Below are 288,358 nucleotides of genomic sequence, written 5' to 3'. Positions count from 1 at the left end.
ACATTTCTGAAAGAAAATGTTTATTTTTATTTTTATTTTGAGACACCGTCTTGCTCTGTTGCCTGGGCTAGAGGTCAGTGGTGTGATCTCGGTGCTCATTGCACCCTCTGCCTCCCGAATTCAAGCAATTCTCCTGCCTTAGCCTCCTGAGTAGTTGGGACTACAGGTGTGTGCCACCATGCCTGGCTAAGTTTTATATTTTTAGTAGAGACAGGGTTTCACCATGTTGGCCAGGGTGGTTTCAAACTCCTGACCTCAGTTTATCCACCTGCCTCAGCCTCCCAAGGTGCTGGGATTACAGAAGAGATAGGTATGTGTGAGTGTATGTGTATATATATGTATGTATGTGTATATATATTATATATGTATATATATGTGTATTATATATGTATATATATACACACACACACATACCTTCAAAATGAAAAGAAAAACATAAATCCAATAGACATATTTTCAAATGCTTCTGTGGAAAATGACTTTATTGATTGTTTGGGATATGAAGATTGGACAAAATATCCGGAACTTTGCCTCAGAAAACTTAACCAAAACATTATAATAAAACCTTACATTCAAAATAGATAGAAAATCACCAGGATTTTAAGGAAGTATTTTTTTCAGATTTGAAGATTACTGAAGTCTACTTGTTTCTTGCAAGAATAGATGGATGAGATGGATACAAGGGCTTCTCTCTTTTTCCTAAGAAAAGCACACACAAGAATGGCCCAGCCATAAACATCTGGTGAGTCAGCACTGGACTTTTATGAGAATTCTAGTCTTTTCTTCCTTAGGGCAATGACTCAACTAATTGCCCAAGGGACACATGAAGTACAATATTTTTATGGCAGTATTTTTTATTCTTTTGCAGTGGTCACTAAAGAGAAAATTGTTTCTTGGAAACATAGACTCATAGGGCTATGTTTAAAGGATACAAACTGCTACTGAGTTTTGTTTTCATTCTCATTTTAAAGTCTATATAAACTGAATTTGTTTTCCTCAAGTAAATGTCAAATAATTTTTTTGACATTTGAATATCGCCAATACATTAAGAGTTATAAATTTAAAACTTGGCAATAGTCATAAATACATGCCAAAACCAAAATAGAAAAAGTAAAAGAATATACCTTCAAGAACATAAAGGCATGAACAAACATGTATTAGGATTGTTATAATAAAATTTTCTGTTATTATTTATAAATATTCTTGTGAAAGTACTTAGGAAACGTTTGAGCTATCAGTAATTCAGGAAAAGTAAATTATAGAGTAAAGGTGTTTGCATGTCTTATCCATTATGACCCTTTTTGCTTTTCTTTTCACATGCTACCAAAAATATTAATTACAAAGTGACTTCTATAGGACTTCTAATACCGATTGTGTCTGTATCTAGGTACTATCAAGGAAAAAAAAAAAGAGATGCAATGTAGAGAAAAACCTTCATCTTTTGAAGAAATAGACAAACTAGAATTTAAGCATTCCAAACGCTTAGGTATTGTTTAACCTAGTATTGCTCAAGTCGTGCTCCAAGTTGATGGAGGGGATATGAGCAATGGTAAGGCTGAGGTGATATGCCATGAGTTGGAACTGGAGCATCCTCACTCAAGAACACAGGTGAGGGGGAGGCAGACCAAAGTCATGAACAAGTAGATTGAGACTGAGGACCAAGGTAAAACTCCAGAGATGAGTAAGCAAGAGACTCAGGGGAGGGCAGTGCGAGGGTTGGGACAGCATGCTCTCTGACTTTCATGAGCTTGACATGGATGGGTAATGGATGGGTGAGCTTCAGTGACCAGAGGGAGTGCTGAAAGATGTGACTGTGGGCAAGTCACTGAGCCGCTTGGCCTCTGCAACAAAGAATGAAAAGAGCTCTGTGGTGTTCAGGGGCTACAGCTGCGGGAGACCCCACACAGTCACCTGGAAAACAGATTCCTGCTCTTCCCTCACCTGACCTGCCCTGACCGCACACTGATCACATTTCAAGCTATAGCCCCAAAATGTAACTTTCTTTTCTAGCCTGTTATGCTTTTCTCTCAGTTAGTTCATTTTTTAATTTCCTCTGCCTTTCCCAGTCTCCCTAGAATACTGGTGAATAGTTACCTGTCTAGTTAACTCAGTGTTTCCCACCTCATTCAGTCAGCACAACAATTCAATAAATCATTTCTTTCCCTGCTTTGAAGATGGGAAAAGATGTGGCAACTTGCTCCCTCAAACCATAATCTACAAGGTAGCTGGCACCAGTTATGTTGTTAACTGTGTTGTAAAGGACAAATACATAAAAATCTACCATGATCTTCCCACTCAGAAGTAGCCACCATTGATACCTGGTGTGGAAATACATATATGTGTCTGAAATAGGGATCAAATTGTTTTTGTATTATCTCATCCCAAGAATAACATATTACATGTATTTTTTTTCTCGTTTCAATGAGAGCTCTTTATGGTCATTTTAGAAAGTGCTCATATTTTTCATACTTTTTTGTTTTTGAAAAGATGGGTTCTCACTAGGTTGGCCAGGCTGGTCTCAAACTCCTGGCCTCAAGAATGCCTCCCTCCTTAGTGTCTCAAAGTGCTGAGATTATAAGTGTGCCCAGCCATATTTTTTATTGTTACCGCACTCCCCTACACCCACTAAAGTTTCAAGGTAAGATTATCACCAGCTGCTAGATTCTTTTCTGATCCACTTTAGCACGATGTATTAGTCTGTTCTCACACTGCTAATCAAGACATACCCAAGACTGGGTAATTTATAAAGGAAAGAGATTTAAGGACTCACAGTTCAACATGGCTGGGGAGGCCTCACAATCATGGTGAAAGGCAAAGGAGAGGCAAAGGCATGTCTAATACAGTGGCAGGCAAGAGAGCATGTGTGGGGAAGCTTCCCTTTATGAAATCATCAGATCTTCCGAAGCGTATTCACTACCACAAGAACAATAGGGGGGAACAGCCCCCGTGATTCAATTATCTCCACCTGGCCCCACCCTTGTCACATGGGGATCATTACAAGTCAATGTAAGATTTGTGTGGGGACACAGCCGAACTGCGCCACACAATCTCCACTGTGACCAATTTTGGTCTCAAAGAGGAGATTCCTATGACGTATTCTAAGATAACAAACAGAGGCACTTTTACACATTTAGTTACCTCTGTTGTATCTGTGTGAGCTCACAGATATGCATGGTTTCAGTCTAAGAGGAAGGAGAATATTGAAAAATGATTTAGGTTATCAACACAAAATATCTTTGGAGAAAAGCAAAGGAAACTTCAGGAAGAAATTCAAACTTTCAGCAAATTTTGATTTACACACTCCAATCAAAGGGCAACTTTGTCTCCAGGAATCTATGCTGACTGGTTTTTCCATTCTTAGTTAGGTTTTCCCCTTAATTTGGGTAAGTCTAAGTGCAGCCTTATCAATCCAGGCCTGTTTCTTGGTACTGTCACAAACAGTTGGCTCAGACACACATAATGACACTTGGAAGGAAAGTCTTATATTAACAACGCTGTTGACTTTACAACTTCTGCGTTACCACAGTCATCAGAGTCTAATTCACTCTTCAGGAGCCCTAATCATTCCATAGCTGAACTGGACAGAAAGAAAATAATTTGTTCACTTAACAGAAAGAAAGTCTATACTCCCAAAACAAAATGAGTCAGACAGTGATCTTTGAATTAACAGGCTCTGCTGACGGACTCTTTTCTCTACTTTTCATCAGTCTGGTGACAGTGGACTCCGGACAGAGATAAATGAGAGGTCAAGCTACCCTTAATTTTTTCAGAGGATTATTTCACCCACAGATAAGGCACAAAGAAGGAAGTAATAGTCAAGACCAGCCTGTGAGAAAACAAAAAAAGGGGATAACTAACAAAAGCCCCATTCTCCAGTTCTTGTCCCGGTGAGCACTCGTACTATAGCAAGCAGAGTTTGTTGTTTTTTTCAATGACGGAAGAAAAAAAACCAACAAAGTTAATATGTGGCAAAGGTGATTGTGACTCAAATAGCAGAAGCTTGTGTTGCTTTTTCTAACTTTATAGCTGGGGTTAGAATGCCAAAAGAAAATTTAAAAACACTTTCTGCACCCAGTTTGTTCATAATATAGAAAGCCCAGGACCATACAAAAGAATGTATGTTAAAATATATTTACGGATCGGTTTTTAATGAAGAGAATAGTGATAAACTTCATAGTGTCATTGTGAGGTTTAAGTTTTCATTCTCTGTTTTGAGAAAGGAAAAAACTTTCCAGATGCTAGTATTATTCTTATGATACACTGAGGAAAGGAGAAGGGCTATCATAATAAGTAAAAAGCAAACACAAAGATAAACATAAACACGTTATAGACTTTCTTATTGTTGATGAAATTTGATTTGCATGTTACATCCCTTACTACAGATTGGAGGATTCTGGCTAAAACAGTTGAAACATGTAGTTGAAAAAACTTCTATGCAAAATGAACCTATCTGTCAAACTTTTTCATAAGTTGTCAGTAGAGGCACTCCGGTTCCTTAGTTTTTACACTAATCTTCCAGCCTCTTACATCTATTGGTCCATCAGTACTGCCCTAGGAAAATTCCAGGTTTCTTTACTAATTTGTCTTAGATTTTCTATTGTGGCTGTTCTCAATATTCTTTGCTTCTCAAACCAACTTCTAATAAAACATTTTCAACTAATACATTCTCAGCAAGTATTTGTTGAATGAAGGAATAAAAATTGAAGAAATTTAGGTTTCCATAGTTTCAGCCAAAGTAGTCTAAACTTCTCTCTGTGATTGTAAATATGTTTGCTACCGCCAGTTTGGCTGTAAATTTAGTGCATCACCAATCAAAATAGTACGTGTGTGTGTGTGTGTGTGTGTGTGTGTGTGTGTACATTGATAAGTAAATTCTAAAATTCATATGGAAATAAAAATATACAAGAATGTTCAGGGTAATCTTGAAGAAGACCATCAAAGAGAAGTATTTTCACTACCAGATAGCAAGATCTATTATAAAGATAGAATGATTCGGGAACTGTGCTAAATGGCACTAGAATCTATAAGTGGAGATGGAAAAGAAAATCCAGAAACCAATTTTATCAAATTGGCATGGTCCCTGGTTTATGACAAAGGGGACATGGCAGTAGAACAGGGAAAGGACGACCTTTTCATAATTTTGTGCTGAGTCAACTGAATATTTATATGAAAAATTTGGGCCACTACCTCACATCACATATGAAAGTCAATTCCAAATAGATTACGGATATAAACTTGGGAGGCACACACTCAGTTTCCAGAGAAAAACACCTTCATGACTTTGGAATAAGAAAAACTATCAACATGAGAAACACTGAGTTGCTCTTAAGAGAATGAGAAGCAAACCACATAGTGAGAGAGGTAGTCCCAACACCTGTGCTCAGTGAAGGACTCACCTCTAGGATGTTCAAAGAACACATTTAAATAAGTGAGAAAAAAGGCAGTAACACCATTTTAAAAAATGGTCACAACATGAGTAGACATTTTACAAAGGAGAATATCCAAATGGCTGATAAATATATGAAAAGAAGCTCAACTGTCTTAATAACCAAGGAAATGTAAATAAAACCCACAATGAGATACCATACTTCATACCTACCAGGGTGGCTAAAATGAAAAAGATGAAAGATGCCAAGTATAGGCAAGGATTTCCAAAATCAAGAATTTATATATTGCTAGTAGGTGTGTATGTTACTAAAACAACTCTGGAAAACTGGCTAGAGTTGAACACAAAAACACCCTGTGACTCAATAATTCCACTCCACATAGGCCTAACCAAAGCCATGTGCTAGAATTCCATAAGTGCAATATTTATAATAATTTAAAATGGGAAACACCCGACTAGTGTGTATATTCACACAATAGGATATACTATAAGCAAGGGCTAGTAGACTTTTCCTATAAAGGCAGTTGGTAAATATTTTAGGTTTATGAACCACAAGTCTCTGATGCAATTGCTGAACTCTGCCACTGTAGTATGAAAGCAGCTACAGACAGTATGTACATAACTGGACGTGGCTGCATTCAAATAATGCTTTATTTTAAAAAATAGGCAAGTAAATTATAGTTTTCTGACCTCCTGCTATATGTCAAGGCATAAATAAAATTGTGACATACTTACACAATGAGATACTATACAGTCGTGAGTATAAGTAACCTACATCTACATGTACAATATGAGTGAATCTTATAAACCATGGAGTAAAGAAAATCAGAGGAAAATAATGCATAGTATTTGATTCCATAATAGTACAAAGATGGGTGAAACTAATTTATGGTATTAGAAATGTGGAGGGCAGTTTCCCCTGGAGAGGGAGGTAGGAACTGCATGAAGGCGTGAGGAGGGCTTCACAGTACTGGAATGCTCTATTTCTTGACTTGAGTCCTGTCACACAGGTGTTCGGTTTGTAAAACTTCAGCTAACAGGATGGTAATATACATACATAAAAATGTGGCATGTACATTTTTATTTATGTATATTATACTTCAATTAAAATATTATCTATTGTATACTGTGGGGAATACATTTTAAAAATTGTTGGAGTTTGACTAAAATTCATACGAAGAGCTCCAGATGGAAACACAGGCTCCTAGAAAGAGCTGTTCTCATGACAGAGACTATATTCCTTTTGCAGATGCAAAATTCTTTATAATATATTAATAATCTAACGTCTTAGAATGCAATAGCCTGCAAATATAATAAAAATAACCTAGTGTGTTTTGATGTCTCATTCTTTCTGAAACTGCTCTTTTACTGGTATCTCGGGACAACTTCAGGCATGAGAACAAACCCATTTGAAAAAAATACTTTGGCTTCATAGCTCTCATAGAATTCTAATGAGGAATGGGTTATTTTCTGGCACCGGGTAAGTGATTCTGACATAACCTGGACCTGTAGGATCATATGATTAGAGCATTTAGGGAGAAAATGTATCACACACAGAAAATGATAGTAATAATTGATCAGTAATAAAATAAATGTGCATAGAGAAATTTAGAAGTGTTTTTTATCCATGAATTATTCTTCAGTTTCGCCGTCACTATCTGAGCCTCACTGTTGTATGCCTAGACTACTGCATTCATGTTTTTTTTGTTTTTTTTTTTGTTTTTTTTTTTTTTCATTCTGGTCACTTTGGTGCTGCTTTTTCCTTCTATTTTAAATCCAAACTCACAACATCGCCAGAATGAATCTCCCAAAAAAACCAGATTTGCTAATGTCATTACGCTTTCAAAAGTTCTGAGGTTCCCCATTTTCTCTCAGAATGAAGACCTAACACTAAATTGGCCTTCAGTAGCCACTAATCTTTCTCCAATAGATTTCTGTTATTGTCCACTACCAACCCACAATATATGCGCTCTCTAAACAAGCCACCTTTTGCTACCTTTTGACTTATTCATGAACCTGAATATAATAAACTCATCAGTCCTACTTCTCCTTCCAGGACCAGCTCTGATGCCACCTCATCTGAGAAGCCTTAGAACATCATCCCAGAGGTAGTTGTATGCTCCTTCCTTCCAGTTAGTGCTACATGAACTAACCATATACACAATTATTTAGATATGTCTTAAATCTCCAATTCAATTTTTAGGTTCTTATTTAACATACCTTATTTATCTCTGCAATGCAATACACAACTTTATACATTGTGGGTACTCAGCAAATATTAATAGATGAAAAATTAGCAAATTAAAGGAAACTATATTAAGCAATGAGACTGTTTATATGAAAAAAATTTATACAAACTCTAGAATTGTGATAGTCTATCAGAGAATGCTCAAATGATGCTATTACTAGTTATTGATACTTTTATAGAGGAAGCCAAACGCTGCTACATTCTTTAAATTTTTATCTTGCTTTAGTTTGCTCTGAGAGTGTTGCCTTTAATTTAGTAAATGCATTTTCAATTCACAGGATTTCAAGTTTCTTTTAAATTGATAACCTTGCACTTATGAATTTTAATGAGGTGTATATTTTGGAAATGTAGATAATTTCAATGCATAGTATGATATTAAGGAGCCCAGAAGAGGAGTAGATTAATTCTGCCTGCTAGAAAGATGTGGGTGCTGAACAAAAGAAGTCATGAAACACTTCAGCAAGGCAGAGACACAAGTTAGGTGTTGAGGAATGAAGAAGGGTTTGTCAGAGGAATGAAGCTTAGAAATGCAGTCTAGGCAGAAAAAAGAGAAAGGCTGTTACTCAGAGGAAAGATAAGTAAAATTCTAAATCCCTAACCTGTTCTTCCATGATCTATTCTGTGACAGTCACTTCAGCCTTCTCTTTCTCTCTTTTGCTCCAGCAATATTGATCACTTGCAGTTCCTTATCTGTAATTACATTAAGACTCCTGTTTAGAAAATTAGGGCAGTTAAAAGCACATGCACAAACCGAGGAAAGAAACATCTCAGACAAGGTTTGAGAGGTTCCAGAACCTCTAGCTGAGAAAATTGGTAATTTTTTCTTGCATGAAGGCAGTCTGTAAAAAGGAGAGGTGATTGTTTTATCAAAAGCCCAAGTGAACAACAACAAAAATCCATACAACATACAAAAAAACAACAAAACATGGTAGAACCAAAGAAAAAAAATAATAAAGCTCCAGAAATGACCCAAAAGAAACAAATCTTTGAGCTACCTGACCAAAAACTTAAAGTAACTATTTTAAAGATGTTTAATAAGCTAAAAGAGAACACAGACAAATAAACAAAATAAAACAAAGATGCATAAACAAAACGAGACTATCAACAATGAGATAGAAACTCTAATAAAGAACCAAACAGAAATTCTGGCACTGAATAATACTATAACAAAATTGAAAAATTTACTAGAAAATTCAACAGCAGACTTAAGCAGAAGAAAGAATCAATGAGTGTGGAGGCAGGTCATTTGAAGTCATTAAATCAGAGGAGCAAAAAGAAAAAAGCACGCATACAAGTTAAGAGAGCCTAAGGGATTTATGCAATATCATCAAATAGAAAAATATTTGGATTATGGAAATCCAAGGAAAATATTTAAAAAAGAGGCACTGGGCCTATAGGAATAAACAATGGCCAAAAAGTTCCCAAATTTGAGTAAAGAAATGGATATACAAATTCAAGAACTTCAATGTAATCCAATTATGGTAAATCCAAAGGGACCCACACCAAGATATGTTATATTTAAATTGTTGGAAGTCAGAGATAAAGTGGGACTCTTGAAAGCAGCAAGAGAAAGTGACTCATCACATAAAAGGGAACCTCTACAAAATTATCAGTGGATTTCTTAGCAGAAACCTGGCAGGCCAGACAGCAGTGAGATGATACATTCAAAATGATGGTGGGCCAGGATGATGGGAGGGGTAACTGTCAAACAAGAATACCATGAACAACAAAATTTTTCTTTAAAAATGAAGGCAAAAAAATTAAGACTTTTCCAGATAAATAAAAGTTGAGGTAGGTCATTCCAACTAGACCTGCTTTGCAAGAAATGCTAACGGGAGTCCATGTGTTCAAGCAAAGGGATACTAGAAAGCAACAGAAAGAAAACCATATAAAAATAGGAAGTTTTTGGTAAAGATAAATACATGGACAGATATAGTAATCTGTATTATTGTAATTTTGGTACATAAATCCATATTTAATTTTTGTATAGAATTTAAAAGACAAAAGTGTAAGAGCTATGAATATCTTTTAATAAATGTATAACGTATAAAGATATAATCTGTGCTATTATTAACATAAAAAGTGTGTGGAAGAACAACAGTACACAAAAGGAAATGAGAAAGAAATCAATGCATGGCACTACAAGGAATGATCAGAACACAAAAAGAAGGCAGTAAGAAAGGAAAGGGAAAAAGATCAAAAGACTTTTAGAAAACAATTAACAGAATGGTAATTAGTAAGTTCTTCCCTTTCAGTAATTACATTAAATGTAAATTGATTAACCTCCCAAATGGAAAGGCATAGATTAGCCAAGATTTCTGTTTTTAAAACAACAACAAAATAAAAAATCCAGGATTTAACTATGTGCTATCTACAAGAGGCCTACTTTAGACCTAATAATAAACTGAAAGTCAAGAGATGAAGGAAGATAATCCATATGAATGGTTAACCAACAGACAAAATTGACTGTAAGTCAAAACTGTTACAAGAGACAAATAAAGGTGTTATATAATGACAAAAACATCAATTCACCAAGAAGATATAGCAATAACAAATGTATGTTTACCAAAAATCATAACTTCCAAATATATGAAGCAAACATCAAGAGAAGGAAGACACAGACAGTGAGACGATAATAGTAGAAGATGTGAATGGTCAATGTTCACTAAATAAAGGATAGAAAAATCAAACAGAAGACAAAAGAGTAAGTAGAGGACTTAAATAAAACTATAGACCATGTGGACTTACCAAACACAAAGAGCGCACTCCACCAACAATAGCAGAATATGCATTCTTCTCATGTGTACATGGAAAATCCTTCAGCATAGGCTACACATTGGGCCACAGGGACATTTTAGCAAATTTAAAAATGTGGAAATTAAAGTATTTTTTTTTTATCATGTTAGAATGAAACTAGAAATCAACGTCAGAAGAAAAACTGTAAAATCTACAAGTACATGAAAGTTAAGCAGCAGCATCTTAAATAATCAATGGGTGAAAGAAGGAATCAAAGAGAAATTAGAAAGTTTCTTGAAACAAAAAAAAAAAATAAAAACACAATATAGCAAAACTTAGGTAATGCAGTAAAAGTAGTGTGAAGAGAGAAGTTTCTAGCTATAAATGTTTCTATTAAAAAAGAGAAATATTTAAAATCAACCTGACTTCAAGGAACTAGAAAAACAGCAAATTAAATCTGAATTTTGCAGAAAGAAATAATAAGGATTACAATATAGATGAATGAAATAGAGAATTGAAAAACAAAAATAATGAAATGGAATGTTAATTTTTGAGATGATCAACAAAATTGGCATCCTTAGTTACATTAAGAAAAAAAGAGAGAAGAGTCAAGTATATAATATCAGAAATGAAAGTGAGACATCATTACTGATGACACTGAAACAAACCTCCCAAGAAAGAAAAGGCAGAAACAGATGCCTTCAATGAAAATTTTTTCCCAACATTTAATGAAGAGTCAACACTAATCTTCTTTAAAATCTTTTTAAAAATTGAAGACATTTCCAAAATCATTCTTAAGATCATCTTTACCCTGATACCGATGACAAAGACATTACAAAAAAAATAAAATTACCAATCAATATCTCTTATAAACACTGATGCAAAAATCCTCACCAAAAAACCAGTAAAACAAATTCTATAGCATGTCACTAGGATTTTAAACCATGACCAAGGGGGATTTATTCCTGAAATGCAAGGAAGAGTCAACACATAAAAACTGATCAATGTAATACATCACATTTACAGAATGAATAACAAAAACTACTTAATTATCTCAATTGATACAGAAAAAACATTTGACAAGATTTAGCACCTGTAAAATGTTAAAAACACAAAGGAGGAATAGAAGGAAACTATCTCAATGCGATAAAGTCCATATATGAAAACCCAAAGCTAATATACTTAATGGTAAAAGACTGAAAGATTTTCATTAAGATTAAAGACATGACAAGAATAATATTAGATATAGAACTGAAAACCCTAACCACAATAGTTAGACAAAAAGGAAATAAAAGACATTCAAATTGGAAAAAAAAGAATTAAAATCATTTCTGTTCACAGATTACATAATCTTGGAAAAGGTAGATTTCACACATGCATAAAAAATCTGTCAGAACTATTAAGTAAATTTAGCAAAGTTGCCAGATACAAAATCAACACACAAAAATCATTTGCATTTCATAAGGTAATAATAATCCATAAAAAAGTGAGAAAACAATTACATTTATGACAGCACCAAAAAATAAAATACTTAGGAATAAATATAACCAAGGAGGTGAAAACCTTGTACACTGACAACCACAAAATATTCCTGGAAGAAATAAACACAGACAAATAAATGGCAAGACATTTTATGTTCGTGGATTGAAAGACTTATTGTTAGGATGTCCATATTGCCCAATGTGACCTACAGATTCAACACAATCTATATCAAAATACCAGCAATATTTCTTTTTCAGAAATAGAAAAATGCATCCAAAAAATCATATGAAATTTTAAAAGACCCAGAATAGTCTAAACAATATTGAAAAAGAAAAAAAATTGGAACTGTTATACTTCTTGTTTTCAAAACATACTACAAAATTATAGTAATCAAAACATTGTAGTACTGGTGTAATGAGAGATATATAGTCCATTGGAATAGAATAAAAAGCCAGACAAGGGTTCCATGTTCACTCAATGGGGAAAGGACAGTCTATTCAACAAATAGTGTTGGTGAAACTAGATATTCTCATGTAAAAGTTAGATTTTTACAGCACATACAAAAACTCAAAATGGATTCAGGACCTAAATATAAGACCTAAATTATAAAACTACTAGATGAAATAAAAATGGAAAAACTTCATAAATTTGAATTTGGCAGTGATTTCTTAGTCATTACATCAAAAGTATAGACAGCAAAAACTTGGACTACATCAAACTTAAAAACTTCTGTGCACCAAAGAGCATTGTCAATACAGTACAACATCAACCTACAGAAGGGAAGAAATGTTTGCATATGTTCATTGAGGCACTGCTGACAATAGCAAAGACCTGGAACCAGCCCAAATGCCCATCAATGATAGACTGGACAAAGAAAATGTGGCACATATACACCACGGAATACTATGCAGCCATAAATAAATGATGAGTTTATGTTCTTTGTAGGAACATGGATGAATCTGGAAACCATCATTCTCAGCAAACTGGCACAAGAACAGAAAACCGAACACCACATGTTCTCACTCATAGGTGGGTGTTGAACAATGAGAACACATGGGCACAGGGAGAGGAACATCACACACTGGGGTATGTTGGGACATGGGGATTTAGGGGAGGGACAGCAGGGGATTGGGAGGTTGGGGAGGGATAACACTGGGAGAAATGTCTGATGTAGGTGATGGGGGGATGGAGACAGGAAACCACCATGGCATGTGTGTACCTATGCAACAATCCTGCAAGATCTGCACATGTACCCCAGAACTCAAAGTACAGTTAAAAAAAAGAAAAATGCAAATCAAAATTACAATGAGATATCACTTACCATCAAGATGGCTACTATCAAAAAACAAAAAATAATAAGTGTTGGGGAGAATGTGGAGAAACTGGAACCCTTTTACAATGGTGGTGGGATTGTAAATCATGTAACTGCTATGAAAACCAATGTGACAATTACTCAAAAAATTAAAAATAGAAATACCATATGACTCAGCAGTCCCACTTATGGGGATATTTCCAAAAGTATTAAAAGCAGGATCTCAAAGTTATTTTTGCACTCCCGTGCTCATTGCAGTGTTATTCACAATAGCCAAACATGGAAACAAGCTAACTGTTTATTGGCAGGTGAATGGATAAAGAAAACGTAGTATATGCATACAGTGAAATATTATTATTAGGAAGGGAATCTTGTCACGTGCTACGGATGAACCTTAAAAACATTACAGTGAATTAGACCAGCTATGAAAACAGAAATATTGTATGATTTCACTTGTACGAGGTGTCTAAAGTAGTCAAATCCATAGAAACAGAAAGTAGCATGGTGGTTACCAGGGGCTGGGGAGAGGTGTGAAATGAAAAGTTTTTGTTTAATGGGTAGAGAGTTTCAATGTGCAAGATGAAAAATTTCTGGAGATTTTTTGTACAACAATGAAAATATAGTTAACACTACCAAAATGTCCACTTAAAAATTGTCAAGTTGGTAAATTTTGTTATATGTTTTCTACCACAATCAAGAAACCCACAAAACAGACAAATGAAAAAAATCTGATTGAGAAATAGGTGCAGGGAGATCAGAGCCCAGGCAGCAATGTGCTGCTACGTTGTGCCTCTGCCCTTGTTACTCTTGGTCTCTGTGGTTTTCCATTTTCCCATCTTCTGCTTGGGAGAGTCTAATTACTCTTGGGTACCTGTGCCTGTATCTGTCAAGGACCTAATGAAGAAGGCATGCTTTCCAGAAGGACAAGTAGTTCAAGTTTAGAGTAGAATCTACTCCTTTCCAGGATCTACATCTCTGCTAAGATGAGATCTACATACTCATTGAGCATGTTGTCTCCAAAAGAACCACTGACGGTAATAGTCATAATAATTGTTATTATGTATAAAGTGCACAATGTGTGACAGGTACTAGTCTAAGGTATTAAAGGTAGTAACTTATTTAATGCCTACAAAAACATGTGAGGTTGATGCTATTATTATCCCCATCTTACAGATGGGAAAACTAAGCACATTTTACAATGCATAGGAGACCCTAAAACAGACCTCTAATGAATGATAATAAATTGTGTGAGTGTGTGTATGTGTGTGTGTGTGTCTTATTAGTCTAACGAATTACTCATTTTCATCAAAAAGAAAGAAGTACATTGTTGGGAGCTTGTGCATTCAACAAGTATTTGTTGATCAGATTCTATATGGGGGAGAGAGAGGAGTGGGAGGGTTGGTGAAAGAGAAGGAAATTCTGTGCTCTTAGATATAAAAATTGGTTTAATAAATTGTTCTCCCTTCCACCTGAATGAAGGCAGCCAAAATCTGGTGAAAGGGTCCCATTACTAGGAGGGAACAAGATAACAATGAGGAACAGGCCTGGGCAGAGTGTCATGGTAAGAGTTTCATGTAAATCTGAGGAGACAGTAACTGGAGGAGGAATCCAGTCATTTCAATTAGAAATATTTGGGTCTACTGCAATTACTAAAAAGATACACATATATACCAATTTTCCACCTGGTTTTAATTACTATACTTACACAATGGAATGTCCATAACAGATTTTCACACAAATACAGTAAAAGGAAAGAGGATAAAGAAGACATTGTTCCAAATGACTTTAATCAAACTGGTTAGACTGTGTCTCCTGAAGGGGTAAAGGAGTCCCAGAAATAAGGTAGCAATAGTTAGAAAACAAAGTGATTGTCTTAGATCCTAAATAATCATTTAGTGACTGATTTAGTGTGCAAAATTCTTACTTTGCCCCTGAAGAGCATTTTTGATCTTCATGAAGAAACTCCTTTCAGTAGAAAGTACACTCAGTATACTACAGATAGAATTTCACAGAACAGAAATGCAAAGTGTTAATTAATTTGGAAATCTGTATTGCAATATTAAGTAATAGGAACTTGCTTATTCATAGAGTATATTCAATTAATCTTTTAAGTTTATATATTCACTGTAGATGGCAGAGTGAAAACTTCATAGAGAATTCATCTGATCTAATATATATACATACATACATATATATATATATTATTTATAAACTCTTATTAATACCACATTTTGCCTTTTGATGTAAAGAGCCAGATGTTACCCTTATGGAGTAATTGAAAATTATTAAAATATGCTTATGGCTCACTTCATAAAATAAATACATTTCTCAGTTTAAAAAGAAACTTAAATTGAAACTAGTAAAAGGGCAAGACATGTAGTTAAAACACTTTTTTTAAAAAAAGTGCTGCGGATCCCAAATGTCTCAAATATTGAAATATAACAGAAATTCTTCAAGATGCCAAAGGAATGAACATATAAACAATGTGTAGCCAGTAGAGTAGCACCACCAGAATAATGAGAGTTTTATTTAATCCAGATTTCCAGAAGTAAATGTGATTTAACTATTTTATGAAATTGATGGTACAATTACCAATCATGAGAATATCTAATACTTTTCATGTACTGAAAATGAATATTATTTAAAAAAACCTTTCCTTTTCAAAGAGGATTTCATAAATGGACACTTAGGGCTATATTCTTTCTTAATATGCGTTCTGAAGTACTATTAGCGTAATGGGAATTTTACACAAGCATTAAGGAAAACATATCTCAGTTTGATTTCCAGTTTAGATCCAGGGTAATATTATACCTGGTATCTTTAAATAAAATAGGAAGTTTATGCATGCAGAAGGTGGTAATAAATGATATGCTAAACAGTCATTCTTATGAGATGAGAACTGATCCCTTAGGGTTTTGACTAGGTTAAAATTGAAAGCAAGGAAAGATACATACCAGCAAACAGAAAGCTTAAGGCTAGTTTTGTGAAGTATTCAAATCACAGATTTTTGATTTACATGACAATTTAATGTAGAAAATGAACACATAGATAAAAAATTGTTTTAAATTCTCATCTTTATCAACAAAGTATACATCTTTGGCAATCACATGAATGTTATTGATTTTTTTCTTTTGCCAATGAATACAGAGGTTGCAAAAAGAAGGTGGTAGTCATTTCTTGCACTGCCCTGGTGATGACCTGTATAGTGTCTGAATGAAATAGGGAAAAATAGCCAAGTCCAGTTATTTGAGTTCAGCAGCTTCTAAATGTGCACACTTTGTGTGTGTGTGTGTGTGTGTGTGTGTGTGTGTGTGTGAGACAGCTATTCATTCAAATGACAATCATGATAAATTTATGAGTAAATTATGATTTTTTTCTTGGCATAGATTATTTTCATGAGCCCAGTTCATGAGCTATTAACTTACATTAACTTACACAACTGGGTGCACAAGCCTATAATCCCAGCACTTTGGGAGGCCGAGATGGGTGGATCACGAGTTCAAGAGATCAAGACCAACCTGGCCAATATGGTGAAATTCCATCTCTACTAAAAAATATAAAAATTAGCATGCACCTGTAGTCCCAGCTACTCAGGAGGCTGCGGGAGGAGAATCACTTGAACCAGGAAGGCAGAAGTTGCAGTGAGCCAAGATTACGCCACTGCACTCCCCCTTGCAACAGAGCGAGACTCTGTCTCAAAAAAAAAAAAAAGAAGCACATCTTCATGTAATGCCACATCAGATCATTGATGCCTAAACATTTTAGTCTATCTCTCTTATTTTGATGTTTTCCACACATTATTGTTCATCTTTTCACCTCTTAGGTTATACTTGTTCTACTCTGAGGTTCTTGCATAGTTTATAGCAGCAGAGTTCCCCATGGGGATATGGCCAGAATCTAATGTGTCATGATCATCAGCTATATGACAAAGATGATTTGTTATGAATAACATAGTACTAAGGTTCATGGAAGGCGTTTCTTTTAAAAGATACTCCTTATAATATCATCCATTGCTTCTATTGCATTGGATTTGGAGTTACACAGGTATTCTTGTGGAAATAAGCATTATCTCAGTATATCCATGAGGGCATGTTAGACGTCCTCCTTTAACAGTGCACTTCTGGAAAACATGATTGAAAAATATGATTATAAAAAGCCAAAGGGAAGAGATGTTGGCCAAAGGGTACAAACTTTCAATTATGGAAGAAATAAATTCTGGAGACCCAATGTATATTATGATGACTATAGTTAATAATGCATAGTTTAAATTTACGAAAAGAGTAGATATTAAGTAACTTGATTTTGGTAATCATTTTACCACATATAAATATAGCAAAACATCTTATGTATTCCTAAAATATACACAACTTTCATTTGTCAATTATATCTCCATAATCTCTTTTCCCGGATAAAAGGAAAATGCCAAAGTAACCAGATGAAGTGGTTTGAGATTTGACTAGGCAATCTATCACATTTCATATTATTGTTGTCAATAAAATGGTCACGGATTCTTTGAAATGACAGTTCAGGTGCTCCATGAATACATCATAAGCTTCAAGGGCCTAAATGTCTATCTGCTCCAGTTACTCTAGCAGAAATAAGCTGAGGACCATTGCATGTAGAATAGCAATGCACTGTCTCCTCTTGTGCTACTGAAATATAATGAAAAAATTAAGTAACACCTTGTCTTTATTGAACATGTATCATGCTAAAGACTATGCATATCTATATCTATCTGTCCAGCCTTTCATCTATGTTCAATAGCTCTTTACCTTAGGATTATATTCTCTGCTGTCCAAATGAAATAACTGAGCTTTAGCTGTAAATGATTGAGCAGAGAGTTCGGTCTGACTTTAAAGTCAAAGCTCTTTCTCTAAAATGATGCTGTTTCTCAAGCCTCACTGAGGACCAAACATGAACTGATGGACTAACTGGACTAGATTCAACTGCAATACAGCAAATTGGGCTTGACAACAGGTAGTTCCTGTGGATGTTTTCCAACAGTGTGATGTATTCACATAGATAGACCTAATAATAGGACACTAGTGACTTGGAAATTCCATTGCTAGCTAGAATAAGTGTATATAGTAAGTATATGCATATATATGTTCATTGCAACAATATTCACAATAGCAAAGACATGGAATCAATCTAGAGGTCCCTCAGTGATAGACTGGACAAAGAAAATGTAGTACATATACACCATGGAATACTATGCAGCCATAAAAAGGAATGAGATCATTTTCCTTGCAAGGACATGGATGGAGCTGAAGGCCATTATCCTTAGAAAACTGACATAGGAACAGAAAACCAAATACCACACGTTCTCACTTATAAGTGATATCTAAATGATGAGAACACATGGGGACATAGAGGAGAACAACACACACCAGGGCTTTTCAGTGTGTGGAGGGTGGGAGGAAAGAGAGGATCAGGAAGAATAACTAATGATTACTAGGCTTAATATCTCAGTGGTGAAATATTCTGTACAAAAAACCCCCATGACACAAGTTTACCTATGTAGAAAACCTGCATGTAACCCTGAACTTAAAGTACAAGCTAAAAAAGAGAAGCTACTGGGAATTTAAATGCTGAATATTATGCACTTCCTAAAAAGTAAAAGCTGTCACTGACTCAAATTCTTACTCAATGCTGAATATGGAATCCAGGATGAAAAAGAAGCCAGTATCTGCAAAAATTCTTGCAAGGCGGTTGAGTTGGTTGTCTCCTACCATACCAGGAGATATTAATTAAGGATGGATATTTCAATTTAAACTGAATGCAACTTTTGTGCCATGGCCTAAAGGGAAAAATGGGCTTGAATTACTTAACCATGTTAGGAATTAAACTTATGTTTACAAGTTTTAGAAATAAAGTTTCTTAATTTTTTTCCCAATATGTTAAAGCTTTGGTATTTTAGGATTATTTATTCATACTTTTCCCACAACAGAGGAAAAAAAACACTCAGGTGCACATAGATAGTGTTTACACAGTCTTTCCTAAGAATCTTCTATGACATGATTGTAGCTTTATTGCTCTTGTTACTACAAACAAACTGTTCATTGAGGCCTTGTCCAACAAATGGTATCTCAGTTAAAACATGGTAAATGCAAAGCAAAGAAAGTATTTTATTCTCTCTCTCTCTCTCTCTTTCTCTCTCTCTCTCTCTCTCTCTCTGTCTCTCTTCCTTTTCATATTTTTTAACCTGGGCTAGGAATGTTTTATTCTAACAATTTTACCACACATAGGCCTTTGGTGATTTGGCATCAAGCAAAACTCTACATTTATCGCTTACTCTCCTCTAAGATAAATAACAGAAGTAGATTTTTGAAACTACTCTCTCTATGATTACACACAGGAAAGGAATTATCCTGCTTAGCATTTTCATAAGGCTCCATTAGTTATTTTAATTATCACTAGTGAGGTGTACATTTTTTTCTTTCTAAAGAGCCATGCAATTGAGTTTTAATAAATGTACAAATAGGAAAGTCACGCAAACATTTATTTCTCAATATACACCTATTAAGAGTCTACTCTGGGCCTAGAACTGCTTCAGTTATTAGGGATGAGTCAGTGTGAAGTCAAAGTCTCTGTTCTCATGGAGCTGATAACAAGAAGTTGATAACAAATAAGTCAGCAAATGTACAATTCCAGTTGGTAACAAGGTCTAGAAAGAGAAAGCAGCATCGAGGATAGAGAGGGATAAGGGAGTGAGGGTTCTCAGATCAAGTGACCAGAGAAAGTTTTTCTGAGGAGGAGGCGTAAGATGAGAAACCTGAATTAAGTGAGATAACAATATAAGTGAATACCTAAACAAAGAATTTTCCAGGCTCAGTAACTGGCAAGTTCAAAAGTCTTAAGGCAAGAATTAATTTGGTATTTTCAAGTGCTGCTGAAGCTGAGTAAGTAAAGAGGGAAATGGCAGGAGACTTTACCAGAAAGGCAAACAAGTACTTAAGCAAGTTGGGCCTTGGGGGCCGTGAAATGCACTTTGGACATGATAGGAATCCATTGAGAAGCAGGAGAGAGGTGTCATGAGTGTTATTAAAAGAGTCCTTCTTCATATCAAAGACACTGCAAGAGAAGTAGGAAAGTCAGTTACAATACTATTACCAACAATCCAGTCAAAAGACGATGGTGGTCAGTTTACAGGGTTTGTGGCAGAGGTGATGGGAAGTGGCAGGTCTAGTGTACATTTTGATGGTTACACCAACAATTTTTCTTGTAAGATTGGATGTGAGTTGTGAGAGAAAGAAGCCTGTCAAGGATGATTGCAAGGATTTAGCCTATGCAATTGGGTTGATAGGATGCCATTCAAAAGCTGGGAAATGCTGGAGCAGGGCTCAGAGTCCTAGGGTTCAGGTTTGGGCATGCCATGCTTGAGATACCTGTTACTTACCCAAGTAGAATTGTGAAATAGGCAGCTGAATATATGAATCTGTAGCTAAGAGGAGAGATTTGGCTGGAGGTACTCATTTCAGAACTATAAGCTTATAGATAATATTTAAAGCTACGGGATTGTATAAAATCTCATAAGATATGAGGCCCGAGGACTCAAATATTTTGACATTTGGAGAAAGAGGAGCCAACAATGGACACTGTGAAAGAATGGTCCAAGAGAATGCGGTGTCTCCTGAAGCCAAGTGACAAGAAGGCCCCAAAAAAGAGAGAGATCAACTACAGCAAATAGAGCTGAGAGGTCAAGTAGAAAACAAGACTGAGAACCCAAGGTGGAAGTCTTTTTTAACCTTGTACAGAATTATTTTAGTGAGTAATGCATATTGAGGAAGTGCAATCTGTGAGGATGCACAATGATTTTGAGGTGTTTTCTCTATAAGAAAGCCAGGAATGGAGTGGTAATCGAAAGGAGTTGTAAGATCCAGAAAAGAAGCTTTCATTCTTTCCCTTTCTTTCTTTCTGTTTCACCCCACTCCTTTCCTACTCACCTCCATTCCTTCCTTTCTTCTATTTCTTTCTTTCTTCCCCTCTCTTTCTTTCTCATTTTGACACTTGGGAAATTTTGTCTGTTTGTTAATGGAGTAATACAGTTGAGAGGAACATTTTGATAATGTAGGAGCTGGTGAATATCATTGCAAGAGCAAAGTCCTTGCACAGACAAGAGGATGGGGCCCAGTGCACGGGTTGGGGAAAGGGATTAACCGCAGACTGGAGCATGAACAATGCATTCCTTGGAAGGGGAGGAGGCTACCAAGGAAACCTGGAAGTGGTCATGTAGGTATTCCTTTATGATTACTTTTATTTTCTCACTACAGCCTATGCGTAGCAGAAACTTATTGTCTCACAGTTCTGGAGGCTAGAAGTCTGAAATCAAAGGGTCACAGGGCCATGCTCCTTCTGAAACTTGTAGGGGAATCCTTCCTTGGCTCTCTATCTTCTGGTAGTTTGCCAGCAATCCGTGTGTTTTCTTGGCATGTGGAGTCATTACTTCCATCCTCTGCTATCCCATGGACTCTTTCCTCAGTGTGTCTCCTTCTTCATTTTACAAGACCACTAATCATGTTGGATTAGGGATTTACCCTTCCCAGTATGATCTCATCTTAATGAAATATATCTACAACAATGTAATTAGTTAATGACCATATTTTTAAATAAGGTCATATTCTGAAATACTATGGATTAGATTTCAACATATCCTTTTTAGGTGGAACCCAGTTTAACCCCTAACATGAAAATATGAAATAATTGGCTTAGAGAGGACAGTGAATCCAGTAGAATGCTGAGATTGGACTGTCTGGTGACTGAGGGTTCACTTGAGGATTGCATTTTCAAAGTCCAAGACATCATTTTTAACTTGGTCACTTCAGACCTAGGATATGACAAATATAGGTGTGCTTCCTTTTTTTGTCATTGTATTGATTTAATGTTTATTTTAGGCTAGTTTTAATAACTCCACTTTCCTGCCAGAGGATAAAAATATTACTCCCCCAAATGAAAGCATGGCCTAGCCAAATAGCATGTACCTCTGTCTGCTGAAACTGCCTTTTGATAATAGTGCAAAAAAATAAAATAAAACCTGAAGAAATTGCTTAGTTTAAGTGCACATATTTTTACAATCATGAGGAGAAATTTTTTTGTGTAATACAAATATACAGCTAGTGCTCAACTTACGACCATGATTGGTTCCGACAGATGGGTCATAACACGATTTGGTCGTAAGTTGAGTAGGCTATATGTACAGTACTGTGAAATGATGTTATAAAAATCTTTAAGTCATGTTTTATCATAATTTTCTTTCATTATTGTTATATATCATAATTTTCTTTATTTTATGCCATTTATATCATCTCTATACCATTTTGTTTCTTATTTTTACATTCATCAGGTTTAAGTAAAACACTGCTTTACCAGTACAACTGATTTAATATTTGCAAAACATACAAAATTACAAAATATGGGTGCATACAAAAATACAAAATACAGGTGTAAAAAATACCATAGGAAACATTTTCCCAATTACAAAACATATCAAAATATATAAACATCTACGAAACATTTTATTGGCCGCTGGTGCTTGGCTGTGGATCGTTGATGTCATCATCTGAGGCAGCAGTTGGGGTTACGGGAGTTGTTTTTTTCATAAACGTGGTGAGCTTTGTCTGAATTGTATGTTTCTTTTTTCTCCATAAATTTCACAATACGGACAAAACACATCGTGCGCCATCCTTTCAATCCTTGCAAATTGTTGGATGTTTGGGTCCATTGCTTTGAAATGTATAAGAAGTTTATTCAGTAAAGATAAACTGTCTCATAATCCCTTAGTGGTGAACTTTCTTTCTGGCTCCTCCTCTTCTTTCTCTGCTTCTGTTCTTTCTTCTTCCACCACTCTTTCTTATTCCAGTTTGATTAGCTCTTCATTTGTAAGTTCATCAACATTGAAAATCTGTTCTGCTAGATATCCCTCATCTGTAATTAATTCGTCCAGACTATCAACAAACTTACATGCTCCTTCCTCATCCACACTCGCTGCTTCTCCAGTCACTCGAACACTATGCATTTGGAATCTTTTCTTGAATCTCTGGAACCAGCCAGTGCTTGCTACAAATTCTTGACTGTAATCTTCTCCAGCACGCTCCTTCAGAGTCTGAAATAGACTTCTCGCTTTCATCTGCACAGTAAAAAGACTTAATGGTGTCCGTTTTTGAATTTGATCTTCCATCCAAATATATAGCAATTTCTCCATTTTGTGGACGGGCCTGCTTCGTTGCTTTGTTATAAATGTTGATCGCATGGGTGCAGAACCTTTCACAGCTTCACGAATTCTTTCTTTGTCTTTCAAAATCACCAACACAGTCGAGTGTGATAACTTCGTATCACGTGCGCTCACATTCACTTTCTTTCCTCCTTTGTACTGTTTAATTGCCTTCATTTTCGTGTCGAGATCGATGGCCTTTCTTTCCTTCTTGGCAGGCTGAGGCGTAGACAAAGACAATTTCCTCTTGGTAGACATCTTGGGAGGGGTTTGATGAAAAATATCCAAGACACAAAACATAAATTGCTGTACCGAGTCTGGGATAACAATTGAAATGGTGCACACGGAGATGGTAGTGCTGCCGGAAGCTGGTCCGCACTGTTGTACGCCCAGCTGGGCAACGTTTGTGCTGCCAGATGCGGAGCAGTCGTGGTTAGCGATTGTGGTCGTAAAGTCGAATGGTCGTAAGTTGCATAGGTCGTAAGTCGATCAATACCTGCATAGTTGCAAAGTAAATTACTCTCAGACCAGATAGATGGTCTGTCTTTCTGAACTATTCTGGCTAAAAAGCAAAGAAATCATGCTAGAAACCTCATATAAAATATCTTTCCTCTATGCTTAGATATTTAAAGATAATACTGGCTGAGTGTGGCGAGTCACACCTGTAATCCCAGTACTTTGGTAGGCTAGGGCAGGAGGATTGCTTAAGCAATCCAGGAGTTCCAGATTGGCCTAGGCAACATAGCAAAACTCCTGTCTCTGCACAAATAAAAATAAAAATTAGCCAGTCTTGGTGATGTGCACTTGTTGTCCCAGCTACGTGGGAGGCAAGGAGGGAGTATCCCTTGAGCCCAGGAGTTTGAAGCTGCAGTGAGCTATGGTAGTGTCAACTGCACTTTAGGCTGGGCAACAGAGCAAGACTCTGTCTCAATAAAAATAATAAACAAACTAATTAAATGAAATAAAGACAGTACCTGAAGAAACATTGTTTTCTATGCTGGCTTTGAGGTATAGGGAGAAAATAACACTGTATTTCTGAGAACCAGCCTGCTCATTCTTAACTCAGGAGAGCTGAGAATGACCAGAAGTGGGAAAGAGATGAGAATTAATCCCAATAGTAAACTTCATCTTTACAGATGAAGTGAGGTGGAGAATAACTTGCTCTCAGTTACTGAGTGATCAAGTTGTGGAGGTAGAATTTGGATCCAGTTCTCTGTAATCCCAACGTCTGCGACGCCCCTGTCTCACCACACTGCCCATGCAGGAGAAACCATGTTGGTTTCTCCCTTCAGGCCTTTATGCACTGTAGTAACCTATGTGTGTCTGTCACCTCTACCTGTTGGAATCGAACTGAGCACAAGGCCTTTATGGTGCTTATTCTTGTAGTGCTTATGACATGCCACGTATCAGGGTGAAACTGAGTATAGGTGACAGAATATACATCCTCCCTTCCCTTCAACTAGCTGACTTACACAGGGCCTAAGGAACATCATTTATTCATCCATTCCTCAATCCACAAATATTTATTGAGTTTCCACTATCTGTCAGGAAGTGTGTGCTGAATTCTTCACAATGATGAATATACAGACAATGATCTCTTAACCTTGCCCCAACTGCCAAGACTCCTCCTTCCATAAAAAGAATTTAGACAATGTCAACCATTGACATTCAAGAGGATTTCTGGAATGTATTCATTTTGCATAACTGAAACTTTTTTTGCTTTTTAAAAATGGGGTCTTACTCTGTCACCCAGGCTGGAGTGCACTGGCATGATTATAGCTCACTGCATTCTGGAACTCCTGGGCTAAGTGACCCTGTGGCCTAAGTCTCTTGAAGAGCTGGGACTACAGACGCCCACCACCACACCCAGCTAATTTTTAAAATTTCAGTTTTGTAGAGATGGGGACTTGCTATGTTAACCAAGCTGGTCTTGAAGTCCATAATTGCAACTTTATACCCATCTGACTCCCAGGGAATGGAACCCTGGGCTGCAGCATTGAGAGAGGTGAATCCTAGCCACTAGACCACCAGAGAACATCAGGTAGCTACTTTAGATTGTGTAACTGGGCTGATATCCTAGAGATTCATTCAGAGAAAGGAATTTCTGGGGGAACAATGTACTGGGCGGAAGAGTGTAGTTACAGCGCTCTGCCTGTGGCAAAGGGAAGGAGCCACACACTGCTGGACCGAGCAGGCCAGGGACTGTGATAGGAGATGTCAAATTGGAGAGAAGGGGTTGGCTTCTAGGGCCTTGGAGGCCACCACAAAGAATTGAGAATCCTCTTTTAAATGTGATGGAAGTCACTGGAGCTTTCTAAATGGGATAATGCAGCCATCTGATTGATAGAGAAGGAAGACAGCAACACAGGTGAGCAGTGGCGTCTAAGCTGCGTGCAGTGCGCCGAGGTGCGCTGGTTCTCCTGGAGCCTGTTTTGCAGATCTAAGGGGCAGGAGAACCAAGAATCAGGGCTGGTGTCTGTCTGGAAGTCATTTCTGTGCATGAGCTACCATAGTAGCATGTCCTTAGTTGTAGCTTCAGGCTGGTAAGGGCCTCAGATATTTGGGTTTCACTAAAATAGGATCTGGCATACGTTAAATATTCTGTGGGTGTTTATTGAATTAAAAATACGGACAATGACATTGTGTCTTCCGAGAACAAGAAGCAAATTTTCATGTCGAGGTTATCCCACTTCTGATTCATCCCATTTGGGAACATTTTAGTTGTAATGTCATCAACATTAGCCGTTGGTATGGGAATGCCACTAATGGTCATGCTGAGCAAGAGGCTGAAAGCTAGAGCTGGAATTCTCCTGGCCTTGAGCTTGCAGTGGATTTTCATGAGATCATATCAGTTACACAGTAGAGGATGAGGGCAAATCATGTGCTGTTGATCAGGGAGGTGAAGGTGATGATGGGGATGAATGCTGAGGAATGACAGGCTTTTAGCAGCATGGAAATGAGCACATTTACTTTTCCTTGGAAGGAGGTGGACTGGTGTGGAGCAGAAAGAATGATGAGCTGGAGGTCAGGAGTTTGGTCTCCACCGGCTGTTCCAAACTCTGCTGTGTGGCCTTGGGCAACCCACTTGTTTTTCTAGGCCTCCGGTGCTGTTGGGATGAACTATTTTTTTATCTCCTTAAAATCATCAGCTACATTCTGCTCACACTGGCTGGACATATGAATCAAGAATTTGGTGAATGCTACAATGTCTAATTTATATCATCACTTTTCCCTCTGGACTATCAGACTGCCACATAAAACCATGTCTGTCTGAAGTTTATTTTGTTCTGGACAGTTTACATCTTATTTGAACAAGTCTTTCCAGTCCAACAGCAGAAATTAATCACTAAAATTTTATAATTGCTGCAAAGTGGGGTTAGCTTTGCATCCTCACAATAGGTACTAGGCTAAATGCACTCCAGACAGTCTCTGGTATGCAACCAAAATACTTTCTTAAGATCCAGAGAGGTAAATGGATATCCCAGAGTTTAACTACCAACAAGATGAAAAGGAGTCACCAATCGAACCACATCTTTATAAATTATACAAGACACTTAGATGTCACAATAAAAAGTAAAGGACAATGAACTTCTGAGTGTTTGTAGTATGAATTTATTTCTCCCCACTGATATTGTCTTCATGTCAGAGGAAAGTTTGAGAAATCAGATATTTTCTAAGCTAGTTAAAAGTTTAAAAATGAGTATAGGGAAAACTGTTTCAAGGCTGTGCCAACTCCGATTTGCTATTGTACCTTATCTAGGCTCTCATCAGGGGTTCTAAAAGTTTTTATGTGTAAAGGTAGGATGCTAAGTGTGCCATAGCAAAGGCTTGTAAGCTGTGTCCTACAAAGAAATACTATTAGATCATTCAGGAGAAAAAAAGATACTATATAAAGTGAAATCATACCTATTATTCTACATGCTTTAGTCCAGAGTGCTAAAGTACCTAGGGCAAGAGCTAAAAGAATCATATCCAAATCCTACCACAAAACTAAATCTGAATTGAGAGCTGAAATAAAAGGAAAACAAACTGGCCCAGAGGGTAAAATGTAGACTGTCGTCTCTTTTAGAAAGTTTCTTAAGATTGGCCTAGAAAGGGTAAGGTGAGCATGCAAAGAGAAAGGAGAAGATTTTTCTTTTTTTCTTTTTTTTTAAAATATATAGAATATTTTCATATTTAATATTTAGGGTTTTTTTTCTTTTTTTTATTGTATTTTAGGTTTTGGGGTACATGTGATGAACATGCAAGATTGTTGCATAGGTACACACTTGGCAGTGTGGTTTGCTGCCTTCCGTCCCCTCACCTGTATCTGTCATTTCTCCCCATGCTATCTCTTCCCACCTCCCCACCCTCCCGCCCCTCCCCCATTTCCCCCCAACGGACCCCAGTGTGTAGTGCTCCCCTCCCTGTGTCCACGTGTTCTCATTGTTCAACACCCGCCTATGAGTGAGAATATACGGTGTTTGATTTTCTGCTCTTGTGTCAGTTTGCTGAGAATGATGGTTTCCAGGTTCATCCATGTCCCTACAAAGGACGTGAACTCATCGTTTTTGATGGCTGCATAATATTCCATGGTGTATATGTACCACATTTTCCCTATCCAGTCTATCATCGTTGGGCATTTGGGTTGGTTCCAGGTCTTTGCTATTGTAAACAGTGCTGCAATGAACATTCGTGTGCACGTGTCCTTGTAGTAGAATGATTTATAATCCTTTGGATATATACCCAGTAATGGGATTGCTGGGTCAAATGGGATTTCTATTTTTAGGTCCTTGAGGAATCGCCACACTGTCTTCCACAATGGTTGAATTAATTTACATTCCCACCAACAGTGTAAAAGTGTTCCTATTTCTCCACATCCTCTCCAGCATCTGTTGTTTCCCGATTTTTTAATGATCGCCATTCTAATTGGTGTGAGATGGTATCTCAATGTGGTTTTGATTTGCATTTCTCTGATGACCAGTGATGATGAGCATTTTTTCATGTGTTTGTTGGCCTCCTGTATGTCTTCTTTTGTAAAGTATCTGTTCATATCCTTCGCCCATTTTTGAATAGGCTTGTTTGTTTTTTTCTTGTAGATCTGCTTTAGTTCTTTGTAAATTCTGGATATCAGCCCCTTGTCAGATGGGTAGGCTGCAAAAATTTTTTCCCATTCTGTTGGTTGCCGATTCACGCTACTGACTGTTTCTTTTGCCGTGCAGAAGCTGTGGAGTTTGATTAGGTCCCATTTGTCTATTTTGGCTTTTGTTGCTATTGCTTTTGGCATTTTGGTCATGAAGTCCTTGCCTACACCTATGTCCTGAATGGTTTTGCCTAGATTTTCTTGTAAGGTTTTTATGGTATTAGGTCTGATGTTTAAGTCTTTAATCCATCTGGAGTTAATTTTGGTGTAAGGTGTCAGGAAGGGGTCCTGTTTCTGCTTTCTGCACATGGCTAGCCAGTTTTCCCAACACCATTTATTAAACAGGGAGTCCTTTCCCCATTGCTTGTTTTTGTCAGGTTTGTCGAAGATCAGATGGTTGTGGGTATGTTGTATTTCCTCTGAGGCCTCTGTTCTGTTCCATTGGTCTATATCTCTGTTTTGGTACCAGTACCATGCTGTTTTGATTACCGTAGCCTTGTAGTATACTTTGAAGTCCGGTAGTGTGATGCCTCCTGCTTTGTTCTTTTTGCTTAGAATTGACTTGGCTATGTGGGCTCTCTTTTGGTTCCATATGAAGTTTAAGGTGTTTTTTTTCCAGTTCTGTGAAGAAGGTCATTGGTAGCTTGATGGGAATAGCATTGAATCTGTAAATTACTTTGGGCAGTATGGCCATTTTCATGATGTTGATTCTTCCTAACCATGAACATGGAATGTTTCTCCATCTGTTCGTATCCTCTCTTATTTTGTTGAGCAATGGCTTGTAGTTCTCCTTGAAGAGGTCCTTTACGTTCCTTGTTAGTTGTATTCCTAGATACTTTATTCTCCTTGTAGCAATTGTGAATGGCAGTTCATTCTTGATTTGGCTCTCTTGAAGTCTATTACTGGTGTATAAGAATGCTTGTGATTTTTGCACGTTGATTTTGTATCCTGAGACTTTGCTGAAGTTGTTTATCAGTTTCAGGAGATTTTGGGCTGAGATGATGGGGTCTTCCAGATATACAATCATGTCATCTGCAAATAGAGACAATTTGATTTCCTCCTTTCCAATTTGGATACCCTTTATTTCTTTTTTCTTGCCTGATTGCTCTGGCTAGAACTTCCAGTACTATATGGAATAGGAGTGGTGAGAGAGGGCACCCTTGTCTAGTGCCAGATTTCAAAGGGAATGCTTCCAGTTTTTGCCCATTCAGTATGATATTGGCTGTTGGTTTGTCGTAAATAGCTTTTATTGTTTTGAGATACGCTCCATCAATACCTAGTTTATTGAGGGTTTTTAGCATAAAGCATTGTTGAATTTTGTCAAAAGCCTTCTCTGCATCAATTGGGATAATCATGTGGTTTTTGTCTTTGGTTCTGTTTATGTGGTGAATTATGTTTATGGACTTGCGTATGTTGAACCAGCCTTGCATCCCCGGGATGAATCCTACTTGATCATGGTGGATGAGCTTTTTGATATGCTGTTGCAATCGGTTTGCCAGTATTTTATTGAAGATTTTTGCATCTATGTTCATCATGGATATTGGCCTGAAATTTTCTTTTGTTGTTGAGTTTCTGCCGGGTTTTGGTATCAGGATGATGTTTGTCTCATAAAATGATTTGGGAAGAATTCCCTCTTTTTGGATTGTCTGGAATAGTTTCAGAAGGAATGGTATCAGCTCCTCTTTGTATGTCTGGTAGAATTCAGCTGTGAACCCATCTGGACCTGGGCTTTTTTTGGGTGGTATGCTCTTTATTGCTGCCTCGACTTCAGACCATGTTATTGGTCTATTCAGGGTTTCAGCTTCTTCCAGGTTTAGGCTTGGGAGGATGCAGGTGTCCAGGAATTTATCCATTTCTTCCAGGTTTACTAGTTTATGTGCATAGAGTTGTTTGTAATAATCTCTGATGATGGTTTGGATTTCTGTGGAATCTGTGGTGATATCCCCTTTATCGTTTTTTATTGCATCAATTTGGTTATTCTCTCTTTTCTTTTTTATTAATCTGGCTAGTGGTCTATTTTGTTGATCTTTTCAAAAAACCAGCTCCTGGATTTATTGATTTTTTGAAGAGTTTTTTGTGTCTCTATTTCCTTCAGTTCTGCTCTGATCTTAGTTATTTCCTGTCTTCTGCTAGGTTTTGAGTTTTTTTGATCTTGCTCCTCTAGCTCTTTCAATTTTGATGATAGGGTGTCAATTTTCGATCTCTCCTTTCTTCTCATGTGGGCACTCATTGCTATATATTTTCCTCTAGAGACTGCTTTAAATGTGTCCCAGAGATTCTGGTATGTTGTGTCTTCGTTCTCATTGGTTTCGAAGAACACCTTTATTTCTGCCTTCATTTCATTGTTTATCCAGTCAACATTCAAGAGTAAGTTGTTCAGTTTCCATGAAGCTGTGCGGTTCTGAGTTAGTTTCTGCATTCTGAGTTCTAACTCGATTGCACTGTGGTCTGAGAGACTGTTTGTTATGATTTCTGTTCTTTTGCATTTGCTGAGGAGTGATTTATTGCCAATTATGTGGTCAATTTTAGAGTAGGTGTGATGTGGTGCTGAGAAGAATGTATATCCAATTTGCCAGTCTGTGTCTTTTGATTGGGGCATTTAGTCCATTGACATTTAGGGATAGTATTGTTATGTGTGATTTTGATACTGTCATTTTGATGCTACCTGGCTGTTTTGTTGGTTAGTTGATGCAGATTCTTGATTGTGTTGATGCTCTTTTACCATTTGGTGTGTTTTTGGAGTGGCTGGTACTGGTTGTTCCTTTATATGTGTAGAGCCTCTCTCAGGAGTTCTTGTAGAGCAGGTTTGGTGGTGATGAAATCTCTGAATGCTTGCTTGTTCACAAAGGATTTTATTTTTCCTTCACTTATGAAGCTTAGTTTGGCTGGATAGGAGATTCTGGGTTGAAAGTTCTTTTCTTTAAGGATGTTGAATATTGGCCCCCAATCTCTTCTGGCTTGTAGGATTTCTGCTGAGAGATCTGCTGTGAGTCTAATGGGCTTCCCTTTGTGGGTAACCCGACCTTTCTCTCTGGCTGCCCTTAGCATTTTCTCTTTCATTTCAACCCTGGTGAATCTGACGATTATGTGCCTTGGGGTTGCTCTTCTTGAGGAATATCTTTGTGGTGTTCTCTGTATTTCCTGGATTTGAATATTGGTCTGCCTTGCTAGGTTGGGGAAATTTTCCTGGATAATATCCTGAAGAGTATTTTCCAGCTTGGATTCATTCTCTTTATCACTTTCAGGTACACCTATCAGACGTAGATTAGGTCTTTTCACATAGTCCCACATTTCTTGAAGATTTTGTTCATTCCTTTTTGTGCTTTTTTCTCCGTTCTTGCCTTCTCTTTTTATTTCATTGAGCTGATCTTCGACCTCTGATATCCTTTCTTCTGCTTGGTCAATTCTGCTGTTGAAGCTTGTGCATGCTTCACGAAGTTCTCGTGTTGCGTTTTTCAGCTCCATCAATTCACTTATACTCCTCTCTATGCTGTCCATTCTCGTCAGCAGTTCGTCCAATCTTTTTTCAAGGTTCCTATTTTCTTTGCGTTGGGTTAGAACATGTTCTTTTAGCTCATTGTAGTTTCTTACTACCCACCGTCTGAAGTCTGATTCTGTCATTTCATCACCCTCCTTCTCCATCCGGTCTGATTCCCTTGCTGGTGAGGAGTTGTGGTCCCTTTTAGGAGGAGAGGTGTTCTGGTTTCGGGAGTTTTCATCCTTTTTGCACTGGTTTCTTCCCATTTTTGTGGGTTTATCCACCTGTTGTCTGTCTCTGTCCCAGGGAGTTGGAGCTTTATGAGTTTCCGTTGCACTACTGCCTTTTTTGATTTTTCTTTCAGGTCTGACCCGCCCAGCTAGCAGCACGCCTAGCCACTGCCTGCCTGCAGGGGCTTTGCTGAGCTGCTGTGGGCTCCGCCCAGCTGCCCTGAGCTCTTCCCTGTAGTCCTTTTTATATGGGCGTAGTTAGAACTGTCTGGGCAATGGTGGCCCTGCCTCTGTTATGGTGGACTCTCTCTGTTGTGGCAGGTTGCCTCGGCAACGGCGGGTTGCCTCGGCAACGGCAGCCTGCCTCCGTAGAGGTGGAGAGTCTCAGTAATGGCGGAAGCCCCTCCCCCACGGAGCCGGACCGTCCGGGTTCAGCTGTGCTTGGTTTGAAGGGCTCAACCCAGAGGGTTTCCAATTACTGTTTTTGTTTTCGTTGTTGTTGGGGGTGGAGGGGTGGGACCAACCGAGCAGGATCACCTGGCTCCCTGACTCAGAGTCTTTTCTTTTAAGTTGAAGGACCCCGCGTTCGGGTCGCCTGCTGAAAAGGCGCCGGGATCTCCCATGCTGCGACTCACGGAGTCGGCTCGAACTGTGGCGCCGGCTCCTGGCGGATTTTTTGCCTAGGAATCTCCTGGCCTGGCTCGCTATTTCAGATGAATGGGCAACTCTGCCATCTCAGGGCTCTGCTCGCCAGCTAAGAGGGCTCCCAGACCAGTGGCTTTTGTCCGGAGAACCGCAGCAACAGGGAGTGGTCACAGCAGCCGTGCAGGCGGAATCAGCCCCGCGGGGGCCAAAACAGCCGCACCGGCTGGGACTGCGACGCTGGCGACCCCTCTGCCTGGGTATCTCCTGGTCTGTGGGCAATAAGAGTTCGTCTGGAAATGCGGCGTCCACTCACCCTCTGCACCTTCACTGGGAGCTGAAGTCCTGAGCTGTTCTTAGGCGTCCATCTTCCCAGCATTCCTCTGAGAAGATTTTTCATGTTAAAAACATGCATGCTTCTTAAAATAATAAAAACATTTGAAAGTATACATCATTCATTCTTTCAACAAATAGGTTGAAATTATAATATGCTGGGAACTGTTTCAGTTGCTGGGTCCTGTTCTATGTGTTGGATATACTGAAAGACACATTGCAGACAATGTAGATGGATTGGATACGTCCATGAGATCATAGACTGTCTATCATAGTGCCTGTGGAATGCCTAGCATTTTTTTGAACTGTGGTAGCTCAAGAACATACAAAATGTAATGTGCTTCTTCTATTCCATCCAAGAGACTTATTATTTAGCTGGGGAAGCAGGACACCTTTATATGAACAACGATAGCCTCATCCAGACAATGTATAGTTGAACATAATAATTTGGCACAATTCATAGTTCTCACATTTTGATGGCATTCAAGTCTCATTTTGTGATAGAGTTTGGTAGGAAAGCTTCAGGAAAGAAGCAAAGGTGAACTATTTCTTGAAAAAAGTAGAGAATGTAGGTGATAGGTAAAATAAAGAAGAATATTTATGATTTGATCTTTTTTGGAGGCTATGAGATGTCATTAAGGGAGCACTATTCAGGGAGTGTTTAGAGACCTAGAATGTAGTCACTCTATAAAAATTAACTAACTTTCAAAACTTCTGCCAAAGAAGCTACAGAAGCCATCTTTCTGTGTGTAAATAAAGAAGCAGTGTTATGGAAACATGAAACATTTGCTGGGTTTGAAAACGTGATTATCTGATGGGGCCCTTGGTGTCTTCTTGGACACTCTCACAGTGCTACATCCCCTGCTGTGGGGAACCAGGGACTCTCTTCTCACATGTCAGATTCCCTTTAAGTTTCGTTCTCTTCTCATACCAATTAAGCATTCATTATTTGCTTTCAAATAAATAATTGCCACATTTGCTCTTCTTTTCTCTCAAAAGATTCTCTCCAGTTATTTCTTTGCCCATATTTGTTGCTTTTGTTCAAGTTCATTACAGTGGCAACCTCTAACTTTGAAGACCCTTAAAGTCACAAGGAGAAATGATTTGAGGTTTATCCCCTCTTAAAGAAACATTCTGCTATCATCATAAAGGCAGCATCTCTGATATTAGACATAGTCATTATTTTAAAAGCATTGATGAAGTATGTAAGTAGCGCACTCCAAAGGCTAAGCATCCCAGAGTAAGTTAGGCAAATTCTGCCTTCCAGAAGTACACAACTTCAAATCATCACTGAAATCCTTCAGATGACCATTAGCTCATCTCTGTGATATTGCTGTATAACGTCAACTATTACACATTATCAGAAAAAGCAATATTTTGCAATGTGTTGTCCAGAACTATACATTGTATCTTGGTTTCAACATTCTTCATTGACAGCTGATATTAGAACCACTCAACACATTTCATCAAATGAGTACATTTAAAACCCATTTAAAAATTTTTGGCAAGTTTCTCCCTTTCATGAAATATCTATATCTACAACTTTTCTTTGCCAGATGTATCAGCTTACATTTTTTTGTCCTGATCTCACTTTATCATAGATTTCTAATCTGATCTTTCTTTAGTATCCTTTTATAACATCTCTAACCTCATTAAAATATAACAATCGTAATGAATATAAAAAGGCCTGTTGGTAGATTGCTCATGAATGTGTAATCTATTAAATACTTAATTTAATACTTAATATTAAATTAAGTATGTTTACCATGTAATGGTAAATATAATTAATTTTTCCTTCAGAGGAAAAAGGTGACCCTCCCTTTATGAATGTACTCTTCAGCTTTTTTGAACCAGCAACCTAGCATTCTCTGAGGTTCAAAAATTGGTGTCAATTTTGAGAACTTCAGTCCAGTGTCTCTGGGAATAAGGAAATCCACCTTGAGTATCTAGCAACACTGTTACAAAGCTGAAAATGACAAAATTAGGGATAATATTTAGAGCTGTGTATTGGGTTTGCTGTATATAAGAGAATGTTGGCATCTGTTTATGTGTGTGTATACATATATACCTAAATACATATGCATATATGTACACATGCATATATATTATCAGCCTTCTTACATTAAAATTGAGAAAAGCAAGAGGAGAGTCAGGAGAGATAAGAGGATGTAAAGAAAATAATAAAAAGAAGTAGAGTTTAAGGTGCAGCAATGACAGCTTTTAGAAATGAGAGAATTGAGGACAAGTCAGAATAGTCACAAACAGTGCCAGGGACAAAAAGAAAACACATAATTGCTCTATATATTTGAAAACAAAGATGCCTGGCTCTCAGCCACCCTAGACTCCAGGAGAAGTATAATCTGTTTCTTATCAATGTGTTCTCTGGAGTTATAGCAGGCAGTAAAACAGCATAAAAAGAAAAGTGAAAAAGAACTGGAAAAATAAGGTTAAAAAAGAAGTACTGTAAATAGTAAAATGCTAGTTTCTTTTATTTTAAGGTGGGTGTTGTGCAGCAAAGCACAATAAGATATTATAGACTGTATCATCTTATGGAAGCATTTAGACAATTAGCAGAATATCTATCAGTATCTATTGCCAACCCATATTGAGATAAAAAGTAGAAACAAATCCTACTCCAGATATTGTTCATCAGTAACACATAACAGTTTTGTTTACTTGCAATATTTTACTCTCTTCCTCCACTACTGTTTTGTTTCTTCTTCAGTAACCTTAGTAACTTTAATAAAGTTAAATCTCTGCTTCTTGTGTTATCAACTTTCCTCAGTATCTTTTGACCTTCACTTGGTGAATACTTTATTTTTGCATTGCTTTACTTTCATCTCTTCATTCACCCCCATTTCCATCTCTCAGATTTTTCCAGTTGCACTTTTACTGCACATTGTGAGTACTTTCATATTTAGTTTTGTAACCACGAGAAAATCTTCTATGTGTTTTGTTTATAGGTTAATCTTGAAAAGTGAAAATCAATAGTGGTTACATTATCATGAATATGGGTGTATTTTTCTTTGCCCAGTGAAGTGCTGTTCTAAACCTTAGAAGAGAAAGATAAAAGGATTTAAAAAAGGGGAAAGAAAAGGGAAATCTTGATGGATCAGTGTGATATTAGGTTAATTACCTCATATAATATCAAAACTCAAAAGGGCAATCATTAAAATTCTTCTCAGACTCCATGTCATTCATCTAAGGCTTTTAAAAAGAGCTATATCTATCACTTGCCTACATTAGGGCTCTGGAGTTTTACAGCAGTGATTCTCAAGAAAATGAGGGTGTCTTTAAATCGCTATCATGCTTATTTTAAAAAGCAGAACATTTTAGGTAACTATGTTTGTTTTCCAGAGAATGAATTTTATGCTTCTAATTGTGATAGTATTTAAAAAGACTTGATATGTTGTAGGTCATAAAATCTGTAAAGAATAATACTAAAGCACGTTACTGTGGCTTTTTCTTTCTTTCTTTTTTTTTTTTTTTTTTTTTTTTTTTTTTTTGAGATGGAGTCTCGCTCTTGTTACCCAGGCTGGAGTGCAATGGCAAGATCTCGGCTCACCACAACCTCCGCCTCCTGGGTTCAGGCAATTCTCCTGCCTCAGCCTCCTGAGTAGCTGGGATTACAGGCACGAGCCACCATGCCCAGCTATTTTTTTGTATTTTTAGTAGAGACGGGGTTTCACCATATTGACCAGGATGGTCTCGATCTCTCAACCTTGTGATCCACCCACCTCGGCCTCCCAAAGTGCTGGGATTACAGGCTTGAGCCACCGCGCCCGGCTACTGTGGCTTTTTCAAACAATGGATTTCTGAACATTGTTTTAGGGTTGAAGCAATGGCTGGAGTTTGGCTTTAGACGTGCTTGCATCCAGGCAGGCACCAGAGAACACAGGGAAAAGCCACTGAGTATGAGCAGAAGGGAGGGGAGAGGCCAGCTTTCCTTTCCTGGCCTGGACTTTAGGCTCTACTAAGAGAAAGCCTTGTGATATGGTTTGGCTGTGCCCCACACAAATCTCATCTTGAATTGTAGCTCCAATAATCCCCATGTGTTGTGGTAGAGACCTCATGGGAGGTAATTGAATTACAGGGGTAGGTTTCTCTCCTGCTGTTTTCATGATAGTGAATAAGTCTAATGAGATCCAATGGTTTTACAAAGGGCAATTCCTCTGCACAAGCTCTCTTGCCTGCAACCATGTAAGATGTGTCTTTGCTTCTCCCTTGCCTTCCATCGTGATTCTGAGACCTCCCTAGCCATGTGGAACTATGAGACCCTTAAACCTTTTTTTCTTTGTAGAGTACCCAGTCTCAAGTATTTCTTCATAGCAGTATGAAAATGGACTAATACACCTTGGTAACAGAATAAATTCTTTATCCCTTAAAGTCATTGCACCTTTGCTTTTTTGTTTATAGAGAGTAAACAAGTGCATAGAAATGATGTTTTTCTCTGTTATTCTTTTATCTTGTTGTAGTTTTGGATTAATGTACTCTAATATCCTCTGGTTGCTTGCCTCACTCATACAACTATTTCTGAGGAAATCCGATCACATGCTAACCAAGCAGGCCACAGCTGATCAGTTAAAGAGTGGGTGCCAGTACTCATTGCAATTGGGATCTTGGTGCAAGTCAGATAAATTGTTAACTTATAAAAAAAAAAGATGTTTTGGAGGGAGCAGATAATTGGAAAGCTCATAGGATATACGGAAAGTTTGGAAAGTCATTTCCCCCAAAAAGGAGTGTAGGGGTAGTAGGGAACACTGCTTATGGCATGTCTCAGGGAGAGTCTATTTAAGACACCACTGCTCTGGCTATTGGTCTCTGGGCTACACTGCCACCATTGTAAATTATCTCTAAATGACCCCAGGAATTTATGTCACTTTCTCCTGAATGGAATACCAGGTAGAAACTCCCATTTTTTAGATCTCGATCATGTACTTATTCTTTAAGAAAGAAGAAGGAGAAATTTTTTGTTTCCTATGGCTGCTACTGAAACCACACATAATGGAAAGTGTAAACAAATAGGAAGGAAGTTCAGAAGGAGGGCAGCCAAAATTGGTAAAACTCTCTATGGTACTTGGCCCAAGGGCAGCCTGATGCAAGGCTGCCCTGAAGCCTGTCAGGGAGTCTAGAATAAGTGCTCTGCAATCAGATTATTTTTTCTCTCTCAGAAAATTGAAATGTGAGAGAGTGAGTAGTTTATTTAGGGTCCTATAAGCTGAAAAGCATGCAAAGAGTAGGCATTTAGCCAAAACCACAAGATAGGAGAAAGTATGGCTGAGCAGAAGTCATGAACCTGATAGCATTGCAGAGAGAAGTCAGTTACCAGCGAGACAGAAGGATTCATTTCATCACCATGAGCACCAAACTAGGGGAGGAAGTGTTGGAAATGTTATATTCAGAAAAAGCAGAGATATCTGGTTTCTAGAGCTGTTTGTATCATGAATGACCTTTCCATTCTTTTACAGGCCACCAAAATTGTTATAAGTAAAATTTTTGGTGCCACAAAAGAAGTAGCACTCAAATATAAACTTCCTCACAAGGCACCTTCTATAGAAGGGTGCATCTCACAGATGGAACAGTGGCAAGCACACACCTGGACAAGGGAGAGTGCAGGGTACTTATTTCTGATGGAGGCAGTGCCTACTGCTATGTTGTTCTCTTATTGGCTAAGGTTAGATCACACTGTCTAGACTAGTTCCAATTGGCTATTTTAAAGGGAGCAGGGCTAGGAGCGCGAGTGGCGCGATGGGTAGTTTGGAGGGGAGGACAGTTACAAGCAGGTCAGAGCAGTTAACCAGGGGTCAAAGCAGGTGACTGGAGCAGGTAACTGCAATGAATCAGGACAGAGCAGGGGACCAGGGGAACAGATGTGAACTACTGATTAGAACCGGTAGAAAAGGTTGTTTATTGAAACTGCAAGGAAGTTAAACTTTAAAAATGAGGACAAAGAACTGAACATAATGACATACTAATTCTTTGAAGAGAGACTTGGAGTTCACTCTGTCTAACAAGAAAACGCACAATAATCTGGTTTCTAGAGCTGTTTGTATCACGAATGACCTTTCCATTCTTGGTTTTCTATCTTACATGGATTTTCCTGTATCTTTTTTTTTTTTTCCTTAAAATCGTCTCTTTATTTTAATTAGTTTAAAAATTAAATGTCCTTACCGAATAGACAAGTAGATTTGCTTACAAAAGGTAGACATTTCTATCTAGCATATGTGAAGGCCAAGGGAGATAGGTAGGTTTTACTTGACAGAGTGGAGGCATCTTTGCTAATTTTAATGTAAGACTTCTAGGATTGTTCTAGTAATTCCAATCAGTATAAAGAAAAGGGACAAACAAGTCAAGGACAGGCATATTTTTTAAAAGAAAGTTTCCCAATCAATTCTGCTCACATTTCACGCATGAGGATGTAGTCACACGGCCATATGTATTCACAAGGACATCTGGGAAATTTTATCTTTAACTGGGCAGCCATGTGCCTAGGAGGAAGAGGAGACAGACTGAAGTGGAAGGAGGATTTCTGAGTTAAGTTGAGTATATCTCTGCTCCTAACCAGCCTTACCTTTATTGGAAAGCTGTATTTGATGTATAAACACCCTTGGGGCGAAAACAAGAGTTACTTTATAGGTAGACAAATGCAGACATCACCCTGATGAAAAAAGATTAATATGTCATGTCTTTCTACCCTATTTTCAAAGTCCTACCTAAATGATTCATCTAGAATAGAGTTCTAACCAAAAGATATAGTGCTTCTTGTGATGCCTCACCCTAATCTCCTTGCCGGGACCCATGCACCAGCTTCCAGCTTCTGGGAATATCAGCTGCTGAAGGCTATGTCACTTGCTGGGACAGCTATGCCCCTTACTGGAAATGTCCCTTATTTGCAAGACATTGCTGTGCCCAAGTTTCCATCCTCTGATCCCCACCAGAGGCCTGCCTCTAGCCAGTGACACAAGGCAACTCTGAAGGACCTTCTTAAGTCCAGACTCTCTGTATTGGCTTCCTTTGTAAACCATATTGTGAGTCAGCATTTCCTCATTCCCAGGCCTGCTTTCCTCCCTTAAGAAAAGATGTATCACCTGAGAAATCTTTACATACAAATCCCTGTATTTGAGTGTATTTTTAAGGAGCCCAGACTGACACATAATGTGATATGGAAGATAATTTATGAAAATTTGATTAATAATGAGTGAACTATAAGAACGTTTCAACATGATTATAGTAATAAATTTTTAGATATATTTTAAAACATTGCGTTAGGTTAGAATTCCATTCACAGTCGAGTATTAAGAAACTGTGGGAGGTTGTCCGAATTTATGATTATAAAATTCAAAAGCTTTGTCATAATAAATATAGGAATGTTTACCCTCAATTATCCTAGCAGAAATTCTAGAAGCAGCGTGTCATTCTTTATCCTACATTGTAAAAGAAATTATTGCAAATGGGAGACGTATTAAGCCTAAATTAACAAAGAGGAAGTATATGTGTTTCATTTATATGCAGGAAAAAAGCCCAGAAAATGTTATGACTGCTGCTAAAAAGTCAAGTGACAATGGAAGATCCAAAAATGGAGTTAAAAAAATCACTTGGGAAAAACACTCCTTGGCTTTGAATTCCATAATGTACTTATTGGAATGAGTATTGTCTGACACTAACCAGATGGCCATCTGAAATCTTTCCTTGACACTCTCTCTAGGAAAAGGAACAATTGATGAAGATTTGGTGGAAAACCGCATATATTCAAAATAAATATCTCATATTTGCAATCTACACAAATTTATTTTTCAAATACATATGAAAAATCAGATTTAATCTGAATAATGTGTTACGCAGTGTTATGTATTCCTGTACCATATCTATTATAATAAATGAACTTCAGATCTTACAATGTTTCTTTATCTTTCCTAGAGCTGCCATTACAAAAAAATCTTTCAGCACTTAAAGCAAATTATCCATCTGTTAATCAGATGTTCAATATTATTTACTGTCAACCCAGTAAACAGATGTTTATTATATTTAGCTACCAAATTGTGCCAATCCAGAGAGAAAAATATTCCAAATAATGAATTTAAAATGTGACTAAATATTTGTTAGCTAGTAATTAATGCTAAATTCTAGCAGTCTGAGAATGCTGGAAAAATGAAGAACATTAAAAACCATTATAATTCTCTGATGAGTTTAATTTCTTACTAACATATCTTGGCCATTTCTTTTAAGCAGTTCAGGTAGGTGGTTGTTGCTTTGGGGTTTTTAATATAAGGAATATCCCTTAAAAGTAGAAACAATAGAAATGAAAAGAAATTTAAATGGCTTCTAAAATATTAGTTATGTAATTACCAGTTCTCCAATATGTTGATTCTAAAAATCATACTTTGGTGTGACTAAAATTTAAAGAGTATGTGAGATTGCTGTTTGTTTTATCATATAGGTGATTCCCTTATTTTGATGCTTTGTGATTACAAATTTGTTGCCTTCATGCATGTGGGTATGCTTTTTTTCTTCTTCTTCTTCTTTTTCTTCTTCATGAGCAACTTTTAAATACTCTTTCAACCACTGCACTTTTCACTCTTTCACTATGTTTAGGTCTCAAATTTCTTTGCTCTAAAATAGAGAACTTCCAAGAAAGACCACAGTGGGTCCTGATGCATCTTTGAATTCATGTTCTTTTGCATGTGCAAACATACTAGTCATGAGAAACAGAGTAAGAGTAATTTGATAGACACAGGGTCTATTAATGTTAGCCAAAAATAGAGATATATGATCAAGGCACTTGATTCTTTAAGATCTTGTCTTGGGCCATGCTCTGGGCCCTGCATGAGGTTGCAAATTGTCATAGAAAATAAATTCTGTAGTTTTTTAGTGCCTTGCTTTCTTCATCTCTATCTACTCTTTTACTGACACCTTTGACCCTAAAATTAGTTGTTCTGTATTTCTAGTCTTCGTGTCTGACTTACCACCACATCTTAGAGCTCATTACTTTTCAATTTAACTCTGGCTCAATCTTGAGGCTCAGTTACCCTGCTCTCAGGACAGGTCTGACTGGTCCAGCCTGGAATGTTCAAGTCCCATCACACTCTTGGCACGACCTAGTCAAGTTAAGCATCGACATTATTAAAAGACCTCCTAATGCCAAGGTCAGTGACTGGGGAAATCATAATGAAGACTTCTCAGGGGTACTAAGATTCCTTCCCTTTGTCAACACAGCATCTCTTAGAATAGAAATTGATCTAAGGTTGACAATTGTTTCCTTGACTTATCAATACATTGAAAGTCAGCTGAGAGTGAATATATCAGAAGCTACCATCACTGTAAGTATCTAAACTCAGTGCATTTTAGTTTCTTCATAGATCATGATTTTTAGAGATCTGTATCCAGACTTAGACTGCTATAGACTCAAGGCCACTAGCAAACTTATCTGTTAAGCACAAGTCTCAACTTGGCTCCAATTCATGTAGTTACTTCCTATTGATATTTGTCCCTTGATGGGTAAAGACAAGACTAATGTCCTTGTGTCCCAGTCTGTGCCCCTAAAAATGAGGCAGGAGAGTGTGTTTTCATGGCATTTGATCTCATATAATAATAACCTCAATTTGATTATTTTTTTCCCTCTGTGTTAAATGGATGTCATGATAGTTTGATATGAAGTTCTAACTCTTATTTTGGTATAATTTAAAATGGAAATAAAAAACAACTAAAGATTTTGGACAGATGATTCTAAAAATAAACAGGAAGCATTGTTTTTATATAAGGATTAGAAATTGAGTAAATTAATCTAAGCCACATCAGTGAGTTAGTGAAAGGATTGAGAACAGACTTCACGGTTTGTGACATCTGGTCTAGTTCTTAGACTTCTTGTCTACTGTCTCACTGTGTGTTCTTGGAAAGATCACTGCCCACATATTCATTTTGTGGGAAAATTACATTGAACCCATCTTATAAATGTACTAAGGGAAATCTAAAATCCCCTGAGGGCTGGCCAGTGTCTGTTTTTACTTGGTTACACAAGCACTGCTGCCTCTCACAACTGAACAGGACATTCCTGATGACTTACTATCTGTGCATATTTCAAAAGACCAATTCAAGGCAATTTTTTTTTCTTTCATTAACCCACATAACTTTTATGGACTCTTGTTGGTGGGGTAGATTCTAAGGATCTTGGTAAAGAGACTGTGACAGCTATTCCTGATATAAACTGCTTCAGACTTTTACCCTCTGTCTTTTCAGAAATTTCAAATTCCTCTTCAATTCTGAGTATTTATGTAAGGAAGACCCCATTACTTAAGAGTAGTTTTTAACATGTGGCAATGTGTTCACATGGCTTACCTGGCCCCACTGGTAATTGTCAGTGGCACTTTTGGGAGCAGTCGGAGCAGAGTTGGAGAAGAGAGCCCAGAGAAAAAGTGGCAGCTGTGACTTTCCTATGTTAGAGTGTCAAGTGGTTTTATTTTCTGTCCTTAATTTTATGCTTTGAAACCACTGCTTCTGAGTACTAGCTCTAAGTCCAGTCCAGGTAAAGAAATGGAAATTCTCATTTTGGTGTCATCTCCATGAATGCATCAGAGTGATATGGGGGAAAAAGTTGTTGATGTCATCCACCAGACTCATGATGGTTGCGGAGAGGGACAGGAGAGACACCTTTAATTCCACCTGGTATTCTCAAATGAAACTACTTGCAGAGAAATTGCAAAGTCAATATTTGTCCTATTTCACTGGGTTCTAGATTGAGGTGAGGGGCTGAGGAAGTTGGATTCCAGAGTCCACACTATCAGTCACTAAAACCATCAAAATCCTGATTTGACCAGTACTTACCTCTTTCATTTTATTGGGAAAAAAAAAAAAAAACCAACAACATTGGTCTAAGTTTTTCATTCAGATTCTTATAGATAAGAACCACTTTATTATTAAGTAGAATTTTTAATGATGCTAAAAAACTGGGAAACACACACACATGCTCACTTTTATATTTTCATGTCACAGTAGAATTGTTGATCAGAATATGTTGCCAGGAGCAGAGCTCTGTCTGCTTGGATGCTTTCATCATGGTCAGATAGATGTGTTTCAATGAAGTATCATCAAAAACATGGACCACATCAAAAATGTGAATCATAGAGTCTCCATACCTAATCAGTCTGCTGAAACTAATAATACTGATTACAGCATGCTTATAGTTGCTTTCAAATTCTTCCAAAAATGATATACTGAGAGAAATATATAAGCTATTAAAAATGAGGGGCAAGCAGTGCAAACATGCCACTTTAAATAGGAACACATGGCCAACTGGAAGCCAGGCATAGAAAATAAGCAGTAACACAAGCAATTGAGATTGTGAATGACTTAGAAGCAGGTGTCTTCAGATCTCTAATGAGAACTGTTTTGCTCTATGTCCACCCTGTCTCACCACTCCATCGTTCTTGAGCCATTTCCAGGTTGGGTGGGATTCGGGAGAAGCAACATCGTGGGTTAAAAACTCACTAATATTGACAATACTCCCTGAACAGAATTTACAGATTGATACATGGGGTTATGCCAAAGTCAAATCTAGTTTGTGTGATATTTCATAGACAGAGTAAAAACTGGACTGATTTATGTTTTTGGCTAGGAGATAGTTTTTCATGATAAATTAACTGATTTGCTTTGCTTGCAGAAAGATTAGTAATCTTTTTCATTTTTAAAAAATGATGGGCCTTGATGAGAAATTTAGTCTTTCATTTTTAATAACCATGTTTAAAATACACATGCATTGGGACAAGTAAGAAAAAGATAAGTGCTGAGAATATAATAAACAATTACACTAAACTCTAAGGTTATTTTCACTTAAATAGAAAGTGGTAAACTTCATTTCCTTAGAATATTTTTCATGAACAAGAAGATAACATTGCTTCACAACTGAAGCCTGAGGGAGCGGAGACACATTCTCTCTTGTCACTCCTCAATATAATCACCCACTTCCTTTAGTCACCACGAGGCAAACCAGAGAACATGGTGTCGATAGTATAGAACAGGAAACATCAAGGCGACAAAAACAAAACAAAGGAAGTGGAAAGAAGTACAAGGCAGTTTGGGTCATTGATCATCCCTTTGCATGTATTCTGACTGAATTTGTTGATTGAGAAGATTTTGTTAGAACCAGTAAACTAAGTTACACTCTTGCTAAAACCTAAGAAGATAAACAACATCATGGACTAGCATTCTCATTAACTAATACGTGTTTGCAAACGAATGATATGGACATATATAGCGCACAGTGATTTAAGCAGCAGTGGTAGATGGAGTTACTAGAGACTGAACTTAGACTTAAGGAGTTGTGCCATGTGCAGCTTTCTGCTAGAGGCGTTCACTCACCAGCTACATAGAAGTTGGTCTTCTTGCTTGAATGGAAGCTGAAAGGACTGTAGATACACATTTTTGTATGGTACATTGTTAGAGAGGATGAAGAACTTATAAGCAAAGACAAAAATGAAAGCATTTGTCTAAAGATGCAGACACAAATTCAAATCTTATGGTGATTACAATATGTTTTACTCACAATATTGTAAGTAAATTTACTTCACTTACAATATGTTTTACTCCAATTATTGTGAACAAGTTTACTTCACTTACAATTTACTTCACTTACAATATGTTTTACTCCAATTATTGTGAACAAGTCTGTCTGTCTGAATTTCACTCTGTAAGGAATAGTGGTTAAACACACAGACTTTGAGGTCTAACAGAGGTAAGGTCAAACTTTATCTTTGCCACATATAATTGGTTGAATCTCTAGTGAATTGCTAAACTCTTAAACTTTCTAGTTCCTTATCTGTTAAGTTGAATAATAATCTCTCTGATTGAGAATTAAATGAGATAATGTAGATAAAAAGCTCAACAGAAGGTCTAGAACTTAGAATAATAATCAGTGCTGGAGAAGATGCTAATGCTCTATGGCGCTTCTTTTTTTTTTTTTTTTTTTTTTTTTTTTTTTTTTTTTTTATCACTATGCCCCTCTCCAGTCCCACTCTCCTTCTTTCTCTCCTTGGACTCACCAGGCTCATTCTCATTTTATACTCTGATTCTTATCTTTTGCCCCTCTTATTCTTTGTGTGTATAGACCACCTTTCCTGACCTTTCTGCTCTTTGGAAAGCAAAGCTTAGTTTGGTGTTAGGACATTTACTTTTCCTGTTGCCTGGGAGTTCTTTCCCTGATCTTCATGTGGCTATATTCTTCTCTTTGGCTTGGTCTCATCTTTTATGTCACATCCTTAATTATACTTTTCCTGAACTCTGTAATGACAGTAAGCCTCCCAGCTCTCTAGACACTGACATTGCCTGATGTTATTTTTTTCAAAGCCTGTGTCACTAACTTACATCGATTTTATGCTTATTTCCTGCCTCTCTCTACTGGAATGTAAGTTCCATGGGACCCCTTCTGCATGACCAGCATCTAAAATTGTATATGACATGTAGTACACGTTCAAAAACTTGTCTTGAATAAAGGAATGCATTTATTGATTCTCTACCATGTGCTAGGTACTACCAGGGACTAGGAATATGGTGGTCTAAAAACTGTAGATCTTTCATGTATGTATGGAACTTATAATGCAGTGGAACAGATACAGAATAAATAACTAGATAAATAAATGTCTAATTACAAGCTGTAGGTGAACCTGATTTCCTGAGGAAATTACATTTGAGATATTTGAGACTTAGAATAGAAGAAGTAAGAGCTAACAGGCAAGGGGGGTGGAGATGAGAAGAGTAGTTCCTTACTGTATGTGCTAGCCTTGAAGTAGAGCAGGAGAGTGGAACCATAGTGCCAAGGCCTGGCCCATGGAGTGCTCAGCCTTTTGTGAGTGCCTTTGGAAATGAATCCAGGAATGAGGCTCTAGCGACTGAAATCCAAGCTTAGGAATTCTGGGGATACTTCTTTTCTTTTCCTTCCTTTTAGTTTCTCAGAAAGTTAATTCCTTCTTTTGCTAAGGTGGGGAAGGGGTAAAAAGGAAAGCCTTGAATGAGGTCTTTCCATGTTTTGACATTAGTCCACATTGTTATTAATGAGGAAGGAAATAGAGTACTATCCACAAAACTGGATGAGAACTGACCAAGGATTGAGTCTGGTACACATTAAAACTAATATAAAAAAGAGGAAAGTCCAAATAATTGTAGTTGATATGGTAAAAAATTTAGACATATGCAAATTTTACAGTATTTTTTACATAATAGTTTATAGAAATGTAAAAAAGGAAATATATAAATAATAGTCTCACTTGAAGCATGGAATACAGATATATTGAGATAAGTAAAAGTATTAAAAGCCTCCACTCACACAAGGAACAGTCTAATGCTACTGTATTTGGTTTAAATTTTGATAATTGAAGAACTATGCCTTAAAGATGCCTTTGAAAGATAATGATAAACCTAGTGGTATTAAAAAGAGGCCAGATACTTTTTCAAACACTAGAGAACACTAAGGCTAAGACAGCATATTCTACAGTATTCCTCACAGCAGAAAGTAGAAAAGAAGTAAAAAATCAGGTGATGAGAGTGAGGCTGAAGTATTCAGTTATAGAAAAACACAAATTACTTTAAAACTCTAAGAACAGACACTGAGATTGAGTTAGTAAACAAAATACAGATAAAAAACATGCTCATCCTATGTATCTAACTGAAAGTAATGCAAAATATTAAAAATGAATGGGCAGGTGGCTGGGCCGGGTGGCTCAAGCCTGTAATCCCAGCACTTTGGGAGGCTGAGGCGGGTGGATCACGAGGTCAAGAGATCGAGACCATCCCGGTCAACATGGTGAAACCCCGTCTCTACTAAAAATACAAAAAATTAGCTGGGCATGGTGGCACGTGCCTGTAATCCCAGCTACTCAGGAGGCTGAGGCAGGAGAATTGCCTGGACCCAGGAGGCGGAGGTTGTGGTGAGCCGAGATCGCGCCATTGCACTCCAGCCTGGGTAACAAGAGTGATACTCCATCTCAAAAAAAATAAATAAATAAAAATAAAAAAATAAAAAAAAGAATGGTCAGGTACAGGCAAAAGAAAGAAAGAAAGGAGGGTGAGGGAAGCATGAGTGAAATATAAAACATAGACAAAGCAGAAGTGATAATATATGAAAAAAGAGTCATTTTTAACTAAAAAAATACAGTTTACAAGTGAAGATAAATGCTCATGAGATAGCATGTGCTGACCAAACTAACATCAAATTGCATTAAACAGAAACTAAGACCAAAGAAATCAGTAAAAACAGAGTTGAGAGAAATTTTACTCGGATTTAAAGAAGTAAAGCAGAGTAAAAAAAAGAAGAGTCAGTGACACATAATTATCCATGTAACAAACCTAATGTGTACTCCCTGAACCTAAAAGTAGAAAAAAGTGAAACTGCAAAGCATTACAATTATGCATTTCTTGAATATTGAATAACCAATACAACAATAAAGTGTTGCTTTTCTCATCTACCAGTGATGTGGCTTTGTTTCTCCCTGTGTAAATTGAGGATAATAATACTTACTCATCATCACAATGAAGATTAAGTGAGATGATATTTGTAATTGCATAGTATAGTATAGTACCAGTTAAACTCTTAAAATGCTATTATCATTATTGTTATCAATAAGAAACATTTTGTCTACAAAATACAATGATACAAAATATAAATACAAACACAAACTATTCATTCAAAGTTTGGGTGGATGTTCTTTTTTTTTTTTTTTTTTTTTTTCCTTTTTTTTTTTATTGCATTTTAGGTTTTGGGGTACATGTGATGAACATGCAAGATTGTTGCATAGGTACACACATGGCAGTTTGCTTTGCTGCCTTCCGTCCCCTCACCTGTATCTGTCATTTCTCCCCATGCTATCTCTTCCCACCTTCCCACCCCCCGCCCCTCCCCCATTTCCCCCCAACAGACCCCAGTGTGTAGTGCTCCCCTCCCTGTGTCCATGTGTTCTCATTGTTCAACACCCGCCTACGAGCGAGAATATACGGTGTTTGATTTTCTGCTCTTGTGTCAGTTTGCTGAGAATGATGGTTTCCAGGTTCATCCATGTCCCTATAAAGGACGTGAACTCATCGTTCTTGATGGCTGCATAATATTCCATGGTGTATATGTACCACATTTTCCCTATCCAGTCTATCATCGTTGGGCATTTGGGTTGGTTCCAGGTCTTTGCTATTGTAAACAGTGCTGCAATGAACATTCGTGTGCACGTGTCCTTGTAGTAGAATGATTTATAATCCTTTGGATATATACCCAGTAATGGGATTGCTGGGTCAAATGGGATTTCTATTTTTAGGTCCTTGAGGAATCGCCACACTGTCTTCCACAATGGTTGAATTAATTTACATTCCCACCAACAGTGTAAAAGTGTTCCTATTTCTCCACATCCTCTCCAGCATCTGTTGTTTCCCGATTTTTTAATGATCGCCATTCTAACTGGTGTGAGATGGTATCTCAATGTGGTTTTGATTTGCATTTCTCTGATGACCAGTGATGATGAGCATTTTTTCATATGTTTGTTGGCCTCCTGTATGTCTTCTTTTGTAAAGTATCTGTTCATATCCTTTGCCCATTTTTGAATAGGCTTGTTTGTTTTTTTCTTGTAGATCTGCTTTAGTTCTTTGTAAATTCTGGATATCAGCCCCTTGTCAGATGGGTAGACTGCAAAAATTTTTTCCCATTCTGTTGGTTGCCGATTCACTCTACTGACTGTTTCTTTTGCCGTGCAGAAGCTGTGGAGTTTGATTAGGTCCCATTTGTCTATTTTGGCTTTTGTTGCCATTGCTTTTGGCGTTTTGGTCATGAAGTCCTTGCCTACACCTATGTCCTGAATGGTTTTGCCTAGATTTTCTTCTAAGGTTTTTATGGTATTAGGTCTGATGTTTAAGTCTTTAATCCATCTGGAGTTAATTTTGGTGTAAGGTGTCAGGAAGGGGTCCTGTTTCTGCTTTCTGCACATGGCTAGCCAGTTTTCCCAACACCATTTATTAAACAGGGAGTCCTTTCCCCATTGCTTGTTTTTGTCAGGTTTGTCGAAGATCAGATGGTTGTGGGTGTGTTGTATTTCCTGTGAGGCCTCTGTTCTGTTCCATTGGTCTATATCTCTGTTTTGGTACCAGTACCATGCTGTTTTGATTACTGTAGCCTTGTAGTATAGTTTGAAGTCCGGTAGTGTGATGCCTCCCGCTTTGTTCTTTTTGCTTAGAATTGACTTGGCTATGCGGGCTCTCTTTTGGTTCCATATGAAGTTTAAGGTGTTTTTTTCCAGTTCTGTGAAGAAGGTCATTGGTAGCTTGATGGGAATAGCGTTGAATCTGTAAATTACTTTGGGCAGTATGGCCATTTTCACGATGTTGATTCTTCCTAACCATGAACATGGAATGTTTCTCCATCTGTTTGTATCCTCTCTTATTTCGTTGAGCAATGGCTTGTAGTTCTCCTTGAAGAGGTCCTTTACGTTCCTTGTTAGTTGTATTCCTAGGTACTTTATTCTCTTTGTAGCAATTGTGAATGGCAGTTCGTTCTTGATTTGGCTCTCTTGAAGTCTATTACTGGTGTATAGGAATGCTTGTGATTTTTGCACGTTGATTTTGTATCCTGAGACTTTGCTGAAGTTGTTTATCAGTTTCAGGAGATTTTGGGCTGAGATGATGGGGTCTTCCAGATATACAATCATGTCATCTGCAAATAGAGACAATTTGATTTCCTCCTTTCCAATTTGGATACCCTTTATTTCTTTTTCTTGCCTGATTGCTCTGGCTAGAACTTCCAGTACTATATTGAATAGGAGTGGTGAGAGAGGGCATCCTTGTCTAGTGCCAGATTTCAAAGGGAATGCTTCCAGTTTTTGCCCATTCAGTATGATATTGGCTGTTGGTTTGTCGTAAATAGCTTTTATTGTTTTGAGATACGTTCCGTCAATACCTAGTTTATTGAGGGTTTTTAGCATAAAGGGTTGTTGAATTTTGTCAAAAGCCTTCTCTGCATCAATCGAGATAATCATGTGGTTTTTGTCTTTGGTTCTGTTTATGTGGTGAATTATGTTTATGGACTTGCGTATGTTGAACCAGCCTTGCATCCCCGGGATGAATCCTACTTGATCATGGTGGATGAGCTTTTTGATATGCTGCTGCAATCGGTTTGCCAGTATTTTATTGAAGATTTTTGCATCTATGTTCATCATGGATATTGGCCTGAAATTTTCTTTTCTTGTTGAGTCTCTGCCGGGTTTTGGTATCAGGATGATGTTTGTCTCGTAAAATGATTTGGGAAGGATTCCCTCTTTTTTGGATTGTCTGGAATAGTTTCAGAAGGAATGGTATCAGCTCCTCCTTGTATGTCTGGTAGAATTCAGCTGTGAACCCATCTGGACCTGGGCTTTTTTTGGGTGGTAGGCTCTTTATTGCTGCCTCGACTTCAGACCATGTTATTGGTCTATTCAGGGTTTCGGCTTCTTCCAGGTTTAGGCTTGGGAGGTTGCAGGTGTCCAGGAATTTATCCATTTCTTCCAGGTTTACTAGTTTATGTGCATAGAGTTGTTTGTAATAATCTCTGATGATGGTTTGGATTTCTGTGGAATCTGTGGTGATATCCCCTTTATCGTTTTTTATTGCATCAATTTGGTTATTCTCTCTTTTCTTTTTTATTAATCTGGCTAGTGGTCTGTCTATTTTGTTGATCTTTTCAAAAAACCAGCTCCTGGATTTATTGATTTTTTGAAGAGTTTTTTGTGTCTCTATTTCCTTCAGTTCTGCTCTGATCTTAGTTATTTCCTGTCTTCTGCTAGGTTTTGAGTTTTTTTGATCTTGCTCCTCTAGCTCTTTCAATTTTGATGATAGGGTGTCAATTTTCGATCTCTCCTTTCTTCTCATGTGGGCACTCATTGCTATATATTTTCCTCTAGAGACTGCTTTAAATGTGTCCCAGAGATTCTGGTATGTTGTGTCTTCGTTCTCATTGGTTTCGAAGAACATCTTTATTTCTGCCTTCATTTCATTGTTTATCCAGTCAACATTCAAGAGCAAGTTGTTCAGTTTCCATGAAGCTGTGCGGTTCTGAGTTAGTTTCTGCATTCTGAGTTCTAACTCAATTGCACTGTGGTCTGAGAGACTGTTTGTTATGATTTCTGTTCTTTTGCATTTGCTGAGGAGTGATTTATTGCCAATGATGTGGTCAATTTTAGAGTAGGTGTGATGTGGTGCTGAGAAGAATGTATATTCTGTGGATTTGGGGTGGAGAGTTCTGTAAATGTCTATTAGGTTGGCTTGTTCCAGGTCCGTGTTCAGGTCCTGGATATCCTTGTTGATTTTCTGTCTGGTTGATCTGTCTAATATTGACAATGGGGTGTTAAAGTCTCCCACTATTATTGTGTGGGAGTCTAAGTCTCTTTGTAAGTCATTAAGAACTTGCCTTATGTATCTGGGTGCTCCTGTATTGGGTGCATATATATTTAGGATCGTTAGCTCTTCTTGTTGCAGTGATCCTTTTACCATTATGTAATGTCCTTCTTTGTCTCTTTTGATCTTTGTTGCTTTAAAGTCTATTTTATCAGAGATGAGAATTGCAACTCCTGCCTTTTTTTGCTCTCCATTTGCTTGGTAGGTCTTCCTCCATCCCTTTATTTTGAGCCTTTGTGTATCCTTGCATGTAAGATGGGTTTCCTGGATACAGCACACTGATGGGTTGTGGCTTTTTATCCAATTTGCCAGTCTGTGTCTTTTGATTGGGGCATTTAGTCCATTGACATTTAGGGATAGTATTGTTATGTGTGAATTTGATGCTGTCATTTTGATGCTACCTGGCTGTTTTGTTGGTTAGTTGATGCAGATTCTTGATTGTGTTGCTGCTTTTTACCATTTGGTGTGCTTTTGGAGTGGCTGGTACTGGTTGTTCCTTTATATGTGTAGAGCCTCTTTCAGGAGTTCTTGTAGAGCAGGTTTGGTGGTGATGAAATCTCTGAGTGCTTGCTTGTTCACAAAGGATTTTATTTTTCCTTCACTTATGAAGCTGAGTTTGGCTGGATAGGAGATTCTGGGTTGAAAGTTCTTTTCTTTAAGGATGTTGAATATTGGCCCCCAGTCTCTTCTGGCTTGTAGGGTTTCTGCTGAGAGATCTGCTGTGAGTCTAATGGGCTTCCCTTTGTGGGTAACCCGACCTTTCTCTCTGGCTGCCCTTAGAATTTTCTCTTTCATTTCAACCCTGGTGAATCTGACGATTATGTGCCTTGGGGTTGCTCTTCTTGAGGAATATCTCTGTGGTGTTCTCTGTATTTCCTGGATTTGAATATTGGTCTGCCTTGCTAGGTTGGGGAAGTTTTCCTGGATAATGTCCTGAAGAGTATTTTCCAGCTTGGATTCATTCTCTTCATCACATTCAGGTACACCTATCAGACGTAGATTAGGTCTTTTCACATAGTCCATTTCTTGAAGATTTTGTTCATTCCTTTTTGCGCTTTTTTCTCTGTTCTTGCCTTCTCTTTTTATTTCATTGAGTTGGTCTTCGACCTCTGATATCCTTTCTTCTGCTTGGTCAATTCGGCTGTTGAAGCTTGTGCATGCTTCACGAAGTTCTCGTGTTGCGTTTTTCAGCTCCATCAATTCACTTATTCTCCTCTCTATGCTGTCCATTCTCGTCAGCAGTTCGTCCAATCTTTTTTCAAGGTTCCTATTTTCTTTGCGATGGGTTAGAACATGTTCTTTTAGCTCATTGTAGTTTCTTACTACCCATCTTCTGAAGTCTGATTCTGTCATTTCATCACCCTCCTTCTCCATCCGGTCTGGATCCCTTGCTGGTGAGGAGTTGTGATCACTTTTAGGAGGAGAGGTGTTCTGGTTTCGGGAGTTTTCATCCTTTTTACGCTGGTTTCTACCCATTTTTGTGGGTTTATCCACCTGTTGTCTGTCTCTGTCCCAGGGAGTTGGAGCTTTATGAGTTTCCGTTGCACTACTGCCTTTTTTGATTTTTTTTTTTTCAGGTTGGACCCGCCCTGCTAGCAGCACGCCTAGCCTCTGCCTGCCCGCAGGGGCTTTGCTGAGCTGCTGTGGGCTCCGCCCAGCTGCCCTGAGCTCTTCCCTGTAGTCCTTTTTATATGGGCGTAGTTAGAACTGTCTGGGCAATGGTGGCCCCGCCTCTGTTATGGCGGACTCTCTCTGTTGTGGCAGGTTGCCTCGGCAACGGCAGGTTGCCTCGGCAACGGCAGCCTGCCTCCGTAGTGGTGGAGAGTCTCAGTAATGGCGGAAGCCCCTCCCCCACGGAGCCGGACCGTCCGGGTTCAGCTGTGCTTGGTTTGAAGGGCTCAACCCAGAGGGTTTCCAATTACTGTTTTTGTTTTCATTGTTGTTGGGGGTGGAGGGGTGGGACCAACCGAGCCTGATCACCTGGCTCCCTGACTCAGAGTCTTTTCTTTTAAGTTGAAGGACCCCGCATTCCGGTCGCTTGTTGAAAAGGCGCCGGGATCTCCCGTGCTGCGACTCACGTAGTCGGCTCGAACCGCGGCGCCGGCTCCTGGCGGATTTTTTGCCTAGGAATCTCCTGGCCTGACTCGCTATTTCAGATGAATGGGCTATTCTGCCGTCTCAAGGCTCTGCTCGCCAGCTAAGAGGGCTCCCAGACCAGTGGCTTTTTTACGGAGAACGGCAGCAACAGGGAGTGGTCACAGCAGCCGCGCGGGCGGAATCAGCCCCGCGGGGGCCAAAACAGCTGCACCGGCTGGGACTGCGATGCTGGTGACCCCTCTGCCTGGGTATCTCCTGGTCTGTGGGCAATAAGAGTTCGTCTGGAAATGCGGCATCCACTCACCCTCTGCACTTTCACTGGGAGCTGAAGTCCTGAGCTGTTCTTAGGCGGCCATCTTGAAAGTCCCGGATGTTCTTAAAAATAGGCTCCCATTATATATGACAAAGAAAACCTCTAAAAAAAATTGAACAAATTTCCAATAAAAATAGAAATAAATAATAAAAGTTTATTTAAAGAGGATGTAGGCAGATTTAAATTTAAACCAATCGTTTCTAATATTTAGAACCTGTCTAGATATGATTATTAAATTCTCAGGGATGCATTCAAAGCTGTAATAAAATAAAAATTTTATGATTTAAATCTTTTGTTAGAAAGTAAATATAAATAAGCTAAAGACATAACTAAAACTTTTAAAATGGCAATAAAATTACAGTAAGGAAGCATGAAGAAACAATAAAAATAAAGGCAGGAAAATGATTACAAAACATCAAGAGTTTAATTGATATTTTGGTGGGCAGAATAACACCTCACACAAGATGTCCATCTTCTAACCCTCAAAACTGTGAACATGTTAGCAAAGAAGAATTAAGGTCGCAGAGAGAATTAAAGTTACTAATTAGCTGACTTTAAAATAGAGACATTATTCTGTTTAATCTGGATGAGCCCAGTGAAATCACAAAGGTCCTTAAAAGTGGAAGAGGGAGATGGAAGAGGGGACAGTCAGGGGCAGATGTGACTGCATGTTAGAGTGATGTGATGTGAAAAGTACTCAACTGTTGCTGATTTTGATGGTGGAGGAGCGGGCTGTGAGCCAAGGAATGGGAGTGAACTTTAAAAGCCAAAAAAAGCAAGGAAATGGAACATCACCTAGAGCCCACAGAGAGGAATGAAGACCCATGACACCTTGATTTTAGTATAGTGAGATTCCTGTCACATTTCTTATATACAAGTGCAAAATAATACATTTGCCTTTCTTTCTTTTTGTTTTTGAAAGGCTTTTTAAAAATTGTACTTTAAGCTCTGGGGTACATTTGTTACAGAGGTATGCACATGCCATGCTGGTTGGCTGCATCCATCACCCCGTCATCTAATTAGATATTTCTCCTAATGCTAACCCTCCCCTAGTCCCCCACTCCCTGACAGTCCCCAGTGTGTGATATTCCTCTCCCTGTGTCCATGTGTTCTCATTGTTCAACACCCACTTATAAGTGAGAACATGCAGTGTTTGGTTTTCTGTTCTTGTGTCAATTTGCTGAGAATGATGGTTTCCACTTTTATCCATGTCCCTGTAAAGGACATGAACTCATCGTTTTTTATGGCTGCAGAGTATTCAATGGTGTATATGTGTCACATTTTCTTTATCCAGTCTAACATTGATGGGCATTTTAGTTGGTTCCAAATGTTTGCTATTGTGAATAGTGCTACAATAAACATATATGTATATCTGTCTTTGTAACAGAACAATTTATAATCCTTTGGGTATATAGCCAGTAATGGGATTGCTGGGTCAAATAGTATTTCTCTTCTAGATCTTTGAGGAATCACCACACTGTCTTCCACAATGGTTGAACCAATTTGCACTCCCATCAACAGTGTAAAAGTGTTCCTATTTCTCCACATCTTCTCCAGCATCTGTTGTTTCCTGACTTTTTAATGATTGCCATTTTAACTGGTATGAGATAGTACCTCGTTGTGGTTTTGATTTGCATTTCTCTAATGACCAGTGATGATGAGCTTTTTTTCATATGTTTATTTAAGCCCCCAAACTTGTGATAATTTGTTACAGCAATAATAGAAATATAATACAGATATATTCAGGAACTTATTTATTAAAAAATAACCAGATAAATCCCCCTTCCAGCAATGCTTTGAAAAAGGAAAAAAATAATAAAAATTGAGTAGAAGTTGTTAATGAGATGACAAAATATGCAATTACAGTGCATACAATTCTATGGTAATATGTTTGAAAGTCTTGAGTAGACAGGATATTTAAAAAATATATATAAATTAATAAAGCTAACTCCAGCACAATCCCAAGAAGACCCATAGACCTTCTGAAGAAAGTGGACAGCTCCTGCAGGACCCAGAGACACCCTCCAAACTGTGAGTGCTCTTCAACTGCAGAAGTGGGAAAGGGAGACCCTCCTCTCCCAAACACACACCCCAACTGGAAAAGCTGAAGGTTTGTTTCTGGGAGAAGTTTTTGACTTTACCTAGAGCTGAGTCAATTTGGAGAGCCAAGCGAAAATATGGACAGAGGAAGGAGCAGAAAGGCCCTGGGAACCCTCATAGGGGCCATTGCATGACCATCCCCCCCACCACCTCCACCAAAAAAGGTGCTGGCATCCATGGCTGAGAGACCCATAGACAGTTCACGTCACAGGACTCTGTGCAGACAAGCCCCCGTACCAGCCTGGAGCCAGGTAGACTCACTGGGTGGCTAGACCCGGAAGAGAGACACCAATCACTGCAGTTTGGCTCATGGAAGCCACATCCGTAGGAAAAGGGGGAGAGTACTACCTCAAGGGAACACCCTGTGGGACAAAAGAATCTGAACAACGGCCTTTAGCTCTGGACTTTCCCCAACAGAGCCTACATAAATAAGAAGCAACCAGAAAACCAACCCTGGTAATATGACAAAACAAGGCTCTTCAACATCCCCCAAAAATCATACTAGTTCACTAGCAATGGATCAAAACCAATGAGAAATCCCTGATTTACCTGAGAAAGAATTGAGGAGGTTAGTTATTAAGCTAACCAGGGTGAAACCACAGAGAGATGAAGCCCAATGCAAGGAAATCCAAAATATGATGCTAGAAGTGAAGGGAGAAACATTAAAGAAAACAGATAGCTTAAAGAAAAAACAGTCAAAAATTCAGGAAACTTTGGACACATTTTTAGAAATGAAAAATACTCTGAAGTTCTCAGCAATAGAATTGAACAAGCAGAATAAAGAAATTCAGAATTCGAAGACAAGGTCTTTGAATTAACCCAATCCAACGAAGACAAAGAAAAAAGAATAAGAAAATATGAACAAAGCCTCCAAGAAGTCTGGGATTGTGGTAAATGACCAAACTTAAGAATAATCAGTGTTCCTGAGGAAGAACAGAATTCTAAAAGCTTGGAAACATATTTGGGGGAATAATCAGGGAAAACTTCCCTGGCCTTGCTAGAGACCTAGACATTCCAAATACAAGAAGCACAAAAACACTCAGGTAATTCATCACAAAAAGATGTTCACCTAGGCACATTTTCATCAGTTTATCCAAAGTTAAGAGAAAGGAAAGAATCTTAAGAGCTGTGAGACAAAAGCACCAGGTAACCTGTAAAGGAAAACCTATCAGATTAACAGCAGATTTCTTAGCAGAAACCCTATAAACTAGAAGCGACTGGGGCCTCATCTTCAGCCTCCTCAAACAAAACAATTATTAGCCAAGAATTTTGTATCCAGTGAAACTAAGCATCGTACATGAAGGAAAGATACAGTCTTTATCAGACAAACAAATGCTGAGAGAATTCACCATTACCAAGCTACTACTACTGAAGCAGGAACAGCAAGAAACAAGCCTCTTGAACACCGAACTGATGAAAGAAGTGGCTTTTTATTCAGCTGGGAACTGTGGGGGGCAACATCCTCAATCACTGAGCTCCTCAAGAAGCAGGTTCTCTCCCCTTTTATAGGCTTACAATGCTAAAGGGAAAACTGAGGTGAAATTATGTCATTGTCCATTGGCTGGACATCTGACCTTACAATCTTTTGGCTTTATTGATTTTGCTAGTTCATATGCAGCATGAGTGGGAACAGACAGGGGAGGGGGCTTACAGAGACAAGACAAAGGCCGTAAATTATTGGTTGGCAGAGGTGTTTCCAGGAGGGAGCCTGGGCCATGAAGATGTAGTGGCATGAACCAATGCCAGGCTCCAGCCAGTAGATATAACATTTATTTGCAACTATTTTAAGGCTTGCAGATACCAGAGATGCTGGGAACCAAAAAAGGAGTCATTTTCCCAGCTTTTTAGTATTTTTTTAACCCTTATTTTTTACTCTTCTTCCCATCTGGAGGGGAGGAAGAGGTGGAGGCCAGGAAGCAGGAGGAGGGGAGAAGGTCTCCCCTCTCACTACAAGAACTAAAAGGAGCTCTAAGTCCTGAAACAAATTCTGGAAAAACATCAAAATGGACCTCTTTAAAGCATAAATCACACAGGACCTATGAAACAAAAATACAAGTTAAGAAGAAAAAACAAAAAAGCAGAAAAATCAAAGTACGTACGCAACATTGCAAGATAAATGCAATGGTATTTCACATTCCAGTACTAACATTGAATGTAAATGACCTAAATGCTCATCTTAAAAGATACAGAACCCCAGAATAGGTGAGAACTCACCAACCATCTGCTACCTTCGGGAGACTTCCCTAGCACATAAAGACTCACATAAACTTAAAGTAAAAGGGTAGAAAAAGGCATTTCTAGCAATTGACACCAAAAGTGAGCAGGGGTAGCTATTCTTACATCAGACAAAACAAACTTTAAAGCAACAGCAGTTAAAAGAGGTAAAGAGGGACATAATAAAATGGTAAAAGGCCTTGTCCAATGGGAAAATATCACAATCCTAAACATATATACACCTAACACTGGAGCTACCAAATTTATAAAACAATTACTGATTGACCAAAGAAATGAGATAGACAGCAACACAATAATAGTAGAGGACTTCAGTACTCCACTGACAGTTCTAGACAGGTCATCAAGACAGAAAGTCAACAAAAACAATTGGATTTAAAATATACCTTGGAACAAATGGACTTAACAGATATATGCAGAACATTTTATCCAGCAACTGCACAATACACATTCTGTTCAACAGTGCATGAAACATACTCCAAGATAGACCATAAGACAGGCCATAAAACAAGCCTCAATACATTTAAGAAAATTGAAATTATATCAAGCGCCCTCTCAGACCTCAGTGGAAAAAAAACTGGAAATCAACTCCAAAAGGAAACTTCAAAACCAGGCAAATACGTGGTAATTAAATAACCTGCTCCTGCATGAGCATGGTGTCATAAACAAAATCACTATGTAAATTTAAAAATTCTTCAAGCTGAATGACAATAATGACTCAACCTATCAAAACCTCTGGGATACAGGATACAGCAAAGGTGATGCTAAGAAGAAAGTTCATCGCCCTAAATGCCTACATCAAAAAAACGGAAAGAGCACAAACTGACACTCCAATGTCACACCCCAGGAAACTAGAGAAACAAGAACAAATCAAACACAAACCCAGCAGAAGAAAAGAAATAACCAAGATCAGAATGGAACTAAATGAAATGGAAACAAACACACAAAAAAACATAAAAGATAAATGAAACTAAAAGCTGGTTTTTTTAAGAGATAATTAAAATTGATAGACAATTGGCAAGATTAACCAAGAAAAGAAGACAGAAAATTCAAATATTCTCACTAAGAAAGGAAAGAGGAGATATTACAACTGACACCACTGAAATACAAAAGATCATTCAAGGCAACTATGAACACCTTTATATACATACACTAGAAAACATAGAAGAGGTGAATAAATTCTTTGAAAAATACAACCTTCTAGCTTATTTCAGTAAAATTAGTTACCCTGAACAGATCAGTAACAAGCAGCAAGATTGAAATGGTAATTTTTAAATTACCAACAACAAAAAAAGTGCAGGATCAGATGAATTCACAGCAGAATTCTATAGGACATTCAAAGAATTGGTAGCAATCCTTTTTACACTATTCCACAAGATAGAGAAAGGAGCCCTCTCTAATTCACTCTATGAAGCCAGCATCACCCTAATACCAAAACCAGGAAAAGACATAATCAGAAAAGAAAATTACAGATTGATATCATTGATGAACATAGATGCTAAAATCCTTAACAAAATACTAGCTAACCGAATCCAACAACATGTAAAAAAAAAAATCTACCATGATCAAGTGAGTTCCATATTAGGGATGCAGAGATGGTTAACATATGCAAGTCAATAAATGTGGTACACCACATAAACAGAATTTAAAACAAAAATCACAATCATTTCAACAGATGCAAAAAGAGCACTTGACAAAAACCAGCATCCTTTGTGATGAAAACTTTCAACAAAATCCGCATACAAGGGACACACTTTAATGCAATAAAAGCCATCTATGACAAACCCACAGCCAACATAATATTGAATGGGGAAAAGTTGAAAGCATTTTGCCTGAGAACTGAAAAAAGGCATGGACACCCACTCTCACCTCTTCTCTTCATCATGGTACTGGAAGTTCTAGCCTGAGCAATCAAAGAGAAAGAAAGAATGGGCATCCAAATCGATAAAGAGGAAGTCAAACTATCACTTTGTTGATGATATGATCGCTTACCTTGAAAACCATAAGGACTCCTCCCAAAAGCTCCTAAAACTGATGAAAGAATTCAGGCCAGGCATGGTGGCTCATGCCTGTAATCCCAGCACTTTGGGAGGGCAAGGCAGACAGATCATGAGGTCAAGAGATTGAGACAATCCTGGCCAACATGGTGAAACCTCGTCTCTACTAAAAATACAAAAATTAGCCAGGTGTGGTGGCAGGCACCTGTAGTCCCAGCTACTCAGGAGGCTGAGGCAGGATAATTGCTTGAACCCAGGAGGCAGAAGTTTCAGTGAGCCAATATTGCACCACTGCACTCCAGCCTGGTGACAGAGAGAGACTCTGTCTCAAAAAAAAAAAAAAAAAAAAAAAAAAAAAAAAAAAAAAAAAAATCATCAAAATTTCTGGATACAAGATTAGTAGCTCTTCTATACACCAACAATGACCAAGTGGAGAATCAAATCAAGAACTCAATCCCTTTTACAATAGCTGCATAAATAAATAATAAATAAATAAATAAATAAATAAATAAAATACTTAAGAATATACCTAGCCAATAATCAAAAACTTCTGCAAGGAAAACTACAAAACACTGCTGAAAGAAATCATAGATGACATGAGCAAATGTAAACACATCCCATGCTCATGGTTGAGTAGAATCAATATTGAGAAAATAGCCATACTGCCAAAAGCAATCTAAAAATTCAATGCAATTCCCATCAAAATGCCATCATCATTCTTCACAGAATTAGAAAAACTAATTCTATGATACACATGGAACCAAAAAAGAACCTGCATAGCCAAAGCAAGACTAAGCAAAAAGACAAATATGGAGGCATCACACTACCTGATTTCAAACTATACTATAAGACCATAGTCACCAAAACATCATGGTACTGGTCTGAAAATAGGCACATAGACCAGGGAAATAGGATAGAGAACCCAGAAATCAACCCAAAAACTTACAGCTGACTGATCTTCAACAAAGCAAACAATAACATAAAGTGGAGAAAGGACACCCTTTTCAATAAATGGTGCTGGGATAATTGGCTAGCCATATGTTGGAGAATGAAACTGGATTCTCATCTCTCACCTTATACAAAAATCAACTCAAGATGGATTAAGGACTTAAACCTAGGACCTGATATTATAAAAATTATAGAAGATAACATTGGAAAAACCCTTCTAGACATTGGCTGACGCAATTGGCTTAGGTTACTGGCTTAGGATTTTATGACCAACAACCCAAAAGCAAATGCAATAAAAACAAAGATAAATAGCTGAGATGTAATTGAACTAAAGAGCTTTGGCATGGCAAAAGGAACAATCAGTAGAGTAAACAGACAATCCACAAAGTGGGAGAAAATCTTCACAATCTATACATCTGACAAAGGACTGATATCCAGAATCTACAACAAACTCGAACAAATCAGTAGGAAAAAACCAATCCTATCAAAAAGTGGACTAAAGATATAAACAGAATTCTCAAAAGAAGATATACAAATAGCCAACAAACATATGAAAAAATGCTCAACATCACTAATGATCAGGGAAGTGAAAATCAAAACCACAATGCAATACCACTTTATTCCTTCAAGAATGGCCGTAATCAAACAATCAAAAAACAATAGATGTTGATGTGGATGTGGTGAACAGGAAACTCTTCTACACTGCTGGTGGGAATGTAAACTAGCACAGCCACTATGAAAAACAGTGTGGAGATTCCTTAAAGAACTAAAAGCAGAACTACCATTTGATCCAGCAATCCCACTAGTGGGTATCTACCCAGAGAAAAAGAAGCCATTATACAAAAGAGATACTTGCACATGCATGTTAACAGCAGAACAATTCACAATAGCTAAATCATGGAACCAGCCCAAATACCTATCAATCAATGAGTGGATGAAGAAACTGTCATATATGTATACAATTGAATACTACTCAGCCATAAAAGGAATGAATTAATAGCGTTTGCAATGACCTGGATGAGATTGAAGACTATTATTCTAAGTGAAGTAACTCAGGAGTGGAAAACCAAATATATGTCCTCAATGATATGTGGGATTTGAGCTATGAAGAAACAAAGACATAAGAGTGATGCAATGGATTTTGGGGACTTAGAGGGGGCGATGATTGGTAGGAGGGTGAGGAATAGAAGACGATAAATATGATGCAGTGTATATATGACTCAGGTGATGGGTGCACCAAAATCTTACAAATCACCATGCAATTTATTCATGTAACCAAATACCATCCATACCCCAAAATTTATGGAAAAATAAAAAATAAATGAAATATGAAGGAACAAGGTGACTCAAGAATGGTTAGAAGCCTAAATTTAATGATAAATATAGAGAAAATGTGTTCAAAATAGTTTCATTCAGACAAGCCTCTTGTCAGACTGTTGATGAACTTATTTTTTAAAGGGAAAGATTTCTGTACTATGTAAACATTTCCAGGATTTAGAAAAATAAATAAATCTCCTCCATTAATGTTATAAAGTTAGTAGAACCCTGAGACCAGTACTAGAGAAATTTAATCCAAAAAAGTAAAATATACAACTTTATTTCTAAGTATAACAATAAAAATTATTGAAGTAGAACTTAGAATATTATTCCTAAGAGTTTAAAATATGAGAATATTGGCAATAGAGTATAAGCAAGATGCATAATAGAAGCAAGATAGTTATACATTCTACACCAACACATATTCTAGATAATTAAAGAGCTAATATTATTTCTAACAAATCTACAGTATGTAATGTTATAATGAGGGAAGCATCAGAAATTGAAAGTAAAGAAGGGACCCTTTATTCTTAAATGACACAGAAAAATCTGGCTATTTGTATTTGAAAGATAATGTTTGATACTTATATTTTCACACTGAATTAAAGGGGAGATAAATTAGTTAGATGGTAGAGCTATTTAAAAATGGAAAGGATTGTCGTGTGGTAGGAAGGCTGTTTAGGACCTGGAGGTATTCTTGCAAGGCAGGATCACCGTACCTGTGAGGATGCTGTGCAAATGCCGCTAAAGAATCTGCTCTGATCATTCAAGCAAAAATAATAATATTCTCTTCTCATCACTCTTTCTGAGAGAACTCATTTTCTTTTGAAGTCTTGTACTATTTTGCATGAAATGTAGGGTGTATTCTCATGTTCTTGTTTATAAACAATGCAATAAATTATGCAATCCATTTATACTTGGAGTAGGAAGCAAAATTTGCCCAGAATTAGATAGGGCAGCATAAGCATCCATAACTTGCCTTGTGAGCTCAGAATATAAAGAACCACTCCGGCACCCAGTAATGTATACACAGACTTAAGCCTGAACCCAAGCATATGGACAACAGAAGGAAAAGCTTTTATTGCTGCAGGAGGCTAACAGAAAGGCTTGTAATACCACATCTTGATCATATAAAGTTAAATTAATTGTAATATATTGGTTAACAACCAACCAACCAATTGGTAGAATTGAATCTCTGCTATAACTTAATATAGTTGGTGTTTAATCCCCTAAGGAACAATTTCTCTTTATCTTCAGAAGTTGCTTGGTAGGCACAGTTAAGTTTTACAGCATCAGGAAACCAGTAGTAGCTCGGTAACCTAAAGGCTGTCCTTCTAGGAAAACAGAACTCAGGTGATCTAAAAAGCATCTGAAAGATGACCAAGAGCCATTATGAGAAAACTCCTGGTTTTTATTTTTGTATTTTTTCCACATTTACTTCCACATAAATGATGTTTTCTCCAGTTCTTAATTCTCATTATTTCTAAACTAAAACTTCCTAATATTTGGCTTATTTAATAATTTTCTATTTGTTATTAAACAGAATTAATGATAGAATTTATGTCTTCTTGACTATGAAGAAACAGTAATGTCATCACTTGATGTTTGTAGTTTACTTAATGGTGTACACAGGAAATGTGAGGCTGTTAATGTTTCTAAAAAGTGGGGCATCTATTTTCATCATATACTCTGGGCTGAAAATGATTTTTTTCCTGTGCTGGAAGTGCCTTCCATCAATAGAGTATTTAGAAAGTACTAACATTTCAGGGAAACATTGATCCCATATGGAGAACATGTTTGCCAGGGAAAAAGGTACAAAGCATTAAACTTAAAGAGAAGTAAATTCACTGAACATTGACTGGCACATAATAGATTATCAATAATGTTTCTCAAATAAATGAATAAATGCATTCTCTGTTAAGAAAATGAACAGGCAGATAGAAATGAACTATGAGTATTGAAAGAAAATTGGTGAAGGAAATGCATTGTTTTCAATACATTTTCAAAACCTTTATTTTCAGCAAGTTGGTCTTTTAAGATACTTTGTGACAAGTAACAAGAGTTCTGAAAAGGAATACAGATTTCCAACAGTACCTATGTAGAAGAACAATAATGACTGAAACAAAGTAAAGGACCCAGAGTGGGAGTGAGAGACCAAATGATCAGCAGGAAGTTTTGTCATTCATTTTTTGGTGACAGGGTAGAACCTATTGTATAGTCTATGATTTTTTTTCTTTCAAATACATTATTCATGTACCCATCTGGTCATTTATTTCTTTAGACATTCATTAACTGTTCATTTAACAGAAACTTTTTGCCCACCTTTGTATTCCAGGCAGTGTTTTAGGCAGGGGTAGAAAACACATGAAACAAGTAAAGTTGCTGGTTTCTTAGTGTTTCTGTGTTACTAGGAGGTTTAGGTAATAAATACACAAATATATACAGAACACATCTGATGTTATATGCTATGGATAAAATTACAGCAGGATAGGAGGATAGAGAATGCTGTATTTGAGCATGTGATTATGTTCTGTATAAGAATCAGGAAAGACTTTATGATAGATGACATTTGAGTTGGTGCCTGAAGATAGAGATAGAGTGAGCCATGCAAATTTCTACAGGAGAAAAAGATTATGAATTTTACTGAGCAGAATTTGGAGAGGTGAGGGGCAAATAGAAGTGCATATACAAATGCAGAAATTGTCTGAATGCCCTGCTTACTTTCTCAATAGGGAAGCTTCAAGCCTGGGGCAAGATCTCAGCTCTGCCTGCCATGCCAGCTGCCTGGATATAAACTCAGTGCTGTTGGTGGGTCATGGAAAGCATGAGACTGGCCTTGCTAGCTGCATGGGAGCTGGGTGAGGCCTGTCACTGCTGGCTTTTCCCCACTTCCCTGGCCACCTGTATCACACAGCACAGGCAGCCATAATCCTTCTTAGAACATAGCTCCATTGGCCTGAGAACAACCCTGCTGTCTCCCACAGTGGCCTCTGCAAGACCCACTAAAGAGAGTCTGAGCTGAAACCCACTTAACCCTGTCCCCACCTGATGATTTTTCTCTACCCACCCTGGTAGCTGAAGACAAAAGGCATAATGTCTTGGAGGCTCTCTGGCCTGACCCATAGAGCTGAGAAACTTGAATACTTATCCTGGCCAACTTAGGGCAAGCTTATATTCCCCTTCTACCACTACAGCTGGTGCTCTCTTGAAAGCACCACCTCCTGGCTGGAGGCCAACCAACTCAAGCCATTACAGCAACTCATGACAGAACAACTCTGCTCCAAAGAAGGAGAAAACAACAGCTGTTTTTGCTTTCTGCAACAACCTGGCTAACCAGAGGTCCTGAGTATGTCCACATGACGACTTAACTGCTAGCATAACCAGCATTCAAGAAAAGCAACACTCTAAACAAAACTACAACCAAGGACTCTCACAGAGTCCACTTCACTCCCCTGCCACCTCCACTGCTGGTATCCACAGCTAGGAGACATGAAGATAGATCCCATGACTCTTTGCAGACATTTCCCAGCACCAGCCCAGAGCCTGATAGTCCCACTGGTTAGCTAGACCCAGAAGGGCAATAACAATCTTTGAGTTCCTGCTCTCAGGAAGCCCCATTCTTAGGGGACAGGGGAGAGCACCACATAAAGGGATTACCCTGAGGCACAAAAGAATCTGAACAACAGCCCTTGAGTCCCAGATCTCTCCACTGAAATGGTCTGCCCAAATATGAATGAACCAGAAAAGTAATTCTGGTAATATGGCAAAACAAGCTTCCATAACACCCCCAAAAGATCACACTAGCTCTCCAGCAATAGATACAAACCATGAAGAAATCTCTGAATCACCAGATAAAGAATTCAGAAAGTTGATAATTGTTAATAAGCTACTCAAGAAGGTACCAGAGAAAGGTGAACATCAACTTAAAGAAATTAAAAAAAAATACAGTATATGAATGAAAAAATCTCCACAGAAATAGATGTCATAAAGAAAAAAGAATCACAAGTTCTGGAAATGAAAGACATACTTAGAGAAATACCAAATACATAATGAATAAAAATCCACCAACCAAGTATCTGTCATCGTCAAGAGACACGCCTAACACATAACAACTCACATAAACTTAAGGTAGAAAGGTGAAAAAATATATTCCATACAAATAGAAACCAAAAGCAAGCAGGAGTAGCTATTCCGTCAGACAAAACAGACTATAAAGCAACAACAGTTTAAAAAGACAAGGAGGGACATTATATAATGATAAAAGGATTAGTACTACAGGAAAACATCACAATCCTAAATATATATGCACCTAACACTGGCATTCCACATTTATAAAACAATTACTATCAAGCCTAAGAAATGAGATAGATGGCAACACAATAATAGTGGGGGACTGAAAAACTTGACAGACAGCACTAGACAGGTCATCAATACAGAAAGCTAACAAAGAAACAATGAATTTAAATTACCCTAGAACAAATAGACTTAACAGATATTTATAGAATAGTCTACATAACAACTACAGAATATACATTGAGCAGCACATAGAACTTTCTCTAAGATTGACCAGATTATAATCCATAAAACAAATCTCAATACAACTGAGAAAATCAAAATTATATCAAATATTCTCTCAGGCTACTGTGTAATAAAATTGGAAATTAAATTCAAAAGAAACCTCCAAAACTATACAAATATATGGAGATTAAATAATATGCTCCTGAATGATCTTTGGGTCAACAATAAAATCAAGATGGAAATTTAAAAATTCTTTGAACTGAATGATAATAGTGATACAACCTATCATAACCTCTGGAGTACAGCAAAACAGTGCTAAGGGGAAATTTATAGCATTAAATGCGTATATCAAAAAGCCTGAAAGAGCACAAATAGACAAATTTCACACTTCAAGGAACTGGTTAAACAAGAACAAACCAAACGCAAACCTAGCAGAAGAAAAGAAATGACAAAGATCAGAGCAGAACTAAATGAAATTGAAATAAATAAATGCAAAAGATAAAACAAAAAGCTGATTGTTTGAAAACATAAACAAATATACCATTAGTAAGCTTGATCAAGAAAAGAAGAGAGAAGATCCAATTAAGGTCAATTAGAAATGAAATGGAGATATTACAGTCAATACCACAGAAATACAAAAGATTATTCAAGGATACAATGAACACCTTTATGCACACAAACCAGAAAATCTAGAGGAAATGGATAAATTCCTGGAAAAGTACAATGCTGCTAGATTAAACCAGGAAGAAATAGCAACTCTGACTAGACCAATAAGAAGTAGCCAGACTGAAACAGTAATTAAAAAAAAATGACAACAAAAAAAGTACTGGGCCAGATGGATTCAGAATTAAATTCTATCAGACAGTCAAAGAAGAATTATTACCAATCCTATAGAAAATATTCCATAAGTCAAAGATGGAATCCTCACTAAATCATTCTATAAGGGAAATATCACCCTAATACCAAAATCAGGAAAAGGTATGACAACAATAAAAACCTACAGACCAATATCACTAATAAACATAGATTCAAAAATCTTCAACAAAATACTAGTTAACCAAATCCAACAGTATATCAAAAAGATAATCCACAATGATCAAGTAAGTTTCATACCAGGGATGCAGGGGTGGTTTAACATACACAAGTCAACAAATGTGATAAACCACATAAATAGCATTAAAAACAAAAATCACATAATATCTCAATAGATGAAGGAGAAGCATTTGACAAAATCCAGTGTCACTCTAAAACTAAAACCCTCAGAAAAAAACGGCATAAAAGGTACATACCTTAACATTAAAAAGCCATCTATGACAAATCCATAGCCAATATTATGCTGAATGGGAAAGAGTTGAAAGCATTTTGCCTGAGAACTGGTACAAGACAAAGATGTCCACTTTCACCACTTCTTTCGATATAGTATTGGAAGTCCTAGCCAGAGCAATCAGACAAGAGAAATAAATAAAGGGTGCCAAATCAGTAAAGAAGAAATCAAACTATCCCTGTTCACCAGTGATATAATCATATACCTAAAAAACCCTAAAATCCAAAAAGCTCCTAGATCTGATGAATGAATTCAGTAAAATTTCAGGATACAAAATCAAGTACACAAATCAGTAGCATTGCTGTATACCAACAGTGAGCAAGCTGAGATTCAAATCAAAATCCCTTTTACCATAGCTGCAAACAAACAAACAAACAAAAAACCAAGCAAAACAAACAAACAAAACAATACTTAGGACTATATCTAACTAAGGATGTGAAAGACCTTTACAAGGAAAACTACAAAACACTGCTGAAAGAAATCACAGATAACACAAACAAATGAAAACCCATCACATGCTCATCGATGGGCAGAATCGATATTGTGAAAATGACCATACTGCCAAAAGCAATCTATAAATTCAATGCAATTCTCATGAAAATACCATCATCATTTTTTACATAATTAAAAAAAATTCTAAAATTCATACAGAACCAAAAAATGAGCCTGCATAGCCAAAGGAAGACTAAGCAAAAGAACAAATAGGGAGGCATCACATTACCTGACTTCAAAGGATACTGTAAGTCTGTAGTTACCAAAACAGCATGGTACTGGTATAAAAATAGGCAGGTAGACCAATGGATCAGAATAGAGAACCCAGAAATAAGGCCAAATACTTACAGCCAACTGAAGTTTGACAAAGCAAACCGAAACAAAGTGGGGAAATAACACCCTATTCAACAAATGGTGTTGGGATAATTGGCTAGCCACATGTAGAAGAATGAAACTGGTCCCCATCTGTCACCTTATACAAAAATCAACCCAGGGTGAATCTAAGACTTGAAACCATAAAAATTCTTGAAGATAACATCCGGAAAAAATCTTCTAGACACTGGCTTAGGCAAAGACTTCATGACCAAGAACCCAAAAGCAAATCTAACAAAGATGGAACGTTAATAAAGAGTTTTATAAAAAGCTTTTGTACAGCAAAAGACATAATAAGCAAAGTAAACAGACAACTCACAGAGTGGAAGAAAATATTTGCAAACATATTTGACAAAGGACTAATCTGACAAAGGACTAATATCCAGAATCTACAAAGAACTCAAATCAGCCAAAAAAAAAAAAAAAAAAAAAAAAAAAAAAGCAAAAGGAAATAATCCCATCAAAAAGTGAGCCAAGGACATGAATACACAGTTCTTAAAAGAAGATATGCAAATGGCCACAAACATGAAAAAATGTTCAACATCACTAATTATCAGGGAAATGCAAATCAAAACCACAATGTGATGCCACCTTACTTTTGTAAGAATGGCCATAATTAAAACAATGAAAAAATAATAGATTTGGCATAGATTCTGGTGAAAAGGGAACACTTTTAAGCTGTTGGTGGGAAAGTAAACTACAACCATTATGAAAACAGTATGGAGACTCCTTAGAGAACTAAAAGTAGAACTACCATTTGATCCAGCAACCACACTACTGGGTATCTACTCAGAGGAAAAGAAATCATTATGCGGAAAAGTCACTTGCACATGCATGCTTATAGCAGCACAATTTGCAACTACAAAAATATGGAACCAGCGTAAGTGCCCATCAACCAACAAGTGGATAAAGAAAATATGGTTGAATTCACAGCAACCTGGATGGAGTTGGAGACCATCATTCTAAGTGAAGTAACATAGGAATGGAAAACCAAATGTCATATGTTCTCACTTATAAGTGAAAGCTAAGCTATGAGGATGCAAAGGCATAAGAATGAAATAATGGACTTTGAGGACTTGGGGGAAGGGTTGGAGAAAGGTGAGAAATAAAAGACTACACATTGGGTACAGAGTACACTTCTTGGGTGATGGGTGCACCAAAATCTAGAAATCACCCTAAAGAACCTATCCATGTAACTAAACACTACCTTTCCCCACAAACTATTGAAAATCAAGTATTAACCTTTGGGTGATCAACTATAAAGTAGAGGAAAAATATTTGATCCCTGATTTCTAATACTAATTAATATTTAAAAGCTGAAGAGAAGAAGAAAAGTTATCAGACAAGACTAAAAGCAAGCAGTCAGTGAGAAAAAAGAAGTGTTATTGCAGAAGTCAAATTATGAAAGGTTTCTAAAGAATGGCATAATCAATTAACTGTTGTTGGAAGGGCTAGTAAAATAAACTGAGAACTAACTTTCCCTCATGGGTCTGGGATTCCCCTCTCCTACTTAGAAACACCCTGCCTTCCAGACTGGTGAAGCTGCTTCTACCCTGTTAGGCAGCACCAGGAGTGACAGTGGCATCAGATAAAGCAGATGAGAATAACAAAACTAAGGGCCTGAAAACTGAACTGCTCTTGACATTACAGTCTACAGAGGGAGGCCAGGACCTTGTACTCAACATAAACAGGGTGACTGCCTGCTAAAATACAAGATATAAATAAGATCCAGAGTCTACTAATATAAAACACAGAATGCAAAGAAATCATGTCTCATACAAGAAAATCAACCTGAAGGAGAAAAGGCAATCAACACCAAAAGGTAAGGCTAATACTAAGATGAGTCAGATCTTGGAATTATTTGAAAAGGATTTTAAAGCAGCCACATAAACGTACTTCAGTGATTGATTATAAATTCATTTGAAACAAATGAAAATACATCCAGTCAAAAAATAAAAATTATAAGAGAACCAAATAGAAATTAAGGAACCAAAAAGTATAATGGAAAATTAAATTTGCTGAATGGACTTAATATTAGAGTGGATGTGGCAAAGGATAGAATCAGTGAATTTAAAGACATATCGATGTAATTTATCACAATTCAAACAACGAGAATGCAGACTGTAAAATAAACAAACAAAAACCAGCACCTCCAACACCAGTGGGACAAAATCGAAAGATCCACCATGTGTTGTATTAGAAGCCCATAGGATGGGAGAAAGTGAACCTGAAAGAGTATTCAAGGAAATAATGGCTGAAAACTTGCCAAATTTGGCAAAAGACAATCTTGCAAATTCAAGAAGCTGAGTGATTTCAAATAGTATAAACTCAAAGAAACCTGTGCCAAGACATGTCATAAATAAACTTCTAAAAAAAAATGAGGTCAAAGAAATCTTGAAAGCGGACATAGAGAAACAGTGCATTTCCTATAGAGAATACTAAGTCAAGTGATGGTGAGCCTTCATCTGAAAGCACGGAGGCCAAAAGTGCTCAAAGAAAAGAACTTTCGCCTCTCAATTCTACATTCAGCAAAAGTGTACTTCAAAAATTAAGGCAAAATAAAGACTTTTTCAGATGAAGGAAAACTAAATGTGTTGCTTGCAGATCTACTGTTAAAGGTTGATGAAAGGAAATTATTGAAACAAAAAGGAAATGATAAAGAATTTTGGAGCATCAGGAAAGAAGGAGGAATAAGGAGAAGTATAGCTACCCATAATAGTCTATTCTTTTTCTCATGGGTTTTATAAATCATATTTTGTGAATGAAACAAAAAGTTTAACATCATCTGATACTCAAGAAAATGATATTTAAAATGGCAAAGGTAAAAGAACGTGTTAAAATGTTGATACCAATAGAGGAATTATTTGTCATACATATAACATGTATAACAGTGATACACAGAACAACCACTGTAAAAATTGGAGAAAAAATACACACAAAAAATAGAAAAGCCAAGATAGAATCCTAAGAAATGTTCAAGTAATGTATTATAAGGAGTGAAAGAGAAAGAGGAGAGAAAACAAATAGTTTTTCATAAAGTTAAAATTGGAAGTTTCTTGTAAAATCCAACATGTAATCATCTATAATCCAACAATTGCACTCCTACACATTTTCACATGTTTACATATAATTGTTCATAGCAACATTTTTATCCATAATTACCCCAAACTAGAAGCAGCTCAGATGTTTTTCAACAGATGAATGCTTAAAGAAACTATGTTACACCCATCCCACAGAACACTACTCAGCAAAGAAAAGGAACAGACTATTGATGCATGCAACAACTTGCGGGAATGTCTAGGATAAATTCCATCAATATAGCATTTTGAAATGACAAAATTGTCCAAATGGAGAATGGATTTGTGGTTGAGAGATTAGGATACAGGGGTCAGGTAGTAGCTAGAGAGAGGTGGGTTTGTTTATTAAAGAGCCACATGAGGGATCCTTGCCTTTATACAGTTGCTCGGCATCTTGATAGTAATGGCAGATACATGAGCCTACACATGTGCTAAAATTGTATACAACTACTTAGACATACATGCACAAATGATTACTAGTAAAACTGGAGAAATGTGAATAAGATGGCTGATTGTATCAATGCCAATATACTAGTTGTGATATTATACTACAGCATTGTGCAATATTACCATTGGAAAATACTAGGTAAAGGGTACAGATGATCTCTCTGTATTTTTTTTTACAACTGTATGTGAATTTATGAAAACCTAAAAAGTAAAAAATTAAGAGTGTTTATACCAAGATGTTCTGAGTATCTTAGTCAAGTATGCTTAACAACTCAGTCAAAGAGTCATCTAATTCATTGGCCCCAGTCCAGTGTTTCTGATGAGCTGACAGTTCTTCATCTTTAAATAAATATTTGAGAGTACACATGCATATATTAAGACCACATGAACTTTCATTATTTTATGAGTATCAAAATTTTCTCTCTCTTTCTCTCTCTCTCTCTCTCTCCCTCTCCTCCCCCCCTTAATGATAGCAGAAGTAAAAGAGGGAAAAGAGAGAAATTAGTTTCCGAAGGGTTACTTTGTTGAGATTTGGAGTCCTGTTTATTTATAACTGAACTAAAAAAACAACATAGGGCAGACAAGGGCTGCTATTTAATAAGCACCAGCCTGAGAGAGTTGAGCAAACAATCTCCATTTATTTCAAGTGATCAACCAAACCAAGAATGGAGCAATGAGAGGATAAACATAATACATCAATTGAGTCACTGTCTCCATTTCTTCCAGGGAAAATGCAAAAATACAAAACACACACACTCAGAAGGATACAATGAAATCCCTTCTGAGATGTCTTTCATTTCACTGGGAGACAGGATATGACTTAAATAGATTTTATGGTATTCTCAAGAAATAAAATTACCTTGAATAAGGACATGATATGAATCACAAATAGTATGTTCTGTGAAAATATCATGAAGAAGAATTCCATAGCTGCACATCTTTTGTCTAAAAATAAACATGGCAGCGATTACACACTGCCCTGCATAAAACACTGAGCAATTACAGTTGCATTGGTTTTTCAAAGATTCCAACATATTCAGTATTATCCTTACAACGCCTTTCCCAACGTGAATACACCTCTACATGAAACAATCCATTAGTGCTCTCTTTAAGCCAGACTGCTTGGTAGACGAACTCTTAGAATCATCAGTCTTTCTCAAAAAGGCATGTGTCTACGGAACAGTTTTTCTTTCTTTTCCCTCCTTTTAGTGTCTTCGTCATGTGATAAATTAATTATTCACATGTATATCCACTTCACTTTTATGTAGCGACTAGGCCTATATCAAGTATCTCTCTGTTTATCCTAGTCAGTTTGGTCTGATTTGGCCTAACTTATCTTGTTCCCTTAAAAAAAAATAACCTTTACTGCTCTAACCTGTTTCCCATAAAAACATATAATCCCATATTCCTGAAATCTCATTACTTTTCCAAGAAACATTTTTCTATGTCATTCATTAAATATCACTATTGCTGTATTAGTTTTCTAAGGCTGTTGTGGCAAATAGGGAAAACTGGGAGGCTTGAAGTAACCGAAATTTATTCTCTCGCAGTTCTGGAGTCTAGTGGCTCCAAAGTCAAGGTCTTGGCAGGGCCATGCTCCTCCTGAAGCCTCCTGGGAAAAGTCTTTCCTTGCCTCTTCTGTCTTCTAGCAGTTGTTGGCGGTTCTTGGTGGCAGATGCACGACTTCAGTCTTTGCTTCCATTGTTGTATGGATTATCTCTGTGAATCTGAGTCCAATTTTTCCTCTTCTTACAAAGACGTTAGTCATTAGATTTGAGTCCACCCTAACTCAGTATGTCCGAATTTTAATTTAATTACATCTGTGATGACCCTATTTCCAAATAAAGTAATAGTCACACATACTGGACATACTTAATGTATCGAGTTAGGACTTGAACATAATTTTGGGGGGGACACAGTTCAACCCACAGCAATTGAGAAGATACATCTTAACTCATGCTAGTAGGTTACAATAAGAAAGATATGTGTTAGCTAATAGTGTTCACATATAACTCTAAGATTAACAAAATATTTTCTGATTATAGTTTTCTTAATGTAATTAAAATAACAGAAAATATACACATGATTTTCAGCTTTTTACACTTATGAGGATATGCCAACTTGAATAGAGAAAAATTAAATCATGTTCATAGTTGAGTATAATTTACATAGTGTTTTGAATAATGAAGGATTTGTTTAATTCTGCATGGATGATTCCTGCATATGATGCAAATTTGAAAAGCACAAGAAGAAATTACCTTTTGGCCAGGCGCAGTGGCTCACACTTGTAATCCCAGTACTTTGGGAGGCTGAGATGGGTGGATCACCTGAGGTCAGGAGTTCAAGACCAGCCTGGCCACCATGGTGAAGCCCCGTCTCTGCTAAAAGTACAAAACTTAGCCAGGTATAGTGGTGGATGCCTATAATCCCAGCTATTCAGGAGGCTGAGGCAGGAGAATTGCTTGAACCCAGAAGGTAGAGGTTTCAGTGAGCCAAGATTGCACCATTGCACTTCAGCCTGTACTATAAAAAAAGAAAAGAAAAGAAAAGAAAAAGAAATCACCTTTTATCCTTTTTCTTCCAGCCATTTCCTTCCCTAGAAGCAATTATGGTATCAGTACTTTGTGAATCTTTCCAGAAATATTTTTGCACGTACAAGCTATCTATCCATCTATCTTTTATCTGTCACTATTATCTATTAAAAATCACAACACACAAATGGTTGCATAGTATCCACATTCTTTACCGTTCTCTTTCACTTAATAAACAAAACTCATTTTTTATCCCTTAATCTCCTCTAGAAACTGTCCGGTTTCTTCAGCTTCTTTTTCTTAAAGCACCTCAAGCCAGTCTTCTCTCCTCATTGCTGCCCTCACTCCCTTACCCCACTCCACTGGGATTGCCTTCACCATCCGATAGCGATCCCCTGCTCCACTGTCACTTTCCCTTCTTACCTTATCTTCCTACATGTCACTTCTTCCTATTAATCATGATAATTTGTGTATATTTGTTCATTGGTTCTCTCTCAACTAGACTGTAAGCTCCACAAGTGCAGGGACGCTGATTGTCTTAGTAGTTATTTTACTGCTATCAGCAATTTGATGATGGAAAATAGTATCTTGTAGTTTTAATTTACATTTCTCCTAATATGAGTGAGGGTGATCACCTTTTCATATGTTCAAGAGTTATTTCTGTTTTTGTTTTAACGTGCTATCTGTACGTATTCTTTGTGTATTTTTAATTAGGTCTTGATTTTATTCTCATTGATTTATAGGACTTTTTATTTATCAAGAAAACTCAGACTTTTTTCCCTCTGACCTGCTCTTCACCTCCATACCATAGTCCTTCCCCTCATTCCTCAGCTGGCTTCATTTGGATTTAAATATTCTTTGCTTTTCAAGCTTTCTCCAGTTTCCATGCTTTTGAAATAACCTGTCCTTCTATTACAGAGTTCATAAATCAGGTGCAGGCATCATTGTCCCCATGGCGTCTTCCCTTACCCACCTTCATGCCAAAGTGGATATACCATTTACTCAGCCACTAATGTGGATGCTCAGTTTCCATAAAAAATGTTAATCCCATCTTCTGTAGTGTATATCATTAAACATATGTTTGCCAACAACAACTTGGAGTATTTATAAATCAGATTTATTGCCAGAAAATATAAGTTCACCTCTCTGCCCTTTCTGTAACCACTCATGTAACCTATTTGGCTTTTTTCATCGGAGAGCTTTGATCCAAATTAGCTAATCCCATTTAGCAACTTTTAGAGACTTTCCGGTGATAATATAATTATAACTCTATTAATAGCCATAACCTCTTTAAACTTTATATACGTAAGCAACTTATAGAAGTAGCATATAAGAAAATTGTATAGCATCCAGTGGAGTACCTGCCACATATATTTAAAAAAATGAATAATGATATTCTGATGATAAAAGAATGAATTCTGTATGATGCTTTTCTCTTTTTTTAAACTTTTATTTTTAAGTTCGTGGGTACTTATAAACTTGCAGGATGTGCAGGTTTGTTATAATACATATGTAAACATATGTATGAGGGAATTGTTACACAGATTACTTCATCAGACAGATACTAAATCTAATACTCGCTAGTTATTTTTCCTGATCCTCTCCCTCCTCCCACCTTCCACCCTTCAGTAGGCCAAAGTGTGTGTTGCTCCCCTTTATGTGTCCATGTGTTCTCATTATTTAGCTCCCACTTACAAATGAGAACATGTGGTATTTGGTTTTCTGTTCTGGTGTTAGTTTGCTGAAGGTAATGGATTCCAAGTCCGTTCATGTCCCTGCAAAGGACATGATCTTGTTCCTTTTTGTGGCTGCATAGTAGTCCACAGTGTATGTGTACCTCATTTTCTTTATCCAATCTGTTGTTGATGGGCATTTAGGTTGATTACATGTCTTTGCTATTGTGAATAGTGCTGCAATGAACCTTCACATCCATGTGCTTTTATAGTAGAATAATTTATATTCCTCTGGGTAGATACCTAATGATGGAATTGCTGGGTTGAACATTAGTTCTGCTTTCAGCTCTTTGAGGAATTCCCATACTGCTTTCCATAATGGTTAAACTAATTTACACTCCCATCAACAGTGTATATAAGTATTTCCTCTACAACCTCACCAGCATCTGTTGTTTTTTTTCTTTTTAATAATAGACATTCTGACTGGTGTATGATGGTATCTCATTGTGATAATGATTTACATTTCTCTAATGATCAGTGAAATTGAGCTTTTTTCATAGTTAGCTGCATATATGTCTTTGCTAAGGATGATGACCTCCAGCTCCAGCTTTTCTCAAATTAAGAAGCTCTTAAATACAGAAGGTTGTTGAAACAATAAAATATAGCATAATTTTTCAAAAAATAGTAAAATGATGAAATAGCTACTATACATAGTTCCCAGCTTTAACACAAATGGATAACACGCGAAGTGTTTGTTGTATTAGGTAGTATCTGCAGTTCAGGGTAGATTTAATTCCAGATTTACTATTTCAAATGTAGCAATTATAGATTTTCTTTTACTGTCTTCTCTTTATAATAAGAAATAGATTTATTTAAATTGTGAAATCATATAAACAAATGGAACCCCTTACACATAATGTGCTTGTGAATAAGAAGCATAGGTGAGTATAGTCATGTACAAGTTCAGAAATCTCAGCTTTCTGAAAATTGGAAGGGAAAGCTCACAAATTATAATGTTATTGTAACATTTCTGGTAGAATGTGGCATTTGGAGGGCAAAATTTAATCAAGTACTCTCTATAACTTCAAAAGTTTCACATTTTAACTGACATTTGAATATATTAGACAATGTAAAAAAAGCTTTCCATTTTAAACTCAGTATGTTGGAGTAAACCACCAATATATATAACGTTACACCAAAAACTGACATTACATCAATATAGTAAAAGTCTGGATTGGGTTTTGTTGAAATTTGATAAAGCTTGAAGAGATTACATTAAAAGTAGAAAATAAAATTTCAAGTAAATTAAAAATTTTTAAATGGCTCTATCCCAGTGTCATTTTTAAAAATAATTCAATTAATTCATTATTGAGTACCCATGATGTGTGCCAAGATTGTTTTGGATACTAGAATGAATAAACGGCTGTTAATAGTTCAATATTCTTACTAGTTCTTTGAACTAAGCTTTTCAGGTTTTTATAAGACACTCATTTTCGTGTAGAAAATACCTGAGCACTCATCTAGAATATTTCAGAATGTTCTTGAATGTTCTCCATTCTGCCTACCTATTTTTTTGTGTGTTTTGTTTTGTTTTAGAAACTCAGGTCAATTCTATCTAGCCCCTTCTGTAGAACCTTTTGTGACCCCTTTGGCACAAGGCCTTGCACATAGTAGATGACGAGTAAGTACTTGTTAGTTTAATATCAATGATGGAAACAGCATTCAAAATGTACTAGAAATATGCCTTCAAATGCATTCATTTTTATAAAAGACTAAACATATGAATCTGGTACTATATGGTAAATAGATGTCTGATAGAAGGTGGAAATATGGAAACATGCCCCTAACTAAATAGTTCTACAATTCAATAAATATAGACAAGTAAATGAGCCATTAAGGATAGGCATATTTCAACTTAAAAGTTTACATCATTGCAAGAGTCAATTCTATCTTGAGTCATGTTGGCCGACTTAGCAAATGAAAATACAGGCCACTCTGTTAAATTTGAATCTCAGATAAACAACAGATACATTTTTTTTTGGTAAAACTATGGTGATGTTCATCTGAAATTCAAATTTAACTAGGATTCTTGTATTTTGTCCGGCAACCCTAATCTTGAGGTGTAGTTCTATCCTGATTCATTCCCAAGGCCAACATTGGGTTTTCTGGTGGAGAAGTTAGTGGGCACACTGCCACTTTGTGGCAGCCAAGAGCAATGACATTACTGCTTTTGGGAGAGAAGAGGTTGATAGTTCAGTAATTAGAATTTTATTTCCAGTGTACATAACATATCAGACACCAAGATAAACTCAAGTGGCCTTTAAAGAAAGAAATATGGAAATCACCATGCTTATCAAAGATCACATTAGTTTTGGTTGGCATGATGGCAATATTTATCTCCTTTCTGAAGAATTGATATGCCAACATTTCTAGATAAGGTTTGGAGAAATCAGAGGATGACTTTACCAGTGAATATTGCCAGAAACAATATGTAAACTATTCTCATGTGACCAGCAGTAATTATAAGAAACTGCATATAAGAACGTGATGGCATGAACTGCCAACACCATTCTGCTTTTATTTAGCACTATCAGGCCAACATTTGTTTTTACAAGACCTCTAAGGCAGTCATTTTTACCAGTAAGAAGGCAAAAGGATAAACTAATTTCCTCAAGGGTGCACATCTGATCAATAATAGAGTTGGAGGGATGTAAAAACTTTCTACCTTCCGACCCTTGAAGACTTTCATTAACTCAGAATCACTATTGTTTTCTGAAATGAGCCTCTTTCAAGACCTTTAAAATATTATTTCAGAAATACTAGCCATACATGTGGAAGTAATAATCTTGTGATAATTTAAGGCATCCTTGTAGAAACTTAGAGAAATCCCAAGTTAAAAATTCTCACATATCTTCAGAATCTCCAAAGCAAACAGAACCTTTAACAATTTACCTCTGTTGTCCTTTTATCTTCTTACTGAATCATTTACTTTGTATATATTTTTAAGAATAAATATTCTTGGGATATAGTTATTTTTTAAATCCACACAAGAATATATTTAAAAGTTAATTGACAATAAGCTATCAAACACTTATTTACTAATGCTATAAAAAGTATTTTAATTAATCCTTAATTTTGTGTGGATACATTTAAACACTCAAACCTTTACAGTAAACAGAGGTAGAAAGTAGGGGATCACATATACACCAAGTATTATTTTCATTTGTATTAGAAACTGTAACAGGTGTAATCTATGTCAAAGTATTTGAAGCTATTTTTACCCTGAAAAAGAAAAAATTATGGGCTTACTAATTGTCAAGCAGAGTCAAACATTGGTTGATTTTTCAGAAGCCACAATTGGCTATAATACTTTATTGAGAGTGTTTCAGTTTCATCTTGATGGAAGATTAATCAATGAATCAAAATTTCAGCAATTTGTCTACAGACAGTAGACAATTAGAAAAACATGTATATGTTACATTATTTAGTTTAGCAGTCTGCCAAATATGCCATGTAATTCTGTGATGGAGGAAATAGGGCGAGGTCATGCTGGCCTTAACCACTTGCTGGCAGAACTGCTGACCTTACACAAACCTTTAACAGTGAACTGGATGTTCCAGAAAATAAGTAGTTAGTGTAGGAAAGAGGTAATATGAGGCCAGGTGGGAAATGAGCATGAATAGAATCTGCTACACTCATGCAAATTCTTTTGGTGTATCTGTGTGATTCATAGTACGTGAAAAGATAGTCACAATGAATTCAGACAAAATCGGTACCATGCAGAATGCTTTACTAAAATACAGGTTTGCATCCCAAAATAAATTGGTGGTGATATTGGAAAGTGAGCGTTTCTATTTTATGAGTAGCTGACATAATCTCAGGACTTCTTTTGCTACCTTTGTCCATGGAAATAGAGCAATTTCTAGGGCCTAGGTTTTCTTTATGCATTTGTATGTAAGTACAAATGTATGCTGCGATTATTCTGTTATTGATTTTGCTTACCTGTATTGCTTTTTCGTCACCCCTCTGCAATGCATCTTCTACCTCTTTGGTGCGTCTGAATAGCATCCAGTTCCATTCTAATCACTTTCTTCCCATTCTTAATCCAAATGATGTCATAACATAGTTTATTCATACAGAATTTCTCTGGAAACTCATGCAACAAGCCATGGTAACTATCCTGTTTTTGGCAATGAAAAAAAAATGAATATATGAACAATGTTAATAATTAGCAGATACCCAAGTCATTTTATTTTATGTATTTTTTGAGATGGATCTTGCTCTTTTGCCTAGGCTGGAGTGAAGTGGTATGATTATAGCTTATATGATCCCTGTGAGCTCAATCTCTGGAGGCTGCCTTGACCTCATGGGATCAAGCAATCCTTTTACCTTAGCCTCCTGAAGAGCTGGAGCCACAGTGGGCACCACCATGCCAGGCTAATTTTTGCATTTTTAGTAGAGATGAGGTTTCACCAGGTTGTCCAGGTGGGTCTTAAACTTTCGGGCTAAAATGATCTGGTCACCTTGGCTTCCCAAAGTGCTGGGATTATAGGCATGAGCCACTGTGCCCATGCCCACTCTTAATCTCCAGCACACTTTAAAATCTATACTTCATTTAATAAAGATGTACACCTAAGAAATATTACACATACTTGTCGAAGGGCCAGTGGCACAATGGATAACGTGTCTGACTACGGATCAAAAGAAATATTACACATACTCAAATGAAATTATTTAAATTCAGTTCCATAGAAAGTGGAATCTAATAAAGGAAACTGAAGGTGATAATATTCACTTGAATGTGTATGTATTTTTCTGAATTTAAAAGAAACAAAGTGCTGCAGTTCTTTCAGAATTGTCTAGCAGGTCTTCCGGGTTTTAACCAGAAACCCTCCCCATGTAGGGAGAGACTGAGAAGCAATCAAAATACAAATTCTAAAACTCCCAATTAAAGATTATTTTTATTGCTAGTTCAGTTTTGATAATATGTGAATGATTATTTCCTTGGGAAAAGCTAGCACTTGAAAACAATACCATCATCTGGAAACTTGCCTTTCCTCCATTAAATATGAATTACTAATCATTAATTTGAACAGTCTGTGGAAAGTTAATTTCAGAACTGAAATGATTTTAAAAACCTATAGTAAGGAGATTCATAGTTTCATGCCCTGAAATGCTGGCAATGTTCCTGGACCTTTGCAAAACTTTCAGAATTGTTAATAATGTTTAAAAAGTGGTTCTGGAACAAAAAAGTTTAAATCCTACCCAATAATACAAAACAGACCTTTTCTCTGTTCATCTTGCTTTTCATATTGTTTTATTTGATGCCAATTTTTGTATTATAAAATCTGTTTTACAGCATTAGTCTTTCTCACCTGTTCTTGTGCTTTAAGCCAAATTTTCTTAACTCCAGTTATTGGCACTAGGGTTATCATTGAATGTCGTAAGTGCCTTTACTTTCAAAGGCAGATATGAGAAAGGTAAGAAATTGACAAGTGAGGAAAGGCACTGCAGGAAACTTTCCACTCATTCTTTAAGACACGTTTCAAAGGTTATTACCCATATAAAGTCTTCCCTGACTTCTCCACTCTTCCAGAATACTAGCTCTATTTTCCTCAGAGTGCCTGTAATCCTCCCCAGGTGTCCTTTCCTTACTGCAGTGAGCTCTGAGACTGTGCTGTTCTTATCTGCAACTGTAGTGCCTAGGACATTGATCACAACCCAGCAGGTCTGTCAATCAATGCTTACTGAATACGTTTCAATGTTTGTGGAAAAAAATAAATGAATAAAAAGATCTGCTGCAATGTATTGAGACTCTCCACACACATACTAAAATAAACAACCTAAGTCAATCATTAACTGAACACTGAGTGATCTGGTTAAATATCCAAGTCTAAGTGAATTAGAGAGATTAAAATGAAACAAAAAACTTATAAACTGGTAAATATAATTTTCAAGTTAGCACATAGGCAGATTTTTGTTATTCTCACATAAAGACCCTTTGTAGTCTTTTCTATTTCAAAGGTTTTCTGTTTGAGGAGTATATGGTTATTGGTCAATACTTTCAGTTGCAAGTAACAGAAACAGTCTCAAACAAGCTTAAGGTAAAAGGAGAAATCTATTGTCTCACAGAAGGATGGTGGAAGAGCTAGCCTTGGGCTTTAAACCATTCAGAATTCTCTCTCTCTTTCTGCATTTTCTACTTGGTTTCCTACTCTATTTCTATAGATGGATTTTTTTTTTTTCCTTTTTGTACCCATCAGAAGGAGATCATGAACAAATGGCAGCCTCATTCTCTAATATTTCCATCCCCAGAGATGAAAGATGTTCTTTCTCAAAAGCTCTAAACATAAAATTCTAGGAAGCTCTTGTGCAGTCTAGCTTGAGTTCTGTGTCTCCTCCTGAATCAGTCCGAGAGAGTTTGTTCCACCCTAGGTTGCATGCGCACTTTTGAAATCGGGACAAATTTGCCAATACAAAAAGAAGCAACATATACTGGAGAGATAGAGATGATGATCAATACGAGGAGAGGTGCCATATTTTTCCTTTGTTTGTTTGTAAAGAACCTCTCAATAATTCCAACCTACGCTTCAACATATGCAAATTCATAAATGTGATTCATCACGTAAACAGAACTAAAACCAAAAACCATATGATCATTTCAATAGACACAGAAAAGGCTTTCAATAAAATTCAACAACCCTTCTTATTAAAAACCTTCTGCAAACTAGGCATCAAAGGGGCATCCCTCAAAATAACAAGGGCTATCTAATGCAAACCCACAGCCAAAATCATACTGAACAGGTAAAAGCTAGAAGCATTCCGCTTGAAAATCAGAACAAGACAAGGATGCCCACTCTCACCACTCCTGTTTTACATAGTACTGTAAGTCCTAGCCAGAGTGATCAGGCAAGAGAAAGAAAGAAAAGGCATCCAAGTAGGAAGGAAATCAAACTATCTCTTTTTGCAGCTGATATGATTCTATGCCTCAAAATTTCCATAGCCTCTGCCCAAAGGCTCTTAGATCTGATAAGCAACTTCAGCATAGTTTCAGGATACAAAATCAGTGTACAAAAATCAGTAGCATATCTGTACACTGATGTCTAAGCTGAGAGCTAAATAAAGAACACAATACCATTAGTAATAGCCACACACACAAAAAGAGTACAATATCTAGGAATACAGCTAACCAGGAAGGTGAAAGATCTCTACAATGAAAATTATAAAACACTGCTTAAAGTAATCAGAGATGACACAAATAAAAAAACATTCCATGCTCACGAATAGGAATAATCAATATTGTTAAAATGGCCATACTGCCCAAAGCAATTTACAGGTTCGATGCTATTCCTATTAAACTACCAATGACACTTTCCACAAAGTTAAAAGAAAAAAAAAAGTCTGAAGTTCATGTGGAAGCAAAAAGAGCTCAAATAGCCCAAGCAAAAAGAACAAGGCTGGAGGCATCACACCCCACTTCAAACTATACTACAAGGCTACAGTAACCAAAATATCATGGTACTGATACAAAAACAGACACATAGACCAATGAAACAGGTTCAAGAACCCAGAAATAAAGCCATACACTTTTAAGAATCTGATCTTCAACAAACTCAACAGTAACAAGAGGTACTCCCTATTTAATACATGGTGCTGGGATAATTGGCTTGCCATATGCAGAATATTGAAACTGGACTCTTTCCTTTTACCATATACAAAAATCAACTCAAGATTGATTAAAGACTTAAGTGTAAGATCTAAAATTATAGAAATCCTGGAAGATAACCTAGGAAGTACCATTTGGGGCATTGGAACTGGCAAAGGTTTCATGACAAAAACTCTAAAAACAATTGCAAAAAAAGCCAAAAATTGCAATGGGACCTAATTAAACTAAACAGCTTCCACACAGCAAAAGAAACTATCAATAGATTAAACATACAACCTACAGAATGGGAGAAAATATTTATGAACTATGCATTGAACAAAGGTTAAATTTCCAGAATCTATGAGGAACTTAAATTAACATGCAAAAAAACAAACAACCTCATTAAAAAATGGGCAAAGGACATGAACAGATACTTCTCAAAGGGGACATACATGCATCCAACAAGCATAAGAAAAAATGCTTAACATCACTAATGATTAGAGAAATGCAAAAACCACAATGAGATACCATCTCACATCAGTCAGAATGGCTAATATTAAGAAGTCAAAAAATAACAGATGCTGGTGAGGTGGTAAAGAAAAGGAAATGTTTTTATGCTGCTCCTTGGAATGTAAATTAGTTCAGCCACTGTGAAAAGCAGTTTGGAGATTTCTCAAAGAACTTAAAGCAGAACTACCATTCGACCCAGCATTTTCATTACTGGCTGTATACCCAAAGGAATAAAAATCATCCTACCATAAAAACACATGTACGTGTATGTTCATTGTAGCACTATTCACAATAGCAAAGGCATGGAAACAACCTAGGTGCCAATCAATGGTGGACTACATAAAGAAAATGTGGTACATATACACCATGGAATACTATGCAGCCATAAAAAGAATGAAATCATGTTCTCTGAAGCAACATGAATGGAGCTGCAGGTCATTATCCTACATGAATTAATGTAGGAACAGAAAGCCAAATATCACATGTTCTCACTTATAAGTGGAAGCTAAAGCTTGAGTACACATGGAGACAAAGAAGGAAACAATAGACACCAGGGCCTACTTAAGGGTGGAAGGTGGGAGGAGGGTAAGAACTGAGAAATTATCTGTTGGGTACTATGCTCATTAACTGGGCTACAAAATAATCCATATACCAAACCTGTGGCACACAATTTACCCATGTAACAAATCTGCACATGTACCCCCTACACTTAAATTTGGAAAAATAATTCTTTTTTTTAATTGCATTTTAGGTTTTGGGGTACATGTGAAGAACATGCAAGATTGTTTCATAGGTACACACATGGTAGTGTGATTTGCTGCCTTCCTTCCCGTCAACTGTATCTGTCATTTCTCCCATGCAGTGGGGAGGTGGGGGGAGGGAGGGAAAAAATTCTAACCTAGTTGAAAAGAATTTGTTCAGTTCTCAAATCAAGATGGCTAGTCAGTTCAACAGACTAGTAGAGGACAACCATGGTGGTAGAGATGGTTTCAAATAGAGATTGGTAAAGAAAGTACTCATGGGACAGAGGCATATGGAAAAGTAAAAACCTGAGTCACAAGAGGTAGGAAGCAGGGATTCTTTCCAGTCGAGGGTTCTTGTCCACAGGGCATGGTGATGTTTCCAGGATGCTAAATACCATAATCTCGGATACTAGGGCTGTATTACAGGGAATATGGGCTGCTCAAAATATTGGTCATTAAAGGGCATCAAATAATTCTACACCATATACTCTGAATTTAAACTGGATTGTGACATAATGAAATTTGCAATATATCCTGAATGTGATAGAGAAAGAGGAAAAAGTAAGTTATCAGCAAAAAGGTTCTTAAGGCTTTGCCAAGCTCATTGCTGTCACACTGACAATAAGCAGTAGGACTAAACGTTGAAACTAGATATACATAAAAATAAATATAGTCCATATTTAAGTATTTTGAACCAAATTTTACTGAATTTCAACTTTTCCAAAGTTTGTGTTCTTTAAGAATAACCCAGTTTTCTTTTTTTTTTTCTTTTAAGACTCCAAGCCAGAATGGTATGCTATTTTGCAAAGCTAGCAGAATAGTGTACTAAGACTTTTCTACTTATTTTTAGCCATCTACTAGAATAGTTTCTTCACATTTAAAAAGTCAGCTTTACTGTAGCTATCATACTGTGAAATCTTTTACTAAATCTTTCTACTTAACAGATTTTCTTAGTATTCCATTAGTAAGAATGATAAAATCAGGGCATAATTACATTCATTTGGGATTCTTTGCACACAAGTCTTGACTGGTATATGTATAGTATTTAAAGCTAGCTATTTTCTATGAAAAAATAAATGGTTGTTTTAGGAGAAATAAGAAGTCCTATGTAGCTCTTATATGACCTTGAAGAATCCAGTCGAACATACAATGTATGTTATCAAAACCCAAGCATTAGAATGATTGACCCCTTGTAATACCTCATTTACTTTTTCCTACTTGCAACATTAAAAAAGTAAGCATACATAAGAAATAAACTAAGTCTGCTATCTCTAATATGTATGTTAGTAGGATCTTAAGGAGATAATGCCTTAACTTACATAAAGTTCCCTACTAATAGAAACCCAAGTTCATTTCTAATTGGCATTTTGTGTAAAAAAGACATTGACCTTCAGGTGATTATGTTTCCTTGCAACTCTGGTATCTATGGTTGGATTTACTTCTGTGGACAAGATTTGTTCATTCATTATTTCATTCAGCAAATATTCCCCACACAATTAGTAATTCCATAGGGTACATTATTCAAACCTCAGGGTAACCCAATTCATAGCCTGTAATTTTCTTCTAAGACCTCAAAGCCATTGATTCAGTCATGATATTGATCCATTAACAATGAGTTTTTCATTTGCAAGTGTAAAAAAAATGTCCAGATAGCACGGCTGGACCATGTTTGACCAATTTGTATAACTGAAATGGTAATAATTTAGTTATAAAAAGAAAAAAAGAAAATGTTAAAAGACCTGCAAAGTCATGAAGTGAGTAGCTCACAATACCTGACCTGAAGATAGACTTTCTATATCCAAGATCACTCTTCCTGAAAACAGGCTAAGTCACATCAAACAGAGAAAATAGTAAACCTTTGGGTCCAGTACCATGTCACATTGTTTCTTTCTAATTTGTAAACTCTAAAGGATTCAGATAAAACAGGAGAACAGTTAAACTCATCATTTCTTCATCAACTCAAATTCCAAGGTGAAATAGCCCAAATACAACACTGTTTAAAGGAAATATTTTTGTGAATTCCAACGAAGCTCTTGAAGACTACTGTCTTTGGGTCATTTGCTTTTTCCATTTATTTGAATTTAAACATTTACAGACAATCCTGGCAAAATAGGCTATTTTCTCCTGAATTCTTAACTATGTCATTGATTAATTATCGAGATAGAATTACTTCTGAGGTTAAAACAGATCCTTGAGATTTGGTGGTTCACTGTATTCACTACCTCTAAAATTCTAGTAGTTCATGCTTGTGAAATTTCCTTAATTTGACCTACATTACTTGATATGGAAAATAAACTACACTAATCAAATTAAGCATCTCACTATTTCCTTATTTGGGCAACCTGGAAATCATGTCAGCTTATTTGGGACTCTAGTATTGTGATTGGCAGAAGACCTAAGGAATGTAAACAGAACAAAACAAAGTGGAAAAGCCACATGAAATTAAAAATCAAAACAAATAAAAATACAGGTCATTCTAAAACTTCCCTCCACTAAATTTATTTGATATTCAGGCTTGAATTTTATTTTTTCCACATGTGTGAGAAATATGAAATGTGAAATTGTTACTTTTTCTTAGTGTGCTTATTCTAATGCAAGCCTCGTAGTACTAATGAATAGCAGAATTTCAGGACTGGTGTCCTCTAGTTCACTCATAGTGGCAGTCATTTCTCACCACAAGTCCTTTTTGAGGGAGAATAATATTAACAAGTCATTTAATAAAGCACATTCAATCCCCATACATAAGACAAGTTTGACAATTGTGAGACACTAGAGCAGCGGTCGACCTACTGATATTAAATAACTCCTTAAAATATGAAAGAGATATTATGTATTTTTTCTTACATCACAAATGAAATCTAATCTAACTCCAAGTATTTTAATGTGCCTTATAAAGATCTTTTCCCCAACTAATCTTATCTGTACTCTTCTTGAAATAAATTGAAATCATTTTCAAATATTTACTATGTATCAAATAAATCCCTTGCCATTTCATCTATACCTAAAAGACTGTGGTTTGATCATCTTATTTTTTTTTCTGAACATTCTATAAAACATATTATGTATTTGAATCACCATAAAATACTATTCTTGCAAAGTTGCCAATTTCAAAATGCTCCATTGAATAGTTTATCATTGGTGTTCTCCATTTCCTCTCTTGATCCTCTTTGAGAATCAGCCAGGCAAATGTTAGCTGAATTTATTTGCACTTATTAATGTGTCTTAGCCTGAACATTTCTTACCAAAAGAAAATCACAGGGCCAAAAAGAATAAAACTCAATTTTTGGCTGAGTCTCTAATAGCATGGGGGTAATATTAGATGAAGAATAGAGACTGAGGGAATGTAAACATTAGTTTATTCAGCTCAACTGATTTTCTTCCTATTAAGGTGCATTCTGTTACATCGTTTTCCTCCTACTTACTAAATAGTTAAGCCCTGACATCATAAAGAAAACTGCAATTCACATCACTAAGGCTAATGTTACCCAAAGATAACTTGCTATTTTAAATAATATGGAAACTGCATTGGATGACAGATAAGTATAACAATCCATTTTATTTTTAAATGCTTTTGATGTGTTCCAGACTTTGAATATTCAGACAGAGGAATAATGGAAAAGTTATTTTTTTCCCCTTAAATCAGACCTCCACTCCCCAAACTGCTATTCCTTCACCCTCACCCCTGAACTTTTAGAACAAAATTGATGGATCAAACGCTCCTTTTCTTGCCAAGACAATAGTCCTGGGCTGAGCTTCAGAAGATCTCAGATCACTGACATTCTTTCTAAGAGTACTCCCAGATATATTTCTAAGTAATATTCCTTCTCTTCTTGGGGGAAATTAGAGAAGATTTCTACCTGGTGCTATATCAACTCAAGGATAGAGTCAAATACTGAGAGGCTCTGTCATTTGTCTTTGGGTCTTCTTCTGTAGGCCTTTACACTTAGGCTCCACAGTAGGACCACACTTTTGTCACAAACTGGCAGTGGGAAGCCAGGGCTAGACCTACAACACATACTTTACAGCTTGTCATATCGTCCTTTAAAATATTCAGCATTGTTCCCCCCAAAAATATCTTAGCCAGGATTTGTAAGTACCACCATTGTTCGATACAAATTGTATGCATTTTACTTCTCCAGTAAATCTGTCTACAGGGCAAAAAAGAAGCAATGGTCTACAATAACCATTACTGCCTGTTTAAAGAACTGACATTAACTATTTTAGGGTAGGCATACTAGAAATGTATTATATTGGTTATTCTTCTTAGAATGTTTTGATCTTTCCTTATTCGTGAAGGATATTTTCTCCTGCTGTAGAAGTCTTAGCTGGCAATACTTCTCTTTTTGTACTTGAAAGATGTTGTGCCACTTCCTTTTGGCCTCCATGGTTTTAGATGAGAAATCTGTTGTCATTCAGATGATTGTTCCTTGATAGGTAATCTGTTGTTTCTCTCTGGTTGCTTTCAAGTTTTTTCTTTGTCTTTACATTTTACAAATTTAAGTATGACATATCTTGGCATGAATTTCCCTTACTTTATCTTATTTGAAGTTTGCTACATTTTCTGAAGTGTAAATTTATGGTTTTTTTTTTTTTTTTTTTTTTTTTTTTACTAAATTTGAGAACTTTTCACTTTTCAGTCATTATTTCATGGAATACTTTTTCAGTAACATTTTTTCTTTTCCCTCATGGGCTTTTGCTAATACGCATGCTAGATCTTTTGGTATTGTTTCACAGGTTCTTGATACCATTAATTTTTTCTCAGTCTGTTTTCTCTCTGTTGTTAAGAATGGAAAACTTCTATAGATCTGTTTTCAAATTCACTGATTTGATCTCTCATTTCTATTCTATGATTAAGTCCATCCAATGGGATGTATTAGTATTATAGTTTTTACTTCTATAGTTTCCAATTGGTTCTTTTTGTATAATTGTTGTTTTTCCACTTAGACTTTTTGTTTCTTAAATTTGTGTCAGGGGAATTTTTCATTGCTACATAAAATATTTTTGTAATTACTGCTTTAAAATCCTTGTCACTTAATTACAACATCTGATTCACCTGGGTGCTGGTGTCTGTTTATTGTCTTTTCTCACTCAAGTTGGAATTTCCCTGTGAGTTTCTTACTGTATGATGGACATTTTGGGTATTAGATTATAAAATTACAGATTCTATTTAGTCTTTTTTTTTTTTTTTGAGACAATTGCCCTGTTGATGCATAGTGTGAGTATGAGAGTCAGATGGATATTTATAATTAGCTTCACTGTTTTGTTGCTGGAGAAGTGGGTTAGAAATTTAGCTCACCACTAGTTTCTGATTACACTAGTGGTAAGTGGAGTGCTAACCGATCCTGCCTCCCACCACCTTGTTCTGCCTCATTGATGTCTGATGGAGATGGAGGCTCAGCTTCCCACCATGCCCTGCTGACACCATAGTGGGGGAAAGTGGAGTGGCATGGCATTGTACCCCCTCATTCAGTCTTGTTGTTGCTGGATATGCATAGGTATTCAGCTCTCTCCTGAGTCTGTAGACTCCAGGAATGTTAACTGGTCCTGACTTGCAACATGTTTTCTAGTCTTGATATTGAGTGGGGGTGGAGATTCAGGTGACTGTGTAGAAAGACTGATATCACCCAGTGGAGGAAAGAGTGCATCACGGCTTGTTTTCACAGGGTGGAGGGATAGTGTGGAAGATTACTTCCTTACTCATTCCCACTGAAACCATGGGGGTTGAAGGAGGATTTTCTGTTAATGATTAGATATAGTGGGACCAAAAATGGTTTCTGTTGATAGGCCACCTTTTCCTTACACCTTGGCAAGGGAGAATAGAATATTCTAGAAATCTTTTGTGTTGTTTTGAGTATCTGTTGGTGGTTTGCAGTTGAAGGGTTCTGCAGTGTTCTGTCTAGAATATATAGAAGGCAGTTACAAAAACCGAGGTGACTCATCACTGCATTGTTCCTCAAGTACTGAGGTCCCTAGGCAGTCTGTCTTCTTTCCACTGTTCAATGTCTTTCTGTGCTTGTGTTCTGTAGTATATCTGGAGTTTTTACAATTTTTCAAGAGAGAAACTGGGAGAAGTGAGGTCTACTCCATCTTGGTGGGAATCAAAAGTCCCATTGTAGATTTTTTTTTTTTTTACATATATACATATACAAAAAATTAGTGAAATCAATTCAGTAACAGAAATAAAACTTCATGTATTCTCCACATTTTAATATAGACCTTATTATGTGTAATTATGGAACAAAAAAGATCAAAAATTTTACTAAGGAACTATTTCTGCATTATTTTGTACATGTGTGGGCACACAAATTATTGTTTATACCTGAAAGTCTTCTGCCATCTCCAGCTCAGTGGTTATTCCATAAATATGTTCTTCTTTGTTTTTGTTGTGAATAAACTGAGCCCATACCCAGATAAAAATTTCAATTATTACTATAATTTGCAAATTGTTTTATGCCAAAAACAGTCTTTAGGCACCTCAGGGACCTGGGGCAAAAATAATGGACCCTAGTGTACAATTTATAAGAAGAAGTGAGGCAGAGAAGACAGGATAGACTCTGAAGTTGAGCTGGAATTGTTGGTATTGGTGTGAATTCACGATTTTTAATATATATAGATGAATGGATATAGAAATAGATTCACACGTGAGTAAATACATAAGTGTGTATGTGGATATATATGTGTATGTGAGGAGGGTGTTTCCTGGTTCTATCCTCTATCCTCTGAGAAAGACTGGAAAGCAATGATGCCACAGTAGCAATGAGTAGGCTGGGAAGCCAGATGTTGTTTTCTAAATATTATTTCCCAACAAAAGGAACCAGGGATTTCTGGAGAAACAACTGATCTAAAAATCAGAGCATAAGAAAAATGCATAAGAACCTTGAACATCTTTTTGTGTGAAAAAATAGGAATTGCCTAAAGAATGATTAGGAATGTCAAGAAACCAGCTTAGGGGTGCTTTTATTAGCCAAATCTATAAAAAAATTAGCATTAAAAATATAGTAAGGGTGGACTTTCAAGATGGCCGCCTAAGAACAGCTCAGGACTTCAGCTCCCAGTGAAAGTGCAGAGGGTGAGTGGACGCCGCATTTCCAGACGAACTCTTATTGTCCACAGACCAGGAGATACCCAGGCAGAGGGGTCGCCAGCGTTGCAGTCCCAGCCGGTGCGGCTGTTTTGGCCCCCGAGGGGCTGATTCCGCCCGCGCGGCTGCTGTGACCACTCCCTGTTGCTGCGGTTCTCCGTACAAAAGCCACTGGTCTGGGAGCCCTCTTAGCTGGCGAGCAGAGCCTTGAGACGGCAGAATAGCCCATTCATCTGAAATAGCGAGCCAGGCCAGGAGATTCCTAGGCAAAAAATCCGCCAGGAGCCGGCGCCGCGGTTCGAGCCGACTCCGTGAGTCGCAGCACGGGAGATCCCGGCGCCTTTTCAACAAGCGACCGGAACGCGGGGTCGTTCAACTTAAAAGAAAAGACTCTGAGTCAGGGAGCCAGGTGATCAGGCTCGGTTGGTCCCACCCCTCCACCCCCAACAACAACGAAAACAAAAACAGTAATTGGAAACCCTCTGGGTTGAGCTCTTCAAACCAAGCACAGCTGAACCCGGACGGTCCGGCTCCGTGGGGGAGGGGCTTCCGCCATTACTGAGACTCTCCACCACTACGGAGGCAGGCTGCCGTTGCCGAGGCAACCCGCCGTTGCCGAGGCAACCTGCCACAACAGAGAGAGTCCGCCATAACAGAGGCGGGGCCACCATTGCCCAGACAGTTCTAACTACGCCCATATAAAAAGGACTACAGGGAAGAGCTCAGGGCAGCTGGGCGGAGCCCACAGCAGCTCAGCAAAGCCCCTGTGGGCAGGCAGAGGCTAGGCGTGCTGCTAGCTGGGCGGGTCTGACCTGAAAAAAAAAAAAATCAAAAAAGGCAGTAGTGCAACGGAAACTCATAAAGCTCCAACTCCCTGGGACAGAGACAGACAACAGGTGGATAAACCCACAAAAATGGGTAGAAACCAGCGTAAAAAGGATGAAAACTCCCGAAACCAGAACACCTCTCCTCCTAAAAGTGATCACAACTCCTCACCAGCAAGGGAACCAGACTGGATGGAGAAGGAGGGTGATGAAATGACAGAATCAGACTTCAGAAGATGGGTAGTAAGAAACTACAATGAGCTAAAAGAACATGTTCTAACCCATCGCAAAGAAAATAGGAACCTTGAAAAAAGATTGGATGAACTGCTGACGAGAATGGACAGCATAGAGAGGAGAATAAGTGAATTGATGGAGCTGAAAAACGCAACACGAGAACTTCGTGAAGCATGCACAAGCTTCAACAGCCGAATTGACCAAGCAGAAGAAAGGATATCAGAGGTCGAAGACCAACTCAATGAAATAAAAAGAGAAGGCAAGAACAGAGAAAAAAGCGCAAAAAGGAATGAACAAAATCTTCAAGAAATGTGGGACTATGTGAAAAGACCTAATCTACGTCTGATAGGTGTACCTGAAGCTGATGAAGAGAATGAATCCAAGCTGGAAAATACTCTTCAGGATATTATCCAGGAAAACTTCCCCAACCTAGCAAGGCAGACCAATATTCAAATCCAGGAAATACAGAGAACACCACAGAGATATTCCTCAAGAAGAGCAACCCCAAGGCATATAATCGTGAGATTCACCAGGGTTGAAATGAAAGAGAAAATGCTAAGGGCAGCCAGAGAGAAAGGTCGGGTTACCCACAAAGGGAAGCCCATTAGACTCACAGCAGATCTCTCAGCAGAAACCCTACAAGCCAGAAGAGACTGGGGGCCAATATTCAACATCCTTAAAGAAAAGAACTTTCAACCCAGAATCTCCTATCCAGCCAAACTCAGCTTCATAAGTGAAGGAAAAATAAAATCCTTTGTGAACAAGCAAGCACTCAGAGATTTCATCACCACCAAACCTGCTCTACAAGAACTCCTGAAAGAGGCTCTACACATATAAAGGAACAACCAGTACCAGCCACTCCAAAAGCACACCAAATGGTAAAAAAGCAGCAACACAATCAAGAATCTGCATCAACTAACCAACAAAACAGCCAGGTAGCATCAAAATGACAGCATCAAATTCACACATAACAATACTATCCCTAAATGTCAATGGACTAAATGCCCCAATCAAAAGACACAGACTGGCAAATTGGATAAAAAGCCAAAACCCATCAGTGTGCTGTATCCAGGAAACCCATCTTACATGCAAGGATACACAAAGGCTCAAAATAAAGGGATGGAGGAAGATCTACCAAGCAAATGGAGAGCAAAAAAAGGCAGGAGTTGCAATTCTCATCTCTGATAAAATAGACTTTAAAGCAACAAAGATCAAAAGAGACAAAGAAGGACATTACATAATGGTAAAAGGATCACTGCAACAAGAAGAGCTAACAATCCTAAATATATATGCACCCAATACAGGAGCACCCAGATACATAAGGCAAGTTCTTAATGACTTACAAAGAGACTTAGACTCCCACACAATAATAGTGGGAGACTTTAACACCCCATTGTCAATGTTAGACAGATCAACCAGACAGAAAATCAACAAGGATATCCAGGACCTGAACACAGACCTGGAACGAGCAAACCTAATAGACATTTACAGAACTCTCCACCCCAAATCCACAGAATATACATTCTTCTCAGCACCACATCACACCTACTCTAAAATTGACCACATAATTGGCAATAAATCACTCCTCAGCAAATGCAAAAGAACAGAAATCATAACAAACAGTCTCTCAGACCACAGTGCAATTGAGTTAGAACTCAGAATGCAGAAACTAACTCAGAACCGCACAGCTTCATGGAAACTGAACAACTTGCTCTTGAATGTTGACTGGATAAACAATGAAATGAAGGCAGAAATAAAGATGTTCTTCGAAACCAATGAGAACGAAGACACAACATACCAGAATCTCTGGGACACATTTAAAGCAGTCTCTAGAGGAAAATATATAGCAATGAGTGCCCACATGAGAAGAAAGGAGAGATCGAAAATTGACACCCTATCATCAAAATTGAAAGAGCTAGAGGAGCAAGATCAAAAAAACTCAAAACCTAGCAGAAGACAGGAAATAACTAAGATCAGAGCAGAACTGAAGGAAATAGAGACACAAAAAACTCTTCAAAAAATCAATAAATCCAGGAGCTGGTTTTTTGAAAAGATCAACAAAATAGACAGACCACTAGCCAGATTAATAAAAAAGAAAAGAGAGAATAACCAAATTGATGCAATAAAAAACGATAAAGGGGATATCACCACAGATTCCACAGAAATCCAAACCATCATCAGAGATTATTACAAACAACTCTATGCACATAAACTAGTAAACCTGGAAGAAATGGATAAATTCCTGGACACCTGCAACCTCCCAAGCCTAAACCTGGAAGAAGCCAAAACCCTGAATAGACCAATAACATGGTCTGAAGTTGAGGCAGCAATAAAGAGCCTACCACCCAAAAAAAGCCCAGGTCCAGATGGGTTCACAGCTGAATTCTACCAGACATACAAGGAGGAGCTGATACCATTCCTTCTGAAACTATTCCAGACAATCCAAAAAGAGGGAATCCTTCCCAAATCATTTTACGAGACAAACATCATCCTGATACCAAAACCCGGCAGAGACTCAACAAGAAAAGAAAATTTCAGGCCAATATCCATGATGAACATAGATGCAAAAATCTTCAATAAAATACTGGCAAACCGATTGCAGCAGCATATCAAAAAGCTCATCCACCATGATCAAGTAGGATTCATCCCGGGGATGCAAGGCTGGTTCAACATACACAAGTCCATAAACGTAATTCACCACATAAACAGAACCAAAGACAAAAACCACATGATTATCTCGATTGATGCAGAGAAGGCTTTTGACAAAATTCAACAACCCTTTATGCTAAAAACCCTCAATAAACTAGGTATTGACGGAACGTATCTCAAAACAATAAAAGCTATTTACGACAAACCAACAGCCAATATCATACTGAATGGGCAAAAACTGGAAGCATTCCCTTTGAAATCTGGCACTAGACAAGGGTGCCCTCTCTCACCACTCCTATTCAATATAGTACTGGAAGGTCTAGCCAGAGCAATCAGGCAAGAAAAAGAAATAAAGGGTATCCAAATTGGAAAGGAGGAAATCAAATTGTCTCTATTTGCAGATGACATGATTGTATATCTGGAAGACCCCATCATCTCAGCCCAAAATCTCCTGAAACTGATAAACAACTTCAGCAAAGTCTCAGGATACAAAATCAACGTGCAAAAATCACAAGCATTCCTATACACCAGTAATAGACTTCAAGAGAGCCAAATCAAGAACGAACTGCCATTCACAATTGCTACAAAGAGAATAAAGTACCTAGGAATACAACTAGCAAGGAACGTAAAGGACCTCTTCAAGGAGAACTACAAGCCATTGCTCAACGAAATAAGAGAGGATACAAACAGATGGAGAAACATTCCATGTTCATGGTTAGGAAGAATCAACATCGTGAAAATGGCCATACTGCCCAAAGTAATTTACAGATCAATGCTATTCCCATCAAGCTACCAATGACCTTCTTCACAGAACTGGAAAAAAACACCTTAAACTTCATATGGAACCAAAAGAGAGCTCGCATAGCCAAGTCAATTCTAAGCAAAAAGAACAAAGCGGGAGGCATCACACTACCGGACTTCAAACTATACTACAAGGCTACAGTAATCAAAACAGCATGGTACTGGTACCAAAACAGAGATATAGACCAATGGAACAGAACAGAGGCCTCACAGGAAATACAACATACCCACAACCATCTGATCTTCGACAAACCTGACAAAAACAAGCAATGGGGAAAGGACTCCCTGTTTAATAAATGGTGTTGGGAAAACTGGCTAGCCATGTGCAGAAAGCAGAAACAGGACCCCTTCCTGACACCTTACACCAAAATTAACTCCAGATGGATTAAAGACTTAAACATCAGACCTAATACCATAAAAACCTTACAAGAAAATCTAGGCAAAACTATTCAGGACATAGGTGTAGGCAAGGACTTCATGACCAAAACGCCAAAAGCAATGGCAACAAAAGCCAAAATAGACAAATGGGACCTAATCAAACTCCACAGCTTCTGCACGGCAAAAGAAACAGTCAGTAGAGTGAATCGGCAACCAACAGAATGGGAAAAAATTTTTGCAGTCTACCCATCTGACAAGGGGCTGATATCCAGAATTTACAAAGAACTAAAGCAGATCTACAAGAAAAAAACAAACAAGCCCATTCAAAAATGGGCAAAGGATATGAACAGATACTTTACAAAAGAAGACATACAGGAGGCCAACAAACATATGAAAAAATGCTCATCATCACTGGTCATCAGAGAAATGCAAATCAAAACCACATTGAGATACCATCTCACACCAGTTAGAATGGCGATCATTAAAAAATCGGGAAACAACAGATGCTGGAGAGGATGTGGAGAAATAGGAACACTTTTACACTGTTGGTGGGAATGTAAATTAATTCAACCATTGTGGAAGACAGTGTGGCGATTCCTCAAGGACCTAAAAATAGAAATCCCATTTGACCCAGCAATCCCATTACTGGGTATATATCCAAAGGATTATAAATCATTCTACTACAAGGACACGTGCACACGAATGTTCATTGCAGCACTGTTTACAATAGCAAAGACCTGGAACCAACCCAAATGCCCAACGATGATAGACTGGATAGGGAAAATGTGGTACATATACACCATGGAATATTATGCAGCCATCAAGAACGATGAGTTCACGTCCTTTATAGGGACATGGATGAACCTGGAAACCATCATTCTCAGCAAACTGACACAAGAGCAGAAAATCAAACACCGTATATTCTCGCTCATAGGCGGGTGTTGAACAATGAGAACACATGGACACAGGGAGGGGAGCACTACACACTGGGGTCTGTTGGGGGGAAATGGGGGAGGGGCGGGGGGTGGGGAGGTGGGAAGAGATAGCATGGGGAGAAATGACAGATACAGGTGAGGGGACGGAAGGCAGCAAAGCACACTGCCATGTGTGTACCTATGCAACAATCTTGCATGTTCATCACATGTACCCCAAAACCTAAAATGCAATAAAAAAAAAAAATATAGTAAAGGATTATAACCAGTTGGAAAATAGGCATCTATATGTACATGCTGATCTGAGTGAATGAATGAATAAGTGAAGGAAAAGAGAAATCTCTGAGAGTGGTTTGCCAATTAATAAGAAATAATTGATTTTTAAAATGACTGGTTTTGGCTACCTCACAGTAATAACTGACAAAAATTATCAAAATATACTCAACTCTTGTGAATGTTTGATAGAGAGTAGGATAATTAAATAGTTACAAGGTATCTTTTCATTAAGTGCTTATTAAAATACTTAAAATGCAAAAGCATCATTAATTATTCTTAAATTGTAGAAATCTGGCAGACACTTGGCTAACCAAGTGATAAAACCAACATCACATGCATCCATTGAAATCATATAATGAGAAGAATACAGGATCTTCTGGGGTGCTCCTGCCAAAAAGTACATAATCTGAATCTAGGAAATATCAAGCAAACCCCAAATGAGGAATATTCTACAAAGTAACTGATCTATATGCCTCAAAAATGTTCAGATCATGAAATTCAGGGAAAAAATAAAACGCTGAGGCACTGTTTCAATTTAAGAGGTTAAAAGGATGCGAGAAATAAATGATTGGATTCTGAACCAAAAAGGAAAGCACTTATAAATAATATTATTGATGCAAAGCACACAATCTGAATGAGGTCTATGAATTAAATGGTATTATTTTAATTGGTGTTGATTTCCTCATGTTTATTATTGTATTTTAATTATATAAGAGCATGCATTTGTGTATATACAAGTGTATACTAAAATACTTAGAGGTAATGGGGCATTATATCTATAACTTTTGAATAGTTAAAAATAAAAATGTATGTATATATGTAGGTACACACATATGTATGTATAATGTATGCAAGGAGAGAGAGGAAAAGGGAAGAGAGAAATGGAAGAGGGAAAGAGAGAGAGAGAAATAATGAAAATTTCTTATATCTGGGATATCTGCATGATGAATATGCAGGAAAAAGAAGGTTTTCTCTTTAGGGCAGTGTCTGTTTTAGTTTCCAGTACTGATTTTTCAATTCTAATCCTTTGGTAATTGAACTTGGAAATGAATAAATTTGAATAGTAAGAGATTTTGCATTTGCTAAGGTGATAATATTGCATTAATAATGATTTGACTAAATGCTTACTAAAGGGGATTTAGGTTTGCATTTCTTTTTGCAAGCTAATGGTAGAAATTATTTTAAATTATTATTGTAATTGGCTCTGGGCACAGTGACCCCCATGTGAATTTGGCAGAGTCATACAACTTTCTTTGACTAATGAAATGTGAGTAGAAGTATCATGTTTCATTTTCAGGTGAAATTTTTAAGAACCAGTGTATGCATCATTATTTTTATCTCTCTTATTGAACAAGAGGTATATATCATATTGAAATGAAATTTCTGCCATATTGAAATGAAGTTTCTGTCATCCTGGGACCTTGAGTAAGCTGAATTTAGAGCTTAGCTGACTAATGATTGATATCAAAGTGAATGATAAATTAATGCTGATATTTTAGTGGCTGTTTGTTAAGATTGTGTAACCTAGCTGGTTATAATCACTAGCCTTGACTGATCAAGGCTAGTGCTTAGTGTTTACACAGAGTAGTTCACTGAATATAATCATCCATGAAGTCAGTTTTATTGCCTCCATTTCACACATGAAAAAAGTGAGTCTCAGAGAGATTAAGTAAATTGACTAAGGACACAAAGCTAAGCTGTGGCAGAACTGGAAAAGATACTTTCAAACCAGAATGATATGATAATTTTGTGAAACATGCTGTCCAATGGTTATATGTCCAATGGCATATAACCATTGGAATGACAGTGAGAAATAAATCGAATCCAATCATTAAGCTAATTTGAAGGAGCTTTTCTTATCAGCTCTTGGCATGCTAAGCTTGTGGTAGGGAGCTCCAGGCGCCCAGAAGCGTCAGAGATCTCTAAGTGAAAAATAGCTCATCTTTGAGTTTCTCCTATCTGTGAGACTTTGGACAACTTATTTAATGCTCTCAGTCTCTCTTTCCCATATGCAAAATGTGGTGAAAAAATATTGACTACAATGGACTACTTACTCTAAGATGTAAATTATATTTGCAAAATACTGATGAATTAGTTTTCCGTTTTCTTCCCTCAAGTGAGGGGTACCCCCTCTCTCTCTCTTTTTCTTTCTATATGATAACTGGTTTAGAAACATTCTATGATGCAGACAGTGTGATAATTCACAAACCTTCCGGTTAGTTCAAATTAATAAGAAGATCTTAAAAGTTAAAAAAGAATAATATTCATTAAATTTTGTTGTGAAACTTCATATATAAAAGATTACAGGATAAGAAATATACTGCCTTGTGATATATAGAGTAGAATCACAGGCTTTAAAATTCCAATCATATAATTTCCTAAATTGTCTAGTTTGAAAATTTGGGCTATTCAGATTACCTCTGCCATGCACTCATGAGTAGTTCTCCATTTTCTGGGAGGGTGGTCTTTTCCAGGAACTTTCAGTTACAAATTATTACAGGAAAAATCTATTCTCTGGCCAGTCCTCTGGTTCCCTATTTCCATTTGAGCATGTTTGTCAGTCAATAAATTCCTGCCTTTTGCATGTCTCTCTATATATCTGGTGTTCTTCATTAAACAATGAAATACTCAGACATTTTCCACTTTCTTCATTTCAGCTGAAACTTGTTTGGCAAGGCATGAACATAACTCAGCCTGCTCTTTATGGCTTAATAGGGAAAAGCCATTCCATGCCAATGTGAATTTCCTCACTCTTCTGTTATGCTCACTGACACCAATGGGTGCTTTCTTCTTAAATAAGATGGAAATATTCTGATATTGCCAGACAATTACTTGATAGCACTTGGCTTTTGTTTTTGCATTTACCAATGATCCCACTGGAGACTCCCTAATAGAAGTAATGTTGGCCAGTCTAAAAGAGCCCTTGGAATTCCAATAACATAGGCTGCTTGCTTTTCCTCTGTCTTGTTTATTTTCAGTCTACAGTTTCATTAGGTTAAATTTCCTTTATTTAGACTTCAGCAAGAACAACTGACATAAAGAAAAGTCGATTCTTTAAAACTTAATTTGAAGAGACAGTGAAGTAAATCACTGATATAAAAATATCAGGTCATATACACAGGCTTATTCACCAAATGGCCTTAGGGGAGCACTCCTTAATTCCAGCACTAGGATAAGTATGTGTCCAGAGGTCAAGTAGCATCTTGGAATTCAGAGCTGTGGTGCTCAGATTTTCTGTTTGGCAAACTGTAGTTTCATTGTAAAATTAAGGTTTGGCGGCATGTTTGACATTAGATGGAAATATGTGCTTTTAGTCAACTCGACCCTTGCCCAATACTGTTGAAAGTACTCTGAGTACATGACTTTGAACTTTTTCTGCAAGAACAAGAAGAAAATCAAATCAATGTGGTATGATAACGAGAGCTGTTTTCAAGATTCACTTGGTCCATCATTCGAGACGGCTCAGTATTTGTTCAAAAGTCTTCCGAAACAAGGATTGTTTGCATATTTCTAGGGAAAATAAATGGAGGAGGCAAAGTTTTTTTTACATAATCTAATGTACTTTTGTCACTAGGATACCATCTTGTAATCATTTAATTCTTTCTCTTCCTACTGCTATGGCTTTTATGTAGTCACTTAATATTTAATCATCAGTCTCTACCTGTACTATTATAGTAACATTTTCATAATTCCCCACACTCTCCTGCGTTTAAAATGCTGCAGTTAGTTTACTATTCTCTAAGGAATGACTTCAATGTCATGTACTCATCTGAAACACTTCAATGGTTTACCACTACCATCCCAGGAATAGCTGTACTGCACAGTATTCAAATCCTTCTACAATGTGATCCCAACCTTCATACTGAATCTACCATCTTCCCCTTCAGGTACAAACACATGTATACAGCATGTCCACACATGCCCATGCTTCCTTGCACCATGTCTTTGCTGTTTATGTGTTCTTCAGGACTACTTTTCTCTATCTGTTTGTGCTTAGATTATACACAATTTTACCACTCATGGAAAGCATGCCTCCCACGTGAAGTCTTTCTTTATCCTCACTGTTTTGCAATAAAAAGAACCCTTCGCTCCTATAACATATATCTATTCAAATTAATAAGAATTTTTTCTTATAGATATCTAAAAGATATATTTTGTTAAAACTCTTCTTGTGGCATTTTATTTGTAAGTTTTAGAGTTGTTTATAAAATATAGATATGGACTTCATATAAAACTTAAATGGGCACATATGTTACTGAGGTTCTATATATGATTTAAAAGATTTAGTCTTTCAAATTACTTCTCTATGGAGTGAACATGACTAACTCTTCTTTTCCAATTATATAATTCTATTTTAAGGTGGCCTTTTCTCAATAAATCACGTTAAAATCATTTTTAAAAATTTGCTGATGAGCCCTTCAAAACTATAACAGTATGTGTATCATTTTTCTAGACATTTATTCTTTCAATTTTGTGCCAAAGTTATTTACATAAATGTCTTCTTTACTAGTCTCTTAATTTGTTGAAGTAAGGATGTATATCTGATTCATCTGCAGTTTCCTGAAATTCTGAATACATAATGTTACATATATTGTGAGTAAAATAGTGGATCAATCAATCTTATAAGCCATTGTTCTCACCTTTCTAATTTAATATAAATCTTAGGTAGTTATATTATGCAAGACAAAAACTGCAAAACAAAAAATGTTTTGGATGATTAAAAATGGATAACTCACACTGGTAAATAATTTAGAAAATTCTATTTAGCTTCCACAATTTTAAATATAAGCAGGCAACACATTCCAGATTTCTCCATAAAAGCAGGTATCTAGAAAGAAATCAGACTAATTCAGGAAATAAGTAGTATTCTATTTTTACAAGCCTCATTTTTCAATGAATTCAGTCATACATATATAAGTAATTTTTCTGTGAATTTTGCTATGATGACCATATTACTTTATGGATAAGGTCCTAATATAAACATACAAAATATCTGGAATGGTATTAATATCTTTGATTCCTCTGAGAGTAGAATATCTGTTAGTTTATGTTCCTTCATGTAAAGAGTTTTAAACTCTGTTTTGAGACATTATACAATTGTTATTGAGATTAAAAAGAAGTTATGTGAGCCCAAATTTTGATTGCCAAAGGAAGTGACGAGCAAAATGACATGAATAATTCTTTTTGATGTGCTTCAGTGATCACTTTCATTTTCCCCCTACTTTGACTGCTCCGCCATTGCCATTTACCAAGCAGAGTTGCCTATGTGTTAAAAAGAGAGAGAGAGTGTGATTTGCTGCAACTGTCTTCAAGATTTTGACCACCTTCTACTGGAGGTGCTATAGGATGATATACGGGCCAGAAGGAGCTACCAGTATGTCAGGGAAGCAGTCAGGTTTATTTGAAATCCCCATGTTCTGACTATTTCAGTTTCTAGGTCCTTCAAAGAAAGTACTGCCTAGCATAAATATAAGGCAAAAGATGATGCCAATCACATTTTTCAGTAGGACAGATTGATAAAATAATCAGCAAAACCATTTGCAAAAAGCAGACATAAAGCTCCTGCATATTTTATGAGATCTAGTACTCTTCATCTTTTGGAGGTAGATTGAGATCCAAGATTGCCAAAGTCTTTATTTTATTTACTCTCACCTAAGAATGAAAGAGAAGGGGGTTAGGAAATTATTGTTTTCAACATAAAAGCATGAAATAAACAGCATGGACCAGAAATCACTGAGCTCATATTTCATGGTTTAGTCAAGGAGTGAAATGGAGCAGCAACAGGAAGCCTACTCAAGGGTTTCTCTTGAAGGGTAGGGTGGGGGGCAAACAAAGCTGTCAGGGCCATCTGGAATATTCTGGAATATTGCTTGCTTTTGGTTTATATTAAAAGCTATATAGTGATGCCAATGTTAGTGAAAAGGTAATTGTCCAACATTTCTATGGATCTTCATAGCAACATTTTTAAACTCTTAGGGTATTTATGGTTTTTTGTTTTATTAGTCTCTGGATGTTGTGTGATCAACAATCTTGAATAGCCCAGAAATTCTGGGATATCTCTGGTAGTCAAGATCATAGGAATGAGGCAGAGGTCACTCTGTCAATTCCCACTGACACATGAGGGGACTCTTTTGACCCTCACTAGGCTGGGTTGCAGTGGCCACTCTAACAGTCATCAGCTCTGCCAAGCCAAGTTTCTGAGCTGGGGAGGAGAGATATGGAGGAAGTCCAGGAGAAGAACCGCTTGGGAGCTTCACTTCTTTTCCCCACCTTCTGGCTTTATCTCTGCCTTACCGATGGACTCAGAAGTCCACAATTTTTATTAAAATTCTAGTTGCAAAACTTTGGTTTCTTTACCTTCTGATAATGGACTAAGATTGTCTAAGGTGGAGAAAGGATTGGGGAGAACATGAATGAGAATGTTTTGCAAAAATAACTCTCTCGGTCTGGCACGGTGGCTTGCGCCTGTAATTCCAGCACTTTGGGCGGCTGAGGCAGGCAGATTACCTGAGGTTGGGAGTTCAAGACCAGCCTGACCAACATGGAGAAACCCCATATCCACTAAAAATACAAAATTAGCTGGGCATGGTGGCTCATGCCTGTAATCTCAGATACTTAGGAGACTGGGGCAGGAGAATCACTTGAAAACAGGAGGCGGAGGTTGTGGTGAGCAAAGATTGTGCCATTGCACTCCAACCTGGGCAACAAGAGTGAAACTCTGTCTCAAACAAAACAAAACAAAACAAAACAAAACAAAACAAAACAAAACAAAACAAAACACACCTCCCTCCCTCCCTCCCTTCTCCTAAATGGTTTACCACAAAAGACCTTTAAATAAAGCAGCTGTGGGGCTTTGTTAAGTACACAGCTGGGACAAATGCAATGCCCTTTGTTTTCTTGCCAATGAGATATTCCATATTGCAATGCTGAACAAAGCATATTTTTGATTGAAAAAAATAATGTATTTTCCTAGTTGCACTGTTTAGCTCAGCAGTCATTTATCGTGAATTTCCCAATATATGGCCATCCCATCATATGCTTTTTGCTTTAGCTTGTGGCTGCAGAGTCATCTCTTAGAGCCTCCATTTTTAGAAAATCTTTTAATAAGACCTCAGATTCTAAATACTAACAGCCCTTATTACTAATAATTACATAATTATTAATAATTACATTATTTAATATTCCATTATTATAGTGGAAAGGATTCCTCTAATAGTCAATAAAGGGTTATATGTGGAAGACTACCTGTAACCTATTTGCAGTCATTTATCTTCTTGTAGTATGTATATAATTTGAAAAACATAGTGTTATAGGTATAACCAAAATTACACAGAGTTCTTTAATCATCCTCTCCCAGTTAATGCTAGAGTTTTAAATTTAAAACGAGAAGTAACACTTAAAAGCAAGATGAAAATAGAATGCGTTTATAATCTCCTAAGGCTGTTCTATGATTCCTAAACATTCTGAAGGAAGATGTGCAGGTACAAGGAACCCAGGGCCCCCGTTTTTCCTGCCTCTCTGCTGCCATCACTCTTTGAGTACTTGCTTGCTGGAGGTTATAGCCCAGCTCCCTCCTCCATCCCTTCCAGCCCGCAACCCCTGTACAATATGCAGTATGTCTGGAGTTGAAACATCACCTTAGACCGCTTGCCTCATGCAGAAAACGTTGTTGTACTCTACATCATCAGAGCTCAGAGGAACATGGAAGCACTTATTGGTTCGGATTGCCAGTATATTTTCATGATTCTGTTTTCCCTACCATTGGTCCTTCTCTCCAAAGATCTGTAGAAAAACTGTCCCCTAAAGCCACTCTTATTCCACCACAGGTACAATGGCAAGTTTTGACTGAGTTCCTCTTGATCTCAAGAAAGTTGTTGCTAAGGCTGATTTTTCATGTCCCATCTCTGGTTCTCATATGCTGCTGTCCTTACATAATTCTCTCAAGGCCTTCATATTTAAAAAAATCATTTCTAAAGAAAAATGATTTTTCTTCCTCACTCTCTGCCTCCTCTCTGATTCATTTCTTATTCTCTACTTTCCACACCACAGTTATGGTTGCTCATTTCTATTGTTTATCTGAGATTTTTTCTTGCCCTCAGGCTCACAAACTGCAACCCTAGCATTAATGAACATACGCACACATCCTTTCGGAATAGACATATACAAACATGATATTCTGTTTACAAAAATTTCATGGATGAATTATAATGGAAGTAATTTCAGACTATTTTCTATAGTGCTACATATTTTAGTTTTGCCTTTGAAAGTTTGGCAACCATTAAAAATGTCCAACTTATCTACAGGTAACATATGAGCATATTGAATAAAAATAGTGTAAAACTTGGGTTAATGGTATTATTTCTTTTTTATTTGAAGTTACTCATCTTCTTTCACGTGGCCATTTCTTTGTTACCTATAGAAGACCAGAAATGCACGGTCACACAAAAATGGAAGAAGGCTCAAACTAGTGCTGTCTGTCTTGACAGAGGACCATGACCTGATTCTTATTAAAATGCAGTTGCCAAATGGCAGTTTTGTGTGTGGTGCTCTACGAAGTATAACAGAAACAGACATGAAACTGCGCTATGACCCTGCCCTCTTGTAATGAAATAACCTCTTTAATTAAAACTTGTTGACTGGAGATGAGTGTGGGTCTGTCTTGGTGCAGCTCTAGTTCTGGCTAAGATGAACTAAGCATACTCCTTCTACCTATGCCACTAATTACAAATAGAAACCCCAGGTAGAATACACAGAGCAACTACCTGAGGGCCCTGAAAATAAATAATAACAGATAAGTTGGGGATCAAAATAAACACTAGAAGAATTACCTCTACAGTGGTGAATTTCCTTTTTCATTTATTTATCTTTTACCTTCTGCTTGAGACTCTAGGGCAGCATAAATCTCTGAACTGCACAGTAGTAACCAGCAGAGGAAATTCAAGAGAACCCTACCCTCCTTGTTTTGGCTGTACATCAGAAGGAAGGACCTCTGTGGGACAGAGATGGCAGCGGGTGTGAAGGGAAGCTTTTAAAAATTTTTAATAAAAACTCTCTTGTCTGGCTCCAGGCAAACCCCAGTCATGAACAGAGGCACTCTTATACCATTGTCACCATACAGTCACCTAAAACTTCTGAGAAAAACCCCTTTCCTCTGACCAGAGGACCCCTATGTTCCAAAGAGTGAAGAAAAAAATCCTCATTATTTTTCTCACTCCCTGTTCTCTAGCTTCTCTACTCCCAAGGTAGACCCAGTATGGCAGAAGTCAAAAGCTCAGCTTCTTAGCAGAGAGCCAGGTAAAAGGGTTGAATGGAGGCCTGATAGTGTGAGGAAATCACAGAGGAAATTTTGTAGGGAAAAATCTCAAAACCTCCACAAAATTTTCTTTAAAATAATGAACTGAAAAATAGCCTCAGGCAGGTCCTTCAAAAGGTGTTCCAGAAGAAGGCATTGTTATCCTAGCAGATGACAGCTCCATGTGTGTTATTGCTTCTGGAGACCTTCCAGTGGGACAGGATGTGGAGGTGGAAGACGGTGACACTGATCAACCTGGCCCTGGGTAGGCCTAGGCTAATGGGTGTGTTTGCATCTTAGTTTTTAACAACAATGTTAAAAATGTTTGAAAAATAAAATAATAATAATTTAAAAAAACCCCAGAAAACCACTCATAGAATAAGGATATAAAGAAGGTATTTTTGTGTATGTGTACAATGTGTTTGTGTTTTAAGTTATTACAAGAGTCAAAAGTTAAAAAAAAATAGTTTATAAAGTTAAAAAGTTACAATAAGCTAGGGTTAATTCCTTATTAAAGAAAGAAAAATACTTTATAAATTTAGTGTAGCCTAAGTGTGCAGTGTTTATGGAGACTGCAGTAGTGCACAGTCACGTCCTAGGCCTCCACATGCACTCACCCCGCACTAGCTGACTCACCCAGAGCAACTTCCAGTCCTGCAGGCTCCATTCATGAGAAGTGTCCTATGCAGGTGTACCTTTTAATATTTTGTATGGTATTTTTACTGTTTCTTTTCTATGAATCGATAAATTTAAGTACACAAATATTTACCATTGGTTTACAATTGCCTACAGTATTCAGTACAGTGACAAGGTATGCAGGTTTGTAGCCTAGAAGCAATAGGCTATTTCAGATAATGTGATGTTCACATAATGACAAAATCATCTAATGATGTATTTCTCAGAACATATCCCTGTCATTAAGCAACGCATGACTACATCTATGTAAATAAAATATATATGCACACATTTAATTGTTAATTGTATATTTAAACTACAAGAGATGGCATGACTTTTTTGTAAACCCCTATCCATATCCTTAGCACCTAAAATAAAGTTTGGCATGCTTTATGCTAAACTTTATGCTAACTGCTAAAATCATTTCTGCTGAAAGAATAAAGAAATCAATTAATTTCAAATAATTTTTTAAGTGTTGGTCAATATGAATACCAAAAAGTTAAAAAATATTCCACAGGCTGGGTGCCATGGCTCACGCCCATAATCCCAGCACTTTGGGAGGCCGAAGTGGGCAGATCATGAGGTCAAGGGATTAAGACCATCCCGGCCAACATAGTGAAACCCCACCTCTACTAAAAATACAAAAATCAACTGGGTGTGGTGGCACGCCTGTAGTTTCAGTTACTCAGGAGGCTGAGGCAGGAGAATCGCTTTAACCTGGTAGGTGGAGGTTGCAGTGAGCCAAGATTGCACCACTGCACTCCAGCCTGATGACAGAGTGAGACTCCGTCTCAAAAAAAAGGATTCCACAACAGTGGAATATTATAGGCAAATATTACTGTATCAACATGAACAAATACAGATACATTTCAACAACATGTTAAAAGTAACTTCTCCCTCTCTACATCTTCAATAGTTATAGAAAAAATAGAAAAAAATGTTTCCTTGATGTAACTAAAAATTTGTAGATCTCATACCAAAAACTGAAGTGAGAATACAATGATACTACAAAGACTTCTATTAGCGTAAGGGATAAGACAAGGATACCACATTAAAAAAATTAAACTGCTGGCCAATGGAAATTAAGAGAAGAAATAAGAGTACAAATATTGGAAAGGAATAATCAAAATACTTTATTTGCAGATGGTTTGACTGTAATTAAAAAAAAAAAAAACAGAAACAGAAAGAAATAAGATAATTCAGTAGAGTGGTTTTTTTATCAAACTAAAATACCGAAATTAGGGAGCATTAATTTGTACAAAAATGAAATCAGACTAATGGAAGAAAAGATGTCATACACCAAAGCCTCAGAAATAACAAAGTTGGATTATTTAGTATTAAAAGATTCTACTAAGGGATATAAATGAAGGCTGGAATAAATAAAATGAGCATAAATGCAGATTTTATACAGTTTATTCTCTCAATTCAGTATGAGTCTAATAAAAATACTGTATTTTTAATGCAAACTAAATATTATTTTTAAAAGTTTGAAAATATTAAAAACAAAATATTTAAAAACAATAAATCTGACAAAAGAGTAAACAGAGAAGTTTAAATATATCATGAAATGGTAGTTATTGAAACATGTGGTACTGACACAGGAATAGACAAACATATCAAGCTACAACATTAACTCAATATACAGGTCTGATAGTTTACAAAATAATAAAAGTGGAATTTGAAATCTGCATGATTTGTATTATTCAATATTATTAAATAAATTCAATTTGTATATTCAATAAATGATGTAAGAAAAACTGGCTAGACAAAGGTAAACTCCTTATATCGTCTTTCTTTTTTTTAATTATTTTTTTATTTTTATTGCATTTTAGGTTTGGTGGTACACGTGAAGAACATGCAAGATTGTTGCATAGGTACACACATGGCAGTGTGGTTTGCTGCCTTCCTTCCCCTCACCTGTATCTGTCATTTCTCCCCATTGCTACCTCTTCCCACCTCCCCACCTCCCTTATATCATCTTTCATATCAAAATGAATTCCAAATGAATATAATATTTAAATATAAAAAGTAAAACTGTTAAGGTATTAAATATAACATAGACTTCTTTTTTGTAACAGCTTTATGAGATATAATTCACATACCATACACTTCATTCATTGAAAATGTACAATTTATTTTTAGTATATTCACAGCGTACAACTATCACCACAATCAACTTCACACTTTCATTTTCATCTCTCTAAGAAAAACTCCCACACCCTGTAGCACTCAACCTCCATTTCCCCAACAGCTCTTCTCCCAAGCCCTAGGCAGACTCTTACCTATTTTCTGTTTCTGTAAATTTGTCTACTTTGAATATTTTATATTAATAGCATTACACAATATGGGATCTTTTTTCACTAGCTTTTTTTTCACTTAAGGATAGTGTTTTCAACGTCCATCTTTGTTGTAGCACATGGCAGTACTTTATTTTGTGGCTGAATAATGTTTCATTACATGGATATATCATATTTTATTTACCCATTTATCAGCTGATGGACATTTAAGTTGTCCACTTTTTAGGCTGTTATGAATAATGTTGCCATAAATATTCACATACAAATTTTCATGTGAATGTACATTTTCACTTCCTTTGAGTACATACCTAGGAGTGGAATTGTTGAATTCTTTTAAGGAATCCCTTACCAGTTTTACAAAGTGGCTGCATCATTTTAACTTCCTCCCAACAGTGTATGAAGATTCTGGCTTCTCCACTCCTTTGAATGCTTTTTATTATTTGTGTCTTTGATTATAGCCTCGTGGATTTGCTTTTGACTTTCTTTTTTATAATTTTGCATAACTTTAAAAGGCAGCTTAGTGCAGGGGTTGAGTGCAGGCTCCATGGTAAGACTATCTTGGTTTAAACTGGGATTCTACCACTTGCCAAGATGACCTATGTAACATCTGCATCTCAGTTTACTCACGTGTATAAAAAACACGATTTAATTTTTAGGATTACACGAATTAATATAAGCTCATTGTTTCGGCTAGTAAAGATATGAGAAGACACTTTCAGATTTAAATTGTTTACTACTTACATATATAGTAAAAAGAAGTGTAGCCAAAGGTGCCAGCTCCCTGGCCCTCATCCTATATGCTGAAATGGATGACACCAAAACAAAACGAGCCGGTGAGTGCAGCACAAAGGCGTGGCATACTTCCTCATGGAGAAGCCGATTCTTGGCTACAGCTGAGCAGTTGTGTGGTGTGCAGCTATATCCTGAGGGGGTGAAAAAGAATGGAACGTATCTTCAGATCACCAGATGTAATGAGAAAGCATTTTATGACAGCCTCTCAGGGGAGAAAGAGCAGTGAGCAGAGAGGGCCAGAGAACAGCTCCTCACAAGCCTCTTAGCTTCTTGTGTTCAGGATACAGATTCCTGCAAAGCCTCACATAAGCTGTGGTGCAAGTCTCAGTTCATGTGGCCTGGGTGGGCATGTAGAAGGTCACCTGTGCACTCCTACACATAGGTAAAGTCCCTGGAACAGTTCCTCCTGGCCGATAGTCAAGGTCGGTAACATTAGCTGTTATTACTAAATGGAGAACGTGCTCTAAGAATCACTCTAAACCAAAGCCATCCAGAAAATTATTGATAAAATAGACCACATCAAGTTAAACTTTAGGCATGGGAAAATTACATGTTGATTATGTCAGTAAATATATTCTAAATTGAGAAATGATCTGCAATAAATATGCCAACAGGCATATTCTCCTCGTAAAATTTTTCGAGTTTTAAGGAAAATCATAACAACCCAATTGAAAAAATGAAACAGTTCTTACAGAGAAAAACAAAAACATGGTTCCACTGCCCCAAAAATGTTCAACCCCAATGTTTACAACTTCCCACATTTACCAGTCACTGTTCCATCTCATAGAGTTCTGACTGTTTCTGCTGATTGTGTTGTAATATTTCATTATGTCTGTGTGTGTATGTGTGCAGGGGAGGGGTTATTAGAGATAAAAATGTGTGAATTACTTAAAACACTATTGGTCAAATTTCAGTTAACTTTCAGGGACTATGTGCATATAAAACTTTCATAGCTCCATTATTGCAGTTAAAATCATATAATTTTAATGACATCAAATATGTTTTAAAATATTTTTAATAGATGTATTCTATTTTGTGAAATTACTGCAAATTATTTAACTATTTCTCTTTTGCTAGATGTTTTGATTACTAAGAGTATACTTTATATTTAATAATGTTATTCTAAACATAGTTTGAAAAGTCCTTATTTTTGTGATAAATTATTAGAAGTGAAATTATTGTGATAGATAAGAACATTTTGAAGAACATAATGTTTTATTTACTTTGCTCATGCAAGTGAGTAAAATTAAGAAAAAAATTAGATCTAGACCATATTATGATCCAATAAATAATGAAACATCACTTGCATGCTGACTATAATAATATTTGCTCCAAAGAAAAGAAATTAAATGAAGTTGTCCAAATATGTTGTCTGGCAATATAGTAGAATCCAAACTTCCTTTTGTAAACAATTGGCATGCTATGTCCTGCCAGACCAGAAGTTAAAATGTCCAAAAAATAAGCCAGCATTTATAAAATAAATTACACAACCTTGAAGGCCAGCTGGTTTGAACTCTATGTATGTATTCACCAAGCAAATGTAAAAGAGCAAGTCAGAGTGGAAACTGTTGATGGGCTTCAGCCTCCCTTGTTTTCCTTTTTTCTGCGTATACAGTTTAAAAAGCAGCTGAAGAAAATCATCTAACGTTTTTGACTCTGGCTGTCAAAAAATAGGAAATAGGTAAATTAAGCCTGTAATTTAAGATCTTTCTGAGAAACTGGCATACCTAAGATCCTATTAATTATCGAGAATGATAAGTGGTTGTAATTAATTTCTCAAGTTTCTCACAGTTCCTATGAAACAATTAGCTGAAACTGATATCTGGTAGGAAGATAAGGACTACACTTAGAAAAGTGAAATAGAAATGATGTAAATTCACATTCAAAAACCAAAACTATTTATCAAAATTATTTTACTGCACACATCTATTGGCAGTTGACTTTCAGGTTATGCTGAGAAAAAAAGGGGCTACTTCTTAGTTTTAAGTTTGAGATAAATGTTCAGAAGGGATGAAAGATTCTAAAATACTTTGATCATATATTAAAGAGTTTTGGCTCTATTTTAATCTAGAATATACAATACCCCTAGATCTACATCAAAATAGCTTGAAGTTTCTAACTATATACTCAGAAGATTGGCATATTAAAAAGTTGAAGAAAAAATTGTTAAAGTGGCTATGAGTTTATTACAAAAATATTTGTTTTAGACATTGGATACTTTTTCTTGGTCGTAAAATCCTAGATCTTATCATAGTTGAAATGCTATGATCAAACAGATTAAAAGGCTCTAGTTTTTTATTAATTATAAATATTTAATTCCTATCATCTGAACTATTCCTGCAGTCAGGGCTTCTATTTACCTTTACGAAAAATCAATTAAGACTTGACTTTACCTTAGTCAGAGAAATTTAAGAATTTTATCTTTAAACAGATTAATTTTGGGTTTTAAAAAGCATATTTTATTGACTACAGGTAGGTCTGGTAGAGAGTGGGTATGGGTGTATATATGTGTGTGCACATATTTTGTCATACTGACTTATCTCAATGTAAGGTCCAGAAAAATTATTCAGAAAATAAATAAAATGGATTTTATGAGTAAAATAACTGGGGTTAATAAATCAGTTAATTCAGGTCATCTTCAATATAGTTATTTCATTTAAAATATTAATTTTTCATTAAGTCTCTTATATGCTGAAGAGAGAATTCTTCATACAGTGAGTGGTTCCACTAAATTTAAATTTCCTTCAATTCCAAAATTTCATGACATTACTTTTTTGTCATGAAACGTCTTATATTTGTTTTAATCTATCCTCAGATTTTGGCTCCATTCTCAAAATACCACCATTTTCCATTTGTTAGTAACAAAATCTAAATTTGCATTAGCACTTTAGTTTTTCACCTGTTGGTTTATATATCTTTAAAAAGATTATAGAAATAAATGGCATCATAATAAAGTTGGTACAAAAGTTTGTGAGAATATGAGAAACATTTTCCCACAGATTTCCTATATCTGATTATGTTTCCTAGCTAGATTACATTTGCACAAAAATACTGGAAGACAATATTAATTAAAAGAATGCAATATAAAATATAATAAAAAGGAAAAACAGCAACAAAAGTAATAACAGATAAATTAATTTAAAAAATTTTATTATTATAAGTTATGAGATATATGTGCAGAATATGCAGGTTTGTTACATAGGTATACACGTGCCATGGTGGTTTGCTGCACCTATCAACCCATAATCTACATTAGGTGTTTCTTCTAATGCTATCCCTCTTCTAGCCCTCTACCCCTCAACAGGTCCTGGTGTGTGATGTTCCCTTCCCTGTATCCATGTATTCTCATTGCTGGACTCCCACTTATGAGTGAGGACATGCAGTGTGTGGTTTTCTGTTCCTGTGTTAGTTTGCTGAGAGCTATAGTTTCCAGCTTCATCCATGTCCCTGCAAAGGACAGGAACTCATCCTTTTTTATGGCTGTATAGTATTCCGTGATGTATATGTGCCACATGCTGTTTATCCAGTCTATCATTGATGGACATTAGGGTTGGTTCCAAGTCTTTGCTATTGTAAACAGTGCTGCAGGAAACATAAAAGTGCATATATCTTTATAACAGAATAGAATGATTTATAATTCTTTGGGTATATACCCAGTAATGAGATGGCTGGGTCAAATGGTATTTCTGGTTTAGATCCTTAAGGAATTGCCACACTGTCTTCCACAATGGTTGAACTAATTTTTACTCACACCAACACTGTAAAAGTTTTCCTATTTCTACGCATCCTCTCCAGCAGCTGTTTTCTGACTTTTTAATGAGTGCCATTCTGACTGGCATGATATGGTATCTCACAGTGGTGTTGATTTGCATTTCTCTAGCGACCATTGATGCTGAACTTTTTTTCATATGTTTGTTGCCCACATAAATGTCTTCTTTTGAGAAGTGTCTGCTCGTATCCTTTGCCTACTTTTTGATGGGATTGTTTGCTTTTTTGTTCTTATAAATTTGTTTGAGTTCTTTGTCAGACAGAGAGATTACAAAACTTTTCTCAACAGGGAAATTAATTGTTAAAGCTATCTTACCAAAATTCAAGAAGGGAACTCGAAAAATACACATATTTTGGAATTTAGAGTTCATATACAAAATATAGTATGCTTTTTACTTTCATAGTGGGACTCTAGTTAGTTGAATAAAGGTTTAGGGAGCCAATGGAAATGGAAACACATGTCTATTGAATGTCTGATGGTGGTAGGTGGTGAATTATTCTGGGACTCAGATTAAGTTGCATATCTGCTTGCTTCAGGAACAAAGGACTCCCTGAATAGCTGTAAAGGAGTTTGGGAGTAAATCATAGACCATTAGTACTGAAACTAAAACTCAGTGGGGCTGGCAGGAGTCTGGGAGGAATTCAGTGTTGGATGTAGAGACAAGTGCTTTAACAAAGAAGGATATGCTTCTTCCTGCTATATCACAAACATGAAACACATATACCTATCTAAATACACTAGTGATTATTAGAGGGAATAAATGTGTTTGAGTTACTCATATGTCTTCCTTCAAATTTTGTTCTAGGCAGAATATATTCCAAGTTTCTTAGGAACAACCATGGCTGTTCATAAAAAACTGAGAGTGATGAGAACTCCTCCCAATAGCAGCAGACTCAAAGAAGTGACATCATGGGCTGGAAAAGTGGAGGAGCAGGAGAAGGGACTGGAGAGAATAAGGCTGGGAAAAAAACCATGAGAAACTAAGAGAGAGGAAAAAGATGGGGTTGCTGAATGAGGCAGAATCTAGCTGCAGACTAAGGCCAGCACGCAGGATGGAACAGTGGGGCTCCAGTGACAGAAAAGATAGAAATCGCTCTGCCAGTAAAGACAGCAGCACTAGGGATGCTACTTCGTTAGTTTCTGTACGTGCATGAGGTCAAATCTCTGTGATAAATTGTGCTCACACACACACCAGTCCTCTGTATTCATGGATTCAAGCAACCATAAATTTAAAACATTGAGAAAAAAAAATGGATGATTACATCTGTACTGAACACATATATATCTTTTTCCTTGTCATTATTCCCTAAACAATATAGTATAACAGCTATTTACATAGCATTTACAGTGTATTAGGCATTATAGCTAATGTAGAGATAATAAAGTATACAGGAGGATATGTGTAGGTTATATGCAAACATTACACCCTTTTTATATAAGAGACTTGAGCATCTGAGGATTTTGATATCCAAGGCAGGGTGGTGGTAGTGGTTCTAAAACAGATCCCCCACAGGTACTGAGGAATGACTGAGATATATATATATATATATATATATATATATATATATATATATATAATGATGTAATGATGTACAACAGATATATGATGTACAACATATATGTAATCATATATATATATGATTATACAGCTATAGAATCTCTAAGGGTTCTCTTCTGACTGATGTGCTTCTGGCACACTTTTCTCTAGCCATGTCAAACAGTAGGTCCTCGGTTTATCCATGGGTTGAATATATTTTGCCCTTGCTTAAATCTTTTTCTGTTCTTTGCTAGCTAGTTTTTGTCACATGGTTTAAAAGTCAGCTCAGTTGTATTTCCATAGAGGCTGTCACAGGCTCCTTCATTTAAGTTTGCTTTAGATCAGTCCCTGCAGTCTTCGAGAACACTGTCCGGATACCTCTGCTGAAGTGAACTGTAATGTCTCCTTGGGTTGTATTTCTTCACTAGATTGCTTAAGAACAGGGGCTTGCTCATTCCATTAAATTTTTGGCACAATATCTCACATAATATAAGCACCCAAGAAATGTTTATATAAATTCAATTCAGTTATGTTTAATTTTCTAACTTATACCTAAATGAATCTAAAATATTTATTTATGCTATGAAAACAAAATCAATCCTGTGTTTGTTTTTTTCTCCATACCTTGTAATGATCCATCTGTTTAATTAGTATTATGAAGCACAAAATATTATAATCAGTAAATATTTTATTCACTTATACAGTAAATACTCATTAACAGCCTGCTATATTCCCAAGTTTTGAGAATAAGGTCTGAATTATTTACCCACATGGAACTTATATTCTAGTGAAATACTACCAGGAAGTTCTAGGTTTAATATCTAAAATCTAGTTTACTAGAAATGTACATTCCTCTAAAAATAACTAATTCTTATTTGTTGCAGACCGAATATATACTCTATAACTTGGGGTGAAAACATGGTCTTGCCTCAACTAATTTTCAGTTTAATTCATGGATTCAATGTCTACATTGATGGCAAGAATTCTCATCACTCCCTGTCTTCCTGGAGTTTTCATGAAGCTTAAAGTCTAACACAGTCCCAAAATGGAAGGTAGTCAACTGCCTTCTACATTCAGTTCAGGCTAGTGTTGGGCTTATTAATTAGTCTATTACTGCACCTGCCTTTTGCTGCTGCCACATATTGTCACCTTAAGAAACTCACTGTATTAATTCATTTTCACACTCCTGATAAAGACATACATGAGACTGGGTAATTTATACAGGAAAAAAGGTTTATTGGACTTACAGTTTCACATGGCTAGGGAGGCCTCACAATCATGGTGGAAGGCAATGAAGAGCAAGTCACATCTTACATGGATGGCAGAAGGCAAAGAGAGAGTTTGTACAGGGAAACTCCTCATTTTTAAAACCGTGAGCTCTCATGAGACCCATTCACTATCATGAGAACAGGAGGGGAAAGACCCACCCCCATGATTCAATCATCTCCCTCCAGATCCCTCCCACAACATGTGGGAACTATGGGAGCTAAAATATTAGATTTGTTTGGAGACACAGAGCCAAACCATATCACTCACCCTACACTGTCTGACAATGTCAGTTCTCTAGAGTTCTAAACTCCCATTACAAGATTTTATTCTTTCTCTCTGAAAAATCAGATATAATTCCTCTTTCTCAGAACTACATTCAAACAAAAGTGTTCTATGCTTAGCTTCCTTAAGCCCCAAATCCTGATGTTTAACTCTTTTAAATCCCATGCATACCTCTCCATCCTTGTCCCCAACCCTCCCACTACCAAGAAAATACCCAAGGCAGCAGCTTACTCTGGGAGACAAGAGTAAGCATCTGGTCTCTCACAGACTGAGACTCTATATCCTATTTCCCATCTCAAAAATTCTCATCCTAAGGCCCGAGGATTTAAGTCATCAAAGACACATAATTTAACAAATGTTTATTTCCCGGCCAGTGAGACTTCTAACTACTGGTTCCGTAAAACCTTGTGCCAAGTCTTCTGGAGGAAAGTACCTTTTCTTACTGGAGAGTGACTTACATTCTAAGGATTTCCCTACTTTTCTGCATCCAGGATTTTCCATTGACTTGTTTATGTCTAAATCTATAGGAGTGGATGGGTTGGTAATTTATAAGGCACTCTTTTCTTTCTAGCCATTTTTTGCATTATATTTTTAAATTTCAGTTCTTTTTTCTGTGGATTCTGTTATCGTGCAGTGCACTCTGATGTCCAAAGTTTGATTGCTTTTTTCTGTCCACAGCCTCCCTGCAGAGAGGTTTCAGGCCACCATATCCTCTATAGACCCCATATTGGCCTGAGAGTCATAAAGCACATGATCATATTGGTCACGTCCTTGTCTCCCTCTGATTACACCACACTGAGTCTCCTGGCACCACCAATCAGTCTGGCCTCATGGTCGCACTGACCACAAACAAAACATCACATTTTCTCAAGTTTGGCTTCTGTGACTGATCACACAGTTTGTACTGACCCTACACATCATCTGTAACTATGTTTAGGGGGGTGGGAAAGGACTATGGGAACGACCAACTTCCTGGCACAATGCCACTAGAAAATTATCCCTTTAGGAAACAAACTGAAAAGCTCTCTCTTTGGTATTTTCCTGTTTCTTCACTTAGAAATATTTCTTGCTAGCTGACTTAGGGCAAGAAACAAAAGGCCATATTTGAAATAGTGTTCCTTCAAATCACTGCTTTTCCTGAAGAGAAGCCATTCAGCAGTTCCCAGGCCTCAATGCTCTTTCTCTCTTGTGATGTGTAGGTAGCCCATGTACCTGGCTTTGGTTTACGCTAGTGAGTAAACCTACTCTTTTAGGGAATTTCCTGAAAGGAACTGATATCAATGAAAAGCACTCTGAAATGTTTTTTTTTTTAATAATCACTTCAATTAGGCAATTTAATTGTGCAAATGAACTCAGGAATTGACCAGAGAAGGAATCAGAAATGACTTAGCTTAAACTTAAATTCTACACCCAGGGCCTTATAAGGCCTTGAGAAAGAAGGGCTTAAATAGGTGCTGTGAGGAACAGTGCATTCCAGCCCAGATACTACGCTTTTCTCATGGTCTTCACAACCCACATAACAGAAGATCCTGAGGCCATAGAACCAACAAAAGATAAAACCTTATAAAGGAAAATAAAATCCCTTCTAAGCCCTGACCATAGATTTACAGTTTCAGGTGGGGCAAGCACAGTGAAAAAGCTAACATGCGCTGATCATTTCCTATAGGAAGTTCATCATCTCCAATCTTCATGACAATGTCTCGAAGCTTATTACTGTTTATAATTTTTTTCTAAGATGAGGCATATCAGGCTGAAGAATGTTAAGTGACTTACATAAGGCTACAGTACTTGGCAGAACCAGAATTCAGACTTAGGTATAGGATGACTAACTTGTTAGAGAGCCGGTCTGAGACCTGGCCATACCAAACAAAAAAAGCATAACAAAATAATATATAATAAGGGAGGGGCTGGCAAGATGGCTGAATAGGAAGAGCTGCTGTCTGCACCTTCCAGTGAGATCAATACAGAAGGTGGGTGATTTCTGCGTTTCCAACTGAGGTACCTGACTCATATCATTGGAACTGGTTAAATAGTGGGTGCAGCCCATAGATGGTGAGCAGGAGCAGGGTGGGGAGTCTCCTCACCTGGGAAGTGCAAGGGGTAAGGGAACTCCCTCCCTAGCCAAGGCAAGCCACGAGGGACTGTGCTGTGAGGAACAGTGCATTTCAGCCTAGATACTATGCTTTTCCCACATTCTTCACAACCCACAGGCCAGGGGATTCACTTGGGTGCCTGGGCCCTGAGTTTCAAGCACAAAACTGGGCAGCCATTTGGGCAGACACTGAGCTAGCTGCAGGAGCTTTTTTTTTTTTTTTCCCCTCATACTCCATTGGTGCCTGGAACATGGTGAGACACAACTGTTCACTCTCTTGGAAAGGGAGCTGGAGACAGGGAGCCAAGTGGTCTAGCTGAGTGAATCCCACCCGCACAGAGCCCAGAAAGCTAAGATCCACTGTCTTGAAATTCTTGCTGCCAGCACAGCAGTCTGAAGTTAACCTAGGATGCTAGAGCTTGGTGGGTATAGGGAAGTCCCCATTTCTGAGGCTTGAGTAGGTGATTTTCCCCTCACAGTGTAAACAAAGCCACCTGGAAGTTTGAACTGAGTGGAGCCCACTGCAGCTTGGCAAAGCCATGGTAGCCAAACTGTCTTCTCTAGATTTCTCTGGGGAGAGCATCTCTGAAAGAAAGGCAGCAGACCCAGTCAGGGGCTTATAAATAAAACCCCCATCTCCCTGGGACAGAACACCTGGGGGAAGGGGTGGCTCTGGATGCAGCTTCAGCAGACTTAAACGTTCTTGCTTGCTGGCTCTGAAGAGAGCAGCAGATCTCCCAGCACAGCACTTGAGCTCTGCTAAGGGACAGACTGCCTCCTCAAGTGGGTCCCTGACCCCCATGCCTCCTGACTGGGAGATACCTCCCAGCAGTGTTTGACAGACACTTCACACAGGAGAGATCTGGTTGGCACCAGGTGGGTGCCCCTCTAGGATGAAACTTCCAGGGGAAGGAACAGGCAGTAGTCTTTGCTGTTCTGCAGCCTCTGCTGGTGACACCCAGACAAACAGGATCTGGAGTGGACCTCTGGCAAACTCCAGCAGATCTGCAGCAGAAAGTCCTGACTATTAGAAGGAAAACTAACAAACAGAAAGAAATAGCATGAACATGAACAAAAAGGACATCCATACAAAAACTTCATCCAAAGGTCACCAACATCAAAGACCAAAAGTAGGTAAGTCCATGAAGATGAGGAAAAACCAGCACAAAAATGCTGAAAATTCCCAAAACTAAAACACCTCTTCTCCTCCAAAAGTTGACAACTCCTCACCAGCACGGGAACAAAACTGAATGAGGAATGAGTTTGACAAATTGACGGAAGTAGGCTTCAGAAGTTAATAACAAACTCCGAGTTAAAAGACCATGCTCTACCAATGCAAGGAAACTAAGTATATTTAAAAAAGGTTAGAGGAATTGCTAACTAGAATAGCCCATTTAGAGAAGAACATAAATGACCTGATGGAACTGAAAAACACAGCACAAGAACTTCATGAAGCATACACAAGTATCAATAGCTGAACTGATCAAGCTGAAGAAAGGATATCAGAGATTGGAGATCAACTTAATGAAATAACACATGAAAACAAGATTAGAGAAAAAAATGAAAAGGAATGAATAAAACCTCCAAGAAATATGGGACTATGTGAAAAAAACAAACCTATTGTTGATTGGTTTACCTGAAAGTGATGGGTAGAATGGAACCAAGTTGGAAAACACTCTTCAGGATATTATCCCGAGAATTTCCTCAACCTAGCAAGACAGGACAACATTCAAATTCAGGAAATAGAGAGAACACCACAAGGATACTCTTTGAGAAGCGCAATCCTAAGACATATCATCATCAGATTCACCAGGGTAGAAATGAAGAAAAAAATGTTAAGGGCAGCCAGAGAGAAAGGTTAGGTTACCCAAAAAGGTAAGCCCATGAGATTAATGAGTCCAGTTCTTAGAGACCTATAAAGAGACTTAGACTCCCACATAATAATAGTGGGAGACTTTAACACCCCACTATCAATATTAGACAGATCAACCAGACAGAAAGTTAATATGGATATTCAGGATTTGAATTCAACTCTGGACCAAGTGGACCTAATAGACATCTACAGAACTCTTCACCCCAAATCAACAGAATATATATTCTTCCCAGGACCATATCACACTTATTCTAAAATTGAGGAAGTAAAACACTCCTCAGCAAAAGAACAAAAATCATAACAAACAGTCTCTCAGACCACAGTGCAACCAAATTAGAACTCAGAATTAAGAAATTAACTCAAAGCTGGGATTACAGGTGTGGGCCACCACACCTGGAAAAAAAAAGGAAAAAAAAGAGGAAGAAAAAGGAAAGGAAAAAAAAAAAAAACAGAAAAAAAAAGAAAAAGAGAGAGAAAAAAAGAAACTAACTCAAAACTGTACAACCACATGGAGACTGAACAACTTCTTCCTGAATTACTACTGGGTAAATAATGAAATAAAGGCAGAAATAAATAAGTTCTTTGAAACCAATGGGAACAAACCCACAATGTACCAGAATCTCTGAGACACAGCTAAAGCAGTATTTACAGGGATATTTAGAGCACTAAACTTCCACAGGAGAAAGTGGGAAAGATCTAAAACTGACAACCTAACACCACAATTAAAAAAACTAGAGAAGCAAGAGCAAGCAAATTAAAAAGTTAGCAGAAGACAAGAAATAATTGAGATCAGAGCAGCGCTGAAGGAGATAGAGACACACACACACACACATACAAAAAAAAAAAAACTTCAAAAAAATCAGTGAATCCAGGAGCTGGTTTTTTTAAAAGATCAACAAGATAGACTGCTAGCCAGATTAATAAAAGAGAAAAGAATCAAAAGACACAATAAAAAATGATAAAGGGGAGAGCACCACTGATCCCACAGACATACAAACTACCATCAGAGAATACTATAAACATCTCTTTGCAAATAAACTAGAAAATCTAGAAGAAATAAATACATTCCTGGAAACATACACTCTCCCAAGACTGAATCAAGAAGAAGTCAAATCCCTGAATAGACCAATAACAAGTTCTGAAATTGAGGCAGTAGTTCATAGCTACCAACCAAAAAAATCTGAGGACCAGATGAACTCACAGCTGAATTCTACCAGAGGTACAAAGGGGAGCTGGTGCCATTCCTTCTGAAACTATTCCAAACAATAGGAAAAGAGGGACTCCTCGCTAACTAATTTTATGAGCCCAGCATCATTCTGACACCAAAACCTGGCAGAGGCACAACAACAAAAAAATTCAGGATAACATCCCTGATGAACATCTGTGCAAAAATACTCGAAAAATTTTGGCAAACTGAATCCAGCAGCACATCAAAAAGATTATCCACCACGACCAAGTAGTCTTCATTCCTGGGATGCAAGTCTGGTTCAACATACACAAATCAATAAACAATCCATCACATAAACAGAACCAATGATAAAAACCACATGATTAACTCAAATAGAGGCAGAAAAGGCCTTTCATAAAATTCAACACCCATTTATTCTGAATGTTCTCAGTAAACTAGGTATTGATGGAATTCATCTCAAAATAATAAGAGCTTTTTATGACAAACCCACAGCCAGTATCATATTGAATGGGCAAAAGCTGAAAGCATTCCCCTTGAAAACTGGCACAAGACAAGGATGCCCTCTCTCACCACTCCTATTCAGCATAGTATTGGAAGTTCTGGCCAGAGCAATCAGGCAAGAGAAAGAAACAAATAGTATTCAAATAGGAAGAAACAAAGTCAAATTGTCTCCATTTGCAGATGACATGATTATATGTTTGGAAGACCCCATCATCTCAGCCCAAAATCTCCTTAAGCTCATACACAACTTCAGCGAAGTCTCAGGATACAAAATCAATGTGCAAAAATCACAAGCATTACTATACACCAATCATAGGCAAACAAAGAGCCAAATCATGAGTGAACTCCCATTCACAATTGCTACAAAGAGAATAAAATAAAATACCTAGGAATATAACTTACATGGGATGTGAAGGAACTCTTCAAGGAGAACTATAAACCACTGCTCAAGGATATGAAAGAGGACACAAACAAATGGAAAAACATTTCATGCTCATGGATAGAAAGGATAAATATGAAAATGGCCATAATGTCTAAAGTAATTTATAGATTCAATGCTGTTGCCATCAAGCTACCATTGACTTTCTTCACAGAATTAGAAAACTAAATTTCACATGGAACCAAAAAAGGCTCATATAGGCAAGACAATCCTACGCAAAAAGAACAAAGCTGGAAGCATTAGGCTACCTGACTTCAAATTATACTACAAGGCTATAGTAACCAAAACAGCATGGTACTGGCACCAAAACAGATATATAGATGAAAAACAGAACAGAGCCCTCAGAAATAATGCCACATATCTACAACCATCTTATCTTTGACAAATCTGACAAAAACAAGCAATGGGAAAAGGATCTTCTATTTAATACATGGTGCTGGGAAAACTGGTGAGCCATATGCAGAAAGCTGAAACTGCATCCCTTCCTTATACCTTATACAAAAGTCAACTCAAGATAGATTAAAGACTTAAATGTAAAACCTAAAACTATAAAAACCCTAGAAGAAAACCTAAGCAATATCATTCAGGACATAGACATGGGCAAAGACTTCACGACTAGAACACCCAAAGCAATGACAACAAAAGCCAAAATTGAAAAATGGGATATAATTAAACTAAAGAGCTCTGCACAGCAAAAGAAACTATCATCAGAGTGAAAAGGTGACCTACAGAATGGGAGAAAACTTTTGCTATCTATCTATCTAACAAAGGGCTAATATCCAGAATCTACAAGGAACTTAAACAATTTATAACAAAGTAAAAATCACCCCATCAAAAAGTGGGTGAAGGATATGAGCAGACACTTCTCAAAAGAAGAAATATATGTGGCCAACAAACATATGAAAAAAAGTTCATCATCAATGGTCATTAGAGAAATAGAAATCAACACCACTATGAGATACCATGTTATGCCAATTAGAATGGTGATCATTAAACAGATGCTAGAGAAGATGTGGAGAAATAGGAATGCTTCTATACTGTTAGTGGGTATGTAAATTAGTTCAACCATTGTGAAAGACAGTGGTGATTCCTCAAGGATCTAGAACTAGAAATACCATTTGACTCAGCAATCACATTACTGGGTATATACCCAAAGGATTATAAATCATTCTGCTATAAAGACACATGCGCACAAATGTTTATTGCAGCACTATTCACAATAGCAAAGACTTGAAACAACCCAAATGCCCATCAAATGGTAGACAGGATAAAGAAATGTGAAACATACACACCGTGAAATACTATGCAGCCTTAAAAATGGATGAGTTCATGTCCTTTGCAGGGACATGTATGAAGCTGGAAGCCATCATTCTCAGCAAACTAACACAGGAACAGAAAATCAAACACTGCGTGTTCTCATGCATAAGTCGGAATTGAGCAATGAGAATACATGGTCACAGGAAGGGGAACATCACATACCAGGGCCTGTTGGGGAGTGGGGAACTAGGGGAGAGATAGCACTAGGAGAAATACCTAATGTAGATTATGGGTTGATGGGTGCAGCAAACCACCATAGCATGTGTATACCTATGTAACAAATCTGCACATTCTGCACATGTATCCCAGAACTAAGGTATAATAAAAAAATATATATATAATAAGGAATTATGCCCATATATGTTATTAAAATGGATATTTATTTGAAATTATATATTGTGCCTTATTTTCTATTACATTAGTGCTTTGATTTAAACAAAGCAACAATTATACTAGTTAACAGTGCTAATTAGTATTAATTAGTAGTAGCATTTACTAATAAATAATATGTACAAGAAAAGTAAAATATTTAATAATTTTTTATACTCATAATACAGTAGGATATTTCTATTTCAGTTTCCTCTCTTAATAATGCCTCTCTGAACTGCTTGCAGCCTAGGACACTTTTATTTTCTTTTATGTAGTGGTAAAATTGAATCCAGTAAAAAATAAAATGCACTTTGACTTGCAGCTCTGTTCTTATCAAGCCCTGATTACACTGATTCCTGATGTGCTTCCAGTGTGATGACATCAAGCTAAATGCCTCTCAAAAAAAGTATTAGAGCATGAAATACTTAAGAGCTGACCTAATAGTAGCAGCAAGTATTTAGACTTTCCTAAAATTAGTTTCCAAATCTCCAAAAATGTCCTTCTACTATGTATCTCCATCTTGTTCTGGAATCAGCTTTTGCTAGTCTTTTGCATCTACAAATTCATCACATAGGCTCTCCTTTTCTAAAATAATAATAATAATAATAATTATTATTATTATTATTATTATTGAGACAGTCTTGCTCTGTCGTCCAGTCTGGAGTGTGGTGGCTCAATCTCAGCTCACTGACCTCCACTTGCCACTTTCAAGTGATTCTCCTGCCTCAGCCTCCCAAGTAGCTGGGACTACAGGTGCCCACTACCACACCCTGCTAATTTTTGTGTTTTTAATAGAAACAGGGTTTCAGCATAGTGGCCAAGCTGGTCTCAAACTCCTGACCTTGTGATCCGCCCACCTTGGCCTCCCAAAGTGCTGGGATTACAGGCATGAGCCACCGTGCCTGGCCAAGTGTTCATTATTTTTAAACATTAGGAGCCACACTGAATGTCATCCTATGTCAGACTTCTCTTTCTCAGAGAAAATGGTTTAAAACTATATCAATAATTTGAACTTGTAAATTTGAAGTTGGAGTTTTAGTAAAGAAATTAGAAGAGTTCTATTTACTTTGGTTGCCCTTTGCTGGTGATAGATATTTTGTGTGTATGTTCTGAAGCAGTCTATTTTTCCTCAAAACAAGTAATGATTTGCTGCACGACTTTATCAACCAACAGGCCATATTGAATAACATAGGTGAAGTCTGTTTAAAGCTCCTTATGCTGTCTTCAGATATCAACACACAGTTTTGGAGATACAGCATATGATTTATGTTTCATGAGAGTCTTTTTCTGCATTCTCATTCTCAACGTGTTTCTAAATTAGGGAAGTACATTATTCTTGTCTCATACTTTGAAAATATAATTTTACAGCAGGTTCACATTTTAACATCTCTTTGTCTAGCCACAAGCCTTCCTTTAGGCCCATGTGCAGTGAGGCTACCTCCTTTCATTTCTATTGAGTCAAAATTGTATTGCTTATATGCAGTTTGAAAAATTGACTGAAAACTTTCTTTGCGTAAACTTTAATATCACGGGTAAGCAAATCACAACACTTTTAAAGTGTTGTATTAACACTACAGACCTTACCTGCAATGTTCTGTGCATCTTGCATACAACATTTAATTAGATTAAATTTTGTAATTAATTAAGATTTAATTTTCTTTGGCAAGAAAACTTCATAAACTACATGGAAACTGCCAAAATTTACATTTCAGTATCTGCCAAATCTGCAGATAGATGAGCAAAGTTTAGTTTGTATTTGGATGAACTATAAGTTGTTTTATGTTTTCTGCTACTTCACTAAAATCTTCACAGAAATCAAGAAGATTTGAGAGTCTGTTGTTCAAATCAAAGTAAAATAACAAAAAGAGACATTTTTTCTTGTTGTTGCTGTGATCTAACATATCACTTGGTATACTGCAGAAAACCTGATTGTTGGTAAGCTACAAGACACAATCTGAGCTGTGCTGTAAGGGGCCAATACATCCATTGTTAAAATATTCCCTTCAGTTTGCTCGTTAAGTTCCTATTTATTTATTTATTTATGTTGTGGCAAGGTCTTGCTCTGTCACCCAGGCTAGAGTGCAGTGGCATGAGTATAGCTCACTGCCTGGGCTCGTCATCCTCCGGCTGCAGCTCTTCCAGTAGATAAGATTGCAGGTATGTGCCACCATGCTTAGCTAACTTTTTCTTTTTTTAATTTTTTGTAGAGACGGGGTCTTGCTATGTTTACTAGGCTGGTTTTGATCTCCTGGACTCAAGTGATTCTTTTTTCCTGGCCTCCCAAAGCACTGGGATACAGGCATGAGCCATTGTGCTCAACCTTGCTCATAAGATATTTTAATTGCAATCTCTGAATCAGTAAAAATAACTTTACTCAGTTTCATAGAGCAATCAAGGGAATGCTATGACAATCTCTGTTCATTGTGGTGTTATGCCTAAGCCATTTTTTTCACTTAGTATTGTATCTTTGGGGAATGCAAAAAATGTTAATTTAAAAGTATTTGTCAGTCTCATTGTGAACTTTCAAAATTCAGTCTCCATCTATGCTTTCATATTCCTTTTTCATTATGCTTATGCCCAGATTGTTCTGTGTATTGTTTTTGTCCATTTGATACTATAAACTGTTATGCTGCAGCCCCTATTACTTGCACCTTTAAGTAGGTAGTATGCTTTTCTCCCAAACTTCCACATCTATTGCTGAAATCCAGGGACGGGTTTTTTGGGTAGGCATTGATACTTAAGGCTAAAACTATCTTGAGTAAACCAAAACAGGTACTCATCCTAAGCCTAGACCTGAGTCACATTGTCTTTCACTGTATGATGCTGGTTTTTCTTCTCATAAAATGGGTCCCTTGACTGCTCAACCACAGCTCTTTTTGCTAGTTGACCTTGACAGGTTCTATTGGTTTGCCATGCCTAGGCTTTGGTCTGTCTACTTTCTCTCTCTGTGGACTAGGGCAGAACAGTGTCCCCTAACATATGGAGACAATGAGTTACATGTGAAACCAATGTACCTTTCACATCTGGAGTTACTTGGCTAAAGACAGAGTTGCATTAGTTTAAGTTACAGTTCTTGAGGATACATGAAGACAGTAGAATATTGCTACAGAAAAATAAGATACTACTGATGGGAATTTATACCGACTCTCATCTTTTGCATTCCTAACAAATCTGAAGAAGGAAATTGAGCTATTTCTGAATTAAGAATTTGCAAGATTTCAACTTCAATTTGAACAATGTTAGTTCAGGTTTAAATTCAATTATAGGTCTCGGTTTTGAACTATAAAGTTGTTATTACAGAGCTCACAGGACATCTAGAATATAAATAAAAAATGTTTATTTACAGTTGTTACTACATACAATTTTAAATGACAATACTGATGATAGTTTCCTTAGGGCAACAATAAACTCTCAAGTCAGTTTCTTGACTTGCATGAGTCTGTATTTTTTAAACTAATTCACTTTAATTCTTATCTTGTAGGTGACAATATTGTCTTATGTATAAATGGTTCAAATAATTGCTGATGGAAGTTTTTCCTGGGCTAGACTTAATTTAAACATCTGGCTTCCATTTCCTGCATGCTGTTTGTCTGTAGAAAGATGATTATTACATAATAAAGCAATCCCAGTATGTGGAGAAATGTGCTTTGTGGGTATGTGTATTTACATACATATATGAACACCTCCATATACTCATAGACACTTCTAAAGTAGAGCTGCTTGTTTTTTCTTCACATACACAGTGAAGATCCATTTTAGGCTACAATTTTACTTGAGTTTACTTTTACATTCTTCCTATTCGGTAGTATATACCTAATTTCCTGTAACTAGATTAAAAATAATTTCCTTCACCTTTTGGGAGGGGGTTTATTACCAAACATTTTTCCACCATTCTCTAAACCTACACTTTACATGACATTGAGTTTTACGTATTATGTAACACACTTCAGGTTTCATTAATGTATTGTTCACACTTAAATTTCTTAAAACCCTAACCTGGTTGCTGCTAAGGCTTCCCTACTTTTCATACACTGGCATCTGTTTAAATTTCCCACACTCATGTGGATCAAAATACCCAACATTGTGTTTTCTATTTGAAAAGCACAAGTCTTGGTTGCTTTAATTAGCTGCAAGTATGATTTGCATTCTGCTGTTCTCTGCAAAACTTGTTTCTTCTACGGAAAGATTTAAGACTATTGTTTGCCAGAGGAAGTCCAAATTCCTTAAATTAGCATTTAAGACCCTTTCAGATAATTCCTATTCTACGCTTTCAGTCTTAATTGCTCTTTCTCACATGTATTTTATGTTCTTAGAATCTCCATTCCTGGCTGAGCTAAGTGGCTCACACCTGTAATCCCAACACTTTGGGAGGCCAAGGCAGGCAGACTGAGCTCAGAAATTGGAGACCAGCCTGGGTAATGTGGCAAAACCCTGTCTCTACAAAAAAATACAAAAATTAGCCAGGTGTGGTGGTGTGTGCCACACGCACACTCACAATCTCCAATTCCCTCAAGACACTTTCACTTTCTTGTGCTCCAGCCTTATCGATTTCTTCTTCTTGGAAGTTCTCTTGTTGTCTCCATCACCTGAATCCTACACTCTTTCACGCCCCTCAAATATCAGTCTTTTAATGTCATCTTCCTGTCACTTTGGCAAGGAATTCTGAGTATCTGTTGCAGTTTTTACCTCTCTATGCATTTCTCCATTATGTCCTGAAGAGTGATTAGTGTATCTGGCCATACCTTTTGGAGTGGGAGCCTCTTGAAGATAGACTATGACTCATTCATTTTATCATAGCCCACAGTGCTCAGAAATGTGCTCACTCAAGAAGTTTCTTGAACTAATTCTTTCCAATCCACTTTCTTACTTATTCTGGTTCTTATAAATAATAAATTAGTTTAAACAGCATAGAAATATATCTGTTCTAATCCCTAGAGCTACCATTCAGCTTTAATAGAAGTCACTAAATGACAATCTGTAACTCATTTTTCTAATATTTCTCAGAGTCCTGGGATTTGACTATTTTACAGTGATTTCCACTTTAAGTTGCTCTCTCTCCAGCAACTTGCTCTACTTCTCAATCCCATTCACACTTGAATTCATCTATTCTGATTTGTACCGATTATCTTTGCTTTTAGTCTCTTTTTTTTCTAATCTAACATCCTTTTGGTGGAGGCTACCTGCATCCCACTGCACGTTTAGAAGTGGTTTCTCCCTGGCAGGATTGGGGTATCACCCTCCAAAGGCATTAGCTCATTATCCACTGGAGCCTGGGACTAGTAGATCAGGGAGTGACTTCATTCGATTCATTATGTCTATGGTGACTTTCAGTGCAAATTATGACCAGTTTGCACAGTCCCACATGTTAAATTAATCATTTTCTATCTTAAATACTAACACTTTTTTTTTCCTTTTGCTCTTTCTTCTAGATATTACTACATACTACTTTCACCCTAGTTAAGTTTGATTATCTTTATTTTCCCAAATACAGCCTTGGGTTTAAAGTAAACTTTCTTCATGTATCATTTTTGTGTTTACCTTTAGCAGTCAAATACTGTAGCAGCATATAGACGATATTTCACAGTAGTTAAAACTGTGGACTTTCAAATCAGAGGAACCTGAGTTTGAGTCTTAACTTTTTCTTTCACTTCATCACCTAGATTATTTCCTTGGATAATTTACTTAGGATTTCTAATACTATTTTCTTGTCAACTGAGGACAATAATAAGATCCACCTAGTTCTTATGAAAATAAATGCACCAATGCATATACACTGCTTGGATGTTTCTTGGAACAGATTAAGGGCCCAGTAAATGACAGTCATTGTTAGTGGTGGTTGTTCTAGAGCAGGGGTCCCCAACTCCCAGGCCACAGACTGGTACTAGTTAGCCTGTTAGGAACCGGGCCATACAACAGGAAGTGAGTGGTGGCTGAGCATTACCACCTGAGCTCTGCCACAGGTCAGATCAGCTGTGGCATTAGATTGTCACAGAAGGGCAAACCCTATCATGACCTGCGCATGTGAGGGATCGAGGTTGAGCACTCTTTCTGAGAATCTGATGCCTGATTATCTGAGTTGGAACAGTTTCATCCTGAAACCACCCCCTGACCCTGCATCCATGAAAAATTATCTTCCACAAAACCAGTCCCTGGTACTGCTGCTCTAGAGGACTTCTGAACCTATTAAATGAGATGGTCTAAGGCTCACCAAGACAAACTAACATGCAAATATTCCCTTCAGGTTAACACAAATGCCCACAAGAACAGAGTGAAACAGAGAATATGGCACAGAGGCAATAGCCTACATTCTCTCCTTTGGCTTCTCAACCACTCATTCATGTTCTTTATAGTTCCTAGAATTATAAGAGAAATGTCAGATATAGGTGAAGGGGAGGAAGGCAGCAAATCACACTGCCATGTGTGTACCTATGCAACAATCTTGCATGTTCTTCACATGTACCCCAAAACATAAAATGCAATAAAAAAAGAATAAATCAACCCATCCAAGTCTGAAAAAGATGAAAACTAGGAATCAGAAATAAATTAGCATTCATCTCCACACATTTACTTTGTATTTTTATAATCATTATTGAAAGGAGAATGGGCTAAGTATCTAAAGCCAGGGTTTCCCATTGAGACTACATTTTAAATGAAAGCCAGGCTGCACTATTTACTTTAGCATCAAAATAGTTTTGTCTGAAATTGGTAAAATTTGAATTACTGTAGAGATCATTATTAATCTTCCTTAGCTCTTTAAAATTCACTGAATGAAATTTATTGCATTTGTTTTGAAAGACAATTGCTTTTCTTCACTGTGTCCTTTGGCTGCTTCTTCAGGGATGGCTTTCAAATGGCAGCTTGCAGTATAAAGGATTTTGTTTCACACTCCAAAAGCCATTGATCACTGTCTCTCATGTTTTCAGTATCAGCTTATAATCTCTTAATTGGAACTAATGTGACACTTGCTAGAATCAAATAGATAGCGTAACAACTGCACTGATTTAGAAATACAAGGACTTGGTTTTGATTCCAAGTCTAACTACAGTTTTGGAGACAGCACATATTTTTCACCTTGGATTCTGGGATGAATTTGATTTCAAATATTGACAGTAAATACCCTTGTCTCATTTAGTCAAAATGATCTTTATACTGGTTTTCTTGACTTGCTTGCCTCTGCCTCATACTAAGTGTAGGCATTATTCACAAAGTTGGTATGATTCATTGCTTAGGTTATAGCAAAGGCATCCACATTCCACTCTGGGGCTGTCACCATGAAGCCCACAGAGGAAAAAAAAAATGAAAGACTTCCAGTAATTGGGTATAGAAAGGTGTGGGTCTCAGAACTTCTTTATTCTAAAAGAAGTCATTTTAGTGGAATGAACTCATGTTGGGTGGTGGGAGGGTTGGTGCCTTATTTTTAATTTTAAGGGGATTTACACCACATTCTTCCTTCTTAACAAAACAGTGGCAGTAATAAGGACATTACCTGCCAACATTAACTCATATGAGACAGACTTGAAGAACTCCCTCTATTGTCTACCCTAAAACACTCACTCATTATGCACACTCCAGTTGAGACGAAGAATTTGATTTTGCCGTAAATGTCAGTGAAAGTCTGCTTTGTTTTTCCCCATTACGATTTCACAGGTTACTCCAAACAATGTTTCACAGAAACGTTTAAAGAGGTGGAAGTTTTCCTAATGAGAATATGATCTCTGTGACTTGCTTTTTTATTGTAATGTTCTTATATCCAGGCTTCTATTGACTCACCCTTCAATAGTGAACCTCTGAAGTCAGCATTGGATGTCTGGCTTATATGTAAACGAGAGCCAATTTGTGGCCTGCAGAATATGATTTCAAAGGCCAGGTACTTTCTAAAAATACTATTTTATAAGCTGGAAAAGAGCACTGCAAACCATCATCGGATATACAGTATTTTTCCTGTATTTGAAATATCAATATAGCATTTTGTAGCTAATTAATCCTTCAAATAACAAGGAATTGCTATTGTGTTTTGATTATTTATTTAGGAGTATTTGAAGCTCTAGGAGCAAACATTTCCTTATATAAACGCTGTAAAATCACATAACTTATTCACCCATTCAACAAATATTTATTGTTTTTGCCTGGCTTGTGCTCAGTCATGTTGTCAACCATTTTGTACCATAACCATGTAATAAAAAGGACAAACAAACTGACATAGGAATCTTCTCAGCAACCTCTATTTAGACATTATTTAACTTTTATGAACAGTAGTAGTTTCATCCTTTACAAAATGAGATCTGGGAGTTGTGGCTTAAGGAGTAGAATAAAGAATTTAATTCAGCCTAAATATAATGCTTTGGGAAAGACCCCAAACTTAAATGTTTCAAAATGGTGTCAATTTTATTTTTGCTGATGTTAGAGTCATATGAGGTCAGGAGTGAGGGTTCACACCTGTAACCAGTGTGTTGGTTCCCAGTATTTTGGAAGACCAAGGCAGGAGGATCACTTACTTGAGCCCAGGAGTTTGAGACCAACCTGGACAACATAATGTTACCCTGTCTCAAAACATAAGCAAACAAAAACCCAGAATACAGAATGTCATAAGAGTAAATATAAGTCATGGAATCTGTCTTCCCAGTGCACTCCAATAGGATTTTTGAACACAATCCTCACTTCTTTCTCTTTTCCTGTCCTTGGTGTTGGTCTACCTGCAATATGGTTTCATCTATTCAGCCCAACTAATCCATTGTATTTTTTTTGTGCACCTGTTAATGTTCTAGCTTCTATTTAAAGCCTAACCTGATTCCTTCACTTCTTTTTTTTTTCTTTTTGAAACGAAGTCTCACTGTGTCACCCAGGCTTCAGTGCAATGGTGAAATCTTGCCTCACTGCAACCTCCGCCTCCCAGGTTCAAGTGATTCTCCTACCTCAGCCTCCCAAGTAGCTGGGACTACAGGCATGTGCCACCATGCCTGGCTAATTTTTTTGTATTTTTAGTAGAGACTGGGTTTCACCATGTTAGCCAGGATGGTCTTTGTCTTCTGATTCTGTGATCTGCCCGCCTTGTCCTCCCAAAGTGCTGGGATTACAGCCATGAGACAACGCGCCCGGCCTGATTGCTTCACTTCTTATTTATCTTGCCTGCTTCTCAAATCCTTAGAACATTGGTCAGTACCAATGATATTAGCATTGAGCTTATTCTTTTATTTGTCTTTCCAGGGCTAGAGGTAAATTTCCTGAATTCATGAAGTGAGACCTTAGCCTGGCTAATTTTGTAGTTTTAGTATCTTTATGTCCTTATCCTCTTCATCTCACACTGAACAAATGATTAACGTATCCTAGAAATGATTTAGAGGACACTTAATGATCATCTTCTTTTAACTCTACAATTTTCCCAGTAAGAGGCTGTTGAACACCCCTGGAGACACAGAATTTATGAGTCATGGAGGCAGTCTATCTCATTATTGTAAAGCACTAATTTTTTACAAAGTTCTTCCTATTCAGAGCCAAACTCTCTTGCTTGTTGCACTGAATAATGCATCATTGTCAATGATTTTAAAAATCATTTCTAGGGCAGGAAAACTGAAAGCAGATCATATATATTTACCTGTTTTGAAGCCAAATATTCATTCATTTAACTGGAGACACAGTAGACCAAGATGAGCTCTTTATAGATCAATATGAAATTTGATGCACTTTTAGATTTTCGTAGCACCCAAGTGCTGTTTTGTGTTTGTTTTTCACTGTTATTTTCTTGGAGAGCTCTTTTGAGCAAATAGAAGTGAAGAGCACAAGCAAACTGCAGAAAAAGGAGTCTCCAAAGTAGAAGAGCATGATCTACAAAACCCTTTCAGACACCACAAAGAAGAAAACCATTAAACACAGGGACATAAATCGTGAGAACAATATTTGAATGAAAATGATGCAGTTCTATGGACTTCTTGGGAAAAAGAAAGATGAAGGCCATGAATCAATAAATCTCTCTTTCTCTCTTTTGAATCACTTCCAACATCAATACTAAATAATTATTAGAGCCTTTTATGGCTATAGCTATTTTTCATTCAATCTAAATTTGTTCTTCTAATGTAGTTTGTAAGTTTGCCAGAATAAAAAGGCCAGTGGTGAATATAATAAACATGCTTCTTGGCAAAGCTCAAAGAGATGCTAAAAGCAAATAATGCAGTGACAGATTTTTGGTTTGTTCTGTTTAAATAGTGAAGCAGTGAAATATAGTAAAACACTAAAATATATTGAAACACTGAAATAGTAAAGACAAATTTTGTAGATTTTTGTAGTTGCTGGTTTAATGCAAATTTCCAATTGTACTTCCCAAATAAAAATCCTTAAAGCATGTTCTCACTTTGTTGAGACAAAAAAAAAAAAAAAAAAAAAAAAAAAAAAACCTTGCAAATAACCATAATAACCATTTAGGTACTTAGCACACATGTACTAGGTACAGATACTTTACAAAGTTACAGTTCTTATTTTCTATTGTGAGAAATTTCCTTTTGCAGAATACTAGAGGAAAAGGCAAGAAACTAAATAACTAGAAGGATATAACATAAATGGAAGTTCATAGAGAATGTTGTGAGATATCTTAGAACAAATGGCTAATGCTCACGTGGAAGTGGCACATATAATTAGATATAACAGCAGGGGCATGGAGACCACTGAATTCTGATTTTGAAATATTAGTGTATAACAAATAATCTTATAGCCTTTAGCCAGGAATACAGAATTATATTTCTTTAAGAAAAATAATGATTTTATATCTTTTAGGTGAAAATTCTAACAAGGAGCAAAGAGCAAAGAAAAAACTGAAATGCTGCAGACTCCAATGAGAAAAAAGTGAGTTATAGTTGGTAAGTGGTTTCAGTGTGCTTGTGCTTGAAACTCTATCCCAGTGCTTTTTTCAGCTAAGGCTGCAAATTGAAAATGTGAACAAAGTTGCCTGCTAGACCAGACTGGGCTTGTGGCAGCATCATTCTGTCACTTAATTCTTCTCACTGAGGTAATGGCTATAAAGGGCATTAACAAGGGCATGCATGATGTGGTCACGAGATGGATATCGGTCCAAGTGATTCCTTGCTGGTACTTTCTGTTAAGTCTAGGTTTCTTGTCACTCATTGATCAACTGCACAAAATCTCACATGCTAAATAATTTGCCCATGCATCCAAATCATTGTACCTATACTAATGATCCTTAGTGCACATGATTACCATATGAATGACAATGAAATTCGTGGCGCTGAAACTCAGGGTCTCCACCAGTGATGAGTATCACTATTAATTTCACTTTATATCTTCAGATAGCTGAGCCTTTTAAAATGGAGCTTATTGCACCAAAAATAGTGGGAAATAGAGTAAAACTAAAGAGAAAACCTTAACAACTACATATTTTGAATTATTTATAGTAGGAATATTTTTTCTATTCATGTTCTAAATTATTTTCTAAAGTAAAACATATTGATCATAATTTTTTTTCCAAAAAAGCTACATCAATGTATATTCAACTCATTTCTGGCCACACAAAGGAAAATAAGCAAATAAAATGACTTTTGACTCCCCCAAACTCAAAGATAACCAGTTATCTAAGCTTCCAATATTTTTTCATTAAAGTTGTCTTAACCCTGAAAGTAAATTTGAATATGTACATTCTATATATCTAGACTTCTTCATTAGATCCTGAAGACTAACCAGAAGAAAAAATGCATAATGCATTCTCTTCCAGAAAATGCAGCAACTATACTTCAGTTTTACATATATTATTCAGAAAGTGATATGTAAATAAGACTTTTCTGAAAAAAAAAAAAAAATGCAATCCAAATATTTTGGTACAGTTTGGCTAATGCAATTCTTGTGCTTTTACTTCTCATCACTCACTACCAAAATTCCATTTAAAAGTAAAGATAGAAATTAATTATTAAGAAATTTATTCATAATAGTGGCAGAGTAGGAAAATTATAGTATCAATGGGTCAGAAATACTGAGACATTCCTGGAAGATAGAAGGCAATGAACTTGAAAAGTATGAGATGAGGGGCCGGACGCAGTGAAACCCCGTCTCTACTAAAAAAAATGCAAAAAATTAGCTGGACATGGTGGCACATGCCTGTAATCCCAGCTCCTTGGGAGGCTGAGACAGGAGAATTGCTTGAATCCAGGAGGTGGAGGTTGCGGTGAGCCGAGAATGCGCCATTGCACTCCAGCCTGGGCAGCAAGAGCGAAAACTCCGTCTCAGAAAAGAAAAAAAGAAAAAGAAAAGAAAAGTATGAGATGAGAGCTAGTGGGGAAGAGAGAGGGAGAGGGACCTATTACAGAGGTGAGGTGAGATCAGTGCTTTCAATCAAAGCTCCAGAAAATTGCTGACCTTGGAGTAAACAATTCCACAGAGGTCTCTACAAGAGTAACTAAATATGGGGTAATTGTCAGAAGGTCCAAAAAAAGAGGGCCCACCCTGAAAAGCGGAGAAGTAAAACAGCCAGAGATGCTTCTGCGCAAACTATGAAAACTATGAAAAGGAATAAAGTTGAAATTAGAGCAATGACCCAAGAAGAAACAGAGATAATAGAGAAAAACAAAACAAAACAAAAATAGAAGATAAAGAATGAAAACATCTAATTTACACTTCCAGGAAAAACTGAGGGATTTTACATCCACAAAATACGAACTGACTGCTATGAAAAAGAGTAATCAGTGACTACAAAATATGTATTAGAAATTAAAATATGATGGTCACAATTTAAAAATATAATAAGAAGGCTGAAGGATAATAGGTTATGGTTGAAGACTGAGTTAGAAACAGATGAAAAAGGATATCTCCCAGAAGGTAAAGCAAAATATCATGGGTAAAGTACCAGTGGAAAGTAAGATTAATAAATGCTGGTAATGGGAAAGTCATATCTCTTATCTGCCTACCTAGTAGGGACTTCAGACAAGGCTAGAAAGAGATTAGAGGAAATAAATAATTAAGGCAAGATATAAAATATTGTGTAGATATTATGAAAACTCACACCTTCACATAGAATGCTAAGCAGGCCTCCAGAAATTTCTAAGGTATGAGAATTAAGGGAATACACAAACAGCCAGCCCTTTCTAGGGAATGAGACTGAAGCTCTCATCAGACTTCTTACAGGAAACTCACAATGCAGGGAGAGAAAGAAAACACATCCTGAAGTGCTAAGGGAAACCAATACATATGGATAAAATTACTATTTAATATGTATTGGCATTTAAAAAAATACATATTCACTGTCTGAACAAAAGAAGGAGATGTGATATACAAAAAGGAGAGTAAAAAAAATTAGAGATAGAAAAATAATTTCTGCCATTGTAACTGAAATTTAATATAGTGTAAAAAAAGACTCTCCAAAAGGTAGAAACATTATGAAAATACCCATAAATAAAATCAGTCTGGTGCTAAATATCAGCATGATTTCAATGAAGTATGTCAGGGAAGGTAGGAAATAAGATGCCAAATGTCTTGTTTCAATAAAGAAGAATGTAGATATAGTATAATCCTTGATATGAAAGGATTAACGTATTTGTAAAAAAGTGTGGGTAGAATCTTTAAAAAAGTATATATAGTTTTTAACCCACAAGATTATAAAAGTAAGAAAATAAATTGACCAATTAACTACCATAGAAAAATGAAAAATGTATATAATAACTAGAAAACATGCAGTAAGATGACAAGTCAAACGTAACAGAAAGCACAATAAATTGAATGGGTTAAATATATAAAAAGGCATTAATTTTTAATATGTAATTTAAAAAGTCAACTACATTATTTTTACTAGAGATGCATCACAAAGCACCCATAAAAGAATGAACAAAAATAAACTATATAAATACTAGCAGCAGTTATAACAATAACTGATCAAATACTATTCTAAGTGAAAAAGCATTTAATTGGATTAAGCATCTAAGTCAGTGTTAGAAGATGAAATTTAGCCAAGAGTATAAAACAGCTATGTGTCTTTATGTTCTATTATGGCATTAAAGCAAAAACTGTTAAATATAAGAAAAAATTCATAAAACCACCAATAAAGTGGTTTATATTATAACTCTAATGACCCCTGATTTCCTGATAAATCCAGATGGAATCCCTTCTTTTGACTAAAGAACATGCTTCAATATTTCTTTTAGAGTAAGTTTATGGTAATGAATTTTCTATTTTGGTTTGTCTAAAAATATTTTTATTTTAACTTTATTTATGAAATGCAGTTTCATTGGCTATACATTTCTCAGTCAGAAGTTATTCTCTTTCAGGACTTTGAATATACTGTTACCTTCTGATTTCTATTTGTTTCTATTTTCAGCTGTCTTTGTTCCTCCTTTGAAGAGACTACACTCTTTCTTTGAAGAGATTGCACTATTTTTCTCAGGCGGATTTTAGGGTTTTTCTTTGTCTTTTATTTTTTTGTTTTGTTTGCTTCATTATAATGTGGTATGCTTTCCCCCTGCCATGTTAGAAAAATCCTTATCAGAATATGTAGTCCTTCTTTAATCTGAAATTTTATTGCTTCATGACTAAATATTTCTTCTGTTTCATTCTTGCTCCCCTTCTAAGACTACCACTGCACATATTTTTAGACTTTTTATAATACCCTCTTTGTTTTTTATGCACTTTTATCTACTATCCTTTCTAAATTTTCCATTATAAACTTGTCTGGATTATTTATTTAATAATTTTTTTTTCTGTTTATTCATACTCTTTTTAGCTATATCTAAACAACTGTTAATCAATTTCAGTGAATTCTAAATTCGGTTATTATGTTTTTCAAGTTAAGATAATCATGTGATTCTTTTCAGTAGAGTTTGTATTTTCTGCTGAAATTCTTCTTTCTACATAGAATTGGTAAGTTAAGAGGTATTTCCATTCTCTTATTCTAAATACTCATACATAGTTTTCATTTTAATAATATTTATGCATTATTTATATAAGAATATTATATATAAATGTTTAATGTGTTTAACATTTACATTATCATTATTTACATATTAGAACTTGAATATCTAAATAAATACGTATTCTAGAAATCCTAAGTTTTTTATGAAGAAATAAATACAAGGCAATCCTATTCTCTGACCTCAGTAGTTTCTGGTACTGCCTGCAGTCTTAGTAATTTTAATATACATCTATCCCAAACAGTGAGAAAAATGAATAAAATTCAGCATAAGTATGTATGGATTTAGTCCCTAAAAACCAGTAATTGCATCTCTGAAAAGCGTGTCTGTCTTCAAAATAAAGTTAGTAACAATGGTTCTGTGTGCATCTAAATTTTGATCTGAATTTGAAGTTTGGAATCTAGTGCCCTAAATTTGCTGATGATAACTGTCAGGGTAAATTTCATACTTTTTACATTAATAAAATATTCTTTTGATATAAATCTTGTGTTGTTTAAGTTGGTTGGAGGGCATATTTTCATTTTGTTGGCTAATCTTTATAACACATTGAGATGATTTTTGTCTAATACACAGCAACTCTTTGTTGAGTCCTTACCCTGTACTGAATATTTGATAGATGTTTTGCATACTATAATATTTTTTAAATTTACCATAAAAAGAAAGATACAAAATAGCATTCCTATTTTACAAATGTCAATGAGAAAATCACAGTGGCTAAGTAATTGCTGAAGTTTACCGCAATTAAATTTGGCAGATCAATATTTAAACCTAGCTCTTGTTGAAATTTCCATTGAAATAATTTAGTAGATAAATGTCTTCTAATAGCATACAGACACAGTATTTTTAAAGAAAATGTGGTTATTTTACATGATTTACTCTTTTATATAATTTTTCAAACTGATTACCAAACATTTTTTTAATTCAAATTTATACATAAGAAGGGCTTATAACTTTCTGTCAAGAGACATTTTAAAACATTTTTATATATTAAATTTAAAAAAATAACATATATTTCTAGTGTGAGATTTAAAAAGAAATACCCATTAAATATCCTAGATTTTTTCTATATGTTATTTTAAATTTAAAAAAATTATATTTCAAATTATTCAGGTTTTCCTTTTGCTTTTGATCCTATTTAAATAAATTGTATTCTTCACATTTTTCACATTATTTATATCTTTAAAATTGTTAGCATCATTTTAACTTTGAGCATTTTTACTTAGAAGTATTAAACATTTTAAATTTACTTATTTTTCATTTTGCTTTTTCTTAGTTTTACTCCATAGTCTGATTATTTCAAAAGCATTAAAAATTATATCTATATATTAATTTTGTTATTCTCAAATTATTTTATTGTGAGATATTTCCAATTTTGAAAAATATGTAAGGTATGTAGTTCTCTATATTTTTCTTTTAACTATTTTCATTTTACTTTATGTGTCTTTCCTAAGATGCATGCACTAGACTTTTAAAAAACAAATCCAGATTTCTTTGCTTTTTATGGAGGCATTTCAACAATTTAATGTTGTAACATCAGATGACACTTAATGTAGCAGATGTACTTTCTTTATTATTTCTATTATTTTACCATGTTCTTTGCTAATTTATTTTTTTCTCTCTCTCTTGCTATGATGACTGTGTTTTGTTTGCCTTTACCATTGGTGATGATTTGAATATAAGAAATTTTATTTTTAACTTTCAGATTTTTACCACTACATCTTCAGAAACACACTTGGACTTATCTTTATCTAATTATCAAAGTGAAAATACCTGTGTTTTAAATATGCTCTGCATACTAGAAATCATTTAGCTCAGCTTGCTTTACTTTATTTCACCATATTTCCATTTCCTAAATATGCTCATTGAACAGTGATAAGGAGGAAGACAGTGATAAGAATAACATTTTCCTAAATTTATTTTTTGTGGGTAGTTTATTTTCAAATTATATTGAAACTTTTAGCTATTCGAAAAGCTTTGCTTTTGTTCTCAATTCTAATAATCAGTCATTTCATATTGTCCTTCCCCTCTTTCTGAGTTTTAATTATAATTACTCTTTCAGTTAGCTATAGTATATCTTTGAGTGCTTTTTTAATAAGAAAGGATAAATGTGTTTTACATTTCTAAGTGCTTGCACTGCTAAGATTTTTCCACATGAGTAATAACTTCTCTGAATTCAGGATTCTTGGATTATAAAATGTTTCTCTTCAAATCACTGACAACATCACTTTGTATTCATCTGGCATCTTGGAACTAGACAAGTCTATTTTTTACTCTCTCATAATTATTCTTTGCTAGAGCACTATAGACTTTATCATTTTAGCTCAAAAAACTTCTAACATGTCTCTGATTATTTTATTTAATTGTTTCATTAGAAATAAAGTTGCTTTATATTTAATCTTTGATCTTCTGCAATCATTATTATTATACACATCATTGTTCTTTTCCCTGTATTTGGCAAGAACTTCTCAATTATGTCAGTGAACAAGATTTTTTTTCAGAGTCAATTTAGACTGTATATAACACATTTTAATTCTTCTCCTTTCACTTATAAACCTTGGCATTAAGAAAAATATATTGTCCAAATTCCTCTTATTTTCCACCTGTTTCTACTCATATTCAGTTTGCTACATTTTCTTTTAAGCCTACAGCCTTTTCATCTCTACCTACTAATTTTAGACCCTGCCTTCTTTTTTGATCATTTTTATGCCATGATCTTTTTTCGTATGAATAATATGTTTCTCTATTGTCTTATTTTTAAATTTATTTTCTGTTTACTAGATTATATGAATAACACAAATGAGCGTGCCTCCCCACTACCCCCGCCCTGCAACCTTCTATCAGTCAGTGAATTTCTGTTGTTCTTTCATGTTGCAGAATTCTGGCTTATGTTGTAGAAATTCATACACACACTTATTTAGCTATTTATCTGCAGAAAGAATTGTTTTTTTGTTTTTGTTTTTTTTTTTAATTTTTTAACTAACTTTGAAATAAAGAGACCACCTAAATCAGTCAGGGTCCAGTAAGAACACAGAGATCACACTGGTAACTTCAACAGGGAAAATTTTATATAATGAGTAACTGGGAAATAGTAGGAGCTCACCAATGAGGCTTACTTGCTATCTCACTGCATTGGTGTAAGGTAATGTCTGGCCAGGTATGTGTGCTCAGCTCCAGGGCAAAGGGTGTTGGCTTCTGCATTATCTCACCCTGGTCAGTGGCAACAAGAACTAACAGGGGTCTCAGTTTATACTCATGGGGCTCCAGCTTGTGCTTGGTCTGGTCTACTCCAATTGTGTTCCTCCTCCCTGCTGTTCTGCCTGCCCTGTGGCCATCAAGCTCCAGCAATAGTTGTGCAGAAAACTTTCTCACAGATTGTTTGATCACCTTCCACAATCATGTAAATCCTTGCAACTTGTCTATTTTCCATCTGCCTACCTATCAACTCTCTATCTCTACCTATCATTATCTCCTAGTTCTTCTAATTCTCTAATTGAACACTGACTGATACTGGCACACAATAAAATAAACACAACTAGCCAGATATGTTTGCAGACACATAGATATGTGGATTGCCACTAGCTTCCTTCATTATACTTGGGAACGCTGCAAGAATTCACCTTTCCATTGCTGGAGAATCTACCAGTGCAGTATTAGATAGTTGGTATAACTGTGTGGTTCATTGTAAACTATTCCTCAGCAAACAATGCTTTCTTGTTCTTACCACATCTCACTGGGAGCTAGGTTTTCTAGAATACCATAAACAACCTGTTTCAGTCTACCTCAAGTATTAGTTTTCCATTTAAGTTTAGTTTTAAAATGGATGAAAGACAGAAAGGCACTCATCTGGAGGAGTGGATGGCGACAGTAGGTTTGTTGCTGTCTTGAAAAGTTTATTGAAGTGTATGTGTAGGGAGGCAAATTTTAATATTTCACGATTTTCAGAGGGCTACAAGCAGATACTCAGATGCTTCAATATTTCTGCTAGTTAGTTTTACTGACTGATTTTTATTATTTCAGATCACAAATATTTTTTAATTGTAATTGATAAAATAAATCAGCTTTTTTTTAGAATCTGGTCAAGCATAGCTTGGCTACTATACCTAGATTACTAAAAATTTATGTCCTCTTAATTTAACCAGAAGTTGAAGAAATACAACTGTTTTAAAGAAAATGTGTTCATATACACCATGGAATACAATGCAGCCATAACGAGAATGAAATCATGTCCTTTGCAGCAGCATGGATACAGCTGGAGGCCATTATCCTGAACAACTTAATTCAGGAACAGAAAAGCAGATACCACATCTCACATATAAGTGGAAGCTAAACATTGGGTATACATGGATATAAAGAGAGAAAAAATAGTCAGTGGAGGCTACTAGAGAAAGGGGAGAGGGACAGGGGCAACAGCTGAAAAACTACCTGTTGGGTATGATGCTTACTTCTTGGGTGATGGGATCATTTGTGCCCCAAGCCACAGCATCACACAATATACCCGTGTAACAAACCTGCATATATACCCCCTGAATCTAAAATAAAAGTTTAAATTATTGTTTAAAAAAGGACAGCAATAAACATAGTTTTTAAATGTTAATGTATCCTTTATTTTTATACCTCTTACCATTAACTGATGCCATTGGGTATCTGTACCACTCTGTGGTGGCCCACCACTATTATACGTGGTCACGAGTACAGTATCATTACTGTGTTTATAACTAGTGCCTAAAAGAGTTTCAAATACATAGTCAAGAGATCAATAAGTACTAGTTAACGCAATGAATTAATCGCCAAAATAAAAAAAAGCATGCAGGAGAACTGAATTTTGTAGTTTTACTGATTTGATTTAAAGCAGAGAAGAGATGATAAATTTTAGAAAAATGATTATCTTAGGTGGACTCCTAAAGGATGGTATATGTAACATATATTTGAAAATTCAAGCATTTATAAATGCCTGAAATTTTTACTTTCAGATTTTTAAAAGAAAAGAAATACCATCATTTAGACTTCCTGTCTTATAATTATTTTTTCTTATATGTATATAGTTAAAATTTATCATAGAAAGATGTATAATAAAATATAAATATAAAAATAAAAAGAGTTAAGAGATTCTTGACACTCACAAAAGTCTTATGTTAACATTTTCATATACTACTCCAGAATATTTCCATTAAAAATCTGTACATATACTGGAGAGAAAGCAGAAATGCTGGCTTAATGACTGAAAATAGAATTGCTCCTAGGTAAAGGATACGTTTTCTTTTTTAAAAAATTTTTATTTATGTGTGTGTGTGTGTGTGTGTGTGTGTGTGTGTCTGTGTATACATATATATAATTATACTTTAAGTTCTGGGGTATGTGTGTAGAGCATGCAGGTTTGCTACATAGGTATACATGTGCCATGCTGGTTTTCAGTTGATACTTCGTATCAAGGTGAGAAAATTGTCCTCTATTTTATTTTTTGAGCTTTTAATTAAGAATGTATGCTGAGCCGGGTGCGGTGGCTCACACCTGTAATCCCAGCACTTTGGGAGGCTGAGGCGGGTGGATCACGAGGTCAAGAGATCGAGACCAGCCTGGTCAACATGGTGAAACCCCGTCTCTACTAAAAATACAAAAAAAAAAAAAAAAAAAAAATTAGCTGGGCATGGTGGCGTGTGTCTGTAATCCCAGCTACTCAGGAGGCTGAGGCAGGAGAATTGCCTGAACCTAGGAGGCGGAGGTTGCGGTGAGCCGAGATCGCGCCATTGCACTCCAGCCTGGGTAACAAGAGTGAAACTCCGTCCCCCCACCAAAAAAAAGACAGAAAGAAAGAAAGAAAGAAAAAAGAATGTATGTTGAATTTTAATTTTAGTATTTTTGACTTAGTCGATTATATTTTTATTTGTACATAACACATCTTTATTCTTATTGACAAAAAATAATTGCACATATTTACATGTGGTGCAATGTGGTGTTGCCGTATGTATACATTGTATAATGATCAAATCATGGTAATTAGCATGTCCCTCACTTTAAACATGTACTGTTTGTTTATTTGTTTCTGGGGTAGGGTCTAGCTCTGTTGCCCAGGGTGGGTGCAGCAGCATGATCATAGCTCATTGCAGCCTCAACCTTCCTGGCTCAAGGGATCCTCCCACCTCAGTCTCCTGAGTTAGTTGGGACTACAGATGCATGCCAACAAACCCAAGATGGGGGTTTGCTATTTGGCCCAGACTGATCTTGTCTGCCTTAAGCAAACCCTGAGCCTCTCAAAATGCTAGGATTACAGGTATTAGCTACTGCACCTGGCCTACTTCATTGTTATAAGAACATTCAAAAATCTTTCTTCTAGCTATTTGAAATATACAATGCATTATTGTTAATTATAGTCACCCTGTTGTGCTATAAAGTAATGGAACTTATTCTTCCTATCTAGCTGTAACATTATACCCAATGACCAACCTCTCCCCATCTCACTTTTCCTTGTGTTCTGCCCACTCTCTGACAACTATTCTACTCTGAACTTTTTGAGATCAATGTTTTTAGGTATCACATATGAGTGGGATCATGTGGTATTTGTCTTTCTGTGCCTGGCTCAATTTACTTAACATAATGTCCTTAGGCTTATCCATGTTGTCACAATGACACAATTTCATTCTTTTGTATGGTTAATATTCCATTGCATATATATATCACATTTTCTTTTCTTTACCCATTTATTAACTGGTGGGTTTTTAGTTTGATACCACATCTTGCATATGGTGAATAGTCCCACAATAAACATAAGATCTCTTTTTGATATACTCATTATATTTCTTTTGGATATATACCCGGTAATGGGATTGCTGGGTGATATGGTAGATCTGTTTTCAATTTTTTGAGGAATGTCCTACTGTTTTCCATAATAGCTCTATTAATGTACATTCCCACTAACAATATATAAGGGTTCCCATTTTTCCACATCCTCAAAAGCATTATTATTTTTTCTTTTTGATAATAGTCATTTTAACTGGGGTAAGGTGATATCACATTGTGGTTTTGATTTGCATTTTCCTGATGGTTAGTGATGTTGAGCATTTTTTCATAAGGTTGTTGGCCATTTGTATGTCCTCTTTGAAGGAATGTCTATACAGGTTGTCTACTTTTAAATTGAATTAGTTGTTTTTGCCATTGAGTTCAGTTCTTATAAATTCTGGATGTTAACGCTTTGTAAGGCATATAATATGTAAATATTTTCTCTCATTCTATGGGTTTTTCTTCACTCTGTTGATTTTTTCATTTGCTGTGCAGAACTTTTTTAGCTTGATGTTGTTATATTTGTTTATTTCTGTTTTTGTTGTTCCTTCTTTTGAGGTCTTGTCTAAGAAATCCCTGTCCAGACTGATATCATGTAGTGTTGCCTCACTTTTTTTGTATTAATTTTATAGTTTTGAGTCTTATATCTAAGGCTTTATTTTGAGTAGATTTTTGTATATGTTGAGAGGTTGGGTCATTTCATTCTTTTGCATGTGGATATCCAGTTTTCCCAGCACCATTTATTTTCCCATTGTGTTTTATTGGCAACTTTATTGAAAATCAATTGGTTGTATATGCATGGATTTATTTCTGAGCTTTCTATTTTGTACCATGGATCTGTTTCTGTGTTTTTATGCCAATACCATGCTGTTTTGGTTACTATAGATTTGATTTTGAAATCAGGTAGTGTGATGCCTACAGCTTTGTTCTTCTGGGTCAAGATTGATTTGGCTATTTTGGGTCTTTTGTTATTTCACATAAGTTTTAGGATTGTTCTATTTTATTTCTGTGAAGGATGACATAGGAATATTTGCTAAAGACCGAATTGGATCTGTAGATTGTCTTTAGTAGTATGGACATTTAATGATATTAATTCTTCCAATCCATGAGCATGAAATATTTTTCCATTAATTTGTATTCCTTCAACACATTTAATCAGCTTTACAGTTTTCATTGTAGAGGTAAAATATCTCCTGGTTAGATTTATTCATAGGTATTTATTTGCAGCAACTGTAAATGGAATTACTTTCTTCATTTCTTTCTCAGTTCACTATTGGTGTCTGAAAACACTGCTGATTTTTTAATATTAATCTTTACTGTGTATGTTTATTAGTTCTACCAGTTTTTTGGTGGCGTCTTTAGAGTTTTCTGCGTGTAAGATCATGTCATCTGCAAACAGGAATAATTTGACTTCCTCCTTTCCTATTTGGATGTCTTTTTTTGCTTTCTTTTACTTAATTGTTCTAGAAAGGACTTTCACTACTATGTTAAGAATTTGTGAAAATGGGCATCATTGTCTTGCTCCAAATTTTAGAGTAAAAAGCTTTTAAGAAAAAAGAAAAAAGAGTCTAATATTGCTAACGAGTGTAGATGTAAAAATTCTCAACATAATACTAATAAACAAAAGTCAATAACACGTTAAAAAGATTACTCACCATGATCAATTAAGATTGATCCCAAGGATGCAAAAATGGTTTAATGTATGCAAACCATAAATGTAACACATTAATAGAATAAAGAGTAAAAATCATATGACCATCTCAATAAACCAGAAAAAGCATTTGACAAAATTCTTCATCTCTTCATGATAAAACCTCTCAACAAATTAGGAACAAATCTACCTCAAGGTTTTGGAGCAAAAATATTGTGCAGATAATACTCCCCAATCCCACATAATTTCCCTTATTAACATTTTGCATAGCATAGAATGATACAGTTGTTACAGTCAGTGAGCCAGTATTATTACATTATTATTAAGTAAAGTCTGTAGTTTACATTAAAGTTTGCTTTCTTGGGTGGTACACTTCTATAGGTTTTGATTAATGCATGCCTTATATCCACCACACAACACAGTGTCATCATCCTAAAAGTCTTGTATGTTTCATCTTTTTATTCCTGCTGTCCTCCCTGCCACCTCAACTCAACTTCCAGCAACCACAGATCCTTTTAAGGTCTACATAGTTTTGCTTTTTTCCAGATTGTCATGAAGTTGGAATTATATAATATGTAGCCTTTTCATTTCATACAGGCTTTTTAAACTTAGCAATATGTACATAATATTCCTTTATGTCTTTTCATGGATATATAGTTCATTACTTTTTATATAATGTTTATTATATAGTTCATTAATATTATCTGCAATTATATTCCATTGTATGGATGTACCAGAGTTTATTCACCTAGTGAAAATATTTTGGTTAGTTTTCAGGTTCTGGTGATTAAGAATAAAACTGATATAAACATTCATACACAAGTTTTTGTGTGGACATAAGTTTTCAACTCATCAGGGTAAATACCTAGATATGCAATTGCTGGATTGTGTCATAAGACTATGTTTAGTTTCATATGAACTGCCAAATGATCTCCCAAATTAGCTATACAATTTTGCATTACTGTGGCAATGGATGAGAGTTCCTATTGTTCCACATCCTTAACAGCATTTGCTATTGTCAGTTTTTGGATTTTTATTCATTCTAATGCTTGCATATTGGTATTTCATTGTTGTTTTAATTTGCAATTCCGTAGTGACTTATAATGTTTTGGGTTTATTTTTTATTCACTTACTAGGTTTTTAAGGTGAAATCTCATATTAGTGTTTTGAGGCTTTTCAAACTCTTTTCTAATACATGCCCTTAGTGCTGTAATTTTTCGTCTCAGCACTGCTTTCACTGTGTTCCACACATTTTGACATGTTTTAACTTTCATTCAATTCAAGTATTTTTTTTTCTCTTGGTAATTCCTTTTTGACTCACGAATTATTTAGCAATGTGTTGTCTGGTTGTCGAGTGTTAAGAGATATTTTTGTTTTATTTCTGTTACTGATTTCTTGTTTGATACCATTATGTTTGGAAGACACTCTCTGTATGATATCAAATCTTTTCTGTTTGTGAGGTCCGTCTTATGGCACAGAATATGGCTTATTTTCATATATGTTCCACGGACACTTGAATATAATGTGTATTCTGCTGATGTTCGGTGGAATGTTTTATAAATGCTGATTAGATTCTGTTGGTTGATGATGAGTTCTTATCTCTATGTGGATTTTATGTTGAGTTTTTCTATCAGTTGTTGAGAGAAGTATGAAGTCTTTATCCATTATTGTGGATATGTCTGTGCCTCCTTTTGTTTTTCTCAGTTTTGGCTTCACACATTTTCAATTACATTATTTGGCACATGCTCCATCTACCATTGCTATGTCTTTGTGGTGGACTGACACTTTTGTCATTGTACAGTATTCCACTCTTTGGTAATGTCTTTCTACAAAACCTGCTTTACTGGAATTAATGTAGTCATTCTATTTTTGTCTGATTCATGACTTAATTATATATTTTTCTATCATTCTTTTAATTTTAGCCTGCCTGTATCATTATATTTGAAGAGAGTTTTTAATATTCTATAATTGTCACAGTTTTAAAATCCATTTGCCACTCTCTTAATTAGTGATTTTAGAACATCTGTATTTAATTAGTTATTGATGTGCTAGTATTTAAATCTGCCATTTTATTTAGGCTTTATTTTTTCTTCTTGCTTTTCCTTTTGATATTCATTTTTCCTACCCTGCTGTGGGCTAATTGAACATTTTTTATAATTCTTTTTGTTTGTTTGTTTGTTTTTTTGAAACAGAATCTTGCTCTGTCACCCAGGCTGGACTGCAGTGGTGTGATCTTGGCTCATTCCAACTTTAGCCTCCTAGATTCAAGCAATTCTGCCTCAGTCTCCCGAGTAGCCTGGATCACAGGCATGTGCCAGCATGCCCAGCAAATTTTTGTATTTTTAGTGGAGACAGGTTTCACCATGTTGGCCAGGCTGGTCACTATAATTTCATTTTTTATTTACCTATAGTGTTGTAAATGCATTTTTCATATAACGTTTTTCACTATAGGTATTACGTTATACAGACATATCTCAGAGACATTGCAGGTTGAGTTCTAGACCACCACAATAAAGCAAATATGGTAATGAAGTGAGTTACACACATTTTTGGCTTTCCAGAACATGGAAAAGTTATATTTATATCATACTGTAGTCTGTGAAGTGTGCAATAGCATATGTCTAAAAAATGTATATACCTCAATTAAAAAACACTTTATTGCCAAAAAATTCTGATACAAAGACAGTAAGTGAGCACATGCTGTTGAGAAAACAGCACCAGTAGATGTGTTTAACACAGGGTGGCCATAAACCTTCAATTTTTAAAAAAACACAGTATCTGCAAAGAACCATAAAGTGAAATGCAGTAAAATGGGCATGCCTGAATATACAATTTTTATACGTAAACTTATTACAAGGTGATGATGTAATTTTTTATTCAGTTTAAGTGAAATATAGAATTCTTACACATTTTTATGTCCCTTTACCATCCCATGTTTATATAATAATATTCCTAATAATATCTCTACATAAATTTAGAATAAAATCAATGTTTTGATTTTAATGATCAAACATAATTGAGAAAACCCCAAAGGAGAAGGAAATTCCATTTTATTTATCTTATTTTTTCTGTTTTCTTCCTTTGCTGATGTCTTTCTTTCGTTTCTAAGAAATTTCTGTTTAGAGAATTTTCTTTAGCTATACTTTTTGGATAGGATAACAAATTATCTTAATTTTTCTTCAGCTTAGGAATATTATTATTTCCCTTTCACTGTGGATATAGGAGTGAATATTCTGGGTACAGGATTGTTGATATGGTCTGGCTCTGTCTTCCCACCCAAATCTCATGTTGAACTGTAATCATCACCATCATTTCTAATGGGTTCGCACCATCCCCCTAGTGCTGTCTTGTGACAGAGTTCTAACAAGATCTGATGGTTTAAAAGTGTATGGCACCTTCCCCTTCACTCTGTTTCTCTCCTGTTCTGCCATGTGAAGATGTGTCTGCTTCCCCTTTGCCTTTGGCCATGATTGTAAATTTACTGAGGCCTCCCTTGCCACACCTCCTCTACAGCCTGCAGAACTGTGAGTCAATTAAACCTCTTTTCTTTATAAATTATCCAGTTTCAGGTAGTTCTTTACAGCAATGTGAGAATGGACTAATGCAATTGTCAAACTAGGATTTCATTCATTCATTCTTGGATCTTGGTTGAATAAGATCCAAAGATTGAGAACTCAATCTTAGACAACCAAGATTGACAACTCTTTTCTTTTGACATCTGAAAAATACCGTGTCACTTCCATCTATCCTCTGTGGTTTCTAATAAAAAAATCTTCTCTCATTTTAATTGTGTTTCTCCTACTGGTCAAGTGTCTTTTCTCTGATTGCTTTCAAAATTTTTCTTTGTTTCTAGTTCTCAGATGTTTAATTACAAGGTAACTAATATCTTGGTATGATATCTTTTTGATATCATATGATATTATTTGATAATTCTTGGTATGAATATCTTTCTGATTACACTGTTTAGGGTTCATTCATATTTACTCATATAGGTTTATGTTTCTTATGAAATTGGTAGATTTTAGATGTTACTTTTTGGTGTACATTTTTACATTTTATATATTTATATATTTGTTCAACTTTTATTTTATTTTATTTTATTTTATTTTTTTATATTATTGGTTTTCTTTTTTTTTTATTGCATTTTAGGTTTTGGGGTACATGTGATGAACATGCAAGATTGTTGCATAGGTACACACATGGCAGTGTGCTTTGCTTCCTTCCGTCCCCTCACCTGTATCTGTCATTTCTCCCCATGCTATCTTTTCCCACCTCCCCACCCCCCCGCCCCTCCCCCATTCCCCACAACGGATCCCAGTGTGTAGTACTCCCCTCCCTGTGTCCATGTGTTCTCATTGTTCAACACCCGCCTATGAGCGAGAATATACGGTGTTTGATTTTCTGCTCTTGTGTCAGTTTGCTGAGAATAATGGTTTCCAGGTTCATCCATGTCCCTACAAAGGACGTGACCTCATCGTTTTTGATGGCTGCATAATATTCCATGGTGTATATGTACCACATTTTCCCTATCCAGTCTATCATCGTTGGGCATTTGGGTTGGTTCCAGGTCTTTGCTATTGTAAACAGTGCTGCAATGAACATTCGTGTGCATGTGTCCTTGTAGTAGAACGATTTATAATCCTTTGGATATATACCCAGTAATGGGATTGCTGGGTCAAATGGGATTTCTATTTTTAGGTCCTTGAGGAATCGCCACACTGTCTTCCACAATGGTTGAATTAATTTACATTCCCACCAACAGTGTAAAAGTGTTCCTATTTCTCCACATCCTCTCCAGCATCTGTTGTTTCCCGATTTTTTAATGATCGCCATTCTAACTGGTGTGAGATGGTATCTCAATGTGGTTTTGATTTGCATTTCTCTGATGACCAGTGAAGATGAGCATTTTTTAATATGTTTGTTGGCCTCCCGTATGTCTTCTTTTGTAAAGTATCTGTTCATATCCTTTGCCCATTTTTGAATGGGCTTGTTTGTTTTTTTCTTGTAGATCTGTTTTAGTTCTTTGTAAATTCTGGATATCAGCCCCTTGTCAGATGGGTAGACTGCAAAATTTTTTTCCCATTCTGTTGGTTGCCGATTCACGCTACTGACTGTTTCTTTTGCCGTGCAGAAGCTGTGGAGTTTGATTAGGTCCCATTTGTCTATTTTGCCTTTTGTTGCTATTGCTTTTGGCATTTTGGTCATGAAGTCCTTGCCTACACCTATGTCCTGAATGGTTTTGCCTAGATTTTCTTGTAAGGTTTTTATGGTATTAGGTCTGATGTTTAAGTCTTTAATCCATCTGGAGTTAATTTTGGTGTAAGGTGTCAGGAAGGGGTCCTGTTTCTGCTTTCTGCACATGGCTAGCCAGTTTTCCCAACACCATTTATTAAACAGGGAGTCCTTTCCCCATTGCTTGTTTTTGTCAGGTTTTTCGAAGATCAGATGGTTGTGGGTATGTTGTATTTCCTCTGAGGCCTCTGTTCTGTTCCATTGGTCTATATCTCTGTTTTGGTACCAGTACCATGCTGTTTTGATTACTGTAGCCTTGTAGTATACTTTGAAGTCCGGTAGTGTGATGCCTCCTGCTTTGTTCTTTTTGCTTAGAATTGACTTGGCTATGCGGGCTCTCTTTTGGTTCCATATGAAGATTAAGGTGTTTTTTTCCAGTTCTGTGAAGAAGGTCATTGGTAGCTTGATGGGAATAGCGTTGAATCTGTAAATTACTTTGGGCAATATGGCCATTTTCACGATGTTGATTCTTCCTAACCATGAACATGGAATATTTCTCCATCTGTTTGTATCCTCTCTTATTTCGTTGAGCAATGGCTTGTAGTTCTCCTTGAAGAGGTCCTTTACGTTCCTTGTTAGTTGTATTCCTAGGTACTTTATTCTCTTTGTAGCAATTGTGAATGGCAGTTCATTCTTGATTTGGCTCTCTTGAAGTCTATTACTGGTGTATAGGAATGCTTGTGATTTTTGCACGTTGATTTTGTATCCTGAGACTTTGCTGAAGTTGTTTATCAGTTTCAGGAGATTTTGGGCTGAGATGATGGGGTCTTCCAGATATACAATCATGTCATCTGCAAATAGAGACAATTTGATTTCCTCCTTTCCAATTTGGATACCCTTTATTTCTTTTTCTTGCCTGATTGCTCTGGCTAGACCTTCCAGTACTATATTGAATAGGAGTGGTGAGAGAGGGCATCCTTGTCTAGTGCCAGATTTCAAAGGGAATGCTTCCAGTTTTTGCCCATTCAGTATGATATTGGCTGTTGGTTTGTCGTAAATAGCTTTTATTGTTTTGAGATACGTTCCGTCAATACCTAGTTTATTGAGGGTTTTTAGCATAAAGGGTTGTTGAATTTTGTCAAAAGCCTTCTCTGCATCAATCGAGATAATCATGTGGTTTTTGTCTTTGGTTCTGTTTATGTGGTGGATTACGTTTATGGACTTGCGTATGTTGAACCAGCCTTGCATCCCCGGGATGAATCCTACTTGTTCATGGTGGATGAGCTTTTTGATATGCTGTTGCAATCGGTTTGCCAGTATTTTATTGAAGATTTTTGCATCTATGTTCATCATGGATATTGGCCTGAAATTTTCTTTTCTTGTTGAGTCTCTGCCGGGTTTTGGTATCAGTATGATGTTTGTCTCGTAAAATGATTTGGGAAGGATTCCCTCTTTTTGGATTGTCTGGAATAGTTTCAGAAGGAATGGTATCAGCTCCTCCTTGTATGTCTGGTATAATTCAGCTGTGAACCCATCTGGACCTGGGCTTTTTTTGGGTGGTAGGCTCTTTATTGCTGCCTCGACTTCAGACCATGTTATTGGTCTATTCAGGGTTTCAGCTTCTTCCAGGTTTAGGCTTGGGAGGTTGCAGGTGTCCAGGAATTTATCCATTTCTTCCAGGTTTACTAGTTTATGTGCATAGAGTTGTTTGTAATAATCTCTGATGATGGTTTGGATTTCTGTGGAATCTGTGGTGATATCCCCTTTATCGTTTTTTATTGCATCAATTTGGTTATTCTCTCTTTTCTTTTTTATTAATCTGGCTAGTGGTCTGTCTATTTTGTTGATCTTTTCAAAAAACCAGCTCCTGGATTTATTGATTTTTTGAAGAGTTTTTTGTGTCTCTATTTCCTTCAGTTCTGCTCTGATCTTAGTTATTTCCTGTCTTCTGCTAGGTTTTGAGTTTTTTTGATCTTGCTCCTCTAGCTCTTTCAATTTTGATGATAGGGTGTCAATTTTCGATCTCTCCTTTCTTCTCATGTGGGCACTCATTGCTATATATTTTCCTCTAGAGACTGCTTTAAATGTGTCCCAGAGATTCTGGTATGTTGTGTCTTCGTTCTCATTGGTTTCGAAGAACATCTTTATTTCTGCCTTCATTTCATTGTTTATCCAGTCAACATTCAAGAGCAAGTTGTTCAGTTTCCATGAAGCTGTGCGGTTCTGAGTTAGTTTCTGCATTCTGAGTTCTAACTCAATTGCACTGTGGTCTGAGAGACTGTTTGTTATGATTTCTGTTCTTTTGCATTTGCTGAGGAGTGATTTATTGCCAATGATGTGGTCAATTTTAGAGTAGGTGTGATGTGGTGCTGAGAAGAATGTATATTCTGTGGATTTGGGTTGGAGAGTTCTGTAAATGTCTATTAGGTTTGCTTGTTCCAGGTCTGTATTCAGGTCCTGGATATCCTTGTTGATTTTCTGTCTGGTTGATCTGTCTAATATTGAAAATGGGGTGTTAAAGTCTCCCACTATTATTGTGTGGGAGTCTAAGTCTCTTTGTAAGTCATTAAGAACTTGCCTTATGTATCTGGGTGCTCCTGCATTGGGTGCGTATATATTTAGGATCGTTAGCTCTTCTTGTGGCAGTGATCCTTTTACCATTATGTAATGTCCTTCTTTGTCTCTTTTGATCTTTGTTGCTTTAAAGTCTATTTTATCAGAGATGAGAATTGCAACTCCTGCCTTTTTTTGCTTTCCATTTGCTTGGTAGATCTTCCTCCATCCCTTTATTTTGAGCCCTTGTGTATCCTTGCATGTAAGATGGGTTTCCTGGATACAGCACACTGATGGGTTGTGGCTTTTTATCCAATTTGCCAGTCTGTGTCTTTTGATTGGGGCATTTAGTCCATTGACATTTAGGGATAGTATTGTTATGTGTGATTTTGATGCTGTCATTTTGATGCTACCTGGCTGTTTTGTTGGTTAGTTGATTGAGATTCTTGATTGTGTTGATGCTTTTTTACCATTTGGTGTGTTTTTGGAGTGGCTGGTACTGGTTGTTCCTTTACATGTGTAGAGCCTCTTTCAGGAGTTCTTGTAGAGCAGGTTTGGTGGTGATGAAATCTCTGAGTGCTTGCTTGTTCACAAAGGATTTTATTTTTCCTTCATTTATGAAGCTTAGTTTGGCTGGATAGGAGATTCTGGGTTGAAAGTTCTTTTCTTTGAGGATGTTGAATATTGGCCCCCAATCTCTTCTGGCTTGTAGGGTTTCTGCTGAGAGATCTGCTGTGAGTCTAATGGGCTTCCCTTTGTGGGTAACCCGACCTTTCTCTCCGGCTGCCCTTAGCATTTTCTCTTTCATTTCAACCCTGGTGAATCTCACGATTATGTGCCTTGGGGTTGCTCTTCTTGAGGAATATCTCTGTGGTGTTCTCTGTATTTCCTGGATTTGAATATTGGTCTGCCTTGCTAGGTTAGGGAAGTTTTCCTGGATAATATCCTGAAGAGTATTTTCCAGCTTGGATTCATTCTCTTCATCACATTCAGGTACACCTATCAGACGTAGATTAGGTCTTTTCACATAGTCCCACATTTCTTGAAGATTTTGTTCATTCCTTTTTGTGCTTTTTTCTCTGTTCTTGCCTTCTCTTTTTATTTCCTTGAGTTGATCTTCGACCTCTGATATCCTTTCTTCTGCTTGGTCAATTCGGCTGTTGAAGCTTGTGCATGCTTCACGAAGTTCTCGTGTTGCGTTTTTCAGCTCCATCAATTCATTTATACTCCTCTCTATGCTGTCCATTCTCGTCAGCAGTTCGTCCAATCTTTTTTCAAGGTTCCTATTTTCTTTGCGATGGGTTAGAACATGTTCTTTTAGCTCATTGTAGTTTCTTACTACCCACCTTCTGAAGTCTGATTCTGTCATTTCATCACCCTCCTTCTCCATCCAGTCTGGTTCCCTTGCTGGTGAGGAGTTGTGATCCCTTTTAGGAGGAGAAGTGTTCTGGTTTCGGGAGTTTTCATCCTTTTTGCGCTGAGTTCTTCCCATTTTTGTGGGTTTATCCACCTGTTGTCTGTCTCTGTCCCAGGGAGTTGGAGCTTTATGAGTTTCCCTTGCACTACTGCCTTTTTTGATTTTTCTTTCAGGTCGGACCAGCCCAGCTAGCAGCAGGCCTAGCCACTGCCTGCCTGCAGGGGCTTTGCTGAGCTGCTGTGGGCTCCACCCAGCTGCCCTGAGCTCTTCCCTGTAGTCCTTTTTATATGGGCGTAGTTAGAACTGTCTGGGCAATGGTGGCCCCGCCTCTGTTATGGTGGACTCTCTCTGTTGTGGCAGGTTGCCTCAGCAACGGCAGCCTGCCTCCATAGTGGTGGAGAGTCTCAGTAATGGCTGAAACCCCTCCCCCATGGAGCCGGACCGTCCTGGTTCAGCTGTGCTTGGTTTGAAGGGCTCAACCCAGAGGGTTTCCAATTACTGTTTTTGTTTTCGTTGTTGTTGGGGGTGGAGGGGTGGGACCAACCGAGCCTGATCACCTGGCTCCCTGACTCAGAGTCTTTTCTTTTAAGTTGAAGGACCCCGCGTTCTGGTCGCTTGTTGAAAAGGCGCCGGGATCTCCCGTGCTGCGACTCACGGAGTCGGCTCGAACTGCGGCTACGGCTCCTGGCGGATATTTTGCCTAGGAATCGCCTGGCCTGACTCGCTATTTCAGATGAATGGGCTATTCTGCCATCTCAGGGCTCTGCTCGCCAGCTAAGAGGGCTCCCAGACCATTGGCTTTTGTACGGAGAACTGCAGCAACAGGGAGTGGTCACAGCAGCCGCGCGGGCGGAATCAGCCCCGTGGGGGCCAAAACAGCGGCACCGGCTGGGACTGCGACGCTGGCGACCCCTCTGCCTGGGTATCTCCTGGTCTGTGGGCAATAAGAGTTCGTCTGGAAATGCGGCGTCCACTCACCCTCTGCACTTTCACTGGGAGCTGAAGTCCTGAGCTGTTCTTAGGCGGCCATCTTCCCAGCATTCCTCCAACTTTTATTTTAGATTCAGGGTGTACATATGCAAGTTTGTTACATGGGTCCATTGTGTGTTACTGGGGTTTGGTGTACAAATGATTCCATCATCCAGTTAGTGAGCATGTTACCCAACTGGTAGTTTTATGACCTTCACCCTCCTCTCGCTCTCTCCCTCAAAGCAGGCCTCAGTGTCTGTTGTTCTTATCTTTGTGACCGTGTGTACTTGGAGCACATTTTTAGACCTAACCTATTTCTTTTCTTCCAGGTCTTTGTTAGATATTTTGTTATAGTCTACAGATCTTGGAGGTTCTGTTCATTTCCTTTTCTTTTATCCTCTCTGTTGTTTAAATTATGTGATTTCTCTTCTATCTTACAGCTACCTGATTTGTTCCTCTATCTCCTCTATTCTGATGTTGATATCATCCATTAAACTTTTACTTATTACATTTTTCAATCCTAAAATGTCCAGTGGTTTTTCTTTATATCTTATATTTCTATGCTGAAACGTTCTATTTTTTTAAAAAAATTGTTTCAAGCATATTTTTAATTGGTTGTTGAAGTATTTTTTACTATAGTTGCCCTAAAATCTTTGTCAGACTATTTTAACATCTCTGCCTTCTCAACATGGGCATATAATGAATTTACTTTTTATTCTCTTTGAAATTTTTCTTGTTATTGTATGACAAGCAATATTTGTTTGAAACCTGTTCCTATTTATATTACGTTAAGAGTCTTTGGATCTTATTCAAACTTTATCCTCCAGCTGCTTTGTTAGGCACTGCTTTGAAAGGAAGAAAGCTGGCTCACCATAGTCAAGGGAAGGCAGAAGTCCAGATTCTTCACTTCTCCTCCATTGACACCTGACTCTGGTGAGAGAAGAGGGTCTTAATAACTCCTGGGCATGGATATTTGTGCTGCCTGTTCACATGATCTCTATTGACACTATGGCGGTGGTAGCTTTATGATTAATGAGTGGTAGTGAATGTCCTCGTTCCTCACTAGGATCCTGTGATGCCATTCCACTGAGGAAAAGAAGGGCTGCCTTGTCACTGCTAGCTAGCATGAAAGTCCAAGCTTCCCATATGGTCTCCATTTACACTGCAGTAGGGTCTTGTTGCTGACTAAAGAAAATGCAAGTTTTGCCTCTTTTTTTGGTGTCCTCTGATACCACTCCTGCAGAAGGATTAGGGGCACTATTTACAGCTTCGTGAGGATGGAAGTTTAGACTCCCCACTGGGGCTTTGTTTGCATGAGTGGAAGCGAGGCCACAAGTTTGCTGAGTTTTGTTTTCTGGATATGGTTGGAGTAGAGCAGTTACAGTCTGAAAGTTTTCTGCCTGATAGTCTGATCCTTTTCTGCTGCTTTGCTAGAGACAGAAGCCTTTTATTGGAGGTTTTTCTGTATCCAATGTTGTTTCTAGATTGCTGGTTTTGCATCTCCAAGTCTGAGATATCTGATGGAAAAGAAAACCCAGGAAACCCACCACCACCATGTAGTTCCTTGAGACCAAGGCCCCCAGCTTGTCTACCTTTTCTCCATATTTCAAAGTCTTCCCTTTTTAAATTTCATTTCAGGTGGGAGAAGTTAAAAATATATATAGTGTCCAGAATTTTAGTTGAACTTAGCTCTTGGAAGAGGGAAATTTCTTCATTTTCCCTGATGCAGAAGTCATCGAGACCTGGTATTACAATTTTTATTATTTAACACTTTTATTTTTTTTTCTTCTGAGATGGTACTTAGTTTGAGGGAACTTTTAAACATTAAGGCTATTTATTAGCTCTTGCCCTATGTGAGCAAATGTTTTATGAAAATTTTTATTTGACTATTAGTTTTATTTATGATATTTTTGAGCCACATAAATTTTTAAACTCTCTATGGGAAAATCTCTATCGTAGTTATTCTTTATGAATTTTTCCATTGTTTTGAACTAATATGTTTTATGACCATTTTGTAATTCAATTTATTTTCATGGGTATTTTTTCTTTTTTTTTTTTTCTTTTTTGGCTTATTGGTTTGACTTAACTTTTACATTTAATTCTTTAATCCATGTGGAATATATTTGATTGTATAATGGAGATAAAGCTATAACTCACTATTTCACTTTCTTCCCATAGTTAACAAACCATTCCATTATTATTATTAAATACTCTTGCCTTTTTTTAGAGTCAGAAATTCGCTCCATGTTCTTGGCTTCCATGGTCTGGTACTGTTTTTCTGACAAACTTTTCTGCCTTGGGATTTCTGATGAGGTCACTGCTCCATTCAACTAGAGGCCTGATGCCTTTCTCCAAGACTTGTTTTCTCAACAAAGTGGATCCTATCTCCAGAGGTTCATTTATTTCTAATGCACACAAATCTTGCTTCCTCCTTGGGGCAGCTAACCTCCTGGGGATACAAAAGGCAAGACAACTATTTATTTTTCTTCTTTAAGAATGACATTTAAAAGGACATTGGCCATTATTCTGTTCTGGAGGTGAAGCTATGTATATTGTGTCCCTGGTAGAGAAGACAGAAGATAACATGGTGGGAGGGATATGAATTCTGAAACAGAAGGGAGTCCAGAAGAGTGCTTTTTAATTCATCAAAATGTGAATTCTGAACACTTATTTCATTTTACTTGTCTTTTAACTAAATTTGATATTAAATACAGTAACTGTAAACTTTCGATTACTTCACTGAAGAGTTAATTGTCTTTGGAATAAAACAAATCTGAGATTGAACCTACCTGGTATTTGCCATGTGGAAGTTGCGTGTCCAAAGGGATATATTGGGATCATAATGCTTACTTCTTAGTTTTGTTGCGAGGAATGTTTTTTAATGACCATTTAGATGAATATATCAATCATGGAACTTTGCAACATACTGAGTGTTTAATAATTATTGAGTTGTCTTTTGAGATCTTTACTGAAAAATTAAAATTTGGAATATGTAATAATGTTTAAATCCACATAATTTATTGAGTAATTACTATATGCCAGATAGATTGTGATTTTTTTCAATATTTTTATAACATCTTCATGCATGAAATAGGCAGTACTTTAAATACCATTTTTCAGAAAAGCAAACTAGGGCAAAGAGAGGTGAATTCTCTAACGTATAGTTGTATAGCGTGTACATGGGAGGACTTGCATGCACATCCTAGGCCTGCTAGAAGCCAACTCCAGATCTCATTCTTAAATTCCATGCTACTTGATCTAATCAGAAATGTTGCAGAATTAAAGGCAGTTTTAACAGATCAAATCAGTGCTTCCTCTTCTGATTTAATTTCACTTTTGCAAATATATGTAAAGCATTAATTGTGTCTGCTGCTGATGTTTGTGTTTATCTGTGTTTGTCTGGTGTGCTAATGTACCCATAAGTCATCTATTTAGCTGAAGGACTAAGGAGAATTCTTGGGAAAAAATCAAAACACTGAAAAAAAAAATACAGTCAAGAAAGTATAGACTGAAAATCAGAAGAGAAGGGTATTTTGGAAAGGAATAGGGACTATGCTATTCAAGGATAATGGTTTAAGATTTCATGGCTTGCATCTAAAAATGAAGAAAATGGGATTTGTACCCTTAAATGAGAATACCTGGAGTCAACGTGCTATCATAAAAGAATGGGAGGTAAGCATTGATACTCACAGGAGCTCTAAGGCATTATGCTTTGTACCCTGTATAGCATAGGAAGTTCCCTGGCAGAGGCAGCAGTGACAAGTGGAAGTGATGTTTGCAAAATACTATGATGAGAGGAAGTAAAGCAGAGTGTGAAGACATAGCTGGATGCCACATGAGAGCTGATGGCATCTATCTGTCTATGAACACACATTAAACATCCTACAAAATGGGCTGAGCTCTCCCTTAAGAGGTGGCAAGTGGCAGAAAAATATGATATATATGTTACTTTGGTCAGATTTGAAACTTTTCTTTACAGCAGATAATAGCTGACAATGTTGTCTGTCAGGACCAGAGTTCAGATTACTCATTTGTTTTTTCTAAGAGTAAAATTAGGTCCGGCCAGTATCTACATTTCAACTGAACCACTGTCTTTAATTGAGTGTGTGATTTCTGGCACTTCAAAATTCTTAGAGCCATCTAAATTACTATTAATCTACCTCACATGAATTTATTCCATAAAATTAATTACACACACAAACATGCATATATTTAGCTAGAATTTTCATCTATGAGATACAACTTTGAAAATAATCAGAATGTTTAACTTCTGTAGCTCTCAATGCTGGACTACGCAAATTGCAAGAAAGGGGTTAATTCACTGATTAGCCTGCTGCTTAGATGCGGAAATACGCCATTTGATTCCTACAATTTTTTTTCCAGAAACTACATTTTTTTTTTCTCTTAAAACTGTTAGTTCCTCTCTCTTTGCTTAGTGATAAGTCTAGGAAGCAGGTCAGTTCTTGTTTTCAGAAGAGCTAAAGAAAAGGAGAGGAAGCTGTTTTTAACTTCACATCACAAGCACTTAATGGTTAAATGTGATCTTACTTTATAAGCTCATTTTTAAATAGTGTACTACTGGAGGATGTGGGAAGACATAATATTAATTCAAGAACAAAGATTTAAACAATAAGCTATGGTAAAGGCAAAATGTAAAATCATGTTTTTTTTTTTTTTTTTTTTTCATAACTAGAAAGCATTTTGGGCAGGCAGAATAAGGTGTGGGTTTGCACAGGCTGCAGGACTAGTGGCCTTGGTTCCAATTCAGGCTTCACTCTTCATTATCTGTGAGATTTTATACCAGTTACTTAATCTTTTTACATCTCAAATGTCCTCATCAATAAAATGCAACTTTTGGAATGGGACATCAATTTTGTAGAAAAAATAAAATGAGACTGTGAGGAGGACCTTTGTGGAGCTATGTTGCCTGCCACATAGTAAGTGCTCAGTAAGTATTAACTGTTACTATGTAGTTCAAGCCCTTCCTCCTGCAGACAGAGAGGCCAATCCAGAGGAATAACTGATTTGGAAGAGGTGGGATCACAGTTCTTATTTTTCTATTCTTAGTTTACCTAAGATGGCAGCTGAAGACTATCTGAGCAAATACTTTCCACTCAAGAAAATGAATTCTGTGCTACCAAAAAGGAAGAATTATTTAATCTAAAAAATAACGTGAAACATGACTGATTTTTAGGCATCTGGAAATCTAGAATAGACAAATATTTGAGAAAGATTTTTTTTTGCACATGTGTCTTTCTGCATGACAGTTAAAAAAATGAAATGTGAAATTACACTGTACTTTGATCACATAGATTACACATAAGAGCATAAAGCACACATTCATAAAGAAGAAACCTTTATACCTCCTGAAAATGCTCAATACACTATTATATCTGTCAACATAGTATCCAGTTCTAGATAAACAATTCCACCCAGATTTTCTGGGTAATAGTATTTAACCTAATTGTAATCCAAAAGCAATATATTATTAAGTACTATTTGGAATTTAAACTGAGATAAGGTTCTTTTAATGATCAGGGGAACATAAACTGTTAGACTACTTTTTATTTTTGTTTTTTAATTTGGAAAATAAAGTCAGAGATAGCTCTTCATGCCCAGCAAGCATGTGTTGGTTATTCTTTCTATACACATTATATTCCTTAAAAAAACCAAGCATGCTGCATGAATAGACCTTTCCATGGGGCCTCAATTTTAATTTTCCAGAGTTTGGAGAAGCAACATCCATCAAGTTCCCTGAACTGTGGGGAATAATGCTGTTTTTGTCACACACAGAATCTATTTTGGGCCCAAATGTACCCACTGACTCTAGACTATAGGCTTGCAGACCTTTTAGCACAATGCTCTATTACAAATTGTCCCTTTAGCAAGATGACTTCATTTTAGCAGGCTGTTCTGGTTTCTATATTCTTCCAAGTTTCACAGTTCAATGCAGTCATATGAGGTGATGGCATTTTTAAGGCTCTATATTTTATTGGTCTACAAATGAAGGTAGGTGGCCAGGTGCTATTTCAGGGGTTCATCTGGCAACTTGGTGTTAAATTTGAGTACCTTTAGACTAAGAGAGTTGTGATTTTAATACTGGAAACAGAAAATTGCCATTTGTGGAAATGGCCACTGTAACAGGAAGTGATTTCATAAATCATTAGTTAAATAAGATTATAAGAAGGTCTAAATTTATTGTGAAAGATCATTAATACCTGGGACCTATTATTTCTAAAAAAATGGTTTATTAAAATCCAGGCAACCCCTATTTGCAGTTTAAACCTTCTACTTATTGGATGCTAAGTAAACCTTATACTTTAATTATTTCCAACATTACTTGGACGTTTTCTCATTTCCTATGAAGACAAAATCACATCTGAAAAACATACAAACTGTAAATATCCATGACTGTTCTTTAAGTTTTATCTTTTGTCCAGGAATAAATTTTGCCCCCAAATGGACCATGTCTATGTATGAAAAGAGAGAGTCACTGAAAAGATTATGGTTGTTAGAGATAGGCTAAAGAAGGGTCACCTTGAGTCACAAGACATGAAAGGAATTCCTGGCACAACGAGTAAGAGCTGTATGAACAAGGGAAAACTCTTAACCTTTTCTTATCTTGCGTTTCGCCTTCTGTAGCAGCAACAATAGCATCTGCTTATAGGCTTGTGAGGATTAAATAAGACAGTACATGCAAAGAGCTTAACAAATAAAAACAAGGACAACTAATATTTATCTGCTCTTGTTCCATCCCAAATATTCTGCTAAGTCCTTTGTGAATGTCGTTTATGTTTTGCAAAAGTGATATAAAAAATAGAGATATTAAATGTCCAGGCTGGGCTTGGTGGCTCACGCCTGTAATTCCAGCCCTTTGGGAGGCCGAGGTGGGTTAATAGGTGGAGGCCAGGAGTTTGAGGCCTGACCAACATGTTGAAATTCTGTCTCTACTAAAAACACAAAATTAGCCTAGTGTGGTGGTGCATGCCCGTAGTCCCAGCTATTCAGAGACTGACACAGGAGAATTGCTTGAATCCAGGAGATGGAGGCTGCAGTGAGCTGAGATTGTGCCACTGCATTCCAGTCTGGGCGAGACAGAGAGAGACTCTGTCTCAAAAAAATAAAAAATAAATGTCCAATAAATACATATATTTGGATATATAATTTGAAATGTGTATGACCAACTGTAACCAAAACCTGAATGTCTATACAAAAGAGACTGTCCATACACAACTTGCATTTCGTATATTGTTCTCTGCTTCATCTCAGTGATTTTAGAGTTTTTATGTTAAAGTTAATAATTGAACTTCCTTATCTACTACTTTCATAATCTTCTGCTTTGTTAATTGAATCAGTGAAACACATTCTGTGTGGGGATGCATTTTCAAATGCAGAATTGGACCTACAATTAAAAATTAATAAACTTCCAATAGTTCAAAAATAACATTATTAGTAATGTGATAACCAAATTACTTGTGATTTTCTAACATGCGATATAAATAAAAGAGTAAGAGTGAAACTTTGGTAATCACACAACTTTACTTTGGTAATTTTAAAATGTCACAGAGGCCAAGAACAGTGGCTCACACCTGTAATCCCAGCACTTTGCAAGACCAAAGCAGGACAGTTGCTTGAGCCCGGGAGTTCAAGACCAGCCTGGGCAACACAGCAAGATCCTGTCTCATTAAAAAAAAATTAAGGTCAAAATAAACATTTTGAAATAGAAAATTAAGGGCATTAGGCTCTATAGAGAAGAGAACTAGGGAATCTAAATATTCATAAAACATTGACATTCCCTTAAGGTAGGGTTAATTCAGAAGATATTTATCTGAATCATAGAGTCACAAATTTTGACATTTTCTGGAGTTCTGATCACTCCTCTTCTTTGAAACATTCTTGTAGGCTGAGAGAACCTGGTTTCTTGGTTTTATAAATTATCTATAAATGTATAAACCCAAATGTACATCTCTAGTCCAATCAATCTCTCTCCTAGACTTTATATCCAACATTCTACTCCAGCAGATCCACCAACTTAAAGAAAAAAAAAACATTTTTAGATTTAATAACTATCATTAAGCATCAGAAATCTTATCATTTAAACCTTTTCTAGGTAGCAAAAGAGAAATTTGAGCAGAAACAATTTGTTTTAAAGCCTTCAATTTCAGTCAGTAAAGTCTAGTTTTTTTCTTGCTTGCATCATTAGAAAAGCACAAAATAGAAAATAATCTACCTTGCTGTTATTTCATCAAAAAAGGAAGCTGTCAGCATACAGTATTGGTTGAGGGGTTTTGTCTATATAATATCTATAAGCAAGAAGTAACTGCACATAGTAGTAAATTCAGCTCACAGGTATTCTTTGAACCAAGGGTGGAGATTTTGCTGTAAATATTGAATAATTAAATGAACAAATGCTTAATGCGAGATGGTAGGGCTACAGAGAGGAATAGGTAGTACAGTTTAAAAGATAGCAAAATTATAATGTTATGCAGAATAGTTTTGATTTTGACCCTGGGTTTGAATCCCACGCTGTCTTCTACTCTGGCCCTCTCTCTTCTGTCTACCACCTAGTAATAGAAAAGATAATTTGAGGACTGTGAAGCCCTAGAAGATGGCAGAGCCACTGTACAGCAAGAGCCTGGTACCCTAAGTGAAATAGTCTTCCTGCTGATCCGCATCAGACTGTCAGTTAATGAGAAGGAAACACGCATTATGTTGAATCACTGAGACACTGGGATGAGCTAGGTACTTCTAGCCTATCCTGGCTAATACAACTACCTCAAAGGGTTGGGGTTAAGATTAAATAAAGATAATATTTAAAGCACCAGTCTAGAAGCTCATGTAGTATGAATACTGTATTATTGTTATTATTATTTGAGATGGAGTTTTGCTCTTGTTGCCCAGGCTGGAGTGCAGTAGCAATATCTTGTCTCACTGCAACCTCTGCCTTCCAGGTTCAAGCAATTCTCCTGCCTCAGCCTCCCAAGAAGCTGGGATCACAGGCACCTGCCACCAGCCTGGCTAATTTTTTGTGTTTTTAGTAGAGACGGGGTTTCACCACATTGGCCAGGCTGGTCTCGAACTCCTGACCTCAGGTGATTTGCCCACCTTGGCTTCCCGAAGTGCTGGGATTACAGGCATGAGCCACCATACCTGGCTTAAATATTATATTTTTAAAACTCCCTTTTATCTTTATGTGGCTTAATGAAAACACCTCTTAAGTTGAAGCATCTTGTATAATTTTTATTTGTAAGATTAAATGGCATTATTTACTTTATGTAAACAATGTGCCTAGGCACTGTGCCAAGCATGAATGACTGTGTTTAACACACTAACACAATGCAATGATAATTGGGCTGGACTCAGTGGCTCACACCTGTAATCCCAGCACTTTGGGAGGCTGAGGCAGGAGGATCACTTGAAGCCAGGAGTTTGAGACCAGCCTGGTCAACATGGCAAAATCCCATCTCTACTGAAAAAATATAAAAATTAGCCAGGTGTGGTGGCAAACGCCCATAATCCCAGCTACTCGGGAGGTTGAGGCACTAAAATTGTTTGAATCTAGGAGACAGAGGTTGCACTGAGCTGATATTGCTCTATGACACTCCAGAAAGACTCTGTCTAAAAAAGAGAGAGAGAGAGAGAGAGAGAGAGAGAGAGAGAGAGAGAGAGAGAGAGAATTATAGAATTATATTATCTTCTTATTGATGAAGAAACTGGGGCATATAGGATAAATAACAATAGGTGTGATAGCCATGAAAATAAAGACCATCACAGACAAATCAAGAATGGCTATAGCTTACTAGAAACACATAAATTGCCCCAATTAACTAAAGAAATACTTTGTGGAAAGTATTCAACTAAATTAAATCTTTAGAACTAAAAGTTATAAAATCAGCTTCTCAGATAAAATTATAATAAAAAAGTGAAATATCATTTCATTAATTATCAAACTTTTGGTAAAATTGCAAAATATCATCCCAACCAATGCAAATAAATAGAAATGTATAAAGTTAAATTCTGTACGTTAAGTGATTAGATTATATTCAAACTTTTGGGAGAGTTCTTTTAGTAGAAAGTCCATTTTGAAATCAGCAAAATACATTCTTTAGGGGTCAGTTTAGCTCCTACTAGCTAATATTGTTGTAAAATTTGAGTTCTTTCCCACAAGACGTTTGTTACAGCTATGAGACATTATGATTTAAGGAACTATACTGCTTATAAGACAAGAAATTTCCTTTAACAAGCTCATTTATCAAGTGTCTAGTCGATCCAAATCTACTAATTTTAACTTTCAAAACAAAGTAATAGAAAACAGTAATCTACCGTGAAAGTTTATACTCTACAATATTCTCAAACATAGGATCATTAGCAATGAATCTATAATAGACTTTCAGGTGAATTTCACTTATTTAAAAGAAATATTCTGCATTAATTAATTATGTTGATATTCTTGAAGGATAGTTAAAGAGGCTTTTCCCCCTTTTCTTGCAAATACTCAATGAAAAAGTAAGGTAATAGAAAAGAGCCCATGGGGAAGAGACAGACCACTGCTTAGAATTCTGGAAGCTTCTTAAATAACTCTGATAGAGTTCTGGATAAATGAGAGAATGAGGTTGCTAATCAATGTGCTATTAAAAAAATGAAGCTTTCATGGAAACTGTTCTCTTCTAATTAATTATCTTTACACATTTTTCCTAAATATTTATCTTTTATAAGCCCTGGATCAATGGCTTATAAATAAGGTTTTTATTATGATAAACACTTAAAAAGAGTAAGTTTTCATTTTCATAAATATTAAATATGTCAGTAATAAATATTGAAGAATTGGCAATTGCAAAACACATTTATATGTGACAATCATGGATTCATCCATTATTTATTCATTCATTTATTCAAAAATGTATTATCTTATACATACTGCTATGTGTTGTTTCACTAGATATTGTGAAATAAGGGGTAAAGGAGGTATTGAGAAATAGTCTATTGGTATTCAATGACTGTGAATATAACTGTAGCTCAATTATCTGGCAATATGGAAAATGTATTCAATATCATTTTGTTCCAGGGAAAGAAGGCTACTACCCAGTTTCTTCAGCATCAGTTTCTTGTTTGCACACATTTGCAAGGTTCTATGTACTTCAAAAATTCTTTGCCAGATTGGGAAAATTGTGCATTGTGAAGCATGAAATTTCATCCTTTTAAAAATACAAGTGTGATTTTTTACTGGACTGAAAGTCTCAAATTTAGTTGATTTTTAAAATGAAACAACAATAACAACAAAACTGAGTGTCTGTCTGAACTAAAAAGACAATGATATATATGCATATTTTTTTAAAGTTAAGAAAGAAACAAAGAGTTCCTTTTTTCAAATCTTGAGTTGAACTATATTATTCACATAATACTATTTTTAGCAAGAGTTAAAACTGTATTTTAAAGATTACCAAGTGATACGGAAATGTACTTGGTAAAAGGGAGGAAAACAGAATGTAAATTGTTTTTAACTATATAAAAAGATTATAAAGATAAATGCTTTACAAGACTGGGCAGAGATTCAGCAGAAATCTTTGTATTAGTACTAACTTAATAGATACGTTGTCATCAGTTGACATGCCTGAAAATCATATGCTTAAAAAATAAACTTATCAATAATTAACCCAAGAAATATTTAGGACACCAAGTGTGTCTCATTTATTTTTATATCTAAAGAACTTAGAAGAACAGCAATGCTAATAGGTTGATAGTAATATATATTGAGCAAATGAATGAGCAAATTAATGAGTGAAAGAAATTAAGGACCATTTCTACAACCAAGAGCTTGCAGAAATTTGCATGAGAAAAGATACTATCTTTTTTAAAATAAGAACTACATTTCCCTCCCAAATTAAGAAAGAAACCCACAATCCTATTCTTCATTGATATCTTTGAAAACTATGGTCTTTGGGGGTTATTTATTTATATAGGATCACCTTCCATATGTGCTGCTCTGTGTCACATGGGAAACATTTATCTTCACGTGCTTCTAAATCTCTCTTATATGATTCATACTGGATTTCTGTCCAGCCACCTTTAAAAAAAATAAAAACAAACGTTCCCTGAGGTGCTCAAGTTCATGCAGTTTCAATACACCATATAAACTGTAATAAACCATATGCTGCAGGAGTTTAGAATAAATAGCCCTTTTAAAAAACTGAGCTGCCAACGAAATTGAGATTCCATTTTTAAATGATTTTCTGCAGAGTAAACATTTTTAAAGCTTGATCTTTGTGTAATTTTTCACTGGCATTTTTCAAGCTGCAAAAAAATCTGCACATGTTCTCTTTGTAACGAAGGGTTTAATACTGCACTGTGTCATCAAGTCCCAGAGAGCTAATTTGTTCTAAAGACAACATTACTACATCAATACAACGCAGCTTAACCTTCAACTAACCTTATTCTGTTTGCTTTCCACATCCCAACTGAGGCTCTTAGCCAAAACGTCCCTTCAATTTTGGGTTTATTTCTCTCTAGATGGAAAATATTGCATATAAACTATGCTGCTTTTGTATGTCAGAGAGAGGAAAGGCAATCTTCACACAACCCCAAAATTCTGGACATACACACACACATCCTGCCATACACACATACCTCTTGTTCCCTGTCTTACAAAATATGGAATCACTTTAGGGAGCTAGAATGTTTATAATTTAAGATAGAATTCCACATTAAGGCAAAGTCCCCAAAGAAAAATTATGAAAAAAAACAGAACAAATTCAAATCCCACTGTTTAGTGTTTTGGCTTAAGCCTGTTTATTTCTTCAATTTCTAAGGCCTCTTACTATAATATCCTTGCCCACGTGAGCAAATGATGACAGTTTTAGTGAAACTGTCATGAAAACAACTTAGTTTCATCCATGATTTCTCCCTTAGCTCTCTCCTTGTCTCTCAGACCCAAAAGAAATCAGAAGCACTTTCAGTGTTTCTTCATTTGTTTCAAATTTAATTGATTTGTCTACATTTGAACATGCTACAATTAGATTCTCTTCTGTGCTGAATAGATAACATTATTTTCTTATTTTACAACAGAAAAGTAGTGAAATGTTGGTATCCTGAATTGTTTTGAATGACTTTATTCAGACTTCATGCTAGCTCGACAAGTTGATGGGCTCTCAACTTTTGAAAAAGAAAACAAATACGTTTCTAGTTATAAATTGCAGGGTAGAAAAGAGAAGGTTCCATATTTTATGTTAGTCAGCTAGGTGGTTTGCAGACTATTAAGGCCAAGTCTCACTATCTCAGATAACTGTGTATGTGACCTGAGACCTGCTCTTAGCTGTTAAAAATAATTGGGTTAATAAAGAAAATATGAGCCAAAATCAATTTGATAACTGAAGAAATTACAAAGAACATCTGTTACTCTCAGAGTTAGGGATTTTTCTACAAAATTTATCACAAGTCTAGAAAAGAACTCAAGGGCAATAGAAACATTTTATTAGGGAAAAATTGACTTTTTTAGCATAACACTGTTGTATTATCATCCATCTTAGTTTTAAAGTATTTTCTAAGCCAGTGCATTCTTAAATTGCAAAGTTATGAAATCCTTATTGATGTTTTGCAAATAGAGAAGCAATTGTCAAGTGTCATAAACATCATTTTATCTGATCAGAATGGTCAATAGATGAACTATACAATCCAATTTCTGCTGTCCAAGAATTTAAGATTTCAAATAAGATATTAGATTCAGGACAACTCAGTACAATGCACTACTTACATTATATTGAATCTTAATTCCACGAAAATGTACAATACAGGTACTACCAATACCAACGTATATTTTGAAAAACAAAAAAAAAGACATTTGATACTGTTACTGAGTTGTGTCCTCCCAAAATTTATGCTGAGGTTCTAACCCAGTCCAGTTGTTCTTATAAAAAGGAGAATTTAGACACACACATGCACACAGGGAGATCACCATGAGAAGATGAAGGCAGAGATCAGAAAGCCAAGGAATGCCAAAGATTGCTAGAAAACCACTGAAAACTAGGGATAGGGATGGAACAGATGGTCCCTCACCATCCTCAAAAAAACCAATCATGCTAATACCTTGCCCTTGGACTTCTACCCTCCAGAACTGTTCGACAATAAATCTTCATTGTGTGTGTCGTGGTATCCTTATTTTGTTATGGCAGACTTAGCAAGCTAATACATTCTTTGGATGCTTTTCTGAGTCTTTTTTTTTCTTTCTGATACTCTTTTGACTCCCAGTTCATGAGTGAATTGAAGATTAAACATCTAACTCAACGATTTTATACCTTTATTTTGTATCAGAATCATCCATGAAGAGTTTTCAAAACACAAATACTCAGGCGAAACCTTAGAACCTACTGAATCAGAATCACTGATACAGAGATCCGAAACTGACATTTTTTAAAAGGTCCATAGGTGATACCAATGCACATCTTGTTTTAAGAACCCAGGCCTAATACATGTGTGGGTATCATAGTTCTGGGGCTGATGTGCTTTCCTTATTTTGGAGGAAGGTACCCTGGTTTTGTCAATCATGAGAGCCTCAGGGCAGTGACCTCAGCCTTGGCTACACATTAGATACATCTGGGAAGCTTTTAAAAACCACAATTGCAGACTGTACCCAGATCAAAATAAAAGAGAATCTCTTGGGTGAGATCCAGACATCAGTATTTTTTAAACTTGCATGTGGTTGCAATGTGTATGTAGGGCTGAGAGCCATAGGTTTAAGTTTAAGAAGTAAAAGTTGTGGGCAATGACTAATCAACTAATTATCATTGTCAAGATCAGATAACTCAGTGCAACCCAAATAAATCAACAAACATTCACCTCAAAACATACTGAGCTGATACTTTTCTCCTTTGTCCTCCATTTCTCTCTTTTAATATATCCCCTCCTCCTTTATTTCTCTCCATTTCACTTCCTTTTTCTTTGTCACTCAGTTCTTTATTTTTTTTCTTCCTTTCCATGTCATCAAATCTATTCTCTGGCTCTAACATAGCTTAACTGATAATCCTGTCTTTATCTGAAATTTTGATATTTTATTAATAATGTTTTGAGAGTATGTACATTTTTATTTTTTAAAAAATGGCATTCAAATGTAACATTGAGTACTATGAAAAAAACAAAACAAAACTATTTTCTGACCCTCACTTGGGAATATGAAAATGAAGTTATACATATGTATCATATTTTTGAGTCAAATTATATCATCTCTGATCTTATTTTGGAAATTTGAGCTGCGATATTTTATATTTTTTCAAGACACCCATTTTCTAAATTAAGATGCTTTTTCACATGCCTTCTTAAATATACACACCTCTCACTCCCCGTCCTCACTCCCTATATCCTTAGAATATTTCAGAATACTATTGGATTAAACATCAGGCCTCTGGCATTAAAGAGCTCAGGGGCATCTGGAGGATCACAGTGTTTTTCTAATCCTAGGTTGATTTCCCCAGTGTAATTAACTTGGGTGACTTCCTGGGAGCATGGCAGCAGCTGCTAGAAGGTAGCAGGATAGTACCATACTTTGCCCTCAGAGAAGGCGCTGAGAGGTTAACAACGAGTTGTCTCACCATTGACAAAACTTTGAATGATGCCAAGAGTTAAGAACTGCCAACAAAACTTGTGACTGTGAACAGCAGATAAACTTACTTTGAGTTGAGTTTAATTTCCTGGGATCCTCTTCTAGGAAAATGAGTATCATTTTCTTAGAACTGATGATATCTCACTCTTCTCATTCTAGCATTTTGTAAAGAAACAGGATCTGTTTCACGTAGGTCCAAGCTGAAGTAACTCACTCCAGAGAATGCACTGCAGATGTAAAATGTCAAATCTGTTCACCAAGAAGAAAAATAGTATCAGCCATGTATGTGGCAAACTAGAAGAAAAGGGTCATTTATGTGCCACCCATTTTAAATCTTTCTCTTTCAGTTTTTCCTGTGTTTGGGTCCCCTTTTTTCACTTTTCCCTCTTTTTAATTTTTTATTCCCACATTTGTAATAAAGGATATAACTTTTTTTATAGAAAAGCCGTCTGTTCACTGCATGAATTTGTATGCATAAACAAATCAAAGTTTATTATAAACGCTCTCAAAAGTTAACCATCTAGACATGAGTAGAAGGACGTAGAATTAGAAAACATTGGTCCAGATGATGCCACATAATTAGCTGACCACCTTTTTAAAAACTCACCATGTAATTAGGTTTACCGTCAGTCGACCAGTTGTTTTTGTGTTTTGGGATCGCCTTGGCTGATTTTGCAGAAAAAAAAAAATGCTCATTTTCATGTCCGAAAACACTGTTGTTTTTTCCTTCCTGCTTCAGGTGAGGTAGTTGTCTATTCTTCAGCTTTGTGATTAAAAGGAAAACACAAGTTGCAAGTCTGAAAATCGAAAACAGTCAACAACTCTTGGCAGCACTCCAGTCTTCACATGCATTCTCCTCAGGTGTTTCTGTATCCAAATTCCCCTCTTCTTATAAGGACTCTAGCCAGATTAAATTACAGCCTACCCTAATGACCACATTTTTTTTTTTTTGAGATGGAATTTTGCTCTTATCACACGGGCTGGAGTGCAATGGCACAATCTCAGTTCACTGCAACCTCTGCCTCCCAGGTTCAAGCGATTCTCCTGTCTCAGTCTCCTGAGCAGCTGGGAGTGTGGGCGCCTACCACCACTCCTGGCTAATTTTGTATTTTTAGTAGAGACGAGGTTTTGTCATGTTAGCCAGGCTGGTCTCAAACTCCTGACCTCAGGTGATTCGTCCGCCTTGGCCTCCCAAAGCGCTGGGATTACAAGTGTGAGCCACTGGGCCTGGCCAACCTCATCTTAACTTGAATACATTTATGAAGACTATTTTCAAATTAGGTAATATTCACAGGTACCAGATTAGGGCTGTAGCATATGCTTAGTGGGGAACACAATTCAATCATTAACAGTAGGTTATAGGAACATTTTTTATATGTCCTTATACAACAGTTAAATTTCATTGTTAGATAAACTTATTTTCTGGCAAACAAAACTAAGTACAGATGCATGCAACATATATGTTATATGTGTGCAAACTATTTCTGCCTGTTTAAAAATTACCCAGTGATGTATCAGTTCTAATTTGAATTTCTACTTTTGATGAACACCTTCTTCATTTTTGTTTTGTTTTGTTTTTTAACGTATTTGACACTTATTTTTTAAAATTTCTATCTTTAAATTTTTATTTTGGAAAATTTCAGTATACACGAAAGTATAGAAAGCAAGATAACAAAGGTGCATATATTTATTACTCAATTTAAGTAAGAGCAACACATGTCTCATCTTGCTACTTTTCCAGCCCTTCCCCATTTCCTCCACCCCTTCCTGTTATTTTGAAGTGAGTCCTATGCATTATATCATTTTACCCATAATATTTTAAAATATATCTCTAAATATTTAATATTATTTAGCTGTAGTATTAAATATAGCCATAGCCCCCTTATTCCACCTACAAATCTAACAATCCATTAATATTATTAAATAGTGTTCAAATTTCCCTGATTTTCTTACACATTTTTATCACATTGTTGAAATTTTCATAACATTTAGTTAATATGACATAATTAGTTAATAGTTCTATCATCTCTTTTAACTGTAGGTTTCACTTCCTCTCACATAGATGTCACTGTGCTAGCCATGAATATGCTTGTCTGTGTGAGAGAAGGAGGCTGCCCCAGGAAAACACAGCTGAAGTAAAGCATGTACTTAGTGATATAGTTGACTTACTTTCTGACACGAGCTCATCATGGACTGGTCAATAGTGGTTCCCAAATCTTTTACTCCAGAGACTTACTTTGAGAAGCACTGTCTGGGTGCTGCTTATAGTGTCCCCAGAATATTATTTATTGTAGTCCTTGTGTCCTGTATTTCCTGTATTCTGGTAGTCCATCCAATGCCTTGATCAGATTCAGAATTAATTTTTTGGCAAGATGACTTCCTAGATCATCTTGTTCTAATTCTAATTCTAATCCCTAGGTCATCTTGCCAAAAGGCAGTGAGGGGGGTATGTATGAGATGAGCTTGTACATTTAATCATATTAAGTGATTCAATAGTGAACATTTATTTTCCTTTTTTTTTAAACAGTTTTGCATATTGAGATAACCAAATTTCTTCAAAAGTGACCAGTGAGGGCAGGGAGGGTATGTGTGAGATGAGCTCATAAATTTAATCATATTAAGTGTTTCAATATCTGAACATCTTATGGATGCTCAGATTGTCCTGAAGATGGGACAATTTTTTTTTTTTTTTTTTGTTCCAAAGATGGGACAATCTAAGCATCCATAAGATGCCTCTTCAACTTGATTCCTGAGTCCTTTTGATAGACCCATAAGTAATCTTTAATAATTTGTTGATTTCTGGACCTGAAAATGACCCAGGTTAATCTTGTGTATCTGTTGTGCTGGGCCTGGAATCAGCCAGGTCTCTAAGAAGCCCTTGACCTTGTAAGGCCCCTGTCTTCTGACTGCATTTTTACGGGACTGTGCTAGGATTCAACTGCCCATAAATAAGGTAGTGTTTTCAACCTCTCCCAAATTTTATGAAGGACATTTTTTCTCTTGAAATAAGCATTACTATAGATGTGGCAAAGCACTTACTGTCTTTGAGTTGATCAGATAAAATCCAGATGGTTGGTCATAAGAACCACAGTAAAATTTAATTGTAAAATATAATAAAGAGAACTGAATGACAAAGTTGCTATGCTCCCTATGGCAATAGATTAGATCATCATTTGTCCATACACCACCACTAAAGGAACAGCTGAAAACCTGGGAATTTCAATTTTCTTTAGCTATGACAGTAGGTCCAACTATAAACTCCCATACAGGGAATCAGCTAACAATGTTTCAACAAACTAGAACAGGCCAGTTTTGTTTGCTTGTTTATAATCACAATACTGAGGTAGTTTTGAGAAAACCTTGGTTTCAAATGATATTAGTTCAATAGCCTTTCATTTATTTGTTCTTTTAATGTAATTATTGCATAATTCTTGCATGTATAGGACACTGGAGATTCTGAGATGTATAAGATAAGGAACCTACCCTCAACCTGTTCATTCTACCTGGAGAAATTAAGTGTCAAACAGTATAAGATTTACACAACATGGTTTAGCCAATATGAGGAAAAATTAAGTATATTCTTTTGACTCTTAAAGAAGAGTAATTCAAATGAGCAATAGGCTACAATTTTAATTTTTTTTACCTGGTCATTATAGATTATGGAAAAAAAATCAAATTAATAAAAAGGAGTAAATAATTTACTGGAAGCAGTATAACTTTGGTTCAAGAAGCAAAAATTGGGGTTTTATCTGCTGAAACTGTGAGACCTTTAAATGGAAAGTGCCAGATATCTGGTTGCTACGGCCTCAGGGCCACAGCAAGAAGCAGGCAAGAAAAAAAGCCTATGTCATTCTTTCAAATTCTGACCTCAGACTTGACATGCAGCCAAAGTGTTTTAGTACTTGGCAATGTTATTTTATTGACACATGTCAAATAATTCTAATTTATGGCCATATAATCCTACATCTTGAGGTTCAGCTTTGCAACACACAATGGAATTCAGTACAATGGTAGTGTGAATATTAGAGCCAAGCAAAATGAAAACTCAACTTTTATGTTGAGCTTTATGAGTAACAAACGGAATCATAACGTGTTTAATTGTTTGGTTGTTTTACTAATTCTCTGGCCTCTGAATACACTTATGCCTTTACTGGATTTAGCTTTATTTTCTTACATTAAGTAATCAAGGACACAACTTAATCGATGATGCAAATAAAATGTGTCATATGCAAAAGGTTGAAGTTTACATAAAATAAAGAAATCCATGAAAAAGAATTCTCGATGAGAGTTCAAGTTTTGTGAAACAGAGTATATATGGTATTTTTGATAGATGAATATCTTCTTTTGGAAGAAACCTCAGAAAAGTATTTTCAATTTTATTTAATCATTTCTGCAGGTAATAAATATTATTATTCTTGGCCATTCTGTTTTATTTTCATAAATCAGGCAATTTTCCATTTAAACCACTAATTTTTTATTTACTTGCACTAAAATTGGTTAAAAGTACATATAACGAACTACTACATAACAGTCTAACTTCTGAATAGCAATTAAAAATTTTAAGGTAAAAAGGCAGTGAATAGAATCCAATAGCACACTGAAAAAGAGTACGTCATGACAAGCTGTGTTTATTTCAAGATTGCAAGTATAGGCCAGGTTAGGTGTGGTGACTCAATCTTATAATCCCAGCACTTTGGGAGACGGAGGCAGGAAGATTGCTTGAAGCCAGGAGTTTGAGACCAGCCTGGGCAACATAGGGTAACCCTGTCTGTACAAAAAAAAAAAAAAAAAAAAGATAAAATGAAAACAAACAAAACATTAGCCAGGCATGGTGGTACATGCCTGTAGTTGCAGCTACTGCTACTTGGATGACTTAGGCAGGAGGATCACTAGAGCCCAGGAGTTCAAGGCTGCAGTGAGCTATGACTGTGCCACTGCACTCCAGCCAGAGTGGTAGAATAAGACTCTATCTCTGCAAAAAAAAATTGCAATATTATAAGTATATTAGTTTGATTCACCATGTTAACAGCTCTATGAAGAAAAACTACATATCTACAGATACTGAGAAAGCATTCTAAGATACTCTATTTTTCATATTATAATATTTATACCTCAGTCCCCAAGCTAGCATTCTGACATATGTGGAAACATTAGCTGCATTCCTGCTAAAGACAGGGATAAAACTAGAAACCTACACTCATTACATAGGCAGTGGTAAACAATGTAGACAGAAAAAAGATGGTGTTTAAAATAGTAACCCAAAAGATACACCTTTATGAATACCATTTTAAATATTATCTTATTTTCTACTATACTGTTAAACTATGTGTTTGTGCTTCTATATGTGTGTGCATATATATGTGATATGTATATATCACTATATTTGTGTGTGTATATATATGCATATATTTATATATGTAAATATGTGTGTATATATGTATATATTTATAAATATGTATATATGCATAATAAACATACATATTATATACATACATAAAAATATATACATATATTATAAATATATACATATTATAAATATATATGTATAGATGTATAAATATATACATATACACACATATATGTATATATTTATATATTTTATTATATATTATATAATTTTATATTAATTATATATAAAATTAATTATATAATATATAATATATAATATAATTAATTAATAATATAATTATACAATATATTGAATATATTTATATTTATATATGTATATATAAATATATACATACACACACACACACATATATATATATATATATACACACACATAGTGAGAGAATGAATAGAGAGATCAGAGGGGATGTCCACTGACTGATAGATTATTTCTGATATATGTTAGAAGGTATTTTGAAAAATTGTCACTTTCTTCTTTGTACTTTTCTGGATACTACTTGAGTTTTATTTTACAAAAAAATATAATTCTTTATTTAATAAAATCTTCTTAGAAAAAGCAATTATTTAAGAATATTTTAAAGTGGAATAATATAACTTTAGATACTGACTTGGAGGCAAAGTCAAATTATTCCTGACTACCACATATAATATCACGTGAGATGATATGATCAAGATATCTGGCATTACATAATTGCTGTACTGTCCAAAGTCTTTTAAACATTCCTAAGTTAGAGCAAGAAACATAATCACATCATCTTCACTTACTTTAATAGTTGCTGCCTTTAGTTTTAGTTTGGGACAAAGAATAGACAGTGGGCTCCCCAATCTTAACTTAAAATCAGAGTTCCATTCTTTTTCGAATCTGAAAGGATATTTAAGTTGATTATGTATAGAAGAGGCCCTGGAACCATATTATTGGGCACCAAATCTTTTTCTTTTAGTTCAACTTGAAAGAAATGATTTAGTATTTAATTATTTTAAATGTAAGGAAGGATTAGGATCCTTCCAGCACTTTCCATAGTGCTTTCATAAATAAATAATTCTATTTATTAGGCACGTATTTATTGAATCTCTGCTGTGCCAGACACTGTTTTATGCTTCAAGGATCCATGATGGTTGAAGAGTGAAACCCTGTGTAAGAGGATCTGGAAGGAAAGACTCACATGTATACATGTAGGTGCCATGCAGTATTCAAAGACACAAAGAAGAGAAAGGTCTTAGACTGGGGTCGAGAGAAAGAAACAAGAAAAGAATGAAGCAGTGCTGCTTGAATTCATTTTTAAAAGTTGAGTGTGGTTTTCAAGCAAACAGCAGAGTACGTTGTATGTGCAAATCATGGAAGTAAAGAACTGAGAGATGAGTATGATCAGATTATGTGATACAAATTGAAGAAAGGAAGAGGTAGCTCAAGATAGACAAGAAAGCAAAGCCAGATCACAAAAAGCCTGGCTCTGTGGGGAAAGCCCATCAATATAGACCCTATTCTCTGGCTAGAATGACTTTCTTTTGATGCTTTGACCAGTAAACTTCTACATAACCTTCAAGACCCAAGTGAAAAATCAACTTTTCTTTGAAGCTACTGCTGACTTAACACTTAAAACAAAGCATTTATCATATAAGCATTTGCTAGTTGACTGAAATGCAGGTCAACAAAGTAAGGTGAAATATTATGGGAATATCAGAGATAAAATTTCACTTGTTAGAGTAGGCCATATGCTTAGTATGAAAACGTCACTGCTGAGTTGGAGCAAGTGAATTTCACTACTACTTTCAATGAGTAGGTTATGATTAAATGATTTTTAGAAAGGCATTTGTTTTCCACCTGCTTTTACCCTGCAAAAATCTATTTTTCTTGGCAAAGTCACACCCAGAGATTTGGCTCCATGTGAAGTTTGCATGTTCATTAATTTTGAAAAAATATAGTCAAGGTTTAACACATGCTTAAGTGTTAGTTAAGTTTGCCCTTTTTCTAGGCTTCAAGCACAGGTGTATTGAGTTTGCATCGGTCATTATGTATGACAGTATGTTATTTTAAGCAATGACACTAATTTTGCTGAAAAATAGATTAAATATATATAGAAATAATTTTGCATAAAGCTTTTTGGCCAAGATTATTTGCTACAATAACGAAATCAACTATATTCTAATAAAAAATAACAATTCAGAAGTTATTTGTGATATGATTTATTCTATCCCTGGGAGAATTTAAACTTGTAACATTTTTTGCTATGCAAACGAAAATGAATGAACACACATGCTGAAACCTGGTAAAATCAGCTACAACATGTAGACTCTAAAAGTTACAGTTATTACTTGATCAGAAGAATCAGACTCTCATTTTTCAGCACACATTATTCAGTTGCTACTTTGTGTTGAGACGCTTAAGATTAGTAAACATCTGTGGAACCGAACTGAAGTATTAAGCACTATGGAGAGGATTAAGAAATTAAATAAAAATCTACAGTCAAAAAATTAAATGTATTTTTAGAGCTACTACACACAGAAATCAGAGGTGTCTAGACATGATAATCTTAAGAGATTCTCTTGTCCAAACTCTTCATTTCACAATTGAGGAAGCATGAGCCCAAGGGGAAATGACTTGCCTTGACCTAACCATGATGGCAAGACTGATGGTCACTCTGGCCCCCAGACAAAGAGACACAAGGGCAAGTGAAGTCACATCAAGGGCAAATGCAAATCAAATGATTTAGATTTTAGAAGTACATAAAATGGGCCAGGCACAGTGGCTCATGCCTATAATCCCAGCACTTTGGGAGGCCGAGGTGGATGGATCACCTGAGGTCAGGAGTTCAAGACCAGCCTGGCCAATATGGTGAAACTCTGTCTCCACTGAAAATGTAAAAATTAGATGGGCGTGGTGGTGCGTATCTGTAATCCCAGCTACTCGGGAGGCTGAGGCAAGAGAATCACCTGATCCTGGGAGGCAGAGGTTGCAATCAGCCAAGATTACACCACTGCACTCCTGGGCAACAGAGTGAGACTCTGTCTCAAAAACAAACAAAGAAAAACCATAAAATGTGAATTCAATGAAAATACGGGACAATATTCATAGCATACAAGAGAGACAACAGCTTTGTAGCCCATCAACCCCTATGCTCTCCATTTCCCATGCCAGTGCCTGTGAGAAACACAACTCATCCACTAGCATCCACAAACATCCATGCGTTGCTGGTAGGACATCAGTTTGGGAGTTTTATACAGATCTGAAGAGTTGTAGTTTGGGGGCCAAGGCACAGAATTTAAGGCCACTCCCATTTCTTTCCTTTCTCTTTCTCTTTTTCTCTTCTTCTCAGGACAAACACTAATTTTCACCATCTCTATTCTGAGAGGTGACACTAATGATTTCTAAAACTTTCTAAAATGTAATTTACTATGGTTTTTGAATTTGTATACTGTGCATATTATTTTATAATAAAACACCAGAACCATAAAGCATCCATCTCAAAAAAAAAAATGAAATTAATTAGATTCAACTGACTTCATAGACCATTGCCAAATTAGGTTCTGTTTTTTAAAAATCACATGGTGCATCCAGCTGATTTAATGTCAAAGAGTGGAATGCTTAATTGGTAACAGTTTCCCAAATTTACCCACTCATTTGTTTGTTTATTTGACAACCATTTCTTCTTATAATCTCTTCCTTGTAGAGAGTTTGACAGGAAAAATACTAAGAGAAGATATAAACAATTAAATATAATTTGGCACATGTTTTAAATTTCATTTTTCAGGGAACTTTTACACATAAGTTACTGTAATCAAACAATGTCTGATATTAAGCTGAGGGCTGTTTTCTTTTACAGCTGAGATAGATAACGATTGAGTGACTTAATTCATTTAGTGGTATGTCCAGACACAAGTGTTAGCAGAGTGCTGAAGTGGTGGTGTCCTATGCAGTAGGAAGTTCTGCCCAAACAACCTCTTCTGTCTGAGCTGGTTACCTAGCTAAGGACTGCAGTCTCTAGAAGTATGCTCTGTGGCCACACTTAAGTGGTTTGTCATTCCTTCTGCCCGCCCCATAGACCCCTGGCATTGAAGTGGTAGAATAAATCTGAATTTTAAAAACTGTATGTTGTGCCAGGAATGGTGGCTCATGTGTGTAATCCAGCACTTTGGGAGTCTGAAGTGGGAGGATGTTTAAGGTCAGGTGTTTGAGACCCAACATAGCAAGACCCTGTCTCTACAAAAAAATCTAAAAATTAGGTGCACACTGGTAGTCCCAGCTACTGGGGAGACTGAGGGGGAGGATTGTTAGAGTCTAGGAGGTTAAGGTTGCAGTGGGCTATGGTTGCACCATTTTACTCTGGGTGACAGCAAGTCCTGTCTCAACAAATAAAACCAATCCAATCTAAAAACACTTTGTGTTGTAATTCATTAGTGGGTCATGATGTCAGTTCAGTAACTTGCAGTAAGGAATCTTCTTCTTTTTAAGAAGAAAAATATAATGATGTCAATTTTTCTAATTGTGCCCAGTGAATAGGACGGAACAAACCAGCAGATCCTCTACATCTATTTATCTGTATTAGCTACAGCTTCCATGACAAAATCTCACAGACTGGGTGGCTTAAACAACACAGATTTCTTTTCTTACAATTCTGGAGGCTGGAGGTTTAAGATCACAGTGTCCTCATGAGGCATCTCTCCTTGGCTCGTAGCTGTCCACCTTCTAGCCATGTGCTCATATGGCCTTTCCTCTGCATGTGTGAGCATCCCCTATGTCTCTTGTTCTTCTTAAAAAGATACCAGTTATGTTGGATTGAAGCCTCCACACTTATGAACTCTTTTCACCTTAACTACCTCTTTCAAGGTCCTGTCGGATTAGGGTTTCAACATGTGAATTTGGGGAGGGGGAGACAATTTAGTCTATCATACCACCCTACTTGTTCTTACCTAACACCCAGCCTCCAACACACACACACACACACACACACACACACACACACACACACACAGCTTTTAGAGTAAATGCCAGCACTGCAGGTGTCTCTGCCAAAAAACAGAAAAACATTTATCTCCGGGTTAGTGTAGGAAGAAATTAAACAAAAACTGTGAATTGAATTAAAACCAAAGAACCTGAATTAACTAAATAAAATGTAACAATTGCAGATTTAATAAATTTTAAGAGAATTCAACACCAAGGTTACTGTTGATTATCTTGAACTCATTGTTCTTCCACTAAATAAAATATCTGCACATCTGTTCACTGAATTTAAATTTGAAAATTATACTTTCAAATTTTGCTAGTTGCACATTAGCTAGATTATAAACTAAAGGGCTGCTTTTGTGTTCTATACACAGAATTTATGCATACTTGGCACCTGATTATCTTACTCATTTTCAAGGAAAGATAATCAGGAGGTTTTCTTTTTGTTTCTTTTTTAATGAGAACTCTCAAATCGCTGTATGATGTGGTACTATGACACAGTCATGATGATAAATCAATACATCATTAGGCCAGAAAAAGCATTCCTGAAACAGATTCCAGAATTTACAAAAATTAAATAATAATAAATAAGATCTTATGAAATAATAGGAGAATAATGAATCATTCAACAAACAATGCAGGAAAATTGACTAAATATTTAAAGAATATATACATAAAAAAGTCCAGATGGATTTAAAGATTGATTATAAATGAAATCATAAAATGTAGAAGAAAATGGGAGTGAACATGTAATTGATTTAGGAGTACTGACAGACATAAAGAGTATTCAAAACTAAGAAAAGAATTGTCTAGGAAAATATTACTAATGCAACATTATCAAAATGCAATATTTCTACATCAAAATTTAACATTAAATTGTAAGAATGAGAAATCAAATGTAAATATTTGCTTCTTTTTGTTGCCAAGATCCACTACAATGATAGATTGCTAATGGTAAAGAAACAGCAAACTCACAAAGACAAAGAGAAGAGGACTAAAGATGACAACAAAATTTGGATGTAAATCTTGGATGCAAAAGGATTATGAATAACTACTTCGGTAAACAGAGAAAATAGAATTATCTGAGTAGTAGAGAAAGCTGAGAGGCAACTTGATTGTACTGCAGACTCCCAAAGTTCAGTGATTGATGGTACCAAGTGCCTCTGGAAGTGGAAGTGAGGTTGAAGCTAAAAAGAAAGGAATGGGTTGAAGATGTGCCTAAGAAGCAGTTATCTTTATCTTCAACGACTGCCACCATGAATAAAGCTGAGAAATTATTCCTTGTCTATCTGGCAGAAACCTGGGAGTATATTCTTTGGAGAGAGGGAAAAAAAAGTGTTTTCTAGAATGGAGGATACCAGACACAATTCTAGACAGAATTATCATATGGAAAAGAGGCAGATTAAGGAAAGTATACACTTTAAATGCCAAGAAACTTCTCCTTTACCTCTTGCTTGGAATCGACTCACAGAATTTTGCCAGGCAGGACAGTAGAAGATTCTTTTCGGTGGAACATTGAACAACTGAAGAGAAAAGCTAAAACTACTTACATCATGGGATCAATACAGCAACAGCATCACCAGCAACAGATACAGGTGAGGGGACGGAGGGCAGCAAACCACACTGCCGTGTGTGTACCTATGCAACCATCTTGCATGTTCTTCACATGTACCCCAAAACCTAAAATGCAATAAAAAAATATGATTTATACATGTTTAAACATTTTCTTTTTACTTTTGTACTTTACAGCATATAATATACAAGTAGAACAGTGAACGAGTTATTGTTCTACAGTTTGATAAATGGTCTGTTGTGGGTTTTTAACATGAAAGGATGTTGAAATTTATCAAAAACCGTTTCTGCATCTATTGAGATGATCATGTGATTTTTGTCTTTCATTCTGTTTATGAGATGAATCACATTTATTGATTTGTGTATGTTGAAACACTATTGCATCCCAAGGATAAAGCCTACTTGATCTTGGTGAATTAATTTTAGATGTATTACTGGATTCTGTTTGCTAGTATTTCATTGAGGATTTTTATGTTGATGTTCATCAAGAATATTGGCCTGAAGGTTTTTTTCTTTTTGTATCTCTGCCAGGTTTTGATATCAGGAAGACGCTGGCCTTATAGAATGAGTTAGGGGGGTGTCCCTCCTTCTCAACTTTTTGGAATAGTTTCAGGAGGAATGGTACAGTTCTTTGTACATCTTGTAGAATTCAACTGTGAATTTATCTGTTCCTGGGCTTGTTTTGGTTGGTAGCCTCTTTATTACTGATTCAATTTCAGAGCTTGTTATTGGTCTGTTCAGGGATTCAATTTCTTCCTAGTTCATTCTTAGGAGGATGTATGTATCCAGGAATTAATTTATTTCTTCTAGATTTTCTAGTTTGTATGCACAGAGGTGTTTACAGAAGTTTCTGATGGTTATTTGTATTTCTGTGGACTCAGTGCTAATATCCCCTTTGTCATTTCAATAGTGTTTATTTGGATCTTTTCTCTTTTCGTCTTTATTAGTCTAGCTAGTTTTCTATCTACCTAGTTGTCTATCATTTTTTAAAAAGAACGAACTTCTGGATTTGTTGATCTTTTATGTGGTTTTTTGGGCCAATCTTCTTCAGTTCAGCTCTGATTTCAGTTATTTATTGTTTTCTGCTAGCTTTAGCACTGGTTTGCTCATGCTTCTCTAGCTCTTCGAGTTGTGATATTATGTTGTTAATTTGATATCTTTTTAAATTTTTTATTTGGGCGTTTAGTGCTATATTTTCCCTCTTAATGATCTCTTAGCTGTATTCCAGAGATTCTGGTATGTTTTGTCTTTGTTATGACTAGTTTCAAAGAATTTGTTAATTTCTGTCTCGATTTTATTATTCATCCAAGAGTCATTCAGGAGCAGGTTGTTTAATTTCCATGTGATTGTATGGTTTTGAACAATTTTCTTGGTCTTGATTTCTATTTTTATTGACCCGTGGTCTGAGATTGTGGTTGGTTTGATTTCAGGTTTTATATTTTTATTTTTTTGAGTTTTCTGAGGGTTTCATTATATTCAATTGTATGGCCAATTTTACAGTATGGGTCATGTGGTGATCAAAAAAATTTGCATTCTGTTCTCTTTGGGTAGAGAGTTCTATAGGCCTCTGTCAGGTCCATTTGGTCAACGGTTGACTTCAGGCCCTGAATCCCTTTGTTAATTTTCTGCTTTGATAATCTTTCTAATACTGTCAGGGATGTTGAAGTCTCCCACTATTATTGGGTGTGAATCTAAGTCTCATTGTAGGTCTCTAACAACTTGCTTTATGAATCTGGGTACACCTTTGTTGGGTGCATATAGATTTAGGATAGTTAAGTCTTCTTGTTGAATTGAATTTTTTACCATTATATAATGCCCTTCTTTGTCTTTTTTGATCTTTGTTGGTTTAAAATCTGTTTTATCTGAAATTAGGATGGCAATGCATGCTTTTTTATGTTTTCCATTTGCTTGGTAGATTTTTCTCTATCCCTTTATTTGAGGCTACAAGTATCATTGCATATGAGATGGGTCTTTGAAGACAGCATACCATTTGTTTTTGCTTCGTTATCAACATGTAACTCTGTGTCTTTTAATTGGGACATTTAGCCCATTTGAATAGTCAAGACAATCCTAAGCAAAAGGAACAAAGCTGAGGGAGTCACATCACCTGACTACAAACTGTACTACAAGACTTTCATAACCAAAACAGCATGGTAATAGGACAAAAACAGAAACATAGACAAATGGCACACAACAGAGTGCCCCAAAGTAAAGTCATACACTTACAAGCATCTGATCTTTAACCAAGATGACAAAAACAAGCAGTGGGAAAAGAACTCCCTATTCAATAAATGGTGCTGGGATAACTGGCTAGCTATATGCAGAACACTGCACACCACATATAAAAATTAACTTTCCCACACCATATATAAAAATTAACTCAAGATTGATTAAGACCTAAATGTAAAACCTAAAACCATACAAACACTGAAAGATAACCTAGAAAATACCATTTTGAATATAAGAACTGTAAAATATTTTATGATGAAAATGCCAAAAGCAATTGCAACAAAAGCAGGAATTGACAAATGTGATCTAATTAAACTAAAGAGCTTCTGCACAGTAAAAAATGCTATCCGCAAAGTAAAGTATAGGCAACCTATAAAATGGGGGAAAATATTTGTAAACTGTACATCTTACAAAGGTCTAATATCCAGAATCTATGAGGGACTTAAACAAATATGCAAGCAAAAACCAAACAAACCCATTTAAGTGTGAACAAAGACATCAACAGGTACTTTTCAAAAGAAGACATACATGTGGCCAACAAACGTATGTAAAAAATGCTCATTATCACTAATCACTGGAGAAATGCAAATCAAAATCACAATGAGATACCTTCACACACTAGTCAAAATGACTATTATTCAAAAGTCAAAAAAATTACAGATATTGGCAAGGTTGCAGAGAAAAGGGAATACTTGTACACTTCTGGTGGGAGCATATTATAAATTAGTTCAACTATTGTGGAAAGCAGTATAGTGATTCCTCAAAGAACTAAAAGCAGCATAACTACCATTTGATCCAGCAATCTCACTACTGGATGTATATCCAAAGGAATATAAATTGTTTTACCATATTCTTCTACCAAAACAATATAGATTGTTCTACCACATGCACATGTCTGTGTATGACAGCACTATTTACAACGGCACTATTTACAACAGCAAAGACCCAGATGTTGATCAACTGTAGACTGGCAAAAAAAAAAAAAAAAAAAAAAAAAAAAAAGTGGTACATATACATCACAGAATACTATGCAGCCATAATAAAGAATGAAATCATGTCCTTTTCAGGAACATGGATGGAACTGGAGGATACTATCTCTACCAAACCAATGCAGAAACAGAAAATCAAATACCACACGTTCTCACGTATAAGTAGAGCTAAATAATGGAAAAACATGGACCAATAGAGGGAACAAAAGACACTGGGACTTGCTCAAGGATAGAGGTTGGAGGAGGGAGCAGTTCAGAAGAAAAAGAAGAAAAGAAAAAAAAAAAAACTATTGGGTACTATACTGAGTACCTGGGTGACAAAATGATCTGTACAACACATCTCTGAGTCACAAGTTTACCTATATAATAAACCTGCACATGTACCCCTGAACTTAAACCAAATACTAATTAAAATTAAAAAAAAAAAAAAAAAACAAACAAGTGCAGGATTTCTGGAGAAATATATGTAGCACTTAATGAAATTAAGTACGTATATATTCTATAGCACAGCAGTTCCATTCCTGGACATGTACCCCTGAGAAACTCTCACTCATAAGGGAACAAAAGATGTGATTACAAGAAGTTGGAAGCAATTCAGATTTCCATGCCCAGAGGAGTCAATGAGCAAAATGTGATTCTGTGTCGGACAAAACACTTTACAGTAGTCACTAAGTGACCAGTGGATTAAACAAACAAAGCCACATGAGATTTATAGCACAATGTCATATATGAAAAAAACTAATAAAAGATAAAATAGCATATAGTATTCAAAGATGTGTGTATATTTAATGAACACATAGAAGGTGGATTAGCAGGACAATATTAAGTATACTAGAGTGGCTGTGTATGTGAGAATTGGGAGTAAAAATGAAAATGAAGTTGAGGAGGAAAAACATAAAACAGAAGTGGGACCTCATAAGTGACAAATGATGATTGTCTGCCAGAGACTGAGGATTATAATCAATTTAAATCTGTAAACAAGAGATCTTTATTATATATGTAACTACATTAAAACATTTAGTCTAATTTTTAGCAAGCACAAAAGATGATTTATAAACAAGAGGGCTATAGGCCACCCTTTGCCAAACACTGAACTGCAGGATGAAGTCTGAAATGCCAGGTCCCATGACGCTGAGCTCTTTGGGTATGCACTTGGTCAGACCCCCTGGATAAGCTCCCTATTTTAAGGCCAACAAACATGAAACTTAATTACATCCACAAAATCCCTTCATAGCAGGAGCTAGATCAGTGTTTGATTGAACACCTAGGAGAAGGTTTGTGTACATCAGAGGCCAGGAATCAGGTGGGGAGCAGGGGAGATAGAATTTGGCTACCACGGAGGTGATAAGCAGCGTGATATGTTTGTAGGAGAAATCACAAAAAGTGATTCTCACAAAGACTCACTTGTCTAGCCTGGAAGAAAGCAACCATCTGTGCTGTGATTCTCCATGTGGCAGAAAAACTGAGCATGGCCTCTAGTTGCTGAGAGTGATGCCTGACCTATAGCTAGAAGGAAAATGGAGACCTCAGTTTTCCAGCTGCAAAGTCACAAATTCTGCTAACAACCAGTGAGCTTGGAAGAAGACCCCCAAGCCTCACACTGAACTGTGGCCCTGTCAACACTTTGATTTCAGCTCCAAGAAGAAAATCCAACAATACTATGACCAGATTTCTGACTTACAGACACTGAGATATAATTAATGTGTGTTGTTTAAAGCCACTAGGTGTGTGGTAATTTGTTATGAGACAATAGAAAATGAAGACCACCTCCACTGATATCCCTGCCACCTCCTCTACTCACCTATCTCAGTGTTCCATTAACACTTAAGATCCTCTTCCTCTAAGCTATCCTTGATGTATTCCCACCTCTTGTCCTAAAATATGTGTATTTTATCATTTCACTTATGATAAATTTTTCAGTCATATTTATATGACTGTCTGTCCTGCAAGTCCATAAACTCCTTGGGAACACAAACTACCTTCTATTTGTCTTTGAATCCTTATTCTCAGACACAATGAATGGCACATCCTAGATGGTGAGTAGATGCTTGCTGAATAAATAAATAAATAAATAAGAAAAAAGCTAAGAAAACAGAAGATAAAACTCAAGTTTCTGTTGAGTGAGCAGAAAAAGAGTAATTTTATTGACTGATGCTAGGTAGGATGACCATATAATTTACTGTTCAAATTGGGGAATGTTTAGAGTAAGAAAGTAAGCTATTAAAATTATTTAAGGATTACTGTTATTTAAGGACTACTCTTGTCAAAGTGGAATGCATGTTTTGGCTTCTCCTAAATATAGAGATATGAGAACAAGCCCTATTGTTGTATAAAAGTCTGCTTACTTTCACTTGGCAAGGCAGCACATTTAAAAAACACCTGGTGTGCTTGAATTGAGGATATTTTATTTCTTCAGCTTAATTTCCTTCTCTGCCCCATATACCCTACTTAGGTCTGGATTTCTCTTAAGTTCCTTGTTTCTTGGGACTACCCAAAGAATTGTTTTCTTTACCTTACTCCTCAAATTAGCCCTTACACTGAACATTTACAAGGTAGACATCTGTATAATCATGGGAAAAGTACAGTTCTCAGTTAAGGTTAAAATTGGACAATTCACTACACTCTACATGCTGCTGGACTATAAATTGGTAGGGAATGAGGTAGGGAAGGGTACTAAGATTGTGAGGGAATTTTTGTATGTAATTCCACCATTATTACTACAGACTGCATAGTATATTAAGGACTACACTTTTTATATAAACAGGATATTGGTTATAATAATAACAATGACAGCTAGAGCCTGCATGCCTGAGACTTGTCAGATAATTATGAATAATATATATTAGTTCTTTTTATTTCTATCCTATATTATTATCTCTTCTGCATGTTTGAAATGTCTATAATTAAACTGTGTTTAATTTTAATGCATTATGAATTAGATGGTTAAATATCATGATGATGATATGGTCTTTCGTTTTACATTTAGATTTATTACCTGAGCTAATCCTTATGAGAACACAGATCAAAAAAACTCATTTCTGTCATTTGTTGGTTATGTAAACTTGGGAATGTTTTTATTACTCCTTTTTATTTCAGCTTCCTGTCTCTAAAATAGGAATGTTACTAAAAGTTTACTAAAATTCAGAGGTTAAGTAGACCTGACTGTGAAGCCTAAAATTCCTGTCTTATGACAATGCATCCCAACTATCTCCTTACACAATGGTAAACTCATTTACATTATAGTCATATATGGTAACTGTTACAGATTGTATTTTCAGAGATAGTCACACACATCCCTCCAGTCTCGCATCCTTTTATGAAATGTGACTTCACTATTCTTCCATCCAAAGATAGAGTTTATTTCTCCACTTCCTTAAATCTTGGTGGGCTCTGTGACTGCTTTGACTGACAGAATATGGTAGAAGGGATAACCTGCCAATTCCGAGTGTAACTCTTAACAGCTAAACAGCCTCTTCTTTCTGCCTCTTGGCACTCCTGCTTTTGGGATGCTCTCTCTTGGAACCAATAGCCATACTCTAAGAAGCCAAGTCTAATGAGAAACCATGTTTAAGTGCTTTGGTTGTTAGCCAGCTGAGCTCCCAGCCAAGAGCCAGCTTCAATTGCCAACCATGTGAATATGCCACTTTGGACATTATTGGCCATCCAGCTCCCAGATCACTGCAACCCAAGACAGTGTCATATGAAGCTGAAAATCCAGTCAATCATAGAATTGTGAGAAATAATAAAAAGATTATCCTAACTTTAAATTTTGTGCTGGCTTGTTATGTAGGAACAGACAACTAATCAGTCAATATTATACATCTGTCATCATTTACAAAATTTCAGGAGTGGACCAGAATCCTATCTCTGTGATAAAGCATTGTTTCTCTGTGAATATGTTTTCTAGATTCTAAGTAAGTAGCATATAAATCAGTTTTGGATAATTTATTTGTAGGTTTGGCACAATGTACACCAAAATTTGCCCAGCACTTAGAATACTTGGTTCTGGAAGGTAGAGCTTATCATGAGAAAAGCTAAGAATATAAATTAGACATGGTTTGTTACTGGAATTCAATATCATCCTATTTTGTTCTGCCTTGACCTTTTTTTCTCTTCCCTTTTTTGATCTTTTGAAGTCTTCTTGCTGTATAAGCCTCTCTAACCAAGTCTCATCTTAGACTGTCTCAGATTCCAGACCTTTTTTTCCACTCTCAGACACACCAAAACCTATTTTCAGTTAACTTGATGCACTCTAATAAAGAATGAATAATGAAATGTTACTGACTGAGATTTGCATCATATATATGAACCCCCTTCAGACATGTTTGCATTTCAATAGGGACTACAAATTCAATTCAAAGTAATGAATGCCTAATGGTGAGGGTGAATGGAATGTTCTTTAGGCTGATGGCTTGATCACCATCTCTATTCAGGCCATTTATGCAGACACTAGTAAAGTCTGTAAGACAAACCCAATAGTGAGTATAACACAACTATATATATTTAATCAAAGCACTTTGAGAAAAATAACTAATTTATATAATAAGTCTAGGGTCAACTATAAACATTTTGTTTTCCTTTGAGCTAGTAAACTTTAGTTTATTCAGTTAGACAGATTTACAAGTTAGGCACAGTCAGTTGGATTTCTATAAGGATGTGCAGATTTCACATGATATATTTCTTGGCAAAGACATGGCTTCACACACTGATTTACATAATGACAGTTTGAATTAAGACAGAGGATCTGAAGCCAACCACTAACTTTCTCTATAAAAAGACTGTAAATGACATCCTGATGAATGTATGTTAGTGGTTCTCCTCTGTCCTTTACTGATAGCTCTATGTTAATCAGGTATTTTATAAATGTGGCTGCTCATGTTCTCAATAGCAAAGAGCCAGTCATTATCAAATTCATCAGTTGGGTTCTGTTTGTAGTTCTATTATGAAATTTATCACTTTACCTCAAATTAAATATTCTGTGTGCTTCAAAATTCTGTTTCCCTAAAGCTATTGACTAAGGCAGGTTCCTACTAGACAATAAAAATATCTGAATTTTGAACATGTTTGTGAAATTCTGGGTAATTATCTCTGACATAAAATGATTATCATAAACTAAGGAACCTGCTTCTTGAGCTTAAAACATTACTTATAGTAACAAGTGTTATTTTCTCTGTTAAGAAATTGATTAAGGACAATTACTCTCATGAACATTAATCCATGTTGAAAGTTTAAGTATTTGAATATGTAATAGGCTCATATGAAATATCACAGGTATTCTTCTGAATAAATTAACCAAGTAACAATTGTTGATATCAAAAGAAACATTATTCCAGACAAAATCTTTGAAATTTGAATGTTAGTCTTTGAGAATCCCCAGAAATTTCCTTGGGTACAGTCTGGTGATGATCCAACTTATTTTCAATATTTTCATTTTTTCTTTCTTTTTTTTTACAAAAAATTCTGCCAGTTGCTATATACCATTTCACTTTGGGTGAGCATTTCTTAAAGATTAATCTAAATTACCTGGCTTATGATTTTTTTAAAGAAACTTACAATGATGACAAAATTATAAATCAAATATTTAACCTTAGTATCTTATTTTTTAAAGTAAATATTTATCTTAAATTTGCAGCTTCTATGGTTTTTATGACAAAAATATGAATGTATCACTCACAGTGTGAACTTTGAATAAACTAATCCCAAAGCATGATAAGAACTAGAATGATCACTTCATGATGTTTTTTAGGTAAATATTTACAATTGGAAACTATTACGTGGTTTTCTAGCAATTAAATATTAGAGCAGAGTCAAAGGTTATCTGGGGTTAGGTCAGCAGCTTCCGAAGAGAATGTAGGATTCTAACCTCATTGATAAACTCATCTCCAGGGGGTCTTTTTTCTCATGGCTGTTTCAGCTTTCCATGGAGCCACAAATCTTTTGCAGTTCCACTGACTCTCAACTAAACAGCTTTTAACTCAACATAGTATTTCATGCTTCATTATGGTCTTTAAATTAGAAGTGTAATAGACTCTTTTGTTATGGGTTTTAAACTTTGCTATTTATTTTGCAGGTTTATGTGGTTACCGCTGTTTGTTATATGTTCTTTACTTCTTCATTCCTCTATGTTGATTCATTTTTCCATTGACTGTTGCACATCCTTAGATAGTTTTCTGAGAAAAGGTCTGTCAAGTGTACACTTTAAGTGTTTACACATCTTAAAATATGTTATTTTAAATGTTCCATATTTTAAATACTGTCAGAATTATAAGCTTGTTTGTTGCAATATTTTCTTTTTTCCACTGCAGATATGACTAACAAAATTCCTGCATACCATGTTCTGATAGCACTCCTAAATTTCTGTGTCCTGCTCTTTAACTAAATATATTGTCTTTATCATTACAAGAGGCAATCATAACCTCCTAAGCATACTTTTTTAAAAAGCAATTTTCTTGGCTTCCTTTTTAGTCAGAATTTTAATATTCAATTCATAGATTTTTCTAAGCTCTAACACAAATCTTAATATTTTGAATTCCAAATTTGCTTATCACCTATGTAATGTACTAATCTATTTAACACTTAATGATTAGTTATAAAGTAAAAATTTCTGTCAAACTATTACCAGATACTGATACTGATCTAGGCCCCAAGAGAGGATTCTTAGATCTTTCACAAGAAAGAATTTGAGGTGAATCCATAAGTGAAAGCAAGTTTATTAAGAAAATAAAGGAATAAAGAATGGCTACTCTATAGGCAGAGCAACAGCATGGGCTGCTCAGCTGCTCATAGTTATTGTTACTTCTTGATTGTATGCTAAATAAGGAATAGATTATTTGTAAGTTTTCTGAAAAGGAGTGGGCAATTTCCAGAACTGAAGATTCTCTCCTTTTTAAACCATATAGGTTAACTTCTTGATGTTATCATGGCATTTGTCACTGTCACTGGTGGGAGTGTGTTTTAACATACTAATGTACTGTAATTAGCATATATGAGCAGTGAGGACGACCAGAGGTCACTTTCATTGACATCTTTGTTTTGGTGGGATTTGGCCAGCTTCTTTATCACATGCTGTTTTATCAGCAAGGTTTTTGTGACATGTATCTTGTGGCAACTTCCTATCTTACCCTGGGACTTAGAATACCTAACAAACATCTTGGGAAAGCAGCCCAGTAGGCCTCAGCCTCATTTTACCCAGCCTCTATTCAAGATGGAGTAACTCTAGTTCAAATCCCTCTGACAAAACCGTTAGCCTTTTTTTTTTTTTTTTTTTTTTTTCCAAAATGTAAGTAAAGTTTTACCTCTGAGTTAACAAAAAAGAGTTAAGGTTAGTCAGGAAACACAAGAAGTCATTTTTTTTCTGTTACTAATTATTTTTTCAATTTTGATTTTTGCCTATCTGGTAAGCAAAAACATGTTAAATCTGTCAGTTTAGTAAGCCATGCTTTGATTATAGGTGAGCTGAATCATTTTCCTCATTTAATTGGGCATCTATACTTCTCTCAGTGAATTTTTTGTTTTTTTCATTTGTCCACTTATTTATTGTGGTGTTCATATTTTCTTTATTGATGGGAAGAATCTTATCATTTATTCAGATATAACTATTATGAACTAAATATGTTCCTCCCAAACACATACATGGAAGCTTTAACCCCTAATGTGACTGTATTGGGGATACAGCCTGTAAAGAGTTTATTAGCATTAAGTGAAGTCTTGATGGTGCTTAAAACTGCTAGAATGAAATACAGAATAACAACACTAGTGGAATTTTTGTTTGGCTTTTGAAATTGAGAAAGTTGCCTTTAGTGTTATACCATTAAGTTATGATTTTTGGCCAGGTGCAGTGGCTCACACCTGTAATGCCTTTTGGGAGGCTGAGGCAGGTGGATCACTTGAGGTTAGGAATTTGAGGCCAGCCTGGCTAACGTGATAAAACCCTGTCTCTACTAAAAATACAAATATTAGCCAGGTATGGTGGCATATGCCTGTAGTCACAGCTACTCAGGAGGCTGAGACCCAAGAGTAAGCTTGAACCAAGGAGACGGAGGCTGCAGTGAGCCAAGGTCACACCACTACATTCTATCCTAGGCAACAGAGCAAGACTCAAAAAAAAAAAAAACCCATTAAGTTATGATTTGAAACTATAGGTTTTAGAAATATGTATATTCTTAGTTATTAAGAAATAATTTTTATAATCCTAGTTTACTTACAATAATTTATTTTAACAGAAATTGTTACTGAGGTTTATTGAATGTTATTTTATTATCTATGCAGATAATTCAATATTTTTCTATATCAGCCCACTAATGGCTTAAGCATATTATTAGTTTTTAAATATCAAATGAGTCTTGAAAGCCTGATGTATATTTTATCTAGATGGGTTGTATTACTATTTTAAGTAGTGTTGGAATACATGTACTAATCTTTTATTTAAAATTTCCATTTCTGAGAAAAATCAAACTAAGTTATTCAGACTTATTTTCCTAAAAACTAGTAAAACATGTATTTCGTCTCTTTTTTAACATTATAAAAACCTTTGCAAAATTATAAGAATTATCAGTCCAAAATCTAAAGAAATCTTGGACCCAGAGAAATAATCTGAGTATCTAAGTTGCTTTTGTCCTGAGAGCATTGCTGCCTATGAAAAACAGAGCTACTGGTTTCATCCACTCCTAGACATGGGATACTAAAGACCAAGCCCAACCTACCGTCTTGCCTACAAAATTATAATCCAAAGCATGACAGCTTTAATGCAAAGTAACTCAGAAATCAGTCTCACCTGACTCCCTCTCCTAGTGGGCTGCAAGGCAAATGGTCTTGGCACAAAGCAGGGGGAAGTGAGGGAGAGGAGATGGGGCCACCTCAATTCAGTTTGTGAAGGGATTTGTGCCTTAAAGTCACATTACAGAACAACTCAATAAGCCTCGAGCCATGAATGTTGTTTAAAGTCCATCTAGGGCTGGGCACCATAGTTCATGCCTATAATCTCAGCAATTTGGGAGGCTGAGGTGGGCAGATGAACTCAGGTTGGGAGTTTGACACCAGCCTGGCCAACATGGAGAAACCCCATCTGTACTAAAAATACAAAATTAGCCAGGTGCGGTGGCACATGCCTGTAATCCCAGCTACTCAGGAGGCTGGGGCAGGAGAATCACTTGAATCTGGGAGGCAGAGGTTGTGGTGAACCAAGATCATGCTTTGCCCTCCAGTCTGGGCAACAAGAGCAAAACTCCGTCTCAAAAAAAAAAAAAAAAAGTCAATCTAGATTGGTAATGCTAAAGAACAATAAACTTTAATTGAGAAATTATGATTCTAAACAAACAAAAGTTCAAATACTGAAAGTGTCAAATATAGAATATACAACAATGATGATTGCTATATTTAAGAGAGAAAAGAAATCTAAGACATATGGTGCAGTATATTATACCAAAGGGAAGAAAGAGCGAAAAAAAAATGAAGAAAGAAAATAAATTCATGTTGGAAACACATGCTTGGTGCCATAAAGAAAAATTTGCAGTCAGGCAAAGAGTTTTCTCAGCAAGGCAATTTACTTCTGCAGAAGAGTGCTGCCTGCATCAGTCATGATCACAAAAGTTCATTGAACAAAGGAGAGAAGAGTTTTTTTTTTAAATCCCTAATGCAGTTCCTGTCCCTGCGTCCTTCCCCTATTGGCTAGGGTTGGACTAAATAATCTAAGCTGATCCTGGTTGGCTAAGACTTAACATTTTTTGAATATGGTAAGCTAGTGATTTGTAAGAGAATGATGGGGTGGAAGTGGTTTGTTTGTTATGTTACAAGGCATGTCCGGACATGTCTGGGAAAATCAGGGCACAACTAGAGCAGGATGGTGGTTTGCAGGCTGAAAACAAGAAAGTACAAGGAGGTTGGGCTTTTGAACAATGGATAAGAACATTATACAATTAAACCTTTTGAAGAGGAACTTACTATCCATAACCATTTCCCCTTTGTCCTTTGATAATTTTTTCTCTTCAAATTTTTATAGCACGATTTGGCTTTGTTGCTCTTCTTGACTGTTTAGGAACAAGAAATTATCTGAGTATCAAGGAGAAGGGATCGAGGAGAGTTTTGTGATAGCTGCTTCTATAATAAGTCTTGACATTAACCTACCAATACAGGGTGTGATGCAGCATCCTACAAAAATGAGTATACCTACGACAATTGCAAGAGAGGTTAATATTGAAGACATAAGTCCCTTCGATTCACTGAACCACCCTTCCATGAGACTTGTGGAGAAGTCATTTATTCTAGAATTCTTGGTTAACTCATTTGATAAAGAAGTGAGGCCTTTTAAAGCCTTTGTTCCATCAGGGCTGTGTTAAGGATAAAAGTACAGCCTTTGGACTGCAATCATGACACAGACTTCACCCTTTTATGCTAACATCATGTCAAGGGCTATTCTATTTTCCCAGGCCATTTGGATGGTAGAGCCGAATTGTTCAGCTATTCCATTAATAGCATCGCTTGTGTAATTGACAAACCACTGTTGATTATAGTAGATGTAATTTTTCCAATCTACATTCTTGTTTATAGCTTACCACTAAAACAGTGCAGATTCGAGTCCTGCAGCTATTTAATTTCGAGCTTTAAATTCATCTGATACACCTGGTGGGACCCCAATAGCATCTATATAAATGTGGGGGTCAAAAGACATGAGGAGCACTTCTTTTTATCTGATTCTTTTTCTTGTTATCTTGACAGAATGCCAGGATGAAAGGGATGTCCAGTTGAACCAGAGCACAGCTGCCACTCCAGTTACTTTGCAGAGTACCCAATAGTAGTCTACCACAATACCACTGTACATCTGCTCAAGAGTGAACAAGCGCTGTTGGACTGGTAAGCTCTTGGACAGGCTTGATTTCACTGCACTCATTTAGATCTCCGAGAGACATTAATTTTTCTCCCTGCCATGAAAGACACAAGGTAAAATTAACATCCGAAGCTGGAGGCTGGATGACCCTTGGGGGATGACCCACAGAGCCTTTAACTTCAGGGAATAGCAGTGAGAGAGTCTTGTATGCCTCATTGCCCCAGGCTGTGGGGTTTTGAAAGAGACTCACCATGCGGCTTATGCCCGGTCGGTCAGAAGACCGTCTGAGTGGGAAGGGGACTATTCGGGCCTCTGGCCTGCTTGCCGCACAAGCATTAACAGTTGCTTTTATGTAACATACAAACAGAATATTCAATCCATTCCAGCCAGGCATTTGCATTTTCGGTATCCTATTTCAATTGCTAAAGTTTGTTTTAAATCTTAAACTTCTACAATGTCTACTATAGTTTCGTCACTGGGTACAGAAAGAGTAAGTTTGATTGGAAGAAGGTTTAGAAGGAGGAGGAAGGGAAGTGGGTAGAGGAACAATGAAACACATTTCAAGGGATCCTATGAGGTCTGTTCCAGGAACATCAGCTCCTAGGCCGTTAGAAGCGACCTAAAGTGGGGTTAGTGTCATTAGAGGTGGGGTCAGTGATGGAGATTTGCACAGGGTTACATTGTTGGAGTCAACAATTAGAGGGAGTTGCCTCTTTGGTAAAGTGGGTGTAAGGTTTTAGGTTAGTGCAACCTCCTCCCAGGGAAGTTCAATCTTGAATACTTGGTGGTCCAGACCACATCTCCCCAACTACAACAGAATCTCCACTGACTGACCTGTGCTCATTTGGTGCAAGAGTTACTTTCATAGGCAGTTTTATTTATGCTGCAATGGCAAAGTTACTTTTCTGAAGAGGCTAGCTTCCTTTGGCTTTGGAGATCTCTACAGGGCATAAAAGACAAGCATTAAAGTTAATGGTTTGAGGGAAATTAGACCTAGTTATATTGATAATAAGATGTGAGGTAGCTGGGGAGAGGAGGGAAAGGAGGAAGAGACTAATTAAACTTTCCTTTTCAATGTTACTTTGGTTTGGGTGGGTCCTGGAATAGCAGTCCGTGATTCTGGAGAGGGTGATGCCTTTTTGGCTGAGGTATGATGAGTCCATCCCTTTTCAGCAGTCCACACAGCCATTTCAGTTGTTAAGAGTACTAGATAATATCCTTCCCAGATGGGTTTGAGCTTTCCCTCTTTCCAACTTCTGACGAGGATGTGGTCTCTGGGCTGGTGGCAGTGAACTGGAATTCATGGGGCGGAGTTTGTGCCAGAAGGCCTTGAGTCCTGAGGAAGGAGAAGGTGGAGGACAAACCTAATATATAGTTTTTCTTGATCTGCTTGGGAGAAGATGGAGAGTGTAGTTGGAATGGGAAGATGAGGGGTTAAATGAGAAATGGGTGCAGCTTGGGAAGAAGCAGCTTTTTCAGCTATTTGGTCGGCTAGATTATTTCTTCGAGTTTCAAAGGAGAGGATCTTTTCGTGTCCTGGGACATGAAAAACAGCTATTTCCTCAAGAAGCTGAAGTTTATTTTATATTTGTATTATTAACTCTGTGTACTAGGTTTTGACCTTTGTTATTAATAAGGCCTCATTCAGTCCAGATTTTTCCAAAGGTATGCACTACTCCAAAGGCATATTTGGAGTCAGTGTAAATTGCTCCTTCTAGATTTTAGAAAATTTTTAAGGCCTGATTCAGGGCAAATAGCTTGCATGTCTGTGTTGACCATTCATTTGGTAACCTTCCTGATTCTATTTCTGTGAGGGTATCTCTGTCTACTATGGAGTACCCATTATGTCTTTTTCCTTCTATTACCGAAGAGGAACCATCCACAGAAACTCGTTTTCCTGTTTGAACAGGAGGTTCACATAAGTCTAGTCCAATTTTGGTCTGGTAGCTAATTAGGTCTAAACATTTATGGTCAGGTCCCATTGGTTATGGGTTCACTGTTACTTCTGGGTCTGGATTTGAATTCCCAGTTAGGAGAGCTGCTGGATTTAGGGAATTGTCAGTGGCTAGCGCTGGTCATCTCTAACAGGATAGCTTCATATTTTAGAATTCTTTAGTCAGTAAGTCATCTTCTAGCCTTTTGGTTGAGAATAGTTCTGACTTGGTGAAATCTGCTAACAATGAGTTTACTCCCAAAGGTTAATTTCCTGCTTTCCTCCATGAGCAAAGGTGTTGCTGCTACAGATTGGACACATTCAGGCCATCCTTGGGTTACTCAGTCTAGAATTTTTGACAAAAAGTCTATGGGCTGCTGGTGGCCCATATGTTACTGGGTGAGTGTTCCTGAGGCTAGTCTCTTGTTTGCATTGATGAATAGATGAAATGGTTGTACTAGGGAGGGTAAAGCTAGAACAGGGGCATTTACTAGTAAATGTTTTAATTTCTCTACCTGTCTATTTTCTGGGAGGGTCCATGTGAGGAGGTCTAGCTCTTTTTGAGTAAGCTTTTGGTAAAAGTGTTTTGTTTCTAAGGCATGTGAGTCAATCTACAGGCAACAGTATCCAATTAAACCCAAGAACTTTCTAAGGTCTTGCTTGTTTCTGGTAGAGGTAGGGATGTGATACTTTCAATGTGTTCAAACGCAATCTTCCATTTGACTTTACTAATTAGAATTCCTAAATACTTTACTTCAGGCTCTACAAACTGAAGTTTATTTTTTGAGACCCTTAGCCCCTCTTCTCTTAGATGATTTAGAAAATTAGCTGAAAATACCACTACCAGCTCTTTGTCACCCCTCTGAGATAAGCAGGTCATTCATCTATGTACTAGAGTAGACCTATGGATGAGAGATGAAAATTTTTTCTAAGATTTGTTTTAAAACTTGACCAAAAAGATTTGGAGAGTCTGTAAACACTTCGAGTAAAACTGTCCATTGGTACTGTTGTTTTAGGCTGGAGTGTGGTTCTTCCCACTTAAGGCAAATAAGTCCCAACTATCTTCTGCCAAAGAGCAAGGTCTGAATGCATCTTTCAAGTCTATTACCATGAACCATTCATGGTCAGGTAGAATTTTGCTAATAATGGTGTAAGGGTTATGGACAATGGGATGAGTGGTTTGAACTATTTGATTAATAGCTCAGGAAGGTCTTGCACAAGCCAATATGACCTGTCTGGCTTATTTACAGGCAATATTGGAGTCTTACAAGGGGATATGTAGGGTTCAAGAAGTTCATCATGGATGAAGCTTTCAATGACAGGTTTTAAACCTATTTTAGCTTTCAGAGGAATAGCGTATTGTTTTCTTTTCACTACTTCCCTGGGAGTTTTTAACTTAAGATGGATTGGAGGAACCCATGACTTTCTTCAATTTCCTTCTCTTAACAAGATATCAGGAAGGATATACTCTTCATCTATGATGGTAAGTTCAGAGAAATGAAAAATTTTCCTTGGTTAACATAAAGTCCTAAGCCTAATTTCAGTATTAAATCCCTTCCTAATAAGTTGGTTCTCACCTCTAGTATTAACAGAAATATCATATTACCTGAGTGGTTCTTGTATTTGACTTCTGTTTCCTGTAAAATTTTTGTTCTAAATTCTTCTCCATTCACCCCTGAGATAAGAAGTTATTATAATTGTGAATAAATTATACCAAGTGGGGAATAACAAACAGAGGAGCAAGCTGCCCCTGAATTTATCAAAAAGGTGATAAGCTTGGAGTTGAGTCCCACTTATAGATTTATCAAGGGCTTTTTGTGGGATTTGATGTAGAAAAGACAGAGCCCCTGACCCCCCATTCCTCCTCAAAAGCCCTAAGTGGGGCGACTTCATTTTCTTCTTCCCATTCAGGGCATTCTCTTTTTCCCTTTTGCATTTCCTGTTTTTCTGGCTTTTTCCTTTTGCCTCCTGTGTAGGGTCTGACAGCTGGGTACTTGGAAGGCTTATAGGCTCTACTTCCCTGTGCTGTCTGTTGGGGAATTCCTTGTTGTAGGGTAGACAGCATAACTTTTGCCTTTCGCCTCTGCTTTTCCTCATCCCTTTGTACATATGACTTTTGGGTGTCTTTCAAAAGCTCTTCTATGGGTCGGTCTTTCCAGTTTTCTATCTTTTGTAATTTCTTTGTAATGTCTGGCCGACTATTTGTAACAAAATGGAGCTTTAACATTCATTGTCCAGGGGGGTCTCCTAAGTTTAGGTCAGCCTATTTCCTCATTTGCTCCTTAAGCCTTTCTAAAAACTCTACAGGTCCTTCATCCTGTCCCTGTTGTATATTAAAAGTTTTGGTAATATTTTGAGTTTGGGGAACTGATTCTCAAATCCCTTTAATTATCACATCCCTGAGATGTCTCATATTCCCTCGATGGACTACATTATTGTTATCCCATTGAGGATCTACAGTTGGGAACTTTTGTTCAGCCGCAGGGACATTATGACTGTGGAGATGTTCACGTTCCCAAACCATCATAGCAGCCCTGTGGATCATGCTACTTTCCTCTCCTGGAAAGTATTGGAATTACAAGCATTAGCCACTACACCTGACCCTGGGTTTTCTTTGTTCCTGATTTATCTCAGACTTTATGCTGATGAAACTGGCAATCCTTAAATACCAAAAAATGGAGACCAAGAAAAAGATCCTAGAAAAGAACATGATTAAAAATAAAGTATCAAAGAAAATCAGAAAATACATTGAACTGAACAAAAGGAACACACGTTACAAAACGTTTAGGGTGCAGATAGGGCAGTGCTAACAGGCAGATTTATAGTACTAAATATATATACTAGAAAAAAGCCCAAATCAATAAGCAAAGTTTCTACCTCAAGAACTTTGCAAATGAAGAGCATAACAAACTCAAAAGGAGCAGAGTGAATAAAATATTAATAACAAAGCAGGCTGGGTGTGGTGGCTCACACCTGTAATCCTAGAACTTTGGGAAGCTGAGGCAAGTAGATCGCTTGAGGTCAGGGGTTCAAGACTAGTCGGGCCAACATGGTGGAACCCCATCTCTACAACAAATACAAAAATTAGCCAGGCCTGATGGGGGGTACCTGTAATCCCAGCTACTTGGGAGGCTCAGGCATGAGAACTGCTTGAACCTGGAAAGGTGGAGGATGCAGTAAACTGAGACTGTTTATAGTATTGCTCATAGGAACGACACTGCACTCCAGCCTGGGTGAAAGAGCAAGACTCTGTCTCAAAAATAAATAATAATAAATAATAATAAAGCAGAAGTCAATGAAATTGAAAACAAAAACTATTCCTTTACTCTAAGTAACTGCAAAATGGTTACATTGCTTTATTCCATTATTATATTGAATGTCATTATTTCTGTGTTACTCACTTTCATACCATCAGACTAGCAGAAGGGGAGAAATCACATTTACTCATCATCATATAAGTCTAAACAAGTAAAACACTTTTGTCTTCTGAAAACTGCATTAATTTTGACTACTTGGAAACTTTAATAAATGACTGCCTCAGTGGGAAAAATATGTAAAATTTAATACAACAGTTAGATTTAACTAAAGATTACTATAAAATACATATAAATGTTATAGTTAATACATATAAGAGAATGCAAAGATTTAAATATTTTTAAAAATAATCTAACTATATCCTGTTAATAGGAGACACATCTGATTCAGAGCCATATGTAGAGTCTAAAAAAATGTTGGAAGACTATTCCACATAAATACAAATTAGAAGGGTATTAGTGGAGCAATATTAGTATTAGACTGAGAAAGCATTAAGGTGAAATCATTACTAAAGAAAAAAATCACTTCATAAGACTTACATATACAAGTAAAAATTATTTTATATTTTATGGCCCTGGTAACATAGTTTCCAAGGATATCATGGAAAAAAATGACAAAACTACTTGGGGGAATAGGGAAACCTACAATCAAACTGGGGAATTTTAATATATCGCAGCACCCTTTTTTGAAAAAAGGCTTTGCATCAGCAAGGAAGATTTGAACAATGTGATCAGTAACCTAGATTTAATGAACATATGTCATTATACTAATTAACTTTCTTTTTAAGAAAATCAAAATATTGCTAAAAATTACTTACTTTGTCTCAGAAATAAACTACAACAAACGTTAAAAGAATGAAATAGATAGAGCATATCCTCCAATTATAATGCAATTAAGCCAGGAATTATGAACTATATCATTAGGAAAAGTTATTTTAAAACTTGGCAACACCTTTTTTTTTTTTTTTTTTTTTTTTTTTTTTTTTTTTTGAGACAGGCTCTCACTCTATTACCAGGCTGGAATGCAGTGTACAATCTTGGCTCACTACAGCGTCGTCCTCCTGGGCTTGAACGATCCTCCTAGACTCAAGCAATCCTCCTAACTCAGCCTCCCAGGTAGCTGAGGCTACAGGCATGTGCCACCACACCTGGCTACTTCTTTTTATTTTTTGTAGAGTCAGGGTGTCACCACGTTGCCCAGACTGGTCTCAAACTTCTGGGCCAATGCAATCCATACCCCATGGCCTCCCAAAATGCTGGGGTTACAGGCCTGAGCCACCACGCCTGGCCAGAAATACTTTTTAAGAACATATTACCCATTAAGAAGTCACAATTAAAAGGAAAAAAAAATTAACAAAATGATATTTAACAATTACAGATTAAAACTTATAGGAACAACTAAAGCAGTTAGAGAGAAAAAAAACAAACCAGCCTTTAATGCACATGTTAGAAAACGTGAAAGACTCCAACTCAGTAAGGTATGTGTCCGCCTTAAAAAGCTAATAAAGAGTAGTAAAATATACTCAAAGTAAAATATATTCAAAGAAGGAAGAAAATAAAGGGTAGAAAAGACGTTCATGAAATAAAGAATGAAGAGAATGAACAAAGCCAAAAGTGTTTTCCTTCAAAAGACAAACTGAAGTGAGATATCCATGGTAAGACAATTGAAAAAAAGAGAAAGTACAATTACAAATATCAGAAGAGCAAAGAAAATATGACCAGAAATGCTATAGACCTTTAAAGGATCTAAATGGAAATTATGAGTAATTTCATGATAGCAATTTTGAAAATTTAGGTTTTTTACACACACACACACACACACACACACACACACACACGTGTATATATATTTATATTTTTTGGCGGGGATGGGGGTAGAGACAGAGTTTCGCCATGTTGCTCAGACCAGTCTTGAACTCCTGAGCTCAGGGGATCCGCTTGCTTTGACCTCTCAAAGTGCTGGAATTACAGACAAGAGCTACCGCGCCCAGCCATACATGTTGAAGACACACCATTGCTAAAGCTATAGTAAGGGAATTTTAAGGAGAGATGACCAGGTGAAGGTTGATAGTTCTAACACAATGAGAACCTCGTAGTTAAGGCTCTTCTCTCAGCTCTATGAGGGAGCAAAAATAAACATTAAGAAATCTATAATCCCAGATTTTGGGAGGGGGAGGTGGGAAGATCGCTTGGGCACAGGAGTTTGAGGTCCTCCTAAGCAACAAAGTGAGACCCCCATCTCTACCAAAAAAAAAAAAAAAAACACAAAAAATTAAAAATTAGCTGGATGTGGTGATGTGCACCTGTAGTCTTAGCTACTCAAGAGGCTGAGGTGGGAGGATTGTTTGGGTCCAGAAGGTTGAGGCTACAGTGAACAGTGATCACACCACTGGGTTCCAGCCTGAGCAACAGAGCAATACCCTGTCTCAAATAATTTAAAAATAAAAACAGAGAGACTCTTCTAGACTTACAGCTTAGCCATTCAGTGGAGGCTAACTGAACAAAACTCACTTTTCTTCTCTTTATTATTATTATTTTATATGTATATATATATGTGTGTGTACATATATATATATATATATGTAAAATTGCACTTTAGGTTCTGGGGTACGTGTGCAGATCACACAGGATTGTTGCATAGGTACATACGTGGCAATGTGGTTTTCTGCCTCCATCCCCCTTTCACCTATATCGGGCACTTCTCCTCATGTTATCCTTCCCCAACATCCCTACCTCCCACTGTCCCTCCCCTCTTCCCCGACAACGGACCCCAGTGTGTGATGCTCCCCTCCCTGTGTCCATGTGTTCTCATTGTTCAACACCTGACTGTGAGTGAGAACATTTGATGTTTGATTTTCTATTCTTGTGTCAGTTTGCTGAGAATGATGGTTTCCAAATTCATCCATGTTCCTATAAAGGACATGAACACATCGTTTTTTATAGCTGCATAGAATTCCATGGTGTATGTGTGTCACATTTTCCTTGTCCAGTCTATCATCAATGGGCACTTAGGTTGGTTCTAGGTCTATGCTGTTGTAAACAGTGCCACAATGAACATACGGGTGCACGTGTCTTTATAATAGAATGATCTATAATCCTTTAAATATATACCCAGTAATGGAATTGCTGGGTCAAATGGAATTTCTATTTCTAGATCCTTGAGGAATTGCCACACTGTCTTCCACAATGGTTGAACTAATTTACACTCCCACCAGCAGTGTAAAAGTGTTCCTATTTCTCCACATCCTCTCTAGCATCTGCTGTATAATGATCGCCATCCTAACTGGTGTGAGATGGTATCTCAATGTGGTTTTGATTTGCATTTCTCTAATGACCAGTGATGATGAGCATTTTTTCATATGTTTGTTGGCCCCATATATGTCTTCTTTTGAAAAGTGTCTGTTCATGTTCTTCATCCACTTTTGAATGGGTTTGTTTGTTTTTTTTTTCTTGTAAATCTGTTTTAGTTCTTTGTAGATTCTGGCTATTAGCCCCTTGTCTAGATTGGGTAGTTTGCAAAAAATTTTCCCATTCTGTTGGTTGCCAGTTCACTCTAATGATTGTTTCTTTTGCTGTACAGAAGCTCTGGAGTTTAATTAGATCCCATTTGTTTATTTTGGCTTTTGTTGCCAATACTTTTGGTGTTTTAGTCATGAAGTCCTTGCCTATGCCTATGTCCTGACTGGTTTTGCCTAGGTTTTCTTCTAGGGTTTTTATGGTGTTATGTCTTATGTTTAAGTCTTTAATCCATCCAGAGTTAATTTTAGTATAAGGTTTCAGGAAGGGGTCCAGCTGCACATGGCTAGCCAGTTTTCCCAACACCATTTATTAAACAGGGAATCCTTTCCCCATTGTTTGTTTTTGTCAGGTGTGTCAAAGATTAGATGGTTGTAGACGTGTGGTGTTGCTTCCAAGGACTCTGTTCTGTTCCATTGGTCTATTTCTCCATTTTGGTACCAGTATCATGCTGTTTTGATTACTGTAGTCTTGCAGTATAGTTTGAAGTCAAGTAGCATGATGCCTCCAGGTTTGTTCTTTTGCTTAGGATTGTCTTGGGTATGTGGGCTCTCTTTTGGTTCCATATGAAGTTTAAGGTGGTTTTTTCCAGTTCTGTGAAGAGTGTCATAGGGAGCTTGATGGGGATAGCATTGAATCTATAAATTACTTTGGGCAGTATGGCCATTTTCACAATATTCATTTTTCCTAACCATGAGCATGGAATGTTTATCCATTTGTTTGTGTCCTCTCTTATTTCATTGAGCATTGTTTTATAGTTCTCCTTGAAGAGGTCCTTTACATCCTTTGTTAGTTGTATTCATAGGTATTTGATTTCTTTGTAGCAATTGTGAATGGGAATTTGCTCTTTATTTGGCTCTCTTTAAGGCTGTTATCAGTGTATAGAAATGCATGTGATTTCTGCGTATTGATTTTGTATCCTGAGACTTTGCTGAAGTTGCCTATTAGTTTAAGGAAATTTTGGGCTGAGACAATGGGGTCTTCCAAATACACAATCATGTCATCTGCAAATAGAGATAATTTGACTTTCTCCTTTCCTAATTGAATATCCTTTATTTATTTTTCTTGCCTGATTGCTCTGGCTAGAACTTCCAATACTATATTGAAAAGGAGTGGTGGGAGAGGGCATTGTAGTCTAGTGCCAGATTTCAAAGGAAATGCTTCCAGCTTTCGCCCATTCAGTATGATATTGGCTATGGGTTTGTTGTAAATAGCTTTTATTATTTTGAGATATGTTCCATCAATACCTAGATTTTGAGAGTTTTTAGCATAAAGGGCTGTTGAATTTTGTCAAATACCTTCTCTGCATCCGTTGAAATAATCATGTAGTTTTTGTCTTTGATTCTGTTTATGCAGCAGATTACATTTACAGACTTGTGTATTTTGAACTAGCCTTGCATCCCTGGGATGAAGCCTACTTGATCATGATGGATAAGCTTTTTTATGTGCTGTTGCAATCAGTTTGCCAGTATTTTATTGACGTTTTTTACATCTATGTTCATCATGAATATTGGCCTGAAGTTTTCTCTTTTTGTTGAGTCTCTGCCGGATTTTGGTATCAGGATGATCTTGGTCTCACTTGGGAAGGATTCCCTCTTTTTGGATTGTTTGGAATAGTTTCAGAAGGAGTGGTACCAGCTCCTCTTTATATATCTGGTAGAATTTGGCTGTGAACCCATCCAGACCTTGGCTTTTTTTTTTTTTTTTTTTTTTTTTTTTGGTTGATAGGCTATTAATTGCTGCCTCAACTTCAGCCCTTGTTATTGATCTATTCAGGGTTTCAACTTCTTCCTCTTTTAGGCTTGGGAGGGTGCAAATGTCCAGGAATTTATCCATTTCTTCCAGGTTTACCAGTTTATTTCTTCCAGGGTTACAGTTACTTGTAGTTGTCTCTGATGACAGTTTGTATTTCTGTGGAATTGGTGGTGATATCTGTTTTATCATTTTTTATTGAATCTATTTGATTCTTCTCTCTTTTCTTTTTCATTAGTCTGGCTAACAGTCTGTCTATTTTGTTGATCTTTTCAAAAAACCAGCTCCTGGATTTATTGATTTTTTTTGAAAGGTTTTTTGTGTCTCTATCTCCTTCAGTTCTGCTCTGATCTTAGCTACTTCTTGTCTTCTGCTAGTTTTTGAGTTTTTTGGTCTTGCTCTTCTAGCTCTTTCAATTTTGATGATAGGGTGTTGATGTTAGATCTTTCCTTCTCATGTGGATATTTATTGCTATAAATTTTCCTCTAGACACTGCTTTAAATGTGTCCCAGAGATTCTGGTATGTTGTGTCTTCCTTCTCATTGGTTTCAATGAACATCTTTATTTCTGCCTTCATTTCATTGTTTATCCAGTCAATATTCAACAACCAGTTGTTCAGTTTTGATGAAATTGTGTGGTTCTGAGTTAGTTTCCTAATCTTGAGTTCTAATTTGATTGCACTGTGGTCTGAGAGACTGTTTGTTATGATTTCCATTCTTTTGAATATGCTGAGGAGTGATTTACTTCCAATTATGTGGTCAATTTAGAATAAGTGTGATGTGGTGCTGAGAAGAATGTATATTCTGTGGATTTGGGGTGGACAGTTCTGTAGATGTCTATTAGGTTTGCTTGGTCCAGATCTGAGTTCAAGTCCTGAATATCCTTGTTAATTTTCTGTCTCATTTATCTGTCTAATACAGTGGAGTCTTAAAGTCTCCCACTATTATTGTGTGGGAGTCTAAGTCTCTTTGTAGGTCATTAAGAACTTGCTTAATGTATCTGGGTGCTCCTGTATTAGGCACATATATATTTAGGATTATTAGCTCTTCTTTTTGCATTGATCCTTTTACCATTATGTAATGCCCTTCTTTGTCTCTTTTGATCTTTGTTGGTTTAAAGTCTATTTTATCAGAGACTAGGATTGCAACTTCTACTTCATTTTGCTCTCCATTTGCTTGGTAAATCTTCCTCCATCCCTTTATTTTGAGCATATATGTGTCCTTGCATGTGAGATGGGTTTCTTGGAAACAGCACACCGATGCGTTTTGACTTTTTATCCAATTTTCCAGTCTGTATCTTTTGATTGGGGCATTTAGCCCATTTACATTTAAGGTTGATATTGTATGTGTGAATTTGATCCTACCATTTTGATGCTAGGTGGTTGTTTTGTCCATTAGTTAACACAGTTTCTTCATTGTGTTGATGCTGTTTACCACTTGGTACATTTTTGGAGTGGCTGGTACTGGTTGTTCCGTTCCTTGTTTAGTGCTTCTTCCAGGAGCTTTTGTAAGGCAGGCCTGCTGGTGATGAAATCTCTCAGCAATTGCTTGTTCATAAAGAATTTTATTTCTACTTCGCTTATGAATCTTACTTTGACTGGATATGAAGTTCTAGGTTGAAAGTTCTTTTCTTTAAGGATGTTGAATATTGAACCACACTCTCTTCTGACTTGTAGGGTTTCTGCTGAGAGATCTGCTGTGAGTCCAGTGGGCTTCCCTTTGTGGGTAACCTGACCTTTCTCTCTGGCTGCCCTTAGCATTTTTTTCTTTCATTTCATCCCTGGAATCTGATGATTATGTGCCGTTAGTTTGCTCTTCTTGAGGAATATCTTTGTGGTGTTCTCTGTATTTCCCGGACTTGAATGTTGGCCTGCCTTGCTAGGTTGGGGAAGTTCTCCTGGATTATATCCTGAAGAGTGTTTTCCAGCTTGGATTCATTCTCCCTGTCATATTCAGGTACACCTATCAAATGTAGATTAGGTCTTTTCACATAATCCCATATTTCTTGGAGGTTTTGTTCATTTCTTTTCACTCTTTTTTCTCTAATCTTGCCTTCTTGTTTTATTTCATTGAGTTGATATTCAATCTCTGATACCTTTTCTTCTGCTTGGTCAATTCAGCTATTGAAACTTGTGTATGCTTTGTGAAGTTTTCATATTGTGTTTTTCAGCTCCATAATGTCATTTATACTGTTCTCTAAGCTGTTTGTTCTCGTTAGCATTTTGTCAAACCGTTTTTCAATGTTCTTAGTTTGTTTGCATTGGGTTAGAACATGTTCTTTTAGCTCAGATAAGCTTGTTATTATCCACCTTCTGAAGCCTGTTTCTGTCAATTCAACAGACTCATTCTCCATCCAGCTTTGTTCCTTTGCTGGTGAGGAATTGTGATCCCTTGGAGCGGGAGAGATGTTCTAGTTTTTGGTGTTTTCATCCTTTTTGTGCTGGTTTCTTCCCATCTTCGTGGATTTATCTACCTGTGGTCTTTGTAGTTGGTGACTTTCAGATAGGATCTCTGAGTGGATGTCCTTTTTGTTGATGTTGAGGTTATTTCTTTCTGTTTCTTAGTTTTCCTTCTAATAGGCCCCTCTGCTGTAGGACTGCTGGAGGTCCACTCCAGACCCTGCTTACCTGGGGATCACCTGCAGCGGCTGCAGAACAGTATGGGTTGCTGCCAGTTTCTTCTTCTGTTATCTATGTCCCAGAAGGATACCTGCCAGATGTCAGAATGAGCTCTCCTTTATAAAGTGTGTCTTTGGACATGTGGGGGTTGGGGAGCTGCTTGAGGAGACAGTCTATCCCTTATAGGGGCTCAAGTGCTGAGCTGGGAGCTCTGTTGTTCCACTTAGAGCTCCTGGGCAGGTATGTTTACGTCTGCTGCAGCAGAACTCGTAACCACCTTTTTTCCCAGGTGCTCTGTCCTGGGAAGGTGGGGCTTTGTTTACAGGTTCCTGACATGCTGCTGCCTTTTTTTCAGAGATGCCCTGCCCATCAAGGAGGTAGCCTAGTCACAGTCTGCCAGCAGAGGCATTGCTGAGTTGCTGTGGGTTCTGCCCAGCTGCTGTGTGAACTTCCCTGTGTTTTATTTTATTTTATTTTATTTTTTTTTTTTTTACAGAGGTATAGTTAGAACTATGCCTCAGTAATGGCAGTCTGCCTTGGTAATGGTGGACTGCCTCAGTAATGGTGGACTGACTCAGTAATGGCAGACTGCCTTGGTAGAGGTGGACTGCCTTGGTAATGGCAGATGCCCTTCCCTCCAAAGAGCTGGACCGTCCTGGGACCAGCTACACTTGCTACAAAACTCTCAATCCAGATCGTTTCAGATTGCTGGTCTTTGTGGGCGTGGGACCCATGGAGCCAGATTACCTTGCTCCCTGTTTCAGCCCCCTCTTTTTCAGTTGAATGGGCAGCTTTGTCCCCCAGGTGTTCCAGGTGGCAGTTCAAACAACCGCCCAGATTTGTGTGAGTTTTTGTGCAGAGACCCTCTGCGCTGGCTGAAACAGCAGTGCTGGAAACTTACGGTGCTTTTCAGCCCAGGAATCTCCTGGTCTGTGGGAAGTAAAAACTCATTTGGAAATACAGTGATCACTCATCCTCTGCATTGCTTTCGCTGGGAACTACAATCCAGGGCTGTTTCTATTCGGCCATGTTAGATTTGCTGGTAAAATATATTTCTAAAACATATAATTTCTTGATCTGAATCAAGAAGTCGGAAGATACAAAACCAATTTATAAAAATGACCCATTCCCTTGGATTTAGAAGGTTTGAATAATGTGCTGTTTATGGAGTCATTTTTCAGGTGACTAAATTCCAGCTCCACCATTTATTAGCTGTTTGTGCACCTTATTTGACCTTTCTAAATCTCAGATTTCTCATTTGAAAAATGAGGTTAATAATCACATCTCCTCCAAGGTTGTTTTAAGGCTTAAATAAGATAATCATGAAAAGAGCTTAGCACTGTGTTGGGCAATTAATGTCAGATATTATTTACAACGTCTTCATTGTCATCAATCTTTGAAAGACTAAGAGTGACATTTCAATGCCTCCTCTACATTTATATTTCTGGCAGTCTCCTGTAAGTTTCTAATAGTTTTACTCTGTATGCTTGAATAATGTTATTCAACAATGCTTATTATATTTTCATTATGAACTGCATATCCTTAAAAAGTAAGTGATACTATCTCACTTAATGACTTTTGTTTGGAATTCCATTTGTAGATAATGTGTAATACTGCAGCCACTGTATTAAATACTGATTAAACACAAAACAAAGTATAGTTCTGCCTTCTAGAGCCTCATATCATGTTAGGAATAAAGACAAATATGCATAGAATTTCAGAGCAAGTTGGTAATGGTTTACATGGAAGTAAATCAAAGTTTAATGAAAATATACAGATTCATTAATTTGAAATGCAAATGATGGAGTTGGAGCAAGAGAAGTCTGCCTAGGAACGTTTTTTGCCTTGCCACTATCTTTAAAATTGAGTAGTAGACAGACATCCTGGCAAAGAAGTAGAAGAGTAGAGGGAAAATAATTATAAATGTAGTAAAGTATAAAAGAGTATGAGAGAATGAAGAGAATTACAAAGTACTAAGATGGTAGAGAATACGGCATCTCTGGGATATTGCAAGTGCTTTGGTTGATTACTTTGGATAAAATTACTTTAGCAAGTTGTTTTTGGTGGGGTGTTAGCTATTTGAATAGCTGTTTTATAGGATTCAAAAATATTTCAGTTGTTTCTATACAATGATAATTCATTTAGAATAGAAGAAACTTCTATGAAAAAGAACAGGAGAAAACTTTATGTTGAAATTAGGTTCCTCCTTATATGTTGATATAAGGTACCTCCTTGAAGGCAGAATGCTTTTAATGATGCAATGAGATAGCAAGTTAACATCACTGAGTTAAGTATTCTCATGGGACTGATCAATCCAAAACTCTGGGATATTTTTTAAACTGTACTAGAATACCAAACTCCAAAATGCTGCCAATTAGTTTCATCTTAATACAAAAACATTTTAAATCTATGTTTGCTATCTTAGCCAGAGAAGGGGAAAAAGTGCCTTCATTACTATTTACTTAAATTAATGATTGGAAAAAAATAACTATTTGTATCTATAGTACCAACACACTGAAGACTTCCCCTAAATAATTTCATTTTCAACCTAAAAGAAATTACTAAAGAAATGGATTATTTGTCATATTAATGGAATATAATCAAACTCAACTTAAAGATTTATGAAGAATTATTTCTATTAGCTTCATGAAATTTCTACTTCTATATCCGCTTTTCTAGTCCTGTGGTCAAAGTCAGTGATGGCAAATGTGTATATATTAGAAACAGTAAAGTTTTATAAAGTGAAATAACACAAAACAGAAACAATTTTTAATCTTTGGTTCTCTAAAAACATATAAATATTTATGCCCATAGTAGATTAAAAAGTCCTAATGAATTGATAGATGTCTTCTATCAGTGCCCAGAAATCTAAGAACGATTTAAGTAAACATGTGAGTGAAATGTATTTTATTTGTTGAATAAAGTCCTTTGGGAGAGAACATTCTTAGAAATAAAGCAAAAGATAAATTAGTGTGCACCAAATAACTTTCAAAATATAAAATATCTTTCACCCCAGTTTATCCCTGGAAACTCTAGGCTGCAGAGATTTCTCTTTGGGTAGAATGTTCAGTTGATTATCTGCCCAGTGAAATTAATGGTTTGTCTCTTTGATCACCAGGAAGGTCTTATTTCTACCTTATCTTAGTTCTCTAATATTGCAAAAGCTACTATCAATTTGCTCCCTTAAATTTTTAAAAACATATTTCTTGTCGCAACATAAGGCAACACATTAAACAAAATTTATCTTAGAGATTAAAGCAAAACACAAACACAGGTGAGAGGCAGCAACACATTATTTTACAAATGGGACAGCCTGCATAATCGAATGTAATGCTTTGTATGTTGGTTCTATTTAATTGCTTCATATGAGTTCGTTTTACTTCTTCCACTAAATTGTATGCTTCTAAGGGCTGGGACTTTGAGATATTTTTCTTTTGTAACTACTGGCAGTTGTTTGTAGGGATGCAGAAGGTGAGATGGAAGCCTAGACTCTGGGCCTGCACCTGGACTTAATTCCAAGCTAATTATTGTTTTACATCGTCCATATTGGAATGCTTTTAAGAAAAAAAAAAACTATTGGTAACACAATTTTTAAAGGAAAGAGAAAGAAAGAAAAGAAAGGGGGAAGAAAGAAAAGAATAAAGAAAGGAAGGACCACAGTTCAAAGCTAGGAACACAGCAGTGTAGCGGGTTGATAAATCGTAAGAGTTTATCACCCGGGCATCTTCATTTCCTGTTTCTCTTAGAGAAAGAAAAAAAGATTTATTTTCAGAGTTATGTGATGACTGATTATTAGTTAACACTGAATAACTTTTAAAGCGCTGTCAATTTTGTGGATTCTTACTGGTCCATACAATTTCATTTTCTGAAGAGCTGTAAGTCTTTCTGGAACCTGATTGGAAACTTTTGGAATTAACTAAAGAGCTTTTAAATTGCTAATGCTGAGAAGGATGAGTGACATTTCACAGTAGAACTCCAGAGACAGAAACAACACAAGTTGTTCTCAAAGTAAGAAACAGTCTGTATTACATAAACAAAATTTTGCATTCATTCTTCCTTTATATCATTTAAAAACTGACATTTCAAAAAAAATTCAACCTGTATGTTCTGTTTCTCATGAAGCTAAATTCCTAGGACATTTCTTTTTACCATATTCTTCTAAAATTCCCACAGATTTTTAAAAAATGTGTTTAATATTAATAATTCATGCTTGACATCCCCACTTTCCCCTTCATGTTTTTATCATTCAAAAGTAAAAGGCTATCCATGAGGAATTTTAGAATTTAGAAGAGAGCTTTGAAACCTGGGGAAATCTTTCTCTCTCTTTTAAATTCCAGTGAAATAAGAAAAAATCTTTTGCACTGTTGGCAATGACATTCCATGTTTATCCCATTACTAAAACAAAATACAAGAACCAAAAAGTAAACTTTGTCTTTGGTTTATAAAGTACTTTCAATTTCTCTTATGCATCCATTTAAAGCAAATCTTGTAATCTAGGCTGATTTCCACCTTCTATCTTCAGTTGATAAAGTACCAAACTTCTCATCCTATTATATCTCAACAACGGTCATCATTTTGGTTTTATTTTAAAGGTAAATGCAAAGACGACTTATAAAATTAAACATGTTATAAGGATAACATGGTCCCGTGAATACTATTTCAGAATATGGATCCCAAAAAGCAAATATTAATAGACATTTGCTTACATAGAAATAAGACATGTAAAAATCAAGGGAAAAAATGTCCTGGGTTTGAAAGGGAAAAAGAAAGACATTATTAGGAAAAGTTTAATTTTGATACATAAGATCTAGTTCAGAATAATGAAGAAAAGATTATGTTGATAATCCCAGTTCTTGTCAAGCTCATTATTTGGCCAACACTACAAAAGAAAAAAATTAGCAGTAGTCTGTTTTCCCTTATTTGACTTCAAGAAAAGTGGAAAATTGTATCCTGAGAGCACATGAATGTGTTCTAAAAGGGTATGCATGATTTTCCCCTCCTCAGTGTATTATAATACTGTGGTGAAGATATTTTTATGTGACAGAATGGGTGGAACAGAATTTCACATCCAAGAATCACTAAGAACTTTTTGTGCCCTATTTTGTAATTCTTTAAAATAACTACCTTGTTCTCTTACCACAAAAACCTTCCCTTTGACTTCTTCATTGGGAACCTATTAAGATTTCTTCAGTATGTTTGGTGAGAGGGGAAACATTTCAAAGTGTGATTCAGTCCACTGTTTGGAAACTTGGAATAAGAAGACAACACATTTTTATACCCATATAAATGCAATGTGGCTGACCAAGAAACTGCTATTCTGAATGTCAGTGACAAGTCATAGGATTAGAATATCTATGAGCTACTTCCACACCCTACAAAAAGATATATTCTCATTTATTTCCATGATTTGGGCTATCCTTTGTTGAAAATGCTATCACTTATTTTTAAATAAGCATCAAGTCTTAGTCTTTATAGCATTTCTACAGAGTGGATGTGCATTAGCCTGAAGAGGAATATATTTTATTCTTACTTTAAGAGTAAGAGTTCCTTTTGTAGAATCCTTAATTTTAACTATTTCAGTATTTAAGTTGTTTTCTGATTTGTCATGAAACAATCTGATGGTTTCCTGGACCTATTCCCAACAGAATAAGCATCAGCTTAGTGTGCGCTGAAAGGGTTTATATTTTTGATAATGTAAAATATAAGACCACGGCTTTAAAGAGCACAGACTTCATTTGCACAGTAGCAGCAGCCATGAAGCACCCAGAAAAAGCTATAGCACTTTTTCCAAGCACTTTGTACCCACTTGTTTTGTGCTAAGTGCAAATGTGATAATCCATTTGAGAATTAACTCTTCAAAGGGTAATACCCGGAACATGCCTTGCATTCTTTAGTTCTTGTTGTGGGTTATGGCATTTTGGTGATGCTTTGTTTTCTACAGAAACATCACAACAGAGTCAGAGAGTCTAGGTGACACACACAAACATTCTACACATGCTTAGCAGTGTTGATAGAGGCAGCACAGGCAATGACTAAAAGGGCTTTTCAACCTTGCACACTTTTCACTTTAAGCCCTTTAATATTCCAACGTTCCTGTGAATGAGATTTAAGTCATAGTTATGAATGGAGCAAATAGGAAAAAATACAGATTTTCAAAAGAATATTTAAATCATACTTATGAATGGAACAAATAGGGAAAAAAATGGATTTTCAAAAGCATTTTGTCATGACAAAAGAAAAAAAACAGTCCTGCAATGAATTTCTTATTTTAATATACATGTAGACTTGCTCCAAAAAATAGCAGATTTGGGGGATTCTTCTAATGCATCTTTTCCCAGATTAGACTTTTAAAACAATCCTTAAATATTTGTTAGGTAGATCTAAAAATCTATTAAGTTATAGATTAGAAAAAGATAAATTCTCTAGCTTTGTGCTATGTAAAATCATAATGTTTTTATATAATTTTTCTCAGTGATTGTTTTGTCTGTTTTGTAATATTATTACATTGGTCTTTAGACACTTAAAAATTTAGGGCTTGGACCCATTGGAAATGCATTCATAAGGGAAAGAAATCACTAGTTTTATAATGCCTATCATTGGTTTTTTTCTTTTTTTCTTTTGTCCTCAGTATATCTAGAACCATTTCATGTATGTTTATTCATCCAAGCCTAACCTAGTGCCTTTTAGATCATAAGCAGATTCACTAAATATTTATTGACTTCTAGTTTTAATTCAATGAACACTTTAATTTAATTTAATTTAATTTAATTCGATGAACTCCACTCAATGAACACTTATTAAACATTTGCTATAGATGAGACACGATACAGAGTGTGATGGATCATTCAGAGTTTAAGAGATTGTTCTTTTCTCCCAGAGCTCAGAATCTGATAAGAGAGGTAAGACATTTCCAGAACAAATACAGAATAAAGAATGATCATTTGTACTTGTAACAGAGGCTCAATGTGTGAGGGGAACAGAGTGGAGAGAGGCATGCTTCCAAATAGGATCATTGAGGAGAGGTGTCATTTCAGATTTATTTATTCAGTCAGGAAATGGGATTTCAGGTAGACTGCACAGCTGGGGCAGGAAACATTCGAGGCCTGTGAGAAGCTTGGGAGGAAGCTGATTTGACAAAAACAGTGGTTTCATGATTAATGAAAAAGTAAGCTTATTTGAAAGTGAAGAAGGAAGGTCTCAAATGCTATGCTAAGAAGCTTAGAGTTGGTTCCATTAAAAAAGGGAAGCATCTGAGGGATTTCAAGAGGGAGAGGCTGACTGTGATTCAGGAAGACTTATCTGAAATAAAATTAAATGAGGAGAAAGAACCAAAACAAAATACTGTTAAAATAGGTTATTCTACTATGTTAGGCAAATGGACATGGTGATATGACATGTTAAAAATTTCCCATCTTACACGCACATACACTAACTCTCCCTCTTCCTCAATCCAAGTCATCCTCCAACTACTTCTCTGGACTTCTTTCTTCTTCCATTCACAACCAAATGGAAATCATGTTCCTCACTTATCATCTCCATTTTATCCTCCGATTTACTCCCTCAACTCAGAAATTTAGCTTCCCCTGTCACTATGCCAATAAATCTGCTCTTGCCAAATGTATATGCACCCTCCTTTCTGCTGAATCCAATAGACAGTTCTTAAAATACACTTTCTCATTGGCTTCCATAATGCTCAGTCTCCAGGTTTTATTCTGGCCTCTCCACCCACATATCAATTTCCACACGGAGTTCTTCCTCCACCTACTGTTCGGTGTTCCTCAGGCTTCTGTCTCAGAACTTTGTCCCTTCTAATTCCATTCAATTTTGTGAAGTCAGGTCAGCGCTCTCAGATCTCAGATGCCATCTGTGTGTCAGTGATTCCCAAATGTGTATGACCAGCTGGGTTTCTCTAGCTTCAGAACCAATACATTGAATACACTCTTGTCGGTCTGGGTGCTCTGAGAAGCATATGCCTAAGCTCTGAGAGAGTGATAGGCTTCAGGGCAAAGCCTGCCTCTTTGAGGTGTCCTGCTTAGGCAGAGAGAGCCTGCCTCCAGTACTCCACTGTGGTCAGTTGAGGAATGCCAGCAGCCCTCCAGTGTGGCCGTGACATGACTGTAGAGGTTAATTGTGAAGGGGCAGCAAGTGTGCCTCTCGGCCACCTGCATGCCTCCAGCAGATTCTCTTTTACCTTTATCCATTCCCGTGGCTGCTACTTCAGTCACTGACTAACTCCCCAATTTGGAAGTTCCACTGACTGAAGTCTTTTGTGCCTGTGTCACAACACATTATATTCCATGAATCCCGCATCCCCCTAGACTTTCCTCTTCCTCTTTGCCTTGTCAGCATTCGTACATTTTCCTGAGCCAGAAAACTGGGTTTCACTCCGAGCACTTTTGTTTTCCAAATAATGTTTAATTTCCTAGCTTTTCTGGAAGCTTATTAACACTCTGTTATCTCATTCAGGTAAGATTTTCTGCACCTTCTGACTTCCTTCTTTGGGTTTTGTCCCATTCCAATTCCTTCTCTACACTGCAGCCATAGTGATCTTTCTAAACAGCATATCTGATTGTGCCACTTTACTGAGCAGAGCCCTCCTCTGATGCTCCATCAGAGTCGGTGGTGGAATGGTTTGGAGGCAGAACACAGATTACTTGTAACAGCTTTTCCAAGAGAACCTCTGCCGATACAAAGTTCATCTCTACACTTCCCTACCTGGTGTCTACCTGGAGAGTAAAGTGAAGAGCTAGGAAAAGACTTGGCTCCCACAGTTCTCTGTACCTGATTTTTCTTCTCTGGGAAGTTGAAAAGCTCAAGTTGCCAGATGACTCTTATCATCCTGTTAATAATCCCCAGCGGCTATGCCTTTCATGAACATTGCTCTGAGGTCAAAATCCAGCCTTCTCAGAAGATGCTACCTGAAACCCTGGAGTCTGGGGTCTGAGCCCATCTTATCTCTCCAGCATTATCTATGGCCACTTGCCACTTTACCATACAGAATTCTTTCCATTCTCTCTGCTTAAGAAATGATCCCCACCAGCATTCCCATTTCAGCATCAGCTTTCATCTACTCATCTTTTTCCTGATCTTTCAAGTCTTGAGTAAAACTTCTGAGTATTTGGTTATTTTATGATATCTTTCACTTTCCTTGTTATTGTATTTATCAGGCAGTAATATTATAGTTGCCTCTTTCTTAAAATTATAAAATATTCCAAATATGCTGAAACCTACACAAAACAATACTCATTAGCTATTTTCACATCTTATTTATTTGTCTCTCTTTTTAAAGAAATACACCAAATAAAATGAATAAAGTCAGTGTTACATATTTTGACACAGATAAATCTCACAAACACCTAAGCAGGATTTTTCTCTTTTCTTGTCTTCCTCCTTGACTAAATAGAAAGCTCTGTGAGGACACAGGTGGGGTCTGTCCTGTTGTTTAATGCCTTTGGTGATTTGCATACTGTATGTTCAAAACTAATTTCAGATAAATAATGAAAGAACAAAACATGGAAGGAAGGAACAGTTCTGAGAGTTTTAAACATAGCATTTATCTTCTTCAGTGTGATCTGTCTTGATACCAAACTACCATTACTTTCGATGTTTCAGATATTGTTTACTGACCCAACTTTGGGGCCACAGACTCTCCATGACAAAGGAAAACAAAAATTGAAGTTTCAGTAGGGTTGAGTAATAAGGAGAGTCAGCTCAAGTATCATTTGCTTCATGAAGCTTGTCTTATTTCTATTCTGTTCACTCTTCCCATTTGTTTTCATTTCCAAACTCCCACATCATGTAAAATGGAACACATCTTTATCTCTTTACTATCCCTTCCTCTGTAATCACACTGAAGCAAGTCATTGCTTTCTTTTATTAGTGTTTATGTCTCCATCTGTTGAAATGCAAGCTACTCATTGGTAGGATCTGTGCCTTGCTAACCTTAGTACCTACTCTAGAATGAGCAATCAATAGACATATTTGGATAACTAAAATAATTTGCATGTTAGGATTTCTTTTGCACTACTAGGTCTCCTCAGAACCAATCATATTGGAAAAATAAACATGAAATCCTAAATATATGACTTAATTAAAATACTTGCAGCTGGATGCTAAAGAAATAACTGCACTAGAACATTAAAGTGCAGTAGAATAGATGCATAATAAATAAAGTGGTATGTAAAGATGAATGTGATAAATTTAACTTAAGTTGGCCAGGGAAGACTGATAGATATCTATAAATTTACATAAATATATATACATATAATATATCCTAATTATCTATTTTATATCTATACAAAACCTTGCATATATACAAATGATTTGTTCACATGCACAACAAAATACATAAACTGTTTTTATTCTTTTGTTTGAAAAAATTCCTCATTTTGGCTGTAAAAGTGATGAAAATTAATGATCATTTTTAGCTCACTTGGGAATCAGTACAAAGAAAAACTTTAAACTAAATTGGTTCAGCTTCAAAAAAAAAAAGGGTATCATTGTTCTCCATTACACGTTAAATTAACTCTAAATTTTCTAGCATAAGTCTCCAAAGACACCCTCCAATATGGCCTATTTTTAAAAATTACTTTTATTTTTATTTTGTTTTTGGAGAAAGAGTCTCACTCTGTCACCCGGACTGGAGTGCAGTGGTGCAATCTTGGCTCATTGCAACCTCTGCCTTCCGGGTTCAAGTGATTCTTGTGCCTCAGCCTCCTGAATAGCTGGGATTACAGGCATGTGCCACCACGCCCAGGTAATTTTTTGTATTTTCAGTAGAGACAAGGTCTCACTATGTTGCCCAGGCTGGTTTCAAACTCCTGAACTCAGGTCGTCCACCCACCTTGGCCTCCCAAATTGCTAGAATTATAGACGTGAACCACTGTGCCGGGCCATGACCTAATTTTTTCTTTACACATATTGTAGGCATTATGCTAAAATAACTTCTGTTGTGAAATGTGCTATATGTACTGAGGATATTTTGCTTCTGCTCTTGACATTCTTCTGCTACAGAATTCCTAGAAGATTTAGATAAAATAGCACTTCTTCCTTATAGTCTTTCCAGGTTTCTGCAACTGGAACTAAACTCTTTGAGATGTTGCCAGGTGAATTTTATGGTAGGGAACATTTGAAAAACACTGCTTATATGTAGTTTAGCCATTTTTTGTAGATCTTATCACTCAGAATCTTTTCAATATTGTCCAGGTGCTGTGGTCCATGCCTGTAATCCTAGCACTTTGGGAGGCTGAAGCAGGTGGATCACCTGAGGTTAGGACTTTGAGACCAACCTGGCCAACATGGCAAAACCCTGTCTTTACTAAAAATACAAAAATTCGCCAGTTATGGTAGCAGGCACCTGTAATCCCATCTACTCGAGAGACCAAGGCAGGAGAATTGCATGAACCCGGAGGGCAGAGGCTGCAGTGAGCTGAGATCACACCATATCACTCCAGCCTGGGCAAAAGAGCAAAACTTCATCTTAGAAAAAGAAAAGAAAAAAACAATCATTTCAATCTCATTCATTTGGTTTTTAATCTTCCAATATGTCAAGAGCAATGCTTTTCATGCATTAGATAACAAAATTCTGCTCAAATTCAAAATAATCACATATTGAATATTCATTTTGTACATATTTAAAAATCCCACAACAAAAAATAGACATGAATAATAAAAATAAACATATTCTGGATAGTCGGGTATAACATTTAAGAAAGAGCATAGTGAGTTTGAAGAGCAAGAGAATCAGAGGATCTGGTTTTGGCTTCCATTTCTGTGGCTTATCAGTTTGTCATTTGCACTCTTTGACTTTAAGGCTTCTTGTCTCTAAAATGAACATGATAATATATATCGCATAACTATCAAATGTGACAATGCATATAAAGTTTCTCTGCAATCACTTAAATGCTAGTTATCACTGTAAAAGTAGATGTCTTTTGGAAGTTTATGAATCTTAAAAGTTGAACACTTAATGGGCCTAAATAGTAAACGAAGTCTTTAAAATTAAAAATAGAAAGGTAAAAAGGATCTATTAAATGGTTAGACTCTGCCCATTTTTCGAGTCCTGCCAAAATGTCTCCAAATCAAAGGTCTCCGACAGGGTGGTGATATTTACTATTTGGTGGCTGAAGAATACTTCAACCTTTCTGCTAACTCATTTTGCAAAATATTGGTCCAAAATTTCTGGACCAAAATTTTTACATCTTCAGAATAGCTCCCAGTGTTACATTTGAGTAATTTCCTTCATGAAATTCAAAACTCATTTCCTTTCTTTCTTTTATCCTTTTTATAAACCAAATATTTAGACAGACATAATGCTATGGTTTGAACTGGCTGAATGTGTGTTAACAGTTTTAAGCTTATTAAAAACTGCCATGAAACGAAGAATGGCAAGGATGGGTTAAATTCGAAGCATAGATTAATGAAATTCCAAGGCTTAGAAACACATAGAAAAGTATCAGAAATTAACTTAAGCCAAGCAGGCTTTCAATAATACTAACAAATGTATATAGTTTCAAAAAGAATTAATGCTTGGGAGCAAAGCTGGAAAGTCACATAATCTAGTTGAGTAACTTTGGCTTTAGGAATAAAAGGATATCTAATCTTGTCCTGTTAAGACAGCGGGGAAATCCTGGGCAGTAGGGGACATGTAATGATGTTTGTGAAGGTGACCTAGCATGGATGATTTTCATTTGGACTTCTATTTTGAGACAGAAGTCTTAGATTGAGAAGCCAGAATGATATAGTTAGATAGACCACTGCACATTTTTGTGGTAGAGACTGTTAGTGGGTCAGGGTTAGGAAAACTTGTCCAACAGAACAAAAAACTGGGGAGTCTGGGGGAGTTATCTAATATAAATCAAATTCTCAAGGTAATGTAGGGCTATTCTGTCTCATTCAAGAGCCCAAAAACCTCAAGGACAGTCTAGAAGTAATACTGTGCCTGGCGGGTGTGTACAGAGGTTACTGATTCTTACAGATTTTTTGCTTATAGAAACTTCCATCACATCATGTGATGTTTCAGGGGCAAAGGTAAAATTTTTCTAACTTAAAAAAATTGAGGTAAAATTTGTATAATATAAAATTAAACATTTTAAATGGTACAGTTTGGTGACACATAGTGCATTCACAATATTCTATGTCACTACTTCCATCCAATCCACAAACATTTTTACCCCCAAAGAAAATCCCTTGCCCATTAAGCACTCACTCTGGATTCACAATGCCCCCTCCCTGGCAATCACCAATCTGTTTCCTATCTCTATGAATGTGCTTATTCTGAATATTCAATATAAATGAAATCATACAATATGCGACCTTTTATGTTTGGTTTCTTTCATTTAACATAATGTTTTCAAGATTCATGCATATATGGTACATATCAGTACTTTATTCTTTTTTATGACTGATATTCATATTTCATGTGTATGTAACAATTTGTTTATCCATTCATTTACAGATGGATATTTGGATGGTTTCCATATTTTAGCTATTGTGAATAGTGCTGCTGTGAAAATCTGTGTACAAGTTTTTGTTTGGTCTAGTACCACAAAGATTTGACTACTGCAGCTTGGTAGTAAGTTTTGAAATTGGGAAGCATGAGTCCTCCAACTTAAATCCCCTTCCATTTGTATATGTATTGACTGTTTGGAGTCCCTTGCAATTCTGTATGACTTTAAGGATCAGCCTTTCCAATTCTGCAAATAAGGTTCTTAGAATTTTCACAGGGATTGCATTAAATGTGTAAATAGCTTTGGGTAGCATTACCATCTTAACAATATGAAAGCTTATAATTTATGAATGTGGAATATCTTTCCATTATTTTTGTCCTCTTTAATTTCTTTCTGCAACGTTTAATAGTTTGTAACAGACAAACATTTTACCTCCCTGGTTAAATGTATTCCTAGGTATTTTATTCTTTTGGATAGTGATATAGTTTGGCTCTGTGTCTCCATTCAAATCTCGTGTTGAATTTTAATCCCCAAGTATTGGAAAAGGAGCCTGGTGGGTGGTGCCTGAATCATTGGGGTGAACCTACCTCTTGCTGTTCTTGTGACAGTGAATGAGATCTCACACCATCTGGTTGTTTAAAAGTGTGTAGAGCTTCCACCTTCTCCCTCTCTCTCTCTCCTGCTGCCATGTGAAGATATGCTTGCTTCTCCTTCACCCTTCTGCCGTGATTATAAGTTTCCTGAGGCCTCCCTAGCTATTTCTTCTGTACAGCTGGTGGAACTGTGAGTCAATTAAACCTCTTTTCTTTATAAATTACCCAGTCTCATGTAGTTCCTTCTAGTAGCGGGAGAATGAACTAATACAGATGTTATTAGAAATGAAATTATTTTCTTAATTTTTTTTCAATTTGTTCATTGTTGGTGTGTAGAAACACAACTGAATTTTGTGTTGATCTTGGATTCTGTAACTTTGATGAATTGGCTTATTAGCTCTAGCAGCTTTTTTGGTGAATTTTTGGGGATTTGCTATAGATAGTATCATGTTATCTTCAAATAATTTTACTTCTTCTTTCCAATTTTTTTTCTTGCTTAACAACTTTGACCAGAACTTTCAGTACAATGTTGAATAGTAGTGCTGAAAGCAGGCATACTTCTCTTTTTCGTAATCTTAGAAGGAAAGCTTGCTGCCTTTCATAACTGAGTATTGTATTAGTTCATTACAATTGTCGTAATTAAACACCACAGACCAGGTGGCTTAAGCAACCAAAACTTATTTTCTCACAATTCCGGAGGTTGAAAATCCAAGATCAACATTTTAGCAAGTTTGGTATATCTTGAGGTTTCTGTCACTGGCTCAGAGATGACACTTTCTTACTGTCTTCATGTGGGATTTTCCCTGTGGGTATGTGTCTCTGCTGTCTCTTCCTCTTCCTACACAGACACCAGTTTTGTGAGATTACCGCCCCACTCTTACAGCCTCATTTTATCTTGATTGCCTCATTAAAGGCCCTATCTTCAATGAAGTAACATTCTAGAAAACTAGGGTTTAGGGCTTCCATATATGAATTTTGGAGGGATACAATTTAGTCTATAACAAGTATAATATAAGCTGTGGGATGTTTATTAATGTCCTTTATTATGTTGATGAAGGTCCTTCGCATTCTCAGGTTTGCTGAGTGATTTTATCATTGAATTTTATCAAATGCAATTCTGCATCAAGATAAGCATGTATTTTTCCCCCTTATTCTATTGGTGTATTACAATATGGTATATTACACTGAATAGTTTTGGTAGTTTTAAACCCATCTTGAACTTATAGAATAAATATCACTTGGTCAGGTTGTATAATTCTTTTAATATGCTATTGAATTTGATTTACTATTTTTCCTTAAGAATTTTTCATCTATATTTGTAAGAGATATTAGACTGTAGTTTTGGGTTTTTTCTTGTTCTTTGTCTGACTTTGGTATCAGGGTAATATTGAATAGAATTATATTACTCAATATATGACTGATTGTGTTACTGAACCTCGCCTCAGGATAAGTTAAGAATGATTCCATTCTCTTAGTTTGGAAGGGCTTGAGATAGGTTGGTATTAATTCTTTAAATATTTTATATAATTAATCAGTGAAACCATCTGTCTTTGGATTTTTTTTTGATAGGATGGTTTTTGATTACTCATTTGATCTTATTACTTGTTTTCTTTATATTTTCTATTTATTCTTGAGTCAGTTTTGGTAATCTGTTGCTTTAGAAATTTTCCCACTTCACTTAGGTTATCTGATTATCATAAATATTTTACTGATATACACTTAAATAGTCTTTATTTCTGCAAGCAGGGTTAATTTATAAAGTGAATTATACTGATATCCACTGTGTGCAATGACTGCATATAGAATAATGTGTTATACTGATATGTTGGAAATGCTACCTCAGAATGGGAGTGGCTGGTAATCAAGAGCTTACACATTTTTTTGCTTAGACTCTGGTTTCCTGAGACATTTAAGTAAAGTGTTCCCATGGAAAAAACACAATATTTCTCTTCATTTCATCACACATGCATGAAAGACTGAACCCCAGGATATCATGAAGAATGAGATGAAATAATGAAGTGGAAATAATGATAATGTCTGCCATTGATGAAGCTTTTAGTATATTCTAGGCAGCACACTAAACACTTTATTAACCCTCACTACAATTCTCTGAGGTGGAACAACTTTTATACCACATTTACAAATGCACACCAGGAAATTGAGCCTAAAGAAAATTTTAAAAGAAGAGATTAAAAAGTTTTAAAGAGAAAAACAAAACTTTTCTAAGATCACAGAATAAGGAGCAGAGGTAATCCTTGAACCCAGGTCTTTCTGTTGCCAGGATCTGTCTTTCCTTCCAAGTGATTACACTGAAGCAAAGGAAATGAGTCATAATAATTTCCTACAGTTTCTGAGGAACTGGACATTGATTTTACATAGAAAGAGTAAGTTTCTCAGTATTCCCAATGTCTAGGTTTGATGTTGAATACATTTGAATTATGATTATTTCCTGCTTACAATAAGAGCAGTCACAGGATTTTTAGTTATAGACGTGCTTGAGACACTCTGGAAAGAAGCAAAACATTTTATATCCTAATAGCTTAGTTACTACCAGGTTAAAAAAAAAAAGTTTATGAAGTTCTAAAAATTTCAGTGTAGCACAAAAGCAAATGAGGTAAAGTGTAAAAACAAATCTACCATATTTCAGTTTTTAATGACCTAATAAGGTTTTTATTATTCCAAAGTGGATTTGCTTAGCCTAATAAATCCAATAACCTATCTAAAAGATTCTTTAATTTTTCCCTTACACCTAAGCAATACAATAATCTCTACCTAAAAGTAAATGTATTTAAAGAAGATAACAGTATTAAAAAAAGAAACTAAAAAATGTTCATCATGTTCATAAGTCTCAATGGTCTTTCTGTAGACATTTACAAAATGATTTCTGTTATTTTTGGTGTAAGGGTGGAAATTTTTTAAGTCTTGGAACTAATAACACTGCTAGCTAGCACACACTTAGCCTTACAATTGAGGAGGAAAGGATGATTGCAATTAAAAAATCCAGGACCATTATAATTTGTAACATTTAGTGCTTGATTTTAAGTCATTGCCATCTCATTAAAATGTTAAATTTGTGATGCACACCTGAAATAATGGAAAAACTAAAACAGTATTATAATTTGACATTAAATCAGAAGCTAATAACAGTAATATGAAAACGCATGAGAAAACACAAAAGAAAAAATATCACTGTATAACTTTAGTCTTTGTAATTTAGCACTTAAACTTCTTTTATAGAACAGATGAAAGACAATTAGATTTTTATAAAATATATAAAATTCTGGTTCTCTTTTTTCAAATCATTCTGAACTTAATTAGGAGATGAAACAAATTGCTCTAGGCACATATTGATGAAGATGGAACTTTGTTCTGTCAACTGAATTCGGGGGAGTAAAATCATAATTTCTAAGACATAATTATTGAAATTTCTTTTATGTGAGTTATTCTCCACAGCAATCACAGGACAAAGATGATGGTAACTAGGTAGAAAAAAGTAGAATTTTCCCCAGAAATTCTTGTTTTCTTCATTCTTATGGTTACTGAGAGTACATGCATGTTCTCAAAACATAGCTAATCATAGTTAAAACAATAATTTTGAACTCAGATTTTCTGATTTCATGCCTGTCCTTGCTACTGAGGAACAATCTTGGGGACATCCCTTAACCTTTTTCTTTCTCCATTGTCTCATCTGTAAAGGGGACAATAATATCTACTATATAGAGTTGTTGAGGGGATTGAATGAGTTATGTTTCATTTTGGGGACATCACCAATAGATGGTAAGCACCCAGAAATGTTAGCTGTCATATTATTTTTATCTAAGCTACCCCAATGATCTCCTATTAAGTCTCCCTGGTACCAGTCTTATCCCTCATCCATTCATCACCTGTAATTGACTATGGTAATCTTTCTTTAGAATAATGGCCAGGTGACCTCTCTGATGAACATTTAAATCTTTCCATTTTATTTTTATTTTTGCTACTTCAAATATGATTGAATAAGCATACTGTGTATGTTTTCCTGAGCACATGGTGACAGTTTTTTCCAGGCTATACACACCTATAAGTAAATTATTGGCTCATAAAATACGTACATCTTCCTGGAACTCCCTGTCATCTGCTTAATTTTTCTTCACAGCATTTATCTTAATCTTACATTTTTCACACATTCATATCTCTTTTACATGTTTATATTTTGTATGCATCCTATTTTACATATTTATCTTATTTTTTTTTCCTCAATGCAAGGACTTTTTGTCTGTTTTGTTCAATGCAAGGCATGCTGGGCAATGGCAAACATTACAGTGTCATGCAGCCTGGATAAAAAAGATGGACTTTACTGGAAAAATATAAAAGCCCAGCATCAGTAAGAGGAAGCATACAACCCCCAATTATCTCATCCCCTCACAGAGAGGCATTCAAGACCATGCTGTACACACAGTGGCACTGCGGTCCAGAGGACTGACCTTGGTTTCTTGTCACACTGCCTCTTTTTCTTAAAGTGGTTGTAACATTTTACCTTGGATGAGAGTTCCTATTGTTTCATATTCTTGCCAATACTTGTTACGGTCAGTCCTTTCAATTTTAGACCTTCTAATAGGTATCTAGTGGTTAATCGTATCTCATGGTTTTCATTTGCATATTTTTAAAAAATAACGAATGATGTTGAGCACATTTTTATGTGAAATATTCTCTATGGTGAGATGTTTGTTCAAATCATTTGATGTTGTCTTTTAAGTGCAAGCCCGGGAACAGTCTTTTATGTGTATATTAGTCAGTGGTCAGGGCTCTGGCACCAGCTGCTTCAGTATAGGGAACTATCTGATAGTACCAGGCAGTCTCATGGGAAGAGGCCTTCAGGCTAAACAGGGAGATGGCCTTATTCTACATTTCCCATGAAAAGTTGAGTTCAGGGGCAGCCTCTCCCATGAAGGAGTAGAATGGGAAACCACCATCCCTTCATTTAGGAAGAAAAAGCCCCAAATTCTGCAGGGTTTATTGCCAGACAACCTGAGATTCCTAGGATAATTCACCAGGCAATCCTATTTATCTCTCCTCAAGCATAATGTAAAAAGGTAATACCTTACTACCTCACATTTTATCAGCCCACATTTTAGGAGGGGCAGATGGTCAAGCGGAAGACTTAAATTATAATAATAACTATTCTCACCAATATATGTTGCCAATGTGACAACGCTCTGAACTAAGGTTTTAGCTTATCATGTACTTAATCTTATAGAAACAATAGGAAGTAAGTATTATTAACCCATACTACATGAAAGAAAACTGAGGCTGAAAGACATTGAAAACACTGATATGGTTTGGATCTGTGTCCCCACCCAAATCTCATGTCAAATTGTAATCCCCAGTGTTGGAGGAGGGGCCTAATGAGAGGCAATTGGATCGTGGGGGTGGACTACTTCCTTGCTGTTCTCATTAACAGTGAGTGAGTTGTCATGAGATCTGGTTCTTTAAAAGTGTGTTGAGCTTCCCTCTTCACTCTCTTTCTCCTTCTCTGGCCATGTAAGATGTGCCTTCACCTTCTGTCATGTTTGAAAGTTTTCTGAGTCCTCTTCAACCATGCTTTTTGTACAACCTCATGGAACCATGAGCCAATTAAGCTTCTTTTCTTTATAAATTACCTAGTCTCAAGTATTTCTTTGCAGCAGAGTGAGAATGGACTCATACATGATTTAAGATGCCACAGCAGCTTTCTGGTACAATTTTAAATTAATATTGGAACCCAGGTTTTCTCCACTCAAAGCCCATGGCATTCCTAGAATGATGTCACGCTGTTCTATTTCAATGCACCACAAAATAGACAGTTTGGGAAGAAGTTATTTGAAGATAACAAAGGTTAGAGACAGAGAGTAAATGAAAGGAGAACTAGATAGGTAGGAAGATGTCAGACTTAGTCCAATCAAATGACCTGTCAATTTAGATTTTACTCCTGTGGCATTGTGGAATGACATCAATAAGTAGAATATGAAATTTTAAAATATTATGGCATACCATGTTTTTTCTGTTTTCAATTGGTATGTCTCAGGCTAGGGCAGAGTTATTAACATTGTTTTGGATTTTTATATAACCTGGGTCACTGTGACCTTTCAGGTTTAAACAAGATATGCTATGGAAGCCCAAAAATGTCTCTCAGGTTTAAATAGAAAAATGGAAGACATATATTTTCATGTTTGTCTTTGCTCATCTTTATTCCTAATTTTGATTTTTCCTGATGTTTTACACACACACACACACACACACACACACACACGCACACACCCCAAAACTTATAATCACAGCATACATTCTAGTTCTTTAAAGATTGTTGACAACCTTCTAACTCCTGAGATTTCCCATTGGCCCTTCCATATAGATTGAATGATTTGTATGCATTTTACTGGCTATCCCCTTTTCATTTCTTCCTTTCTCCTCTCATGCTTCTCTTGGAAGCAAAAATAAATCCTTTACTTTCTTTATACAGAGTAAATTAACAAGCAGTCACCATTGGCCTCCTGGGCCCTGACTAACGTTCTTGCCTTCAGGATTTTATCTATTATAAGTAATTTTTAGGATTTTTTAAAAGACAGTCCTACTTACAGTAGCTATCTAGTATCCCCAAAACTAGCAGCTTAAAACAATAAGCACTTATTAATTGCCAATTTATGTGGGCAGGAATTCAGGTGTGGCATAGCAAGGCAGTCTGGCTTAGATAGGTCATGAGGCTGCCTGCAGATGTTAGTTAAGGCTATGCTCATCCAATAGCTTGGTGGGGGTTGAACAATCCACTTCTGAGATGGTGCTCTCATGTAGCTGTTGTCAGAAGCCCTCACTTCTTTGTTGGCTTTGGTATGAGATTTCAGTTCTTCAAATATAAATGTCTACATAGGGTTAGGTGAGTGTTCTCACAGCATGGCAGCTGATTCTTCCCTAGTGTGTAATACAGAAAAACCAAGGAGGAAGCGCAGTACCCTTTTAGGGCTTATTCTTGGATACTTCATATCCCCACTTCTGCTGTATTCTACTCATTAGAAGCAAGTCTCTGTATAGCCTAATCTCAAAAGGAAGGAAACTGACTTCCACTGCTTAAAGAAATAAGTATCAAACAATTTGTAAATATATTTTAATACAATCACACTTAAAATAAGTTCTCATGCTAAGACACATTTTTCATTTCATTACATAGAAACTTTTTTTTTTTACAACTGAGTATAAACACTTATAACAATGTCTATCAATGTAAATACTGATTTAAGCAGATAATTTGCTTTGGTCTAAAGTGGGATTCATTTTGCTGTAGGTGATATTCATTAAATATTGCATAGAATCTTTGCAAAGGCTTTGTGCTATGCCTTATTTAGAGTGTTTTGTCAGGATAGCAAACATTTCTCACTAAACACCAATGATGCTGATTGATAAGCAAATGTCTGGTGCAGTAACCATATATTGTATTATATTATATGTGGTAGTGACGTTTTTTTCTAATTTTGCTTATTTGTTTAGTATTTGTTTTGATTTTTAATCTTCTCTTGTATGTTGCCAAAGTCTCTTGTGTTGGAAACAGAAATATTGAGGACAACTTCACCATTATTTAATGATTTCATTTATCAACTCCTGATTTTACTTTAAGATTTAAAAAAATGGGGTATGTGTTCAGGTTAGTTAAAAAATCAGACAATTATTTCAGGCTAACCAATGTAATAATCATCATCCCTTTATTTTCCAAAAGAATATATATTACTCAGTAAATTGAAAAGTTAACAGAAACCAGTCTACTAATTAGTTGTTCTGCTATCATGAAGTCCCCAAAATATTAGTTTGACTATTTCTGCTTTTTAAGTGAATTAACGTAATAGTTTGACATGAAATATCTAACATTTTCTCTCAGCCCTCTGGGGTGAAATTACATCTAAAAGAACTGGATTTCTAAAATCTAGTTCATTTTATTAAAAACAAACTAATCCTATCTGAAAATACCCACATGGCCATTTCCACAGTACTGTGTTATCACTGTGTAACAGATCTATGAATAATGCTCTGAGCTAATCTCGCAAAGAAATCTTGTGGCCTTAAGTGATGATTAACTTTCCTATGGCCAGATAATGAGCACAGTCAGAATTAAACTCCAGAATCTCTGACTCATCTTTGCTGATGAGATTTTTTTTACTTTGCCGGTTCATGTTGGAAAAGTCTCTCCTGTGTGGCTAATAAAGGCTGTGAGGAATGCAGTGCTCATCTGTGGACGGCTTCCATCAGGGGGCTTTGCCAGCCTTTTTGGGGTTGTGAGATTCGGAAAGAGCCACAGAACAGCTGCGTAATCCTCTTAAGCATCACAGGAGAGACCCCCTCACAATACTAAGCCATGATATTTAACTCATCAGTAATAACTGTTGGGCCTCAGAATACACCTTCATTGTTTAACCAACATGATTTCAAGGAGTCTCAGAAAAGCATAATTACTAAGTTCTAATCTTCCAAACATTATCTCTGCAGGTTGGGCTGTAGATGTCAACATAATAGCCTTTTCATATTCTGGGAATGTGTATATGTGTGTGCTTGGGTATACGAATTTCAATTGCCAATTTATATTTTCAAGTTTATTTACATCTTGTTTTTCTGGTAACAGAGAAAACTATTGCTATAAGAATGTCCAGGAAAATAAGAACTCTAAATAACTAAAAGAAGAAAAACAAACAAACAAACAAAAAAACAAAAAAACAGAAGACTCTAAACAGCTCAGGTGAAGGAGCCCCTTACTTGCTGGAGCTACATGTGTATAGTCTGATGGTAAAGAGTGAGGCCTCCAAGGTTATACTGCTGGATCTGGATCCCTGGCCCTCACTGTGTTACCTGAGCAAGTCACTTCCATCTTTCTATTCTTCATTGACAAATAGTGATACAGTAGTACAAAATCTACATAAAATTCTTAGAGCAGAGTCTGGCACATTGTAAATTCTAAATAAGTGTTATCTATTGTTATTACATAGAAAAACAGCAGAAAATAGCATTTAATAGCTATTTTAATTGTTGACCTTTTAAAATTTCTCAAATTTTGAAAGAGTTCAGCTTTGATTATGCAGCCAGGACTTTTGGGAACATTTCTGACAGTGCGACATGACTTCAGGAATGCAAACAAGGGCTATATAATGACAGTTTATCTTCTTAGCATTAGCCTTGAAAGAGAAACCTTTAGTGGGTGGCAAAGTTTTACTAGTTGAAGTGTTATTAAAAACAACCTGGACAAGATTCGAATACACATGTTTTTGTTTCTAAAGGTTTTGTATCCAAGGTTGGTGCTACCTTTTGAAGCAGTTGCATCCTTTATATTGGCACCAATCCTTACCCATCCATTTATGTAGTTTAGTTGCTGTTTTGAAAACACACTGAGAGGAGCCAGAGGCTGAAGCAGAGAGGCAATTAGGAGATGAGACAGTGGCAGCTGGGGCCAAGGTAGCTGCAGTGGGGCCATGAGAAAAGGCCAAATTCTGAACATGTGGTATTTGAGGTTAGATGTAATGAGATGCGATGATGGATCCATTATGATGGATCCATGTATGATGGATTTCATACACAGGATCCACTGTATATGTGTGTGTAAGATAAAAGTCAAGACGATTGTTTTTGGTCTGAGAAACTGGAAGAATGGAGTTGCCTTTATCTGAGACAAGGATGACTACAAGAAAAAATTATGTTTGTTGGAATGTTTGGAGCACAATTCAGGATATTTTACATTTGAGACTTTTTTTGGACATCAAATTGGAGATGTTAGGTAGTAGTCTTATCGGATAAAATACAAGATGATCAGTGAAATTAAAATTTCATATTGAAAAGTAGTTTAATATGAGTATATCCCAGATATATAATGGTACATACTTATACTAAAAATTATTCATTCGTTGTCCAAGATACCCATTTTACTAGGTGTCTTGTATTTTTATTTGTTAAATCTGGCAACCTTATCAGCTAGGTTGGAGGATAATGAGATGGGGTTGCAGGCTGGAGCCATCAAAGTAAAGATGATCTTTAAAGCAAAGAGATTGGATAAGAGAATCATGGGAGTGAGAATGGACAGCAATATAAAGTGATCTAAGAATCGAGTCCTGGGATTCAATAAAGGGGTCGGATTATGAGGAGAAACAGTAAAGGATACTAAGAAGAAGAGAATGGAAAGTTAAAAGAAAACGATGTGTGTGTGTCATCCTGAAAGTCAAGTGGAGAAAGGGTTACAAGTGGAAGCCATAGATGGTATCCAGTGCTGAAAATAGGTGATAGATAGTGAAGATGATAACTAAGAAGGGATCTATCAAAAATAATAATCATAATGATTTTGACAAAATAATTTTTGGTAGATAAACCAGAGATCCTCCTCCAGAATATGTTCAAAATTCTTTTAGAAATAGTGAGTCCAGGCAATTCTTACAAGGGGTTTTAGAAAGTGAAGACAAGGAATATAGTGTCAGCTGGAGATGAAATTAAAGTTAAAAGAGAATTTTTACATAAGATATATGGACGAACTAACAATGTTTGTATGCTGCTCAGTATAATTCAAAGAGAGAGAAAACTTAATGATGCCAGACATGGAGGAGATGATTGCTGGAGAAATGTCCCAGAGGGAATGGAATTTTGAGAGCAAATGAAGGGATTGATCTTGGATAGGGATGTGGATAGGTCATCCATAGTAACTGGTGATGATGTGACGTTGGTGGTACAGGAAAAAGGAGGTGAGTAGAAGCAGTGGTGGTAGTTAACAGAAGTTCTCTTTTGATCGCGTTTGTTTTCCCATGGAAGAGGGAGCAAGGTAGCTCTTTGCTGAGAGTGAGGATTAAGGAGGAAGTGGAAGAGACTCAAGACCCTTTGTTTCTTATCTACTTCTCATGATTTTTACAGTTTCATCTTTTCTGAATTTGTTTATTCCTCTGTTATAAAATATACCACTTTTTATTTTCTTTCCATCTTATTTGATGGTGCATGTGTCCTGTTTACCCTTAATTTCTAAGTTCTCTGAAGGCAGAGTTCATATAAGTTCAGGTGTGAATTCTCGTGCTTAATCATAGTAAATGATGAAGACTGATTGAGAGAATCAAGTGTTTAAAAAATGAAATGCACAATAACCCCCAGAAACTCTTTTAAGATTTTAAAATCCTCATATGCTTAGAGATCCACTGTATATTATAGAAAATTCAAATAAGTGAATCAATTATTTTATTCAGTAGTTATAAAAGTGTGGATTATAGAAAATACTGTACAAAATATGTTAGCAATATGTACTGAACAAACAAATCACTTCAATGTGTGTAGAATTGTTAAATAGAATAAGCATATCAATTATGGTTAAAAGTGGAAAGACAGGTTCTTGAAATGCAGCCTTATGAACTTGAAACTGTAAGCACTGTATTCCACATAGAACTTCAAATATAGTTTAATAATAAGTATATTTTTAAGAATACTTGCCAATTATGTTCTTCCAAAATATTAACCAGGTGAAATTATGCAGGTATTTCAAAGGATAGGAAAGTATAAATAGTTATTCTCCAGAATTTAACATATATTAGTGGCTAAAAGTGTTGATATAATAACATATTTACAAACAAAATAATGGATTATTATATTTGGTGAAAAGATTTGGTATTAACTTCAAAAGTCTATATAATTATGGCTCTGGTTTATTTTAGAGTATATGTTTAAGACCACACTATGCAAATTAAAAAGATATTATATTCAGTGTTTATGTAATTGTGTATTTCCTCTAAAATTATAGTGAAAATATCTATAATTAAATAAATGCTCTCTTCAATTATTGTAAAGTCTCATAATCTTTTTGCCTCTATAAACAAAGACCTATTGTAACATCCTCATGAAGTTTAGCTACTCATGAAAATGTCACACATTTTTTACTATATTTTAGGAGGAAGAAATAACTAATTAACTCTGAAAAATGAATTACCACATGAATACATTAATCTTCAGTGATTAATCATAATACCAATGTTAGTGATAATACCAATCCAATGTTACAAATAAGCTAATTGTCTTTTAAAATTTATATATTGTACCTTTAATGCTAAAACTGTTCCAGATGTTTCCAAACATAAGATTAATCTTTATTTCTATAATCAAATGACCTATCTTCCATTTGCTCATACAATCTCAATAATCTCAAAGAAGCAACTACATCTGGATCCATTTTCACACTATTTGATGTAGCTATTTTCAAAAGAAAAGCCAGTTCAATGAAATAATTAATCAATTTAAAGTCTAAGCTTATTATAAACAGCTGACTGGCAAACATGTGATTGCTAAGAACCATCAGCCCTGTTCATTTTATTCCTTTTAGCTTCATTTTACTTGTAAATGCATTCTTTTCCTTTCTGGAAAAGAATTTTTCCTTATTATTACCATTTTTTAAGTCAGGAAAAATTAACTTTATTCATTTCTGCTATTGAATTAGCCTGAGACTTCATATCTCAATATACATGACATGTTATTTTTAAATTTCCAACATCTGTAATATACTCACCAACTATGCTTCACTTGGGGACCTGTCATGGTTCGATGGCTGCTTTCTTCCTTCCTTCACTATAGACATGAGCGCTGCTCCACTTTCTTTGATGGTGACTGTTTAACTGAAGCTGTGCATTGTTACTGCTTCCCATGACTAAGAACCAGAGAATATTAGAGCTGTAGTGGACTTCAGAATCCATCCTATCCACCCATCTTGCCTTATGGCTGAGGAATGAGATCCAGAGACAGAAATTAACTTGACATACACAGCTCAGTAGTGAGAGAACCAGTACACAATTTCAAATCATATTTCCCACCACTGTATGCATTATCTAGGACAGCCCTCATTACTCTGGACTGTCATTGTTCATTTGGTTGCCTGTCAGTCCTTAGAGACAAAAAAAAAAAATAATTTACCTCTGTATTTTTAGGGCCCAGGAAGCTTCTTAACTTGTTTTTTGACATTGGCCAAAGACCCAGGCACTGCCATGGGTCTAGAAAACTATTTTGATCCTAAAAACTTCTTTTTTCCATCTTTCCTCCACCTCAGAGCCTTAGATTTTGTAGAAAATCAGGCAGTTACATTGCTTTTGCATCAGAGATGATTTTGGAGGTCGCCAGAGTGCTAGTGGTTACTTTCTTAAGCTTTTCTCTCAACATCAATTCAGAGAGTGCAACCCCAGAAAATGTTCTAGGTAGGAAGAACCATGGAAAAGTCTGGTGGTGAACTGTACAATGGAAAGTATCGTCTCCACTGCTGTTGTGTTATGTAAGAATCTCTACAGGTGACAGATATAAAGGAAAGTCTTTAAATTTATTTTCCAGTTATGCACACATGTTAATTTGTGTTTATCACTTTTCTTCTATATTGATAATAACTTAATTCTCACGGTCTCATGCAAGATAAGAAACAGACCTGATCTGAACCAAAGAAGAAACATTAATTCTCTCCATAGGTCTGGAATTAGGAATAGACCAATTTGGAAACTGAAGACATCAATATGCTTTTAAAAAGATTTTGCTCCATTTATATCTATTTTGTCAGCACATGGAAATAAAAACTGCCAGAAATAAAGTAGCCATATCATTCAAAATAGTGCTTCTCACATGGTGGTCCACAGGAAGGAATCATTTAAGAGGCTGTTAAAACTACATATTTCTGGGCCACCACCCCAAATCTGCTGAAGCCTCATGAAAATAAACACACAAAATGTTAGCACATGGTGCTATTGAAATGGCAACATGATGTAGGGGAAGAACACCACATGGAGAATAAGGAAAAGTGATATCTTATCCTCCTTCCAACACAAACTAAGTATGTCACCTGAGCAAGTCACTTAACCACCCTGGACAACAGTGTGTTGGAGTACATGTTCTGGAAAAGAATTTGTTGGAGAATATATTGTTAACATCCTCACTAGTCTCTGTTTCTTTAATATTCTTAACAAAAGTACATTTTACAAGTAGTTAATAATGTTGTATTCCCTATTCTAATTACTTCAATTTTCTTAAGCATCCCATGGCCTCTTGAATATAAAGGAATGATTTTATATGTCTCTTAGGCCATCTTTCAGGGTCTTTAAAGTAAAAATATTTAATGTGATTTGAATTTTCACTGTGTACCAGTTGATGGTCTAGCTAAAACCTCAACAATTCTATATGGTAGTTTGACACAATCTCCTTTTTAAATAAAAGGGCAATCTCATCCAGTCAAGTAGGTTGCACAAGCAAACTGCTTACAAATGTTGTCCTTCGACCCTAATCTTTTTCACAGTAGGATCTCAATGTCTTTTTGACAGGGAATAGAAGTGCTAGTGCATGGAAACCTGCAGGTACTTGCAAGACTTAGACTCCTGGCATTATAACCATGCTCTGAAGTGGCTGCAAGAAGTGATTGAAGAGAACTGGAATCCTATCCACTAGCCAAAGTTAAGAGTATATGTCACTGTACATTCTTTTTGGAAAGAAAAATTGCCTAAAGTAAAAAATTTAATCAAATTTTTACATGCAACCCCATAATAGTAAGAGTTTTTGTTAAGTGAGTTAGTAAATATCTTTTTAAACAATATGCTTAGAGTTTTTTCATTGTTTACTATGCATTGAAAACATGACAAATGATATATCAAGCTTAAGGAAATCATCAGAAAAACAGATACTGTTTTTGTATAAAGATTGCTATTAATTATAATATCAACAATGAAAACAATAGCAATGCAATTAGCACAATTCTGGCATGACAACAACCCTAAAGATACCTAGAAGGTTATGAAGAATATTTAATGACATTGGAAAATAGGTTATAATATTATCTGTATCTCAGTTGTCAATTATCCATAAGTATGAGCCTGAATTTTTAAATGTATATACATAGAAAAAAAGAAATGAATTTAAAAATACTAACGATTGTTCTCTACATTTTAAATAATTTAAAATTTCTTTCTCTTTATCTTTCTAAATATTCATGATTACTTAGAATGAATAGGAAATATTTCATAGTCAGAAAGACATGCGTGTGTGTTTAAAGAATGTCTTCAAGGCATGAGAAACTTTACTTACGAGAAAGTAAGTAGTAATTCAGTTTAACAGTAGTTGGGATCCCAGCACGATATATTGAAAAAAAATAGTGATTAATGGCAACACATCCATCAATTTGAATAAAACTAGGGAGGAGACATATCCTTCTACACTGGGGGTATGTAGAAGGAGATTCCACACTGCCATGTGACAGGAAGCAGAGAAGGGAGAACTCTACATCTTTAGATGACATTCTTTTTTTTTTTTTTGCGGGGTAAAGGAGAGAGAGTCTATCATAGGAATCTGTTTCAAAGGATTTGGAGGTGGGCACAATGAGGCTCAGACTGTGCATTTGATCCTGGTGTTGGCATTTTTAGTAAGGCTAACCTGGAGCATGTGGCTCAGCCCTGACCTCAGCTTTCTTATGCATCCCTCACTCTCATCCTTTCCAACTGCAGTGTTTTCTGGTCTCAAATCCTTGATGCCCAAGAGTGGCTTTCTGTCAAAATGAAATGTTGAGCCATAAACTAGAATTGTACATTTCCCTCTCAAAATATGTGACCAACAAATGGAATTAAAATCGTGTTGGCAAATGTGTTATAACGATTTTACCTATTGGGAGCTATTCATCTTTATGTTGTTTTTATCATTTCAAATGTTATTTGTGGAAGGAGAATGTGATTATTTGCCAAAATCTACATTATGTCATCTGCCCTGTTCCATAAACAGATTACACATACCATACAGACATAAGCATAGGCTTGTGGTTAGCTAATTATGTTTAATGCAAATACTCACATATGTACAATTCATTTTGAAGGGATTAAATATAAGTGCCATATTTTAGTTACAAGGACTTTTGGAAATACCTCATCATAGCAGGGCACCAGAGCCGCTTACAGTTCTTTTTTTTTTTTTTAAATGAACACAAACCATTTGGAATATTATATACGAATCTAATTTTTGAAAAAATACCCACTAAGTACACAACAAACTGTGAGATAATTTGGCAAAAGTGCTAATCTATATTACAAATAGGATTTGTCCAGGTGTACTATACATCTTTAGATGACATTCTGAAGCATTATAGTACAGTTTGAAGTCGGGAAAAGTGATGCCTCCAGTGTTGTTATTTTTGCTTAGGATTGCTTTGGTTATTGGGGATTTTTTGGGTTCCACGCTAATTTTAAAATAGTTTTTTCTAGTTCTGTGAAAAATATCATTGGTAGTTTGATAGAAATAGCAATGATTGTAAATTGCTTTGAGGAGTATGGCCATTTTGATTCTTTCTACCCATGAACATGGAATGTTTTTTTCATTTGTTTGTCTCTTCTCTGATTTCTTTGAGCAGTGTTTTTAAATTCTCATTGTAGAGATCTTTCACTTTCCCCCAGGTTAGCTGTTTTCCTAGGTTTTTTATTCTTTACATGGCAATTGTCAATGAGATTACCTTTCTAGATTTGGCTCTTGGTTTGGCTGTTGTTGGTATATAGGAATGCTAGTGATTTTTGTACATTGATTTTGTATCCTGCAACTTTGCTGAAGTTGTTTTATCAGCTAGAGACCAATGGAACAGAATAGAGAGCCCAGAAATAAGGCCACACATCTACCATCATCTGATCTTCTACAAAGCTGACAAAAATCAGTAATGGGTAAATAACTCCCTATTCAATAAATGGTGCTGAGATAACTGGCTAGCCATATGCAGAAGATTGAAGCTGGACTCCTTTCTTATACCATACGTAAAAATCAACTCAAGATAAATTAAAGATTTAAATGTAAAACCCAAAACTATAAAACTCAGGAAGACAAGCTAAGCAATACCATCCTGAACATAGGAACAAACAAAGGTTTCATGACAAAGACACCAAATGCAATCACAACAAAAGCCAAAATTGACATGTGAGGTCTAACTAAGCCTAAGAGCTTTTGCACAGCAAAAGAAAATGTCAACAGAGTAAACAGACAATCTACAGAATGGAAGAAAATTTTTGCAAACTATGCACCTGACAAAGTATATATGAAGAACTTAAACAAATTTAGAAGAAAATAACAAACAACCCCATTTAAAAGTAGGCAAAGAATATGGACACTTCACAAAAGAAGATGTACATGCTGCTAACTAGCATATTAAAAAAGAATTCAATATCACTGATCATTAGAGAAATGCAAATCAAAACCACAATGAGATACCATCTCAACACAAGTCAGAACGATTATTAAAAAGTCAGAAAAATAATAGATGCTGGTGAGGTTGCAGAGGGGAAAAAACACTTATACACTGTTATTGGGAGCATAATTTAGTTTAACCATATGGAAAGCAGTCACACAATTCCTCAAAGAGCTAAAAGCAGAACCACCATTTGACTCAGCAATTCCATCAGTGGGTATATGACCAGAGGAATATAAATCGTTCTACCGTAAAGACACATGACTGCAAATTTTCACTATTCACAATAACAAAGACATGGAATCAACCTACATGCCTATCAATGACAGATTGGATGAAGAAAATGTGGTACATATACACTGTGGAATATTATGCAGTCATAAAAAAACAAGACATGAAACTGGAGGCTATTATTTTTAGCAAACAAATGTAGGAACAGAAAACCAAATACCACATGTTCTCACTTATAAATGTGAGCTAAATGATAAGAACACATGAACACATAGAGGAGGAACAGCAGCTGCTGGGGCCTACTTGAGGGTGGAGGATGGGAGGAAGGAGAGGAGCAGAAAAGATAACTTTGGGTACTGGGCTTAAAACCTGGGCGATGAAATGATATGTACAACAATGACTGTAATCTCAGCCCTTGGAAGGCTGAGAGAGGTGGGCTACCTGAGTCAGGAGTTTGAGACCAGCTGGCCAACATGGTAAAACCTTATCTTTTCTAAAAATACAAAAAATCATCCAGGTATGGTGGCACACACCTGTAATCCCAGCTACTTAGTAGGCCAAGGCTGGAAAATCACTTGAACCTGGGAGGTGGAGGTTACAGTGAGCCAAGATCACATCACTGCATTCCATCCTGGGTAACAGGATGTGACCCCATCTAAACAAAAACATTGCCTGTCTCCCAGTGTAACTCTTTTTCTGATGAATGAAACAGTGTTTGAGTGACTCAGAAGCCTAAAGAGCTTCTCCTTCATATACTTCGTTCATTGCTCTTTTGTCTATCTGGTAAAGCTTTTTACTTCTAAAGATTTTTTTTAACGTTATAGAGTTATACTCTTCTTTATAAGCATGATTTCTTAATATAAACATTTTTGGATGGGTTTCATGTGTTGTTCTATGGTTGAATATTTGCTCCAGTATTGTATAACCAATTTTAATGCCAACAACTGGTGTTTACCATGGGAGTGTGGATGAATGTTCTTGTTTAAAGAAAAGAAGATCTCAGTGGTAACTCAAGCTACGTATTCCATTCTATAACCAAAATGGTCTTATAAAAATTTTTATTGCAATTCAGTTCTAGTATGGAACTTATTTAACCTAAAACATCTGAATTATCATATCTGATCTATGACTTAGTTACAAAATCCCAGAATGTTAGTGAAGCATCAAAATTATGTTCGTATATATTTTGTTTTATTTTTTTTAAATGGAGTCTCTCTGCTGCTCAAACTTCCCAGATTCAAGTGACTCTCCTGCTTCAGCTTTCCAGGTATCTGGGACTACAGGTGCATATCACTACACCTGGCCAGTTTTTGTATTTTTAGTAGACACAGGATTTTGCCATGTTGGCCAGGCTTGTCTTGAACTTCTGACCTCAGGTGATCCATCTGTCGTGGCATCTCAAAGTACTGGGATTACAGGCATAAGCCACCAGCCCATAAATGGTTTTCATTTAAGTACACTTCGTTCAGTGCTTCCTTAGAGAAATTAATAAATACTACAAAATGGAGATAATGGCCTTTTTGCTATACTATCATAATTATTACATGTTATGTAACTGCTTTCATATTAAAGTAGACAGGAGGTAGGTTTACAAATTAAATGAATCCTGAATATTTTTCTGTATGATACTGGTGTTCTTATCTTTTCTGGAAATATATGCAGCTTGATTTTTAAATTAACTCATAATGTTCCCTCTAATTAAAAAAAAAAAATTAACTGAGAGTGTCATTTACAGCAACAGGAATGAAACTAGAGACCATTATATTAAGTGAAAGTGCTAAGTGAGGCCAGTACAGAAAGACAAACGTTGTATCTTCTTACTCATATATAGGAACTAAAAAGACAAAACTCTATCTCGTGGACATAGAGAATAGAATAATAATAGATACTGAAGACTGGGAAGAGTGTGTCTGTGGGTGGGAGAGGTTGCTAATGGGTACAAACATACAGCTAGTGAGAAGGAATACGTTCTAATAATGTTTAATAGCAGAGTAGTGTGATCATAATTAACAGCATATCGTATATTTCAAAGTTGCTAGAAGAGAGGATGAGGCAGGTGGATCACGAGGTCAAGAGATCAAGACCATCCTGGTCAACATGGTGAAACCCCATCTCTACTGAAAATACAAAAAAAAAAAAAAAAAAAAAAAAATTAGCTGGGCATGGTGGCGCGTGCCTGTAATCCCAGGTACTCAGGAGGCTGAGGCAGGAGAATTGCCTGAACCCAGGAGGCGGAGGTTGCGGTGAGCTGAGATCGCGCCATTGCACTCCAGCCTGGGTAACAAGAGCGAAACTCCATCTCAAAAAAGAAAAAAAAAAAAAAGTAAAAAAAAAAAAAATATTCCCAGCACACCCCAAATACTCTGACTTGGTCATTATACAGTGTGTAAATGTAACAAAATACAAATGTACTCCATAAATGTATACAACCACTAGTATCAATAAAAACTGCTTTATCATATTTAATCTCCTTATAATTTGTGCAATTCTTTATTACCATCATTATACTGAACATTTTTTATACAATTGGATGATCCCGGTAAGTGGTAAGAGTGGTAACCATACAACAAACAGAGGGAACGTAGGTATGCATCCCTTATTCATTATCAACATTTTGCTGTAGGACTTTCTCCTCAGTTCAGCTGAAAGCCAGGTTCTTCTTGCATGGCCATGAGAGATTAGGCTCGCACATGCTTCGAAGGGTGAGAAAAATAGAATTTATTGGGCAAAAAGGAAAACAAAGGAAACAGGGACTCTCAGCAGAGTGGGAGTACTGCTAGGATAGGCTTTCCACCTAGTAGATTGAATTCCAGGTTCCACCCTGGAACAAGAGAGGCCAGGCGTCTCCCCCCATGCAAATGGCACAGACTTCTTAAGGATCCAACCCAATGTGAACTCTTCCCAATGCACAAGCCAGTTGGAGTTTCTCTGGGGACCCCTTTGCATTTGGCTGTCTCAATTTCATTATTCAGGATTCTTTTTATCTGCTAAAGGTACTATGGTGAGCAATTTTTAAATGCCAAATTTAAATGTGCTGAGTTGATATTAGGAGTAGAGAGAGTGTTTGGAATTACCAAACAGACACGGAAGGCATTAACCTTTAAGAGCTTTTATTTCTATATAATATCTTCCAAATAGACACGGAAAGCATTAACCTTTAAAAGCTTTTATTTATGTATAATATCTTCTATGATCGATACACTCCACCTGAATCACTTAAAATGTATCCATTACCCTTTTTGTTCTGTTTTCTAGAACTCGGCTAGAATTTTAATTTATATTTAGGTGGGATATAAATGCTAATTTTTTTTTTTTTTTGAAATAAAGCCTCACAACCTGAGTATTAAAAACATGTAGGAATGATCGTATGACATTCCTAGGAACAAAATATACTTAAATCAATATGCAAATAATCTCTTGATAATAATAATCTGCATAATGAATAGCATCATAATTTTTCTTATTTTCCCATAGACACTAACAAATCATCTGTATGCCTAATGTTGATGCTGTCTTTCCCTAGTGTACTGGGCAATCTAAGACAGGGAAATAAAGATAAGTTTTGGATTGCAGAATGAGGTAAGATATAGCATCATGTGACAGACAAATCATATAATTGTGAGTTAAATACCACAGTTGCTTGTGGATGGTAGACCATCAATTCTTCAAAACAGTTCTTCTCATTTAATGAGAATTTATATTCTGTCATGAAAGGTCTCGATCTCGGTTATAGATTTCCTCTCTTAGGATCTTCTAAATCTTATTTTAAAACAACTTTACTGAGGCTTATTTTATATACAGTCATGTACCTTCTAATGACATTTTAGTCAAGGATGGACCACTATTTGAAGGTGGTCCTGTAAGATTATGCTCTATTTTTACTATACCTTTCCTGTGTTTAGTTATGTTTTCTGTGTTTTGGTACACAAACACTACTGTGTTACATTTGCCTACAGTATTCAGTACAGTAACACTCAGTGCAGGTTTGTAGCCTAAGGGTAATAAGCTATGCCATATAGCCTAGGTGTGTAGTAGGCCGACCATCTAGGTTTGTGTAAGTAGACTCTATGTTGTTGGCACAGTGACGTAATTGCATACTGATGTGTTTCTCAGAATCCATACCCTTCATTAAATAACATATGACTTTACAATAAATGCACCCATATTTAAGTGTACAGCTCAATGAGTTTTTACATGTATGCACTTATGTAACCACTCCCTCAATCATGAGATAATATATCTCCATCGTGCCAAAATCTCTTCTCATGCTTCTTTGCAGTCCTGCCCCAGGCAATCACTGATGTGTTCTGCCTCTTCTAGAATTTCGTGTAAAGAATATCAAACAGACATTCTATTGTGTCTTTGTCTTTATTCAGTTTAGTATAATTTTGAGAGTCATCCACATTGTTACTTGTATCAGTGGTGTGTTCCTTTTAACTGAACGGTATTCCATTACATGGATAAACTATCATTTCTTTATTAATTCACATGTTGATGGACAGTCTGATTGTTGCCAGTTTTTCACAATTACGAATAAAGCTGCTGTGAACATTCATATGCAAATCCTTGTGTGGGTGTGTGTTTCAGCTTACCTTGGGTAAATACCTAAGAGGGTAATTGCTGGGTCACATGGTATGTGTGGGTTTAACTGTAAAACAAAACATAACAAAAACAGCAAGTTGTTTTCCAAAATGGTTGCAGCATTTTGTTTCCAATGGCAATATGAGGACATTCCAGTTCCTCCATATCTTACCAATTTTTGGTAACATTAGACTTCTTAATTTTAGCCTTTCTGATTGTTTATAGAAAGCTTGTTCAACCCTGTGACTCAGGATGCATTTGAATGTGGCCCAACACAAATTTGTAAACTTTCTTAAGACATTATGAGATTTCTTTGCAATTTTTTTTTTTTTTTTAGTTCATCAGCTATCATCAGTGTTAGTGTATTTTATGTGTGGCCCAAGACAATTCTTCTTCTTTAGACACCCCTGGGATATAGTAAGATATTGTAGTTTTAATTTGAATTTCCTTGATGGCTACAGATGTTGAACATCTTTTATGTCATTATTGGCCATTTATGTCTTGTTTTGTGAAGTGTCTGTCTTTCCGGGACACAGATCTTTTGACAGATTTGTGTATATCAATACTTCCTTATATTTAGTAGTTTAACTTTTCTTTAACAGTTTTCTTTAAAGAGTATATATTTTTACTTTTGCCAAAGTCTAATTTTTATATATGCATATTTTTCTTTCATGGCTTGTGCTTCTTCTGTCAAAATCTTTGGCTGTGCAGTAGATAGACACAAACAATTTTTCCTATGTTTGCTTCCAAAGTTGTATAGATTTGCAGTTATATACAAGTCTAAACTTTGAGTTAATTTTAATGAATGATGTGGAGTAAGACTCTTGTTAATAAAAAACTTTTGGCCATGCTTTTTTTTTTTTCCCATCCCTGTCTCTTTTTTCTCTTTTTGAGACTCCAATTATACACACTGCTTAATATCTTTCATAGGTCACAGACACTCTATTCATTTCTGTTTCTTTAGATTTTCTTTTACCTAAACTTTGGATTGAATTGTTTTTATTGGATTTGTTTTTTCTTTTTTCTTTTTCTTTTCTTTTTTTTTTTTTTTTTTTTCTTTTTTTTTTTTTGAGACCGGATCTTTCTCTGCTGCCCAGGCAGGAGTGCAGTGGTGTGATCTTGGCTTACTGCAGTCTCTACTTCCTGAGCCTCAGGTGATCCTCCCATCTCAGCCTCCCAAGTACATAGGACCACAGGCAGGTACCACCATGCCTGGCTAATTTTTGTTTTTTTAGTAGAGATGGTATTTCACCATCTGGCCTAGGCTGGTCTATAACTCCTGGTCTCAGATGATTCACCCACCTTGGCCTCCCAAAGTGCTGGGATTACAGATGTGAGCCAGTTACTGGTTTGTTTTCAAGTTCATAGTTCTTTTCTTCCCCAGCTACTAATCTGCTGTAAGTCTGACAGTTATTTTTTTTCATTTTATTGTATCTTTTAGTCCTAGTAGTTCCATTTGTTTACTTTTTAAGTCTTCTGTTTCTGTTTTTAAGATATCCATATTTTCTGTTCAATACTTTGCCCTATTTTCTGATTTTTAAATAGCTACTTTAAGGTTCTTTTTTCTAATTGCATCCTATTGATAAATATTTTCTTCTTACTGATAAATTTTCTCCTAGGTATGGGTCATAAGTTGATGCTTTTTTTTTTTTTTTTGCATAGTTAGCAATTTGTGAGTGGATGCTAGACACAGTGTAAGTTAAATTGTTGAGTACTAGCATTTTGTTTTCTTCCTTTAGTGTTGAAGTTTATTTTGGCAAGCAGATACATTACTTCTATCTTTGCATAATATTTTTCACAATTGTTTTGAAATATTCTTAAGATGGGTCTAGAGTAGTCTTTCTGTAATCCTAGTTTAGCCTTACTACTAAGACATGACTTTCTGTGATCTCTTCTGAATGCTCTAAATGTTCAATGATAGTTTTTTTTCTGCCTAGTTAGAATTCAAACACCTCCCAGCACTGTTGACCTCTGGAAATTTTTTCAGCTTAAAACTCTCTGACAGTTGTTCTTTTGCTGGCCTTATGAGGTTTTACCTTAAGCATGACCAAATTAGTATTAATCAACCAATTAAAGATTCTGAAATTCTTTCTCTGTGTAGGTCACCCCTCCCGGTACTTTGCCATGAAAATTCTAGCAGCCTCAACCTCCCCCAATTTCCTTCTCCTTTCATCAGTTTAAACCATCCTGCTCTATTTTGGGTTCTCTTGGATAATAGTCAAAAAATTGCCTCCAAAAGTAAAGCTTGGCAATTTTAGAACCTGCCTCCTTAGCTACTATTCTTTCAGGGATCATGATTATAATCTGTCTATTCTCTCATTTCTGAAAACAATTGTAAAATATATATGTTCAGGTTCTTTTGCTATTTATAGTTAGAGGACAGGTTCTATACCAGCTATTTCAGTTGAAAGAAGAGGAAGAAGGCTTACTCTTTTTTCTTTCTTTCTTTCTTTTTTGACAGAGTCTCACTCTGTCATCAGGCTGGCATGCAGCAGCATGATCTTGACTCACTGCAACCTCCACCTCGTGGGTTCAAGTGATTCTCCTGCCTCAGCCTCCTGAGTAGCTGGGACTACAGGAATGCACCACCACACCCAGCTAATTTTTGCATTTTTAGTAGAGGCAGGGTTTCACCATGTTGGCCGGGATGGTTTCGATCTCCTGACCTTGTGATCCACCTGCCTCAGCCTCCCAAAGTGCTGGGATTACAGATGTGAGCCACTGCCCCCAGCTAGAAGGCTCATTCCTCGAGTTTTATCATCACAGTCATTTACTTTTACTCAATAAACGAGGGTGGGTTCTTTACAAACACTTTTACTGTTTGCAGGCTTATTTATTTTGCAACTTTATTTGATTAGGCATGTATCAGATAAAGTATTTTTATCATCATATGTTCCTTTCCTCTTAGCAGACCTATGACAATTTACAGTTTTCTATAGTTTTCCCAGAAGCATGCATTGGTTTAGTTTAATAGAAGATGATAAGAGGAATATCATTTCTCTGTTAGGAGAGAGATGATATTCCTCTTATCATTGCCTAGCAGAGAGATGATTTTCCTTTAGAGCAAATTCAACCAGCTGCAGCCCATGGAACAGCTTTGAATGAGGCCCAAAACAAGCTTACAAACTTTCTTAAAACATTATGAGACTCTTCTGCAATTTTTTTAAGCTCATCAGCTATCTTTAGTGTTAATGTATTTTAAGTGTGGTCCAAGACAACTCTTCTTCTTCCAACATGGCCCCGGAGAGACAAACGATTGGATACCCTTGCTTTAGAGGTAACAAAGTCCTAAAAAACTAGGGGAGAAAAACCAAAACTATGTCCTTAATATAAAAAAAGAGTACTTATAAAAATTTACACAATATGCAAATAAAAGAACACTACTACAAGAGTTGAGGTTAGGCTGTCAGACAGGCATAGTGGCACATGCCTGTAATCCTAGCACTTTGGGAGGCTGAGGCGAGAGGATCACTGTAGCCCAGGAGTTTGAGACCAGCCTGGACAATATGGTGAAACTCCATTTCTGCAAAAAATACAACAATTAGCTGTGCATGATGTTGAGAGACTGTAGTCCCAACTACTCAGGAGGCTGAGGTGAGAGGATCACCTGAGCCTGGGGAGGTAAAGGCTGCAGTGAGCCAAGACTACACCACTGCACTCCTGCCTGGGTGACAGACTGAGACCTTGTCTCCCCCAAAATAAAATAAATAAAATCTAAAGAGTGGCTTTCAATTATTAAAACAGATTTCATTCATAATAATATTGGGAACTGTATTTCACTTGTTACTCTGAAGAGTAGATGTAAGGTTGTAGGGGAGTGTCCACTTATTAGGTGAGATTCGGAAATTTAAAAAAATTAAAAACTCTAATTTCTGAATTTCAAGCACTTTAAGTTTTAAAATGTTCATAAGGGAAAGCATAGAGTATGGAGCAGAGATTCCCCTATACATTTTCATCACACACAGAAGAGAAAGCAGGCCTGTAAGCTAAACCAAGATTAAAAAGATTTTAAAAGATGTTTATTTAGAAGAATTTCTCATATGACTAGTTTAATTTGAATAATATGAAAGATCCATAAATAAGATAATAATTTAAAAAGTTCAAAGAAGAGTAAAATAGTTCAAATGTCTTTGACAATTAGCATCCCATACTTTGATACTCAAATGATTCTATGTTGGGAAAAATAAAAAGATAAACTATTAATAATTAAAAAATACAGGAAATATTACCTCCTATGAAAATGGTATAATAATATAATTAAATCATGAACTTTTCTAAAAAATTAATACTGTGATCTAATATTTTATCTTTGATCTCTAGAATATAGAACAAATACAAATAGTGAAAATGTAGTTTTCTAACATCAAGTATGATTACTGAGACATTTTCTCCATTACTAGCTATCATGAATCAAAGACAAAAGTCACTGGCTACTTTACTTAGTAAAGTGGGTAGTTCCTAGGAGCTCTTCTGATGAATAATGACAAGAATCCCAAGCCATTTTCACCCACTGACCCAAGAGACAGTAAAGCCACAAGAATCCAAATGTTCATCTGTTGAATCCCCTCATTTTAGAAATATGAAAATTGAATTACTGAGAATAATCTCTCTGAAGTCACATCAATTGTTTTTGTTTTCTCTTCTCTATGCAATGGGGCAAATGTAACAGACCAGAGATTTTCCACTAATACATCTTCTAAGGGCACCAGAGTTTTTCTTCAAAGTGGTTAGAGAAAACAAGTATATTCAACAATGTAATATTTCCTCACTAATGTCATATGTAATATTTATCAAATATGTGTTACAAATTTACACGGTATAATGTGTACATTTGAGAAATTTGATTGTCTCATTTATTTACATCTAAAATACATTAAATTAGTTACGATTAAGTGAATTTATATAGAAAAATAATTCATAAGATGGTCATCAGATCAAAGAGGAAACCTGATTATTACTGCTTTATGTGATTGATTTGAAGTAAAGCTTAGGTTAAAACTATAAGGTAGGTTTCTAACAACATGTTTTCATGTAGTTGAGAAAGGACAGGAACCTCTTTTTTCCTCTACTCTTTTTTTCTCCATCATCACTTCTTAAGTTTCTAGTATAAATCTCTACATAGAAAACAAAAAGTATAGTTTGTAATTGACTGACCAGGAAACAGAATGACAGAGGGAAGCATGACACTTCTACGAAAGACAGCGAACTGCCCATGGTGCAGAACAGAAACACTTAGCCTGTATCTTTAGCCATCGAGAGTTCATTGTTGCAAATCATATTCAGAAGGTTTTATTCCACATGTTCTATCTATCGGACAAAAATTCCAGCACTGGAAATAGCAGTCATCATTTGCTTGTGTAGCTGGGCAGATCACAGGCTGTGCTGAAGTATTGTGTTATCTCTCCAGCCTTGTACCATGCAAAGCATCACTGCACATTTCTGAAAATCCATTAAGACTATGAAAGGCAGGCATACAAAATAATATAATCCATGCTCCATTCTGGTCTTAACATAAAGGTTCACAGAATTGTTTTTAGCATCCCAAATTCAGCTTTATGTTTACTGGGGGAAATGCCTACCTCATGAAGGCGTGGCCCTGCCCTATTTGTACACTTTTAGGAGACAATGAAATAAAACATCCTTTTGCAAAGCTTGATAGGGAATCTCTGAGAGGAATAGAAGCTTTCACAGATACTGTTTGAATGAGTTCATTTTTAACTCTGTCTCAGCTAGGCATATTTCATTGGTATTTCAAAAATAAGTTTCATATTTCCAATCTTTAGACCTACTCTTTGGAGTAACTGGATCCCTACATTTAATTTTTTCTTCCAGCGTAAGAAGCAAGGCTGAATGTACGGTAGCAGTAACCATGCACTTTCATTTTGTGGTCCGCAAGAGGAGGAAAGAAGCAAGCATTGATGGGTTTATTCTACGACACGGCGGCACCAAAAGGTACAAAAAGTGTTTCACTATTTAAAAAAAAAAAATGTATTTTTAGCCACATTAGCTTCAATTCCTCTGAATAAAAACTACTTATTTTAACTAATTGACTTTTTATTACACAACTGCTGTATTTGAATGACATAATTAACGAAGAAACAAATGTGAAATGTGTTTCCATGTTTACAGTTATTTTTTCAGTCATTAAGATAAAATCTAGCCCCCTTTGTATGTTCATTTTTTGTAAGAAAACTATATTTTTTTTTGTTGTATTATTTCACCATCTAACTGCATGTCTCTTTGCTATAAAATGGCTTTGATCAACTTGATACCATGGATATGATGGCATGCACCTGGAATCCCAGCTACTTGGGAGGCTGAGATGAAAGAATCACCTGACCCTGGGAGATAGAGCTGCAGTGAGCCATCTGTGTGTGCCACTGCATTCCAGCCTGTGTGACAAAGTGAGATCTGTCTAAAAATTTTTTTAAAAAAATACTTCTTTGGGGGACAATTTAGAGACATAGGGAAATATTCAGGAAACATTTGGGGAGAAAAAAGGGTATATATTTTTATGGAAGGAAAAACTGGAATTAGAAAGTCATATTTTTAAAAGGTAATAGAGATATCTAAAAGTCTGCTTTCACTATTTTTTGTAAATTGTATTATATTTAAACTAAATGCCATTTTAATGTTCTAACAATAATCTGAGGCAACAAATTTTATTATGAAGCATTTCAGAATAGAATGAAGTCTCTCAAATAAAGTCACTCAATCTTTTGAATAACGCATAGCTTAAAATTAAAGTTTTTGAACAGTCTGAAAAGCAATGAGTGAATGTCATTTTCTTTTTTTGAATTGAGAAATAGTATATATGAAACATTACTTTTGTTGAAAAACTCCATATATATGATTATATTCTATGAAATCAAAACTGTATTTTGATTGATCACCTACAAATTGCTGAACACTACTAGACATGGCAAATATATAGGACAGAATCACTACCTTTAAGGATTAATGGGAAGAAGAACACATATAAGTAAGTGACTGTCAGTGTGTGTGAGTGGTGAAACTTTGTGAACCTATATAGCTCTAGAGGTTGTCAAAGGAAGGACAAAATCATTTTTTGGAGGCATGAAGTGGATGGTCAGTGGTTGCTTCTTATGGGAGATGATGTTTTAGCAGGGTATTGAAAAATAAATAATAATTCCAAAATTCAAATGAAGACTACTAGAGCTGCGGGGTATGTGGTGTTAGGCAAAGGGAACATCCTGGATAAACGTGAGAAGGTTTGACATCATTCTAAGGCCAGGCACCAATGTATAGTTCGGGATCGTTGTAGAGAAAAGTCCAGTGGGAAAGAAATGTAATATGAAATTTAAAAGGATAGGACTTTGGAAAATAACAGATTTTATATTAGGATTTAGTGTGGCTAAAGATGTCAGAAATTGAAAATAAGATCAGCTTATAGAAGACAGCTGCTTATTTCTCCCGTCCGTGTTATTCCTTGAGGAAGCTGGTCTATGACAAGTTTGGAAGCTCGTGATGCTGCTAATAAATTCAGGGTCTCTTTTGCTGGCTACTCCACCATTTTTTGCATCTCACCTCACAAGTTCAAAGAGTTGATCTAGCCCTAACCCTCATACCTATAATTCAGTTATTAGGAAAGAGAAAAGATGAAGAAAGACATGCTACCTCTCTGTCTGTTCTGGGTGCTATATAAAATATCATAGACTGGGTAGCTAGTAAATAACAGAAATTTATTTCTCTTAGTTCTGGAGGCTGGGAAGTCCAAAATCAAGGTATCCATAGATGCCAATATTTGGTGAAGCCTGCTTTCTTGTTTATAGAAAGCCATCTTCTTGCTGTGTGTGTCTTCATGTGGTAGAAAGGGTAAAGAAGCTCTCTGAGGTCTCTTCCATAGGTCCTTAATCCCATTCATTAGGGCTCTGCCTACAAAATCACTTACCAACAGCCCAACCTCATAGTACCCTCATATTGGTGCCTAGGATTTTAACATGTGAACTTTAGGGGGACACAAACACTTAATCCATAGCACTGTCTTTAAGGACACTTAGCAGGAGTGGTACATGACACTCTTGCTTGCATACTATTGATCAGAACTGAGGAATAAATTCTCAATGAGCTAAAGGGAAGCTGGGAATTTAACCTTTAGTGTGGTCAGCTATACGTCTTCTAAAGATGACAGCAGGCAAGTGGTCCCATTAGGAAAGAAAAAGGAAAAATGGATATAAGAGGTCAACTAGCAGTCCCTGGCAGGCCATCCTAGGAATCTTATAATAAATCTCATAAGGCATAACCACTGCAGGCATTAAGAGGGGCTAACATGGCCAACATGGTGAAACTCTGTCTCTACTAAAAATACAAAAATTAGCCAGGCGTGGTGGAGCACGCCTGTAATCCCAGCTACTCCAGAGGTTGAGGCACAAAGAATCACTTGAACCTGGGAGGTGGAGGTTGCAGAGAGCCGAGATTGTGCCACTGCACTACAGCCTGAGCGACAAAGCAAGACTCTGTCTCAAAAAAAAAAAAAAAAAAAGATTGTGGTGGCAGGAGTAGAACAATCAGATTTGTCGAGGTACAAAACATGGATTAGAGAGTGGCAAGTAGGGAGAAAACTGGTTAAAAGGCTACTGCAGTAACCCAGACAAGAAATAAAGTAATGTCAGTGGGTATAGAGAAGGGAGCATAGGTTTCCAATGTAATTGGAAGATAGAATTAAAAGATTTTGATGACTGGTTGTAAAAGGATGAGGGAAAGAGAGGAAGGGAAAGATGATTCCCAGAAAATATAACAATATTCAACAAGGTAAGAAAGAATTCAGAAGTGGACTTGGCAGAATGGATCAAAAACATCTCAACTGTGCAGAAGTAGGCTTTACACTTAAAGGTCATGGTTGCTGTGTTCCCATGTTTTGAAATTAATTTTTGTGCTTTTTAATTTTACTTCTATTTTCTTCCAAATCATTATTACAGTGTCTGTGTGAAAACATCAATTGTTTACAAAAACATGATAAAGATTTAAAGAGAGGGTTTCAAACCATATGAGGTCATAAATTTTCCCAACTTAAGCTACTTTAATCTCAGTGCAGCAAATATGTGGTTTGAGCTGTTATTATAATGACATAATTTTTATTTACCAGATGTTTTCAGATATAAGGAAATAAAAAGTACTAACATAACTATCAGTAAGAATTTATTGTCTGCTATTTAATTCACACATCTGGTAAATTCTCCTAAATTTTGACTCAGTAATTACCCTGATTTTACAAATGAGAAAAAATGATCCAGAGAAAATTTATTTAACATGCCTGAGGTCAAATCAACTAGTAAGAGACAGCCCTATGATTTAAACTTGGGTGTGTACACACTCTTGAAAACTCCGTCACCCAGCCTACACAATGCTTCTGAGGTGACTCCGTTTCTGAAATGGAAAGAAAGAAGAGGCATACTAATGATCGTTGAAAATGTGACAACACAATTAACATGTTGTATATGAAAAAGAGGAAAAAAAAGAGATGAAACATTTATAAAGTAGTTCTCTCTATTGTTTTTGTATTGCAGAAATCATGCTAAATCTATTCATTCTATGCACTGCATGATATCATTATAGAAAAACAGCAAAATAGCTGGAAACCAAAGATGGGGAATAAAAAAGTCAACCCTCTGACCATGGATCTATAGCACCCTGGTGTCAAACCAGGCCTCCTCCCTTCAGCTCTCAGTTTTCTGGGCCGGTTATGAAGGTAGAATCATTTGTTATTTTTTTTAATTGTTATTCAGTATTTTTAGTTGAATATTGACAAATTATAATTGCATACATTTATGGGACATAAAGTGATTGTTACAGCATATGTATAAAATGGGAACTATTTGAATTAAACTAATTGACTGTTATGTTCTTAATAATTCAACCAGAAAGTACAATCTATGTCCTTTAAAAAAAAACAAAAAAACAAAAACTAAGTATATGCAAGCAATCCTAATAAGGTAAAAAAATTGTATGTTTTCCCTCAGCTTACCTCTCAGCACATATTGTGTCTATTTCAGGCTGGTACCAAAAAGTCCTTCCCCTCTGCCTTCCCGCTGTAAGGAATATGGTTGTGCTTTGGTCAAGGAATAGGCTGAGGTGGACAACTGGGCCAAAGGGACTCAGTAAGTTTGGAATGCAGGTGCACAATTCCATGTTTAATGCAAACACAGCTATGTAGCCATAACATGGGAGGGCCATATATGGGAGGGCCATCCCTTGGCCCTAAGCCACGATTGTCTGTAAAAGGTATAATTGCCCTGTTAACATTGTGCAGGCACACTTGCACCCAGAGAAAGAGAGAGAAAGTCAGAGCTGTCCATCTTTACAGATGGACGTTGAGAGCCAGGACATGACTTAGCTCACCCATGCCCAGAGAGAGAATGAATTAAGCTGCTGACCCTGGAAGGCAAGGGAGAGCTGGCTGTGCAGCTCTGTGTGGGAGCTGTCAGACTAAGCAGCCGAGACAGGGTAGACAGTGTGAGCAAGCTGTTGATGAGAACTGCTGTTGAATAAAAGCATGTTTCACCTGCCTATGGCCCCACCAAGTGTTCTTTCTGCTCATCCACCCACTCCCTTCAGACCTCAACATGGCAACTGGCATAGTCGTGAATCTGACACCTGCCATCTGCCATTTGCTTTTTCTTTTCCAAAAGTTCTGCCTATCTTTCTACCGCTTAGCCTTCCCTAGGAGTCTTCTTTGCTTCCTCCTTCTGTAGGTCTCCTGCTCAGGCTGTCAATTAGGTCCAACCAGCTTTTGCCTGAGGCAACTCATGGGAGAGGTAGACCTTAGGAAAGTGGCAGGAAGAGGTGGGGAAGTGTGGCTTTTGATTTCCTGTGGTTGGATGAAAATATGCTGACCCTCCAGGTCCCTCATCAGAATGAAGCACAGCCAATCTTTCTCTTGCTGACATTTACCTCCTGTGCTGCATCTGTCTCTTTTCTCCTTCTAACTAGAGCAGAATTCTCTTAATCTGAGACCCAGGTGGTGGTGGGTATGACGTCTCCAAACTACCACATTAAATGCTGGAGAAATCTCAGGCAGTAGATGTGCTCCCGATTGAATATGACCTTCCCTGCTGTGTGCATCAGGAAACCAACCAGGAAATGTGATTTTAGAGTTGTTTCCTTCCAGCAGTCACTTAGGAAATTCATTGACATATGCATTGGTGTCTGGCCAGTTAATGCTGGGATGAGGCAGCACAGACTAAATTTTCCTTATAATCTGGAAGAATGTATCATAGTCTCCACACTTAAGAAATCATCAGAGGCATATTTGCTGATTAATGTTACATAATAATAATTCCACCGTATATTTAAAACTCTCTTGTATTTCAAATTTTTTAAGTTATTTTGCCTAAAATGCAATATTCCAAAAATAGGTAGCTTGTCCTGAGCTTTCTCAACACTATACAAGTCTGGAATTTGTAGCTGTAAATTAGATTACCTCATGCTAAAATGATAAAATCATTTCCAAACTGAGATTTTTAAAAATTCTTTTTTAAATATTTTTTTCTGCTTAATCTGCAATAACCATTCTTGAATCTGGATACATCTAATTTGTATCCACAAATTAATAATAATAATAAAACGGCAATTTTTTTTGAGTATTTAGTTTCAGGCATTGTGCTAACCAATTAAAAATATATTCTAAGCCTCACAATACTTTTAGTAAGTAATGAGTAATAGTCCCATTCTACAACTGAATAAATAGAGGCTTAAGGAGTTTGAGATACAACTTGAGATTATATTGCTATTGACTGTCTATCCCAGAGCCTAAGCTGTAAGCACTATATCTTACTATTTCCCTGGTGTCTAATTAAGTGAATACCTAGGATATGTCTTATTGACTCTATGGACTAGTACTTGCATATTATAGATAGCATTTATATTAGCAACTGCTTCTTGAAAATTCTAAAATTTTTATAAATGCAGTCTTGTTTCCTATGATAATTTCTTGGTCTTTTAAAATTTCTTTTTTTTTCAACCAAAAGGTAAAAATAGTCATCAAAAACTCCCCCCACACAAAGGATCTTGCAACATGTGATCTAAGAAATACTTAAAGGCCATGATACCACATAGCAGCTCTGAGATACGTCGAAGTGCCCTTGTCAAGAAAATTTAAGTCTTTAGATAACTAAATGATAGCAAGCTAGCTTGGCACCAGAAGTTTCAGAAGGTGGCAGGAGAAACAGAGATACTATTGTGATTTTGGAGCCCTTTCCTCCAAAAAAAAAAAAAAAAAAAAAAATTAGATGTAAATAATTTTTCTGAATAGATTCCTTTTAATGACTTTTGGTCTTTTCTTTTAAATGTGGAGAAAGTGTAGCACCCTAAAATACCTCAGTGGAAATAGGATAAGAAGTCATTATCAATTCTTCCTCATGAGCATAAAAGATTGAATTTACTTCTTGATATTCTGTCATTTGTTTTTAAAGGAGAATGCACCTTCAGCTCCAGAAATGTTTTGTCCATAGACATCAAAAGTGAAGAGTGCAGAGTTTTCAGTGAAATATGATAATTTGTTGGCATTGCAAAATTATTTTGGATGTATGCTTCTAAATCTCTCTGGCAAGCATAAGGAAACCAAAAATACAAAATTATGACATCAAATCATATCAGAACTCTGAAAAGTGTTTTTTACAAACGTAATGAAATATTTTGAGAAAATGTCTTCAAACTTTGTGATTATGCCCTATTTATACCAGCTGATGAGGCTCTTCATAAAATAGAACAGAAAGTTAAATGATTAAGAGTCACAGAATTTTGTCTCATATATAGAAAATTTAAGGGAATATCAATGTGCATTTTAGAATACGAGTGTACCTTGTGAACTTAATAAAATAATATGAAATAAAAAAAATCTCAGGAGTGGAGGCAAAATTTTACCTCTATTCCCTAAGAGTCTCCAGCTGGGTCTAAGAATTCAGTCAACATAAGACAGATTAACAGGAGAAAAGCATGCATAGTTTTACATGTAACATGGAAGCTCCCATAGGAAAATGAAGACCCAAAGAAGTGGCAAAATAAAGTGTTAATATACTAGGTTGAGGAAAAAGAGGCAATTGTAAAATAATAATAATAATAATAATAATAATAGCATTATATGGGAGTCTGAAGGAAAATAAGAGGTTGTTGTGGTTTTTTTGTTGTTTGTTTTGTACCAAGTCTGTTTGTGTGGATTTCTCTTGGCCTCAACTCCCCATCTCTTATGATAAGGATGTTTCTTTTCCCCTAGAATGAGGAGAAATTCTTGCCCATGGGAGTTTGGCCTCCTGTCTTTCTTTTACACTTTCTGTTTTGCAAGTGCTTTTAGCTTAAAATAATCCTTATGCCAAGTGATGTATTTTGGAGTGGCATAGTCTGCCATTCTTCATCTTTCCATTACAACCTTTAGGGAATGAAAAACTACATAAACATTTGTTATTTTCATTAATAACTTTCACCAGAGATTTATTGTTGATCACATAATGTGGTGAAAAAACATAACTAGAAATATAGCTTCCAACTGGAAGTCAGGAGGTCTCAGTTTTTATCCCAGTCCAAAACACAATTTACTTCTAGGATCCTTAGGGTTTTGTTTTGTTTTGTCTTTTTTGTTGTTGTTTGTTTATTTTTATTTGTTAAGTAAAAAAGTCATACTTTATAAAATCGAATATTCTTCTGAGCCCTCTGTTTCTGTACTACCTTAAAATATCAACAGCTGCTCAGCTCTTTTCTCTGGGACTACTCACTGCAGCATATTCACTAGATATTACTTTATAGCCATCAATAATTCATCCACAAATACTATATGTTAAACCCCAAACAATTTATCTTAATTAAAAAAAACCAAAAAACAAAAAACCTGCTTGGTGGGCATGGTGGCTCACACCTGTAATCCCAACACTTTGGGAGGCCAAGGTGGGAGGTTCACTTGAGTCCCGGAGTTCATGATCATCCTGGGCAACATGGTAAGACCCCCATGTCCATAAAAAATACAAAAATTAGCTGGGTGTGGTGGTGTGTAACCATAGTCCCAGTTACTCAGGAGGCTGAGGTGGGAGGATCGCTTGAACCTGGGAGATCAAGGTTGCAGTGAACAAAGACTGCACCACTGCACTCCTCCCTGGATGACAGAGCAAAACTCTGTCTCAGAAAAATAAATTAAAAAAATGTAAAAAAATAAAAACTGCTTAAAACACAAAATACACCTTATAAACAAACTTTTGGATAGAACGTTTTAAACTTTCCACCAACATTTAGGGGGAAAGCTAAACAGATTAATAATAAATCTTTATTTTATATAAATTAAGATATAACCAGTTTTACAGTAAATATGCCCTTAACAGCAAGTACATATTATCCTGATGTTTAACATTCTTGAAAAAGAGAAAACTCCCACTGTTCATTAATTTCATGTATATAAAAAAATCCAAAAAATTTCAAAAGTGCCTTCATTACCTTCATCAAACATTTCATAGGTGCCTTCATTAGCTGTCTCATCATTCTTCTGCTGTATGCTCCTCAGGACATACGGGCTTGGTTTCTCAGCTACATTATTAGCTTACATTTTCAATGTATTGCTCAGTAAATATGCCCTTCGGCTGTTTCACGAGTCTCAGAGATATGTCAAGATTGTGTAAACTTGATCCAAGGATGAGATATCTACATCCACAGTTGAGAGTCAATAAATGTTGACTGACCTTAAATAAATTTTGACAGGCTTAAGTTTACCTTTTATTGCAAATATATTTAAAGTACAGAAATTAAATGATACGAATTCTATTTACTACTGGAATTTAGTGCTGCAAGGAGCCCTGCTAGTCTCTAAGATTATTTTGAAAGCTGAAAGAAAAATCATAGTTTGGAAAAAAATGTTTTTTGAAGACATAAAGCTTTAACGGCTTGATAAATATTTAAAAGGTAAACCTTATATAATAGATCAAATACAGAAATAGAAAATAGAGGCACAAGCAATAGAGATATAAATAATAAAGCAATAAATAATTAACTAGAAAGCTTTTTCAAAGGACAATTTAAATGTATAATGAAATAAACATCTTCATAAATGACATGCAAAGATAAATAACACACACACACTCGGGTAGGTAAAAGTTCATATTTTGTTTTCTAATTCGGTCTGTGTCAGTGATTTAAACAAATAACAAACTTGTATTAGAGGACTTTGGAGTGTGGAGTGCATATATTTGCATAAATGTGCATCTATGTATGTATGAATAATTTTTACCTATCCTTTTAAAAAAACTATATTTTTAACCCAATTGTATCATGCATTTATTGTGAAGATTCTAAGTTCTTAACTATTAATATTGTAATAAATATTTTAGATAATTTTAAACTAAATAATAATTTACTGACCATTTAAATCACTTTTGCTCACATATTAGATCATTAGAATCCTTTAATGGCATCAAAGTGGCCGGGTGCAGTGGCTCACGCCTATAATCCCAGCACTCTGGGAGGCTGAGGCGGGTGGATCACCTGAGGTCGGGAGTTCAAGACCAGCCTGACCAACATGGTGAAACCTCGTCTTTATTTAAAAAAAAAAATGGCATCAAAGTGTGCAGCATTGTGGTATATCATCATCCCTCTAGATTTACAATAGCCCATGAAGTCATTATTACAATTTTTCATAATTTTCTTCTTTCCCACTCATCTTACATACAATTACACTTACTTTCCAATTGTGAATCTATTTTATGAGTATATAACTTTTATATTATGGTATTTAACTCACATAATGACAAGTAATATTTTATAGTGTCGATTAAATTCATTAACAAACCAAGATACACAATTCTTAATTATGGGCAAGTACTGTAAAATATACTTTTTATTCTTCAAATACAATACGACAGATTTTTTTCTTCTCATACTCCTAGAGTAATTATAATTACTTTTGATTTTATTCTTATGTAGCAAAGGAACAAAAGATAAATAATTTCACATTTCTTGTTTTAAGCATCCAAGTAGAATAAAACTATTAAGTTGGAAAGGGCACATAAAATATTTTTGTTGTATCTTGAAAATTTTAAAAGGAGAAATAGTTGAGGGTAAATGAGTTCAGATAATCCATTAATATTTAAGCATGAATATATCATCACCAAATTAAAATGCAAAAAATGACCTAAAATTAACATCAGCATAAGTAACTCAGAATCTTTACTTAAAATAAAACATTGTCAAATTTATGTAGTGTGATATATGTTGAGAGGCTACTGTGGACATTCAGAGAAGCATCAGAATTTGAATTAGGGAAACCAAACACACAGTGAGTTAGGAAATCTGTGAGGGACTCTAGAAACATGACATTGTAGAAAGTTTTTTGAGATGTAGAGAAGGGGGTATGATGTTAAGCCCTACTTTCTCCACTTACGACTATATACAATGGGGGTATTTCTTTTCAGAACTCACTCACTCACTCACTCACCCACTTGTTTCTCTTTGAACCTCTTTCTACATGTGTATTCTGGGACACCAGGTGCTTTTCCCACGTTTGCTAATCCTCAGTTCTTGTCACCCAACTCAAACATTTAGTTTGAAACATCAAGAGGCTTTTTCCTGGGCCTCCATCTATATTTTCCCTAAGTGATATGATGTGGTTCCAAGGCTTTGCCTATCATCCATCAGCTGAGGAATTCCAAATTTATATCTCTAATTTTAACCTTGCCTTTAATTCTAGAATCACATAATCAACTGTCTTGGAATATCCACATGAATATATAATTGTCAGTTTTACGCCACTATCAAAATAAAAGTCATAATTTTCATCCCAAATCTCCACCCTCTCAACACATCAGTAAATCATGCTATTATACAACTCCTGCAAACTGGAAGCCTACAGCTCATTCTTGATTCCTTCCTTTCATTTCCCAAAATTCACCCTCAGCAAGTTCTGTCAGTTCTGTGTCCAAGTTCTACCTTAAATCCTTTTGCTCCTTGTTCCTTTTACTGTTATCGCTTTGTCCCAACTGTCATTTTTTTCCCCCCCTGGGCTACTGCAATAGCCTTCTTACTGGACTCCTGATTCTAGAATTTGACCCTGTGCAAATGATTCACCACTAAGTGGCCACTCCCTTTCTAAAATCTCTTCAATGGCTTCCCATTGCATGTATAATACAAAGCAAATACACTGGTTTGGAAATTGTCCTGTGTAGTTCCTCCCCTTTATCTCTCCCCATTCACTTTCTATATCTCATTCTAGTCACATTGACCTGCATTTTGTTTTGTTTGTTTTTTTAAGCTCACAACAGGCAAGCCCTGTCTCCACCCTGAGCTGGTTCATTTAAGTCTTTGAATCTCTGTTCCAATGTTACCACTTCAGAGGCATTCCTTGAACACTCTACCTGAATTATTTATATGGATGATTTCTTTTTCTCTATTATATCTACTTTCCTGTTTCCTTCATAGCATTTGTCACAACTAAAAATCCTATGGGTTTGATTTTTCATTTGTTTATTATATATCTCTCCTCCCCAGAATGGAAGTTCTTTGAGGAAAGTAACCTTGTTTATATGGCCAGCTCTTCCACCCTAGAGAGAATTTCCTGGAATGTCACAAGCATAAAATAAACATTTACTTCACCATTACAACCTTAGTTTATTCATTAGCTGAGAGGAAGGAATATCTACTCCCTAGTGTTCTTGGGAAACCTAAATGACATATTGTGGGTATTAGGTGTTAACACAGGATCGAGAACATGGGGAATACTTCAGGAATATGATACACAAACCCCAGAGTAAGCAGCCATTATAATGGCTGATCATACAAACATGGCATCTGTAGATCCAAGGGTAGTTCTAAGTTGATATAGGTCATTGCTTGGCATATGATGGGTAAGAAAATTTTCTTATTTTTAAATAATTTTTATTTTTTATTTTTTATTTCATTTTAGTTTTGGGGGTACATGTGAAGAACATGCAAGATTGTTGCATAGGTACACACATGGCAGTGTGATTTGCTGCCTTCCTCCCATTACCTATATCTGGCATTTTTCCCCATGCTGTCTCTCCCCGACTCCCCAGCCCCCACTGTCCCTCCCCTATTTTCCCTCAACAGACCCCAGTGTGTGATGTTCCCTTCCCTGTGTCTATGTGTTCTCATTGTTCAACACCTGTCTATGAGTGAGAACATGTGGTATTTGATTTTCTGTTCTTGTGTCAGTTTGCTGAGAATGATGGTTTCCAGGTTCATCCACATCCCTACAAAGGACATGAACTCATCATTTTTGATGGCTGCATAATATTCCATGGTGTATATGTGCCACATTTTCCCTGTCCAGTCTATCATTGATGGGCAATTGGGTTGGTTCCAGGTCTTTGGTATTGTAAACTGTGCTGCAGTGAAGACAAATGATATTTCATGATATATAAAAATTATATGAAATTCAAATTTCAGTGCACATAAAGTTTTGCAGAACACAGACAAGTTCTATTTGCATATTTTCTATGGCTGCTTTCTTGCTCCAGCAGCATCATTGGCTGGATGTGACAGAAATCCTGTAAACTACACTGGGATGTCACATACAGATGGATTATATCAACTCATACCTATTTCTCCATAATGTATGGTGCTTTATCCTAAGTTTGTTGATACAGAACCTGAACTTAGCAAATGACATCTGAGTCTTATTCTGATTTCAGTGCCCAATCTGTCTCTGTATGTCACTTAATTTGATTTTCACATCAATCATGAGATAACATTATTAATATATCACACAGCTCATAAAAGACAGAGCCAGAATTCAGCTTCTGATCTATCTGACTCCAAGGTCTCTTCTTTCATTGTGTTGTTATGGTCTCTTTCATGATTATCTGTTAAGTATGTGCTCATTCAATTTGTTCATTCCTACTCATAGACGTGAATACAGGTTTCCTACCAGCTAATTGTTAACAGTGCTTAGGATATTCTGGGCAACTTAGCTTAATAGTTAAGAAAATTGTTAAAGATCTCCAGGTGATATAAAGGAGTCAATCATTGCAGGTTATACATTTGATAAATATACAGAAAGTCCTAAAGCACACTTAGAGCACAACTCACATGATCAACCTGCCCTGAAGAAGCCTGATCATCAAGATGGTTGGTGGTTTTAAAAGATAGAAACTGCCACCTATGTGTAACTGACAGATGCAGGAAGAAGACAAGGGAGGATCTCCAGAGAATCTCTGACCTGCCCCACAAGTGTTTATATGAGATGCTTTTATGCAAATAAGGGAACCTGCCCAGATCCTTGTCTGGACATGCCCACAACAGATTGGGGGCCCACCTGTGCACTCGGAGACTAGAGTGTGGCCACTGGGGATTTGCACCTTACACAGTGGGGAGGAGCCTGGCCTCTTCAGTTGATGTGTGTGGTGGCCTGGTATTCAGCCTGTGAGATGGAAGCCTGTTGGCAGGACCCCTTTTTCTCTTCACTGAGATCTTTCTTTATCAAATTCTGCACTCCTCACCTTTCAGTGTGTCTGCATGACTGATTTTTCCTGGTCATATGACAAGAATATGGATTTTAGCTGAACTAAGGAGCAAAAAATCCTGCATCTTAACTACTTAGGCAGCATGACTTCCAAAGTTACTATAAAACAGTAGAAAATGGCTTTTAAAATATCAGATGATTTTCCGAAAGTTAGGAACAGGAATGTCTAACCTTTGCATTCCCCTCTTCCCACCTAGATTAAATCAGATGCCTGAAGATTTTCTGGCCTTTCCTCTTGCCACAGAGATTCATAGGCTCCGTATCCGAACACTCTTCTAAGACCACTTCCTGCACACTGATATAGTGTGTCAGGTAGACCGGTACATTTTCACATTCATTTCCCTCTCAGCTCCTTGAAGGTAAATACATCTTTTTTTGCATGTCTATGGTTTGCACTTATAGGACAATGCCTAACATTTAGCTTTATATATGTATTTTTCATTTCTTCAATGTCAACAAACCCAGTTCTGACCTGAAACAATATTATTTTTTTAGCATTAGAAAATACCTTATGACAAGTTAATCTTATCAGGTTACAGAGCAAACTGAAATAAATTGACTGCAAGCAGAGATGAGCTTAGCAATGCTATCAAGGCCAAGATGAAGGACAATTCCAAAAGATGCTAGATGCATATTATAGGTTTTGAATCGTCTCCTCTCAAGATAGATATAATGACTTTCCAGACCCCAGTACCTCAGAATGTGACCTTATTTGAAAACAAGTTCATTACAGATATAGTTGAGATGAGGTCTGATGGGCATAGGGCATGTCCTTAATCCAGTGTAACTGGCATCCTTAAGAGAAGATGGCCATGTGAAGACACAGACACACAAGGAGAATGCCATGTAATGACAAAGGCACAGGTAGAGTCATACAGCTGAAGTCATGGAAATTTCAAAATTTTCCTGAAAACCACTGGAAGCTAGGAAGAGACAAAGGAAGAAAACCTGAGGAGCCTGGCCCTGCCAATACCTTTATTTCACGCTTCTCGTCTCCAGAATATGATATATTTCAGGTACTTTGGGCCACTTAGTTTATGCTACTTTGTTATGGCAGCCCCAGGAAAGTCATACAGGAGGGATGGGTAATTAGGAAAACAAAAGAAAGTAGAAAAACAGAAACAGTCTGTAATGCAGAATATATATATATATATATATATATATATATATATATATATATATTTTAATTATTTACTTATTTATTATTGAGATGGAGTCTCCCACTCTGTCACCCAGGCTGCAATGTAGTGAGCTATGTCAGCTCACTGTAACCTCTCCCTCCTGGATTCAAGCCATTCTCCCACCTCAGCCTCCCAAGTAACTGGGACTACAGGCACACACCATCACATCTGGCTAATTTTTGTATTTTCAGTAGAGTCAGGATTTCACCATGTTGGCCAGGGTGGTCTCAAACTCAAGTGATCCACCCGCCTCATCCTCCCAAAGTGCTGAGATTACAGTCATGAGCCACCGCACCCAGGCTTTTATTTAATGACAATGTTAATACCAATAAAATAACTGTCATTGTCAGAGGACACTCCAGCTGTCATTGTACAATCAGGCACAGGTTTCATACATTTTCCCAACTGAAAACAACTTTCCATTTTTTCTTATGGAAAAAAGAGGAAAACACTTAGCAAGGAGAGGATTCCTTACTCATCAATGCCTCGTTTGTGGCTGGAAGGGCTGAATACTATACTTGTGAAAAACCACCAACAATTATGCTCTCAGCATTGACTAGATCGGGCGGGGGGAGGAAGAGAATTATGCCCAACTGTGCAACAACCTGAAAAGGAAGGCCTGGAAGACATGGTCACCTTGAGCCTTTACAGAGGAATTCACCCAATCTTTCCTCATTCTTGAAATTGAGGTGGGCCATCTGCGACCATTCAACTCCTCATTTTCAGAAATAAGCTGTTCCATTGTACACAGTTAGAGAAATAAAAGACAGCTGTCAAGTAATATCTCCATATCAAATAGCAAGATGCACGATGATCGCAAAAAAGGAACAATTAGCCTTTGTCTGAAATCTACAGGTTGCCACTGCAGATTGAGCTGGCTCCACAGGCTCATGGATTCAGAAAGATTAGTTTGTTGTTACAGGTCTCTTGTTGCCATAAAAGCACCTGGTAATGTACAGCATTTTTCAAAACTGTTATCAAATACTTGGCTGGTTTCTTTGTGGATCAATGAGTAGTCTGACTTACACAGAAAAAAAGCATCACTTCTTTATGAGGAAGTACATTCTGAGTCGGGCTTGGCATAGGTTTAGTCTTAAACCCAACCATCTCTGAAAATGTCAAATGTTCTTCTTGTGAAAAAGCAAATTAGGCAAAAGAGGGGTTATAAGAAGAAGACAGAAGAGGAAGGAAAACTTGGGAAAGAGATGACATATTATGAGCTGCCTTAATACAGCCAACGTCCCGGTGTTCTGTGGCCTGCATTCCTTTGACAAGGCCTGCTCAGACAGCCCATGACCTTGATTCATTCTTCTTATGTTGATGTCATCTTAACCAGAAGCCAGATCTTGATTTGTCCTATAAAATGTATCCGGCTTTTGTTTCTGCCAGGAACCACAGTTTCCATTTTGTTTTTGAACTCAGTGGATCTCTTGTTGTATCTTCTTTTCTAGGACTATCCCAATTTGACAAATCATGAATTCTCATTTGAGGCTTTTACCAAAAAGTGAGTGTTTGAACAGTTCAGTTCATCTGTCTACAAGATTATGATCAATCAATTTTCAAACTTGCCAGCAATTTATATGCTTTTTGAAACCATATGTATCCTAGTACCATATGGAAAGAACCGTGTCTGTGTATGAGAATATTTTGTCCTTTGCCTTTATCTGAGGTACTTTAAATGCTCTTTGTAAAACCACATTTGAGAAAATAAATAGCCCAGATGCTATCTTTAACAGAGCTTACACCCACATTCAAAATATCTTTTAGAGGACACTCTATTAAATGAAAACAAGGCTTATACTCATTTGACATCCGCAGAAAGGGTATTATAGCATGTGACATTCCCTTGGTATTCCTAGACGATTAATCTTAATTACCTTTACCAGTTAAGAACATTTTATTTAAATGAATCACAGCTCATCTGGTGTTCATTACTAGTTGATAAAAGATGTAGATATTGCTTTGGTCAAATATGGAGTCCCTGTGACTTACAATTAAACTGATGATTTCTCTTTGTCTTCCTTTGCTTTATAGGAGCCAAAACTAATGCAGTTCCATCTCTCCTTAACGGACAGAAAAGCTACACTGTTTTTGCTGCACCTGTAGATAAAATTATTGGTTTTGGAGTACCCTCACTGAGTCCAGGTCTCATAACTTTAAAAAAAATATTACTAAATTAAGGGGAATTGAAGCAGTAATAGTTAGAGTAAAGGCCGGGGGTTCAAAGTTGCAAACAATTTACTTTCTCTAAACGTGACTGCTCATTTGTTTTTGAAAAAGCTATCCAAACCAGCACTTTAAATATTCAAACACAGACTTCAAATATGAACTTTTTTGTGGGAAACTGGGGAGAGCATTATTAACCTGAATGCAGATATTTTAGAGTGAGACGTTTGGTGCTCTCTTTAGTAATACAAATTTTTTTAGGTAAGCTTGGGAAACATAGTGAGACCTGGTCTCTACTGAAAAAAAAAAAAAGAAAAGAAAAAATTAGCTGGGCATGGTGGCATGCATCCAGTCCCAGCTACACAGGAGACAGGGAGGAAGATCCCTTGAGCCCAGGAGTTCAGAGCTGCAGTGAGCTATGATTGCACCATTGCATTCCAGTCTGGGAGACATAGCAAGATCCTGTCTCAGGAAAGAAAAAAAGAATTGTAGGTGGTTTAGAGACAACCATATCATAGAAGTGATTTTGCTTTTTGAAGTACAGGGGTGGAGGGTGAGGGATGGGAATAAAAAATATTTCCTGAGTTGGGTTTAAACAAACCCATAAATCTCAGGTATGACCACAGGCTGTGTAATTCAAACTGAACTAGGTCAGCCTGCCTGACATAGCAAAGCTAAACCCTGACATCAGGACTGCCACGAGAGAAGGTGAGGCATTTATTGCAGGGCACCAAGCAAGGATAACTAGGCACTAGGCAGTTCATTCTTTGTTTTTTTGGAGATGGAGTTTCACTTTTGTCACCTAGGCTGGAGTGCAATGGCACGATCTTGGCCCACCGCGACCTCCGCCTCCTGGGTTCAAGCAATTCTCCTGCCTCAGCTGCCCAAGTAGCTGGGACCTACAGGCGTGTGCCACCATGCCCAACTAATTTTTGTATTTTTAGTAGAAACAGGGTTTCACCATGTTGACCAGGATGGTCTCGATCTCTTGACTTGGTCATCCACCCGCCTCGGCCTCCCAAAGTGCTGGGATTATAGGCTGAGCCACTGTGCCCAGCCGGCAGTGCATTCTTAAGACATAATCTCCTCAATGGCTTACAGGTAAGGATTTTTAAAGGGAGTGGAGGTAGAGGTTATAGGCAAAGTCATTCATCAACACGTAAAGACTGTGCATTGGTTTGACCTCTCGAAGTAGGAGCCCACAGGTCTACAAATTGGAGGTCAACAGAAAAGAATGTTAGCTCTGGCTCTTGAGAATGACCTCCTCCACACCCCTTAGAAATTTAGAACCAAGAATGGTGATCAGAGTTCAGTCCTCAGTTTCCCCGGCATTTGAGGTCTATGTGCCAGTGGATCACTTCAGTGGGGATCCAGTTTTCCGAAAACAATTCAGGGACATGTGATAAGATGCTACCTTTAGCTTCTACAGGAAAACCAATCATCGTGTGACCTTAACTTTCTTGGCTGTTGTATTAAGCTATTATTATTGTCTTTCTTATCAAGTTGCTATTTACTTCTCAGGTATAGCTAGATGCCTGAAATTTCACTTGGAGGATCCCAGCATTTCTTCCTATGCTTGGGGAGTTCCACAGCCCCTAAGAGGGGCTCCTATTCTGTCTCAGTTAGAATCACCTGGGAGCTTATAAAATACATCCAAGCCCATGAAGCACCTCTGGAGGTTCTGAACTCTTGAGTCTGATAGGTGTGAACATCTGGAAGTCTGGATTCTAAAGGACTATTGATGGCCAGCCTGAAGAAGTGCTGCTGGACTAACAGAATTGCGGTCAGAGTTTCCCACTTGGATCTCCAGTGCACCTATGAACTGGCACATGAAGTAAGAGCCAACACCCCAAATTTTAACTAAACCCTCAATCACCCATCCCCACAAACTCCAAACCAATAGGAGCTTCAAATAGTTAAGTGAGAAAAGCTGTTAAGCCTAAAGTGACCCCAAGCTGAGGGAATGAAGGAGTATTCCACTGTGAATAAAAACTGAAATGATAATATTAAGATGAGAGTTCTTAGTCACTTAACTGAGTCTGTTCTTGTGACTGAAAGGAACCAGAAAGGTCAAGACCTTGTTTGAAGTTTCATCTATGGGAGAGTTTGATCATTAGTTGTTAGGTTAGACCAGAGTTATTTATTCATGTCTTTTTCCATTGCACATAGAGAAGAATGTCTGTTCTCATTTCAGTATTCAACAGGACTCCTGTAAAAATCAACTAGGTATCTGCAGAATCTGAGAAATGATGCTATTGCCTCACAAAGCAATGAAAACCCAACCATATTAGGTCCTGATGTTTGACTCAGTGTATTATTTAACAAAACTTTAAGGAAGTTCCTGAGTGAGAGTAGAGACAGTGGAAACCAAAAGAAGCCCTAAGGCACTGGGGAAAGTACTGATAGAAGTCATGATAAGAAACAGATACCAAGGGTCAAAAAATCTAAAAATGTAACCAACTAAGCAAATAAATGTGATGGTTGGCCAAAGACAAGATGCTTGTGCTCTGGTCTCTTTCCTGTTGTTCAGAGGATTTTGGCTGCACATGGGGCCATGGGTGGGGATGGGGAAATGTGTGGGGAAGGGTCAGGATCATTGTCCATACATGCATATTCAGTAATATCATTTTCATTCAAAAATTATCTATTATAGTGTATAAATTTGAAATATACAAATGTTTTTATTCAGTTTTGTTTTTAAGAAAAATAAATTGCCTTTGATCTGAATCATGAAAATCCTAATATAATTGTTTTCTTTTCTAGCATTTGTAGTTTAAGGTAGTTTATTTTAATTTTCATTTCTGTCCCCAGTGTAGCTACTCAGAAGGTCTTTAGAATGTCTAGGCTGAGGAAAAAGTAACCTTTATAAAATGGGATGGAATCAATAGTAATGTCATAGATCATTTCAAATGCTGGATGATATTTTAAGGTTGATTTATAACTGGAAAAACATACAGAGAAGCCCAGGAAATCAAGGTCATTGCATCACTTGAAAACTTTCCATTTTTTTAAGAATGAGGAAAGATGACATGTATGGATCCAGAAACAGCAGATGTAATCAGACAAGAAATGAGACAAGAGTGGTTTTCCTGTCCAAGGATGGAAACCTCTCACAGGCTTTTGTAATAACATAGTAAATGATAGCTTTTAGGGATCAATGAGTAGGTAGCAGAGAAAACTCTTGAAGCATGTAGTAATAGCACTGGAACAAGAAAACTGAATAGTAGCAGACAGATTAGTTACAACACTCCCCCATACACACACCATAAAGAAATATGTGTGTCAAGAACATTTTTGTTTCTGGAATTTGAAATATTTCCTCCTAATCCCCAGGGAGTCCACGTTATTATTATTGTATTAACATGGTTTACATTCATGATTTTTTTTTTTGCCCTCCTTGAAGCTCAAGGTGATTTAAGAACCTTAAATTAGCCAAAACTAATAATCCAAAATGCCAACATGAAGACATGGTAACTCTGCTGTTCCAGGTTCCTGAGGAAATATATATGTATGGGCCATTAAATTTCCTTTACTCTTGAGGTTTGGAGGGGCCATGGAAAATTGCAAGAATTTTGCAATCCTTTATAGTTATGGTTCTAGCAGTATCTGTAGTCCCTATTTTGCAGTTTTTTTTTTCTTCTTTCATCAGCATTGAGACTTTGCCTAGAAACTTATCTTCACTTCCAGAGTTTTGGTGACCTCATCAGAGGAGTGAAGCCAGTAATTCTCTGCTTCATGGATAGACGTGGAATGTTCTTAGCTCTTCCCAATGGATAAGTGATAGAGATGATTGAGGTGCTGGTGTTACAGAAAACTAGAGTTGGTCAGTAGTTAAAATGGTAAAAACAGATTTTATTCAGGAACAATTGCAATAGGGGAAAATAGACCTTGGTATAAAACTAGGCTCAATATTACAAAGAAAACAAGGAGATTTATAACCAAAGAACAGCTTGTGAGGGAGGGATGTTCAGTGGATAAGAAAATTACTAAGAGGTGACATCAAGGGTAGAGACAAATCTTGCTAAACTTAGTTAACAGAATTCTTGCTGAAGGCAGGTCAGAGTGATCAGATATCACTGGGGGATGATGGAAAATGAAGAATTTAATAAGATATTGAGGGGAGAGTGCTATCAAGGGTAGGGAATACTCTCTAAACTGACTTAGCAGGATTCTTCCTGAAACTCAGTGATGTAGCCCAATAGGCCCAATAAGATTGATGCTGAAGTCTGAGGTCCAGGCCTATTTGAGAAAAGGGCTCAGAGGAACCGACTAAAGTTGGATTAAGGAGAAAGACTTTGTCTATGGGAAGAAACCAGACAGGAGTCAGAGAATCTGGGTGTTAGTCCTCTCCATGTAGGCGCTAGGAGAAGACTCCCAGCCATATGATTCCAACTCTTTCCCTGTCACTCTTATTTCAGGTGAAAATGACCAAACTGGATAAAAAGGATGGGATAGATTAGATATCCATTCAATTTTCCAGTGATTCTGATGGTTGGTTGATACATCTCCCCTGCCTCCTCACCCCAGCCCAATGCCAGGCCTCTTTCAGTGAAATTTCTCTAGTTATCAGAGACCTCTTATTTTTACCCACCAGACAAACCTACTCACAGCCATAAAGCAAGAAATTTCACCAACACTTTGATCTACTCAGGGAAATACTCGAGAAGAAACTTCTGTCAAGGGAAGTAGTCATAAACTTGATTCAACTTTCTGGAGAATAAACTTTGTTTTCCAATCTGGCTTTGCCAAACTTTTTATTCCAAGCTGGTCCTTTGACTATTTCTCAAACTGTTCAGGGTTGGTAGGAAATAACAAGTATGATTAATGAGCACTCCTTAAAACCAAAAATGACAAGAGAAGATTTTTGATAATGTTCTTTTCTTTTGTTGTGCTCCTCTTGTCAAGGAAAAAAACCCATGAAGAGTCTTTTGACAAATGCATGGTGTCAATTGAAAACAGAGTTGGATTGAAGCATCTATTCAACACAGCAAATCTACCATCACCTTAAAGCAGTACCAGCAGATGTGTCTTTCCATACTGGTGAGTCAGCCCTATTATCTTTGTATATGTAGGAAAAGATTGCTATTGATACACAGAAGTCTAAGAAATAGAGAGAGAATTCAAGGTTCCATTGGAATCTATCATTATTGAATAAAATCTCAAATCTAGATGTTTTCTACATTAAATGAGGAAACACATTTAACTACCCACCAGGTTAATGTAATATATATTCCTTGCATGCCCTGAAATTTCTCTGGGAACAAAAGGTAAAAACTTATTTTGAAAATTCTAATTTGCATTGCTAATTTTTCAAAACATATATATTTTGTTAATACTACCAATGTTAACAATGAAAATGTTTATTTAGTGATATAAAAGAGCACTCAAGAACATGTCTAATTTCTAAGAAGAAAAGGGTTCTAAAAATAAAATCAAATGTATGCCTAAGATCTTTTTGTATTAGGCTATTCAAATGATACAGTGTATATTGTCCCAAATATCTTTGATGAGTTCCAATGGTGATTACATTTTTGCTTCTTCTATTTGTGAAAAATGTAGAAACAAGAGTCATAAGTAAGATGAAAAAATTTCAAATGCAATAGAGAAACTGCATAGGAGGTCTTTTTGGCATAACTTAGCTTTAAACTGTGCCACCCAGATCAGTAAGGCATCTCTGTTATTCTGAAATTTGTGTGCTTGGAAACTTCAAGGGAAAAAAAAAAAAGCTTTTTATTTCTGGAGTTGAGACTGTTAACAGGAAACAAGGGTTCAGCCACTAGAAAAGCACTTTTTTTTTTCTGACACAAATTTTGCCTTTGTGCCTTGATTGACAGCCATCCCACTGTCTATAAACAATCTATGAGTTACCCCAAATCACCATTCAGTTCCTGCCTCCAACATTTAAACATCGAGTGGTTTTGCGCTCAATAAAATTCCTTTTCATTTCGCCCTAGGTTGCCATGTCTCTTCAAACAGAGACGGAAAAGCCGAGGTCTGTGTCAGACAGATTTTAATTTTCAGTCCTCATCCATTTGGGGGAACTAGACGCAGGCAAACAGACTCTAGCCCAAAGCCTAGCAACCTGTAGTTTAAACAGCCAATGCATATGAGTCCCGGGACGGGGGCCTGGACCTGTTCACACATGAATAAAGAAGATTAAGATTTCCTTTCAAAGACGTGAAACCTTTTTGACAGCCAGTGTCAACAGCACTGTCTGCCTTCAATGTGAACCAGTCTTCCAGCACAGATTCCCACAGGGAGGTCCTGCTGATTAGCATGCCCGACACCACCATTCCGTGTCGGTATTTAATTGTAGAATAAGGCTGTAAAGTTTTGCAAACTCTGACTTATCCACAAAGAAAGGATAACTTACAGGAATTGTTGAAAGAAAATACCAGTGAACATGAACACCTACAGAGAGCATTTAAAAAGTGGAAGAACCGAGCAGGGGAATGAGGAACAACAGTGATTTCTATTATCTAATTGCAGAGAAGTTAACAAAAGTTTTCTCGTCAAAATACATGTTTTGAAGTCATAAAAAAATCAGCTCCTACTCTTAGGGGGAAAAATGGTATAACTTTCTTCTCAAATCTTTTAAAGTGTGTTAAAGAATAAGCCTTTATTCTGAAGACAAATATGAATTGGCAAATAAATACTATTTGCCTTTGCAGTTTAGGGGGGAATCTTTATTCATAAATATTCAAAAAAATTTAAATATGACTTCTTTGCACATGAGCACTTGATAATGTTAAATGAAATGGACTAGGCCTCCATTAAATAGCAAGTTCTGTATCATAATGCATGTTCTTAGGATGAGCCAAAAGAAGGGAAAAAGTTATGTCTACAAATGCCAGCCTCACCAGTTTAATTATCTCACTTCAATTACAAGTTCAAACACTTACACGAGTTAAAATACAGACCATTTCTGCTTTGAAATGATATGCAACTATTAAATTACATGTACTGAATCATTTTGGGATGAGTTAGAATAGCTATTTACAAGAACATAGCTGTTTTTTATTATGTGACAAATGTTTACGCAATTTGATGTCAACTGTTTATTCTTCAAGTCTGGATAAGAATGTGAAGCAAAATGTGCAACCCACATATATAGATGCCGTGTTTCCTCACCATTGACACATACACCTTGAGTTGCTTTTCCAGTGATGGTTAAAGGTTTGCACTGATCTATCCATTCGTATTCATTTACTAAATGTTTATTTGTTGGGCACGTTCTTATGCCAGGGATTTGGGCAGAGGGTGGGAATGGAGGCTGTGCTGTCCTGGAGCCAGCTCCTGCAGGATTGCAGAGTCAACTATGCATGTCTCTTCCCAGCTCTAGCTGCGTTCAGTGTCATCACAGCTACCAGGATCATCCACTGGTAACTTGAAATCAGATATGGTGGGAGTATTTACACCACAGAAATCATCTACTACTATAAAGCAGGTTGTTAAACATTTATTAGCATCTCACTGGATAGAAAGGTGAGTGAAAAAGAAGGTTTCTGCCTTCTTTGGTCCTATGGCCAGGTGTTGCCTCTTCAACTTTGCAAATTAGTGTATTCAGAAACAGTGGTGAATTTGTGGCAATAGAGCAGGAAGAAACTACAGAGAGATTGAATCTGAAGTTTTTAATCTCTGGGACTTGGGCAGAGTTGGTACAAGGCCAGACTGTCTGTAAATAAGAATCAGAGCTCGATAAGATGGTAGGAACTCGGGATCACATCAAGGTTTGGATTTCTCAAGACCAGGATGAAGCTTAAGCCAGAGTGAATTCTCAAGTAGGAGACAACCATGGGGAAAGAGAAAGGACACCAGGTCTGAACTATCCAAGATAAGGTCGCCTTGAAAAGCTAAGTGTTTAAGCCTGTCTTAGGTCAATGCTCTCTGATCATTTTCATGTCTAACATACTTTGGCTGCCAGTTAACTAACTGATATTCTTTTCCTCATGGAAAGGGGTGCTCTAGAGCAGTGGATCTCAAACCTTACCATGTAAGTCTTGTTATCAATAAAGTACAGATGGCAAGGGCTTGGCCCCAGAGTCTTTGATTTAGTAGGTCTGGAGTGGGGCCCAGGGAATTTGTATTTCTAACAAGCTATTAGGTAACTATGACGCCCTATTTAAGAGATGACACTTTGAGAACCTCTGCTCTAGGATTGGATCAAACATCTCAACTTCACTTATTTCAGAAAAGCAATTACTTTTGCAACACATGGCATCATAACTATTTTTCATTTACGCATCAATGTCTGTAAAAATGCTCCTCAGCTACATGGGAACATAAGAAATAGTTAACTGTTTCTTATAAGATCCTTCATCATTACCATTTGGTCTTTGTGGGGAGATGCTATTTTGGGATACATCTGCACAATTCTTTGAACTTGACAGCCTCAGATAATTGCCTAGAACAAATAAATGCTTTTGTGCTATATAAAATATTTTATATACAAACACAAAATATACACACAAAATACTTAATTTCAAGAACAGCCTTCACAAACTACATTCTTGTGCCTAAGTACTGCTGTTATTGCCTAGAAAAAGGGAACCACATACACATTCAACAAATCAGCAATCACTTTCTTCAGTTAGCTTCCCAGAGTTGTTTTTCTTATTTTGTTTTGGTTTTTGTTTTTTTTTTAGAGACAAGGTCTTGCTCTGTCACCCAGGCTGAAATGCAGTGCCATCAGAGCATAGTTAAGTTACTGCAGGCTTGAACTCCTGGGCTCAAGCAGTACTCCTGTCTCAGCCTCCTGAGTGGCTGGGGCTTTATTTTTTTTTTCATTGTTGATAGAGATGGGGCCTCACTATGTTGCCTAGCCTGGTCTTGAACCCAGAGCTGTATTTTTATGCCAGCCATGGAAACATAATAGCAATCAGCTGTAGTCATAGTCACTGCAACATAGATCATTAAAAAAGTATATTGACAACTAAATAATTAGGAAATACTCATTTTATGACCTGGAAAGTGTGATTTAACATGATTATGCAGAAAGACAAACAGGTTAACCTCTACTAACATGCTTTTACACCTTTCCACACCTCACTTCTCACTGAGTTCTAGCCAGTTCAGCTCAGTAGTCACAGAATTGGGTCTCAGACAAGGGAGACCTCATTTATAATAAGGGACTGTTTGTGTTGTTTCAATTAAGTGGCTATCACTAGGGCCCTATCATCAAAATAGCAGCCCCATGGCCTATCATTCCACCATTACAAATGATTATTTTGGAGTTTCAAGATGCATTCATCTTAGAAGTTGTCTCCACCTTTAGATGTGAATGCCTTCTGGGAATTCTCAGCTTGAAGTTGGATATTAGCTCAAAGGCAAACATAACCTGCCTCACAAAGCTGGCACTTCCTGTACAGACATAAAGTCTTTACATCTCTATCAATTTGTGCCAAGGAATAACTCATGATTAACCACAATTCTTTCTAGAAGTAAATACATTTTAAGTTTTTTGCAAAAAAGAAAAAAAACAGTCATATATAATACTAAAAAAGAAATCTGACATTTTTGCTGATCTGATTTTTTTTAACTCTGAATGTACAAGAAATTATGAAAAAAATTAGCAAGTAAACTGAACAAAAAAAGAAGAGGGAACACTATTAACTAGAAATAAATAAGGCCAGAGAAGGATAACTGAGATTGCAATAATCAACAATGACAGCATCAAAGAAGTGCCTCTTAAGTTAGACTGTATACAGTATTGATGCAGAATCTTTATAAATGTCTGTGTAACAGATGCTGCTTGAGAAATATTTAGAGTCCGAACCTGGTGTGCTATTCTACACATATTTTGCTGCATTCACTATCAGCATAAAATACATGATAAAATATTTTACAGCCTCACTTTTACTGGGATTCATTTTAATTTAGGTTAACTTGAGAAAATTAAAACAAGCAGCTATTTATGTTATGAACATGTTGTATAGAATTTCATGAATGAAATTTTAATTGATAACACATTTTTCATCCAATTCATGTCATTTCATATGTTTCACAAATAGAAGTCAACTCATATTCTAATTTACTGAAATAAATATGTCTAGACACTGAAAGATTATAAGGAAACATACAAAGATAAGTATAGCAGATACACAAACACTCTGAAATTGATTCTATTCTCTCAGATTTCAGTTATTTATAGGAGCTCATTTTCAGGCTGAAGAGTGGGATCTGGTAGCAGTCAGGGACTTGTCATTTTAAAACATAATTCCTATCACAAATAAAAGCCCTTTTTATCCATTTCAAAAATTTGTTCTAGTGAATTAAATCAACTTAGAGAGCCATGGGTATTGTTCCACAATTCGCATAACCTTATAAAACATGACTTCTTCAATGTGGTTCATGAATGGCCTCTCTCTTATGGTTCTGGGAGAAGTCATAAAATCAGAAGCAAGGCAAGTGGTTTGTTCCCCCTCAAAGGTGAGGCTCACATGGCTAAAACACCTCGGTTTTCACTTTGGAGATTTTCTTTTTCTCTAGATAACATATTGGTTCTTTCCGCACAATCTGGGAGCTCTATATCTTAAGCTCTGTCTCCTTCCTTATCTGCACTTGGGGTAGTGTGGGGAATGGTAGTGAAGTGGAGGAGGGGGGTGTATGTGTAAATGATCTACTCCAGATTGCTGAAGAGAGAGCTAATTGCTCAACTTTCAGAAATTTTGCAAGTTGGCTCTTAAAGACAGCCATTTCAAAAGTTGAATTATAAAAACATAAAATTAAATGAATTATATATTAAAAAGTAAATGGATTATAAATTAGTAAAAGTAAAATGAATTATATATTTATTATATAAAATGAATTACATACTAAAGATAACAAACCCACAAAACATCACTTTCTATTTAGTTTTTTTCATTTTTCTGTTGTCTGTGCATTAGGTTCTAGGGTACCATTCCAGCTTTTGAAGCTGAAATGAGACTATTTTCTCTAAGTTAGGTGATTATTGGTGATTTCTTTCTTACACTGCATTTATTCCTTTTCCTTCTGATTTTTAGGGGTGTCATCTTTACCCTCCATCACAAAATATGTATTTTAAGAAAAAATTTCTTAGCTTTAAATGAATTGATAAGCAGGACAAGAAGAAAGCCAAGGTCTTAATTTTCAAGATTCAAAGTGTTTTTTTCTTTCTCTTCCAAGTCCCAGCAGTAGAAGCATTTGAGTTCTGCAGAAATTACTAAAGTGGTTCAAATGTGGGCAGTCAGGATACTCAGCCCACCATACTTAACCCAAAGGCTAAATCTCAGTCTGGCTGAGAGGTAGAGCACTCAGAGCTAAAACTTTCAGGAATTTTCAGAACCTCATATCAATGCTTCTTTGTTTTACCTCCTGTTGAATTATATCCTCATCTGCTTCAGTGCCCATAAGTATACAACACTGCAAATTGTATTTAACTTCATTTGCAATTAATTTAATGCGTTTCGTATGCAACGTTTCTGTTAGGAAATAGTATTAGTCTCTCCTCAAACTAAAATTCATTGCAAAAAGGTAATTCACTCAAGAAAAATAATGATGATTTTCTTCAAACACCTTTGATGTCATTCAACAATCATATCCAATGGATAAAATTTAGAGTTCGACTTTTAGCTTGCATTTCTTCCTAACCAAACATCTCAAGTTCAAAACATAAAGCAGATTGCTTTGTGCAGTTGTTATTACTGCCACATCAATGGTCACCTACACTTCCTGAGCCCCATATAGAACTCTCAGAGAAGCATTGTGTATTTGTCAATATCCTGGAGTTTCGAAACTCCCAAGTGTTGCCACCATTTGACCTGAAATTTCCTCTCTTCTCAGATTCCTGCCTCTAAACACAAAACAAACAAACCTTTAAGCTTAGCCCATGTGTGAATTTTTAGGGTCATTTGTTTCATATCCAAAAATACTTTAAGTCTCTTTGCTAAATTTTGATTTACCCAAAGCCAGTAGCCTGAACTCAACTTTAGCAGTCCCAGGGCTCAGTAGATTTGCCTTATAGACTCTGTAATTGGATATTTATATTCCATGCATTTCTTCTTTCAGAGCATAGCAGAAGTATAGGATAATACCTTAGTCGAATATTGGCCTTAAAATAGCTGTTCAATTGCAGTACTCATAGGAACCTGAAACTATTCACATTCAGCCGACATTTCCATTAGGTAGGATGCTGCCTGCTAATTCACATTTGTCTGGGATTGCTGCTCAGAGTTCGGATTTAATTTTGATAATATAAACTCTATCATTTAATAAATAATAAGCAGCAAAAATTAAAACAATTACAATTGGGCATTTTGAATGAAAAAAACAGCATGCTATATTAAGTTTTGGGGTCCCTCAATATCTTAGCCTATGTTGCCTTTGGAAAGAAGCAATCCTTAGATAAAAAATAGAATAAAGTTTCTCTTCTTTTCATTACTGCATAAAACTGAGACAGGTATTGTCATTCTTGCCACTGACTCAGTGACATGTCAGAAACAGTGAAGTCTTAAATATATTCTTCAAAATTTCAGCTGCCTATATATAGCATAAAATTAATTGCATTTAGAAAATAAAGTTCTGTTCCCTTAGCAATTTTCAAGTAGATCTTAAATGTTCTCAACACAAAAAGATTAGTATGTGGGGTGATATATATTATAATTAGCTTGATTTAATCATTTTGCAATGTATACCTTCAATTATACCTTAATAAAGCTGAAAAAATTAATTAACTTAAAATTTTAAAATAAAAAAAGGTCAAAGTTTTGACTACTATCATATTTGAATAACTTGTGCATTGCTTTATTTAGGCAAATGATCAACATTTTACTCATTCAACAAATATAAACAGAAGCCAACATGTGAAAGATATTGTGAAATATATCAAATAGGATCAGAAGCTACAAAGGAAGCTTGTATTTATAGCACCTGTTTAAATATCTCAACTAGTGCTCTCTAATTCAGTTTCCTTAGAAAACTACATATGATCTTCTGAAACTATGTGTGGTAAACGTCAAATATAAATTAACTAAAACTTTTAGAATATGGATAAATACTTTTTATTCATGTTTTGTAGGAAAATTACATTTAAAATGGGTTTTTTAATCATCTGAAAGTAGAATTCTGGAAAAAAGAAGGCAGTTGAGAAATTCGAGACGAGGAATCCCAGTTCTGTGGGCATTCCAGATAGAGCCAACCACCCTGAGTTTGAGTTTTTGATTATCACCACAACCCATCAGGGCACTCCTAGCGCAGCCTCAAAGTCTTCACTCCCTGACTTGGCATAACGCTATAAGAGCTTCCTTCAGAACTGAAAGAACTACATTGGCTTCTTAGAAACTGTGAGCTTTGTCCCATCTACCTGATCTTTATGAAGAAGCTGTTAAAAAACCTTTAATAACTGGCCCAGTCTCTAAGACCCTTCTAAGAATCCTCATGCAAGGTTCCTTTTTTGTTTGTTTGTTTTCAGATGAAGTCTAACTCTGTTGCCCAGGCTGGAGTGCAGTGGCACAATCTCAGGTCACTGCAATCTCTGCCTCCCGGGTTCAAGTGATTCTCCTGCCTCAGCCTCCCGAGTAGCTGGGACTACAGGCATGTGCCACCATGCC

General features: G+C 36.4%; 1 long non-coding RNA gene and 1 other non-coding gene across 2 annotated transcripts; both read left to right on the top strand.

Annotated features, from left to right (window-relative positions):
- The first annotated feature begins 82,836 nt into the window (after nucleotides 1–82,836).
- LOC120362424 (U7 small nuclear RNA) lies at nucleotides 82,837–82,897 on the top strand. The gene has a single exon (XR_005578331.1). It is a non-coding gene; the product is annotated as a U7 small nuclear RNA (small nuclear RNA).
- A 7,742-nt stretch (nucleotides 82,898–90,639) lies between these two features.
- Nucleotides 90,640–287,442, top strand: LOC101038740 (uncharacterized). The gene is made up of 5 exons (XR_167998.3): nucleotides 90,640–90,830; nucleotides 138,534–138,765; nucleotides 250,869–250,973; nucleotides 274,659–274,769; nucleotides 285,794–287,442. It is a non-coding gene; the product is annotated as an uncharacterized LOC101038740 (long non-coding RNA).
- The last annotated feature ends 916 nt before the right edge of the window (nucleotides 287,443–288,358 follow it).

The sequence above is a fragment of the Saimiri boliviensis genome, chromosome 15 (genome assembly GCF_048565385.1).
Source record: "Saimiri boliviensis isolate mSaiBol1 chromosome 15, mSaiBol1.pri, whole genome shotgun sequence".
NCBI classification, from domain to species: domain Eukaryota; kingdom Metazoa; phylum Chordata; class Mammalia; order Primates; family Cebidae; genus Saimiri; species Saimiri boliviensis.
Note: the sequence above shows the minus strand (reverse complement) of the source record. Positions and strands in the feature narration are given on the sequence as shown.